A 251,890-nucleotide genomic window follows, 5' to 3' on the forward strand; every position below is an offset into this window, starting at 1 on the left:
CCTCCTTGGAGCACATCCCGGTGTCTGCGCCGTGACAAAGCCACCTCTGGCCTGCCCATGGCCAGGAATAATTCTCCCTTTGGAACAAACCATGGAGAGCGGGAGCCCAGGACATTCTGCAGGCAGGGGAAACTGAGGCACGCGGGAATGAGTGGCTCAGGGCTGGGCAGGGAGGCCTGGGGTCCTTCAGAGGGGTTGTGATGCTCTGGTTGCTGCATCTCAGCTCTGCATCAGTGCCTGGGGTCTGGAACAGAGCAACCTGACCCCGAAAAAACATCTCCGTGCCATGCTGCTGTCACCTTCCCTGGGTCCCTGGCAGTGAGAGCAGATTTCAGTCCTGCCTGGGGGCTTGAACGTGGATTTCAGTCCTGCATTGGGGGTTAAATGTGAATTTCAGTCCTGGTTTGTTAAACATAGATTTCAATCCTGCACTGGGGGGTTAAATGTGGATTTCAGTCCTGCACTGGGGGGTTAAACTTGGATTTCAGTCCTGGAGTGTTAAACATGGATTTCAGTCCTGGAGTGTTAAACATGGATTTCAGTCCTGCACTGGAGGTTAAATGTGAATTTCAGTCCTGCACTGGAGGTTAAATGTGAATTTCAGTCCTGCACTGGGGGGGTTCAATATGGATTTATAGTCCTGCACTGGGAGTTAAATGTGAATTTCTGTCCTGCACTGGGAGTTAAGTGTGATTTTCAGTCCTGCACTGGGGGGTTAAACCTGGCTGGGACTTTCCCTCCAGGAAGTGGCTCTTTGCCTCGGAGGGGCTGAATCACACTGCGGTCCTGCAGAGCTCTGTCCCCTCCAGGGAGGATCGGGGTGCCCAGGGGGATGCAGGAGCAGGATCCAGCCTTGCCCTGGGCACACAGGGCTGGGTGAAGCTGCAGGAGCCGGCGGGAAGGAAAGCAACAAAAAAAGGAAGCTGGGTAACACCACAACCCAGGGAAAAAAAACCCATGAACCCCGCTGCCACTGGCGCTAAGATTAGCAGCAGAGGAAATGACACTGAGATGTCATGGAAGTCTGCTAAAGTTGGATTTCTCCTTTTTCTATCCTGCCCTCGGAGCAGGGTGTAATTGGCCCGGCAGATGGGAGCGAGGCTCGGTGTAAATGAGAGGTCAGGGCTGGGCTGACATCCTGAGCCCAACTCCAGCAGCCTCCCCTCCCTGCTCCTCGCGGCTGCCCTGGTTATTTTGGGTGGAGAAAAGGCAGTGGGGTGTTTGTCCTTCTAGGAAATGATCACCATTGTTCCTGGGCTTAACTGGGGGTGGGACAAACCGAGCTGGGATTGGGATTGCTGGGAGCCAGAGTGATCCATGGCCCTGGGATGGGATGGGATGGAGAATGGGAATGGGATGGGATGGGATGGGATGGGGTGGGATGGGATGGGATGGGATGGGATGGGATGGGATGGGATGGAGAATGGAAATGGGATGGGATGGAGAATGGGAATGGGATGAGAACGGAAATGGGAATGGGATAAGACAGAGAATGGAAATGGGAATGGGACGGGATGGGATGGGATGGAGAAGGGAAATGGGATGGGATGGGATGGGATGGGATGGGATGGGATGGGATGGGATGGGATGGGATGGGATGGGATGGGGGGTGGGAGGATGGGATGGGGTGGGGTGGGAGGAGAGAAGGAGGGATGGGAGAGAAGGGATGGGATGGGAGGAGAATGGAATGGGAAATGGGATGGGATGGGATGGGATGGGAGGATGGGATGGGATGGGATGGGATGGAGAATGGAAATGGGATGGGATGGGATGGAGAAGGGAAATGGGAATGGGGACAGAGATGGAGAATGGAAATGAGATGGAGAATGGAAATAGGATGGAGACTGGAAATGGAATGAGAAGGGAAATGGGGATAGGATGGAGAATGGAAATGGGATTGGGGACAGAGATGGAGAATGGGGTGGGATGGAGAATGGAAACAGGAATTTAAATGGGATGGAGAATGGAAATGGAAATGGGATGGAAAATGGGAATGGGAATGGGATGGCATGGAGAATCGAGATGGGGATGGGAATGGGATGGGATAGAGAATGGAAATGGGAATGGTAATGGGGGCAGAGATGGAGAATGGGGATGAGGGGACAGATGGGGGTGGAGATGGAAATGGAGGTGGGGATGTGGATGGGACGGGTGGGAAATGGGATGGACAACAAGGATGGTGAAGATGAAGAAGGAGAGGGGAGTGCAGATGAGATTGGGGATGGGGATGGGAGGAAGATGGAGATGGGGATGGAGGAACATGAATGGAGATGAGAATAGGGATAGGATGGAGATGGAGATGGAGATGGAGATGGAGATGGAGATGGAGATGGAGATGGAGATGGAGATGGAGATGGAGATGGAGTTAGAATGGGATGGGATGGGGGTTGAGAATGGGGATAGGGATTGAGAGTGGGAACAGGGATGAGGATGGGGATGGAGAATGGGAATAGGGATGCAGGTGAAGGTGGGGATGGAGATGGAGATGGAGATGGAGATGGAGATGAGGACAGGAATGATCAGATCAGGAATCTGCCCAGCTGGCTGCAGTGTCCCTGTGCGGGGATTCTCCCTGCCAGGACACAGCACCGTGGCCTTGTGGGGGCACTCAGAGCTGCAAACGCAGCAGCCCTGGCCAGCCCTGCACCACAAACTCTCACTGGGATGCACACGAGGCCTCCACGGCGTGGAAAATATTAATTGTGGTTTTCTGATTCACTTTTCGATTATTTAGAAAGAGTGAAGGAAAAAACTCCCAAGGAGGAAGCCACGTACAGTCACTTGGTGCTGGTCCCACCCCCTTTATCTCTCCTTCCATTCGCTCACCATCGGCGCGAGAGAGAAAAGAGAAGCTGAGCCTCTCAGCTGCCTAAATGTAGAAAGTTTTGCTTCTAAATCAGTTTGTGATGGAAAGGAAACACGTCACGTCCCTGGGGAAGTGGCTGGTTTTGAGCAGCCACAACCCCAGCGCCGAGTGCTGCAATGGAACAGCCCAACACTGAAATAGCTCCACGCTCTGTTATTGTCACCCAGAGAAGTTTTTTTTTTCACTGTCTAGGTGTCATTTTTAGCCTCCAGAGGAAGTTTTATTTGTATTTGTTACCTCGACTTTCCACTGTCGTGGCTTCATGACAGTTTTGTGTGAAGGGCTGGGAGAAAACAGAGTTGGGTGAGTTCAGGTGTGGGACCCACAGCACCAATGGCACATCCCAGGAGCTCCTGCATGGATTCACCAGCCCTGCAGAGCCCAGCTGCCTCCCAAGGCCACAAACCCATGGAAACACAGAATCCCGGGGATTTGGGGGGCTGTGAGATGAGCTGAGCCCAGGCATGGCTGTGGGATGGACACAGCTCCCTTTTGCTCATCCAGTTTGGGGCTCTGAGCTGGGTTTGGGCAATTCCAGCCCCTTCCCGAAGCAAACCCACCCACTCCATGGCATGACTGAGGGAGAAGAGGACGTGGAGTTTAAAAATTAACAATGAACTCGTGAAAATTGAGTGTTCCTGGTGAGGAACAGCAGCACCCAGCAGCACATGGGGGGCGTTCCTTGCCAAAACTGGGCTGGAGGCCAGGAGAAGCTCGTGCTGAACACGAGCCCTAAGCCAGCAGGATAACAATTACTTGTTTTTAATAATCATTGAAATCATTAATGGGAGAAAGTCTCAGCCCCTGGGTCTGATGCAGAGGGCTCGGCCCAGGAAAATGCAGATTTAAGGCCGGAGCAGGTACTGGGGGACCCCCAAAGCCTTGGTGGCACCTGGGGATGGCACAGGGACAACCCAGCTGGCAGGAGCTCGGCAGTGCCAGGCAGCAGCTCCCCCTCAGCCAGGGACTTGCTCAAGAAGGGATTAGCAGGATCAGCTGATGATGATCTAAGCGCATAACTATATCAACCTGCGAATTAATTCTGATATCTCGCACCTCGGAGCTCCTCTATCTGCACATCTCCGCACTCCTCAAGCGTTCCCTGAGCTAAGCCCGGCTGCACCCCCCGGGAAATAGGTCAGGAGGGATAATCCCCAAATCCCCACGTGCTGCTGGGGCCGAGCAGCGCTGCCCGATTTGGGAGCCGACGTGGGAGAATCCCCCGGGCAGCTGAGCCCCACGGGATGCTGAGGCACCGGCTCCGCGCGTCAGCCAGGGGTGGGCGACGCTGGGATGATCCAGGGAGGAGCTCCCAGCCTCATCCTCGTGCTGGGGACTCACAGAGCCCCGGGCTGGGGGTCCTCCCGTGCCACGGGGATGGGCAGGGGGGTGGGAGCCTGCACTGGGAGCTGCTGCTGGGCTTGGGCGGGCCCTGGGAGGGGCAGCTGGGCCGTGGCAGGAATTTAGGGCTCCTAAAGTAATAGGTGAGGCAGGAAAGGCGAGGACAGGGACGTGTCCTCATCTCTGTGTCTGTGCAGTGATGGTTTCATTAATTAGCAGTAATAAATTATGATTTGGTTTCCAAAATGCTGTATAATATCAGAAGAGCTTTGTGGGGCTGTCTGGGGATCCAGAGCCAGAGCAGGTTTGGTTTTGGGGTCCTGGACCCCCATCCTGCTCACTGGGGCTGGGCCATTGAGCCGTGCTCTGGCAGCATCCTGGGATGCAAATTCCAGCTGTTCCTGAGGGAAAGCAGCAGCTCAGCCGTGCCCAGAGGCGCTGCCGGGCATCCTGGGATGAGCATTCAGGGATGCTCAGCGGGGAGAAACTCAGCCCAGGTTTTGTTTCCTCTTTCAGCTGCTCCCCGAGTCGCTTTGAGCTGGGTTTGTCCGCGGCTGTGGGAAGCTCCCAGCCTCTCCCACTCCTCCGGGAGCCACGAGCACCTTCAGATGTGGTTTGCCCCAAAACGCTCCTCGGCAGAACAAAACCAACCAAAACGTTTTTGATACGGTGGTCCCAGCCCAGGAGCTGCCGTGCCCCTGTGCCTGGCACTGCCCCGTTTATCGCGGCTGGCTGCGGGATGGGGCGGATGCCCGGCGGGCTTTGCCTCCCCAGGTGCGGAGGGAAGAGGCGAGGATGGCTCTGCCGGCGCCCCTGCTGCTCCCCGGGCAGCGCGGCCCCGGCCCGGCCTGTCCTCACTTGCCGGCTGCTCTCGCTTCCCATTCCCTGCCCGCAGCCCCGCGGCTCCTCAGCCAACCTCACATTTCCTCATAGCTAGGAAATGGCAAATTCCCCCCGGGCTGGTTTCAATGGCTCACGGATCCCTCGCCTTTGGCCTCTCCCCAGTTTCTCCTGGGCTGGTTGGAGCTCAGCCTGCGGGAGCAGCGCTTTTTCCCAGGCACGCAGCCCTTGGAATTCTCTGGCTGGGACGACACCTCGCCCCTCGGACCAGGCCGGATTCACCCCGCTGTGCTGACACAACACCGAGCCCTTTTTCCACTGCATGTGGTGGATTTGGGGGTTCTGACACCCTCTGCTCCTCTCCGTGCTCAGTCTCCGGGGTGCTGTCACGGCACAGCTCTGGGAGCTGCGATTCCAAGGTCCAGTTCCTCTTCTGTTTCTTGGTTTCACATTAAAAAATGCCTTTGTGGTCTCCCTCTGCAAACCCCTCATGGGGTCACTCCAGGGCTCCTTCCTGGGGCCACCACGCCGAGGTTGCTGCTGGTCCCATAAAACCATCCTTGGCTTTGCAGCCCGCTCTGCTCCTGATCCCTGGCTGGAATCCCACCCTTCCCACCCTCGGGACCACTTTCACTCCGGGCCTGCTCTGTAGTTTCCCTGTTAATCAGCTGTCTCCTTATCTCCAGGTCACACCGCGCCAGCTGCCGCCGCTATTGTTCCCCAGCTGGATAATAACAGGAAGGGCTTGGAAAACCAGACCTGTGTGGGACTGAGGTGACCCAGGGGTCCCAGCTCCTCCAGAGCGCCCAGCAGCCCCTGGCTGGCACAGCCTGGAGACCCCCACCAACCCCTGGGAACAGTGAGAGTTGTGGGGTTGGAGTCCCCCATTACTGGGAACAGTGAGAGTTGTGGGGTTGGAGTCCCATACCCCAGAGTTGTGGGCACAACCTGGAGTCCCCCACCAACCCCTGGGAACAGTGAGAGTTAAGGGGTTGGAGTCTCCCACCGCAGAGTTGTGGGGTTGGAGTCCCCTACTAATCCCTGGGAGCAGTGAGAGTTGTGGGGTTGGAGTCCCTCACTCCAGAGTTTTGGGGTTGGAGACATCCACCAAACGCGGGGAGCAGCCAGAGTTGTGGGGTTGGAGTTCCCCACCCAAGGGTTGTGGGGTTGGAGTCCCTCACTTTTGGGAGCAGCCAAAGTTGTGGGGTTCGAGTCCCTCACCCCAGAGTTGTGGGGTTGGAATCCCCCACCCCAGAATTTTGGGGCTGGAGTCGTCCACCAACCCCCAGGAGCAGTGAGAGTTGAGGGGTTGCAGTCCCCCACCTTTGGGAGCAGCCAGAGTTGTAGGGTTGGAGTTCCCCATTCCTGGGAGCAGCGAGAGTTGTGGGGTTGGTGGGGGATTCCACAAGGGTGAAGGATGGGACCAGTGAGAGTTGGGGGTTGGAGTCCCCCACAAACCCCTGGGAACAGCCAGAGTTGTGGGACTGCAGTTCCCCATCCCAGAGCTGTGGGGTTGGAGTCCCCCACCCCAAAGTTGTGGGGTTGCAGTCCCTCATCCCAGAGTTGTGGGGTTGCAGTCCCTCACCCCACAGTTGTGGGGTTGGAGTCCCAGTCCCCCACCCCAGAGTTGTGGGGTTGCAGTCTCCCACTAACCCCCAGGAGCAGCAGGAATTTGTGGGATGCTCTTTGGGAAGATCGTCCCCCCACCCAGCAGCTCGAACGCTCCTGCAGGTGCATGCCTGGCCTCCAGCCATCTCCCAGGGCTGTTCCCTTCAGGAACCAAGCCTGGCCACCCAGAACCCATTCCCCAGCATCAGCAAGATGTTTGGAGCTCTGCTCCAAAGGGCTTTTCCTCCCCATCCCAAGATTTTCATCCAGCGCTGATCCCTGCCTTGCCACGGGGGAAACTGAGGCAGGAAATGGCTTCCCACAGCCACCCACAACGCTCCCATCGCTGCCCCCACCAGCAACCCTGGGGTTTGGCTTATGGGGATCCATTCTTTGGGATCTACCCAGGGACACCCCAGGGCAGCAAGTTCTGCCTGTGGGTCCCGTGCAGGAGGTGGGAGATGCCAGGCTCCCTTTCCAAGAGGGAAATGCCCATCTCCCTTTCCAAGAGGGAGATGCCCGTCTCCTTTTCCATGAGGGAAATGCCCATCTCCTTTTCCAAGAGGGAAATGCCCATCTCCTTTTCCATGAGGGAAATGCCCATCTCCTTTTCCATGCATATTTCAGTGCGAGTGTTTCCAAATATTTCCGGAGGAGGAGGAGGAGGGTGTGGAGTTTTCACAGGCAAATCAGGAAAACCAAGGTGAGGCAGGAGAGCTGGGAAGGACACAGGCCGGGAGGGTGTTGGTGTGGGATCAGGAAGGCTGCCCAGCAGTTTCTCCTGGCTGAAGTTCCCTCAGTCAGAGTTTGGCCTGAAATGAGGATTTGCCACGACCTACAGCATCAAAGAACGTCTCTCCTCCCCCAGAAATTCCAGATTACCCTGAATCCCATCCCTGCCAGTGCTGAGCATCTTTCCTGCCAGGCCATGGAATGCTCAGAGAACAAACTGCTGCTGCTACAGCCACATCTGGGCAGCTGTTGTTCGCCAGAGAGAACCGACAGCCCCGAAGTGCCGCAGCAGCTCAGCACCTGCAAACAAAACAAAACAAAACTCACGCCCTGAGTAACCACCGCGGCTTGATCAGACACCCCCGCGACGCCCACCCCGTGCTTTGGGTGGCTCGGGGTGTGGTTTTTTCCCTCTCCAAGCTGCTCGAGCAAAGTTTGTGCTGTCGACCATCCAGGCAGCCGCCCACGCGCGGCCCTGGCACAGCCGGCCCCGGGGGCAGGAGGCCGGTGACCTTTCAGGTCCCCACCAGCCACACTCTGTTTACGACTCCGTGACCTTACCAGCCCCAGATCCGCATCTGCAGCGAATCCAAGGAGCAGGCGCTCCGCGTTCCGCTTTGTGCCTCAGGCTCCGCGCCTGAGCATCCTTTGTAATCCAGGATGAGGTGACAATGCTGGTGATCATCGCCATCATTACAGATGATCCCTCTCTCCCTCCGCGGGGTTAAAAGCCTGAACCACAGAACCGTGCCCCGTGTGGAGCTTTCCAGAGCTCCTGAGACCCCGAGCAGGAGCAGCTCGTGATGTCCCCCAGCCTTCAAGGCTCAGCTCAAGTGAATTTTAGGGATCGAGCAGCCCATCAGCCTGGCCACAAGGCACGAAACCTGGGCTCGCCTTCCCTTCTCTGTAAGTACAATTAAACTGCCGTTAATTAGGTGAAAAACCCTGACGAGTTCCCCTTTTCGAAGGCCGGGGGTCCCCCAGGATGTGCAGCCCGGGGCACCTGCAGGGTTCCCGCACATGAACCGGGGCCCGGTGGGTCACAAGACCGAGAGGAGCGGGGAGAAGTCGCCGGTCGGGTGACAGCACCCAGGGGGACAGGGGGACCAGGTCCCGGTCCCACGGGGACCAGCGGGGTTTTGGGGATGGGGGGTGGCTGCTCTCAGCATCGCACAGCCCCGAGGGAGGGTCGGGGTGGGAGCTGGGGGCTCTCGGTTCCCCGCCAGCACTTGGGTGGGTGTCACGGGAACTGGGCAGGGTGGGACATGGTTAAATAATGTCATCGTTTGTCACAAGCCCTGCTCGGGGTGCTGTGAGGTGAGGGTGGATGGGGCAGCGCTGGCGTGGGACGCTTGGGATTGAGGAGGAACGGCAGCATTTCATGGAATTCTGGGATGGTTTGGCTGGGGAGGGACCTTAAAGCTCACCCAGCGCCACCCCCTGCCATGGGCAGGGACACCTCCCACTGTCCCAGGCTGCTCCAAGCCCTGTCCAGCCTGGCCTTGGGCACTGCCAGGGGCAGCCACAGCTTCTCTGGGAATTCCATTCCAGCCCCTCGCCACCCCCACAGCCAGGAATTCCCAATTCCCAATCTCCCATCCATCCCTGCCCTCTGGCAGTGGGAGCCATTCCCTGGGTCCTGTCCCTCCATCCCTTGTCCCCAGCCCCTCTCCAGCTCTCCTGGAGCCCCTTCAGGCCCTGCAAGGGGCTCTGAGCTCTCCCTGGATCCTTCCCTTCCCCAGGTGAGCACGCCCAGCTCTCCAGCCTGGCTCCAGAGCAGAGAGGCTCCAGCTCCATGTTCTCCCCTCCAGCTGTTCCACAGCTCCAGGTCCTCCCCGTGCTGCCCGGACCTGGATCCAGCCCCGCAGGTGGGATCTCACCCGAGCGGGGCAGGGGGCACATCCATGGGCATGGAATGGCAGCAGCGATGATCCAGGTCACTGAAAGACCTGGATCAGGACGGGGTTCACACGGGGCAGGTGTGTGGGATGACGAAAAAAAGAGTGAAACCTCTTGGCTGCAGACTCCATCCAGCCTGGGCTGTAATTTAAAACCATCCGGAGCCATCCCAGGTGAGTCTCTCTGTGCTTCCCCCCCTTGGGTGAAGAGCTGTGCTCGGGATGCTCTGACCCACTAAGGTGAGCTGTAACTAAGCCAGTCCAACCCCCATGCGGCCGTTTCCGTGCCAGTCTGAGTCTGCCTCGGTTTATTTTGGCTGAAGGCCGCTCCCAATCAAACCGCTGTCAGTGCCTGAGCTGTCCCGCTCTCACCAGCCGGGTTTAGCGGCAGGTCCCCATGACTCAGGAGCTTTAAACCCAGCCTAAACCCCACCGCGAGGCTTTGGGGTGCACCCACAGCCCCAGCAGCCCCGAGCGGGCGGGACACTCCCGTGTCACTGTCACCCTCGGGGGGCAGACACCCACCCGGGCCGGTGTGAGCCGGGCGTGGGGCTGGCACCCGTGGGGATGCGCAGTTTTCAGAGCAGGGCGAGGAGCTGCTTGCTCCGGAGCAGGAATTCCCCGCGGGACCCTCGCCCGTGGGTGCCGATAAGGCTGAGCAAACCCGCACCCTCCGCTATAAACCGGGGGGAACCGGGTGGTGGTGTTGGTTCCGGACACAATTAAGGGTTGAGGAGGGGTGGTTTCATCTTGGGGGGGTCCCTACTCTGACCTGCGGGGCCGTGGGAGCCGGACGGGCAGCGGGGTCCCTCAGCATCAGCTGCAGGGTTGAGGAGGGGTGGTTTCATTTTGGGGGGGTCCCTGCTCTGACCTCCGGAGCCGGACACGCAGGGGGAGCCCCGCAGCATCAACCACAGGGTTGAGGAGGGGTGGTTTCATTTTGGGGGTCCCTGCGGGGCCGTGGGAGCCGCACACGCAGCGGGAGCCCGCAGCATCCCCGGCGCTGCGGCTGCGGGCGCGCTCCCACCGTGGGAACGCAGTGACGGGGGAGGACCCCCGGGGGCCGGGGGTGTCAGCGGGACCCCCTCCTCACCCCCGCGCCTCGGGGCGGTGCTGCCCGGGGGGGCGCGGGCTGTGGATCCCCCTCCGCGCCCCGCGCCCGCCCCGCACCTCGGCAGCGCCGGGGGCGCCGGAACCGGCGGCCAAAGAAGGGAGCGGAGGCGGGGCCGGATCCAGGCCTTGTATGGCGCTTCCCCTCGGCCGCCCGCCCGCCGCCGCCCCGCGCTCCCCCCGCCCCCCTCCCGCCGCCGCCGCCGCCGCCGCCGCCGCGCTCCCCCCGGGCCGCGCCGGGCCACGGGCGGGGGATGCGCTCCGGAGGGGGGGCACCGGGAGGGGGGCACCGGGAGGGGGCAAGGGCGGGTGAGAGACCGAGAGAGAGGGTGAAAACAAGGAGAGTGTCCTGCAAAGGATGGGGGTGAAGAGGGTGCAAGGGAGGGGGGCTCTGTGCAGGATGGGGGGGTCTGAGAAAGGTGGGGGGCTCTGCACAGGGTGGGGGGCTCTGCACAGCGTGGGGGGCTCTGCACAGGGTGGGGGGCTCTGCACAGCGTGGGGGTCCTGTGCAAGGTGCGGGGGCTCTACAAAGGGTGGGGGATCTGCACAGAATGGGGGTTCAGCACAGGGTAGGGGGCACTTCTGGTGGAAGGGGGGGTCGGTCGATGGAGGGGCAGCACTGCAGGGGTTGGGGTTGCAGTGGCGGGGGGGCTGCAATGAACGAGCGGCCCTGGAGTGCACGGGGGCCCTGAAGTGGATGTGGGGGCCCTTGAAGTGGATGTGGGGCGCTCTGAAGTCAATGGTGACCCTGAAGTTGGTGGAACACACAGGCCCCTCCTCCCCCCGCGGTCACAAACAGCCCAAGTCGGGGCTCGCTGCCCCCACCCCCGGGAACGCTCCCCCCGCCCACCCCGCCCCGAGCGGCTGCTGGCACCGCCCGGGCCCTGGTGCCCCTGCAGAGCCCCCGGTGTGCCCGTGCCCCGCGGCCCCGCGGCCATTGCCCGGTCCCCTCCCGCCGCAGCCCTCCCGTAGCCCGGATTTCACTCCCATGGCAAAGCCGGCCCTGCAGGAATTGGGTAAGTGGAGCTATTGCAACACAGCATTTTTCCATACATTTGCTATATAACTCGGAGGGTTTTAAAGATAGCATCAGTTGGCACACTTAGCACGAAACCACCTAATTACTGACGCCTTGGAAGTGCCAAACTTTTAAAGGGGGGAGGTGAGGTTAAAATCACAGGAGACCAACAAGTGTTACCTGTTTTTAAAGTATTCCAAGCTCTGTTCTCCACGGGAGTCGGGACATGGGGAGGGGGCGGCTCGGGGCAGAGCCATCCCCTCTGTCGCCACTGCCACCACACCGAGCGGCTGGAGGTTTCTGCAGCCCCCCCACTCTGACCCTCTCCTTCCCACCAAACTCCACTGCCTGGCGCTGTGGCTTTCCCTGCACAGCTCCCATCCCGTTCCTGTGCCAGCCCGGGCTGCGGGATGGGGTTTGTGGCCGGTCCTGGCCTCCACTGGAGGAAAAAACCCTCCCGGTAAGAGCCTGGCTCTGAGCAGCGCCGGGGGCGGCCGCAGGGTCAGGCTGGGCGGGGGCGGGCTGTCCCCGCGCCCCCGCTGCTTCCCGGGGGCACGATCCGGGCTGGAAGGGCTGGAGCCGCCGCCGCCTGCCCTGCGAACAGGGACGGCACCGCTCGGCGCGGGGGATGCAGTGCAGACAGGGACACCCCCGGCCCGGTGCCCGGTGCCCCGTGCAGGGCGCCCTGTGCCAGGGCCCGCTGCAGAGTGCCCGGTGCGGGATGCCTGATGCGCGCCCGGTAACCTGGACTCGGCGACAAGAGCAGGATGCCCGGTGCCCGGTGTCCTGCACAGGGTTCCTGGTGCCCGCTGCCCGGTGCAGGCAGCCTGGTACCCCGTGCGGGATGCCCGGTGCTTGCTGCAGGAAGCCCGGTGCCCCTTATCCGGTGCGGGATGCCCAGGTCCCGGTCCCCACTGCCCGGTGCGGGGTGCCCGGTACCGGGTACCCCCTCCCCGATGCAGCATGCCTGCTGCCCGATCCCCTATTGCCCGGCGTCCGGTGCCCCGTCCCCTTTTGCCCGATGCAGGACGCCCGGTTGCCAGTCCCTCCAGCCCGGTATCCGGTGCCCGGTTCCCCTTGCCCGGTGCAGAGTGCCCGGTTGCCCCGGGCCGGTCCCCTGTCCCCCGTCCCCGCGCTCGCCGGCCCCGCTTCCTGCTCTCCCCAACGTTCCATTGTGCGGAGCTTCCATTGTGACGTCTCGGCCTCGGCTCGGCTTTGTCTGTCCATATATGGGCAGCTACGTCACGGAGCGCTCCCGCATAAAGGCCCCGCGGAGTCCCCGGCGGAGCAGTCGGGCGGCAGAGAAGGAACCGGCGAGCGGAGCGGGGCCGAGCGCGGGGGAAGCGGGGCCGGGGCCGGGAGCCGGCGACAGAGAGAGAGAGAGAGAGAGAGAGAGGAGGGGTTAAATCCTCCCCCCCCCACCACCACCCCCCCCAGCTTCTACAACCACATCTGCCAGCCAGATCGCCCCCTCCCCCTCGAGGAAACACCACCAAGGGACCCACGGAGGACCGCGCCCCCCCCGCGCCCCCTCCTCCGCGGCCACCCCCAGCCCCCCCCCCGCCTCCTCCTCCTCCCCCCCGCCGCCCCCGCCCCAACTTTTCTTCTTGCATGATTTCCCTCGCACGGATTTGCCACTCGGATGTTGTTTCCTCGGGAGCCGAGCTCGGAGCCACGTTGAACCAGCCTTTTCCTCCAGTGCTATGACAGGCAAACTACTGGAGAAGCTGCCGGGGACCATGAACACTTTGATGAACCAATTGCCTGACAATCTGTACCCAGAGGAGATCCCCAACTCTTTGAATATCTTCTCCAGCACCAGCGACTCGGTGGCTCACTACAACCAGATGGCTGCAGGTAAAGCGGGAGGGAAGGAAAATGGGGAGAAGGCAGGAGCAGGGGGGGAGCCGGTGGGGCGAGGAGGAGGATGCTGTGGGTAGGGTGTCATGGAGCCTCGGAGGGAAGGGAAGAGCTGGGGCTGGGGAGCGTCCCCCCCCCCGCACCCACCCACCGCTTTCCTCGCCGTGTCTCCGCGCGATCGCTGCAGGGCTCCGCCGAGCGCTGCCGCCGCCGAGCCGCCGCCGCAGGTACGGGGACGGCGGCCGGGCTCCGCGGGGAGGAGAGCCCGGGTGGAAAAGCCGGAGGGCCGAGGGGACGAGGGGAAGGCCGGGCACCCCCGTGTCGCGCAGGGGCCGCCCGCCCGCGCCGGGATCCGCGCGGGTGCGGAGGCGCCGCGGACGCGCGTGGCCGTGGCAGCCGCCCCCCCACACCCCGCAGCGGCGGCGGCGGCAGCGTGGGCTCCCCGGGACGCGGCGCCGACTTTCCCGGAGCGCGGGGTTGGGGGAAACGGGGAGGGGGGGCACAGGAGAGAGGGAGGGTCTGATCTGGGGGGGCACAGGTGAGCGCCGAGGGCGGCGGGGGCGGGTGCTCCCCGCGTGTCCCCGCTCCCACGCGGAGCCCCGCCAGGCTAAACCCCCCCTCCCCATCCCCATCCCCGTGTTTCTCCTCGCCGGGGCTCGGCGCAGGGAAGGCGGCGAGCTGGTAACGGCGTCGGCGGCCGCAGCCCCGGCTCCGCGGAGTGCCCAGCGCTGCCGGGGCTGGACGGGGAGGAAGCCTACCTGTAGCCGCAGGTACCTCCTTCCTCCGGCGGCGCGGCGGTGGGGTGTCCCCCCCCACCCACCCACCCACCCCGGGCAGCTCCTCGCGGGGGCGGCGCGGGCGGCCCCGCATCGTCGGGACCCCCGGCAGGCAGCGCCGCATATGCGGGGTGGAAGCGGCGAGGGGAAGGGGGGGAGCGAGGCGAGGGGGAACTGGCGCATCCCCGCTCCCCGGAGCATCCCCCGGAGCATCTCGCGGTGCATCCCCGGGCCCTCCCGGCTTACCCTGCCCCGCTTCTCTCGCACTTTGCAGATAATGTTATGGACATTGGCTTAGCGAACGAAAAGGCCGGTCAGGAATTGTCCTCCTACTCGGGCACTTTTCAACCCGCCCCGGGCAACAAGACTGTCACCTACCTGGGGAAATTCGCTTTTGACTCGCCCTCCAACTGGTGCCAGGACAACATCATCAGCCTGATGAGCGCCGGCATCCTGGGGGTGCCGCCGTCCTCGGGCGCGCTCACCAGCACGCAGAGCTCGGCGGGCAGCATGGGGCCGCCGCAGGGCGAGGTGGACCAGATGTACCCCGCGCTGCCGCCCTACTCCTCCTGCAGTGACCTCTACCCAGAGCCCGTCTCCTTCCACGACCCCCAGAGCAACCCTGGCCTCACCTACTCCCCCCAGGATTACCAGGCGGCCAAGCCCGCCTTGGACAGCAACCTCTTCCCCATGATCCCAGACTATAACCTCTACCACCACCCCAACGACATGGGCACCATCACGGAGCACAAACCCTTCCAGAGCTTGGACCCCATCCGCGTCAACCCGCCCCCCATAACCCCGCTGGAGACCATCAAGGCCTTCAAGGACAAGCAGATCCACCCGGGTTTCGGGGGGCTGCCGCAGCCGCCCCTCACGCTCAAGCCCATCCGACCCCGCAAGTATCCCAACCGGCCCAGCAAGACGCCGCTGCACGAGCGGCCCCACGCCTGCCCGGCCGAGGGCTGCGACCGCCGCTTCTCCCGCTCCGACGAGCTCACCCGTCACCTCCGCATCCACACGGGCCACAAGCCCTTCCAGTGCCGCATCTGCATGCGGAGCTTCAGCCGCAGCGACCACCTCACCACCCACATCCGCACCCACACCGGCGAGAAGCCCTTCGCCTGCGAGTTCTGCGGCCGCAAGTTCGCCCGCTCCGACGAGCGCAAGCGGCACGCCAAGATCCACCTCAAGCAGAAGGAGAAGAAGGCCGAGAAGGGCTCGGGCGTGCAGCCCCCCGCCGCGCCCCCCGCCGCCACCGCCACCACCTCGCCCCCCGTCGCCCTCGCCCCCGCCGTCACCACGTGCGCTTGAGGGATTGTGGGGGGCGGCGCGGTGGCACCCCTTCTCCTCCCCTTGCCCTCGGCACCGCTCCGGGGGGAACCCCACGGTGTTCAGGATACCGGGGTTGTGCTGCGACGGGTCCGCTCTGCCCGCACCCGGATTGACCGGGTCCAGGCTGCCCGCACCTGGATCCTGCCTGCACTTGGATCGATGGGACCCGCACTGCCCGCACCCGGATTGCCCGGACTCGCGCTGCCCGCTCTGGGATTGCTCGCAGCACCTGGATCCCGGCTGCCTGCTCCTGCACCTTCCACATCCCGGCTGCTTCCACCTGCACTGCCCGGGGCCGGGCCGCCCGCGCTGCCTGGATCCCGGCCGCCAGCTCCCGCACCTCCCGGATCCCGGCTGCCCACACCCGCACCGCCCGGGGCCGGGCCGTCCGCACCCTCCTTGCCCGGCTCTCCCGGCTCCCCGCTCCCGCACCTGGATTACTCGCATCGCCCGGATCCCGGCTGGATTGCCCCATCCCGGCTCTCCCGCACCCCACGGCCCTCACCCGGCACCTCCCGGCTCCATCCCGCCCGCACCCCGCCGGCCCGGCTCGGGGCTGCCCGGGCGGCCGATCCCGGGAATGATCCCGGCTGACCCAGATCCCGGGGCTCGGTCCGACCCGCCCGCCCTGCCGGGGCTGGCTGCTCCAGGATCGGCCCCCCCGGTCCCGTCCTGCCCGGCTCCCCCGGGGCTGAGCGCTCCAGGATCCGTGAGGGGATGGATGGATGGATGGATGGATGGATGGATGGATGGATGGATGGATGGATGGATGGATGGATGGATGGATGGATGGATGGTGGATGGGTGGATGGTGGATGGGTGGATGGTGGATGGATGGAGCTGATCTGGCTCCTCTCCTCGCTGGGCCTGGAGCCCCCGTTGCCCCCCCCGGCCCCGTGTCCCCCCCGTGTCCCCAAGCACCGGCTCCCCGTGTTGGAGGTAAGAGGGCTCAGCCCCCCGAGCCAGGCTGGGGGGCCGGGGGGCGGCTCTGCAGGTCCCCCCAACTCCGGGGGGCGGCGGGGAGCAATGTCCTGGCAGCAGCTTTTGGGTTTGTTTTCTTATTTTGGTTTTCTTTTCCTTTTTATTATTTTTTTTCTTTGTTTTCAGCAGAAGGGAAATTCTTTACAGAAATACAGGGAAAAATAAAATGCACCCCAGTATTTTGCTGAATACTTTTTATAATGTGAGATATTTTTATTTTATTTTATTTGGTCACTTTAAAACAACCACCCAACTATGGAGGAGAAAAATCAATTAGTCCTCTATTTTATTATTTTTTTTTTCTTTCTCCTTCTGGTATGTGCATGTCATTGCATGACTGCTCTGATTTTTTTCTTCTTTTGTTTTAATAAAACTGTGCTCAGACATTTAAGCTAAACTAAGCAAAAATAATAATGACTTAAAAAGAAAAAAAAATCTTTGTTGCCAAAAGGTCGTGCTATCCAGGTTTGATGTCTGCATGTGAAAAAAAACACAAAAAAATACATTAAAAACGTACAAAAAATAAAGAGAAGAGGAAGAATGCAGTCTAATTTATGTGAACTGAAAGGAACAAAAAAAAAAAAAAAAACAAACCACAATCAGGTTTAACCACACAAACCTAAGGGAATGATATTTTTTGAAAGACTTTTGTATAAAGTTGAGTACTTAGAGAAAAAAAAAATCATACCAGATGTAATATATTTTGTGGATGTTTTTATTTCTTGGATTTATAGTACCTTATACTAAGGTTAAAAAAAAATTATGCTTGATATTGTGAAAAGGTGATAATTTTCACACACATTTCATTTGCTCATTTGTCATGTTGTAATGCAAATATGATAGTTAATGCATACAGCATTTTTAAGGGAAAAAATCAGAAATATTGAACTGATGTATTGTTGTACCATTTGCACTGTGAGCAAATGCTAATGCAGTAAATATATTGTGTTTGCTGACAATCAAAATCTGTAGTAAATATCTTTATTTGCTTAAATTAATCTATATTGGTTTGGAAACTAAAAAAACAAGGTTTTAATGTGTAAGGGGAGTGTAAAAAGGGTTCAAATGTGCAGGGAAGTGGGTGCTGTTTCTCTTTACGGGCGACTTTGAAACCTGTCTGTACAGAATTTTTTTTCCTAGTGCTGTATTTCCTTAAATATTATTTTTTATATGATTTTTTTAAAAAAAGTAACCCACTTTTTTTTCTCAGTCCCCCTCCCTCTGCTTCAGTTCCATCCACAGGACGGCACAGCAAGACCCCGGTGGGTGACCCCGAAGGTGACCGGCTCCGTCCTCACGTCCCATCTTTTCCCCCGGGATGGGGGGCACCAGACTGGGATGGGGGAACCCCACCAGGATGGGGGCATCTAACTGGGATGGGGGAACCCAACTGGGATGGGGGAATCCCACCAGGATAGGAGGGAACCCAACCGGGATGGGGGGAACCCAACCAAAATGGGGGAACTCCACCAGAATTGGGGCACCCGACCAGGATGGGTGAACCTGACCGGGATGGGGGAACCCAACCGGGATGGGGGAACCCTACTGGGATGGAGGAATCCCACCAGGATGGGGGCACCTGACCAGGATGGGGGGAACCCAACCAGGACAGGGGAACCCAGCTGGGATGGGGGGAACCCCACCAGGATGGGGGGAACCTGACCAGGATGGGGGAACCCCACTGGGACTGGGGAAACCCAACCAGGATGGGGGAACCCGACCAAAATGGGGGAACCCCACCAGGATAGGGGCACCCGACCAGGATGGGTGAACCCGACCAGGATTGGGGGAACCTGACCGGGATGGGGGAACCCCACCAGGATTGGGGGAACCCGACCGGGATGGGGGAACCCAACCAGGATTGGGGGAACCCGACCGGGATGGGGGAACCCCACCAGGACTGGGGGAACCCAGCCAGGATGGGGGAACCCCACCGGGACAGGGGAAACCCAACCAGGATGGCGGGCACCCAACTGGCACGGAGGGCATCCAACTGGCATGTGGGCACCCACGCTCTCCCCAAAAATCCGCCGTGTCCTTGCTGTGCCCTTGACCCCCCATCCTGTTTTTCCCCTCTCGCGCCGCCGCCGCCCTGACCCCATCACCATTTTGCCGGCGGCTTCCGCAGCTGCCGGGATAACTTTGGGCCAGCAAAGAGGATCCAAAGAGGATCGTGCCGCTTCAGCCGGTAATGCCCCCGCGCCCTTCGCCCGCCAAATCGCCCCGGGGACAGCGCCTGCAGGGGATTTTTTTCCCAGCCTGGATCGCTCGGGATAAAAATAAATCGCTGGGTTTCAGCGCTGGCGCTCGCACGGGCACGAGGAACGAGTGGGAGAAGGAGTTTGGAGGCGCTTGCATGTTTGGAGTGGTGGCGTGTGGTGGTTGGATCCTTCCCCAGGTTGGGGATGGAGCCGGAATTTCGGAGTTGGGATTGTGCTGGAGGATCCCAGACCGGGGTCTGGGGGTCCCTTGGTGCATGCAGGTCCAGCTCGGCTGGGGTGGAGCGTGACCGGTTGAGTGTCCCACAAGTGTCCCCTCCCCACGGCCTTGCTGGCAGTGCTGGCGGCTGGCATTGGCACCGTGGTCTTTCCTGGTGTTGCCAGGGTATGAAAGCGTTGGCAATGTTGTCAGATTTCCTGATTTTTGATTTGGATCTACAGCCGGGCCTGGAAAAGCTGCTGCTCCGGCCATTGCAGGGCAGCTCTGCCCATTCCAGGGGGTTTGTTGAGTTCTCTGGCTTGGAAAAGGCTTTAATTTTGGGGAAAATCCAGGTTTTGATGGTGACTCAGGGCACAGCTGGCCCAGACAGGGATGGCATCTCGTGCTGTTGAGGACTTGGCTTTGGTGCTGCACCAGGTCTCTGTGTGGATTCTCAGTGGTCGAGTGTTTGGTGGCCACGTGAGGCTGGACTGGGACGAGCTGGGATTGTCCTTCCCTGTGTGCTCTGGAGGTGCTGCAGCCAGCAGGGGCTGCGGGATGGTTTGGGAACCATCGGTGTCCCCGTGGTGTCCCCACGTGCAGCTCAAGCGGGCAGGAACCAGAGCTGCCACACACAGGGAGAACCACCACGGCCCCAGCATCACCTGAGGGTGCTGTGCTGGGGCTGGTGCCGCTGGAGGTGCCCACTGCCCGTCTCCACCGAGGACTCATGCTGGAAAACGCTGGAGATCCTGGGAACGGGCACAGCAGAGGAGCTGCCCCAGCGAGGAGCCACCCAACGTTCCACCAATGCTTTGGGCTCCTTCTGTGGGCGAGGAGGAGGGAAGGAGCCCAGCAGGCCCTGGGGACCCTCTCTGGCAGCCAGGCCTGGGCATCCCGCTGGGCAGGACCCCCCTGGCGCGGAGCAGGAAGGTGAGGAGCACCCTTGGGTGGCAAAGCGCGGGGAGTGCGTGCAGCACCTTGCACGAAAAATGTTGGTTGCTACGGAAACACGGCACTTTCCATCCCCGTTCTGGGCTATCTGTGTTCTGGGGAGGAGGGAAGGGCTTCCAGTCACGTACCAGCTCCACACAACTTGCTGCCTTTGCCTCCTCAGCGGGAGCGGCGGGGTCCTGAGGAGGCCACCGACACCTCGCTCCTCCCTGCTGAGGGTCCTCGGGGCTTTGCAGGATGTGGTTGGATCCAAGAGCTCTCCACGGGATGGGATTTGCTGCTCAGGAGGAGCACCAAGAGCTGGGACCCCATCCCTCAGCTCGGGAGCGAGGAGGACCCACAGCCAGAAGCTCCTGGTTTGCAGCTGGAGTACAGATGTTGGTGGGATCCTTCCCTGATCTTCTCACCTCTGGCTCAGCTTCTGCCACTGCCTGGCAGGAGACATCACCCACAGAAGGCCTGGATGGTTCTGGATCGTCTGACCTCATCTCCCGCCCCGTGGGACCGTGTGGATCCATCCCCATCCCCTCTGCAGGAAGGGACCAGACTCATCCTCCTGGGACAGGGGGACAAACAGCAGAGCCTCCACAGAAGGTGCTCCCCGAGTCCTGTGGCCATCAGGATGTCACACCCAGGCTCGTCCCAGCTCTGTCTGGTCCCATCCCCGGTGACAGTGTGGGGCACCACGGTGGGGACAGGCCCAGGAGCAACAACCTGGCCCAGCTGACAGCAAAACCCTCCTGGCCCCAGCCTTCCTCTTCCTCCTCATCACCTGGATGGGGATGTGGGGACTCTCGGGGCTGCCTCCCCTCGGGGTTTGCTCTGACGCCCACCCACACCCCAAAACCCATCCCTTCCCCTCAGGCCCCCTCCCAGCGTCCCCTCTGCACCCATCCTGGCCCAACACAGGACAATGGTGGCGGTTGCCCCCCTGGCACTGGTGCCCCCCCCGGATCTGCCCCCCCTGCTCCTTTTGGGCTAATCCCTGTCCTCAGCGGTGTCGGTAACACCTTCCCAGTTTAGCATCATCCTCCGTGCCTGTAATTACCGTGCTGTTTACCTCCACCTGCTAATTGATAAAGCCACCCCTGGCGCCCGGCCCGGGGCCGCCGCCCCGTGTGCTGGCATGTGGCTGCTGTCACCAGCCCGGTGGCACCAGGGCTGTCCCACCCCCACCATGGCACCCTGGGGCTCCAGGGGCACCCCGACCTTGGGGGGCCCTGCTGCATGCTGGGCTCATGGATGGAGGTGGCTGATGGGTCAGTGCTGAGGGCACGGTGGGTTTTTGGTCACCAAAAGGACTTTGCTGTCCCTCCCACCCCTGTCCAGCCTCCTCAAGATGGGTTTGGGGTGGTTTCTGACCAAAATTGGATGTTCCTGCTCTTCCAAAGGTGATGCATGTCCCTTGGATTTTCTTGACTGGGGCAGTCCTGCTCCTCCCCTGCCCTCGCCCACCCCGGGGTGTCCCTGGGCACCTCCTGCCCACACGCATCCCAGGGACTAACCCTGGGCACCCCCTGCCCTCGCCCATCCCGGGAATCCCTTCCCTGAGCCCTCGCCCACCCCAGGGAATAACCCTGGGCACCCCCTGCCCACACGCACCCCAGGGAATAACCCTGGGCACCCTCTCCGTGCCCTCATGCAGCTCAGGATGCTGCCAGGCAGTTCCTGACCCTCGCCCAGCCCAGGAATGCTCCTGGGCATCCCCTCCCTGTGCCACTGCCCACTCCGGGCTGTTCCTGGGCATTCCATGCTCCTGCCCTCACCCACTTCTGGGATGCTCCTGGGCATTCCCTCCCTGTGCCCTCGCCCACCCTGGGCTGGATCCAGGCAATCCCTTCTTGCCTGTCCCAGGGTTGATCCAGGCCATTCCTTCTTGCCCATCCCGGGGTTGATCCATTAAATTCCTTCTCCTCGCCCACCCCAGGGCTGATCCAGGCCGTTCCTTCTCCTCGCCCACCCCAGGGCTGATCCAGGCCGTTCCTTCTCCTCGCCCACCCCAGGCTGATCCAGGCCGTTCCTTCTCCAGGCCCACCCCAGGCTGATCCAGGCCGTTCCTTCTCCAGGCCCACCCCGGGGGCACTCCACAGCTCCCAGCGGTTTATATCTCCACCCCCTCCCGCCCCATTTCCAGCCCATTTCACCGAAACCCGGCGAATTTCGGGGTTTTCTCCCCGCGCGCCCTCCCCGTGACGTCACGCTCCCCCCCGCCATGTGACGTCACGCTCCCGCCGCGTGGCGTCACCGCGGCGCGCGGCCCCGGGGCTGAGCGCTGCCGGAAGGGGCGGGGCTAAGAGCGGCGGCACTTCCGGGAGCGGCGCGGGGCGGAGGGGAACATGAGCTGGTGAGTGCGGGGGGACCCCGGGACACCGGGACCAGCGGCACCGGGACCAGCGGGACCGGGAGCGGGGCAGGGCAGGGGGAACGGGAGCGCCGGCACCGGGACTGGGACAGGGCGGAGGAACCGGGACCAGCGGAACCGGCAGAGGAGCACGGCGGGGGGAACGGGAGCGCCGGCACCGGGTCAGGGCGGAGAAACCGGGACAAGGAGTGGAGAAGAGCGGGGGAACGGGAGCGCCGGCACCGGGTCAGGGCGGAGAAACCGGAACCGGGAGCGGGGCAGGGCAGAGGAACCCGAACCGCTGGCACCGGCCCGCCCGGTCCCGGCTCCTCACCTTGGGCGCTGCGGGTGAGGAGGAGCCGGGGACGGGCCCGGAGCGGCCCCGGTGCTGAGCGGCCTTGGCCCGGTGGGAGCCCCGCTGCAGGCCCTGGATGGAGCCGGTGCTGCCGGGGCTTGTCCCGGTGCTGGCCCTGGAGCGGAGCCGGTGCATTCACAGTGCTGGCCTGGCTCGGCCCGGGGCTGGCCCCGGAGTGGGCCCCGGTGCTGACCGGATTTACCGCAGTCCTGGCTGAGTTTGTCCCAGTGCTGGTCAGGTTTGTTCTGGTGGGATCTCCAGTGCTGGCCAGGTTTGCCTCAGTCCTGGCCAAGTCTGTCCCAGTCCTGGCCAGGTTTGTCCTGGTGGCATCCCCAGTGCTGGCCAGGTTTGTCCCAGTCCTGGCCAAGTTTGTCCCAGTCTTGGCCAGGTTTGTTCTGGTGGGGTCCCCAGTCCTGGCCAAGTCTTTCCCAGTTCTGGCCAGGTTTATCCTGGTGCAGGCCCTGGTGGCGTCCCCAGTCCTGGCCCGGTTTGTCCCAGTCCTGGCCCGGTTTGTCCCAGTCCTGGCCAGGTTTGTCCTGGTGCTGGCCCTGGTGGGATCCCCATTGCTGACCAGGTTTGCCCCAGCCCTGGCCAAATCTGTCCCAGTCCTGGCCAGGTTTGTTCTGGTGGGGTCCCCAGTGGTGTCTGGATTTGTCCTGGTGCGGTCCCCAGTGCTGGCCAGGTTTGCCCCAGCCCTGGCCAAGTTTGTCCCAGTCCTGGCCAGGTTTGTCCTTTGTCCTGGTGCTGGCCCTGGTGGCATCCCCAGTACTGGCCAGGTTTGCCCCAGCCCTGGCCAAGTTTGTCCCAGTCCTGGCCAGGTTTGTCCTTTGTCCTGGTGCTGGCCCTGGTGGCATCCCCAGTACTGGCCAGGTTTGCCCCAGCCCTGGCCAAATCTGTCCCAGTGCTGGCCAGGTTTGTCCTGGTGGCGTCCCCAGTCCTGGCCAGGTTTGTCCTTTGTCCTGGTGCTGGCCCTGGTGGCATCCCCAGTGCTGGCCAGGTTTGCCCCAGCCCTGGCCAAGTTTGTCCCAGTGCTGGCCAGGTTTGCCCCAGCCCTGGCCAGGTTTGTCCCAGTGCTGGCCAGGTTTGCCCCAGCCCTGGCCAGGTTTGTCCCAGTGCTGGCCAGGTTTGTCCTGGTGGCGTCCCCAGTGCTGGCCAGGTTTGTCCTGGTGGCATCCCCAGTGCTGGCCAGGTTTGCCCCAGCCCTGGCCAAGTTTGTCCCAGTGCTGGCCAGGTTTGTCCTGGTGGCGTCCCCAGTGCTGGCCAGGCGTGTCCCTGCTGTCCCTGTAGTCACCCCCTCAGGTGTGCCCCCCTCACACCCCTCACCTGTGCCCCCCACAGCCCCCTGGCCCCTTCCCACCGTTCCCTCTCCTCCCTGCCCCTGCCCAGGTGCTGCTGCAGGTACACGGAGGGTTCACAATGTCCCCATTGGCTCTGAAATGCTGGAAAACCACCTTCAACTCCATGAAAGTAAAGCTTTCTCCTTTAAAAAAAAGAGGAAAGGATTCCCACGTGTTTGAATCAAAGTGGTGAGGGCTCAGTATGGACACATTGGTGCTTATGTAATTTAATTGTGTTAGAAATCAATAATATTAGAAATGAATCTGGACTGCTGTGTGTGGTTTCTCATCCTGGGTAGTTCTGGAGATCCAGCGCTGTTGTGGGAGGCAAAGGATGGGATGGGTCAAGAGCTCAAAGGGCTTTTCCTTGCCTGGCAGGTTGAGTTCCATGGTGGCAATGGAAATTTTTTTGGGTTGGGAGCTGTGGAAGTCGTGGTTTGGAAATGTACTGCAAGAATGTAATGAGGTGCACACAGGTACTGATTAAAAATACACATTTATCCACTGGAATCCTTGCACTCAGAACAGCAACAATTATGGACGGCGTTGGCTAACGAGGTTTTGGAGCCAACTTTTCCCAGGGAATCTGAGGGAAGGGACTCTGGAAGGGACCCTCTGGTCCTGAAGGGGCTTCAGAGCCAAAATGTGAGGAATAAAGAATCCCTTCACGCAGTGGATGAGGAATAATTTGGGTGCAGGCTATCCACACTTCCCAGTGTCCATGCATCCCCAGGGACTGTCCCTTGTCCCCACGACACACGTGGCTTTTTCTGGGAGCCCTTTCTTGAGGAGATTGGGTGTTTTCACCTCTTTCTGGGGAGGAATCCGAGGTCGTTGCCTGCTGGTTTTCAGCTTCCTTTTCCTACCTCTGTTGAGGTCAGGATTGAAGGCACTTGAGATGATAATTTAGACTCAGATGTTTATTATTTTTTATCAGTTACAGTCTCACAGCAGTGAGTTTTGTAGTCTTTCATTAATAAGGCACAAAATGGTTAACTATCTCTTGGTACAAGGTCTTTTAAGGCTAAACTATCCAATTAAGAAATTACACCTAAACTATTTTCACTTTTAACCCAATAACTGGTCACTTGAAGTCTGCACTGTGGACTTTTCTGTTCAGTTACAAAATACCACCCAAACCCATGAAGAAGAATGTGAAGAAGGTAAAGAAGAACAACCTGCCTCAGCCCTAAAACCTCCATCTTGCTCCATATTTATTACTATATTCTAAAACCCCAAACTCTTAAGTTTTTCACCTTGTGATATCGCACACTTCTAACTCCACACCCGTAATCCCAGTGCTATCAATACATTTTGGAAGCCTTTTCCACAGCCTCAGGTCAAATGCAGCATACTCCTGGGAGTCAGAATCTGTCAGCACAGAAAGTCTGAAATTCTCAGCATCCAGAACTCCAACAGTCGCCTGGTGAGCGGAGGTTTGGAATATAATTATATTGCAAATAGTTATATAGTTATATTCCAATATAGTTATATTCCAAATAATTATATAGTTATATTCCAATGTAGTTATATTCCAAATAGTTATATTCTAATATAGTTATATGTTATATTCCAATATAGTTATATTGCAAATAGTTATATAGTTATATTCCAATATAGTTATATTCCAAATAGTTATATAGTTATATTCTAATATAGTTATATTCCAAATAATTATATAGTTATATTCTAATATAGTTATATTCCAAATAATTATATAGTTATATTCTAATATAGTTATATTCCAAATAATTATATGGTTATATTCCAATATAGTTATATTCCAAATAGTTATATAGTTATATTCCAAATAATTATATAGTTATATTCCAATATAGTTACATTCCAGGTAGTTAACCATTTTGTGCCTTGCTAATGAAAGACTACAATAGCCTTCTCCACAGCCTCAGGTCAAATGCAGCGCTCTGCTGGGTGCCACAGTCTGTGTGTACAGAAAGTCTGAAATTCACAGCATCCAGAACTCCAAGAGTTGCCCGGCGAGCGGGGGGAGCTCCGGGGGAATTCTGAGTCTCTTTCTTCTCCGGCCACGTCACCCTCTGGAGCGCGGCTGACGCACGAGGGGCTCGGAGCCCGCGGGGTTCCAGCGTGGCCGCACAATCGTCCTCAGTCCAGCCTTGGGGGTGTGTGTGTGTGTGTGTGTGTGTGTGTGTGCCCTCAGTCCATCCCTGTGTGTGTGTGCCCTCAGTCCGGCTCTGGCTGTGTGTGTGTGTGCCCTCAGTCCATCCCTGTGTGTGTGCCCTCAGTCCAGCCTTGGGTGTGTCTGTGCCCTCAGTCCATCCCTGGGTGTGTGTGTGTGTGCCCTCAGTCCGGTCCTGTGTGTGTGTGTGTGCCCTCAGTCCATCCCTGGGTGTGTGTGTGTGTGCCCTCAGTCCGGTCCTGTGTGTGTGTGTGTGCCCTCAGTCCATCCCTGGGTGTGTGTGTGTGCCCTCAGTCCAGCCCTGTGTGTGTGTGTGCCCTCAGTCCAGCCCTGGGTGTGTGTGTGCCCTCAGTCCATCCCTGTGTGTGTGTGTGCTCTCAGTCCAGCCCTGTGTGTGTGTGTGCCCTCAGTCCGGTCCTGTGTGTGTGTGTGTGCCCTCAGTCCATCCCTGTGTGTGTGCCCTCAGTCCATCCCTGGGTGTGTGTGTGTGCCCTCAGTCCAGCTCTGGCTGTGTGTGTGCCCTCAGTCCAGCCTTGTGTGTGTGTGTGCCCTCAGTCTGGCTCTGTGTATGTGTGTGTGCCCTCAGTCCATCTCTGGGTGTGTGTGTGTGCCCTCAGTCCATCCCTGGGTGTGTGTGTGTGCCCTCAGTCCATCCCTGGGTGTGTGTGTGCCCTCAGTCCATCCCTGGGTGTGTGTGTGTGCCCTCAGTCCCACCCTGTGTGTGTGGGTGTGTGTGTGTGTGTGTGTGCCCTCAGTCCATCCCTGTGTGTGTGTGTGCCCTCAGTCTGGCTCTGGGTGTGTGTGTGTGCCCTCAGTCCATCCCTGGGTGTGTGTGTGCCCTCAGTCCCACCCTGTGTGTGTGGGTGTGTGTGTGTGTGTGTGCCCTCAGTCCAGCCCTGTGTGTGTGTGTGCCCTCAGTCCATCCCTGGGTGTGTGTGTGCCCTCAGTCCATCCCTGTGTGTGTGTGTGCCCTCAGTCCAGCCCTGGGTGTGTGTGTGTGCCCTCAGTCTGCCTCTGGCTGTGTGTGTGTGTGTGTGTGCCCTCAGTCCATCCCTGGGTGTGTGTGTGTGCCCTCAGTCCAGCCTTGTGTGTGTGTGTGCCCTCAGTCCCACCCTGTGTGTGTGTCTGTGCCCTCAGTCCATCCCTGTGTGTGTGTGTGTGCCCTCAGTCCAGCTCTGGCTGTGTGTGTGCCCTCAGTCCAGCCTTGTGTGTGTGCCCTCAGTCCAGCCTTGTGTGTGTGTGTGCCCTCAGTCTGGCTCTGTGTGTGTGTGTGTGCCCTCAGTCCATCCCTGGGTGTGTGTGTGTGCTCTCAGTCCATCCCTGGGTGTGTGTGTGCCCTCAGTCCATCCCTGGGTGTGTGTGTGTGCCCTCAGTCCATCCCTGGGTGTGTGTGTGTGCCCTCAGTCCATCCCTGTGTGTGTGTGTGCCCTCAGTCCATCCCTGGGTGTGTGTGTGTGCCCTCAGTCCCACCCTGTGTGTGTGTGTGTGCCCTCAGTCCAGCCCTGGGTGTGTGTGTGTGTGCCCTCAGTCCATCCCTGGGTGTGTGTGTGCCCTCAGTCCAGCTCTGGCTGTGTGTGTGTGCCCTCAGTCCCACCCTGTGTGTGTGTGTGTGCCCTCAGTCCATCCCTGGGTGTGTGTGTGTGCCCTCAGTCCAGCCCTGTGTGTGTGTGTGCCCTCAGTCCATCCCTGTGTGTGTGTGTGCCCTCAGTCCATCCCTGGGTGTGTGTGTGTGCCCTCAGTCCCACCCTGTGTGTGTGTGTGTGCCCTCAGTCCCACCCTGTGTGTGTGTGTGTGCCCTCAGTCCCACCCTGTGTGTGTGTGTGCCCTCATCCTGGCTGCCCCTTCCTGGAGCTGCTCCCTCCCGGCCTCCTGTTCCTGGGGTTGCCCTCCCGGCATCAATCGGGCCATTCACGGCTGCAGGGCCCGGCGTGACGTCCATGGCCGCGCTGACACACGTGAGGTCGTGCCCCACTGCTGAAATGTCACAGTTCTGGCCCTGGCATCGCTGCAGGAGAGGGAGAGCTTTGTTCCAGCCCTGGCTGCTTTGGGATGTGTTGGATTATGCATGCATACACTATGTGAACTTTCTATCAAGCTTTAAAAATGCTCTACAAATTCATTTCCTTCAAGGGAAGCAGGGAGTTTGCTCAACTTCCATGTGCGTCTCTCTGGCGTTGGGCACCATTAGTTCTGGGTTGATCCCTCTTTTTCCAGGGTTTAGATGCTGCAGCTGAGGAGGAGGATGGAGCTTTGTCTTGCAGAGCTGGAAGTGGCACAAACTGCCACCATTTGAGCTCCTGGGCACTCATATCCTTAATTTCTTTGTAAGGGAAATCCCAAGAGATTTAAGGGCTGTTGGCAGGTTGGTGCTTTGTTGAGTGGTGTGGAGTTAATCCTGGGCCATCCCTCCTTCCTTGTGAGTTCTCTGTGCTGTGTGAGGGCTGGGAATGCTGCCAGGAACACAGGGAATGCTCAGGGAATGCTCCCAGGAACACAGGGAATGCTCCCAGGAGCACAGGGAATTCTCCCAGGAACGCAGGGAATGCTCCCAGGAACACAGGGAATGCTCCCAGGAGCACAGGGAATTCTCCCAGGAGCATGGGGATCAGTCCTGGAACACAGGGTAGGCTCCCTGGAACATGGGGATCACTCCCAGGAACGCAGGGATCACTCCCAAGGGCACAGTGATGTCCCTTGTACCAACACAGGAAAGCTGTTCCAGAGGGCTCCTGCTGGTGACAGAGCTTGGATTAATCCCCCCAAATTTCCAATTCCTGCACCCAGGCAGTGAGGCAGCTCTGCCTTTCTAGCCTTGCATGGACAGCTGGGATGTTTTTGGAATCTCAGTTGAGTTCCATGACTTCCTTTAGGCTTTGGATTGGGGCATCCTCATCCCCCTCTTCCTCATGTGCAATCCAGTGATTCCCTTGGCCATCCCTCCTTCAAAAAATAAATACTGTATCATCCTCTTACTGCTCCAAGTGCCCCATTTTTGGCTTTCTAGAGTGTTTTTTAAGGTTCCTGAGACTACATCAAGACAAGCCTCATAACCAGACTCCCAAACATCCCCTGCTCTGGTTTCCCACTCCTGCCCAGGTGAATTCCCACAGGGAAAAGGGGGTCTTTGTCTTTCCCAGAAGATGGGAGGCCAGACAGGTTTGCACAGCCTCAAAAGTGGGGTTGTTGGTTATTCCTGGTGTTTTCCACATTCTAGATTTGCACACGTTGTTGGTTATTCCTGGTGTTTTCCTTGGTATGGATTTGCACAGGTTGTTGGTTATTCCCGGTGTTTTCCACATTATGGATTTGCACAGGTTGTTGGTTATTCCTGGTGTTTTCCTTGGTATGGATTTGCACAGGTTGTTGGTTATTCCTATTTTTTTCTGTGGTGTGGATTTGCACAGGTTGTTGGTTATTTCTGGTGTTTTCCCTGTTAAGGATTTGCACAGGTTGTTGGTTATTCCCAATGTTTTCCACATTATGGATTTGCACAGGTTGTTGGTTATTCCCAATATTTTCCACGTTATGGATTTGAACAGGTCGTTGGTTATTCCTGGTGTTTTCTGTGCACAGGTTGTTGGTTATTCCTGGTGTTTTCCTTGGTATGGATTTGCACAGGTTGTTGGTTATTCCCAGTGTTTTCCATGTTAGGGATTTGCACAGGTTGTTGGTTATTCCTGGTGTTTTCCATGTTATGGATTTGCACAGGTTGTTGGTTATTCCTGGTGTTTTCTGTGCACACGTTGTTGGTTATTCCTGGTGTTTTCCTTGTTATGGATTTGCACAGGTTGTTGGTTATTCCTGGTGTTTTCTGTGCACACGTTGTTGGTTATTCCTGGTGTTTTCCCTGCTACGGATTTGCAGAGGTTGTTGGTTATTCCCAGTATTTTCCATGTTTTGGAGCGGTGGCCACGCTGGGCAGGTGCAAACCCAGCCCCAGGCTCTGTTTTCCTCCCTCTGAGTCAATATTGATGTTTTTTGGAGCCCGACGTGGCCGATGGCCCCGCTCCCCCTTCCCTGCAGGTTTCAGTGATACTGGGATCAGGAGATGAGCATGGGATAAAATTACCTGGGATGAAGCAAGTGGATACCAGAGCAGTGAGTGAGGCTCCCAAACACCTCCCTGTTACCTGTGCAAGGTGCTTTGCACATCCCAAAGTTTTTATCATGGTGAAACTGGAGCGCCAGCCGGGCATTTCCCGGGGTGGAGCAGCTGGGAAGAGCCACCTGCCACCTCCCCTGCCACCATCCCAGGCCTTGGAGTGGTTATTCCTTAATTGTTCGTTTTTCCACCTGTTTTGTCCAGGTAGCTCCAACCCAGTGCTCTCTCTGGTTGAGCCACAACCGTGTTTCACAACCGTGCTTAAAATGGATATTTTTGTAGCATAGTCAGGGCCTAAAACAGCCCTGCAAAATTCTGCTCGCCCACGCGCCTGGCGTGAGTAATTTTCTTTTGATGGGTGAGTAAAATATCATTATTTTTTTCATGCTCCTCTTGGAATGGGTGGGAGAGAGGATTCTGACATTATTTTTGATTTGCTTAACACTGACACCGCTCCTGGCTCCGTGCAGGATGCAGAGGGACCCGCTCCCAGGAGCTCATCCCTTCATTGCCAAACTTCAGGAAGGTGCCTTGTTTTCCCTGGCCTGACCTAAAATCCAAAAAATCGATGTTTACACCTCTTTTTTTGCCTCTTTTTACACCTCTCTTTCCCTTCTCTGCTGCTGCAGCGGCTCACCCTGACATCCCTGCGTGCCTTAAAGCTTCCAAGTTCCCAGGGATGGGACTAAAATCCAGGTGGGAGCACTCACCTGGTTCATTCCGAGGGATCCCATCCCTACATCCCTCCTCTCCCCAGCCCGTGACCTCCCCTCTCATCTCCTCGAGGAGAGCACCCAAACTGGGATTTGGCGCAGAGTCTCCCTCGACAGAAGCTGTTTGTGATCCGTTGGAATAATTTTTTTTTTTCCTTTTTTTTTTTTTTTTTTTTTTTTTTTTTTTTTTTTTTTTTTTTGCCTCGGCGCTGTGTTTGGAGCGGTTGCCATGAGTTCCCGGGAGGGGGAAGCGGGGTGGGACGGTGCCTGCGGTTTCCATGGACACGCCTGGAGCACAGCGAGGAGGCATCCGGGAGATTCACGCCTAACCTGAGCGTGCCCTCCTGCCTGCCTCACCTGGGCACGGCTGCCATCCCCTCCTGGCCGGGAATTTGGGTGGTTTTAGGGAGCCCAATCCAGGTTTCCAGGATTTTGGTGTGCAGTGTTCCCTCTCCTTGTGCAGGCTGGCATGAGACTTGGGAATGCTGCTCAGGAAAGGTCTCTCAGCTTCATTTGAACTTCCTGTGATGGAAAAGTCCTTCCCTAACACCTCCATCCCTCAGGGAAGCTTCACCCAAGCGGAGGGGGAGGAGAAGCTCAACCAAGTTCTTCACTCTGTAGCAAAGTGGGAAAGTGAAGGTTCACATCCTTCCTGGAGTGCTCCTGACCTTCCTGTTGGAAGTGTTTGCAGGAACACTTTGATCCCTCTGGGATAGAGCTGATCCCATGGCCAGGCAGCTTTTCTGACCAGGCAGCTTCTCTGGATGCAGCTGAATCCATTCCCAACCCAGCAACTTCCAAAGGGAAGGACCCAATTTCTGTGATAGCTTTGGAGTGATTTTTGTCTGCACAGAGGATCAGGTGTAAAGGGATGGCTTTGTAGAATCCCTCATCATCCCACGTGCCAAAATCCTTGGGAAAACCAGGCTTGGAGGGTCAGGGTCACCCTGGCAGCGCGGGAGGCTGGGTGTCATCCTCCTGCCTGCAGGCACTGAGAGGTTTCTTTCCGGTGAAGGAATTGAGATTTTTGGTGGAAATTCAAAGAATGAGAAGCTCTGGCGGGCATCCAGGCTATGCTGGCGCTTGGGGTTTCAGTGAGAGAGAGAGAAAAAGGGAAAAAAATCTCTGAAACTTTCCACGGGAAGCGGGCACTTCCCACAAAACATGGATTTAGTCGGTGGTCTGGCAGTGGTACCAGTACAAACCAGTTTTGGCCACCAGTTCATACCAAAGTGGGGCCTGAGGGTCCCCTGCAAACGCCACTTGTGCCCACCTGGGGCAGGAATATTGAGTTCAAAGGCTCGGTGTCACTTTTCCCAAATTAATTAACATCCAACCTGCCCCACTCTCTGCTGTCCCCATCCCTGCCTGTCCATCCATCTGTCCATCCTTCCCTCCCTTCCCAATCCCTGCCTGGCAGCTCAGCATCCCCAGGGAGAGCATTTTATCAACTGTGGGTGAAAATATTTGGTGTTTATCCCTTGCTTATCTGCCAAGGGTCTTCTGGGGCCTGATTAAGGGTGGTGAAGCCGTGTTGAGCTGGAATGAGCTGGGAAAAAGAATCACATCCCACAGGGAATTTATCCCCTGGGCAGGCTCTGAGCTCCATCCCAGCTCCCCACGGCCAGGGGGTGATGCCAGGGTTTGATGTCCACCCTAGGAAAGGACCATTCCTCCCTAATTTAGCAGGGATTGAGTGGTTCCTGCTGGCAATTCCTGCGGGCAATTCCTGCTGGCAATTCCTGCCTTCCAGGGATGCTGGGCAGTGGGAGCTCCATGTTTTAAACTGCAGCTCCCTGCAGGCCTCATGGAGCTGTATCCCCCCCCCATGCCTGGGAGGTTTGTTTCCAACTCTCCTGTGCATCCAGAGGAGAATCAACTGCTTTGGTGTGTGTGGCCCTGCGTTTGCACATGGAAAAGCCAAGTAAATAGATGAGATTGCTGGGGAAACTTCAGAGAAAATCAGCCACAGCTTCTCCCACCTTCCCCTCCCTGGGGTTCCTGAGCATCCCCGAGTAGAGCTCGCAGGATTCTCTCCACCCACACTTTTTTCCCTTACTTCAAGCTCTTCCCACCCTCTCCCTGCAGTGTTTCACCCTCCTCCCTCCCCCCTGAACCCTGCTGCTTTCCCAAACTCCAGGTGCCCTGGCAGGGAGGGGGCTGTGAGGGGCCGGGGTGCTCCCCCAGCCCCGCGGGCTGGGAACGCTCCGCCTGTGACTCAGCGCGCTCGGCTCTTCAGGAACGGGATTTCAAGGGATTTCACACCCCAAACACAACCCCAGCTTTCTCTCGCTCAGCAGAAACGAGACATCAGGAAAAAAAAAAAAAAAAGCAGCACCGATTCTGGTTTTTCTTTGGTGTTTATAGAGCCAGGCTCAGCTTTGAAGGTACCAGGGAGATCCGTGGAATTCATGGCAGTGATGGATATGGATCCACCTCCCCCTGGTTTATTTGTATTATCCCCCATCATGCGTTTTCTAACCTCTTAATTTTGAAGCAAATGGTTGTGCTGTTGCTGTCTCAGCTGCACTTTGTCCCCCCACGATTTTGCGGGCAGGGACACAACTCCCAGAGGGACAAAACTTCGGTGCCAGCAGCAGGTTTGAGGCGTGGGGTGAATCCATTTGGTTTAAAAGCTCCAATAAAATCCATACCTTTCATCTTTTTTTTTTTTTCTTCCTTCTTTCTTTCCTGCTCATCCATCTTCCCCCCCCCCACCCTCCCAGAGAATCATATTAAAAGGCAGTGATTTAAAAACCAGGAAAATTATGTAAAATTGTAAAATAGAACAAAAACCTCCAATAATTGAGGAACAGACCTGACTTGCACAGGGTTATTTTTTTAGAGGTTTTACTGAGACAGACATAATTACCAAGTGGCATCACGATGCTGATAGAGATATTTACTGCTGCACTGGAGATTTGCAGAGCTCCACTGGCTTCCCTTTGTTTCTGGGAGAAGAAAAGGGATTTTTGGGGTTCTTTGGTGGGGTGAGGATGGGGAATGGGATGGAGCAGGACCCCCTGTGCTCCCTCTGCCTTCCCTTCCCAGCTCTGATCCCCAACCAATGGCTTTTCCTACCCCACATCCCTCTTGGTACCAAATTCCCTGGATTTTGAACCATTTTTCCAGTGGACAACACGACTTTGGGATGCTCTCTGTGCCCCCCAGAGGGGCAGGTTGTGCACAGGTAATTCTTTAATCACCTTTTTAATTGTCCTTTCTCATTAGGAACCAACCTGGCTCCAGCTCCTTGCTTGTCCCGCCCTGCCAGAGAATGGCAAACTGGTTTTAAGTGGGATAACACTCCCCTGAGTAAAATCCTCATTTTTTTTTTATCCTTTCACCACCAAGTTGATGCCATCACTTCCAAAAACATCAAGTGACAGCACCTGGCTGTGGATGGCAGGCGGGAGGTGCCTCATTTTGGTTTATATTTGACCCACAGAGGAAAACACAAAGGAAAAAAAATCCATATATTTTTGTTTTCTTCCTGTAAGGCACCACACCCCCGGTTATTGACAGGGAAATTATACAGCAGAGTGATGTTTGTTTATAAAAGCAGGGTGATTCACACTGCCACAGGAGCTGGAAAGGGTTAAACCCAAAATTACACGGGTCTTGGTGGAGAACCATAAACAGGAAGTTCTCCTGAAAAAAAATTTAAATTTAAACCTGGTGACTCAGGTTGGCTCCAGAGCTGCTCAGGGAGGGTCACAGGGGGTGCAGCCCTGGATTATTCCAGGTGGGTAATTACAGCCTTGGTTTGAAAACAACGGGAAAAGTGGGAAGAGCAGGGTTTGGAGTTTGGATAATCAGGGTTTTTTGCTTCGTCCTGCCCCTTCTTCCATTGCAAATTCCTTCTCCTGTTGCACACAGTTGGATTTTCCGGCAGGTTACACTGATGAAAACGTTTCCTGGGGGTCAAGCTGTTGGATGGAGCAGTACTGGGATTTGGAAGTGGAGCTGGTGGGAAGCAAAAGGAAAAGCAGCAGTGGGAAAAACCAGACTGGGAGGCAGCAACACAGTCCCAAAATCCATGGTTTTATCTCAAGTTTTGTGTAGCAGCATGAGAATTTGGGCTGGTCCAGTCCAAATTCTCAGGAGGGGACTCAGACATTTTCCCAGAAGGTCCTGGTGCAGATTTGGGATGGGAAATTGGAAGTGGAAGATTCCATTGGAATGGAATAGGATGAAGCTGAGCTGTAGGTGAAGCTTCTTTGGCAAAAAACACTTTAATGTCATTATGACCTCAATTTTTTCTATTTATTTAAAGCATCACAACCCAGAAAACATTGGGAGATTTTGGCTGAGATGCTTTAACCAAGCAGCACCTCTTTAACTTAATTAAATCCATTGACAACAGCAGTTGAATTCCTGGATTTTCATTATACTGATAGGTGAAAGAAATCCAATTATTTTCAGGCTGCCTGCGTGGTTGCTCCCAGCTGACCCAGCCACCCTTACATATGTTGTGGAATTTATTTAGAGTACTCTTCTCATTCAGGTAACCCAGATTTTCCTGGGAATTAGGGATTTTAAGAATGAAGGCTGTGCTGGCAGGTGAGCCTCTCCTCCAGCTGTTGGAGCAGAGGAATCCTTTGAAGCAGCTCTCAGCTCCAGACACCGGCTTGTTACTTTTTTTAATATCCTCTTTCTAAATATTTACGGGCTTTGTTTGGGATTTTTTTTTTTGTATTATGTTTTCCTCCCCGGCAGATTTGGTTTGAAGCAGAGTGGGTTCTTCAGCTGCTTGTGGAGCATCCTTGCCTTGCTTTGGGCTGCAGGGAGGTTGTGTGGGGATGACCTCAGGGGTGGCACTGGCTCTGGGGGAATCAAAGGGACCCACAAGGACCATCCAGCCCTGCACAGACACCCCAAAATCCCACCCTGGGCATCCCTGAGACTGTTGTCCAAATGCTTCTGGAGCTCTGGCAGCTGTCCCAGTGCTTATTCCAGCCTTTGGGGGAAGAATCTTTCCCTCAAATCCAACCTGGCTCTCCCTTGGTGCAGCTCCAGCCGTTCCCTGATGCTGTCACTGTCACAGAGCAGGGATCAGAGAGCTGCCCCTCTGCAATGCTGAGAAGTCTCCCCACAGTCTCTCCCAGCCTTTCCCTCTCTGGGGGGTGCCCAGTGCCTGGAATGAGGGGCTGCCAGCCCGGGACACCCCCTGCTGCCCCCCAGAGCCACCCCCAGCCCCGTGCCCAGCACCAGCGCTGCTCACACATTCCCTTCTCCTCTCTCTTTTCAGGATCCCGTTCAAGATCGGGCAGCCCAAGAAACAGATTGTACCCAAGACAGTGAGTAAACCAGTTCCCCCTTTTTAGCTCCAGCCTTGGATCATGTGGCTGATGAGTCAAGCCAGCACTTTGACTCGTCCCATTTTGCAGCGTGTGGGAGGGAGCTGGAGCAGCAGAACCTGTTGCCGCGTGTGACCAGCGCTCGGCTCCTCGTGCGAGGAGCGAGGGGGAGCCCCATGCAGGCAGAATATTTTGGTTTGGGATCTGTTGAAATCTTAATTTTTAAAAAAAAATTTTTTGTTTTTGGGAGGGGTGTGTGCGTGTGTGCGGGGTAGGGGAAAAGAGCTCTCTTGGTCTGGCACAGTTTTCCTCGGAGATGGCTGAACGGGTTTGCTTCCTTCCTTCCTTCCTTCCTTCTTTCAGCAATGGCTTGTTTGTTCATCCTTTCGGAGCAGATGGAGGAGGAGGAGTGGTTCAGATCGCTGAATATAACTGTTTCCAAAGAAAGGCTTATAAGCTGAGATGCTTAGTGCTCGGGCGTGAATTAATTTGTGCTGCACAGCATTTGCTTTAAAAGCAAATTAAAAAAGCATTTTGTATTCCCGTGGATTTGAGGCTCCTACCCCAAGTGCTGCTGCTTGCAGCTGGCTGTGGTATTTTCCCTTCTTAAGCAGCTTGGCTTTGCATTTGTCCCATGCCAAAAAAAAGCTGTGGAACCTCCCAGGAGCTGGCCCTGAAAACTCACCTGGACACCTGCTCTAAAAAGGGAGCCCTGAGAGGCAGCGTGGGGCAGAGCTTGTCCCTCTGCTGGCACTGGTGCCCTAATCCCCTGCACAGACTGACATCCCTGATCCTTCCTCTCCAGGACACCCAGCTAATTCCGCAGGATGCGTGGGCACCCGTGTTTGTGGGGCAGTTTCTCCTTGGGACATGACATTTTCCCTGGAGGCAGGGGGCTAATCCCACCACTCCCTTCAAGGCTTGATTGTCATGTTTTATTTTAAAGGATTTGGTGGTTGTCTGCTGCCGTGGAGCAGCAATTTTCTGTAACAGCTCCAAACTGTCAGTACAGAATTTAAGCCAGGCAAGCGACGAAGATGAGGACTGGTAAAATTCCTCCGTGGTTTTCCCGTGTTTTCGGCTGCCCTTTTCCAGGGGCTGGTGATCCACCAGCAAAGTGCTGCTGCCTGTGGTCCCTCAGGTGAGGCAGCCCAGCCTCGGCCCTTCACACCTCTCCCAGCTCGTGTCAGGAGCCCCACATTCCTTGCTGTACAATATTTTGCCTTTCCCAGTGCTCCCAGTGCCGATGTCCTTCGAGGCTGGGGCAAGAACCAACTGCTCTGCGGTTCTGGGTGTCTTGGCCAGCTCTGCTGGGCATCTCCCACCCACCCATTCTCACATCCCAGTTTAATACATTCCATTTCCTTGCTGTTTCCCTCCCCTTTTAGAGGTTTTTCTCCCCTGAAATCAGCCGTCTCTGTGCTCAGGCTCCCTGCAGATGAGTGGTGGCACCTCTGAGATCTTCCCTTCCCCGGAGCTGCTGGAATGTGCTGTTCTGAAGCAGTTGGCAGCCTTTGCTTATATATACATGTGTGTGTATTAAATAGAACAGCTCAGAATATCCGGCAGGCAGAGGTTCATTCAGCACCCAGAGCCTTTCCAGGCCTTTTCCTTTTCCTTCCTTCCTTCCTCAGCTCCCTAGGAACAAGGAACAAGATTCAGTGTCAACAAAGTTGATTTCTAAAAGGCTTCCACTTGCCCTGGAATGATGATGATGATGATGATGGTGGTGGTGGTTTTGCTCTCCAGGCACCAGATACAGGGAAAGCAGAAAACAGAAAGCCCAAAACCTTGGAACTTCACACCCAGTGTAGAGTGCAGCTCTTCAAAGGAGAACAAACAGCAGGAAACCACGGATATCCCCCAGGATCAGGCATTCCATGTGCAGTGCTGTGCAAGGGATGGGGCTGCTTTGAGCTGCAGGCCCCCAAATTTACCTCCCAGTTGCAGGCTGAGCCGCTCCATCTGTGCAGGCGTTGGGGAACAGCAGCAGCAGCCGAGGGCTGGGATGTTCCAGATGTTGGGCTGCAGGAAGTGGGAAGGTGTGGCATCTCCAGGGCTGCATCCCAAGCCCATCAGAAGGGAAGTGGTTGTGGGTAGAGGATCTCCCACTCACAGAGACCGGACCACAAAAGAGGAGGTGAGGGGGAAGGATAAAAAAAAAAGCAGCGTTTGTGAGGATGTAACCTCTTTGGCTGTCCATGAGGCCTGGGAGTGCAGTCAGGAGAGGGGGGAGGCTTTGCCGAGAGGCTCAGCGAGCCAGAGAGGCTTTTTTGTTGTCTCAGTGCTGGGGCTGGTGTCAGATCTAGGCCGGGAGTAGTCCTGAAAAGCAATTTGCCTGGGCTGCCGAGGAATTAGTCATGACTCCCTGTGCCCACTCGCCTGTGATCCTTTGGAGAAGGGCACGGTGTCAGCCACAGTTTAGCTCTTGAGGGAGAAGGAAACCCTGGTAGAAAATATCAGCTGGTGAACTGAGGTGATCTCCCCCTCCCCAGACATGGCTGTGCTTTGTTTCCACCTTAACCTGCAAATCCAATTGCAGACAGCCTAATCTCTCCCCTCCTCTTGCCTGAAAAGAGCAGCTGTCACCGGGCTCTGGGAGCCGGGTGGGAGGATCTAGTGCTCCGAGAGGACCTGCTGTCAGCAGGGCCACGGGCCCACAGCCCAATTAAACTAATGCCCAGTGATAGGAGTTAAACCTGTTAGAATTATTTCTCTCCATGTTTATTGCTCTGCCACGAAGCCTCTTATGGCAGAGATGTTCTGCCCTCCCTCGGGACAGCTCCGCTCCCAGCAGAGGCTGCGCTGCCGTCGGAGCTGTCTCGTCTCCCCAGCTCTCCTGCAGCTGCAGCTGAAGTTCACCTGTGTCCCCCCAGGTTGTTCCCTGCCCTTCACCGGGGCTGGGATGATCCAAGCAGGCAGGAGCTGGGGAGCAGAGCCGGCCCTGCATCCCCCAGTGAGGTTTTATCCCACCTCCCTCCCTGCTTCCCTCGGCCCTGCTCTGGCCTGGGCTGACTCAGACCACTCACCCTCCTCCTCCTCCTTGCTGGCCTGAGTCAGCTTGGCAGGGACTGGAGACCTGAGCTGCCAAACCTCCTTTCCTTGACTCATCCCAGCAGCTCTGCCTTCCCCAGGGATGTCGGACGGAGGAGCTCCGTGAGCAGCAGGATTCCACTGCAGCACCTTTCCATTGGGCTCCACCAGCGAGCTGGAAATCCCAAAACAGTGGAGTAAATGTCATGGGAATGCTGGGGTGAATTCAAGTGATGCCAGTTGAATAGTTTTGCTCATTTTCCTTCAATCTTTTCTGGCCAAATTGGTCTCTGCAGTTGGGAGGTGCCTCCTTTTTCCCTTTGCCACTTTTCTGGGAAGCTTTCTTGCAGGATGGGGATGTGGAGATCTTGCTGGGTGGAGGCTGTGACATCCCAGATCCACCTGCACTCTTCAGCTCTGGCTCAGAATATTCACCCATGGGACTTGCCTTGAAATTCTTGATGGGATGGCAGAAGCTCAGCAGAAAATCTTAGTTCTAATTTCTATGTGTTTCACTTTTTTTTTGGAGAAGAGGAAGAAGGAAACACTTCCCTCTTTTTCCCAAGATCCACAAAGATGCTGAGACCACTGGAAGATGCAGAAATCAGCTCATCTTCCTCCTCCAGGAAAAAACATGAACCCCAGGGGGATAGGAAGGTTCCTCACAGTCCCTCATTTCCATCTCTTTGTAGTGTTGGCTTCAATCTTGCTCCATTGCCTCATAACCAGGGTGGTGGTGATGATCCTGCCCTTCAAGCAGGAGGGATCTGATCACAGGTGGGAGGCCCAGTGTTTGCAAACAAAAAAAAAAAAAGAACTGGGTGAAGGAGAGAACGTTGTTTTATTTCAAAGCTTTCGAGCGCTCGTCGCTCTTGATGTAGATTTAAATAAAAAACCCCGAGACGAGCGATTTTTGCATTACCCAGCCCCTGTGCCTGGAAGAAAAAAAAAAAAAAAAGTTCAATACAGAAAGTGTGGTTTGATTTGGAGTTTTCAGAAAGAGGCTGCAGAGCAGTGGGATTATTTTAATAATACGGAAACTTCCCTTCAGGATATTGTAATTTTCTTGCCTGTACTTCTTGTTCTCGTTACTCTTAACGTGATAATCCTCTCCACAGCCTCTGTCGGCTGCGTGTGACCGTGGAGAGCTGCTGGGAGTGGGAATTACTGTGTGCTCTGCAAAATGTTCCCAGCTTGTCCTCCTTGCAGGGCTCTGCCTGTGACTCTGCGGGGTGGGAGCACGTGAGAGCAGCTTTTCCCTCTGTTTTTGTGGGATACCCGGGCTCCAGCCACGGCTGGGAGGCTCCCTGAGCTCGCAGACTGTGGGGACTGGGAGCCAGTTGCTGCCTGTGGGCGTGAAAAATAAGAGCAATCCTTGGGCAGCTGTCTCAGAGAGATGGGGCTGGGGATGTGAGTCAGGCTGGGCAGCTGAAGTGTGTCTGTGTGGAGTCACCTCGATCCCATGTGGATCCTGCTCAGGCACCTCCTGGGGTGGGGGCTTGGGGGAGCTCTGGAGGTCTGAGGGGTTCACAGCACCCAGAGGGTTGCAGGGTGGGGAGGTTTTGTCTTTATGGAATGAATCCTAAAGCCCCAGAATGGTTTGGGTGGGAAGGGAGTGTTAAACTCATCTTGTTCCACCCCCTGCCATGTGCAGGGACACCTTCCACTATCCCAGGGTGCTCCAAGCTGGCCTTGGACACTTCCAGGGATGGAGCAGCCACAGCTTCCCTAGGAATTCCTCCCCCAAATCCCATCCAGCCCTGCCCTCTGGCAGTGGGAGCCATTCCCTGTGTGCTGTCCCTCCATCCTTGTCCCCAGTCCCTCTCCAGCTCTCCTGGAGCCCCTTCAGGCCCTGCAAGCTGCTCCATATCCATTAAGGCATGATGCCTTTTGCTTATTGCACAGAAACGGGCAAATCTGACAGCAAAAAAGGGCCAGAAACCCTGAATATTTACAGGTATTCCACAGCCAAAGCTTTTGGAGGAATTGGTTGCTGAGCAGATCCTCCTAACCACAGAGAGGCAACAATAAGGGAACGACACCCCCAGCCTTTCAAAGGGGGGCACATTCTTGAGTCGTGCCCGGCCCTGTGCGGTTTGCAACCAAAACAATTCACACCTAAGGCCTATTTATAGAGTGCAACAGTCCCTGGATATTTTAGCAGCCGGAACAGGCACGGGGATGGAGGGTGAGTTTTACTATGTGCTGGTTACCTGACCTGCAGGGCGCCAGCTGCCGCGGATTTCTGCGCTCCCCGAACGCCAGGCACAAGTCGTGTGAGCTGCCCCCACACTGCTCCGTGTCTGTTCTCTCCAGCACCCAATTTTAGCAGCACGAAAAGGGAGCTGGAGCTCCTGGGAGGGTTTTTTGGAGCAGAGGGATGGCGGGGGGAGAGAGCCCAGCTCGCATCCCCCGGATGGTGGGAGCGGATGGCGAGGACAGCTGGGCGCTGGGATGGGGCTGGAATGTGGCTGGGCACTGCCTGCCCTCAGATCAGGCTGCTGGAGTTCAAGTGCAGCCCAAAAAGATGTTTAAAGAAGGAGATTTTAAGAAAATCTCCATCTTTAACCCTCGAGCTTTTAACAGCAATTCTCCTTGAAAAGCAAACATCCCCATTAAATTGTGGTGCTGCATCAAGCCTGGGATTGAAATCTCAGGGCCAGCAGGAAGAATTGGAACAAACCTTTGGATCCTTCTAGTCCTGGCTGCTCCCAGCACTCTGCATTTCCTTAATAGCACGGGAGCTTGACAACACGAGTGAACCCAGCGCTGATCCCATGACAACAAACGCGCACGGATTTACTCTTGGCTGGTCAATTGAAATCCATTTGCTTCTCTGGTTGACGAGGTGTGGAATGAATGTTTTAAGTGTGTTAAAACAGTCAGCATGGAAAGAAAGTTCCTTAAAATATCTCCTATCGCTGGAGGTTTGCTGCCAGCTAGCAAGTAGGAGGGAGCAGGCACTGAGGTAGCATGGGGAGAAGGCTGTGCTGGAGCTCGGAGCTCGGAGCACAGGGTTCCCCTCCCTTTTGGAGGTGTCACAGTCCACTGGGATTGTGCTCCAGCCCAAGAATCTCATGGGAGGGAGCTGTTGTAGGGGTAAGGAGTGTGTGGAGGGGGTGAATAATGCAGACATGGTGGTTTAGGGGGAATTTCACCGTCGTGTTGAGGATGAGGAAGGAGGAAACAGCCAGACCCACCTCAGCATCCTTAATGGGGCTGGAGGAGCAGCAGCTCCCCTCAGCTTCTGGGGGAGAGCACGGGTTTGTCCTCAGCACTGAGCCCTGCTGGGTTGTGACCTCCCTGCTTTTCTAGCATTCCCACTTATTCCATCAGCTCCCAATCCATGTCCTGGAGCACGTCCTTGGCTCGAGCTGACATGTTTGGTGCTGGCTCCAAGAGAGTCTGGAGCTCCAAATCCCCAAGACTTCCTTTACTTTTGAGGCGTAACCCCCATTAAAGCTGCAGCTTGTGCTGGGCTCAGCTCAGCATTTCCCAGGGACAGCTTTCCCTGCACGCTCCAGGGCTGCCCTGCACTCGCCTGGAGCTGATTTCCATCTCTTCTTTCCACAGGTGGAGAGAGACTTTGAACGGGAATATGGGAAGCTGCAGCAGTGAGTATCAACCACACTGGTCAGACAGGACCGGCCGCGTGCTTCCCTCCTCTCCTTGCATCTTCCCAGGGAGTTTTAGCCAGGGATGCTCTTCCCAGTGAGCAAATCCCTCACTGCCCTGTAATTCCCAATTCTTCAGGGATTCTCTGAGTGTTCAAAGGTGTCCTCAGAAGTATTTGCAGTGGGGTTGCAGATTCTGGCAGCTTACAAAAAAAAAAAAAGAAGTGTCAATTTGCCAGGAAACCGCGGCCAACACCTCAGAGGACCAGGAGTGGCTTTGCCATCCTGCCTGTGTCACAGGAGCTCGCAGGGATCATCTGGAAGCATTTGGCTTTACCATTTGTGCTAAGTGTGAGAACTTTCAGGAAATATGCGAACTATGAATAAGAGATCACCAACTTGAAAAGGTTAAAAACCATCTGAAAACAACCCGAAAGGGTTGAGCTGCACTGAACTTCATCAAGCCTTGCCTGGATATTTTTAACTCCCACCAGAAGCCAGCATATTCAGCCCGTAAATGATTTGTTGCACGTATGATACACTTGGGTTTCTTTCTTTCCAAGATTCCGACTTTGCCTTCTTTCTCCCATCTTTCAGATTGGAAGATCAGACCAAAAAACTTCAGAAGGATATGAAGAAAAGCACAGATGCAGATTTGGGTAAGTGACTGGAGGATACATAGACTGTGAACTTGGCCACAGAGAGATGAAGTGACTTTTCTCGAGATCACATGAGTAATGTGTGACAAGTCTGGAAAACAAATCCCAGAGCTCAGTCCCACTCAGTTTGCTTAGTTACAAGGCCATCTGCGAGAGGCAGCTCAGCCCAGGGAACACAGGGAGTGCTGCGGGCTCAGTCCCCATCTCCTGAGCTCCATGGCCTTGCACAAGTCCCTTTCTTTTGTTTGCCTCAGTTTCTGCCACTGAAAAAACCCAGGAGTCGTGGTTCCAGGTCTCACATTATCCAGCAGGAGCAGCTCCAGCTGAGCCTATTGTGCCAGCAGTGCTTTTTCACCTCCTTTCCCCTCCCTCATCTCCCTCTCTGGAGCCCCAGGAAGGTGGGATGGGTCTGGGGGGCACAGCTGGCCACAGCTGGCCGTGTTTCCCGTGGGAAATGCTGACCTGGCAGCTCTCCTTTGGGAATAACCCAGCTCATTCCCTCGGTGCCTGCTTCTTTTGGCTTCCCCTCGTGGCAGTGGGCGATGGAGGAAGCAATAAACAGCTCTGCCTGCACGTTTGGGGTGGCATCTGCCCTTGCAGGCGTCCTGTGCCATGCCCCAGCTCCCTTCACATCCCTCTGGTTGGAATCTGCTGTGCCCAGAGGGGGATCCAGCAGAGGGGAGCTGGGAGCTGGATTTGTTGGATGCTGGTTACTGAACCTGCAGCAAAGAGCTGTTCCAAAGCCAGATGGTTTTTCCCAGCGTGTGGTTTGGAGCAGTCCCTGCCTGGCCCCCACAGCTCCAGAGCCAAAGCAGAGGCACCAGCACAAACAGGTGTGGGCTGCACTGGGCCAGCGCTCATCCCGTGGGATCGGGGTCACTGCAGGGCAGGGCAGTGGGAGGGAGGCAGATCTGGGGCTGTCCATGCTCCAGCCTCTCACCTGAGTGTGTGTGTGTGTGTGTGTGTGTGTGTGTGTGTGATATTGCCTGACACAAACACAGATCCAGGCTCACACCTGTGTGTGTGTGTGTGTGTGTGTGGATATTGCCTGACACAAACACAGATCCAGGCTCACACCTGTGTGTGTGTGTGTGTGTGTGTGTGTGTGGTGGATATTGCCTGACACAAACACAGATCCAGGCTCTTCCTATGTGTGTGTGTGTGTGTGTGTGTGTGTGTGTGTGAGTGTGTGTGGATATTGCTTGACACCAACAGAGATCCAGCCTCTCACCTCTGTGTGTGTGTGTGTGTGTGTTTGTGTGTGTGTGTGTGTTTGTGTGTGTGTGTGTGATATTGCTTGACACAAACACAGATCCAGCCTCTTCCTATGTGTGTGTGTGTGTGTGTGTGTGTGTGTGTGGTGTGAATATTGCTTGACACAAACAGAGATCCAGCCTCTCACCTCTGTGTGTGTGTGTGTGTGTTTGTGTGTGTGTGAGTGTGTGTGTGTGAGTGTGTGTGTGGGAATATGTGTGGATATTGCCTGACACAAACACAGATCCAGGCTCACACCTGTGTGTGTGTGTGTGTTGTGTGTGTGTGTGTATGGATATTGCCTGACACAAGCATAGGTCCAGGCTCTCACCCATGTGTATTTGTGTGTGTGTGTGTGGATATTGCCTGACACAAACACAGATCCAGGTTCTCAGCTCTGTGTGTGAGTGTCTGTGTATGTGTATGTGTCTGTGTGTGTGGAATGTGTGTGTGTGTGTGTGTGTGTGTGTGAATATTGTGTGTGTGTGTGTGTGGATATTGCCTGACACAAACACAGATCCAGCCTCTCACCTGTGTGTGTGTGAATGTGTGTGTGTGTGTCTGTGTTTGTGTGTGTGTGTGTGTATTTGTGTGTGTGTGTGTGTGTGTGTGTGTGAGTGTGGATATTGCCTGACACAAACACAGATCCAGGCTCTTCCCGTGCTCTCCCACCCTTCCCAGCACGGGCAGAGGGGTGGGAAAAGCACCAGCCACCCAGGACTCTTTTCCAGGGTGAAATCTGCCCTTTCTGAGGACTCTGGTCATTGTCAGGGATCCTTGGTAAGTTTTTCCTTGTTAAGGATTCCCCTCCCTCCCTTGCAGTGGGCGTTGTTTATATGGAGCATTTCAAGTCCCAGAGGAGCTGTGGGAGGACTTTCTTTTTCCGTTCTGTTACATGGCAGAGTCACAAATGAGCCTTGGCCAGAGCCAGGATGATCTGATTTCTCATTTAAAGGCTTGAAATGGTGAGTGGAGGGAGAGGCTAGCACACAGCCTGCCGAGGAGGTGGATCAGATCAATCCTGGCAGTGCCCATTCCCAACATCCAGCCCCCAAATCTGGTGAGGATGGCAGAGTTTTGCCCTCCTGTCTCTTTCCTCCAAGCTCAGGGGTTTGGTTGGTTCTTCACTGCCTGCACACACTCCCTGGCAAAGTGGGACTGGTGGATTGAGTCTCCACCTTCTTCCCAAAAAGCTCAGCTCAGAACAAGAGAATTCCTGTGCACAGAGATATCCCAGGCAGGCTCTTCACTGCCCTACCAGCAAACAGGCTGTTAGCAGCACTCCCTGTCCCACAGCTGGGCATCACTCACCCCCTTCCCCACCCTCTCTCCAGACAAAATAGGATCTTAAGGAGCAGGAGGATGTTCTTTAACGGGAGGTAAGAGCTCTACTTTGGAATAATCAGTTGGAGGTACATCTCACATGTTTAATGAGCAAAAGAGCAGTGCAGACCCCCCTGAAGGCCACCCTGAGGCACAGGAGATCCTTTCTCCTCCTCCTCTTACTCCTTCTCCTCCTTGTCCTTGTCCTTGTCCTTCTCTCTCCTGCCCTGGAGCTCTCAGACCCCGCTTTTTCAGCTCTCTCCAGGTGATCCCATTGATGCAGAGGAAATTCCTGCCCCAAATTCCCCCTGAACATGCCCAAATCCCAACCTCCCAGCGTGACCCTGCCACTCCCTCCCTCCAGTTCCCTTCCAATCCTTTCCTGTCAAGGAAGATTTCATTTTTCTTCCAGCCAAAGGAGTTCTGCTGTTCTCAGCTCCGTCCTGTTCTGGCACAAATCCCTGCTCAGATGTGGTCACACATATGGATTCTATCCCATCTGTTTCAAGGTTTAAATGCCCAAAGCCTTCATGTTTGGATAATAGATGGATACAGTGGCTTTGTTATCCCAGAGTGAGAGGCTCATTCTGCACTGAGCTCCCCAGCTCTGCAGCTTCTGAGCTCTCTCTGTTATAATTGTGTGTAACCTTTCAATCAGAATGTTTAACCCCTTGATTTATGATCTTAAGCCCCATTATTGGGATGATTTTAACTTTTAATATCTAAGGGAGTCTTTCCAAAGCTCCTCCAAAGCACAGCTCGAGCATCTGGCTTTGTGATCTCCAACTGGAATAGCTTCCAGCACTGAGGAAAAAGAACATTTTTTTTTTAGTACCTCTGGCCTTTTTTTTTTTTAGTCTATTTTATCTCTGTTTATATTTATGCTTTCCCTTTGATTAGACTTTTTTTCCATTCTGTACCTTCCCTGATGTCTTGCTCGTTTGTGTAGAGGCTCTGTCATTGAATTTTCCCTTTGCAGACCAAGTGTTTGGATAAAGAGGGATGTGGCTGACGGAAAACAAGTGGAATGCTCAGTCAGAGCATGACCTGGTGCTTCTGGATTTCTTGGTGGCACTCCCAGGGCCTGTAGGGACTTCATATTCCCCCTGGCTCCTTCTCTACAGGCAAAAAAAAATCAGATAATTGAGGGGGAAATACTTAACTTGTGTCCCTGCTCTTTGTGTTTGGAGAGGGAAAGAGAAATCTTCGTCTCCCAGTCCTGTCAGTCTGGTCCTTTCCCACTAAATCCACTTCAAATACATGAGTTTTTTTGTAAAGCCATTTGAAAGACTTAATGGACTGTGATTTTTCTCGTTGTGGAAGAGCTGTAGTGAGGCTGAGAGTGACACTTAATAGTCTGTCGAGAGAAGATGTATAAAAACCCCCATCTCTGGTTTTTTTTTAAGAGAACAGTGCTTTTGTTAGTCTGGGATTATTTCTGGCAGCATCACAAGCCTCACATTGGAGTGCTTCAGACTTAACTTATATAAAAACACTTCTCTGGGTGTTTACATGAATGAATTGGTGCCTTTTCCTTGCTTTTCTCTCAGCCTCCACCGAGCATCTCCCTGCCAGCTTGTGCTGACCCCCTCCTGGCTGCCTCAGCTCCCTGATTTTTGCCCTCCTGGCAGTGGGAAATGTGACCCTGTCTGGTTTCTTTTCCATCAGCCATGTCCAAGTCTGCAGTGAAGATCTCCTCAGACCTGCTGTCCAACCCCCTGTGTGAGCAGGAGCCCTCGTTCCTCGAGATGGTCACGGCCTTCGACACGGCCATGAAGAGGATGGACTCCTTCAACCAGGAGAAGGTGGATTGGCTTTGGCTGGAAAATGGGAGTGCTGGGAGTGTCCTGGAGGCGTGGAATGGTGGGAGTGTCCTGGAATCATGGGGTGGTTGGGGTTGGGGGGGATTTGAACCCATCCCATTGCACCCCCTGCCATGGCAGGGACACCTCCCGCTGTCCCAGGGGAGACTTTCTGAATCTCCACAATGTCCCAGGTGCCTCCAAGCTGGCCTTGGACATTTCCAGGGATGGGGCAGCCACAGCTCCTCTGGGAATTCCATCCCAGCCTCTCCCCACCTTCCCAGGGAAGGATTTCCTCCCAAAATCCCATCTAGGGATGGAGCAGCCACAGCTTCTCTGGGAATTCCATCCCAGCCTCTCCCCACCCTCCCAGGGAAGGATTTCCTCCCAAAATCCCATCTCTCCCTGCCCTCTGGCAGTGGGAAGCCATTCCCTGTGTCCTGTCACTCCCTGCCATGTCCAGAATCCTCGTGTCTCACCTCTTTCCCTTTTTATCATCATCCCGAAGACTTTTCCCACAGGAGTTTCTCTGATCTCCCTCTTCAGGCTGGGGTTTCAGCTCCCATGGGAGAAATTCCCTCTCTTTTGGTTAAAGGACATGGTGGTTGTGCTCAGAGTCCCTCCCCACCCCATGGTGGGATCCCTACAAACCCATCCTTGTGCAAATGGGATTTTCCAGCGATCCTGACGTGCATTGCTCCCTTTTTTGCTTTCCACAGGTGAATCAGATCCAAAAGACAGTCATAGAGCCTTTGAAAAAGTGAGTACCAACCATCATCTCCTGGGGTTTGTCCTCATCTGGAGCTTTAGGGATGTGGGTCCTGGAGAGAGGCTGGAAATCAGCCTCAGAGGGACAGCCCTGCCCTGGTCCTGCTGGCCACACTGCTTTTGGTACCTTAATTAATAATAATTATAACCTTTTTTGCCACTTGGATCCACTGCTGCCTTCACCTGTAGCTTAAAGAACTCCTGAGATATAAAATCATGGAGCATCCTGGGCTGGAAGGGACCCTCAAAAGATGAATAATTCAATTTTCTCTGTTTATGTGTTGTTGGTTTTTACCTCCAGCAAAGGAACAAAACCACCTGGAGATCATCCAGGGGGGTCAGAAATTGACTGGTTGAGCAAAAGTTTCTTTCATTTAGAAATTTTCCTAAATAAAAGAGGAGAAAGTGGAAGTTCCTGCATGTTTATAAATACTATTTATAAATAATATTTCCATGCAGAGAAGGAGGAGAGACTGCAGAGCCTTCATAGCCAGAGAGGTTGGAAATGAGGGGAAAATGCCCAAATCCCACAGTTCTGTCACATCTAGCCTGCAAAATTTCCACTTTTTCCAGGGTCACAGGCTGTACCCCCAAACCTTTCAGGATAATTCAGTTCTCTCCCAAATATCCCCTTAAATCCCAAGATTTGCTGTTTTGTTACAGGAACAGAGCCAGCGAGCAAAAATAAAATGAAATTACTTTAATATGACAGTAAGTGTTGGAAATTGCTGAATAACAATTTCAGTTTAGGTTTGACACACACAGGGGTTGTCGTGGTTTAGTTGGTTTGGGTTTTTTTTTTCCCTCTGAAGTTGTTGTTTCTGCCCAAATCTGAAAGTAAAATCTCATGGATCACTTAACACCTGAGGTTACAGCATGTTCCTGTCTGGGGAATATTTGGTGACTCAAGTTTTACCTTGGTCCTCTATCCACAACCAGAAATTCCTGCTTATTTAAGGGAAAAAAATAAGAAGAAAGAAAGAAAAAGGAAAAGAAAAATCCCACCCTTTTGCTGTGGAATTGTGTTGCTTATTATCTAGATTGTCCTCATGAAAGATACATTAACTTTTTCTTCCAGCATTCTGTTAAAATTGGAAGAACTTGTGTTTCTGAGATATTCTAGGTTTTTTGTTTTTTTTTTTCCCTCAGCTTGTGTTAGTTGGTGAAATGAAAGACAAATCCCTTTCCCTGCAAACCTGCCTTGGGTTTGAAATCCTGGGGTGGTGAATTCAGGACAATAAATCCATTCCCATGTGCCCATGGGAGATGCTCCGAGGGCTGGAACCATGACCAAAACCTCTCCAGTTTTGGGAACAGGAACGTGCTCCAAGGCAAAGGGATCTCCTGGTCACCGTGCCAGGCTGGCCAGAACATTTCCATGGCCAAAACCTCTCCAGTTTTGGGAACAGGAACGTGCTCCAAGGCAAAGGGATCTCCTGGTCACCATGTCAGGGTCACAAGGACATTTCCCGTGACCAAAACCTCTGCAATTTTGGGATGTCCCGGTCAAAGGGATGTCCTGGTCAAAGGGATGTCCTGGTCACCCTGGTCAGCAACCTGCTCCAAGTCAAAGGGATGGTGCCGTGCCAGGGGGACCAGGACATTCCCATGGCCAAACCCCTCCAGTTTTGGGAATAGGAACATGCTCCAAGGCAAAGGGATCTCCTGGTCACCATGCCAGTCTGGCTAGGACATTCCCATGGCCAAAACCTCTCCAGTTTTGGGATGTCCTGGTCACCATGCCAGGAACCTGCTCCAGGGCAAAGGGGTAGTGCCATGCCAGGGTGACCAGGACATTCCCATGGCCAAAACCTTTCCAGTTCTGGGAGATGTCCTGGTCACCATGCCAGGGTGACCAGGACATTCCCATGGCCAAAACCTTTCCAATCTTGAGATGTCCTGGTCAAAGGGATGTCCTGGTCACCATGCCAGGAACCTGCTCCAGGGCAAAGGGATGGTGCCGTGCCAGGCTGGCCAGGACATTCCCATGGCCAAACCTTTCCAGTTTTAGGAACAGGAACCTGCTCCAAAGCAAAGGAATGTCCTGGTCACCATGCCAGGCTGGCTAGGACATTCTCATGGCCAAAACCTTTCCAGTTCTGGGAGATGTCCTGGTCACCCTGGCATGGTGACCAGGACATTCCCATGGCCAAAACCTTTCCAATCTTGAGATATCCTGGTCAAAGGGATGTCCTGGTCACTGTGGTCAGCAACCTGCTCCAAGTCAAAGGGGTAGTGCCGTGCCAGGGTGACCAGGACATTCCCATGGCCAAACCTCTCCAGTTTTGGGAACAGGAACCTGCACCAAGGCGCAGGGGTGTCCTGGTCACCATGTCAGGGTGACAAGGACATTCCCGTGGCCAAAACCTTTCCTGTTTTGGGAAGAGGAACGTGCTCCAAGTCAAAGGGATGTCCTGGTCATCATGCCAGGAACCTGCTCCAGGGCAAAGGGATGGTGCCATGCCAGGCTGGCCAGGACATTCCCATGGCCAAACCTCTCCAATTTTGGGAACAGGAACCTGCTCCAAGGCAAAGGGATCTCCTGGTCACCATGCCAGGAACCTGCTCCTTTGCATGGAGGACATTTCAGGGTGACCAGGACATTGCCGTGGCCAAAACCTCTCCAGTTTTGGGAACAGGAAGCTGCTCCAAGGCAAAGGGGTGGTACCATGCTAGGCTGGCCAGGACATTCCCAATCTCCAATTTTGCGTGAGAGAAGAAAAGGCTCCAGGGACATCTCAGAGTCCTAAAGGAGCTCCAGGAGAGCTGGAGAGGAACTGGGACAAGGGATGGAAGGACAGGACCCAGGCAATGGCTCCCACTGCCAGAGGGCAGGGTTAGATGGGATTTTGGGAAGGAATTGTTCCCTGTGAGGATGAGGAGGGGCTGGGATGGATTTCCCTGAGGATGCCTCATTTCTGGAAGTGTCTGAGGTGACTTTGGAGCAACCTGGGGCAGTGGAAGGTGGGGAAGGGGGTGGATCTGGGTGATCCTTCACATCCCTTCCCACCCAGCCCATTCCATGTTTCCCTGGCTCGGGACACTCCGTTATCTGCCCAGTCCTCAGTTCAACACCAGGGTGTTTACTCCAACCTCCTGGCTGCTTTCCATCCCAGCAATTCTCTCCAACTTTCTGAATTTCCACGATGAGAGGTTTATTTTTCCCCTTTTCCTGCCCTTTGGCACCTGCAAAGCTTCACCCTGTGTGCTTTTAACCAGCTTATGTTCCATGCTGGGGGAGCTTCATCCCCACTCCAAGAACAAAACTGCTCCTTTTCTTCCCTCCTCCTTCCTTTTGTAGGTGCATCCCTGCCTAGGAACATTTCTGAGGAGCCCAAGGGTCCATTTTGAGGCTAATGAGATGCAGGAGAGAAATGCAGAGTTTGCACCTCCCTCCCTTTGTCCTGCTGGCAGATAAACCCCAGCACCAGTTCTGGCAGAAAAGTTCCAGATTAATGAAAGCTGCCTTGAGGAGCTCTTCTTATTTCCAGTTAGGTTTTCCTTCCCCTCGCCGAGGCAGCTCTCCCAAGCCTCTCCCAACTTTGCTCTGACCTAGAAAAAAAAAGACTTTTTCAATTTTTTTTTTTTTTTTGCTCCAACAGCTGCACTTTATTACATCTTCACTGGTGGTCTTTTACAGTTTATTAGCCAAAGAAACAGATAAGTATAATCCAGACAATTATCATTAGTGGTAATATATTGTAATCAGAGGCACATGGGCAGTAAAATCTCCATTCAGTTGTCCAGGGATTGGAGTTTCCAGGCAAATATTGGGGAATTTGTTAAACCACGTTGAAAAAAAGCAGTAGTAGATTTAGTTGGGGGGGTGGAGGTTGTATTGTTTCAATCCTTCTGCTTCTGGGCTCGTAGGGTTATTCACAATTTGGCTTTTTGAGCCCAAAGAAGCCTTTGGCTGGGAATGACTCATTTATTTTCAGGGAAAGAGCAAAGCTCCAGTGAGAATATTGCATTTTTCAGGGGATGGGTTGGGCAAGGAGCTGGGCAGGAGGGATGGGCTCCTCTTTGGGAGCTGCCTGTGGAATCTCACACCAGAGCAGCGGATTTGGGGCAGAAGGGGACAAAACCAACTGGTTTGGACTTCACTCTCCCAGTTCTTCCCAGTCAAGGCAGGGACAGGGATTGGGGATGGAGTATTAATGTTCCATATTGTGTCCGTATTTAAGGAAGGAAGCGGCTTAAACGAGCCAGGTGGTTTGGAAATCCACAGGATTTAGGACCATTCACGTTGGGAGAGGATTTCCAGGGCCACAGGTCTCAATTTAACTGACTCCGTCTGACTCTCTCAGAGCAAGGGGGTGACCTGGTCACCTTGGCTTGGTGCCGTTCCCTTAGGGCATTGTCCTGCTCACAAATCCAGAAAGGTTTTGGCAATGGGATCGTCATGGTCACCTTGGCTTGGTGCCATTCCCTTGGAGCATGTTCCTGTTGCCAAAATTGGAGAATTTTTGGCCATGGGGATGTCCTGGTCACCCTGGCACAGAATCACCCCACTGGAGCATTGTCCTTGTCCCAGAACTGGAGAGATTTGGCCGTGGGAATGTTATGTTCACCTGGAATTGGTGCCATCCCCTTAGAGCATTGTTCTGTTCGTAAAATTGGAGAATTTTTGGCCATGGGGATGTCTTGGTCACCTTGGCACAGGATCACCCAACTGGAACACTGTCCTTCTCCCAAAATTGGATAGATTTGGCCATGGGGATGTCATGGTCACCTGGAATTGGTGCCATTCCCTTGGAGCATACTCCCGTTCCTAAAATTGGAGAATTTTTGGCCATGGGGATGTCCTGGTCACCCTGGTACAGGATCACCCCATTGGAACATTGTCCTTGTCCCAAAATTGGAGAGATTTTGGCCATGGGAATGTCCTGGTACCAACCCTTTGACTTGGAGCATGTTCCTGCACCCAGAACTGGAGAGGTTTTGGCCATGGGGATGTCCTGGTCACCCTGGTACAGAAACCCCATTGGAGCATTGTCCTTGTCCCAAAATTGGAGAGGTTGTGGCCATGGGAATGTCCTGGTGCCAACCCTTTGACTTGGAGCATGTTCTTGCTCCCAAAACTGGAAAATTTTTTGGCCATTGGAATGTCCTGGTTACCCTGGTACAAAATTAACCCATTGAAGCATTGTCCTTCTCCTAAAATTGGAGAGATTAGGCCATGGGAATGTCCTGGTACCAACCCTTTGACTTGGAGCATGTTCCTGCACCCAAAATTGGAGAACTTTTGGCCATTGGAATGTCCTGGTTACCCTGGTACAAAATTAACCCATTGAAGCATTGTCCTTCTCCTAAAATTGGAGAGATTAGGCCATGGGAATGTCCTGGTACCAACCCTTTGACTTGGAGCATGTTCCTGCACCCAAAATTGGAGAGGTTTTGGCCATGGGGATGTCCTGGTCACCCTGGCACAGAATCACCTCGCTGGAGCATTGTCCTTGTCCCAGAACTGGGGAGGTTGGCCATGTGGATGTCCTTGTCCCAGAATTGGAGAGGTTTGGCATTGGGATGTCCTGGTCACCCTGGCGCAGTACAATCCCTTTGATGTTGGGCATTGCTCCACTGCCAAAACTGGAACATTTGCCACGGGGATATCCTGGTCACCCTGGCTTTGGCAGGGGTGACACTGAGGGTGCTGCCACCGAGGTGCCACCACGCAGGGCTGGGTGTCAGACCCGTGGGACATCCCAGAGGTGCAATCCGGGAGCTGCTCGGAGCAATGAGGGACAAATTCCATCAGAGCTGTGTGTCACCAGCATCTGCCAGCAGCACAGCTGGGAGGAGTCACTGAGTGAGTGAGGATCCCTCACTCCATCTCCATCCCACCATCCCACCATCCCCGTGGTGCCTCAGGCTGCCAGGCAAAGGCAGCCCAGGCTGGCCAGGAGCAGCTCCAGGGGTGCCGGACCGGAAGCAGGAAAAGCAGCTTTCATGTCCTTAACGAGCCCCTAATGAGGATTTGGAGCAGCCACATGGCCACCTAATCCCCCACGCTGCTTCCTCATGCCAGCCTCTCCATTCCTGCACCTTTTCCCTCCAGGAGGAAGGGCTGGGTTTCGTTTCCCCCTTCCTGGTGGGTGGATGGGCCCCCACGGATGTGTGGGCACGAGCACAGGAATGGCAGGAATCCCCTTCCCTGCTCCAGCCTCTCCTGAGCCATCCTGGTGCCTCTCCAAACTTCCCCTCACCTCATCCACCCTCCCTTCCTTTGGCATCTGATGCTTCCCACCTCTGTCATTCCTTTTTTCTTACCTATCCGTCACCAACTGGAGATCTCGTCCACTTTTGTCCACTTCCTTTTGATTTCTTATCCAAGATATCACCCCAAAAGAGCCCTAGGGAAGAGCCACGTGTGTGCCAGCCAGGTCCAGCTCACAGGCTGCCAGTGAGGGTGTTTGAGATGTTTGGAAACAAGGAGAATGAAAGATTTTACCATTATTTTTCCTGGTGTCAAAGCTCCAGCACCCCTTTCCCACTAAAAAAGGGCTGGAGGAAGCAGTGGGATGAGGATTTGGGATGGAGAGGGTGAAATGACAGAGAGGTGACAGAATGTTCCCACTCCTCGAACGTCCCCACCATCCCCTGGGCTTCCCAGCAGAGAGATGGGAAGGAATTTCCAATTTCCAAGCCCCAGATTTGTCAGCTGGGCTCAGTAACAGACAAATCTGGCAGCACCAGGAATCCTGGGGCACTTTTATCTCCCCAACCCCATCCTTTAATTACGGGGAGCTGAAGGGAGCCTGGCGTGGAGACGAGGTGGGAACACGATTTGGAATGCAGGGAACGAGGTGATTTAGATGTTTTTTCCAAGGATAACCTGTCATCCTGTGAGGAGTTCACCCCCAGGTTTCCCCTCTCCCCCCAGAGCCACGAGCAGAGTAATTTGTATTTTCTGTTCGTTATCCCTGCGGATCTCCCCTCACCTGCTCCTCTTAAGCTGCCTGGGCTGTAATCCCCTCTCAGCAGCCTTCCCTGAAAAGTGACAGGGAACAACAGCAGCTTATTCCTCAAGCTGCTTTCATGGCAGACCCTCTAAGAGCCCCTGTGCTGCTTTACCTGCACTTTGCCACCATTCCCACCAAATTTTCTTTGGAGTCGGCTTTGATTTTCTTGGCTTTGCATTAAAAAAAAGGAAGTCTTGGGTTACAGAGGGTGGTGAAGGGGATTTGGGAGTGGTTCTGGCTGTCACAGCCCCTCATTCCCTGTGGAGGAGGATGGTGTTGGGATTATTGATAGTATCAGAAATTAGGAATGTCTTTTTCATGGTGAGAATTGTCCAACCCTGGCACAGTCTGCCCAGGAGTCACCATCCCTGGAAGTGCTCAGAAAATGCATGGATGTGGCACTTTGTGGCTTAGAGGTGGTTGGAGTGGGTTTTAGGGCCCTTTTCAGCCTTGCTGATTCCATGATCTGTTACAAACCCCACATCTGCTCCAGGGTTCACAGGGACAGGAATTGTTCCCTTGTTCAAAGTGTGAGGAATGGATGAGTGAAACATTCAGGATTTGCTTGTGAGGCTTCCCTGCTCTTTCCCCTGAAATTCTCAGTGGGGTTCAGGCTCCATTTCCAAAGGGCTCTGTGGCTGCTGCTCCCATCCCAGTTGATCCCAGTCCCTTTGTTCCCAGGAGGGGTTGGTGGTTCTTCTCCAAATTAGGAATGTTAGGAATTATTTTTTTTCATGGTGAGAATTGTCAAACCCTGGCACAGTCTGCCCAGGAGTCACCATCCCTGGAAGTGCTCAGAAAATGCATGGATGTGGCACTTTGTGGCTTAGAGGTGCTGGGTTGGAGGTTGGAGTGGGTTTTAGGGCCCTTTTCCAGCCTTGCTGATTCCATGATCTGTTGGAAACCCCACACCTGCTCCAGGATTTTCCCCTGTGCATCTCACAGGGACAGGAATTGTTCCCTTGCTCCAAGTGTGAGGAATGGATGAGTGAAACATTCAGGATTTGCTTGTGAGGCTTCCCTGCTCTTTCCCCTGAAATTCTGTGTGGAGTTGTTCAGGCTCCATTTCCAAAGGGCTCTGTGGAAATGGAGTTGATCCCAGGTGATCCCCGTTGCTGCCAGGAGGGGTTGGTGGTGCTTCTCCAAAGGCTTTGGAAAACTCTCCTGGTCCTTGCAGGGGTGTTCTTGGAGGGCTTGGCTGTGCCTGAGGATGGCAGAGGCTCTGCAGAGCCTTGGTGCCAGGCCCTGCAGCAGGAGCATTTGTCAATAACGTGCATGAGATGGTTGTGGAGACACTGGGGCCACGTGTGGAGTCAGGAATTCCTCGGAATAACTTGGCACCAGCGGGAGCTCAGCTCTCCCTCTCCCCCTGCACGGGTGTTTGGCACCCCTGGCACTCACCCTGGGATTGTGTTTCTGTCCACACAGGGAGAAAATCCTGGGCAGGACTTGGAACCCCTTCTCCTTGAATCCCAGGGCAACTCAGAGCTGCTGGGCTCACGGGGAATTCAGGATTCCTTGATTCCTTCAGGAGCAGAGGCAGCTTTGCCTCAATCCAGAACAGCCCAGGGAAGGTCCTTCCCTGCCTGAGCTGATCCTGCCTGGAAATGAAACCTGGGAGAGTGTGGGAAGAGTTCAGTGGGCACAGGGAGAGCTCAGTGGGCACAGGGAGAGCTCAGTGGGCACAATAAGAGCTCAGTGGGCACAGGGAGAGCTCAGTGGGCACAGGGAGAGCTCAGTGGGCACAATAAGAGCTCAGTGGGCACAGGGAGAGCTTGGCTGGCCCAAGGAGAGTTCCTTGGGCACCGGGGAAGCTTGGTGGGCACAGGGAGGACACAGCTGGAGCAGGGAGGGCTCAGTGGGCACAGGGAGAGCTCAGTGGGCACAGGGAGAGCTCCTTGGGCACAGGGAGAGCTCAGTGGGCACAGGGAGAGCTCCTTGGGCACAGGGAGAGCTCAGTGAGCACAGGGAGAGCTCAGTGGGCACAGGGAGAGCTCAGCTGGAGCAGGGAGAGCTTGGTGGGCACAGAGAGGGCTCGGTGGGCACAGGGAGGGCTCAGCTGGAGGAGGGAGAACTCAGTGGGAACAATAAGAGCTCAGTGGGCACAGGGAGAGCTCAGCTGGAGCAGATGGGCACAAGGAAAGCTTGATGGGCATAGGGAGAGCTTGACTCCTACAGGGAGAGCTTGGCTGGCCCAAGGAGAGCTCAGTGGGCACAGGGAGAGCTCGGTGGGCACAGAGAGAGGGCTCAGCTGGAACAGGCAGAGCTCCTTGGGCACAGGGAGAGCTCAGGCACAAATGACCCAGCCCTTGGCTGGTGGAGGACAGCCACACTGAAGGAACCTCCAATAGTGATGGGCTTGGTTTTGAACTAAAAAAGGGGAGATTTAAAGAGGATATTGGGAAGGAATTGTTCCCTGGGAGGATGGGGGTGGCACAGGTTGCCCAGAGAAGTTGGAAAACACTTCCTCATCTCTGTGAGTGCCCAAGGCCAGCCTGGATGGGGCTTGGAGCGCCCTGGGAGTGTGGAAAGTGCCCTGCCCATGGCAGGGGGTGGAACAGGGTGATTCAAGGTCTCTTCCCACCCAGGGCAGTGTGAGATTCCAGGGTTCCCAGTGGCCAGGCTGGAGCTCAGGACACTCAGAGCTGGGCACGGCTGCAGCTCCGGGGAGCTGGCCCCCCCTGCTCTGGGAAATGCAGCGTATAATCTATGCATTAAAAGTCCTGTGAGACAGGAGCTGCTGTGCCTACACAGTTCCAGCCTCTTCAGATCCAGCCCTGTAGATATTTTTTAAAGCTCTGCCTGAGCACAGTGTCCTTCCATTAGGGGCTGGGAAATTGCACCGAGTCGATACCGGGAATAAAAAAAAGGGGGAAAAAATTTAAATCAAATTTTCCTCCCTTTTTAAAACCCAGATTTAACTTCAAAGTGAATGGAAACTGCGTTGCTGATCGTCTTGTGAGCCCTCCCTGGCCGCTTTTTCCAAGGGGAAGGGTTGGCAGAGGAGCAGGGTTGGGGGTGGCAGTCAGAGTCCCGTGGCTCTGTTCAGGCAGGAGCCCTGGGAAGTGCCAGGGAAAGGGCAGGAAAGCACCACAAACAGCTGGGTTTGGGTGCCAGCACGAGCCTCAGTGGTTTGGGGACGTCTCAGGAAGGCCATGGGAGGATTTCCCAGCCTCCAGCCTGGAATTTCTTCTGGCATTGCCATGCCTACATTCCCACTGTGGAGGAGCAGCTCAGCTCATCTGCATCCTCTTTATTCCCTACTTTAGGTTTTGTGTCCTTCCCAAACCTCCCCCAGCCAGGGGAATAATATAATAATCATTAAAATAAACCAGGAAAGCCTCTGGGCTGATGGCATCCTCCTTCCCATCATTAATAATTGGGAGAAATTCCTGCAGGAGCTGCGACCTCGAGCTGTTGGCAGTGTGTGTGTGCCGTGTTGGGAAAGGGCATCCCTGGCACAAAAACATCCCTGGAAGTGCCCCAGGCCAGGCTGGAGTGGGCTTGGAGCCTCCTGGGCCAGTGGAAGGTGTCTCTGCCCCAGCTGGAGTGTCCTGAAGGTCCTTTCCAACCCAAACCATTCCCTGATCCTGTGAACCCAAACCCATGAGACCGCTCAACCTGGCCACCCCTTCCTCCATCCCTATTTCCCTGACCCTTCTCCTGGCAGATTTTTGGACTTTACAAAGAAGTAGGAAAGATTTTAGCAGCCCAGGAGCTGCTGAGGCCGTGCCTGGAGCCTGCTGCATCCAGGACATGGCTCCCATTTAAATATAATGGGATTGTGTGGGATGGTGCCCATAAAAAGCAATGTCAGGGCAGAGCATCTGATCCTCTCCGGGCAGCTGGAGCAGCTCCCTGATGACTTTTCCAGGTTGTTCCTCATCCCCAATCTGTTGCAACACAGGGAGAATATCATGGGATATATATTTATATTTATATTTACATGGATTTGTTCTGTGCCAGCCTCGGGGGGTGTGCAGGACCAGGCAGGATTGAAGGATCACATCCCCAGCTCAGCCTCTCGCCCAGGGATGCTCCAAAATCTCCATTCCAAACTCTTGGAATACAAAAATTCCCACTTCTCCCCGCTCCTGGTGTTTGCCCTTTGCAAAATGAGGCTCAGGGATGAAAGTTTTCTCTCAGCACCCAGCGGCCCAGCCCATCAGCACCCTCCAGGGCGAGCAGAAAATGGGATTTTAATAGGGCTGGAGTGGCTGGGAACACCCGTGGTTCTGCCTGAACTCTGGATTTGGGTCACATCCGAAGCAAATGACACTTGTCAAGTGACATTTGTGTCTTTTCTTTTTGCTAATGGCCCCCCAAGTTGGATTTCTATTTCTATTTTGGGGTTTTTTTCCATTTTAAGAGGTGGGAAAGCTGTTTGTTCCCTCGTGGAAGTAAAATCCATCACCAGGCTGCTCAGAGAAAATTTTCACCACAAATCCTTGGCCTCAACCCCCCCAAAATCACCCTGGAATTTATGAATATTAAATTATTATCTCCAGAGGGAGCATCACCTTTTTGATCCCAACCCACAGCCCTGGGATAACTTGATTTCCTGGAATTAAGAGGCAGGAGCAACGTTCCAGTTCCTGCTTTTCCCTTTTCTGTCACATTCAAAAATATTCTCCATCAGATGTTCATGTTTCCTCAATTTGTAACACATTTTAATAATAGGAATCTTTCCCATCGCCTGGGTAAATTGTTGGATGCTGTGAATCCTTCTGGGGAGGGCTCAGGGCTCCTCTTCAGCTGGGTTTGTGACCCAAAAAGAGCAAAAATTTGCTGAAAAAAGAACAAAAAATTAATCAGAAAAAGCAAAAAAATTAACCAAAAAAGCACACAAAAAAAGACAAAAATAATACCCAAAAAGGAAAAAATTGTGGAAAAAATAATACAGTTAATATTTAATTATTAACTGTAAATTAACTGTATGAATTTAAAATTTAATCTGCAGTGAATATTTATTTTGCACTCATTGTTTATTTTTCCTGGACTTTTATTTTAACTCCTCTACCTCTCCTTTCCCTTTCCAACCAGGAACTGGGGAGTCACAGCATTAATTAAGAATATTCAGAATTCTGGGATGGTTTGGCTTGGAAAAATCCCACCTGCTGTCACAGCAGGAAACTTCCTGCTGGACCAGGGTGCTCCACAATTTCTTTGGATGCTTCATCCACCCAAAATATCCCATCCCAAGCCTTTTCCATCTTTGTTGTTCCAGGTTCAGCAGTGTCTTCCCGAGCCTGAACATGGCAGTGAAGCGCCGGGAGCAGACGCTCCAGGACTACAAACGCCTGCAATCCAAGGTGGAAAAATATGAGGAGAAGGAAAGAACTGGCCCTGTCCTGGCCAAGCTGCACCAGGTACTGAGGTGTCCCCAGAGCCACAATCCCAGAAACATTCCTAGGAAAACTCAGGAAAAGCTTTTCCCTCCTATCTGGCATCCTTGCCATGAATAGAACGTTTTGGGAGGATGTCTTTTATCCGTGTAAAAATCACATTTTTGACAGCACAACGCTGGTTTCGAGTGGTGGGTGAAGGGAAGGAGCTGCTTTTCTAAGAGAAAATGGATTTTTTTCCAAGAGAAAATGGAATCAGAGCCCTGGGAGCTCTGGGGGAGCTCGGAGCCAGCGCTGAGGTCGAGGCACAGGGGGGTTCCCCCCGACCTCCGCGTCTGAGCGAGCAGCTGGATGGGAAAGGGAACAGATCAGAGCATTTCCCAGCTTTATGTTTGCCACCTGTTCCCAAAAAATTCGTCTTGGAAAATTGCAGTAATTGGTTAACAGGAAGTTTTGCCAGATTCTTTTTGCTCTCTCCCGAATTTGAGCGAAATCGTGATGAGTTTGTTGGTTTTATGTTTTTTATTTTTTTAAATCAAATCTTCCCCAGCGTTTTTCCCCAAAATCTGTCGCTCCAGCAGCACGTGGCTTGATCCTCCCAGGAACAATTGATTCTCAGAGTCAAAGAAAATGTGTTTTTGTGATGAATTTCCCCCCAAAAATGAAGTTTTGTGTTAAATAACAGCCTGAACAAAAGGCACCTCTGGTTTAACAGTAAGCAGCTTATTTTGCTCAGCCTCAGCAACTAAAGCTGGGGCTGGGAAAATGGGAATTCTTTTGTCCTGGTGATTAAGCAGGGTTTAGTTATTTCATATATTTTTCCTCTTAATGAACTTTTGATCTAATTCCCCCCCCCAAAAAAAATCTTAACCAAACACTGAGCTTAAACACCTGTGAGAGGGAGCCTTGAGCAATCCTGAACCTGGGGTATCCAGAGGGTCTGGATTTGATGGGAAAAGACCTCATCTCATCCAGTTATTTTTAATTATTGAGCTGCAAATTTACATCCATTGTTTGCTCCAGGTTTTCTGCTCTTCTGCCCCCTGTGAAGTCCATCCTGGGAGTTTTCTCTGTGAGTTCCATCCCAGGAGTTTCCCCTGTGAGCACCATCTGGGGAGTTTTCCCCCATGAACTCCATCCCAGGAGGTTTTTCCCATGAAATCCATCCTGGGGCTTTCCCCCATGAATTCCATCTTGGAAGTTTTTCCCATGAAATCCATCCTGGGACTTTCCCCTGTGAACTCCATCCTGGGGAGTTTTCCCCATGAACTCCATCCTGGAAGTTTTCCCCATGAACTCCATCCCAGGAGTTTTCCCCCATGAGCTCCATCCCAGGAGTTTTCCCCCATGAACTCCATCCCAGGAGTTTTCCCCATGAACTCCATCCCAGGAGTTTTCCCCTGGTTCCATCCCAGGAGTTTTCCCCCCATGAGCTCCATCCCAGGAGTTTTCCCCCCATGAACTCCATCCCAGGAGTTTTCCCTCCATGAACTCCATCCCAGGAGTTTTCCCCTGGTTCCATCCCAGGAGTTTTCCCCCCATGAACTCCATCCCAGGAGTTTTCCCCCCATGAACTCCATCCCAGGAGTTTTCACCTGGTTTCATCCCAGGAGTTTTTCTCCATGAACTCCATCCCAGTTTTCCCCCAGGAGTTTCCCCCCATGAACGCCATCCCAGGAGTTTTCCCTTGGCTCCATCCCAGGAGGTTTTCCCCAGTAAATTCATTCTAGGACTTTCCCCCATGAACTCCATCCCAGGAGTTTTCCCCCATGATCTCCATCCCAGGAGTTTTTCCCCATGAGCTCCATCCCAGAAGTTTTCCCCATGAACTCCATCCCAGGAGTTTTCCCCGTGAGTTCCACCCCATGAACTCCATCCTGGGGAGTTTTCCCCTGGTTCCATCCCAGGAGTTTTCCCCATGAACTCCATCCTGGGAGTTTCAACGCTCCCAACCTCATGGCAAATGATGAATTTGCTCCTTTGCTGGGATCATTCCAGCCTTTCCAGCCTGGAGCCCAGTCCATGCCATGCCCTGGCATGCTGTCCCTGTCCCCAGGGCCGGCGCCGCGGCCGGGCTGGGCTCTCCCGCTCCCCCCTCCCGTTGGAATGGCACCGGGATTAAGTGGCAGACTTGAACTGGTCTAATATTTCACAGCCCACCCCCTCCTGCCCTTTTCCACACCATCCCAGAGACATTTCCCGTTCTCCCCACGCTCTGTTTAAAGGAGCCAGTTGGATGCACTGAGCTGAAGGTCACGGTGATGGTGGGGGCAGGATCCTGGAGCGCCGCTCCTGGGAATCGCAGGGCGAGGGGATGTGGATGTGCACAGGGACGTTCTCCAGCCTGACTGAGCTCTGGGAATGGGTTTTGTCCATGTTTTTCTGAAGGAGAGAAGGCACAACCTCTCTGGGTGTCCTGTGGCTTTCCAGGGTCAGAGCATGGGTCCATTGGATGGTCCCATCAGGATCCATCAACTGCTCACTTGGGCTCCACCTGCTTCCACTGAGAGGTCACTTGAGAGGTTCTATTAACTGGTCACTTGAGTCCCACCAGATTCCATTGGATGATCTCTTGGATCTCACCAGGGTCCATTGAATGATCACTTGGATCTCACCAAGGTCCATTGAATGGTTATTTGAGTCCCACCAGATTCCATAGGATGGTCCCTTTGATCCCACCAGGTCCCACTGGATGGTCCCATCATGATCCATTAACTGGTCACTTGGGTCCCGTCAGGTTTCATTGAGTGGTCTCTTGGATCCCACCAGGTCCCATTTGATGGTTACTTGAGTCCCACCAGATTCCATTGGATGCTCTCTTGGATCCTACCAGGGTCCATTGAATGGTCGCTTGGATCCCACCAGGGTCCATTGAGTGGTCACTTGGATCCCACCAGAGTCCATTGAGTGGTCGCTTGGATCCCACCAGGGTCCATTGAATGGTTACTTAAGTCCCATCAGATTCCATTGAATGGTCACTTGGATCCCACCAGGGTCCACTGGATGGTCCCATCATGATCCATTAACTGGTCCCTTGGGTCCCACCAGGTTCCATGCGATGGTCACTTGGGTCCCACCAGGTCCCACTGGATGGTCACTTGAGTTCCACCACTGGTCTCGTGGATCCCACCAGGTTCTGTTGGATGACCCCATGGTCCCACCAGGCTGGTCACTGCTCGTCCCCTCAACCAAGCAAAGCACCCCATTGTCCTGGGTGGATCCTTGTCCCAGGAGTCTGACCCCCCTGTGTCCCTGCCCAGGCCCGGGAGGAGCTGCGCCCGGTGAAGGAGGACTTTGAAGCCAAGAACAAGCAGCTCCTGGAGGAGATGCCCAAATTCTACAGCAGCCGCATCGATTACTTCAAACCCAGCTTCGAGTCGCTGGTCCGGGCGCAGGTGAGACATTGTCCCTTCCTGGTACCTGTGTCATGTCCTGTCCCACATGTACTTTATCCACTGGGATTCCATGGCTTTATCCACCTGGCCTTCAATTTGGAGTCCTGAGCTCAGGGCTTGGTTAGGTTTGAGGTGTTTGGGCTCATCTTGTGGCTCCTGGTGAGTAGAGAAGAGGCTCCTGGGACATCTCCACACCAAAGATCTGCAGGAAGAGGTGCCCTGAATAACCACCAGCTGTCATTTCCATCCTCCAGCTTCCTTCAGGAACGTGCTGCCGCTCCTCCTCCTCCTCCTCCTCCTCCCTTCTTTCCCGTGGGCTGCAGAGGGGCAGATTGGGATCTCCCCAAGCTTTGAGAACCTGCGGGCGGCTCCCGGGGCGCTCCTACGAGGGGGGCAGGAGGGCGGGACCGGGCGGTGCCCGCTCCGTGGGCGTTTCCTGCGGCATTTTGGGGCCGGGAGCTGCCGCAGGGACCCAGGTGCGCCACGGGGGGGCCGCCGGGAGGTGCCGGGAGCACGTGTTCCATCTCACCTCCGACTTGGGGGGGCCTCTGCGCCGAGCTGCCAGCGAGTTGTCTGCAGGCTGATTCACCTACCAGATGGTGCCGATGCTCCCTGCGCCGCAGGGTGGGTGCTGGGGATGCTGTTCCTGCTGTTCCCTTAGCAATCGGGCGCGGGGCTCCCTGTTCCAGCCCGGAATAACCACAATTCCCGCAGCCACCGCAGAGTCCTGCTGGCCCTTTCCCCCTGTGGACCCCCTTTGTGGGTGAGACCTTGGAACGTGAATGTTCTCTGCCCTCTCCGGGGTTTGTGATCCGGGAGTTTCCTCAGCTTTGCTCCTCTGGCTTCTCGCTCCGTTTGTGTCCCGATTTCCAAGGAATTTGGGGTGAGGAGGACGTTGGGATAGGTGTACTCTGAGCACCCATGGATGCAGGCAGGGAGCAGCAGGGTGTCACTGCTGGGGCTGTTTGTGACACTCTCCATCCATATCCCTCTTCTTCCTTGGGAATCCTCTGCTTTCTTTCCCATCTCTCTGCCCTGCCTCTCTTCAGGTGCGGAATTTGTTGGGAAAACCGAGCGAAATCCCGTTTTTAACACCCAAAAAGGCAGCGTCACAACAAAGCTGATGCATCTCCCGTAGGCTGGACTTAAAGCTGGTCCCAGATGGATGCAGCTCCTCACATCCCTCCCTCCCTGCCAGCCTCCATGGGAGCAGCATCCCTCTTCCTTCCCAGCGCTGCCTGCATCCTTCCACCCCCAGGGAAGGAGGGCTTGGAGTGTTTGTGCCGAGCTTGGGCTTGGGCTCCGTGTGCCCCCCTGGCTCAGGAGCTCTGCAAAGCGTTTTCCCACTGAAGTGGCTGAAATAAAATGGGAAAGGGATGTGATTTGCCCAAGGTAATGAGTCAGTGGCGAGCCAGGAATAGCAGCCAGAGCCCTGAGTCAGCTCAGCACTGCTCACCTGCAGGCACCTGGCTGGGAAGGGCAGGCAGGAGCATCCCCATCCCAGCTGAGAGCTGGCATGGAAATACTGCCCAGCTCTCCCTCCCTCTGTGCCTCCCTGAGCTGATGAACAGCTGGGGGGGTCGTGTTCCTCGATATCATTTCTATTTTCAGCCTTTTCTGCAGGTACCTCTGTAGGAGTGGGATGAGGCTGGAGGTGAATCCCACAAGGAAAGGCTGCATGGGGTGGGACTGGGATCAGCTGTCCCCATGCAGGGCGCTGTGGCTTTGGGGTTGTTTCTCCCTGGGTCAAACCCACCATCCAAAGGCAAAACCATGTCATTCTCCTCATTTTTCAGCCCTGGATACAGCAAGACAAATTGTGTGACAGTGACCCCCTCCAGTGCCACGCTGAGCTGGGAAGGGAGCAGCTGCCTCTGGGGCAAGGGGAAGGACCCTGCTCCCAAGCACCTCCATGGCTCTGACCCAAGGAGACCCTCCCAAGGCTGTTCCCATGGCACAGCTGGCTGTGCTCCCAGGGCTGGGTGGCTCCTGACGCCGGGACATGTCCCGAGCTCGCAGGGCTGTAACATTCAACACCAAATTCTTCTCTCCACCCACGGGCCCGGGCCAAGCCAAGGGAGGCAAATATTTCCCTGGCTGGGGGCTTTGAAGTGGCCACATGGAGATGAAAGGGGGAGATTTTGGAGCTGTCGCTGGTGTGAGGCGTGAACAGCACTTCCTTCCCGCTTTGTGCTTTATTTTCCAGCTAGAAAACATGAGATTCCTTTGGGTTTGAGTGGAATAGGGGGAAAGATGGGGCTGGCAGGCAGGGATGGTGCTGTGGGCTGGGGGAGCCTGGCCCTGGCAGCACCCCTGGGTTTGTTTTGGGTAGGGCTGCCCCAAACAAGCAGCCACGGGGCCATTGTGGCCAGGATCTATAGAAAATCCACGGAACAGAGCGTCCCCAAACAGAATTAGTTCAAGACAGGTGGACTCGGGGCCGTTGGCTCGGGCTCAAAGGCGAGCTGGAGCTGGGATTTGATGGGATGGGGACACAGCATATGGCATCCATAGCTGGAAAAGTACTGGGCTGGCAGAGCAGGTAGGGCAGGGGGAGCTGGCTGCCCCCTGGCACTGTCACCAGTTTGGGGTGCATCCCCTCCCTGGGAGGGTTTTCACCCCTGTTTCACAGGAGGAATCATGGGGGGGTTGATGCCAGTGGGATTTTGCTGATGAAGCTCAGGAGGCTTGGATGGCGAGGGGGGGCAGAGTCTGGGTGGTGCCAACTGGTTCTGTACTGGGGCTGCTGGGGGAGAGGAGCGTCCCCAGGGACACCCACCAGGCCCTGGGGACACCCACAAGGCCCTGGGGACACGGGGTGTCCCTGGGGAAGGGATCAGTGGCTGTGGGGTGTGGGTGGAGGGGGAACAGCACCAAGGAGTTCACTCTGCTCTGCCTGTTCAGTGCAGTGTTGATGCTGAGGGACAGTCCTGGGGACAATCCTGGGGACAGTCCTGGGGCTCAATCCACTGGGGACAATCCTGGAGGGTCAATCCACTGGGGACAATTCTGGGCTCAATCCTGAGGAAATCCTGAGGGACAATCCTGAGGAAAATCCCAAGGCACAATCCTGGTCCTGGAGGAATCCTCAAGGATTTCTGGATCCATGTGGGGTGGCAATTCTGGACCCAATCCTGGGGACAATTGTCCCCAAATCCTGGGGAACAATCCTGGAGCACAATCCTGAGGGACAGATGTCCCCAAATCTTGGGGAACAACCCTGGGGACAATCCTGGGGGCAGCATCTGCCTCCAGGCCTGCCGCCCTGACAAGATTCAGCTTTTTCCGTGCTGGAATTGGCAGTGCCACTTGGCCATATGTGACTGAGCAGAGCCCAGCTGACTCCAGGCTGGGGACAAGGGACATGGAGGGCTGCTCCAGGGCTCTGGCACCCCCCTTGGCACCCCTGCCCCCCAGATCCCTGCTCACCCCTGGCATTGCTGAGGCATTTCGGGTGTTTTTGTCATCTCTTGCTGGCAGGGGGGGTTCAGAGGATGTTCGGGGTGACCCAGCTGTGGGCTGTGCTTTGTGGGGCGTGCAGGGGATTTTGGGGGCCCCTGCCAGCTCAGCCCTGTGTGGGGTTCGTTAGTCACTGTGTAAATGAGCATTGCTGTGACTCAGCCAGCCCCGCTGCGTGGGGAGCCCCGGCCACGGAGCAGCCCCCGGGCGCCCAGCATGGCCAGGCCTGGCAAGGGGGGTTCAGGCAGCCCCCACTGCAATGTGGGGCTCCACCAGACCCCCTCAGGCCTCCCAAAATCGGCATCGTTCTGAGCAGGATTAGGGGAGCTGGTCTCCATGGAGACCGTGCATGTCTCAGCACCGGTGCTGCTGGAGATGCTGGGGCCCTCGTGGGAAATGGGGACAACGCTGGCATTGCCCACCCTGGGGAGCTGCGTGCCCCAATCCCTGCCCGAGGGGTGTGGGGGGATACCCAGGACAGGATCCCACACCTGGCACTGCACCAGGGGTCCTGCAGGAGGTCCAGGGGTGCCAGGGGTCCCATAGGAGGCTCCGAGGGTCCCGTGGCACCTGGGGGTCCTACAATGCAAGGGGTTCTGTGGTACCCAGAGGTTCTGTAGTTCTGGGGGTCTCACAGGCAGCTCTGAGCTTCCCGCAGCACCAGGAGTGCCCCAAGCAGCACGCGGGGGTCCCACAGGCAGGGCTGGGCACCCCCAGTGCAGGGGCTCCCACAGGCAGGGCTGGGCACCCCCAGTGCAGGGGCTCCCACAGGCAGGGCTGGGGGTCCCGCAGCACCGAGGGTCCCGCGACACCGGGTGTGGGGGTCCCGCAGCACCGAGGGTCCCACAGGCAGCGCTGGGAGCCCCCCTCTCCCCGCTGGAGCCCGCGCCCGAGCAGCCACCCCGCTGCCATCTGCGTGCGCTGACCCACGGGCTCCCGCGCCGGCAAGCGCTGCTCGCTGCCGGAGATAATTGGCGGTGCTAATTAGCACGTTATTAACACACCCTCCTCCTCCTCCTCCTCGCCGTGCCTCGCACGGGGCACGGCGCTGCCGGGCGTGCCCCCTCGCCCAGCCCAGCGAGCCCCCGGCCGTGCCCGCCGTGCCGCGGGCAGCGTGGGCCGGCAGCTCGTGCCGGTGGCACCGGTGACAAAGCAGGGGACGGGAGGGTGGCGGTGCCGGTGGCAGCCCCGCACGCGCGGCTCCCAGATGGGAAGCGAGCGGAGAAGGGCAGCGTGTTATTAAAATGTGTTGAGTTGTAATAATCCGAGGGGGCGGCACGGCCACGTGGGCGGGAGCTATTTCAGACACCAACGCCGCGGAGAGGGGCTGCGAGGGCACCCGCGGGGGGGTGGGCTGGGCTGGGGAGGAGACCCCCATTCCCCTCCCTCCCCACTCCCCCTTTATCCAACAGGTTGTCTACTACACGGAGATGCACAAGATTTTTGGGGACCTGACGGCGCAGATCGACCGGCCCGGGCTGAGTGACGAGCAGCGCGAGCGCGAGAACGACGCCAAGCTCAGCGAGCTCCGCGCCCTCTCCATCGTGGCCGATGACTGAGGCCAGGCTGGGCGTGGGGAGGGGATGGGGATCCCCCTCTTTCAGCCCAGCTCCCCTCCCAGGGATGGACTTGTGGGGCTGGAGCTGCTCCCGTCACCCCGCGGCTCTGCATCGTCCTTGTCAGTCCACAAATGAGTTTTGCCTTAAAGTTTGGGGTGTGGAGGAGCAGGAAAGGGAGCGATCCTAAAGATGGGGAGTGGGATGTGAGGTGCTGGATTTTGCCAGGTTCCAGCCTCCCTTGGTACCCCCAGAGCCCAGAAGGTGAGACCCCCCACTCCTTCCCCTCATTTTGTGCCTTAGTAGCCCAGTGGGCCCCTCAGGGGAGGGAAAAATCACTCAAATCCCATTTTTTGAGGTACAGGGAGAGGGTGATGCTTCTCATAGTGAGCATCCATCCCTCTTTTCCCAGGAATGCTCCAAAAAGTCTGTGCCCCAGAGCTGGGGGGTGCAGGGTGGGGACAGGAGACCCCAGAGCAGGGACAGGTGGGGACATCCCTAAGGGAGACAACCCAGCCAGGAGCAAACCAATGGAAAACTGGGGGGGCTTCAGCCCCTCCTCGGTGGGTGGGAAGGGCCGCAGGGACTCCGTGGCGTGTCCCCAATAAAGTTTTCGGCAGCACGGCCGGGCCTGTGTCGGTGCCGCTGTCACCACCGGGGCCGTGTCACTATCGGTGCCACCGCCGGGGCTGTGTCGGTGTCACTGTCGGTGCCACCGCCGGGGCCGGGTCGGTGTCGCTGTCACCGCCGGGGCTGTGTCGGTGCTGCTGTCACTGCCGTGTCGGTGCCGGTGTCGCTGTCACCGCCGGGGCCGTGCCGGTGTCGCTGTCACTGCCGTGTCGGTGCCGGTGTCGCTGTCACCGCCGGGGCCGTGCCGGTGTCGCTGTCACTGCCGTGTCGGTGCCGGTGTCGCTGTCACTGCCGTGTCGGTGCCGGTGTCGCTGTCACCGCCGGGCCGCTGTCGCCCTCTGCCGGCGCCCGGCCGCCACTGCAGGGGGACACGGGGGGCTCGGGGTGTCCCTGGAAGGAAAAACTGGGATCGAACATCGGCGCGGGAAGGAAACGGCCTCGAAGCACCAGGAATGGAGATTTCCAGCACAATAGAGGCAATTTGGGCTTTTAAGGATAAGGAGAGGCTGCCTGCTGTGTCCTGGGGTGAGCGGATGCTGCTTGGGATAAGGGGTTGGGAGCCCACCCTGGAGAGGTTCTGGTGGGCATGACAAAGGTTCCTTCTCTGCCTTGGGGTGCTCCTGCTGCTCCAGGTGAGGGCACACGGCTCCCAACACCAGGGAAACCATCACATCTTCCTGCCAGGACGTGGGCTTGGCAAACCTGCACGAGACAGGGAACAGGGCTCAGGGGTGTCCTGGGAAGCCCAGCAGAAAATGGGGATGGAACCCCTAAAAACCAGAACCTTCCCTTCCCAGCTGGAGCAGAGCTGTAGGAGTGCTGGTGGCTGTCCCCAGTGCAGGGACACAGCGAGGTCCCCCCCAGAGCATCCCGTGCCAAGGCTCCTCCCCAGCTCCCAGCATGGAGAACTTCATCCCTCCCTCTCCCCTTGGCTGTTCCTTCCCAACCACATCACATGCCAGGCCAGGTTTAAGCAAAATAAACCCAGTTGCCACGGTTACCCAGAGCAGGGATGCTAAATATACAGAATCTAGATATTTTTATATATATTTAACAGCCACACACGGAGCCCGTGAGCCCAAGCAGGGAACACGGGATCTGAGCCCTGCAGACCTCAGGGTGGCTCCCAGATGGACAAAGATCCCTTTGTGGCCTGGAGGTGTTGATTCCTCCTCGGATTCAAGCCCACCTGGGCTCACCTGAACCCACCTGGTGGCTTTGTCAGCATCACTGTCACCGTGTGTGGCACAGCCAGACCTCCCCAGCACCCCCCCTGTCCTGCACTCGGAGCATCCACAAATCCCAGCTCTGGTCCGTGCCATGAGCTCCTCCTGCCCTCGCAGCGCTCAGGAGAGCGATGTCACCCATGGAAACTCAAACCCAGGCGTTCCCAGGGATTCACTCTGCCTACTCTCCGCAGTGCTTGGGGAGGAGAATTCCATCTTTTATAGTAGAAAGTGGATAATTAGCGGGTTTTGCACCCACCCACAAGATCCCAGCGTTAATAAGGAGAGCTGGCAGGAAGGGAAAGCTCCCTCCACGACGAGGAACGTGCTCAGCCTCGGTGGCTGAGGCACCCCTGGGTGAGCAAGGGCACCTGGAGGGGTGAGGGTTAAGGGTTTCACCAGCACTCAGACCTCCAGGAGGGAAGCACCACCCCAGGAGGATCCTGGGGGGCACTGGGGCCATCCCAGCATGGGGAGCATTCCCTGCTGCTGAGCAAATCCTCCTCCCATCAGGAATTCCGGGTTAGCCCAGTGGTTGTCCCCCTTCCTCCCCAAATCCCCTCAGGGCAGGTTTAGCAGGTGCCAGCCCACCACCAATCCCAAGGATTTTCCTCACAAAATAGGATGAATTAACCCTCTCCAGGCCGGCCAACACCAGCACACATCGGCATCCACACCTGGATTTTCCTTGTCAGATGCTCGGGAGCTTCCCCTCGTTCCAGGTGATTCTGGGGTGGCACAGAGAGGCTCAGATCTCCTTCCTCCTCCTCACCTGGGCCCTGGAAGGAGAATCAGCATCCCCTGCAGCAGCCTCAGCCATTTCTTTGGGATCAGCCACGGGGTCCCAGTGAGGGGGAAGATGGAGGAGCAGCAGGGGAGGGGGTGCCCAGACCCCCACCCCACACAGGGACCCCCCAGCCGTGCCCTTCCCCCCCTCCCCGAGCCCCTCCCCATTGCTCCTCACCCGGGGGGCTCAGGAGAGCAGAGGGGGGCGGTGGGAAGGGGTTTGATGCTGGAAAGGGAGGGACAAGGATCAAACCCACCCCACCCCCAGCCGTGCTCCAGAAACCCTTCAGCAGCCCCGGTCAGGCTGTGACCCAGCCGGGGGGCTCTGCCGGGACCCCCTGTGCCCCCAGGCCCTGCCATGCGCACGGGCACGGCGGGGACGAGCACTCACGGTTCCCGGGCAGGAGCTGCAGGGATGTGCCCGGGGCGGCCGGGCGGGAGCGGTGCCGGGAGGCGCTGCGGGAGTCCCCGCTGGCAAGGAAAAAGCCCCAAGTGACGGTAGGAAATGGGCAGGAGAGGGGGGAAAGGGAGGGAGAACGGGATACCTGATGGGAGAGCGCCTGGCCGCGGCTCGGGGCAGCATCTTCCTCGCCGGCGGCACAGGCAGCATCTTCCTCACCGTCCCGCGCAGAGCTGCCGACGCCAGGAGGGGCTCCAGCAGCGCCAAAACAGCATCGAACCCCCTTCCTCATCCTCACCCCTCCTCCTTTACCCCCCAAACTGCGGAGCCCCCCGCGAGAAAGCCGCGATGCTCCCGGCAGCATCATCCCATCATCCCCGGCACCCCCTCCCCACCAACCCCGCGGAGCGGCCGGAGGGGCCCGGGGGGCTCCGGGGGTCGGACGAGCTTCAGCCCCATCCCCCCAGGCAGCGGGAGCCCTCCGGGGCTGAGCGGGGAGGGGGCTCGGGGATAGCCGGGGGAGGGGGCTCGGCAGCCGCTCGGGCCGTCAGCGGGTCCGGGCCCGGTGGGACAAAAGGGGCGGAAAAGCCGTCGGAAGTGATGCGGCAGTGACGCGTCCTCGCGTGACGTCACGCCGGGTTTAGGGGCGTGACGTCACGGCGCGACAGCAAGTACCTCGCTCAGAGCCGCCTCTTTGTGGGTGAAAAGATTTTATTGGGGGGGGAAAAAAAAAAGTGAAGGGGTGCGCCAGGCTGGGGACCGGCCCCGGGCTGGCGTGACGTCATGGGGTGAGGTGTGACGCATTCCTCCATCCAGGTGTGGCGGTGGGAGCGGGACCCCCCCGTCCTACCTGCAGCGGCCGCCGCGCAGGGAGCGGCGGGTCAGGCGGGTGAGCAGCACCTTCACCCGGCCCCAGTGCGAGCGCCCGTCCTGCGGGACAGGGGGGGATCAGGGGGGGACAGGGGGGGCACCCCAGCGACCCCCCCGGCACCCCCCGACCCCGCCCGGCCGTACCTTGTCCGGTGCCGGGACAGCCGCGCCGCCCTCGGCGGGCTCCAGCAGGCTGGGGGAGCTGACCGAGTGTCCCCACAACCGCCGGCACGGCCCGGGCTCGGCTGCTGCGAGGGGGAGCAAAGCTGGTCAGGCTTGGGGACCGGGGGGGCATCGTTCTGCCATGCCACGTGCTGCCCCCCGCACCTGGTGCCAGGTGCCGCCATCGCACCCCGCTCACCTGGCACCGGTGCTGCCATTGCTGCATCTCCCAGTGCTCACCTGGCACCGGTGCTGCCATTGCCGCATCCCCCTGTGCTCACCTGGCACCGGTGCTGCCATTGCCGCATCCCCCCAGTGCTCACCTGGCACCGGTGCTGCCATTCCTGCATCCCCCCGTGCTCACCTGGCACCGGTGCTGCCATTCCCGCATCCCCCCGTGCTCACCTGGCACCGGTGCTGCCATTCCTGCATCTCCCAGTGCTCACCTGGCCCCATCTCCCGCCAGGTCCGAACCCACCGTCTCACCCGGCCCCAGGTCCCGTCTCTCCCGAGCCCACCCCGCTCACCTGGCGCCTGGCTGTCGAGCAGGAGCGCTGCCGGAACTCCTCACCTCTCCAGGTGCCCAAATCCCGCCTCGGGTGCTGCCGGCTGGGCTGGGGGCGAGCAGAGCACAGGCAGGCTGTGAGCTGGGACCCCCGCACCCCCACCCCGCGCATCCCCCTCCTCGTGGCCCTCACCAGGGTGGCCGTGCGGGCTCCGCCGCCTGCTGCCGGAGGGCGCGGTTGTCCTGCTGCAGCCGCGCCAGGCGCTCCAGCATCTGGCACACGTGCTCCAGGTAGCGCAGCCCCTGCCCCGACACCTCGGGCACGGCCCGGGGGTCCCGAGGAGGCCCCTCCGCCGCCCCCTCCGCCACCTCGGGGTCCCGGGGGGGCTCGGCCAGGTCGGCGGCGCTGGCGCTGCGCCGGCTGAGCTGTCGCGGGCAGCGCTGCCTCCGGCTCCGCTGCGCTGCCTGCAGCAGCCTCCGGCTGGCCGAGCGGCTCCGGGGGGGCTGCTGCTCCTCTCCGGGGGGCTGCTCCTCTCCGGGGGGCTGCTCCCCCGGGAAAGCGTCCAGGGAGAAGCGGCTCTCGGAGCCCAGCGGGCTGCAGGGCGAGTGCTCGTTGCTGGCCATCTCCACGCCGGAATCCTCGGACTCGGACTTGAGGAGCCTCCCCGCGGCCGGGGGGCTGCTGGGGGGTCCCCCCCGGGTGCTCATTCCCCGCCGGGGCTGCCGCGGGCTCTCCTGCAGCCGGCGGTAAACGCTGGCGGAGGTGCGCACGATGCAGCTCTCGGCCGACTCCCAGGGACCATCTGCGGGGAAGGGAGGATTGGGTGAGCTCAGCTGGGGGGTCCCTGGGCAGAAAACTGGGTGCCAGAGCAGCTCCAGCCGTGCCCAAGGCTGCTCTCCCCCCTGCCCAGCAGTCCATACACTCCTACAACCCCAGTGTGTTGTCTCTACTCCCCAAAAACACAGCCCCGGCCTCCACCATCCTCCTCCTCCTCCCAAGCTGAGCTGCTGGGGGGCACCCACGGCCCCCACCCTGACCTGGGCAGGGCTTTTGAGCCGGGTTCTTCCTGTGTCCTGCTCCAGCTCGGTGCCAGCGACCCAGGACAGAGCAGAACCGTGGGATCCCGGACCTGGGGTGGCTGCAGGGCCACCAGCTTGTCCCCACGGGATGGGTGACATCGCCAGCCGGGATGTGCCCCCAGCACCCCGCAGCTCCAGGTGGGATCGTGCTGCATCCACGGCAATCTCGGCACTCCTCACCCAGCGCTCGCTCCATTCCCAGCCAGGGAGGGTCTCGGGGAGGTGACAGCGGAGCTTTGGCACCTCCTGCAGGCTGCCCACCCCCCAGAGCCCCGCTCGGGGGCTCGCACCCCCTCGCACGCACTCACAGCAGCTGAACCTCCTCTTCCAGACGGCGCGGGAGCCGCCCCACATCGCCGAGAGCCGGAGCCAGAGCCGGGCGCGCGTCCCAGCGCTCCCTTTTAAAGGCACCCCAGCCGGGCCCTGCATCCAGAGCGCCTCATTACAGGACCGGTTCCCAACTGGTTCCTCGCAGGGTTGGGGATGGGCGATACTGGCTGGGCCGGTGGTTAAGGAGTCCCTTCCCACCCCGGCTGGGAAGGCGAGAGGGTTTGGGCGCCGGCAGGCAGCCCGGTGCCGCCTGCATCCCACCGGATTCCAGAAACTCACTCAGGGCTCCAGCGTGGGCTGAATTCACCGCTCGGGGGTCCCGGTGCTCCCAAATTCCTGCCCCTCCTGCAGCCACAGCACTCACCGTGCATCCCTCGGGGGCTGGAGAGGCCGAGGCGAGCCGGGAAGGCGCGGGACAATCCGGCCGTTCAGTGGAGAGCAGCCCGTCCGCCCCAGCAGGATTGAATCCCAGGAATTCCGGGGGGCAGCCCCTCCACCGCAGCTCCCTGGCCTCTGCCAGCAGCCCGGTTCCCACACGCCGCAATTCCACAGGCTCCAGGAGCCCACGTGCCAGGGGGCACCCCCACGGGGGTGTCACCGCAGCCCCACGGGTGTGGGGGGCACTGGCAGGGCGAGAAGGGGCGTGGGGGTCCCCATCGGCTCCTCCTGGGTGCTCCCCGCGTTGGCAGCTCCAGCTCAGCCCCTGGTACCTCCCGGACGCTGCTGGAGGGGTCCCGGCACAGCCAGAACTGTGGGCCCTGGGTTTTGGGGACCCCCACGCCGCATTTGGGGACAGGCACCGGCCCATCAGCCCAAACATGGAAACGGAAAACCTGAATTCCCAGCGCAGCCGGCAGCCTGGGCCCCTCCCAGCAGGACGTGGGATGAAAACCAGAGCTCCAGGGACCCCCTTTAGCACAAACTGGGGGGGCCGGGGAACCCCCAGGTCCTTCTCAAGCACAGACAATACAAACTGGGGTTCCACGGAGCCCAGGTTCATTCTCCAGCACGGACGCCTCAAAGCGGAGATCCCCGAGGATCCCCTCCAGCACGATCCTCGCGGGCTGGAGCCCCCAGGGACCCCCCCCAGCCCAGCCAGACACGGGGGGGGCTCCACAGCCCCGGGGCCACCAACTCACCGGGGTCAGCACGGAGCGGCTGCACCGTGAAGGCTCCGCGGCGGCGCAGCATCCTCGGGTGTACCGGGAGCGAGGGGGAGAAACCGGGAACGGAACGGGAACGGGCTGGGAGCACCGGGAACAGGGCCGGGAGCGCCAGGGCTGCTCCTCCGCTGCTTTATGGGGCAGGGCCGGGGGGCGGCACAGCCCCGGGGCGGGGCGGGGGTGGGGGCCGCCCCCTGCCCGGGCAGCCCCTTCGCCCCCAGCCTCAACTGGGCTATCCCAGGTGGGCTCAAAGAGATTATTCCTCTTTTTTCCTTTGTGGAGAGGGCGGGAGAAGGGCAGGACCATCATCATCAGCAGCATCATCATCATCATAATCCTCCCCCCTCCCTGGGTGTCACAGAGCCATGGAATGGTTGCGCGGGGACCTCAAAGCCCATCCAGTGCCATGGGGCGCCTTCCATTGTCCCAGGCTGCTCCCAGCCCCGTCCATCCTGGCCTTGGGCACTGCCAGGGGTCCAGGGGCAGCCGCAGCTGCTCCGGGATGATTAATTGGGAATGCGATGGTGAGATGATTAATTGGGAATGCGATGGTGAGAGCTCCATGACCAAGCCCGGGGTGCACGGGGGGCGGTGGCGCACCCCAAACAGACCCCGTGAGACCCCAGGCAGGAGGGGAGGGGCGGCCCTGGCTGTCCCTGCTGCAGAGGGACAGGGGAAGGGACAGGGGAAGGGACAGGTCTCTCCCAGGCCGTTGATAACAGCGAATCCCAGATAACAGCGAAGCCCAGATAACAGCAAAACCATCTCCGTGCAGGCGGGCACGGAGGGCGGGGAGCGGCGATAAGAGCACCTGGAGCAGGACAAAGGCCTCGACCAATAGCTCCCAATAAACCTGGACACCTCCCAGGGACGCAGGGAGGGGCAGGCCAGCCCTGAGGGCAGCCCTGACCTTCTGGGAGCAGGACAAGGAGCGGCACCGGAGCACCTGGACCCCCACCCCGGGTGCGGGCAGCAGCGCTGAGGGGTCTGGGGGGTCCCTGTCTGCACCCCGGGTTTGGGGCTGAACCCCCTTCCCCCTGCCCTGGGGTCCCGGCACAGAGCAGACACGGCGGTGGAGCAAATATATTATATTTGAAAAGACTCTGGTTTAATCCCTCGGAGAAGCCCTTTGCAGTCAGTGCACAAGCGGTGCCAGCCCCTCTCGGTGCCCAAGTGCTCAAAGCGACCCCGCGCCGATGTCCCCAGGCTCAGAACTCACCCAGCTCATCGCACACACCCACGAAGGGGTGAAGATGGGCGGCGCCATCGCATCTTCCCCCAAATCCCATCCATCCGCAGCCCGGCAGCGCCCTCAGCCCCAGCCCGGCGGGGTGGGACAGCCCTGGGGTCCCGGGGGGCGCTGGGGGGACCCCGCCCGCGGTGCCGGGGCTCAGGAGCGGGGGGACCCGGGGGGGGACACGGGGCGGGGCAGGGGCCCCCCCGGCGGTCCCTGGTAGCGCAGGCGGGCGTGTTTCTCGCAGAACAGCTCGTCCCCCACCCAGAAGTGGCCGCGCATCTTCAGGCTGAGGCCGCAGTCGGCGCAGGTGTAGCAGGACGCGTGCCGGTAGCGGCCGTCCTGGATCCGCACGGCCTGTGTCCTGCGGGGGTGGGCACCGGCGGTCAGCCCAGCCACCCTCTGTGTCCCCAGGGTCCCCTCCCAGCCGGGGTCAGACCCATGGGGGCCCTGGAGCGATGGCTGGGATGGATCCTGCCCTGGGACCACCCTGGCCCCACTCACACCCCAGGATGGCCCCATTTTCACCCTAAAGGAACAATGGTAGTGATGGATCCTCCCCGGGACCACTCACACCCCAGCACTGCTCGCATTTTCACCCTGAAGGAACAATGGCGAGGATGGATCCTGCCCTGGCCCTACTGACATCCTAGGATGGCCCCATTTTCACCCTGAAAGTGAATGGCAGGGATGGATCCTGCCCTGGGACCGCCCTGACTCCACTCACACCCCCATTTTCACCCTAAAGGAACAATGGTAGGGATGGATCCTGCCCTGGGATCACTCACACCCCAGGACCGCCCCCATTTTCACCCTGAAGGAGAGATGTCAGGGATGGATCCTGCCCTGGGCCCCCAGCCCCATTCCCACCCCACAATCAGCCCCATTTTATCCCCTCCGGCGGTGACAGCAGGGGTGGATCCTGCCCCAGCCACACCCCGGGTTATTTTATCCCTGCCGGGAGCAATGTCAGGGACAGATCCTGCCCCGCGCCTGGGAGCAGCCCCTTTTTGCCTTTGCCAGGAGGGCTGGCAGGGACAGAGCCAGCCCCGGGACCCCCCCGGCCCCCAGCCCCACTCACGCGATGCTGCTCCCGCATTTCTCACAGACGTGCAGCTTCTGCACCCCGGCCACGGGCCGGCGGGCCCCGGCCGAGAGCCGGCTGGGGAAGGGCGCTGCGGGACCTCCTGCGGGGACACGAGGCCATCAGAGCGCTGCCACCCCCGTGCCAGCCCTGCCCGCGCCCTCCGTGCCCCCCTCACCTCCTTCCTCATCCTCCAGCGCCTCCTGCAGCAGGCGGAAGGTGCTGGATTGCCGCGGGGCCGCCCGCAGCTCCCGGTTCTCCTGCAGCATCTTGTAGACCTCCGAGTCCTCCTCCAAGCGCCTCATGGCCGGCTCCGAGCCCTGGCTGGGGGTCGCAGCCCGAGGGGAGATTTTGGGGGGGTTCTCAGCGCTCGGATTCCGGGATCCACCCGGCTGCGCCCCACAGCCCGTCCGCCACCTGCTCCCTCCACCCCGGGAGATGCCCCAGCCTGCCCGGCCCTCCCCCGGCCCCACCTGCCTGCAGGTGAGTTAACCCTTCCCACGGGCTCCCTCAGCAGCCACGGGTGACAAACCCGCGTGGGGACGCGGGGCTGGGGGCTCCCCTGCCGCGGGGTGCCCCCCCAGAGCCCCCAGCCCGCTCCGTACCTGAGGCCGCTGCTGGCGGAGGGGGAGGAGAGGCGCCTCTCCCTGGGGGCTGCCCAGGGGCTTTGGGGGGCTCCGAGCTCCGGGGAGGGCGGCCGGGGTGGGGGAGGCAGGACGGGCCCCTGGGAGCTGCTCTGGCGGCTCAGGCGTCGCTCCTGGCGGGGGGACAAGGGAGGGATGGCCTGGGGAACACACAGAGCTTCCCTGTCCCCCCAGGCACCCCAAGGACACCCGGCCCAGCCCCAGGGGCTTTCCCCAAGCCCAGATCTGCGCAGGGATGCTCCGTGGGACTGCTGCTTCTCCTTCCCACCCAGGATGGGATCCCCCCAGAGGGGCCAGGGCAGCGCCCCCAGCCCATAACCCAGCGCCTGCGCCCGTCCCCTCCCCTCATCTGCTCCTGCTTAGCGGGGCCGGGAAGCGCAGCCCTCCCCGGCTAAGTGGAAGCCGATGTTCCCCATGTTCCCGAAGTTCCCGCAGTTCCCGGGAGCAGCTGCCGCGCAGATGGGAACGAATCCCCCGGGGTGGGCACAGGGACCCCCTGGCTGGGCCCGCGGGCAGGGAGAGGGGCAGCGCCGACGCTTTGTGGGGTCACGAGGGATGAGCTAAAATTAGGCACGGGAGGAGCCGGGCCTTGGCCTCATCCCTGGCGGCTTCCAGTGCCAGGATGCGAGGAAGAGTGGGATGGACCCAAGGGCCGCCATCCCCTCACCATTCCTCGGGCACAGCGGCTTGGGTGGGGGCTCCGGGCACGGCACCCTCTTGTCCCCAACCCTGCGGACCCTCCGGGACAGGGATGGACCCTGCGGGACAGGGAGGGACCCCTCGGAGCCGGCAGCAAAGCAAACAAGGGGCTGGGGAGGAAGGAGGGAGCGGGCGGCCGGAGGAGCCAAGGGGCGGCCGGGGCTGCGGCCAAAGGCAGCTGGGAAGGGCCGCGCTCGGTGCCGCGGCGCTTCCCAATTTGGGCTTGAAAAACAAGAAAAAGAGAAAGCGGGAGGGAGGAAAGGAGGGAGACGCCAAGGCCGGAGCCAGCGGCTGCCCGCAGGGAGGATGGGGCGGCCGCGGGCATCCTGGCACTGAGCTCGGGGCTGCAGGAGCCATCCAGGCACCCCCCGGGCGTCTCGGTGCCACTGCCGGCGCATCCCGATCCCACTCCCGGGGCGTCCCACGGCGGCGGGGGCGCGCCGGGTCCCTGCCCGGCCAACACCCCAGTGCCCCGGGCTGGCGGCAGCGGGGCTGCGCCTTCCCAAACTGGTTTGGCCTCCCCGGGCTGGCGCCGCTGCCAAGAGGAGCAAAACATCCCTGGGCAGGTGCGGCGGTGCCCGCGGGGCCGGGGGCGCTGCCAGCGCGGTGGGGAGGGGACACCCGCGACAGCCACCGCAGACGGGGACACCGGGGACAGCGGGGCCGGGCAGGGACGTGGCCGTGGGGAGCAGAGGGAGTGGTTTGGGGGCTCAGAGTGGGGCTGTTTTGGGGCTCAAAGGAAGGTGGTTTGGGGGCTCAAAATGAGGTGATTTGGGGGCTCGGAGGGGGAAGGCTTAGCATTGCAAAGGGGCAAGGTTTGGTGGTTCAAAGCAGGGAGGTTTGGGGCTTAAAATGGGGGTTCAGGGGGTTTTGAGCACAGATGCTCCCCCAGCATCTCTGCCTGGCCCCCTGCAGCCCCCCCAGCTCCTGCTCACCTGGCGGAGGCCGGGACAGGTGAACTCCTGCTCCAAGGGCTGTGAGCTGGGGGACAGAACGGAGCCATCAGAGGGGTCCCTGGCCCTCCCCAGCCCCCTCCTCACCCCCAGCCCCACACACAGCCCCGTGCAGCCTTACCTGGCACTGAGGGATGCCAGGCTGGGGTCGAGGCTCCTCAGGGCACTTTGGCTCTCACTCGGCATCTGCAGCGTGTCCTGGGGAGGGGAGGGTGACACCAGCAGCTGCCACCAGCCCTGGCTGTGGGGCCGGGGTGTGCGGGGGCTGCCCGGGGCTCACCTGGAAACGCGTGACCAAGCCCTCCAGCGAGGTGTCCCCGTTGGTGTGGCTGGGAGATGGCACCGGGGACCTGAGGGCCAAGGGAGAGCAGCAGGGTCTGGGATGTGCCCCAGGAGCCCCAAACCGCTGGGCACAGCACGGTGACGCTTCCCTGCAGCCCCGGGAGCCGCAGAGGCAGCAGCTGGGTCCCACCTGGGACCAGTCTGCCCCAAGGTAACGGCTGCCAGCGCTGCCTGGCCTCGTTAGCACCCGACTCCTTAATTAGAGAGCCGGGGCAGGCTCCCGCGGGATGGCACCGCCCCAAGAGTCACCGAGGGGGGGGATCAAGTGACACACGCGCGGTTGGGGACCCCCAGACACCGCTGGCAGCCAGGGCTGCCCCAGCACCCACCTCTGCAGCTCCAGCCGCAGCTGCCCCGGGCTCTGCTTGATCTTGTTCTGCGCCTCCACGTTGAGCATCTCCGCCGTGCTCTCCCCGTTGATGGTGACAATGACATCCCCCGGCCGGAGGTCACCCCCGGCCGCCTTCCCGTGCTCCGTCACCTCCACGGAGAAGGGGACATGGGACAGTGCCGGTGAGCCCCCCGTGCAGTGCAGCATCCCCCGAACCCCGCCCTGCTGGGAGGGATGCTCCCACCCTCTGGAATCGCCAGGGCGCTGCCAGAACAGCACCAGCCCCTCTGCCAGGAGGGGACCCCGGCCTTGGGAACAACACCCGGGAATTTGGGCCAGCCCGGCCCAGCCCAGGGGCCGCGGGAGCGCCCCCCCCGCCGCCGGGGCCGTTCCCACGGAGCGGGATCCCCCAAGCACGGCAAACAGGATCCGCTCCCCGGGCCAGCCCGGCCCGCCCCGAGCCCCCGCGGCTCTCCCCGGGCCGGGGGACACGGGGGGGCTCCTACCTTGGCGACGGTGATGGGCTTCCCGAAATCTCTGCCCCCGGAGATGCGGAAGCCCCACGGGGCCGGGCCGGGCAGTGTCACTGTCACTGTCACCGGCATGGCAGCGGCGGCCCTGGGCGGGCAGGAGCGAGGTGTCAGCGATCCCGGGTGCCGAGGGGATGAGGCAGAGGGGACCCCCCCTCCTCCCACCCACAGACCACACAACGAGGGCCTCCCTGTCCCCGCTGCACCACGAGGGTCCCCAGCGCCCGCAGCGCTTTCCTTCCGGGGAGGGGACCCAGCTCCTCGCAGGGTGTCAGCAGCCACCGCCGCTTCCTCTTGTCCCCCGGGGCTGGCGGCTTCCTCCCGGGCCCGGGGGGTCCCAGGCACCCGGCGGGGCAGCTGAGGCAGCCAAGGTCGTTCCCAGGAGCTGGAGCAAGGCAGGAAATTGGTGAAGCCTTGGCAGCAAGGCCGGCGCTGTGGCCTGGCAGAGCCGAGCCTGTGGGGTTTGCAGGGGAGGATGTGGCAGCGAGGGACGGGTTCTGCTGCGCCTCAGCAGCGCCCGACACCCAGCGAGGAGCAGCAGCACCAGTCCTTCATCCCACAGCAAATCCACACCGGTAAAGGACGCTGAGGATCCCGCGGGGGTGGCACAGGGTCCCCGCGGCACCCCGGTGAGCGGTGCAGCCCTTGGCTCCGATGGGATGGGAGAGAATGGGCAGCCGCATCCCCTAAATCCACACCAGACCCCATCCCACCCACCCCGGCACAGCCTGGGGGAGCTGGGCAGCCCATCTGGAGCCGGGCACCCCGGCCGGCACCGGGCACCCCGGCCGCAGCCGCCGGGAATGTTAAAAATCCCAGGAGCACAAAGAGGGGCTTGAGAGGCTGCCCGGAAGAATTTCCTGGGCTGGGCTTCCAGCGCCGGGAGGAAACCCCAAACCCCAAACCCCTCCCCATGCCTAGCCCCGCTCAGCACCCCTGGGCAGCCCGGGGACCCCCAGACGCAGCTGGGCACCCACCCCAGACCCCCCGACAGCCCCGCAGCTCTTCTCCGGACGCTGCACCCCTTCTTTAGACACTGCACCCCACCTCTCCCTTATGTTCCCCTTCTCCATCCCTGCACCTCCCCTTCGCGTCCTGCACCCCTTCTCCATCCCTGTCCCCAGCTCTGTCCGTGCTCCCCCTCTCCACCCTCTGCTCCCCACCTGTGTCCCCGCTCCCTCCGGCTCCGTCCCCGCCGCACAGCGATGTCTTTGTGCCCGCGGTGTCTGGCGGTGCCGCCTGGCACCCGCGGGGCGAGCGGCGGGGACGGGCGATGCCAGGAGGCGCGGGGGCCTGGGGACACAGGGACTTGGCACTCGCGAGGATCCGGGGACTCGGGGACACAGTGGGGACACAGCGGCGGGACCTGCCCGCCCATCCCGCTCCACCCCCGGGCACCGGGACCCCCGAGGGACGGACGGACCCCCCCGCGCCCCCCGCGCACTCACCGGGGCGGCCGAGCCGGGCGGCCCCGCGGGGCTGCGGAGCCGAGCGCGGCCCCGGGACGGCGCCGCTTCCTCGGGAGGAGCTGGGCCGGGCCGGGCCGGGCTGCGGGCACGGCCCCCCGACCCCGACGGGGCGCACGGCGGCGCTGGGCCCGCCCCGGGCCCGCCCGTGGGCGTGGGGGGATCCCCGCGGCCCCACGCAGCGCCCCCGCCGCTCCCCGCCCACGGCTCCGGTGGGACGGGTCCCGGGAGCGGCTCCTCCCCAATCCCGGCACTCTCAGAGTCGGGCTGAGCTGAGCTTTAATGACGGAAAAGAAGCGAAGGCGACTCCCGGACACGGACCCACATGGCGGGGCACGGCCGTCATGGTCAGGCCCGGCACCGGGCGGTGGCACCGGGCAGCGCAGAGCAGGGGGCGGGTTAAGGCACTGGGGCGGGGGAGACACCCCGCGCTGGGGGATTCGTCCCTGTTAGAAGCAGCCCCATAGGGGCGGGAGGGAGCTGGAGGCGTTTCATCCCCGTGGGGGGACACGGCGGGGACACGGCGGGACACGGGGAAGCCCCCGGGGTCCCCACGGCCGCGGGTCACACCGGCGCCACGTAATTCCCGGGGAAAGTGCCGAATTTCTGCGTCCTCCTGGACACTCCTGCGGGTGTAAAGACGCGGAGAGGTGGTGAGGGGTGAGGGTGGCACCTTGTCCTCATCCCTGTCCCCAGGGCGGTGGCCACGCACCCACGAACCAGCCGTCGTCGCACTGCTGCATGACATCCACCCTGTCCCCTTCCAGCAGCTCCAGCTCGTCGGCGTTTTGGGGCCGGTACTGGTAGAGCGCGCGGTACCTGCGAGACAAAGCATGGGCAGAGCCCACCCCACCCACGGGGGGGTCCCTGGTGGGGACACCGCGCCCGGGGCCGCTCCTGGCCCTGCTTACGGAGTCCAGCGGATCTCGGAGCCGTTGTAGGACGGCGCGGGCTCGGGCCGGGCGCTGCTTTGTGCCGCCGGGGTCGGGCGCTGTGCGGGGACACGGCGGGGTCAGGGTGGCACCCGCCGCCCCAGCGGTGCCAGGGCGGGGGGCACGGTGCCGGGGGGGGAACTCACCTGCTCGGGGCTCCAGGCAGGACGCCGGGGCTCCGCAGGGTGTGGGGGGCTGGCAGAGGCCACCAAGGGGCTGGGGGTGCCAGCGTGGGGCAGCTTTGGGGAGGGGGGGAAGGTGGCACCGGCGTGGCGAGGAGAGGACGGGCGCCCGCCCGACACCCCGGGACCCCGCTGGGCTTCCCGGGGGGATCCCGCGGGAGCCTGGGGGATGCGGGGGCCGGGCGAGCGCTGCAGGGACGGGGATCCGGCCGCGGGCCGGGGGCTGGCGGCGCCGGGAGAGGAGGGGATGTCCTCGGCGGTGGTTTTGACCCGCGGCTCCTTCAGCACCTGCACGTAGGTGGCGGGGAAGATGCCCTGGCGGCTGGTGCCCGAGATCCTCCCCTCGTACCAGTTCTCGTTCACCCGCCGCACCAGGCAGATCCGCTCGCCCTGCCGCGGGAACAGAGGGCGGGTCAGCACGGAACGGCCCGGGATGGCCCGGAACGGCCCGGGATGGGACAGCAAGGAGAGGCACAGAACGGCCCGGGATGGCACAGCATGGCCCGGGATGGCACAGCATGGAACGGCCTGGGATGACCCGGAATGGCCCGGGATGGGACAGCACGGAGCCGCGGTACCTTGCGAAAGGAGAGCTCCACGTGCAGATCCCCTCGGAAGTTGTAGAGCGCCAGCGCCTCGCCGTATTCCAGCACCTGGAGCGTGGGAGCCTTGATGGGCTTGGGCACCTCCGTGGGGGGCAGGATCTGGGTGGGACACGCGGGCGGGTGAGGGGCAGCGCCAGCCCCCCCGCCCCGCTGCTCCCCTCATGGCCCGCGCTCACCTCCACGTAGTTGGAGGGGAAGATGCCCACGCGGCCGTGGTGCTCCCCCTCCAGCCAGTTCCTGTCCACCTCCTTATGGATGTACACGATGTCCCCCTTCTGCAGCGTCAGCTCCCTGCAGGGGACACTGTCACACCTGCCCGCGGGCACAGACCCCTCCCCGGCTGGGCTGGCAGGGCCACCCCACGTGCCGGGGCTCCCCCAGTCCCCCTCTGTCACCCGAGGGGCACGGGGGGACCCCATGGGTGACCCCGGCGCTTACTTGGGAGACTCAGCTTGGAAGTTGAATTTGAGGCGAGCAGCTTTCATCTGGGGAGGGAGAGGAGGGGTTACAGGGACACCCCCAGTGCCAGCCACCCCAAATCCCACCTGGCACGGGACCAGCCCAGCCTCACCTTCTTCTCCTCCCTCCTGACGGCCTCCACGGGCTCCCCCAGGTCCGACAAGCTGGGGAGGGTCCCTGGCCTGAGGGTGTCTGTGAAGAGCGGGGTGTCAGCAGCTAGGGTGCTTGGGGTGCCCCCTGGCAGGGCCTGGGGGGCTCGGGGGGAGCTCAAGGGGGCTCAAGGGGGGCTCAAGGGGGTTCAAGGGGGGCTCAAGGGGGCTCACCTCTGCCAGAGCTCCGGTCACTGGCCAGCCCCAGCCCACCCCGCTCCATGCTGGGGGTGGCAGGTGAGTGGTGGGTGGCAGGGGGGCTCCACAGCCGCTGGGGTGACAGGGGGCTCCTGAGGGGTGACAGTGGCTCAGGGCAGGGCCATGAACCCTCCCTGCACTGACCCTGCTGCCCTTGGGGAGGGGACAGGGGGGTGGCAGGACCCCTGTGTCCCACAGAGCAAGATATTGGGGTCCTGTGCATTGCATGGACCAGGAGCCCTGGGTCTCATGGACCAGCACATCAGGAACCCTCAGGGTCCTCTATCCCATGGACCAAAATCCCTGGAGCACTGGGTTCCACCGACCAGGAATTCAGGATCCTCCAGGATTCCAGAATTTCATGAACCAGGATATCGGGGTCCCCCAGAACCAGGACCCCGGGATCCCATGACCCAAAACCACCGGGTACCCCAATGTGAGGGCGCTGGGGTCCCCCAGAACCAGGACTCCCGGCTCTGCTCTCTCCACCGCTCCCGGGGCTCCTCCCGGAGGCGGCCAAGCGGGACAGGTCCAAAGTTTTCCGGAGCGCGGCCCCGCTGCCGCCGAGCAGGAAGCGCCGGGGAGGGCTAATGAATAACCCCGCTCCGGGGGGCGCTTAAAGAGCCCAAATGCGCCCCCCAAGCCGGAGGAAGGGTTGGGGAGGGGGAGAGCCACCCGCCCTGGGCGCCCCTGGGGGTTACGGTGGGTCCTACAAGAGGAGGCGCTCGTTTGTTTGTTTTTTAGTTGGTTGGTTTGTTGGTTTGTTTTCCTCCCGCTGCCGGGGCACAGAGGGGTCTGTGGGGACATCCCGGCGTGCCCACCCCATCCCGGCGTGCCCACCCCATCCGGGGGTGCCCACCCCATCCCGGGGTGCCCCGCCAGTGCTGTCCCCTCCCTGTGCTCGTGGGGACACAGCGGTGGGAATCCAGGCTCCGTCACCTCCCCTGGGTGGGAGCCAAAGGCCGGGACACGGCGTCCCTGCTCCGGGCACGGGGGAAAGGCTCAGCCCCGCTCTGGCAGCCGGCCCGGGCCGCTCCCGCCCGTGCCGGGCTCCGGGGGGACCGGGGGGCTCCGCGGGGGTCCCGTGGGGATGCCGGGGGCTCCCACCCCGCGGGACGCTGCAGGGACAGCCCGCCCGCCTCCCCCAGAGCGGGTCCCGTCCCTCGCCTCCAGTGGGGTCCGGGCAGGGGGATTTGGGGGTGCGGGGGGTGGCAGCGGCCGCGGAACTCACCGAGCAGCCGGGGAGGCCGGAGCAGGGGAGCGAGCGGTGGGAGCAGCCGCCGGGCTCTGCCGGGAGGAGCGGGAGGGGGTGGGAGAGAAAAATTAATCATCCAGGAGGCCGAGTCTCGGCGGGAAGCGAAGGAGTCCAGCTCGGCTGCGCCAATAAAGCGCCGGACGGACGGACGGACGGGCGGGCTGGGTCCTAAAGCCCCACAGCCGCGGCTCCAGGCTGCTGAGCAGCCGTGCGTGGGTCCAGATGTGCGTGGAGCCAGCCAGGCAGGCACCGGGTTGTGCACGCATCCAGATGTGCAGGGCTCCAGCCGTGCACACATCCATCCATCCAGTTGTTCACACACTCAGTTGTGCACACATCCAGCTGTGCACACACCCAGATGTGCACACATCCAGCTGTGCACACACCCATCCAGTTGTGCACACACCCAGATGTACACACATCCATCCAGTTGTTCACACACCCAGTTGTGCACACATCCAGCCGTGCAGGCACCCAGATGTGCATTCCAAACGTGCATGTCCAAGCCTTCCACAAAGGCTGAGCCCACAGCTGCATGTGCCCACAGCTGGACGTGCCCACAGCTGGATGCCCTGGGGGGACCAAGGGGCAGCAGGAGGGGCCGGGGGTACCTGGCGGGGGGCCCGGCGGGTCTCCATGTCCCTCATGTCCTTGTCCAGCTCCTCGCTGAGCTGCTCCAGCTCCTGCTCCAGCAGCACCTGCCGGGGCGGTTCGGGGCTGTGGCGGGCCAGGCTGGCACTGCCCGCGGGCACCGGGACCCCGCTGCCACCCCCAGCGCCTCACCTCGATGGACTGAGCCCGCTTTGGCCGCGCTGCTGCCGGGCTCTGAAAGGGCAGGGGGCGGTCAGGGGTGTGCCCACCGCGGGCCCACCCCCTTCCCGAGTGCCAGGACTGCCTACCTGCTCCCGCGGACAGAACTCCCCCGGTTCGTAGTCAAAAATGCTGCCGGGCTCGGCGGTGGCACCGGCGGCGCCCCAGCGGGTCCTGTGGAGGACGGGGGGGGTTCAGCCAGCGCAGCCCCCACCCCGTGGGCACCCCCGTCCCTGCGCCAGGCTCACCAGTCCATCCCGTTGGGCATTCCGGGGGGCTCAGCCGGGGCCGAGCCCCTCCTCCGCGGCTTGGGGGGCGATGGAGGCGCCGTGGTGGGGCAGGAATGGGTGTCCCAGTCGGGCTCTGAGGGTGGGGAGGTGAGCGGGAGCCGAGCCGTGCCCGCTCCGTGCCACACCCGCACACCCGGGCTCACCTGGCAGCTTGCGGTGGATCTGCCGGAACATGCTGCGGTACCAGTCCCGGGGGCTGTCCACGCTCTGGGGGGACACGGTGGCGTGGTGAGGGGGCGACAGCGGGGTGACACCCCCGCCCTGCGCCCCCACTCACCGAGCGTGAGGCCAGGGGCATCCCCGTCTCGTCCACGGGCCCGATGCCATCGTACTTCACCCAGCGCCTCTCCCGCCGCTTGCTGTCCTTGGTCCAGGTCGCCGACCAGCCCGGGGGCCGCGGGCAGGCGGGGGCGGCCCTGGGGCTGGGGCTGGGCTGGGCGGGCACCTGGGGGCTGGGGGCTTTGGCCTCCTTGGCTGGCCAGGTCTGGTACCACTCATTCGCTGCAGACAAGGTGGGCACGGCTCAGGTGGGCACAGCCCGGGGCAGCCCCTCGGGTGTCCCCAGCATGCTCAGGGCTCTCTGTACCTGAGCTCTTGGGAGCTCCCTGGCTGCTGTGGGCGGTGCCGCGGCTCTCCGGCTCATGGAAGTGGAAGTTGAGGGTGTTGGAGCCGCGGTGGCGGATGACGGGCACCTGTGGCACAGGCAGGGGCTGGCACAAAGCACTGGGGGGTGCAGCCCCCCCGAATCCCCCAGCGTGTGCCGGCCCCACTCACCCGTGTCACCGTGTGCTGCGGGGACACCCGCGGAGCGGGAAGGAGGCGGGGAACGTGCTCCACAGCCAGGGCCGGGCTGGTGTCGGGGGGCAGGAGCCGGCCCGCCATGGCCGGGGGGGGCGGGATGGTGCCCGGGGGCTGCCCGTGCCCTGTGGGAAAAGCAGCTGTGCTCGTGGTGTTCCCGTTTTCTGGGCATCCCCAGGCTTTGCCAGAGAGATGGGGACTCAGAGGAGCCCCAGCCCCACCGCTGGGAGCGTCCCCTGTTATTCAGAGGCGCAGGGGACACCGTGTGTGGGGTGACAACCGCGGTGGCAGCGTCCCCAGCTCAGGGGAAGCGGCTGTTCCTGCTCAGAACCAGCCCTGGCACGGGTCCCCACCTCCTTCTCTATGCGGCTCCAGACCACCCGCCCCTCTCCGTGCCCCGGCTCGGCAGGGATGGATGCAGCCCGCGGGGAGAACACGCCCGGAGCGGCTCGGGGCGATGTTCCCATCCCCGGCATCCCGGCGCGCTGCCCGCCCGCCCGGGCACGTGGCGGCAGCAGCGTCGCCCGCCCGGGAGCGCTGCCAGGGCCGGGAACACGACAGGGCAGAAATATTTCCCCGCCCTGCAGCGCAAACAGGGAGGGAGAGGGGACGGAGGAACGAGGAGCCGGGAACGCGCGGCCGAGCTGTGACTCACCGAGAAGCGCCCGGGGGGCGGCTGGGGGGGGGACGGGACCCCCGGAGCCCCTCCCGACACCGGGCTGGCCCCGGGGTCTTTGGGGGACACCCGTGCCCCGGCTCGTCCCTCACGTCTCCGTCCCCACCCCGGCACCGGCACTCGCAGGTGCCAGACCCCGCCTCAAACGGGGCGTCCTGGGGGGGGCCGGGGGTCCCAGCCCGACACGGTGCCCTCTGTGTGTGCGGGACCCCCAAATCGGGACCCCCTGTTTCCCACACCGCTGGAGGCTCGGCAGCCCCGAGGTTGTAATTAATGTTAATCACCCCCGTGGGGAAACTGAGGACCAGAGAAGGGTGTGCCCCGGGGCACAGAATGTGGGGTGCAGGCTCCCATCCCCCCAGGGCACCCCAAAAACCTCCACGCCATTCCCAGCGCAGCCCCACACGGGGCTCGCTCGGCCCCATCCTTCTCCTCCTTTGGAGTGTCCCCCAAAACGTGTAAACCTGTCCCCGGGGGTCCCCTCGGGCCCCCCCAGCCAGCTCTTACCTCCTGGGCGGTGCCAGCGGGGCCCCCCGGGAAGCTCCGCGGTTTTGGGGAGCCCCGGGGCGGGCGGGACGGAGCTGCGAGCGGCACGGAGGAAAAATCCACGGCACGAACTTTGCCGGGAGAAGGAGCGGGGGGGCCCTCAGCGCATGGAAGTCCAGGAGAGCCCCCCAGGAGCATCCCCCGGCAGGGTCGGGAGGCTCCGTCCCGGCCCGCGCTGGGTCCCCGTGTGCCCCGGCCCCCCCACCCCGGGGTGCGCTGCCCCCCCAGCGCTCCCCGCTCTGGAGCGGGGCCGGCCCATTCAGAGTTTCCAGTGACATTTCCAGGGATGGGATCCAGGGAATGGAGCCAAGAGGCTGAACTCATCCCGCGCCCCGCGCACGCGTTCCCGCGCACCCGGCCCCCGCTTACGAAACGGGGCGAGCCCGGCGCCGCCGCCCCCCGGCGCGATGGAGACGGGGACTCGGGGGGGTTTCGGGAAAGGATGGGGAGGGAATTCCGGGTGGAGGTCGGGACTGAGAGGAGGAGTGGGGTCTGTGCTGCTGTGCGCCTCCGAGAGCCGGGTGGGGGCACGGGGAGAGCAGAGACCCCATCCCCACTGCCGGCCGCTCTCCCACGGGTGACCCTACATCCCCTCCATCCTCTCCGTCCCCTCCATCCCTCCATCTCCCGCTTTCCTCCATCTCCTGCATTCCTCCATCCCTTCCATCCCCTCCGTCCTTTCATCCCTCCATCCCTCCATCCCCTCCATCCCCTCCATCCCCTCCGTCCTTTCATCCTCTCCATCCCTCCGTCCCCTCCGTCCCCTCCATCCCTCCATCTCCTGCATTCCTCCATCCCCTCCATCCCTTCAATCTCTCCATCCCTCAGGGATTTGGGCACTGAGGACCCCCATGTAAGCCCCCCGTGCCCTGCCTGTGTCCCACCGCACCCCTTCCAGCGTCACCGGTTCCCCATCCGAAGGAGAAGGGGATTTAGGGGGATTTTGGGGAGAGGATGAGGAGGGAAATGCTGAGAGGTGACGGCCGAAGTGGGGAGTGGGATCTGCGCTCCTGTGCCCACCCAAGCCCTGGTGTGGGGCACAGTCAGAGCAGAGCCCCCATCCCCACTGCCCCCCTCCATCCCCTCCGTCCGCCCATCCCTGAGGAATCCAGGCAGGGTCCCCCCCGGAACACCCCCGTGTCCCGCTCTGTGAGCGCCCCGTGTCCCCCCGCACCCACCACTCACCCGCCGGCCGCTTCCTGCTCCCCTAAACTGCTGACACCCCCAAAACGGGGCTGCCCCAGCCCTTCCTCATCCCGTGAGCTCCCACGTGAGCTCCCGGGGCCATGGTGGCTTCGCTGCCACCCCTCGGTCCCCACCAAGCCACCGCCCCCCTGCTGCTGGGGACGATGGTAGGAGCGCCGGCTGGCTGCGGTCCTGCGCCCCCGGGACACGGGGGACACAGAGGACAGAGGGGACAGGGGACACCGGGGACAGGGGACACAGGACACAGGGGACACAGCGGACAGGGTGTCCTCCCCCCCGCCCCAATGCCGTGGGAATGAGGCAGCTCCTTGCTGCCAGCTGGGGACACCGTGGCGAGGACACAGCCTGGCGACAGGAGCTGATCCTGCTGGCAAATCCCGGGCTGACGAGGGCAGGGGTGGCAGCGGGGCCGGGGAGGGTTAAACCCAGCGGGGGGACCCCCGAGCCCATCCCCGCTGCCAAGGGGTGAGGAATCCCCTCCGGGTCCCCTCCATCGCACCAAGTGACACCTCTCGAGGTCGATGCGAGGAGCAGCCCCCTTCCCCCCAGCCCCCTCGGGGTGCCCAAAGCCCCGCTCACCTCCTGCTCCGCGCCCCCGTGCCCGGCCAGGAGCCTCCAGCGCCGGCCCTGCCTCGGTCCCTCCCTCCCCGCGGCTCCCAGCACCAGCCTCCGCTCACAGATAAATAAATATTTAACGCGCAGCCCGGGCCGGGATTAACAAAGGGCGAGTGTTTCCTGTTTGCTGAGCGGCGATGCCAGCCGGGAATGCGCGGCCGGGCCCGGGGATGCTCCCAGGGATGCTCCCCTGGGCAGGGATGTGCCGGGAGCCCCCCGGTGCCCAGCGCGGGGTCTGCCAGCGGTGCCGGGGCTTGGGGGCTCCCCGGTTTGGGTGGGAACACCCAGGAAAAGGGTGGGAGAGCCGGAGTGTCCTGGCCCGGGCGTGTCCTGGATGCATCCGGAGCGGGAATGCTGCGGGGAGGAGCAGGTGGGGAACAGGGAGCACGCGGTGAGCTGAGCTCGAGGTGACGCCGAATTCCCGAAGGAATTGGGATGATTGATTGGGATAACGCCCTGGAGTCTTCCAGAGCTCATCCTGAATATTCTGCTGCCACTTGGGAAGAGGAGATGGATCCCTGGTGTGGAAGGCAGAGCGGGAGCCACAGCAGCTTCCTGGGAATGATGCAGGGGGGAAACCTGGGCAGGACCCAGAGAACTTTGGGGTTTGGATCCACCTGGTGCCGAGCACAGGATCTGCGAGCAGTGCCGGGGTTTGGGGGCTCCCCGGTTTGGGTGGGAACACCCAGGAAAAGGGTGGGAGAGCCGGAGCGTCCTGGCCCGGGCGTGCCCTGGATGCATCCGGAGCGGGAATGCTGCGGGGAGGAGCAGGTGGGGAACGGGGAACACGCGGTGAGCTGAGCCCGAAGGAATTCCTGCTGCCAGTGGGATGATGGTCTGGAGCCCTCCAGAGCTCATCCTGAATATTCAGCTGCCCCTTGGGAAGAGGGGATGGATCCCAGGTGTTGGGAGCCACAGCAGCTTCCTGGGAATGATGCAGGAGGGGGATCCCTGAGCAGGAGCTGTGGAACTTTGGGGTTTGGATCCACCCAGATGGATCCCGACCCCAGGGCTGCTCCCTGAATCCTGTCTGTGGAGGGAACACCCCCAAAGGGACAAGGAAGGAGCTGGGGTGGAACAAGAGCTGGCACATCCCGTCCTGTCCCTGCTGGCACGGCGTTATTTACCCAGGGAAGGACGAGGAGCAGGAGCTGAGAGCTCTTCAAATCTCCAAATGCAGCCAGGAGCCACCACTCTGCGAGTGCTGGGGGCTGGGAAACACCCTGGAGAGCCTCTAAAACCCCCAAATCCTCCCTTCTAGCAGCTCATGAACCCCCTCAGCCACCCAAAAAATCACAGTGGATCACAGTGACTGTGTCAATTTTAAACTTTTTTTTTCTTTTTTTTTTCCTCCTTAAAGATGACTCCGATTTACATTGAGACAGTTCTAACAAATTCATTCCTTGTTTCACAGAAAAAAAAAAAAAGAAATTATATTAAATAATTTCTGCCAATAAATAACATTTTCACCATTTTTTTTCTCCTTTCAACAGAAAAAAAAAAAAAAAGCAAGAAATAAAAATAAAAATTAAAAAGGAGGCAGTCTCCAGGCAACGGGCGTATGATCCTTCAGCATCGAGAACCCTAAAATCACCATCACTGCACCCCTGGAGGGCTTCAGGTCCTCCCTGGCCGAGGTTTGGTGGGATCTGCATCCCTGCCAGCTCCCCTGGCCAGGTGGGATCTGTGCCAGAGGCAGCCAGAGGGGCTCTCCCAATCCCAAAAAAGAAAAATTAAGCTTGAACTCAACCCACCAGCCGCCCCATTGCCGACTCCCCTCCTTGGACATGCACCTTGCTAGAACATGCAAAAAAACCCAGGCTGCGGGGAGGTGGGGGCTTTCCCTGGATTTGGGGGCTCCCTCGGGTCGGGGGGGGTCCCCTCAATCCCAGTTGTCCAAGCTCCAGGTGGCAGCCGGGGAGGGGAAGGGACGGGCGGGAGCTCGGAGAGGAGGGGTCAGAGACAAGCCCAGCTCCGAGGCGCTGGATTTGGGGGGAAAAGGAGGAAAAGGGGGAATTTGGGGGCGTTTCTGGATTGGTTTTTTTTTTTTTTTGGTTTGCCGTGGTGGGGATCGGGGCAGGGAATTCTGCTCCCAAGTTGTCCCCAGAAGAGGGGAGGGGGATCTCGGCTGGGGGCGGTGGCAGGGGAAGCCCGGCATGACGAGGGGGTGTTAATTAATTGAGGGGGTAATTAGCACCCAGAGCTCCATCGCTGCTCCTCACCCCCTCGGGAAGTGCTTCAAAGGGAAGAGGGGACCTGGCAGTGTGACAGCCACACGTGTGGGTGCCACAGGGGCAACACCCAGCCCTTGGCCACACCTCTGGGGCTGGGGCAACCAACACCCAGCCCTTGGCCACCATCTCTAGGATGGCACAGTGCAGCTCCACCAGCCCCAGGGATGAGGGGGGACACAAATCCCACCCCTTGGCCACGTTCTCCAGGGCCAGGACAATGAACATCCAGCCCTTCTCCAGGGCCGGGACAATGAACATCCAGCCCTTCTCCAGGGCCAGGACAATGAACATCCAGCCCTTCTCCAGGGCCGGGACAATGAACATCCAGCCCTTCTCCAGGGCTGGGACAATGAACATCCAGCCCTTCTCCAGGGCCAGGACAATGAACATCCAGCCCTTCTCCAGGGCTGGGACAATGAACATCCAGCCCTTCTCCAGGGCTGGGACACTGGGAAGCTGCAGTTCCACCAGCCCCAAGGCTCAGAGCCCCCAGACCATGAAGCACAAGGTCCAAAAGGATTTTGAGGAGGGGGAATTGGTGATGCTAGAGCAGGAGAAGAGGGTGGGGGGAACAAACTGCCAGCAAAGCAAATCCCCCTGTGTGATGGGCAGGGCCCTGCTGATCCCCCAACGCTGGGAACAGGGGGGTGCCAGGCTCGGGGTCCCGCAATTCCCATCCCAAATATCCCGACTAAAACCTGGCTTGCTTGGGTGAGATCCCAGCCTGGGTCAGCACAACACGCCCGAACATGCACGGGCAGCCCCGGGCACGCTCCGTGCGCCCGGGTACCACACACGGGCTCACCGCTCACAGGAGGCCCTGAAAGGACAAAGAAATACTCACAGACAAAAGGCAATTTGGCCCCACTCCTCGGACTGGGGGGAGAGAAGCTCGCTCCAAACATCTTGCAAAGCGGTGGGCGTGGCAAAAAAAAAAAAAGGGATCAAAGGGAAAAAAAAAAACCAACAACCCAAAAAGAAAAAAGAAAAAAAAAAAAGGAGGGGAAAGTGGAGGCATGTGACTGAAAAGTGTGGAAACCCAGCGGTCTGCTCACAGAATCCTAAACAGCCCCGTGGGATTAGGTGACGTCTGATCCTAAGACAATTTGAAAGCTTCCTGGGCAGTTGCTGTTTTCCTCTGGCGCTGGAACCGCCGAGGGAAGAGGGCAAGATCCAGGGAAAGCCTTGGCAAAGATCCCCTGGGAGAGGCTCAGCCCTGCCTGCAGAGAGCACGGGAGAAGGGGGACAGGGAAAGCTGGAGGGGGGCACCCCAGGAGCTGCTGCCTCAGCTGCAGGCAATGGGCACGGCTGGGAAGGGAAGGGACCAACGGGAATCCCATAAAACCCTGCACAGCTCACAGGGAACTGACCAACAGGAATCCCATAAAACCCTGCACAGCTCACAGGGAACTGACCAACAGAAATCCCATAAAACCCTGCACAGCTCACACAGGGGGGAAGTCACCAACAGGAATCCCACAAAACCCTTCACAGCTCACAAGGAAGTGACCAATGGGAATCCCACAAAACCCTTCCCCAGCACTCCCAGTCTAAGTGACAGAATGCTCAGAGGGACAGAACGCTCAGCTCCCACTCCAAAATCCCTGAGCACACCCAGGGGTGTCCCCTGGGACCCCCAGGATCCCTGTCCAGAACCCCCTGCCAAAATTCCTGCCAGATCCACTCGGTTCTGCCTTCCAAGCCCTCCCTGCTCCCCAGTCCAGGGGCTGCCCTGTCACCAGCACCCAGCCACATCTCCCAAACCCAGCAGTGCCCCACCCATCTTATCCCAAACTTTTATCAGCAACCCCCTGCTCCAGCTGCTGGGAAAGGCTGAGCTGCCCATGGCTCCTCTGGAACAGCCAAGGGCGGCTGATGCCCGAAGCCACACAGCCTGGGGGGACAGGGAGGTGACACTGGGGGGGACCACCCTGTCCCCAGCACCCCAACCTGCTCAGCAAGGGCTGATTGCAGAGCAGGGAGCAGGGAATGTGCCGTGAGCTGGGCAGTTGTGCTGCTGGGGGAATGGGGGAGCTGCAGCCTGCAGGGTGTAAATCACCCCCTTCTCCTTTAAAAGCCAGGCCCTGCACTTTCCCAAGGATCATCAGACAGCAGAGATAATTCCTCTGCTCTGAATCAGAGCGATTCCCAAGGGAATTCTGCTGCACAAACTGGCTGCTCCAAGAGGAAGAGCCACAACAAGGGGCAGCACTTCCCCCACCTTCTCCATATTTTCCTTTGGGATAAAGCTGAAATCCTGAAGGTGCTGTGATTGGTGTTAACAACCCTGGAGCTACCCCTGGCTGTCACCTTGGAAAAAAGGGATGGATCCCAGCAATCTGCCTTCCAGGGAATTGGTTGCTAAAGCAGCAGCTGCAGGTAGGCAAGAGGTGGAAGAAAACAACAGGAAAAATCTGGGAAGAAAACAGGTGTGTAAAGGAAAACCAACCCAACCGTATCCTGAAGGGAAGGACCTGCTTTGCAAAGCTCAGGCTAACTCCAAATTGTGCCAAAGCCAACGACCCAAGTTGCCTGGTTTGACTGATTTTTGTTTTTTAATCCAACACCCCCCGGCAGAGGTTTGGCCTCTCGGGGAGGGCAGCTGGACAGCACAACACTCCTGGGATGCTCTAGCAGTTGGATTGGTTTCTAACTCAAAAAAAAAAAAAAAAAGGACATTTTTATATATATTGAACATAAATTAAAAAAAAAAATACAAAATGGTCGCTTTCTTACAGAACAGATGCGGACTGGATTTATGGACGTGCCTCCAGGTGAAGTCGGTTTCTCCCCCTGCCCCCACCCCACCCCGATAATAAATAAATAAAATTCATGAAGTTTTGGATCCTCTGGCGTTACTGGGGTTTCTTGCCCGTGCCGTTCTTGTCCGCAGAGTTCGAGGTTACCAAGTTCACGGGGCCGTCCGAGTGCAGGGAATCCTTGCGCGGCGGCATGCGCTCGTTGATGCGGTCCAGCCCCCGCGCCTCCTCGAAGCTGCGGATCTTGTGCTGCGGGGAGAAGCCGCGGATGGCTGCGGAGGGAAAGGGAGCACAGGGGGGAGATGTCAGCACCAGCATTGGCTTTACCCCCAGAGGAACCCTCCAGCACACGCCAGACACCAACGGGTGGAGGGACACAAGTGGAGGGGACATTGAAAGTTTTTTGGTGCCAGCGGCTGGGTGTGGGGAAGGTTTAGGATTTGCTTGCCCAAGGGGAGGTTTCTTTTTGGACAGGTTTAGGATTCGGCTGCGCGCTAAGCTGGAGTGCACAGGTTTAGGATTTGCTATGCCCCCTAAAAGGAGGTTCTTTTTGGACAGGTTTAGGATTCGCTCTGCTCGCTAAGAGCTGGTTCTTTTTGGGGAGGTTTAGGATTTGCTCTGCTCCCTAAGAGGAGGTTCTTCTTTTTGGGGAGGTTTAGGATTTGCTCTGCTCCATAAAAGGTTTAGGATTTACTTTGCTCCCTAAGAGTTTTAGGATTTGCTCTGCTCCCTAAGAGGAGGTTCTTTTTGGGGAGGTTTAGGATTTGCTCTGCTCCATAAAAGGAGGTTCTTTTCTTTAGGGAGGTTTAGGATTTTCTCTGCTCCCTAAGAGAAGGTTCTTTTTTAGAGAGGTCTAGGATTTGCTCTGTTCCCTGAGAGGAGATTCTTTTTGGAGAGGTTTAGGATTTGCTTTGCTTCCTAAGAGGTTGTTTTACTTTAAGATAGGTTTAGGATTTGCTGTGCTCCCTAAGAGTTAGTTCTTTTTTTTACACAGGTTTAGGATTTGCTCTGCTCTCTAAGAGGAGGTTCTTTTAAGGAAGGTTTAGGATTTTCTTTGCTCCTTAAGAGATTTAGGGTTTGCTCTGCTCCCTAAGAGGAGGTTCTTCTTTTTAGGGAGGTTTAGGATTTCCTCTGTTCTCTAAAAGGAGGTTCTCTTTAGGGAGGTTTAGGATTTGTTTTGCTCCATAAGAGGTTTAGGATTTGCTCTGTTCCCTAAGAGCTTTTCATGGAAGCATGGAATGGTTTCGGTTGGGAGATTAAAATCATCCAGTTACATTATCCCAGGTTCAACCATGGACATTTCCAGGGATGGGGCAGCCACAGCTTTTCTGGAAATTCCATCCCACCACCCTTACAGGAAAGAATTTCCTTCCAATATCTCAAACCTCCCCCTATTTTAATAGATTAGGAGGAACTTGATAAACCAGACAAGTGCTTGCTGTCCCCAGAGAGTGAAATCTCAGGAAAATTTCAAAGCTGAAAAACACGACACTAAAAAAATAACAATTAAAAAGAAAATAAAAATTAAAAAAGAAAGGCAAAACCCAGAACAACAGAACAAAGACACCACCACAAGGCTCTGAACTCCGACACAAACCACACACTGCAACACCAGGAGAGGGAACAGCTAGTCCTTGGATCACAAAGGCAAAATTCTTGCATGACCAGGAGACACACGGGCAGATTTGGGAGGGATGAATCCCACGGAGGAATTTCATGTCCCTGTTCCATCACCGCGGGGACGAGCACGTCACCCTCGCCCTGATGACACGGACCAAATGTGAAACTCCTTTGTGCTACGGAGAATTTAAGGAAAAGGAGCCCGTGCCAAATCTTTTACAAGGACTTGGCTGGCTCACAAACAACTTCCCTTGGTAAGCAAAGCCTCTGTAGAGCTGCGTGGCCCCGCTCGGCATCGAGGAAAAATCCTCATGGATCTGTCATTCCTACACCCTACAGGCAGAGAATTGCCTCTCCACCTTGGCCTACCTGTGGGGAAGGCAGGGATTACACCAGCACCACAAAATCCTGTTTTCTAAGGGTTTTGATGGTGCTGGCAGATTGTAGGACCTCAAGCCCAAGGTCTCGAGCTGCCGCAGCAGGAACCGCTTTGGCAACTCCAAATAAAGGTGTTCCACTAAGGAATAAACTGTTCAAGCTACAACAGCCTTGAACCAAACCCCTGGGTATTTTTTCCTTCCCAGCAGGGCCTCGTCCTCCCCCACTTCTGGTGATGCAAGAGTAAAAAGCTTCCGTTAAGGGCTGGTAAAGCTCTTTAAAATGAGCGCACGCACACACGGAGATGATTTGAGTCTCTCGCCGGGTTCTAGCCATACCTTCCCGTGCCTCTACCGCTTCTACTGTGGCTGCAATACAGAAGAACAGTGGCATGCAGAAATGAAGACAGGGAAAAAAAATAAAATAAAAAAAATAACAAAAAAACCAAAACAAAACAAAAAACAGAAAAAAAAAAAAAAGGAACAAAAACAGAGTGACAGTGAGTGATCCGACATCATGGCTGCGACGCAGAGCCCGCGGCCCCCCAGCCCCGGTGGTGCCAAACGAGTGGCGAGAGGGGAGAAAAAGGTGACAGGAGGTGGAGAGGAAGGGGGGAAGGGGACCCCCGAGGGCTCAGGGGGAGTCTCCTTTCCTCTGGATTGATCTGATGGAAGAACAGAGGAGCAGAGAGTGGGGGCTTCCTGCTGTGTGCACTGGACAGGGACAAGCTCGGACTAAGCTCTGCTCCCAGCTGGGCGGCTCCAGGCCACCTTTGGATGATCACTTATGTGGAATTCACCCTCCACCACACAGAAGGGATCCCAGGGGATGTTGTGGAGCAGTGGGAAGGAGAGGGGCAGCCTGTTTTCCAGGGAAGGACAAGCAGCAGGTACTGGGCTGCTCTGCTGCTGGTGCCTTGAGCTGTAACAGAAAATCAGGCTCCAAATCCAGTTTGGCTTCAGCTCCACCTCCTGAAAGAGTTACCAAGCAACAAGGCACCACAGAGCTGAGCAATGGCCCCCTTCCTAAATCTGCTGCAGCAACATCCAAGGTTTGGTAGGCCCTGCCTCAACATCTGGAAGGACGCCCTTCCCTTGAGCAGATTCTCTGGATTTTAGCCTCAAAACTGCAGCTTTTTCACTTTGGACACAATACAGAGGCCACGTGGTCCTCGGGAGGCCACGGAGGAAGGATGGAGCTGTGGCTACACAGCTCTGCCCCAGATTCCGTGACTTTGTTCAGTTGATTTTGCCAAGCCCTGCTGTGAAAGGCAGGGGAGAGGCTCAGGAGGGCAGGGCCCCCCTCACTGCAGCCCTGTTTCCCTTTTTTGAGGTACACAGGCACCCCAAAAGGGGGGCAGCCCCCCCTCCTCCTCACCCAGCAGACGGGGCTCCCATAAATTCACTGGGAGTGTGAAGGGATGTGCAAAACGGGAAAGGGTGGGAGGATGGGGAAAAGGGGGAGGGAGAAGGAGGAAGGACAGGGAAAGGGGTGGGAGAAGGAGGAAGGACAGGGAAAGTGGGAAGGAAAGGGGTCAGGACAGGGAGGAGGGGAGAACAGGAGATGAGAAGGGAGATGGGGAAAGAGAATGGGAGAAGGGGAAGGACAGGGAAAGGGGGGTGGGAGAAGGGGAAGGACAGAGAAGGGAGAGTGGGAGAAGGAAGAAGGACAGGGAAAGGAAGGTGGGAAAAGGGGGACAGGGGAGAGTGGGAGAAGGGAGGACAGGTGAGAGAGGAAGAGGGGAGGGGACAGGGAAGGTAAAGGGGAACAGGGGGTGGGAGAAGGGGAAAGGACAGGGAAAGAGGGGTGGGAGAAGGAAGAAGGACAGGGAAAGGAAGGTGGGAAAAGGGGAAGGACAGGGAAAGGAGAGTGGGAGAAGGGGAAAGGACAGGGAAAGAGGGTGAGGAGGGCAGGAGAAGCCGGGAGATGCCGAGGGCAGCGGGGGCAGCCTGCAGGCGGCGGGCGGGGCGGGTAAGGCAGCAGCAAAGGCCCAGCTTGTTTGTTCTGTCCTGGGGAGAGGTTTATTTTGGGGGAGGGGAGATCCCTGGTACCCCTGAGAGATCCCCCTGAGAGGGGAAGGTGCTGGAGAATGTCACAGCGTGACCCTGTGCTGTCGGGATACAGGGACAGAGCTGCTGCAGCAGCCACCTTCCCACTCAGGCTCTGTTCCCAGAACTGGGGCGATGGGGCTGTGATGGTTTCTATAAAAAAAGGGAAAAAATATCCATCCTCCTCTGTGGGCAGAGAAATCCATGAGCTTGGGAGTGCTGCTGCATCCTCCCTGGGAGCAGGCAGTGATATTTCCATGTTTCTGACTCGTGAACTCTTTAATCCAGGCAAACCCCAGCCCCAGCCTGGGGAGAGCTGCAGGAAATCCCCGGTGCCCATGGAAGGGGGAAGCTGGGGAGGTGCCAGGCTTCAAAGGCCATGGCAGGGGAGGATTAACACACTGGATTACAGGATTCCCCCTGGGCTAGCTCATTCCCTGAGCACCAGCCAACCTCCTTGCCTTGGGAGGGGAAGGATCGGATCCTTTGCTCCGTGCTGCTCCCTGAGCTGCTGAGAGAGGCAGCAAATTTTTGGAAGAAACCTCCACAACTACCTCAAAACCCGAGAGGAGACTTTTCTGAACCATCCAGCCCTGGAGGAACCTCGTTCCTTTGGCTGGACCTTCCTCCTGTTTGGGATTCATGACTTGACAGGGGCAGACTGGGAGGGGTCTGGTGGAACGAAGAACAAACAAGCAGCTGTGTCACTGTCACATTCACACAGAGGCAGTGTCACTGTCACATTCACACAGAGGCTGTCACACAGCAGCAGCACAGCGAGGTGAGGCAGAGGATGCGCACCATGCAGCGTTAGAAGGGAAATAAAGGAGAAAAACTTGTTGCAGAAACAAACAATTAAGCACTAAACATGCTTTAGGCAGGGTGCTGCGGGTTTTCTTCCTCGAGGGTACACGGGGACAGCTTGGCATCTCTCCACACCCCCACCTACACCTCTGCTTACTCCTGCTTGGCAATCCTTCCTCCCCACGGGCCTGAAGCCTGGCTGGGGTCCCCTGGCACCCTCCAGGCCGCCCGTGGGAGCTGCCCCAGGGGGTTTGGGGCAGGGGGATGCAGGGCTCAGGGATACTCACCGGTCTGCAGGGTCTGCCTCCCCCCCGAGAGCACTCCCAGGGGCAGGGTACCTGTGGGGGTCAGGCCTTTGAGGGTCAGCACGCTCTCACTCTCCTCCCTGCAGGGAACAGCAGCAGTTACACACCGAGTTACACACTGTGGTGGGTGTTGTGGGATCATGGATCGTGACAACCATGGAGCCATGGGATCATTAGGGCTGGAAAAGACTTCTAAGGTCACCCAGCAACACCACTACCCACGTCCCCAAGTGCCACATCCACGCATCTGCTCAACCTCTCAGGGATGGGGACTCCACCACAGCCCTGGACAGCCCATTCCAGTATTTGGCAACCCTTTCCATGCAGAAATTTCCCCTAATATCCAACCTGAATCTCCCCTCCTGCAGTTTGAGGTTGTTTCCTCCCCTCTGTCACTTGTTATTTGGGAGAAAGACCAACCCCTACCTGGCTAGAGTTTTCTTTCAGGAAAATGTATCCTGAAGGAGTCAGGAAAACCCACCTGTTTTAGGAAGCTTTTCCCTTCTTTTTTTCCTAACCAGTGTTCCCCATCACTCAGTCCCCAAATTAAACTCAGTCCCAAAATGAAGCCCAGTCCCCAAATTAAACTCAGTCCTCATATTACACCCAGTCCCCGAATTAAGCCCAGTTCCTGAATTAAGCCCAGTCCTCAATTTAAGCCCAGTCCCAAAATTTAGCCCAGTCCCCAAATTAAACTTAGTCCACAATATAAGCCCAGTCCCCAAACTGCCTAGTCCCCAAATTAAGCCCAGAGCCCCTATCAAACCCAGTCCCCAAACTAAGCCCAGTCCTCAACTGAAGCTCAGCCCCCAAACTAAGCTGAGTTCCCAAATTAAGCCCAGTCCCCAAACTAAGCCCAGTCCCCAACTTAAGCCTAGTCCCCAGCTTAAACCCAGTCCCCAAATTAAGCTCAGTCCCCAAATTCAGCCCAGACCCCAAACTAAGCCCAGTGCCCAGTTTAAGCCCAGTCCCCAGTGTAAGCCCAGTGCCCAGCCCATCCTCACCGAAGGACTGAGAAGACCCGTGCCATCTTCCCAATGGCTCTGATCTTATTCCTGATGATCTCCTTGCGCACCGTTGTCCCACCTTAGGGAGAGAAAAGAGCAGAGAGCAGCACGTTGGAGGCTTCCTGCTCTGCAGGGAAGGTCAGGATGAAGCACCTGCCTGACTCCAGGAAAAGAAATCATGGTTTGTACAGAGTCACAGCTACACCGGAGAGAGAACGGTGCTGGAAGGATGGCATCAGGATGGCATCAGGATGGCATCAGGATGGCACCAGGATGGCGGTGAGGAGGGCAACACCAACGAGATGGCACACGGAACTCGAGAGGGCTAAAGAGAGTAGAACCACCACAGGACACGGACTCGGGGAGGTGTGGCTGGCACGTCACCAGCCGGGCCCACACTGCACAGGATGTGACACAAATGACTCAGCCATGAGGACACGGTTTGCAAGGCAGAGCACGGAGGGGCTGACGGCTGATGGGCACCGCTGGGCTCGCCCGCAGCGGCACACAAGCATCAGCTCTGGCATCCAAGGAGCACAGGGAAGGGCTGGCCTGAGCCTGGCAGCTCTGCTCTGACCCCACACGGACACAACGGGACAGGGGGGAGCTCCCCTTCCGCTCTACGGACCCAACGGGAGAGAGAAACAAAAAAAAGCACGGAGGGAGCTGAAACCAAAGGGAAAATTCAGGTGGAAAGAGGGAACAAATCCATCTCCTCTCAGCTGAGATTCCTCACATGGCCCAGTACACATCAGGACAGGGAAGCCAAACCCAGGGCTAACATGCACCATGGCTCAGCCATGCACTACGTGGCTGCATTCAGAATCAGGTAGAAACGTGACCCCCGTTTCTCAGAGTTCCTGGAGGAACGCAGAAGGGTTAAAAAACACATGGAGCTTATGTTAAAACTGAAAGGGGATGAAGAGACTGCCCCACTAGTCAGCTCTGGAAATCCACTTCAAGGATCTGGTGGCACAGGCAGTGATAATTAAGCTCGTAGCAAATTCTAGCTGGGTACCTTTCGGATAGCTTGAAATGTAGTGATCTTCAGGGAGAGGAGACACCAAGAAACAAGTAGATGAAGACAGAGATAGAAGAAACAAATTTAATTTTCATGGGAGGGAGGAAAGAAAAAACCAAAAAAACCAAAAAACAAAACGGAAATGCAATGGGATAAGCGGGTTAGAGTCTCCACCTGGGGCCGAGGCAGCTCAGGCCCCACTTCTCGCTGCCCCCCTCAGCTTCCTCAGGTCACCACCTCACTCCTGAGTCCCCCCAAAATCCAAACTGCTCATCAGCTCAACCACTGATTTGTCCCCTTCATGCATGGCTTAAAACCAGGGCCAAACCCAGCATTTTTGGGGAGGGGGGTGACATGAGAAGCCACTTTACAGAGGAGTTCACTGCAACAGATGAGAGAAGATTGGGTGGATATTTTGGTGCAGAAAATTTTGAATTGGGGTAAAAAATAACCAGCAGCCTGTGTAAGGAGCAGGAAACCATTCCCAGAGTAGCTGGCAAGAAGTGTCTGTCGCAGTGAATGTCATTTAATTTCTCTGTGACTGAACAGCAAAGGAGAAAAAAAAAACCCCAAACATTCCCTACCCAAAAGTGCAAAGGTTGGGCAAAAAGCAACTGGAGACCCTGGCTGGGCATCCAGCTATAAATCAAGTGCTGCTCAGGCATGAAAGACCTTGCCCAGCCTTTCCCCCCGCTGCTCTCTGGTGCCAGCAGGGATATTTTACCTTCCAAGGTCTCGTCGCCATCCGAAATCAGCTCGTCATCGGAGCAGATGTTGAGGATGTTCACGAGCATCTCGGTGACTGCAAGAGGCACAGACAGAGAGGTCAGAGAGGCCTGGGCATGCAGAGGCATTTGGAGGACCAAGGAAGGATTTCAAGGTCGTCTGTCCCCTGCAAGTGGGGGCCTAAAGACACTTTTAGGCACAGCCTGCTGGTACCCGCGGCGGCGCCGGAGCAGACGACACACGCTGCATCTTCTGCCAAGGAGGTGGATGCAGGCCAAGCACATCACAGAGGAACCAGACGTGGGGAAGGAGGTGCCAACATTCCTGCAGAACAGCCTGAGCTCCCTCAAGGTCCCCCCTCCCCATCCTCACCCACGCCACAGCCACCTGGCTCTGAGAAGGGCCAAATCTGGGGACGGGGGGATTCGACCTTTGGGGCCTCAAAGTCAAAAAAGCCTTTGGAAGTGGTGAGGGTGAAGCTGCACCCCAAACATACGAGACTGGGGTGGAATTGAATCTCATCAGGAGAGGTAAAAATCCTTTTGGTGAAAAGCTGAGGCAAAGTCTTGGTCATATTTTAAGCTGCCTCGCCTTCTTCAGAACGAAATAAGCCTTGGATTGAAGTGAATGCTTCCTTTTTGGTGGGCCAGGAGCCAAGAGGAACTTAAAATTCCTCTGCTGCAAACCGAGAGAAACATCTCCAAATTCTGAGGTGGGGCTACAGCACCCAAGAGCAGCCCCACCAGCAATGCAGGAAGAGCTAGAAAGGAGTGTTTTATTGGTAAAAGCTTTTTCAAACAGCTATCAACAGCTGGTTTTGCACGAATTTAACCCAGTGATGAAGATCTCCTTCAGCCTGAGCTGCTCTCCTGCGCTACCTGGAGCTGCAACACTCTCCCAGCACTGTGGGACAGGTTTGTGACACTCAGGATATGAGGAGCAGTCACTGGGAGTTTGGAACAGAACCCCAAATCTCTCTTACCCTTTTCCCCTACGAAAGGCAAAGACCATGTGAAGACATCCATGAAGTTTGGAAGCCAGTAGGGGTGAGGGGAACAGTTGAACTGCCTGATGTTCATGACGTTGTTTTCGTATTTCAGTACAGCAGCTGGGGGAGAAAAGGCAAAGAGAATAAATGTCCATGGGCACTTTCCACCTACAGAATCCTGGATTTGAAGGATCTTAAGGAGCAGCCAGTACCACCCCTGCCATGGGCAGGGACACCTTCCACCATCCCAGGGTGCTCCAAGCCCCCCCAGCCTGGCCTTGGGCACTTCCAGGCATCCAGGGGCAGTCCCAGCTTCCCTGGGAATTCCAGCCCAGCCCCTCCCCACCCTCACAGGGAAGAATTCCTTCCCAAGATCCCATCCATCCCTGCCCTCTGGCAGTGGGAGCCATTCCCTGGGTCCTGTCCCTCCATCCTTTGTCCCCAGTCCCTGTCCAGCTCTCCTGGAGCCCCTCCAGGCTCTGGCAGGGGCTCTTAAAGTCTCCCTGGAGCCTCTTCCTCTTTCACACCCAGCTCTCCCAGCCTGGCTCCCTCTGGAAGTTTTACCAGTGTTATAAAACCTTCATTATTAACACCCTGTTACACTCGTGTAGCATCAAGCTACCAACTCTCCAAAATGAGAAGGTTAAAGCCATAATATTTTGGTTTACTCAAGCTGGTTCTCAGCTTAGAACAGTGAAACTCAAACAGAGCCAAGATCCAAAGTGAGGGGTGAAAAACCCCACAGCTGGAGAAAATTCCACCATGATCCCCATGGTTTAGGGGCAGATGGAAGTGGAAAACTTTCCTACACTATCAGCTTCTGTGGGATGGCAGCATCCATCAGAAGGGCTCCATTCTCCTGTGGCTGGGAATGAAAGCTTCATTCCAGGCCTTATGACTCCACAGTTAATTGCCACAGTAACACATTAAGTCAACCACTTCAGCTCAGCACACAAAGCTCTCTTTCATTCCAGGCACAAGAATGTGACTGGAGGAGAGGGTTTGTATCGAAAATAGTGTGGTTTTTGTATCAAAACCAGTGTGGTGGCAGCTGGAGAAGGGCAGGGATTGTCCCTCTGTGCTGGGCACTGGGGAGGTGCCTCGAGGGCTGTGCCCAGTTCTGGTCCCCTCCCTGAGACCTGGAGGGGCTGGAGTGAATCCAGGGAAGGGAACAGAGCTGGGAAGGGGCTGGAGCCCCAGGAGAGGCTGGGGGAGCTGGGAAGGGGCTCAGCCTGGAGCAAAGGAGGCTCAGGGGGGGCCCTTGTGGCTCTGCACAGCTCCTGCCAGGAGGGCACAGCCGGGGGGATTTGGGATCTTATCCCAGGGAACAGGGACAGGAGCAGAGGGAACGGCCTCAGGCTGGGCCAGGGCAGCTCAGGGTGGGCACAGCAGGAATTTCCCCATGGAAAGGGGGCTCAGGGCTCAGGGAGGGTTGGAGTGCCCATCCCTGGAGGTGTCCCAGGAACAGTTGGAAGTGACACTCAGTGACAAGGCAGGGATCGGGCAGAGGTTGGACTCAATGGCTTGGAGCTCTTTTCCAATTAAATTATCCTGTGATTTTGGGAGGGCAGAGTGGGAGAGGGATTTCCTGACTTTTGTAAGAGCAGCAGAGCCCTAGCCTTACCCTTGTTGTTATAGACATCTAAGTAATTTGGTGCAGAGAAGATTGTGATTAACGAGGGAAAGCCCGTGGTCTGGCTCTTCCTGTACATTCGGTACCTGCAAAACAGGGCACGAGTTAAACCTGGCTTAGCACAGCCCAAACCCCGCCCAGCCCAGCCCAAAGCCCGCCCAGCCCCGGGGCTGCAGCACTCACCCAGCGTCCTGGGCTTCGTGAGCTCGGATTACGGATAACAAACTATTGTTCTGCAAAAATTCACACACTGCAGGATAACTGCGAAACAAAAAGGGAGGAGAACTCAGCTGTGAGCAAAGGAGAGCTCAGAGCTCGGGTGGTCTTGCTTTCTGCAAGCAGCCACTTGCAGAAAACATCCAGTTTCTGCCCAGCACCAAGTATGTTTTATTCAAAAATCATTCAAATTATATATTTTTATTTAAAAATTAATTGCAAAGGGTTCTAAAAGGGTTGTTAAACCCTTCCTGTAAGTGGACTGTCAGCATAAATCCTTCTTTTTTAGCAAAGAAAATATTTCCTAGAGATCCAGATGCTGCAAACCACTCATAGGGCCAGTCCAAAGAAGCATCTCTGCTGCTTGAGATCCCAATTCTACAAAGTAACTTATCCAAAGACAGCTCAATATTCACAGAATCCCAGAATAATGAGGTTGGAAGAGACCTCTAAGATCATCAAGTCCAACCTGTGCCCTGACACCTCACCCAGACTATACACCAAGTGCCACGTCCAGGCTTTTTTTAAACAAATCCAGAGATGGTGATTCCACCACCTCCCTGGGAAGAGCATTCCAGTGCTTTATTATTCTTTTGGTGAAAAATTTTTTCCTGATATCCAACTTACACCTTCCCTGGTGTAGCAATTACTTATCCAAAATCAGCTCAATATCCAAAGACAGCTCAATATTTAAACTTATCCAAAGACAGCTCAATATTCAAAGACAGCTCAATACTCAAACTTATAATAAAGACAGCTCAATATTTAAACTTATCCAAAGACAATATTCAAAGAAGCCAAAAACAAACAAGAATTTGTGCACCAGAGCCAAGTGAGGAGAATTTCAGGTAGACTGCAAAGCCCCACAGAGTGGCCTGAGCAGTGATTTTGGTGTGAGAGAAGAGAAATGCCCCCTGGACCAGCCCTCACCTGTAGAAATAGGAGCAGCCTCGGACAGTGTTGTGGGCAAAGTGCTCCAGGGTTTTCTCGTTGCCGTAATCCTCCGAGGGATCCGACCACAGCAGGTCACACATCGGACCAAAGGCTGGAGGCTCCTTGAACCTGTCTAACTGGAGAGGGGACACAACATCAGCAGGAGCTGGGGCACGATTCCTGTTAGCTGGGGGCTCTGTACATGTCCCAGACTGCCAAGCAAATTGTGTTCTATTCACCATCTGTATGGCAGCTGTCTTCTGTTAAATGAGCAGTTTTACCTCTTCCACATCCACTCCTCCCTCTGGGGGACATCTGATAAGAGGTTATTGAATGTCCCTGCATGGCTGATAAGAACTGCAGCATCCCACTGGGAGATGTGAGCCCAGAGGGAGGAGCCAAGCATTCCTGCCTGGATATAATCTGGGGATTCTGGAACACCAGCCAAGCATTCCTACCTGGATATAATCTGAGATTCTGGAACACCAGCCAAGCATTCCTGCCTGGATATAATCTGGGGATTCTGGAACACCAGCCAAGCATTCCTGCCTGGATATAATCTGAGATTCTGGAAACAAGCCAAGCATTCCTGCCTGGATATAATCTGGGGATTCTGGAACACCAGCCAAGCATTCCTGCCTGGATATAATCTGGAGATTCTGGAACACCAGCCAAGCATTCCTGCCTGGATATAATCTGAGATTCTGGAACACCAGCCAAGCATTCCTGCCTGGATATAATCTGGGGATTCTGGAACACCAGCCAAGCATTCCTGCCTGGATATAATCTGGGGATTCTGGAACACCAGCCAAGCATTCCTGCCTGGATATAATCTGGAGATTCTGGAACACCAGCCAAGCATTCCTGCCTGGATATAATCTGAGATTCTGGAACACCAGCCAAGCATTCCTGCCTGGATATAATCTGAGATTCTGGAACACCAGCCAACATTCCTGCCTGGATATATCTGAGATTCTGGAACACCAGCCCGGATCTCCAGAGGAAGACTGCACCCTTCTCCAGGATCCCTGCTCCAGCAGAACCACCCCTGACACTGCAGGAGGGCTGAGCCACAATTCCAATGGCGCTGCTGCCAGCACCCTGACCCACAGGGTGTCAGCTTGGGTTCTGACTCTGGCAGTGCTGGTTTAACTTACTGCATTGTTTATTTTATCCTTTTATTTTCTTCCCTCTTAAAGAACTGTTATTCCTGCTCCCATATTTTTTGCCTGAGAGCCCCTTAATTTCAAATTTATAGCAATTTGGAGGGAGGGGATTTTACATTTTCCATTTCAGGGGAGGCTCCTGCCTTCCTTAGCAGACACCTGGCTTTCCAAACCAAGAGAGTACAAATCACCAGCGTGATGGGGCTGCTGTGGGACACCTCTCGAGCTGTTTTATTTTCCAGCATCAGCTTCATTACATGGTTATGGCAATGGGAAGATGTTATCAGCTCACATTTTAGGCAGTAAACAAAGAACTTAATGTTACAACTCACTTTAAAAGATTTTGACCAATCACACAAAGCAAAAGCACACTGACAGTAGTTCTATCCAATCACTATAAGCACACGTACCTTTGGTTAAAACAATGTTTGCTTACTTCAAATACAATCCCTGCTTGTAAGCCTTCAAACACAATGTACAGAGCTCCATTATTAAGCTTAGAACTTTCCAATATCTTCCTAGATATATTTTTCAGTAGCTTATGGATTCATTTTAGATAAGCATTAATATACAGACCATTGTTCTATTTGTTTTTACTTTTCTACTTCTTACATAATTTTTCTGCTGACCAATCTCATGGCTACTGCTTAGCTCCAATCATAGTTCTGGTGCTTCTGAGGCCTGCCTTTTGCAGCTTTCTCAAAACCCTCTTATTTTACTGATTCCCACAGATTCCCATTCATCCAGCCCCAAATCCACAGAGGAGCGAACCCCACGGCGAACTGGGAGAGAAGGGAAAAGCTCCTGGAGCTGACTTACTTTCCTAATGTCATCTAGACACGTGATTTCTGGAGACAGGCCCCCGTGGACACACAGGAATTGCTGGTTGAGGAGGGCAGCAAGAGGAAGACAGTCGAAGGTGTCCATGCATCGCGTCGTACACTCGCTCCGAGTACTTGATTCGACCTGCGAGGAGGAATCCAATCAAGCTCTGATCGGCTCAAGTGCTGATCAATAAACTCCAGGAACCCAGCTCCTAAACCAAAATGGCTCACAAATCAAACTTTGCACCTGGTAGTGAAAATATTTATTTGGAATCGAACTCTGCACCTGTGTATTGGTGAAAATATTGATTTAAAATCACCTGTGTATTTGTGAAAATACTGATTTAGAATCAACTCTGCACTTGGAATCAACTCTGCACCTGTGCATTTGTGAAAATACTGATTTAAAATCAATCATGAATATTTAAAATATTCTGGAAAATCCTGATTTAGAATCAACTCTGCACCTGGAACCAACTTCTGCACCTGTGCATTTGTGAAAATACTGATTTAAAATCAATCATGAATATTTAAAATATTCTTGAAAATACTGATTTAGAATCAACTCTGCACCAGTGTATTTGTGAAAATACTGATTTAAACTTTGCACCTGTGTATTCATGAAAATACGGATTTAGAATCAACTCTGCACCTGTGTATTCCTGAAAATACTGATTTAGAATCAACTCTGCACCAGTGTATTTGTGAAAATACTGATTTAAACTTTGCACCTGTGTATTCTGAAAATACTTACTGTGTATTCTAAAATACTGATTTAGAATAACTCTGCACCAGTGTTTTGAAAATACTGATTTAAACTTTGCACCTGTGTATTCATGAAAATACGGATTTAAAATCAACTCTGCACCTGTGTATTCCTGAAAATTATGATTTAGAATCAACTCTGCACCAGTGCATTTGTGAAAATACTGATTTAGAATCAATTCTATGTCTGTGTATTCCTGAAAATACTGATTTAAAATCAGCAGTGTATTGGTGAAAATACTGATTTAGAATCAACTCTGCACCTGGAATCAACTCTGTACCTGTGTATTCCTGAAAATAGTGATTTAGATTAAAACTCTGCAGCCGTGTATTTGTGAAAATACCGATTTGGAAAATAATTGTTGGGTGTGTAAAAGAAAAGGTTTTTTATCTGGAACTGGACAATATTCATGTCCCTTCCATTTGTTTTCCAGAACACCTGCACTGAGATCAGCACCAAGGAGATGAGGTGTTCCCAAATCATGAAAATTTGGATCATGAAATAAATTTGGGATGCTGCTGGAGCCACCCCATCACCTTCCACAGCACCTCTAGACTCATCCCGACTGTTGAATTTGGCACAGCAGCATCACACAGCCATGGGGGCAGGAATTGCTTTTCCACAGGTCCTGGGAGGCAGGATTTGCCCACAGGAATGGATCTTCCAGGGATGACAATTCCAGAGATGCCTCACCCCAGCAGAGGGGAAGAGGATGCTCCCATACATAAATCACAGCCTTTCCAAAGCAGTTTGGCTCTTACACCAAGGCTCAAATCTGCTCAGAAATATCCTCAGGGAAGGGGAAAAGCAGCACCTCCTGTTTTCCACAGGGAAAAACCCAACCCCAGCACCCGGTTCAGACTGGGCCCAGCTCACCTGTGTGCAGGTGATGGGCACAGCATCCAGCACAGAGCTGGGAGGTGTTCTCCAGCTCATTCCTGAGTTAACAGAACAGGGACTCATCCCCTCTGAGCCTTCCCCCATCCAACACCACCCAGAGCTGATGGGATAAAGATTGGATTTGTGCCTTGCCCAGAATTATCTCTGGAGGTCGGGTCCTTGAGCAAGAATTCCCTAAAGGAGCTTGGCTTTGAGTTCTCCACCTCTTTCATTCCTTGGAATGACAGACACCCATCATTCCCTGACCTCTCCTCAGCACTGCTTTAAAAACATTCAAATGTTGGGCACAAACCCATCTTTTCACTGCAAAAACGATTTGAAAGGTAAATGATCCTCCCCAGTGCAAACAGGGAGGAGCAAATCCTTCCCCCTTTCCAGCTCCAGTCACTGATCCCAGCTGCACAATCTGGAGCTGGAAGGCTTTTGGCACTGATTACACGTTGCTGGGGCTGCAAGTCAGGGAGGGCAGGATGTGTGTGCCTGGCTCATCAGCAGAGAAGTGTTGCCATTTCTTCCATCCACACTCAGGCTTTGAAACCAAAAGGCCACATTTGGTGCTTAGCAGAACTTAAAAGATTTGGGGTTTGGGGTATTTTTTATAGCAGAAGAGCAGGAAAACAAGACAACAGGTTTTTACAGCTCTGATGCCACTCAGAGGCACAAAAATTGAAGCCCACGTTTTCTCACAACACCTTTTTTTTAAAAATATATTTTAAAATGTATTATTTAAATGGATTCAAATCCTTCTCCCACTGCTGATACTTACATTCCTGCTTGAAGGTGAAATATTCTGTGAGGTGCCTGCACTCGTGGTTCCCTCGAAGGAGGAACAACGTTTTGGGATGATTTATCTTTAAACTCCATAAATACAGCACGCACTGCAAGAGAGGCAAACAGGGCACGTCATAAAATCCTTTCCCAGGGCACTCATCAGCCTGAGACTGCACTAAGAGGTTCTGGGAAGACACCCAAAGTGGAACCCAGCTCCATAATGGGCAGTGGATCTTCTCCTGGCCAAGTGGGGAAAAGCCACCGGGATTTCTCTATATTAGGGCTGACTTGGAGAAGTGACAAATGAGGTCGTGGCCAACAGAAAGCAGCTCAGGGCTGGGTGGGGGCAGCTTTGCTTCCAGCACAAACCAAAGGAAAAAAAAACCCTTTTGTAGAGCAGCAAAGCAGAAGCAGCTGTTTGCTCCAGATGTTCCACTGGGATGGAGACCAGCGAGAGGAGCAGGCAGACATTTGTCCACGAAACACCCGGAAAATTCAACTTCACCTTCCCCACTGACTTCCACCTCCCACTGGTTTTTCTGCTTATGCTACAGTCATGTGAAGTTCAAGCTCAAAACAGGAAAAGCTGAGCCCAAAAAACAAGCTTAGCTTAGCAAAGCTCTCTGGCTTTGAAAAGGGCTTTCCACATCCCCTCTGCGAGCGGCAGCACCTGCAAAACGGCGCCTTTGATGAGGCACAGACCAAAGTCAGGCTGAAATGGGGTTTGTAGCAGAAATATTTCATGCTGGCTTCCCAAAAAAAGCCCGAGGGAAGGGCTGGGAGGGCTCACTCAGCCCGGTGTGCTCGGGCTGACAGCAGCAGAGCTGTTATCTCACACGGGGAAGTGTTATCACATTTCCCTCCTTGCTGTGGAGTGCTGGAAGGACAATCCATAAGGACAGCAAGCCGCAGGAGCTGGATTAAAGGCTCTAATAGGAGCTTACCCTGGAGGCTGACAGGCTGCAGGACACGCCTGGGAAACAGGAACCACCCCCAAGTGTGTTTTACACCCTCCACAATTCCCCATCTGGGGCACAGATCCCTGGGAACCAGCTGGGAACAACCAGAAATCAAATGAAGCAGTTCCCAGTTGGTTCCTAGCACAGTTTAGATCTGGTGGTGCTGAAGCACCGAACCTGTTGAAGCACTGAACCCTCCACAATTCCCCATCTGGGGCACAGATCCCCAGGAACCAGCTGGGAACAACCAGAACCCAAATGAAGCAGTTCCCAGTTGGGTCCCAGCACAGCCAGTTTAGATCTGGGGGTGCTGAAGCACTGAACCTGCAAGGTAAGCTCTGCAGGAATCATCCCAGCTGGTCCCAAAAACCCTGAGGAGCTGTAAAGCACTGCCTGTGTCTCACTTGGAATTCAAGCCCACATTAACAACTTGATTAATTGGGAATTCCAAAAGAGAACGGGGCCAAGGCCAGTAGCAAAATCATGTTTTATTGCATCTGTTACCAGGAGGAATGCTCCCAACAAAACCATTTATAATTATTCTGGGATTTAAAGCTTTAACCTCCCTGTGCTTGCAAGAGAAATGTCATTTTTCTGGGCTGGCAGGAGAGCTCTGAGGCTGCTATAAATGAACCAAATGACTTGGAGGAAGAAACAGCCCTGGCATCAAAGCAAGGCAGAGATGCAGCATCAATAGGGGAGGGTTTGGGATGCATGGAGGGTTGGCAGCCTGCAGAAGCGAGGTTTTAAAACACATTTGGAGGGGTTTAAAGTGAAATGGGGTTGAATTTGGCACCACAATTCTTCCTGGACACAGCAGGGACGTGGAGAGAGACTGTTCCCTGTGGCTGGAGGCACTTCCCAAGGATGTGGGGACTGCCAGGTACCAGGAGGACACGGAGTAAAGGACATTGGAGAGCCCTCGAGGGCTCCAGAGGGGCTGGAATGAGGAATGAGGGAATTTCTACACTTGCATGCCTCGGATGCTTCCTGGTATTTTGCACAGATCCCTTTCCCAGGAATTGATTCCTGCCTGTTTGCAATAGCCAAGGAGCAAATCCAGGCAGTCACAGCTTTTTGGGTTTAAATAATCTTAAATAATCTCCTTCTCTCCTTATTCTGCCTCTCTGTGGGAAGCCCAAAGCCAAGGGTTTGATCCACTTGGAAAGTGAAAGCTCAGCAGGACACAGAGAGGGAATTCCAAGAGGAATTGCGACTTGCAACCTCAAAAATGCAAGAGGGGCTGGTGCCAAACCTGCCTCCACACCAGGACCTCTGTCACCATTCCCAAAAGCTGGCATTTGTAAGGAAGTTTTTACACATAGAGCTTGCCAGAGCGGGAACAGTGGGCAAAACTCCCAAATCCAGCCCAAAAATCCACCTTCACTCCCACTTTATAGGGCTGGCTGGATCTCTTTTATGCTACTCTGGGTCTCTTTAATATTATTCTGGATAAAAAGTGCATTAAATCAAGATTAACATATAATTCCATAATTAGACAGCAATCACGTGTCCCATCATAATTGGATTGGAAGAACTGGCCTGGGAAAGGTGCATGCCATGACCTCACCACTTTTCCTGATAAATTTCCTCTTTCCATGGATTCTGTTCCTGGCCATAACAATTCACTTTCTAATTTCACAAAATCATTCTCTTCATTGTATTCCAGCTTTGTGGACTGGGATGATCCCTCCCTACCACGAGCACAGACCCCTCTTGTGGCATTCTCGGATTTGGCACTAAAAGCTGAATGAAAGGAGCATTTTTCCCACTGGGGATCCTTCAGCAGGGCCCTGCCTCATCAGCATCTCCCAATGGTGGGATTTCCATGGGAAATCGGGGAGTTCATCCTGATTTCCATGCTGCCTGTGAGCCCTGCACTCTGGAGCTGGGATCTGTGGCCAGCAAACCCTTCCCAGAGTCCCCTTCCAGCAGCATTCCAGCTTTCACACGCTTCTTCCCTCCCCTCTCCCCTCACAATTCTTTTCTTTAAAAAGAAAAACCACCAAACCATCAACCAATCCACTCTCTGTGGCCTCATTATACTGGGAATTCATGTTTTTAAATGAGAATTTCCCTAAGCCAGAGGCCCAGCAAGAATTTGTTGAATGATTTGTTGCTGACTTCCAGCTGAGCTGATGAACTGAGAGGCTTGGGAGGGGCTGGGGGTTTGAAAGGTTTTGTCTGAGCCACAAATTCCTCCTTGAACCTGGACAACCAAACACCTGGAGCCACAGGGAACACCTGGAAGGGGAATTTGGCCCTTACATCTCCTTGGCCCCCAGTCTGGCATTGTTTCCTGCAATTAAACCATCCCCTCCTGGTTCATTCTGTTAAAAGGTCACGGTTATGGAATTGTGGAATATCCTGAGCTGGAAGGAATCCACGGGGACTCCAAGGCCTGGCTCTGCCCAGGACACCCCCAGCTGCTCAGATCATCTCCCCATGGATGTCCAACTTGCTGTGGTGACTCATGGGGCTGTTGCTGCTGCTCCCCACCTTCCCAGAGGTCACACCACAAGGAAAACCTGGATGTTTTTCCATCTGGGATACTCCAAACCTGCTGTTGTTTCACTACAAAAAGCAGATTTTGTGCATTCAGGTGGGAATCTCTTCCAGCACAGTGGGTGTGTGTCATTCACATTCTCTAAAAAAATCCCTTTGCCCAGGATTTCTCTCCTGGGAAGCTGAGAAGCCTCAGAGAAAAAGGAAAACAATTCTTATCTCATTTGCTTCTCCCGTGTTTTGCTGCTTTGGAATGTGTTTGGAGATTGTTTACCCACAGCTGATTGTTTCATTGGATTCTGCTGTGAGTTGTTTCAACTTTTTTGGCCAATCAGGGCCCAGCTGTGTCAGGACTCTGCAAAGAGTCAGGAGTTTTCATTATTACCTTTTTAATATTTAGTAAGTATCCTTTCTGTATTTTTTAGTATAATAATGAGAAGAGAAGAGAAGAGAAGAGAAGAGAAGAGAAGAGAAGAGAAGAGAAGAGAAGAGAAGAGAAGAGAAGAGAAGAGAAGAGAAGAGAAGAGAAGAGAAGAGAAGAGAAGAGAAGAGAAGAGAAGAGAAGAGAAGAGAAGAGAAATGTGTCCATCAAAGCCCACCCTGAGCTGTGGGATCAGAGGGATTCTCCAGGGGGGATCTGTGGCATTCCTGCTGCAGCATGGGGTGAAAGGGAAGGAGGAAATAAAAGCTAAAACATCTTTTTTGCCCCAACACCTCCATTCTCCAAGGCCATACATCTTCTCGGAATTCTTCCATATTATCACAGGCAGAGAGGACAAGGGGGATTTGAACCAAAAGGGGATTTAGATGAGTATTGGGAAGAATTCCTTCCCTGTGAGGGTGGGGAGGCCCTGGCACAGGCTGCCCAGAGGAGCTGGCAAAGAGCTCCTCATCCCTGCAAGTGTCCAAGGCCAGGTGGGACAGGGCTTGGAGCAACCTGGGATAGTGGAAGGTGTCCCTGCCCAGGGGTGGAACAGGATGGGATTTAAGGTTCTTTCCAACCCAAACCATTCCATGATTCTGTGATGATCCCAGCATGGAGAGATCAAGGTGCTGATCCCCAGCACTTCTGGAGATCTGAGAGTAAAACCTGGGCTAAGAGCAGAGAGTGGGAGCAGGACTTTTCCACCCTGGATCTACACAATCCATACACACACAGGGCCCAACATCTCTCATTTGAAGGTTCAAAAAGAAAAAAAATTTAAAAACATCCACCTTTTCTCTCAGAAGGAGCTGCTGTTCTGGAATTTAATCCCTTTTCCAGGTGAACACTGCAAAGCCAGCTGAGCAATGCAGAGGAACAGTGGGATGTGTCCTTCCTCTTCCTCCCTGGGGGGCTCCTCCTGCCAGCACCACCCAAATCCCAGAGATCCCAGCAGCCCCAGCCCCAGCTCTGCCTCCTCTGTCCCTGCTCCTCGTCACACCTTGGCTCCCTGTCAGGATTCCAGAGCCTGGGGCTGGAAGGGAGCCAGGGGCTGCTGGAGCTCAAGCTGTCAGCCCTGCTCTCCCTAAATCCTCTGCAGAATCCTTCAAAGAACCCCTTGCACTCATCCCTGACAGCTCCTTCCCAAGATTCCTCTGCAGAGCCAGAGGCTCAGCTGTTCCTGCAGCCTCATTTTTCCACGAGAAATCACTCCCTCTGTTATTCCAGCTGATTTCTGCCACATTTCAGGCCCCTGTTCCCCCAAAAGCTTTTCCTTACATTGCTTCCAATTGGGGTAAGTGCTCCACTTCCACTCAGCCCTGCCTCTGTGAATCCAGCTGGCTGCAATCCCTTGGGATTTGTGGCATTTGCTAAGAGCTGTCCCTTCCTGTCCCATCCCTGCACTGAGCCAGCAGCAGCAGCCTCGGGGCTCCACTCCATCCTTTGCACTCCCAATTTCTTGGCCATGGAATCCCAGGGAGCTGCAAATTCCTGTCACAGCCCAGGTGACTCCTGCTCCTCTCTCCTGACCCTGTTCCAAGGTTTTCAGAGGGAAGCAGTGACTCAGGCTCGTGGCCCTTTCTCCTGCTGTTCCATCCTGAATTCTGCAGCTTTTCCAACATTTCCTTCTCACTGCCTGCTGGGATCCTGTTGGAACCTTAAATGCTGAGAATTTTAAACTTTCTGTGCTGAAAGGCACAGACTCACAAGAGAACATTTGACCTAAGAGACTTCCAAAATTAATTGATAACACTGAGATTATGGTTGTGTTATTAGTTAGAAGTGTGTGATATCACAGAGTAGAAAACTTAAAGAGTTTTAGAATATAGAAATAAATATAAAGCAAGACAGAAGTTTTAAGGCAGGTTGTTCTTTACCTTCTTCTTCACGGGTCTGGGTGGTATTTTGTAATTTGGTAAAAGTCCACATTACGAGCTTCAAAGGATCAGTTATTAAGTTAAAAAAGAAAATAATCTAAGTGTCATTTCTTAATTAGATAGTTTAGTCTTAAAAGAATAGTTAGCCATTTTGTGCCTTACTAATAAAAAGCTACAAAACTCAGAGCTGTAAGACCATTTCAGTGATAAAAAATAAAGTCCAAACATGAACTACCAACTCAAATTCCTTCAATCCCAAGCTCCAGAACCCAGAGGATCCTGTTGCCTGCAGCAGCACCATCAACTGTCCCTCTCCTGTCCCTGAGTGACAGCCCCAAGTGACATTAAAACTCAGGCATTAACCCCATCACTGCCACTGGTGTGGATCCAAAGATGGGGACATCATTTTCCTGCCCCAAATCACACTGTGAGTTATCAGCATTGCCTTCCTCCCATGCAGAACTGCACTGGAGGGGAAACCCAGCAGGAGACATCTGGGGTTGGTGTTTGGGCTGATTCTGAGCTGCATTTGAACTCATTTTGGGCTGAATTTTACTGATTTGGAGCTGTATTTCATTGATTCTGAGCTGTGTTTTATTGTGCTGCATTTCAACTTGTTCTGAATTGAATTTTATTGATTTGGAGCTGTATTTTACTGATTCTGAGCTGTGTTTTATTGTGCTGAATTTCACTGATTTGGAGCTGTATTTTACTGATTTTGAGCTGTATTTTAATTGATTCTGAGCTGTATTTTAATTGATTCTGAGCTGTATTTTATTGTGCTGCATTTGAACTTATTCTGAATTGAATTTCACTGATTTGGAGCTGTATTTTACTGATTCTGAGCTGTATTTTACTGATTCTGAGCTGTGTTTTATTGTGCTGCATTTGAACTTATTCTGAATTGAATTTTACTGAGTCTGAGCTGTATTTCATTGATTCTGAGCTGTGTTTTATTGTGCTGCATTTCAACTTGTTCTGAATTGAATTTCACTGATTTGGAGCTGTATTTTACTGATTCTGAGCTGTATTTTAATTGATTCTGAGCTGTGTTTTATTGTGCTGCATTTGAACTTATTCTGAATTGAATTTCACTGATTTGGAGCTGTATTTTCCTGATTCTGAGCTGTGTTTTATTGTGCTGCATTTGAACTTATTCTGAATTGAATTTTACTGATTCTGAGCTGTATTTCATTGATTCTGAGCTGTGTTTTATTGTGCTGCATTTCAACTTGTTCTGAATTGAATTTTATTGATTTGGAGCTGTATTTTACTGATTCTGAGCTGTGTTTTATTGTGCTGAATTTCACTGATTTGGAGCTGTATTTTACTGATTTTGAGCTTATTTTATTGATTCTGAATTTCACTGTTTGAGTTGTATTTTACTGATTTTGAGCTGTATTTTAATTGATTTTGAGCTGTATTTTAATTGATTCTGAGCTGTATTTTATTGTGCTGCATTTGAACTTATTCTGAATTGAATTTCACTGATTTGGAGCTGTATTTTACTGATTTGGAGCTGTATTTTAATTGATTCTGAGCTGTGTTTTATTGTGCTGCATTTGAACTTATTCTGAATTGAATTTCACTGATTTGGAGCTGTATTTTAATTGATTCTGAGCTGTATTTTATTGTGCTGCATTTGAACTGATTCCAAGCTGCATTTAATTGATTCTAAGCTGAATTTTACTGATTCTGAGCTGCATTTAATTGATTCTAAGCTGAACTTTAATGATTTTGAACTGCATTTTACTGATTCTAAGCTGAATTTTACTGATTCTGAGCTGCATTTTATTGAGCTACATTCAAGCTGATTCTGAGCTGAATTTTACTGATTTGGGGCTGTATTTAACTGATTCTGAGCTGCATTTAATTCATTCTGAGCTGCATTTAATTGATTCTGAGCTGAATTTGAACTGATTATGAGTTGTATTTAACTGATTTGAGCTGCATTTTACTGAGCTGCATTTGAACTGATTCTGAGATGAATTTTACTGATTTTTGAGCTAAATTTAATGGATTCTGAGCTGTATGTAATTGATTTGGAGTTGCATTTTAGCTATTCTGAGAGGTATTAAACTGATTTGGGGCTGTTTTCAACTGATTTTGAGCTGTATTTTACTGAACTGGATTTGAACTGATTCTGAGTTGAATTTCACCGATTCTGAGCTGCATTTAATTGATTCTGAGCTCCATTTTACTGATCCTGAGCTGCAGCATTTGAATTGATTCTGAGCTGCATTTGAACTGATTCTGAATTGAATTTTACTGATTCTGAGCTGCATTTTGCTGATTCTGAGCTGTATTTTACTGAGCTGCATTTGAACTGATTCTGAATTGAATTTCACTGATTCTGAGCTGCATTTAATTGATTCTGAGCTCCATTTCACTGATTCTGAGCTCCATTTCACTGATTCTGAGCTGCATTTTACTGATTCTGAGCTGCATTTAATTGATTCTGAGCTCCATTTTACTGATTCTGAGCTGTATTTTACTGAACTTCATATGGACGGATTCTGAATTGAATTTTACTGATTCTGAGCTCCATTTCACTGATTCTGAGCTGCATTTTACTGATTCTGAGCTGTATTTTACTGATTCTGAGCTGTATTTTACTGAGCTGCATTTGAACTGATTTTGAATTGAATTTCACTGATTCTGAGCTGCATTTAATTGATTCTGAGCTGTATTTTACTGAGCTGCATATGGACTGATTCTGAATTGAATTTCACTGATTCTGAGCTGTATTTTACTGAGCTGCATTTGAACTGATTTTGAATTGAATTTCACTGATTCTGAGCTGCATTTAATTGATTCTGAGCTGTATTTTACTGAGCTGCATATGAACTGATTCTGAATTGAATTTCACTGATTCTGAGCTGCATTTTTACTGATTCTGAGCCGAATTTGAGCTGATCTTGAGCTGGTTTTAACTGACTGCGCTGCATTTTAACCAAGTTTCAACACTTTGGGCTCCTTCAGCCCCAGCACCCCCATGGTCACCTCTATACTGAAGTAGCCTCTGTCCACGTAGTCCCCCAGGAAGAGGTAGCGGGTGTTATTGGGTGATCCTCCCACTTCAAACAGCTTCATCAGGTCAAAGAACTGCCCGTGGATGTCACCACACACTGGGGGAGCAAGAAGAGCACAAAAGAGGGACAGAATTACCACGCTAAGAAAAGCAAGGTCACGACAGCAGCGAGGAGCAGAGAGCGCCGGCAAAATCCTCTCTTGTGAGAGCTCAGCAGAGTTAAAAAAACCTTGTGGGTGGAAGGAACAGGGCAAAAAAACCTGCTGGGGTTATCCAGGTTGTTGTTTAGGAATTGAGCCATGAGCTATAGTGGAATTTGGGTCTCCTCTCCAGGTTTTATAAGCTCTTGGAGATCTATTTCACACTCAAGATAGCTCAGCTACCTCAGAAGGCATCAAATCAGCAGGATGGATTGTGTGGTAGTGTTGGAAACAAAAAATGTTTTAATAAAAGGCAAAATAACAAAACTCTGTATTTACAGAGAAAAACCAAGCCAGGTGCAAGAGGTCCTTGCCCCTGGTAAAACACCTCACAAAAGCAATTTGTTTCTTTGTTCTCTTCTTTTTCTAGTGAATTGCTCAGGTGGGATTTTTTGGATTCTGTCCAATTTTCTGTCCTTAAGTTTGAGGTGAAGTCGCCCAAGTCTTGTGAGGTGTCTTTTCACCTAACTGAGGAGAGAAACTTCTGGGCTTATTTCCTTTTTAAGAGGACAAAAGATAGTTTTGTCACTCCCTCAAAAGAGAGCACATTCCTATGTGAAAAATGCCAATCAACTGCTTTTAAAATTTTAAAAGTTTAATAGTAATAAAGTGGTTATGAAAATAGTAATATAATCAGAGTAATAAAAATTTGAACAATTGAGATTAAGACAATACAAGACAATAAAAACAAAGAGTTATAGATAGTTCAGGTACCTCTTTCTGGGCAAAATAAGTCTGAAAAAGGACTCACATTAACAGAGGATTAACCCTTAAAAGCAACAGCCTGTTGCATATTCATACACCTCATCCATGATGCATAAATTCCATTTAAACACAGGATTCTGTCTGGGCAGTGTCAGCTTCTTCCTCTGAATCCTGATGTGAGCGAGGTGGGAAGAAGTTAATTTCTTCTGATAATGGAGCAATAAATTCTTTTTCTCTGAAAGATTCAGGTGTCCTGTGGCTGCTCTCTCAGTGCAACTACCTCATTCCTTTCTTTAAAAAAACATCCCACATCCAAAAATCCTATTTTAACCACAAAAGTTCCGTTTCAACTACAAAACTACATTCCCCATCCTATTAAAACGTTAACACAGCACTACTAATCAACACAACATAACACAAATAGTAAATATCTGCCTAGAGCCATTTAATGTGCACTTTTCACACCTGTGATTGGAGCCTCCACCTCGATCATGGTTTTCTCGTGCCTCAGGATGGCGGCGCCGTCGTTGATGATTTTCAGCGCCGCGTCCTCCTCCAGCCTCCCTTCCTTCACCAAGTGGCTCTTGAGGACGTCGAGCCTCGGTTTCCCATCCTCAAACACCTCCTTCAGAGTGAGCCGCTGCGTGGGAGGGAACGGGACAGCTGCAAAGGCAAGGCAAGGCAAGGAGTCAGCTCCTCAGGGAGAGGGAATGACAGGCTTTGCTTCTTTTAGGAAATTTAATCCACAAACATCAGAGGTTTATTGTGGTGGCGTGCTTTTATGGTTTATAATGGTTTTGTCTTTGTATCCCCTTATTTTCCCCAAATAATCCCTCTCCTTTGCTGAGATCAGGATGTTGAGTGATCAGCCAGGGGTCAACCCCCAAGTGTCACCCCACACATTGTCCTAAATGTCCATTCCCCAGTACCCATCCCTTAAATTCACTGATTGGTTTGTCACCCCAGGCAGGCCAGGATGGGCTCTGCAGGGCGAGCTGCGACCCTGCCCAGCACCCCAGTGTTGCAGTGTGTTTTTGTATCCCAGTATTTCCCCCAAATGGTTTATCCCAGATTGTACCCCCTTGCTCTACCTGTGTAATCCCTTTCCTTTGCTGAGATATCCCCAAATCCCCACCCTGGCTCTCTGTCAGTCACTCACCATCCCATCCCCTCCATCCAGAACATTCATTCCAGGACGTTGAGTGATCAGCCAGGGATCAACCCCCCAAGTGTCACCCCACACATTGTCCTAAATGTCCATTCCCCAGTACCCATCCCTTAAATTCACTGATTGGTCTGTCACCCCAGGCAGGCCAGGATGGGCTCTGCAGGGTGAGCTGTGACCCTGCCCAGCACCCCAGTGTTGTGGTGTGTTTTTATACTTTGTAATAGTTTTGTTTTTGCATCCCAGTATTTTCCCCCAAATGGTTTACTCCAGATTTCACCCCCTCCTTCTACCTGTGTAATCCCTCTCCTTTGCTAAAATATCCCCAAATCCCCACCCTGGCTCTCTGTCAGTCACTCACCATCCCACCCCCTCCATCCAGAACTTAGACATTGAGTGCTCAACCAGGGATCAACCCCCCAAGTGTCACCCCATACATTGTCCTAAATGTCCATTCCCCAGTACCCATCCCTTAAATTCACTGATTGGTCAGTAAAATGTTCTCTATTTTAAATTTCCACCTCCCGTTCAATGTAACCTTGGCACCTCTCCGGGGGCTCTCAGCAGAACCCCCCTGAGGTTGTAGGGGCTCCCCTGAGCTCCTGAAATAAACCCTGGATTAACCCCTGGTAAGAGTCAACCCCTTCATCTTCTGCCAAATCTTCACCCCCAAAAGCAGAATTTGCTTCTCTTCACCCCAATACCTCAAAATCTTCACCCCCAAAAAGCAGAATTTGCTCCTCTTCACCCCAATACCTCAAAGTTTCACCCCCAAAAAGCAGAATTTGCTCCTCTTCACCTCAATACCTCAAAATCTTCACCCCAAAAAGCAGAATTTGCTCCTCTTCACCCCAATACCTCAAAAAGTTTCACCCCTAAAAAGCAGAATTTGCCCCTCTTCACCCCAATACCTCAAAAATTTCACCCCCAAAAAGCAGAATTTGCTCCTCTTCACCTCAATACCTCAAAATCTTCACCCCAAAAGCAGAATTTGCTCCTCTTCACCCCAATACCTCAAAAAGTCTTCACCCCTAAAAAGCAGAATTTGCTCTTCTCCGCCCCAATACCTCAAAAAGTTTCACCACTAAAAAGCAGAATTTGCCCTTCTCTGCCCCAATACCTCAAAAATTTTCACCCCCAAAAAGCAGAATTTGCTCCTCTTCACCCCAATACCTCAAAAATCTTCACCCCCAAAAAGCAGAATTTGCTCCTCTTCACCCCAATACCTCAAAAAGTTTCACCACTAAAAAGCAGAATTTGCCCTTCTCTGCCCCAATACCTCAAAATCTTCACCCCCAAAAAGCAGAATTTGCTCCTCTTCATCTCAATACCTCAAAAATCTTCACCCCCAAAAAGCAGAATTTGCTCCTCTTCATCTCAATATCTCAAAAATCTTCATCCCCAAAAAGCAGAATTTGCTCCTCTTCACCCCAATACCTCAAAAAGTTTCACACCCAAAAAGCAGAATTTGCCCTTCTCTGCCCCAATACCTCAAAAATTTCACCTCCAAAAGCAGAATTTGCCCTTCTCTGCCTCAATACCTCAAAGTTTCACCCCAAGCTTAGAAATTGGAAATCTTGATGGAATCCAATATTTAAAGGTAAGTTAAGGCCTCAGCTATTTGCAGTATGTTCCTCAAGTTTTTAATTCTGGATGGAAAATATCCCATCAAAAACTGCTATATTGTTATTATTATTGCTATTATCATCATCATCATCATCATTATTTCAAGGTAGGGAATAGGATGGTGTGGGAGAAAGTGACCTCTAGCAGAAAATAGGTAAAAAAAAAAACAAAAACAGAACAAAAATCAGAGTTTTCAGTAAAAATCTGAATTCCTCATCTCCTTTCTCCCAGGTTGGGTTAATTTGAAAAAGATGGGAGCACACACGACCTTGGTGTAATATTTAATGGCTGCAGAGTGTCTTGAATTAAAATTAATTCCAGGAAGGAGGGCCTGGATGTTTGGGAAGAACTGGGAATAAAACCCCAAGTGTGTGGCTTGGCTGCCAGCATCCCCTGCAATCCATGGATTGATGGGAATCTTATCTCAGGGATCCTCTCAGATCCTCCCTAATCAATAAAAAGAGGAATTCCTCACCCTCTGGGGTCAGTTCTTTCAGCATCAGGTCAGGGCAGGATCAGAATGATTTAGCTGGGATGAGGAGGAGATGCTGGGATGGGCTTTGCTTTGGGATGATGAGGAGATGTTGGGATGGGCTTTGCTTTGGGATGATGAGGAGATGCTGGGATGGGGTTTGCTTTGGGATGAGGGGATGCTGGGATGGGCTTTGCTTTGGGATGAGGAGATGCTGGGATGGGCTTTGCTTTGGGATGCTCCAGAAAAGCTCCAAGAACCTCCAAAAACAAGCACCTCCAAAAACAAGCACCTCCAAAAACAGAACAAAAAATCAGCGTTTTCAGTAAAAATCTGAATTCCTCCCCAAATCAGAAAAAGCAAGAATTCCTCACCCTCTGGGGTCAGTTCTTTCAGCATCCCCTGGCCATGGCAGGATCAGAATGATTCAGCTGGGATGAGGAGGAGATGCTGGGATGGGCTTTGCTTTGGGATGAGGAGAAATGCTGGGATGGGGTTTGCTTTGGGAGGAGGAGGAGATGCTGGGATGGGGTTTGCTTTGGGATGATGAGGAGATGCTGGGATGGGGTTTGCTTTGGGATGAGGAGGAGATGCTGGGATGGGCTTTGCTTTGGGATGATGAGGAGATGCTGGGATGGGCTTTGCTTTGGGATGATGAGGAGATGCTGGGATGGGCTTTGCTTTGGGAGGGGGGGGGGGTGGGGGGGGGGTTGCTCCGGGATGATGAAATGCTGGGATGGGCTTTGCTTTGGGATTCTCCAGGAAAGCTCCAGGAAAAGCCTCTCATCTCAGTGCAGACCCCACAGGGAGCTGGCATCACCCTCCCAGCCTCAGGGATAAGGCACAAACCTGCCCCAAAAAGTGCTGCAAGCTCTGCAGTCTGTAGGGATGGGGACAGCTGGACACAGCACCCCCCAAAATATCCCAAAATCTGGAATGGAGTGGGGATCTTAATGATGGTGGTGCCAGGCTGGGTCTGAGCAAGCACCTCCAAAAACAGAACAAAAAATCAGAGTTTTCAGTAAAAATCTGAATTCCTCTCCAAATCAGAAGAAGCAGGAATTCCTCACCCTCTGGGGTCAGTTCTTTCAGCATCCCCTGGCCATGGCAGGATCAGAATGATTCAGCTGGTATGGGCTTTGCTTTGGGATGAGGGGATGCTGGGATGGGAAGTAAAAAGGGAAAAACCTCCATTGTGAGGGGATTGAGCACATGGCAGGGAAAATCTTTTGCTCCCAGTGCCATAACTTCTTTTCCTTATTAAGTCTTCTGCTGTATTTTTGGTAAGGTTTAATAAACCTTCCTAAACTATGAAAAGTGAGGAGCTGATTCTCACCCCCAGGAAAACACCTGGGATGCAAATCAGAGCCCTGTCCTCACCCATCAGCCACCAAAGACCGGGGAGGCCACACCTGGAGGGCTGTGTCCAGCTCTGGGAGCTCTCTGAGAGTGAATCAGGGAAGGGAACGGAGCTGGGAAGGGTTTGGGGCACCAGGAGAGGCTGAGGGAGCTGGGAAGGGGCTGAGCCCGGAGAAAAGGAGCTCAGGGGGCCCCTGTGGCTCTGCACAGCTCCTGCCAGGAGGGCACAGCCGAGGGGATTTGGGATCTTATCCCAGGGAACAGGGACAGGAGCAGAGGGAACGGCCTCAGGCCATGCCAGGTGACATCAGCAGGAATTTCTTGCTGGAAAGGGCTGTAAATACAGGAGGGGATTGCCCAGGGAGGGTTGGGGTCTCCATCCCTGGAGGTGTCCAAGGAACACCTGGAAGTGGCACTCTGGGCTGGTGACAAGGTGGGGACTGGGCACAGCTTGGGCCTGGTGATCCTGGAGCTCTCCTCCAAGCTGAAGGATCCAGTGATACACTAAAATATTGAATTTTGAATTTTCCAGCACAGAGCTGGCCAAATAACACAGGGAGGAGAGCAGTGCCACGGCTCCCTTTTAAATGCAAATCCAGCAGCAATTTACCCTGAAAATCCCCAAGAGGAAACGCAGAGAGGCCGCACAAGAGATTCTCTACAGCTGAACATCAATTTTCAAATCACAGAACTGCAGGAGTGGCTCTAATGAAAGGGGAGCTGGTGCCTGCAACGAGGTGGCCCCACTTTCACAGATCCCTTTGGAAGTTGTGCTCTGTGTCCCACGTGCCTGGAACTCTCCAGAGCCTTCCCCAGCAAGCTGACAATTAAACCAGACCTGCTTAAACCCACACAGGCTGGAGCAGGGCTTTTTCTGCATCCACTGCTCAGCTCTGCTCCAAAAGATAAAAAAACCCCTCTGGAGATGGATGAATAAATAATTTTGCAAGATTTTTCCCCTCTGGGTCACTGCAGGGTTGGCAGTGCTGTGGGAGGAAATGAGGGAAGATGTGGGGCTGGCACCAACAGGATCAGCTGGCATGAGGGAGGGCAAAAGGAAAGGAAAAAGGTGGAAATGCAAGCCCAGGACTTGGAATGAGGGATTTTTTTGGGACACTGAGAGGCTGAAAAATGATTTGTAAGTGCTACAAACCTTGTGGTGGTTCTGGCATCTGACTCCAAAGGGAGCCAGGGAGCACTTGGAGGGGAAATGCTTTACAAGGAAGAGAAGAGAGAAACAGAAACCATTCACCTCCACATTCCCCAGCACTCCAGGCCCTCAAGCATGGCCAACACCTCTGGAGCCACAGCAAGGGGGTGAGAAGCCCCACAAGTGGGGTTGGAGAGCTCAGCAAAGGTGGGATGTGACCCCAGGCCAGCAGTGCCCATCCAGAGATGCACAGGAAGCTCCTGGCTTTGCCTTTTCCTGCTAGCCCCAGCGAGCAAAGTTATGCAAGATCAGAGCTGAGGCTTCAGCCAAGAACTTTTATGTAAGTTCCCTCCTTGGCTTTGCACAGCTCCACTCCCACAAGGAGCTGGGCACGACCAGGAACCGGCTCCTCCTTGGCTCTGCCAGGGTTTCAGCCAGCCCAGTTTAATTAAATATCTCAATTTTATCCTTGTCCACGCTCCATTCTCTTGGCCAGGAGGAAGAGGATGCTCCTGCAGCCAGGCAGGGCTCTCTAACAATGGGAACAGCCCTGAGAGCAAACTGACCTGGAATTTTGTACCTCCAGGGCACTGAGAAGGGTGGAGAGACTCCCCCAGTTCCTGCTCCTATCTGAAAAATGAGGAGATAAGTCCTTATCTCACAAAAAAAAAAGAAATCAGAGATGTGGAATGGCTTGGGATGGAAGGAGCTTCCACCAGCCCAGGTTGCTCCAAGCCCTGTTCAGACTTCCAGGGACACTTGCAGGGATCCAGAGCAGCCAAAGCTCCTCTGGGAATTCCATCCCAGCCCCTTCCCACTCTCCCAGAGAATTCCTTCTCTACATCCACCCTAAATTTCCCCAGAGAATTCCTTCTCTACATCCACCCTAAATTTCCCCTCTTTCAGCTCAAATCCATCGCTGCTGTCACTGCAATTCCATGGTTGGTTCTGGAATGCCCAGCCAGTGGGTTAAGCTCATCCTCACAGCCAGCTCCCAAATAATTAATGAAAATGATGGATCAACAACTCCCAACATTCCAAGAATTCAACCCTGTGACCTCTGTGCCACCTTCCCTCTGCACACAAACCCAGGTGTTGCATCCGGGCTTGTTGGAACAGTGAAATCTGCAGGTCTGGGGTTTGTAAATCCACCAAGGGCATCCAAACCCAGGGCCAGGAAAAGGCAATTCCTGCTCCACCAGGAAAAGGCAATTCCTGCTCCACCAACAGGACATTGCTGAGGGCCAATCCACAACAAAAGGACACAAAAGCAAGAGAAGTTTGAGGTGTGAAATGGATGAAAAGGTCAGGTGTGCCCAAGGGAAAACGAAAAGGAAATTAAAAGGGAAATCAAAGGGATCTCTCTGCTGGACTCCAGGGCAAGATTCCATTTCCTGCCAAATTAACACAGATTTTATTTGTCAGGCCATGAGCAAAGGGGTGTTTGCAACACTCTGAGAGGACATGGATAGTTAAAGATGGGAGAAATTGGGAAAAAGCTGCTTTTCCACCACCAGCAGCGCTCATCCCTCAGTGCCACATAAAAATCCCACAGGAAAAAAAAAAAAATCCCATTCCTCCCTACCTCAGTCCTTAAAATGCACTTAAAATTCAGCTTCACCAGGGCTGCCCCATCCCCACCTCCAGAGGAGAAAACAGAGTGATCCACAGATGATTTGTTTATATATCCCAGAGTCCCTGGGCTGGCTGGAGGCAGCAGCTGAGGCGGATTCATTACTGAAAAAGGAGCAGGAGCTCCGTGCCTGCAGTGGCAGCGCTGGCCAAACGCTGCTCCCGGGGGCTGCAGGGAAAGGGATCCCCTCAATCCCCCCAAAAATAACCCCACGGGCTTCAAAATTCACCAAAACAAACCGGAGGGAGGGTTCCCTGCAGCTCCTGATGCACATCTGGGAGAGGATGCAAACAAAGCCCCTTCCCTGCTTGCTCCTCAGCACAGAGCACATGGTGAGAGATGCACTTTGGAGTAAAAAACCACATTTTGGGGCAAAAGCAAGGATTTGGACATTGAGGAGGTTGAATGGGCTGGCAAAGGTAGAAGTATTGCCAGGAAAAGTCCACCAGGAGCCACCCAAACCCCCTGTGAAAGGGAGAAGCAGCTCCAGGGCTGAGCTGGGCACAGCACGAACAGCAGGGTGGGTTTTTTTTTCCTCTTTCCCAATTTCCAAACAGCTCAACGTTATTTTTATCCCAGATTTTATTCCCATTCACACCTAACCTACATTCATCTATTCAAAGCTGAGTCCAGGGCTCACATGGAGCTGGCTCAGAGGGAATAATGTGGAGAAATCCAGCACAGAAAGGCCACAGAAATGACATTTTTTGCTGGGAAAAAGGTGGATTTTCAGCTTTCAGAGTCATTAACAGGGAACAAACCCTTGGAGGCAAGGGATGGATGTCACTGGCACTCCAGCAGTGCTCCAGCCACCCTGCTTTTCCTGCAGCTCCAAACACAAGGACAGGCTGGATCTCAGCAGCGGGGTGATGCTGGAATCCCAGAATTATCCAGCTTGGAAAACCCTCCAAGGTCATAAATTCCAATCTGTGACCAATCCCCAGCTCAGAGCACTGAGTGCCAGGCCCAGGCACTCCCTGGAAACCTCCAGGGAAGGGAATTCCACCACCTCCCAATGCCTATTTATCAGCAACCACCCTCTTTTCCTTGGAATAATCTTTCTTCTTCCCAAAATGATTGAACCACACGAATTTCTGGTCGTTAAACACAAAATTGTCTTTGCTTTAAGAATCCCACCCTGGTTTCTGGGAGGTTTTTTCTCCCCTGAGGTGCCCTGATGTGAGAACCTGCAGAACCAGGTGTGTGTGTTTGTTTGATATCCTGATTTTTCCAAGCTTGGATCAAGCCCTGATAAATAATCTGTGTCATTTTGCAGGGCTGGCACAGGCAGCCTGACCCTGCCATGGCACAGAACTGTTCGTTCCAGCTGCAGGAACTCTGTGGAAAAAAAAACTAAAATGGAGCTTCATCACCTCCCACCCGAGGAAATAATTAACTTCTCCCTTATTAAAATAAACATTAATGTCAAAGAAAAATCTCCAAATGAAGTAAACAACTTCTTGTAAAAAGCAGCAAGAGCTAGGAATTATTATTATTATATTATTATTGCCATTTCCATCTGTTTTCCCCCAGATTTTTGCATGTTCCAATCCTTCTTTTTTGCTCTGGGTAAGGAACCTCCAGATTTCAGAAGCTCCAGAGACTCCCAAATGGAGGGGAAATAAAAACTTCCAGGGCTGAGAAGCAGAACTCTGGAAGTGCTGCAGGAAGACCACGAGATTTGGGGTTATGTGAATTCCTCTGGACCAGCAGCTCCTTTGCATGGATGGAGTTTTTAATGTCCCAGTTTTATCCAGAACTCCCTGCGTGCTTCTGGTTTGGAGAGCTGGCTCTGATCCTCACCTGCAGCCACAGATTCCTTTTTGTAGGGCAACCAGAATTATCTCCTCACAATAACCCTAAAAATACCTGCATTGTAGGAGCTGAATGAATGATTTCTTCGAAGGGGACAGTCACAGCCAGCCCAAAGCAGAGCTGGGATGGAGCGATGGAGCCGTTCCCAGCAGCAAATCTGTCCCTGCCTCAGCAGCTCCCAGGAGTAACACCCAAAATTTGAGGCCACGTTGGGAAAAGCTGGCAGGCCCTGGGGCTGAGCAGGAGCCAGGTGCATTTAAGGCTAAAAAAAGCAGGTGACAGCTCTGTGTATGGAAATGCAAACACAAACAGAGCACAGCCCCGGCCGGCTTCGGGGCTCCCACGGAAACCTGGGCTGCCCAAGAGGCTCCAAATCCACACAGACCTCAGGCAGACATGAATCCCCAAGGAAATATCACAGAATTCCAGAATGCTTTGGGTGGGAAGGGACATTCAAGATGATCTCATTCCAGCACACCTTCCACTAGGCCAGGTTGCTCCAACCTGGACTCGGCCACTTCCAGGGATGGGGCAGGCAGAGATTTTCTGGGAAAACCATCCCAGTGCCTCACCCTCTGAAACCTTACAGCTCCCTGAACTGTGCTCACAGCTCCCTGAAATCTTAGCAGTGATTACCCTGCTTCTGCTGGGAATTTGGCCAGCAAACAGTGAGGCCAGGAGCAAGCAAGGTGCCTTTGCTGAGGAGGATTCCCCAGCAGAGCTCAGGGCCAAGGTTTTGCCACGGCTGCCAATGCCGGTCCCACCAGGTGGAGCTGGAACTCTGCTTCGGGCAGGATTAAACCCAGGAGGGGTTTAATTAGAACAGAGGTGACTTAAGCCACACCAGGCAGCAGCTCCCAGGCTCCTCACAAAGCCCTCCTGGCATGGCAGCCAGGGCTCCTCACACCTCACAGCCTGAATGAAGCTGAACCTAGAGGTGGATCCGTGGTGCTGGTCTGGCTCCTGCTCCTGCCATGGCTCCCCATGGATCAGAGACCTCAAAATACTCTCAGTGGGCACCCTCAGCCTCCCTGAAGTGATAAAATCCACATTTGCTTGCAAGGCCCATCAAGTTTCCAGCTCAGATTTGGCTCCTGATGACCGGCACTGATGCGGATTTTCCTGGGATTGTCATTGAGCCAATCAGTCCAGAGCCTGGACATCACTGAGTGCCAGCTCAGCAAGCAGAGCCCAAAACCCTGCAATTCCAGCCTGGAAAACCTCTCTCTATGAGAGCCTCCAGCTCTACAAACTTTCCAGAGGTTAAAAATCAAAGTATTCCCAGAAAATCATCACTCAGCAAACCCAGGGTCTTCCTCTCATTGGATTCCAGGGAGTTGCTGCAAAGCCTGAGGAAAAAAGGAGGAGGAGGAAAAGGAGGAAAGGAAAAGGAGGGGGAAAGGAAAGAGAGGAGGAAAAGCAAGGGAGGAGGAAAAAAAGAGGAGGAAAAAAAGAGGAGGAAAAAAAGAGGAGGAAAAAAGAGGAGGGAAAAGGGAGGAGGGAAAAGGGAGGAGGAGGAAAAGGAGGAGGAAAGGAAAAGGAGGAGGAAAGGAAAAGGAGGAGGAAAAAAAGAGGAGGAAAAAAGGAGGAAAAAGGGAGGAGGGAAAAGGAAGGGGAAGGAAAAGAAGAGGGAGGAAAAGGAGGGGGAAAAAGGAAGAGGAGGAGGAAACAAGAAGGGGGGAAAAAGGAGGAGGAAAAAGGAGGGGGAGGAAAAGAGAAGGAGGAGGAAATAGGAGGAGGAGGAAAGAGGAGGAGGAGGAAAAAAGGAGGATAAGGAAAGGAAAAGGAGGAAGAAAAAGGAGGAGGAAAAAAGGAGGAGGAGAAGGAAAAAAGGAGGAGGAGAAGGAAAAGGAGGAGGAAAGGAAAAGGAGGAAGTTTAGAGCAAACAGCTGCAGCTACTTTAAAAAAAAAATGAGCTCCCCAAAGGAGCAGGGAGGGGATTCCTAGATGTCAGCAGGCAGGGAAATTCACCACCTGTTTGCCAAGGTTCCAGCTTGGCCACTAATAGCTCATTAATGGAGGCACAGCGGGGGTTTTGTGGAAAAGGCAAATCCTGGGAATGTGAACCCGACCCTGCCACGGCTCCCAAGGGGCTTCTGGATCCCATTCCAAACCTGCTCTAAGCAAACACAACTTTGTGTCCTTCCAAGATCTCTGCTCCAGGGAACAGGCTGATCCACGTGGGAATCCTGGACAAAGCAACCCCCAGAAACATTCCTGCTGGAGCAGCCAGTGTGTGCAAAAAGTGCTCACAGCATGGATAAATGGGAAATGTGAGCACCAAATGATGAATTTTGACACAATCAGGGCCTTGGTTTCTCTTCTCTTCTCTTCCCATCTCTGGCCTCAAACCCTCACCCTGAGTGGGATCCTCACTGGATCCAACTGCTCTGGCTAAAATATTCCATGTGAAGTGTTTATTCCCAGGTTTGGGAATATCTGTACCCACACATCACCTCAGACCACACCGAGGTGCTGATGGTCCAAAGGGAGCTGCAGAGAATTCAAATCTTCCTGGTGGACATCAGCCAGAGCAGTTCTCTTGCAAAGCCCCCAAAAAATTGGGGTAAATGAGTCCCAGAGCTGCTTCCAGAGCTGCACGTGGCAGGGATGGAGCAGGATGAGAGCAGCCTCCAGCTGCTGCTGAAGCAGCAATTGCAGCCTCTGTGCCCTGGTCACTCTTCCTCCAGGAAACCCTCGTGGTATTTTTCCAGGACATCACCTTTGGGATAACATTCTGTTTGAGAAGCCATTTTACCACGTCTTGCTATGCTCAGCAGCTGATAAAAGGGAATATTTTCTGGAGCAATCTAAGTTGACAGCACTTCCTCCTGTTCTCCTGAAATTCACCCTGAACCTCTTGGGAAATTCATCCTGGGAAATTCTCCCCAGATACTCCTTGGAGCAGAGAAAGTGCTTTAAACTCTTATTTTACAGGCTCACCACGCCAAAAGGAACCCCCAGGTGGAAGACTGGTGGAGAATTTTGGAGAAACAACCCCCTGAGCTCCTCAGCATCCCAGTCAGAGGAGATCCCAGCGCCCCTCAATGGAAACAGGGAGATCCCAGAACCCCAGAAAGGTTTGGGTTGGAAAGGACATCAAGCATCACCTCGTCCCAGAAAATCATCACTCAACTGATGCTCCCACCAGGCAGCACTGAGGCTTTGTTTCAGAGGCTGGAAAATCAGAACAGCCTGGACAGCCCAACATTCCTCCTCCTGCCAGGAAAATCCTTAAAATCTGCACTGAGATTTCCTTTATTTTAGAGCATCCACCTTCCATCCTCCACCTCACTCTGCCCTCTGCCCCATGCATCCTGAGGGGTTTTCCCAGGATATTTTCAGGTCCCCCATGCCTGGAAGTGTCCAAGGCCAGGCTGGATGGGGCTTAGAGCAACGTGGGATAGTGGAAGGTGGAATGAGGTGAGCTTTAAGATCCTTTTCCAACCCAAACCATTCCAGGATTCCACACCTGACCCGGCTCACCGGAATGCGCCCCTTGGCAGAGCAATCCTGACCTCCAGGAGCCCCTGGGAGCCTCTGAGAGCCAAGCCCTGCATTATGGGATAACCCTGATGCCTGAACGTGGCCCGTTCCCTCATTCCTGCTGCTTTAATGATGTCGGATTCCATTAGGATCCCAGCCATCCCCGGCCCTAAACACGGGCAGGGAATACCTGGAAAACCGGCCAAGCTGGGAAGGATCCCGGACAAATATAGATCCCCAAGGAGTATCTTTAGATTAGCAGGCAGCTCTGCCCCCACTGAGACCCCAGGATTTACCTAAATAGCTCCTTCAGCACAGCCCAGCGCTCAGAGCTATTTTAAGCCAGCACCCTGCCCTACTTCCTAAGGAACAGCCTTTCCCTTCTCTGTGCAGCCAGAGCAGCCCCAAAGCCACTGCTCTCTCCACTCTGACACCTTTCATGAAATAAAAAAAAATACCCTTTTGGCATGGTATCCAATTAATCTGGCCTCATTTATTGCCACATGGCCCTCCATGGCCTCGAGCAAGGCAAATGGGATTAACCTTTCCCGGGCTGACAGGGAGAAAAATAACATTAAACAGGGGAATCCTGAGGGGCACGACCTTCCCCAGTGCCCTGCCCACCTGCAGACCCACCTGAGGCTGCTGCTGCTGTTCCCAGAGGGAAGGGATAAATCCCAATCCACGTGCCCTGATGCTTTATCACTGTTCCCCAATCACGTTTTGAGCCCAAGGCTGGGTTTGGGGTTTGCCACCAGCATTTCTGTTAATTAGCACATTCATTAGCATGTTTATTAGCCAGCAGAGCATCCCTGGATCCCAGCATGCAGAGATGTGGCAGTTTGAGCCCAAAATGAGGCAGCTCTGGCTCTGTTTGGGGCATGCCAGGAACACAGTTTGTGTCATCCCAAGATATTTGCCTCTGGATTCGTTTTTTGGGATGAAATGCCACAAGATCCAGCAAAATCAGCCCCAAGCTTGGCACAGCCACAAACCAGCCCCTTTTCCCAGCACATCCCATTTATGGATAATGAAGCATCTTTCCTGTTTATACCTAACAATAATAAGAATATTGGAATTACTTGGACAAGTTTTGGGTTTTTTTTCTGGAAACCCCCCCCAAATATCACATTCCCAAGTAATTCCACGGGATCCCATGGGGTTCCTGCTTTAGGGACTGCCTCACCCCACACCTCCTTGAGCTCTGTCCAGCCAAGTTGCTGTATTATGACACAACTTGCTTTTTAGGGATCCCCCTCCACGTCTTGACCCTGGTGGCATTCGCACTTTTCCCTTGGCATCCCAAGGTCCAAGCACATGGACCTTGGCCTTTATGCCACTTTTAGCCATTTTCAGAGCTCCTTTTCCCCCTAGACATCCCTTAATTCCTGCAAGACATCAACACGAAACAAACCAGTGAGTTTAAAACCCCACAATCTCCTTTAAATTTAAGATTTTCCTCAGTTCAAAAGCTACTTTGACTTTCCTATCGGCGCTTGCTCCGTGATGAAAATTCCCAACACCTCCCAACCTGGAGAATATCCAACACTCATGCTCCCAGAGTTGCAGATGATATTAAAAACAAGGTGGGAAGAAAGCTGCACATTTTTCATCCCCCAAAAGCATCTTCAGGCAGTGAGATGAACTGGAAGAGCCTCTGAACTCTCTGAGGAGGCAGGGATTGAGCTGAGGCTGGGTTTGGGCTCCCCAGAGGCTGCATGGAACAAATCCCGTGGGATTTTCTCTGTCTCCAGCAGCTCCAGAGGCACAGGGAGAGGAGGGAGAGGCTCCTCGGGTGTGATTCCACCTGGGCTGAGGGTGGAGGTGTCACTGAGGCTCTGGGATATTCCCAAAAAACCTTGGCTGGGTGTGAAACGGCTCAGTGACAGCATGGAATTGTGAATTACGGAATGGGCTGGGGGATAAGGGGCCTTGAAATCACCTTATTCCATCCCTTAATCAACCTCATTCCACACCTCCCACTGTCCCAGGGGCTCCAGCCTGGCCTGGGCACTTCAGGGATCCAGGGGCAGCCACAGCTGCTCTGGGAATTCCATCCCAGCCAGGAATTCCTTCCCAATATCCCATTTATCCACCCTTTTGTCCCAAGTGCCTCTCCCTGCTGAAACACATCTGGGAGAAATTTCAGGGGGTTTAAAATTCCCACACACACTTTCAATGTCTTCCATTTGGGATAAAAAAAAAAAACAGATTGGACATGGAGAAAGGTGCCTGAAAATCCTTAAGAAAGCACAGCAAAGCACAAATTGGGAAAACCCACTCGATTCCATGACATCTTTGGCTACAGCACCAGCTTTACATCACAATTCCTGGGATTCACCCCCTCTCTAAAAAGCAGGAAACCACTTCAGGAATCCCAGCCAGGAATTAGGGATGTCTCTGACTTCCAACATCAGCTCCAAAAAGAGGGCACTGGATCCTGGCTGCTCCCGGCCCAGCAGCTTCCCAACATTTTGTCCATGCTACACAAAATAATAATAATCACATATAGATTGAGAAAAATCCCAGTGGATTATTTGCTCTGGTGTCTAAATACCAATATCTGAGGTTTTTAAAGGATTTGTCATGGATGCAACTGGACACAGCTCTGCTTCCCAGAGGATTTTACACCTTCTGGCAGGAAGAATGGAGCAGGCGTGCAAAATTCAACCAAAAAATGACAACAAAATTCAACCAAATATGGTTTTCTTTTAATCACCCTGAGCTCCATCCACTGCAGCAGCACCATTCCCACCTGCCTGAATAATGTGGATTTTGTAGGATGTGGATCCATCAATCCCATGGATCCACCAGGTAATTCAAGCCCAATTTTGGGCTAATGCAGACAACCAGACTCCCTAATCCCTCAGATTTCCAGCAGAACCTTCCCAAGTGCTCTTTGGAGACCAAAATTTGGACACAATAGTCTCCATCACTATCAGTTTCCTGCTAAAACTGTGCTGCAAAGAGCAATTCTTGCCTCAAAATTTGAGATACTAATAAAAAGCAACTCCTGACAAATCCCAAAATGAGAGATTTCAAAAGAAGCCGTTCCTGACCTACCCCAAGAGGCAAGATTTTAATAAAAAAAGTTTCCTGAAGCACTCAAAAATGGGAGATTTTAAAAAAGCAATTCATGGCCTAGCCCAAAATTCAAGATTTTAATAAAAATCCATTCTTGACACACCCCAAAATTTGTGATTTTAATAATGAAGCTCCCCCAGTACAAGTTTTAGCCCAAAACTGTATTTCCTCTGACTAAACGTAATTACAGTTCAGGCGTTCTGCAGGGCCCAGGAGATGTAAATATATAGGTTAAACATAGTTAAAATTCCACATCCTACTTAATTGCAGGCATTTTCCACGGAACAAAATGAGCTTTTATCTTCACTTTTTAATTATTAATAACCACGAACAATGTCACCACCTTTAAACAATAACCCTGGCCTGAGAAGGAGATATTTCTCCCCAAATTTCCACAGCCACTGGGGCAATAAGAAGCAATTCTGGGAGGATTTTGGGGTGATTTTGGAGCGAGCAGGCCCTGAACCTCCACCCCACCTGGACAGGGATTAATGACAGCAATTAGCAGGATTTTTGTGGGGTTGCCAAAGCACTGAGAGGGAGCAGCAGGATCCCTGACAGGGATTCCCGGGATCTGGAAGCCCCAGGAACAGGGAGAGCGCCTGGATCCGGCCGACTCAGCTGAATCATAATGGCTGCATTGCCATTACCTTTCCCGAACAAGGCCAACCTAAACACAGGCAGCTGCCTGGGATTTAGCAGGAGATTTACAGGCAGCACCGGCCACTCAGGCTGCCTGGAGACCTACAAATCACCACACCACATGCACGGCCCCAGGAACACCCCGGATCCCCCCCAAATCTGGGAGCACTTTGGGATTATTCCCATTAAAAAAACAACAAACCCTCCCACCGTGGAGCTTCCCCGAGCCTGAGGGGCCTCCACGCTCCGGCTGCCACCCGGATCCCCTTTCCCTGGGTTTGAGGTTATTAACATCAAACATGTGATCGGCCACATGACAGGCTAAAGGCTAAAAAGGAAAAAAAAAAAAATATAAATAAAGAAATAAATAAAAAAACCGCTTGGACACATCCAGAGGGGAAGGGAGAGATGGCAGCGTGGTGGGTACAGCTCCATGGCCGGGGATTACAACCATTCCTGGGAAATCTGCTGCTTTCCAGCGGCCCGGAATGATGGAAGCCATGGCGGGAGGAGGTTTAATAACGGGGTGATTGTGTAACTTGGAGCCTCCCGGCGAAAGTTGAGGCACCCAGTGGATGTTCCTGGTGCATGGGGACGAGGATGGCACCGGATCAATTAGGGCAGCGAAATGTGCATCCCCCCCCCAGCTTTCCTCCTCCTCCTCCTCCTCCCGATCCAGGAGTTTCTCCGCTAACGTATTTCTCTCCTCATTAACTGCTTCGGTGTCTTCTGCTCTTTCCAAAATAGTACCTACTATAACGGGGCCGCAGAGGGGGCCAGCTGGCACCCGCCGCAGGGCATCCAGACACGGAGCAGGGATTTGGGGGAGGAAAGACACGGGGGGCTGGCTGGATCAGGGCAGGGAGGGCTCTCATCCCCCGCTTCCCCCAGATCCTCAGGGGAACCCCAGTTCCACCCAAAGCACCCCAATCTGGGGGTGAGGATCTTGGGGGCTGTGATGAGGCCCAGGCCAGGATGGGGATTCCCCCCCACACAAAAGGGATGTCCCCTGCTGTCACCCCCCCCTCCTTGGCACCGCTGTGCCCACGGCCCCCATCCCACAGAATGGAGGGAGGGGGCTGCATCCTCTTGGACCAGGGGGGGATAAAAATGCCTCCCCTCACCCCTCAGTGCAGGTGCCCCCCACCAACCAGAGATGCCCCCCAAGCCAAAGGCCCCTCAACTCCCCTGCAGAGGTTTCTGACTGAACAGGGGGTGCCCCCCAGCCCGACCCCCCCATCAGGGCTCCCCTTTATGGGGGCTGTCCCATTGGACCCCCCCTCCGGCCACTCCAGGCCTCGCCCTCCCCTCTCTCTTGGGGATGACCCCCCCAAACCACGCTCTCCCCCTGATTTTCCAGCCTCCCCCCACTCAGGGGATGACCCTTCCCCAAAGCAGAGTCCTCCCTAAAGGGGGGGTCACCCACCAGAGCACCCCCTCCTCACCACCCCAAGCATCCCTGCCCCCCCAGCCCTCAGGGCCCTCCTTTACCGGGGGTGCCCCTCCAGATTACCCCCCCAAAATCACGCTGCCCTCGCCCTTCCTCGGTTCCCCCCCACCCTGGGGACCCCCCCTCAAACCAGGCTCCCCCTCCTTTAAAGCTTCCCCTCACCCAAACCAGGCTCTCCCTCCATTAACGGTTCCCCTCACCCAAACCAGGCATCCCCCTCTCTTTCTCCGGGCTTCCCCAGCCGGGGGGGCTCCGCTAACCTGGGGACCTCCCCCAAACCAGGCATACCCCCATATTTCTGGGGAATATACCCCTAAAGCAGGCTCCCCCTCCTCCCATATCACGCTCCCTCGCTCTCCTTTCTCCGAGCTCCTCCAACCTGGGGACCCCCAAATGAGCCTCCCTCCCTTTCTCCGGGCTCCCCCACTTTGGAGGCGCCCCCCTTTAACCACGCTCCCCCCTCAGCCTGGGATCCCCCCATAAAACCACGCTTCACCCCCCCTTTTCTCCGGCCTCCCCTAAACCAGGAGCCCCCCCACAAAGCAGGCAGATTCCCCTTCCCTTTCTCGGGGCTCCCCCAGCTTGGGGACCCCCCCAAACCTCGCTCGCCCCCCGTTTCTCGCGGCCCCCCTCCGCCGAGCCCCCCCCGCGCCCCCCGCGCAGGCAGGGGGCGCCCTCGCCGCCCCCTCACCCTTGACGATGCGCTCGGTGGTCGGCAGCTTGTTGTGGCCGCGCCCGGACATGGTGGCGGTGGCGGCGGCGGCACCGCTGCCCGCCGTGCCCCGCTCCGCTCCCCTCACCCGGAGCGGGGGCCGCGCGGGTGCTCCCGGCGGACCCGCTGGGCTGCCCCGGCGGCGGCTCCGCGGCGCTGCGCTCCCCCGTCCCGCCCCCGCCGCCGCCGCCACACCGCCCTCCGCCCTCTGCCCCCCCACCCGCCCGCGCCTGCGCCACGCCCGCCCCGCCCCGCCCGCCATCTTGGAGGGGAAGGGGGCGTTGCTAAGCAACGGGGGGGCAACATGGCGGCGGCGCTGAGGGGGGAGCGCGGCAATGGCGCTGGGGGTGCTTGGGCAGCCTCGGGCACTGCCCTCGGGCACAGCTTCGCTGTAAGGATCACCCAGTGCCGCCCCTGCTGTGGGCAGGGACACCTTACACTGTCCCAGGGTGGCCTTGGACACTTCCAGGGATCCAGGAGCAGCGCCAGCTTCTCTGGGGATTTTATGCCACCCCCTCGCCACACTCAGAGCCAGGAATTCCTCCCCGGTATCCCATCCAAGCCTACCCTCTGGCAGTGGGAATCCATCCCTTGTCCCAGGTTTCCTCCTGAAACACATCCGGGAGGTTCCCACAGAGCGGACTCCTGACATTTCAGGGAGCGTTACACTGTTTTAAAATCCCCACGTGCTTTTTCAGTGTCTTCCACTTGGGGAAAAAACAGACTGGACATGGAGAAAGGTGCCTGAAAGTCCTTAAGAAAGGATTTTTCCTCCCTAATATCCCATCCATCCCTGCCCTGTGGCAGTGGCAGCCATTCCCTGTGTCCTGTCCCTCCATCCTTGTCCCCAGTCCCTCTCAGCTCTCCTGGAGCCCCTTCAGGCCCTGCAAGGGGCTCTGAGCTCTCCCTGGAGCTTTCTCTTCTCCCTTGGGCACTCCCAGGGATCCAGGGGCAGCCCCAGCTGCCCTGGGAATTCCATCCCAGCCCCTCCCCACGTTCATTCCTTTCAAAAATCCCACCCCAATCTCACTTTTCCCAGTTTGAAGCCATTCCCTGGGTCCTGTCCCTCCGTCCCTTGTCCAAATCCCTCTCCAGCTCTCCTGGAGCCCCTTCAGGCCCTGCCAGGGGCTCTGAGCTCTCCCTGGATCCCTCCCTTCCCCAGCTGAACACCCCCAGCTCTCCCAGCCTGGCTCCAGAGCTGATATTTCTGAGGGAAAGGCAAAACAGACACGATGGTCTGTGTCTACCACCTGAAGATGAAGGAGGACAAGGTTTAGATGGGATATTGGGAAGGAATTCCTGGCTGGGATGGAGTTCCCAGAGCAGCTGTGGCTGCCCCTGGATCCCTGGCAGTGCTCAAGGCCAGCATGGAGCAACTCTGGATAATAAAAATGTTCCTGCCATGGCAAGGGTGGCACTGGATGGGCTTTAACCAGCCCAAACCATTCCAGGAATTCCACGACCCCATCCAGCAGCGTTTTCTGAGGTAATTCAGGTTCCAGGATTCAGCAAAAAAAGGATTTTGCAGCAGAAAAGAGCCCACCCAAAGCCCTCCTGGATGTGCTGATGGGCAGAAGCAAGTCCCATGCTCACTGTGACCTGCCTTGCTTAATAAAACATTAATTTTTTTTTAATAAAACACCTCAGAATATCAAGATTTGGTTTCTTTAGCTGCAACAGGGTTTCTAAAAATTGAGTTTGCTGCTCAGAGCTGGCAGATGGGGGGGAAATGGTGTAGAAAAAGGCAAAAAAGGGGAAGCAGAAAAGCAAAGTTTGCTTTTTTTTTTTTTTTTTCCTAATGGAGGGTAGGAAAACAAGGACACAAACACTGCCAGGAGCCTGGCTAGTGTGAGCTGGGGACAAATCCAGCATCCCACACCTCCCAGCCAAACCAGAGTTTGGAAATATATTTCAGAAAAAATTTAAAACAATAAAAATAAGAATATAAATATATCTATATAAATAATGAAGGAAGGGTTTTTGGAGCCGCAAAGGCCGTGCCATGCGGGCAGGCTGGGGGCTGTCAGTGCCACCTTCTGTCAGCCGCGCCGCACTGCACAGCCAGGGGAATCCAGCTGGGATTGCATCACCCAGCCCAGCTCCAAGCCTTCCCCTTGGAAAAATCCTGAGCCAGCAGCGCTCCCACCCCTCCATCCCCCAGCAGCAGAGAGGATTTCACCGCCGAGCACGCCTGGGACCCTCCCGTCATTACAGAATATATTTTATTTATGGAATTTTACAAATATCTGTACAATTCACGTGACATTTAAGTTAACGCTCTTTGTTTCTCTCCTACAACACCTGAGTTATAATTTGAAATACTGAGATGGAACTCGAGGGGAAGGAGACACGGATGAAAATCCACGAGGGGCTCGGTTTGGGTGGGTTCCCATCCCCTTCCCACTGGCAGGTGCCAGCCTGCCCAGGGGGAACAGGAGCTCTCCCTCCTTGGTGGCAGGGCAGCCTCGATTCTCACCCCAATCCCAGATCTCTGGGATGCCTGTCCAGGGGGAATAGGAGCTCTCCCTCCTTGGTGGCAGGGCAGCCTCGATTCTCACCCCCCAACCCCAAATCTCCGGGTTGCAGATTCCTCAGGAAACAGGGATAAACTGGAAACGAGGAGATGGCAGAGTTGTGATCCCCACAGTGAATCCTGCCGGCTCTGAGGACACCAAGCCCTGCTCTGTGCCACCTCCCAGCTCCTGGGGACCTCTCAGGCACAGTCCAGAGGGGAAAAACCCCTCATTGCCCCCTGTCCTCCCCCACTGAGGCTTTTCCAGCCTGGATGCAGCTCCTGTGCCCTGCCAGCCACACGGTGTTTTCCAAGTGCTTCTTGAGAGAGAGCAGAGGGCACCAGTGCCAGCGAGAGGACTCAGATTTTCCACATCCCATCAGTCAGCTGGGGCTGCAGCTCTCTCAAGCAAGGAAAAAGTGTTTCCAATGCCCCTTTGGTCCTGGAACCTGCAGCACAGGGAATGCCTGCCAGGTGATGAATGAGTGCCCCAGCCAGCACAGGCCACGCTGCTCTGCTCCAGTGGGAAAAGTGACTTTTGGGGACAATCCACAAGGGACACCACAGGGGACAAAGGGAGCCTGTCTCTCCTTGAGGGAATCACCTGAGGACTGTGTGGCACCTTCAGGTCATCCCAAAAAGGCTCTCTCCAGAACTGATATTTAGGTTTTGGGGTGCAGGACAAAGCCAAAACCCAGGGGTGCTGAGGGGACAAATGCCCAGACTAGAAAAGCCACCGAGAGTGCAGGTGATGATCCATGAGCATCCTGGCAGTGCCACAGGGCACGGGCTCGGTGACAGCTGTTGGGAGTTTAGGAAGAACATCACCCAGCTGGGAACTACAGGAATTCAGGGATTACAGAGATCCAGCCAGGGTACAACGCTGCCAGGGGTGCTGAGCCTGTGCCAGGGCCCTCTGACCTGACATGGGCAGGAATAACACCTGGCACAGCCTCAGGTTTGCTTTCCTCACAGGGCAAAGGGAAGGTGTGGGAGCCTCAGCTCCAGCACGGTGCCACCAGCCTGTCACACCCCACACACCTGCACAGGTGGGCAGTGAAGGAAGACACTTCACAAACACCTGCACCTCTCTCCATCCCAATCCAGCCCCAAACCACGAGGCATTCCCCTGAATCCACACGGCCACAAGCTTACACCAGGTACAGGACAAGGGGGAAAAAGGGGTGTGAGGGAACCTCAAGCAACACAGGTGGGGTGGACAACCTTATCAATATGATAATAAGTAATTCACCTAGTGAATCTGGAACGCCAGCCCGGAGGCAGAGCTGGGAAGTGCCTGGAACACCCTTCTCTGGCTACTCCCTAAGGCTGGGAACACGCAACCTAAAGAGGTTCACAGTCTGAGTTTTGCTTTTAAAAACACCCCCCACCCCACCCTGAACCTTAGCACTGTTTAAAACTGGTGGCTGTTCCTGGCTGTCACCGTGAGCTTGGACACAGCCTGAGGAGAAATCCCTGGGCTGGAGCCTGCGGCCGGGCAGGGCTCTGCTCTCATCCCCTTCGAGCAGCCCTCACAGAGGAGGAGCTGGGCTTTGCCCTCATTCCAGCAGCATGGACTGAAGGGAGGGTCAGGGCATCCTGGCAGGCTTCTCCCAGCAGCCCAAGTGTCACTCCAACCCAGTTTGGTGTGCTCTGCTCTGAGCACGGACACCCAAACTGTGCTTTAAAACCCCTGCCCTCTTCACCCCACTCTTGCCAGGGCATTGTCCGGGCTGGAACAGAGCAAAAGCAGTTGGATGATGGTGATATCCTCCTCATCCTCAGAGAGCACAGCTGTGGGGAATGCTCTGAGAAGGGTCTGTCCCTGTCTGTCCCCATCACACACCCCCAGAGGGGTCAGGACAGCCTCATGTGCCATGGGAACGCTCCAAGCACCACGAGAGGAGCAGCACGGCTGGAGCAGCTCCTGTCTCCCCATTCCATCCTTCCTGGGAGAGGCGAGGAGAGAAGGGATGTGACACTGGACAAAGTCAGGTCAGTCCTATGGGAAGGGGAATTCCACTCCCCTCAGCCTTAAACCAGAAATAAATCCATGGGATAGCTTTCAAAGCAATGTCTCTCCTGTAGTGTGACGTCAGTGCCCGCACAGGTACCGTCCTATGTTTGCAGCAGGAAAAGGAAAGAAAAAAAAAAGAAAAAACCCTTCCCCCCACCCCAAAAAAAAAACAAACGAAAAATTGGATCAGGGCTGCAGCTTGGGCTGGTCCTACCCTATCTGGATCTGCCCCGAGTACATGGTGAGCAGCACCATGATGGTGAAGCCCGTGAGCAGCCCCGCGTTCTGGATGGCGAAGGTGATCAGGGCGCTGCCGTTCTGCTCGTCCTCCCGGCTCACCTCGTTCATCTCAGGGAACTGCAGGGGGAAACATTGGGATGGCAGGGCTCAGTGACAGCCCCATCCTTCCTCAGCAAACACCCACCAGCCTTCCATCCCGGGGATTTCAGCCAAAGCAGAGATATCTGCATGTGCCAAGGGGACAGGGCAAACCCCGCCGTGCCTGCAGGCTGAGAGCAAGCAGAGCTTTTCCTAGGAAAAAATCCCAGGGCTCAGGGTTCCAGGCTCGGGATTTGGGGCTCAGGATTTACCATGTCAGCTAGTGCTATGTACAGGAACATCCCTCCAGCCAGAGCAAAGATCCAGTTGGCAGAGAAGTGGCTGCCAGCCACGATGCCGAAGGCCAGGCCCACGTAGCAGCAGCAGGCAGAGATGAAGTTGAAGAAAAGTGCCTGGCGAATGGTCATCCCAGCATTCAGCAGGATCACAAAGTCCCCTGAGGGAGAAGAAGATGGCAGGATGAGGAGGGAAGGGCTGTCAGCAGCACTGGCACAGCACTGACTTGAACTCCTAGAAATCCGGAATATCCCGAGTTGGAAGGGACACAAAGGATCAGAGTTCAACCCCTGGAGTGCACAGAACACCCCAAACATCACAGCATGTGCCAGCTCAAGTGTGGGCTCCCTGTGGCTGCTGGCACTGGGCACTGCCCATCACACTGCTCCTAAATTCAGACATTCACAGCCAAACCTGCCTCTCCTTCACTGACCATTCCACTATTTCTAAATTCAGACATTCACAGGCAAACCTGCCTCTCCTTCACTGACCATTCCACTACTCCTGAATTCAGACATTCACATCCAAACCCACCTCCCTCCTCATCTGCCCCTAAATTTGGACATTCACACCCAAACTTGCCTCCCACTCACTGACCACAGTACTGTCCCTAAACCCAAACACTCACACCCAAACCTGCCTCCCCTGCACTGACCACTCCAAATTCAGACATTCCCACCCAAATCCCCCTCCCCTCCACTGACCACTCCAAATTCAGACATTCCCACCCAAATCCCCCTCCCCTCCACTGACTACTCCAAATTCAGACATTCCCATCCAAACCTGCTTCCCCTCCGCTGACCTCTCCAAATTCAGACATTCCCACCCAAACCTGCTTCCCCTCCACTGACCACTCCAAATTCAGACATTCCCACCCAAACCCGCCTCCCCCCTCCCAAACCAACGAGGTGTTGAGGGGTTTTTTTTTGTCTTCAGATGCCTCCATCTAAATTTAAATCTCAGACATCATATTACCTCGTTATTTTTAGAGCGGCGATTACTCAGAGCAGTTTACAGCCCTCCCTCTCCCCCCTCTCAGCAGCATCACTGTTTATTCCACCCCAATTCTGCTTTTCTGGATGGACAAAGGACGGACTCCAGAGCGAGCAGGAGCAGGGGCAGCCCCAAGGAGACACATACCCAGCTCGTGTGGGAACTCCTCACACAGGATGGCCACGGAGGTGCTGATCCCTTGGAAAACAGACACGGTGAAGGAGGCGCCGATGGCCAGGCCGTCGATGAAGTTGTGGAGGCCGTCACTGAGCGTGATCATCCAGGCCAGAGTGCCAATGTCCGAGTACCTCACCTCCTTCAGCCAGTAGCACGCGCTCTGGGAGGCCTGCAGGTCCTGCCACAGCACCCCAAAATGGTGATCAGCACCCAAATGGGGTCACTGATCCCTCCTCCAGATGGGAAAACCACCCCACCAATCATTAAACCGGCACAGCGGAGCTGTTTGGTCCTGTCGTAGACATCTTTTATGGAAAATCCTTTCCTTAGGATTTTTTCTCCTAAGAAGCTGAGAGGCCTCAGGAACAAAATGTAAACATTGATTATCTGCTGCTGAGGAATGCAACGGGTGCATCTGTGATTGGTCTCATGTGGTTGTTTCTAATTAATGGCCAATCACAGCCCAGCTGGCTCTGACAGAGAGTCCGAGACAGAGCCTTTGTGATCATTCTTTCTTTTTCTATTCTTGTGATGAAATCCTTTCTTCTATTCTTTTAGTATAGTTTTAATGTAATATATATCATAAAATAATAAATCAGCCTTCTGAAACATGGAGTCAGATCCTCGTCCCTTCCCTCATCCTCAGACCCCTGTGAACACGGTCACAGGTCCCACCACACACAGAGAATTTGGGCTGCAGCACTGGCTTTAACTGACAGCTGGGATTTGGTCACAATGCCCCTGGATGAGGCGCTCACCTGGACAGAAAGGGAGCCCACCACAGCCTTCTCGTCCCCAGAGGGGGGCTTGCACTCCAGGTCATTGGTGATGTGTGGGATCATGTGGTCCAGGTCCCCATTCTGCAGCTTCTCCGTGACCCCCTCCTCCCGGTCCTTCTTGGAGGGCAGAGCCTCGGGGCCATAGTGGCTGTGCCCGTGGTGGTGCTGTGAGATCAGGGGATTCAGGGCTGTCACTCATCCTGACATTCCCGCTCTTTCCCACCCTGCCATAGTGATATTCCTGCTCTTTCCTGCCCCACTACCCTGAAATTCCTGCTCTTTCCCACCCTGCCACCTCAATATCCCTGCTGTTTCCCACCCCTCCATCCTGAAATTCCTGCTGTTTCCCACCCTTCCATCCCAAAATTCCAGCTGTTTCCCACCCTTCCATCCCAAAATTCCTGCTGTTTCCCACCCCACCATCCCATTATCCCTGCTCTTTCCAACCCAGCCATCCCGTTATCCCTGTGGTTTCCCACCCGCCATCCCATTATCCCTGCTGCTTCCCATCCCACTATCTCAATATCCCTGCTGCTTCCCATCCCACCATGCCAATATCCCTGCTGTTTCCCACCCCTCCATCCTGAAATTCCTACTGTTTCCCACCCCACCATCCCCTGTTCCACCTCACCTGGTCCTTCTGCTTCAGGAGCATCTTCAGGATCTTCTCTGTGAAGAAGAAGAGGTAGAAGCCCCCGAACACCACAGCAGATTTGGAAACGTAATAATCTTCCTGAGGGTTGAATCCAAACGCCTGCAGGCAGGAGGGGACCCAGGAGAGGATGAGGAGCAGGCCCTGGCAGTGTCCTTCATCTGCCTTTGCCCCTGGGGTGACACTGGAGGGGTGACACAGCTCTGAGCTCCTTCTGAGGAGCAGCTGCTCTGGGGACAAGCTCAGGAAACACCTTTGTGCACCTTTAATCTCCCTCACTCCCTCCTCCAAGCCGGCTGTGCCCCGAGGCATTGGATCCAGCACCTGCCCTGGGGCAGGGATGCCAAAACCAATTTGGGACCTACCTCCAGGGCTAGAAAAAGCCAGAAAAGGCAACAAAACAAACCAGGGATCTCCCTGGAGCCATTCCCTTCCAAACTCCAGCTCCGAGGAGCTTCTAGCCCTCCATACCTCGCTCTGGGCTCCCCTCCGACGCCGCCTTCCCCTTGTCCAGCCAGCGAGCGCCCAGAGAGAGAAACAGCCCCAGAGAGAGAGAGAGAAAAGCACAGACCCGCCAGTCCTCTCCCTACCTCGGGAATGAGCTGGAAGAGGGCGTTGGAGTAGAGAGTTCCAATCGCCAGAGCTATGAAGTAGAGGAGCAGCCGCTTGTAAAATGTCTTCTTCATGAAGGGCACCACACTGGCTCCCACCAGCGAGCACAGGGAGATGACGGAGACGCAGAGGAAACCGTAACCCCAGACTGGCAGAGCCAAACCCACCCCAGGAGATGGGAGACGGGAGGGGACGAGATCAACGTGGGGATGGGCAGGGGAGGAATCCACAGCGACAGCACAGAGAGAGGAGGGAGGGAGAGAAGAGGACATTCATTAGTGATTGTTGTTCATCTGGCGCCACCTCCGCAGGGCGAACCCGGCGCTCAGCGGCTTTGGGAATCTCAGCTGAGCTTTGGCAGCCAGGCCATGTCCCAGCCAGCCCCCAGCTCTGCTCCATGGGCCGTTCCTAAGCCACAGAGCTCCCGGGTCCCCCCAGCACCTCGTACGCTCCAGCCCTGTCCTGCAGCCAGTCCCTGCCGGGGCGCTCCGGGTGCTGGCAGGGTTGGAGTGTATCTCTGGCATTTCGGGAATTAGAGGCGCTTGGTTTTTATGTCCAGCAAATAAAAGTTGCAGTTCTGGAGCTGAAAAGCTTGGAAAAACATCCCACTGCCAGCACGGATGAGGCATTCGCTGCCCAGCAGCAAACAGGCAACACCAGGGGGAAAAACCCACTGGAATTTTAAGGTTGGATGTGCCAACTCCAGCTCATCCTCTGAGGAGGCACCTGGACCACGTTCCAAAGGTTTCCAATCCGGGTGGATTTATTCAGCTCCAGAACTGCGCAATTACAACACAATTAATTTGCGATATTTCTGTCGGTCCCATCAGAGCACCAGGATACCTCATGGAAGGCAGAACCCTTGTGGGAACATTGGGCTGGGAAATCAGATAAGGGAGAAAAAAAAAAAAGGCAATTAAAGGATTTGTAAAAGTTGGCTGATTCCAGAGGAAGCCAGGCTGTTCTCTGTGCTTTTATATGGATATTTGATCATATTTTCATGGATAGTTCACATTTTTTTCCCTCTGGCTCATGCCAGTACTGCTGCCACAAATGTGGCTGAGCACATCCCTCCAAGGGATGAACTCCTGGACACCCAGAGCAGGAGCAAACAGCTTCTCCCAGCACATTCCCACTCCTCAGACGTGGCAGGGATGGAGGACACTGAAGGTTTCCTGGTGCTCAGAGGGGTGAGAAAAGCCCTGCGCAGCCCCTTGAGCCAAGCCCTGAGCCTCGGGTGACGAGGGGTCGGATCGATTCGGCGGGGTGGAGGCAGAGAGGAGCTGCCCCCGGAGACGGGAGAGAGGCAGGGACGTTCTACCGCACCTCTGGGATGAGCTGGAAGAGCGCGTTAGAGAGCAGCGTGCCGATGGAGAGCGCGATGAAAAACAGCAGCACCCGGCTGAAAAAGGCCTTCTGGGAGCACGGCACGATGAGGACTCCGAGCAGGGAGGCCACGTTAATCATGGACACACTGAGAAAACCAAAGCCCCACACTGCGGAACGAGAAGAAACGAGGGCCAGACATTACCGAGGCTCTCGGAGAGCCCGGACCCGGGCGGCTGGGAAAGGCTCCGGGGCTGCTCCCCGTGCTCCGGGTGCTCCAGCTGCGACAAAACCGTCCTGGTTGGTGCAGGGAAGGTGGGAATGAAGCCACGGGGTTGCTTGGAAAAGGTTTCCCCAGCCAGCCCCAGCGTGGGAGAAGCTGAGCTGCGCTCAGGGCTGCTGATCCAAGACCTTGGGCAGCATTGGCACTGGGATATGCAGGAGCTGACTGAGCATCTGCTGGCAGCCGGAGGCCAGCAGGTCCCTCCAGGTCACCCCCTCCCACCCAGGGGACCCCACAGCAGAGTCCCCTCCTCGTCCAGCTATCCCGGAGGCACGGAGGTTATCCCAGAAAACCACACCACGGCACCATCCACAGCGAGGAAAACTCGGTCAGGATTGCCAGCTGCTGGAGGAGGGAACTCCCAGGAGTGGGAACTGGCTGTTCCTCATGTCCCCAAGCTCCAGAACCAGGCAGTGCCTGTAGCCCCCCACCCAGCACCCCAATTACCTTCAGCTGAGCTGGGCCTGCTCTCCTCTGTCTGCTCATTCTCCTCATTTTCCAGGTTTTCGGAGGTGCACGCCCCCGACTCCAGCTGCTGCAGGATGGTGGGGCAGAACTCCTTGAACTCGCTGTGCCCCACAGGGGAGCCCTCGCTCAGGTTGTGGATGGCAAAAAGCTCCACAGAGCTGAAGCACTGGGGGAGGGAAGGGACAGAAATGTGCCTTGAGATCCCCACAGCTCCGCAGGGAGATTTCAGGAATCTGCAGGGAAGTTCTGGGGGCCCACAGGGAGGTTTTGGGGGTCCCCTCCTTACACGGGAGAGGTTCAGGCGCTGCTGAGGTGTTTGGGAGACATTGGCGTGTCCCACTCCCACATCCAGGCGGTTCAGCAGGGCCTTGAGCTGCTTCAGGCTCAAGGTCTGGCTCTCCCCGTAGCGCTGGAGCAGATCCTGCAGGAAGGAGGCGGCCGAGACGCCGGGGCCGTCCCTGCCCGCCCGGACCTGCGGGCAGGGGAGGAGGCCGAGCAGCAGGAGCAGGCAGCAGCTCCGGGGGCCCACGCTGGGGATCATGGTGCCTCTGGGATGCTGGGAGAGAAACCACGCTGCTGTTGGCTTTGGCATTCCCAGCGCTCCAACCACGGCTGCTCCAGCCCACCGATGGATTTATCCTCAGGGAAAGGGGGAATGGCGCTGCGAGCGCCCGGATCCTGAGGAGGACTCGGCATTTTTCCACAATCTTTCCATGCAAAACCACCCTCTCCTGCTCCACCCTGAGCCACCCCAAGCCCCTCACTCACCCTGGGGGGCTGCCAGCACACGGCTCCTGGGGGCTCTCCAGCTCCACAGCACCTCGGCGACCCTGGGAAGAGCAGGATGGTCGGGAAGCAGGCAGGGCTGTGCCAACACCCAGCTGTGCCAGCCCCAGATCAGCTCCTTGGGGGGTGAGGAGTCACGCTCCAGCCCTGGCCACGTGTGGGTCCCCTCGGTGTCACCGGGGCTGGGACACAAACGCTGCAATGCCAGCGCTCGGAGGAACACAGCAGCCCCGGGGACAGAGGTGGCCTGTTCATGAGGTTATAATTTAACCAGGATAATTACCATGAACCGAGTGAGCTTCCCCGCTCTAACTGTAGGTGCCTTTATAGTGTTTGCCCAGAATCAATCCTTGCCCTCTCTGTCCCTTTCATATGTGCCGGGAATTGATAAAAGAGGGGTGGCACAGCCCCGGGGTGCAAAGGAAGGGGCGCAGGGAGAGGAGGGGACGCCAGGCACGACCTGCACGTCCACCCTGGGAGGCTCCCAGGAGCCTGGAGCTCAGGCTGCCTTCCTGGGAAAGCTTCCCTGAAAGGTAGATGGCAAATTTGGGATCAGTGAGGAGAAAATAAAAATCTGCTGCCTCCATCAATGCAGGAGCCACGCCAGTCCCAGTGTGGGGCTCCAGGTGCACCTCCTGATCCCCCTGGAGGGGCTCCCGACCCAGCCCTGGACACCCCACAGTGCCTGGCCTGTGCTGACAGCTCACAGGCTCCAGTCTCTTCCAAAAACCAGCGCATTTTTGAGGCCTGGCCAAGCAATTGTTCCAAAAATAACCTGGGGCCAGGATTTCCACGCCAAAGGGCTGCAGGGAACCCGCAGGACCCCGCTCCCCATGCAGGACCCCACTGCCCCTGAAGGCTCCCACATTCCCACAGGTTTTACCAGCTTACCACCACTTTGTGAGCTTTGTTCTCTGGGAGCTTTTAGCCTTCTCCTGCCAGGGCTTAGCTCGGATGCTTTGACTTAACCCCTCTCCTCCCAAAACGAGGGAGGGAGCCCATCCAGAGCGGTGCTGGGAACACCCTGTTGGGTGGGGGGACCTGAGGGACCTCTGCCTCTTCAGCATCCCCCAGCGAGCCCAGACCCTTCCTCTTCCTCCCTATCCCAATCTACCCTTCCAGGTGGGCTCCGTGGGACATCCAGGCTGCCGTGACTGCCACAGGTGCTGGCACACAGCCCAGCGTGCCAAAGGTTTGTCCCGGCTGGCTGCACGTCCCGCTGGCTGCCCTTTCCAGCCGGGTGCTCCCCAAATCCCCGGCGCTGCCACCGGGAGCCCTCCTGCCCCCTGCACACCGATGGAGCACACCGAGTGCCAAGGCACGCAGCTCTCCCCGATGCCAAAACCCCTCCCGGGGGTTTCTCCCAAAGCCGGGCTCAGCCGGATACATCCAGGCTGGAAAACCGGACCTCAACTTTCCCCCCGCTGCCAAAGGGAAGGCAGGAAGGGCAGAGCCGGGCACAGGTTGCACAGGCTCGCTCCGTTTTAGGGCAAAACGAGGTGGAGGAGCCGCCCCTGAGCAAGAGAAGGGCCCAAAGAGGCACATCCCGGGGGGCTCCGACCTGCTGCAACCCCGGGGCACGGCCGGAGGGTGCCGAGCACACCCAGCCCAGCATCCCGGGACAAACACCAAAGAACAGCGAGCCTCGCCATCCCCACCGCCAGCTGCGACCCCCGCGGAGCCCCCCGGCCTCCTGCCCGCTACCTTCAAGGGCGTTCTCGCACCGGGATGCGCTCCCGGAGCCCGGAGCCAGCGGCTGACCTACTTTATCGGGCTGGGGCACGGACAGAGCGCTGCCACGCCGAGGGACGGCTGCCCGGGAGGGATGTGCCCGGGAGCGATGCCACGACAGCAGCACGCAGCTCCCGAGGCCGGGCAAACCCTTCCCATCCCATCTGCCTGGGCTGCGCTTCCCGGAGACCAGCGGTCCCGGCCGCAACCCGCACATCCCCGAGGGTGACGCCGGGAATGGGAACCGCTGGCACGGCCGAGCATGACCCCGGCGACGTCAGCCCCGAAATCCCGCGCGGGGATTGCGGCAAACCGGGAGGGGACAGGGCCAGCGGGACCCCGAATTCCAGCCCCGGAGCCGTTCCCGCTCCTGTCGGCGCTCGGAGCCCGCGGGGCCTTCCGGGGCAATCGCGCTCCACGTGTCCTGCGGCACGGAGGGCTCCGGAGGTTTTCCGTGCCCTGCGGCTGTCCCGGGGCTGGCAGCGGACCCGTTCCTGGGTCACCGACACCCTGGGCTGCCCTGGAGCCTTCTGTCCTTTCCTTGCCCGTGATCGCAGCCCGGGGCGGGCAGATGGGCAGCGGAACCGGGAGATCCCCCGAGCATCGCACCCCACAGGGACCCCCCAGTCCTGCCCAGTGCCCCCCGGGCCGGAGCTGCTGCTGCCGCCCGCTCCCTGCCCCATCCCACCCCTCTCCCCATCCCACCGCCGCTGCCTGGTCCCGGAGCTTCCACTGGTGGTGCCAGACCCCATAACTGGGCCCCGCACCCCAAAATTGAGTCCTGCACCCCACAACGGGGTCCTGCACCTCCGAGCCCACCCAAACCTGCATCCTCCCCTGCCTCAGACCCCACGGCCTGTCCAAAACGAGCTCCCATGGCTGCCCCAAGGACCGGCCCCAAACCCTAAACAGCCGCTCCCTGCATCCTTCATCCCTCCCTGCATCCCCCATCCCCATCCGGGGCTCGGGGCCGGCCCCAGCCCGCTCCCCCCGCTCCGCTGCCTCCCCTCCCCGCGGGGCCCGTCCCCGCAGCCTGTTCCCCGTCGCATGGCAGGACTGCCGTGCCTGTCCCGTGCCTGTCCCGGTCCGTCCCGGTCCATCCCGGTCCTACCTCCGCTCCCGCTCCCGCCGCCGCCGCTCGGGGCCGCGCAGCGCGCACGCGCGGCCGCCGGCACGGGGAGCGCTCCCATTGGCTGCCGCCGCCTTCGGCCACGCCCCCTCCGCCTCAGGCCCCGCTCCCTCAGCGGCGCAGCGCCGGGACCCCAAAAACCTCACCTGGGACCCCCAAAAATCCCACACGGAACCCCAGAAATCCCACACGGGACCCCAAAAATCCCACACGGGACCCCAAAAACCTCACCTGGGACCCCCAAAAATCCCACACGGGACCCCAAAAATCCCACCCAGGACCCCAAAAATCCCACACGGGACCCCAAAAATCCCACACGGGACCCCAAAAATCCCACACGGGACCCCCAAAAATCCCACCCAGGACACCAAAAATCCCACACGGGACACCAAAAACCTCACCCCGGACCCCCAAAATCCCACACGGGACCCCAAAAATCCCACACGGGACCCCAGAAATCCCACACGGGACCCCAAAAATCCCACATGGAACCCCAAAAATCCCACACGGGACCCCAAAAATCCCACACGGGACCCCAAAAACCCCACACGGGACCCCAGAAATCCCACACACCCCAAAACCTCACACGGACCCCCAAAAAATCCCACACGGGACCCCAAAAATCCCACCCAGGACCCCAAAAATTCCCACACGGGACCCCAAAAACCCCACACGGGACCCCAAAAATCCCACACGGAACCCCAAAAATCCCACACGGGACCCCAAAAATCCCACACGGGACCCCAAAAATCTCACCCAGAACCCCAAAAATTCCACACGGAACCCCAAAAACCTCACCCAGGACCCCCAAAAATCCCACACAGGACCCCAAAAATCTCACCCAGAACCCCAAAAATCCCACACGGGCATTCCCAAAAACCTCACCCGGGACCCCCAAAAATCCCACCCATGACCCCCTATAAAATCCTACCCAGGACCTCCAAAAATCTTACCCAGGACCCCCAAAATTTTCACCCAGAACCCCCTAAAAAATCCCACCCGGGAACCCCTAAAAATCTCACCCAGAAACCCTCAAAAATCCCACCCAGGATCCCCTAAAAAATAATCCCACTCGGGAACCCCAAAACCCCATCTGGGACTCCTTAAAAAATCCCACCTGGGTATCCCCAAAATCCCACCCACGACCCCCTAAAAAATCCCACCTGGGAACCTCCAAAGCCCAGTCTGGGACTCTCCAAAAAATCCCACCCAGAACCCCCAAAAACCCCATCCAGGAACCCCCAAAAATCCCACCAGAGATCCCCAAGCTGCTCCAACCCCCCTCTCTGGGGCATGGGACCCCCAAAGAGCCCCAGACACACCCCAGGAGCACTGAGACCCCCAAAACTCCCACCTGGGAACCCCCAGACTGCCCCAAAACATCCCCTGGCATCACCCCAAAACACCCACCCTGAGGAACATGGGACCCCTGGGACCCCAAAAACCTATCTGGGGGTACTGGGACCCCATGGAACCCACAGGACACCCACCCTGAGGGCACCAAGACCCCAAGGGACCCCACAGATCCCCCAAGACCCCCCTGGGGGCACCTCAAACACCCTTTAGGGGCACAGGGCACCCCAGGACCCTCCAAACACCCCTTGGGACCCCCCCTCAAGCCCTTCCCAAGGGGTCACAGCACCAAACATCCCCTGGGGTGGGGCGGGGGGACCCCAAGGACCCCCTGGAAAAACCAAGGGGGGACAAATCCTGGCAAGCAGAGCCACCCTGGCTCCTCTGCTGTGCAAGGAAAAGGCAGAGCTGGGATAGAAAATGCTGCTGGATGGGGTCAGAGCTGGGGGAACCCCAAAACCGCAGCCCAGCACCCCCAGGGCCAAGATTTGTTCCTAAATCCCACCCCAGGCTGGGCCACGCTGCCAAAGTCCGCCGGGATTGGCAAATAAACAGGGATCAATGATTAACCCGGGGCACAAGGTGACAGCCCCGGTGGCACCGCCGCTGTGACCCCCCCCGAGTGTCCCTGCTCCATCCTGGGACCCCCCAAAAACGAGGAGCAGGATGTGGCCGCCAGCACCCCCCCAAAATCCACGAGGGAGCAGCTGCCAGCGGCAATTTTATTGGAAAGAACCCAAAAACTGGCTAGAGGGAAGAGAAAAAGGAGGGGATTCCAACTTCAAAAAAAGCACCTAAAATAGGTGAAAACTCCAACCTTTCCCTGGGGTAACGACCTGAATCCACAAAGAATTCTCCTTGGAAAACCAGTGACTCCTCAAGGTCGGGAGAATTGGCCAAACTGGAGCTTTGGTTTGTTCAACAGCAGCTTGGAAAAGCCCAGGAAAAAAAAAAAAAACAACAAAACAAACACCAAACTTTAAACCTGAGTGGAAATGCAAGAAACTGGGGGGAAAAACCCCTGAAATCTTTGGGATTTACATCCAGCACCTGTATAGGGAGGAGCTGTGGGAGCAGCAGCACTTTTTGGGCTCATTAACTCAACCCCCTTTACTGGGAGGGCTGCAGAGCAGCAGGATATTCCTTTGGGGTCATCCTCATGGGGATAATTCCCAAATTAAAACCCCACAGCCCTGGGATGCTGCTGCAATCCCCAGCATCCTCTAAAGCAACAAACAAACAATAAACACCAGAACAGGGAATTGAGGAAGATCCCCCTTGGCAGGGGGGGCAAACAGCAGCGGGGAGTTCCAGGTGCAATCCCATTTTTCCTGGTGCAATCCCGGATTTCCCGGCGCAATCCCGGATTCCTGGGTCCTGGCAGGTTAAAGGAAGAAGAGCTGCTCGCAGAGGTGAGCGCTGGGCTCGTGGTGCAGGACCTGGCCCACCAGGAATGCCAACTTGTGGGCGTACTTGCAGGGGGCAGGGACACGGACGGTGCCCGGCCAGTTCCAGTACAGGTGACACAGCTTGAAGGTCAACCTGGGGACAGGGAGGGAATTGGGATTTGGGATTCCTGGAAAAGGGATGGATCCAGGTCCAGAGCCCTCCTGGAACCTGCTCCCAGCTGTCCCAGAAATGGGATTTAGGATTTCCAGGAAAGGGGATGGATCCAGGTGCAGGTCCCTCCTGGAACCTGCTCCCAGCCGTCCCAGAAATGGGATTTGGGATTTCCAGGAAAAGGGGATGGAGCCAGGTGCAGATCCCTCCTGGAGCAGGGCGAAATGGAATTTAGGATTTCTAGGAAAGGGGATGGAGCCAGGTGCAGATCCCTCCCAGAACCAGCTCCCAGCTGTCCCAGAAATGGAATTTAGGATTTCTAGGAAAGGGGATGGAGCCAGGTGCAGATCCCTCCTAGAACCAGCTCCTAGCTGTCCCAGAAATGGGATTTGGGATTTTCAGGAAAGGGGATGGATCTAGGGTCAGGTCCCTCCCAGAACCAGCTCCCAGCTGTCCCTGTCCTTGGGAGAAATGGAATTTGGGATTTCCAGGAAAGGGGATGGATCCAGGTGCAGATCCCTCCTGGAACCTGCTCCCAGCTGTCCTTGGGACAGGGAGGGAATGGGATTTGGGATTCCCGGAAAAAGGGATGGATCAGGTCCAGATCCCTCCCGGAACCTGCTCCCAGCTGTCCCAGAAATGGGATTTGGGATTTCCAGGAAAGGGGATGGATCCAGGTTCAGGTCCCTCCTAGAACCAGCTCCCAGCTGTCCCTGTCCTTGGGAGAAATGGGATTTGGGATTCCTGGAAAAGGGATGGAGCCAGGTCCAGAGCCCTCCCGGAACCTGCTCCCAGCTGTCCCAGAAATGGATTTGGAATTTCCAGGAAAAGGGGATGGAGCCAGGTGCAGATCCCTCCTGGAGCAGGGAGAAATGGAATTTAGGATTTCCAGGAAAGGGGATGGAGCCAGGTCCAGATCCCTCCTAGAACCTGCTCCCAGCTGTCCTTGGGACAGGGAGGGAATTGAGATTTGGGATTCCCGGAAAAGGGGATGGATCCAGGTTCAGATCCCTCCTAGAACCTGCTCCCAGCTGTCCCTGTCCTTGGGATGGGGAGAAATGGGATTTGGAGGGTCCCTCCCAATCCCAAAGGAGGATTTTGGGGGGCTGTAGGATACTAGGGTGGCTCTGGCATTCCTGCATTTCCCCTGGATGATTTTAAGGGTCCCTGCCCTACTCCAGGGAGGATTTTGGGGGACTGTGGGATATTGAAGGGCTCTGGAACTCCTGCCTTTTCCCCTGGAAGATTTTGGGGGGCTGTAGGATACTAGGGTGGCTCTGGAACTCCTGCCTTTTCCCCTGGAAGATTTTGGGGGGCTGTAGGATACTGGGGTGGCTCTGAGACTTCTGCCCTTTTCCCTGGAAGATTTTGAGGGTCTCTCCCACTCCCTCTGAGGATTTTGGGGTGCTGCAGGATCTCAGGAACCCAGTGACTTCTGCATTTCCCTCGGATGATTTTAAGGGTCTCTCCCCTTCCCTCTGCAATATTTTGGGGTGCTGCAGGATCTCAGGAACTCTGGGACTCCTGCATTTCCCCTGGATGGTTTTGAGGGTCTCTCCCCTCCTCCAGGGAGGATTTTGGGGGACTGTAGAACTCCTGCCCTTTCCCCTGGATGATTTTGAGGGTCCCTCTCCTACCCTCTGCAATATTTTGGGGTGCTGCAGGATCTCAGGAACTCTGGGACTCCTGACCTTTCCCCTGGATGATTTTGAGGGTCTCTCCCCTTCCCTCTGCAATATTTTGGGGTGCTGCAGGATCTCAGGAACTCTGGAACTCCTGCATTTCCCCTGGATGATTCTGAGGGTCTCCCCCACTCCCCAGAGAGGATTTTGGGGTGCTGCAGGATCTCAGGAACCCAGTGACTCCTGCATTTCCCTCGGATGATTTTAAGGGTCTCTCCCCTTACCTCTACAATATTTTGGGGTGCTGCAGGATCTCAGGAACTCTGGGACTCCTGCATTTCCTCTGGATGATTTTAGAGGGTCCCTCCCCTTCCCTCTACAATATTTTGGGATGCTGCAGGATCTCAGGAACTCCTGCATTTCCCCTGGATGATTCTGAGGGTCTCCCCCACTCCCCAGGGAGGATTTTGGGGTGCCAGGGCCCCCCTTACCTCTGGAGGTGCTCGGAGCTGAGGTTGGCCGTGTTCCACATGCAGATGTAGCGCGTGGGAACGCTGCAGCCCTGCCGGCAGTGATGGGCCAGCAGGAAGAAATCCTCCCTGCAAGGGCAAAACAAACCCCAATCCTCTGTTTTTTCCACCCCAAAAATGAACATTTTTGCACCTCAGGGCGCTCTGAAGCCCAGACTGAGCTGTTTTTTACACCTCAGAACGGTGGTTTTGAACCACAAGGGTTTAATTTTTGCACTCCACAGGGATTTTTTTGCACCCTGGGGTATTTTTGCCACCATTTTTCTTTCGCTCTACTTATTTTTTTATGCACCCTGGGGTGCAAAATAAAAAAAATTAACTATTTATAACCTTTTTTTTTTGCACTCAAGATGTTTTTCTACCCCAGAGTGCCTTATTTTGTAAACACAAGAAATGATAAAATACCTTATGGTATTTTTCCAACCATTTTCTTGCAAACTGGGGGGCTTTTACACACCATTTTTTAGACCTTGGGCTGGATTTTTCCCAACACCTTGGGCTATTTTTACAATTTGTCACCCTGAGAATTTTTTTGCACTCTGAGGGGGTTTTTTTTTGCACCCTGGGCTATTTTTACAACCATTTTGTTTTTGCACCTTGGGGTGCTTTTACAGCCATTTTTTCACAGCGAGGGTGGATTTTTTTCCACCCTGGGGCATTTTCATCTCTGTTTTTTTTACACCCGGGTTAATTTTTCCCCCTGGGGGTGTTTTTTACCCCAGCCCAGGGTGTTTTTTACCCCACCCCAGCTCTGCCTCTCACCGGCCCGAGCTGGTGACGCTGTGGTCGATGACGGTGCCCAGGGGAGGGGACACAAACTCCTCTCCTGTCAGGCAGTAGAAGTTTGTGCTCAGCTGCTTCTGCACCACCACGACCACGAGGCTGGGCTGGTAATTTTGGAAGGTGTGGAAGCTCTTCTGGAGCTGGGGCACCTCGTACTTGAGCACCGTGTCCAGCTGGGGGTCAGACACCCCATCCCGGTACACCACGATCTTCATGGGCAGGGAATGGTTCAGCTGAGGGGAAAATGGGCCAAATCAGCTCCTTTTTACCTCCCTGCCATGCACAGGAATAGCTGAGGGAGGTGGGGAATTATTCCCTGGTCAGGAGAAGTCTGGGTGTTAGGATGGAGCTGGGAATCCAATGAGTCCCCACAGAAATGCAGCTCAGATTAGGGGAGGAATGTGTTTGAATTAATCACAGAATTCCAGACTGGTTTGGGTGGGAAGGAGCCTTAAAATCATCTCATTCCACCCCCTGCCATGGGCTGGACACCTCCCACTATCCCAGGGCGCTCCAAGCTGGCCTTGGGCACTGCCAGGGATCCAGGGGCAGCCACAGCTCCTCTGGGAATTCCATCCCAGCCAGGAATTCCTTCCCCATCTCCCATCCATCCCTGCCCCTCCAGGCCCTCCTGCCCAGCACATTCCCAGCGTCCAGGGCTGTTCCTGCAGCATCCACAGAGATGGGGAAATAAAATCAAAGAATCCTGGAATGGTTTGGGCTGGAAGGGACCTTAAATCCCATCCAGTGCCACCCCTGCCATGGCAGGGACACCTCCCACCATCCCAGATTGCTCCAAGCTGGCCTTGGACACTTCCAGGGATCCAGGGGCAGCCACAGCTCCCTGGGAATTCCATCCCAGCCAGGAATTCCTTCCCAAAATCCCATCACCTCCTGCCCTCTGGCAGTGGAAGCCATTCCCTGTCCCTCCAGGCCCTCCTGCCCAGCACATTCCCAGGGTCCAGAGCTGTTCCTGCAGCATCCACAGAGGGATGAGGAGATAAAATCAAAGAATGCTGGAATGGTTTGGGCTGGAAAGGACCTTAAATCCCATTCCATCCCACCCTGCCACGGCAGGGAACCTTCCACCATCCCAGGTTACTCCACGGAGCCCTGGGACACTTGCAGGGATGAGGTTTCTCTGGGAAAATGCCAAGAGCAGGGATCTTCCCTGGCCCTTGCCCTGTCCCAGGCTGCTTTTCCCACGCTGGGGACAAGGGACAGCCCCTGGGAGCTGGAATGTGGCACTTCCCCCTGAGCAAACCGATCCCCAGGCACGTCCCCAGATAAGGACAAGCTGTCCCAGCTCCACATCCAGTCCAAAGGCTGCCAGGGAGGTTTGCTGCCCTGCACGTCTCCAGGCTGGAAGTTTGGGAGGTTTTCCCTTGCTTTTGGGGGAATGTGGAGCCACAGGAGGGAGGTTTTGGGCGGCCTCACCTCGTAGAAGCGCTTGAGGGCTTGGGAGAGGCAGAGCCGGAGGCTGTCGGCGATTTCCTGGTGGGGCATCTGGAAAACCACCCTGGAGTACCACTTGGTGAGGATGCTGGGGATGGAAGGGGAATGAGCAGCCTGGAGGAGCGCCCCCAGCACCAGGCAAAGCCCACGGAGCTCTTGTGCAAGCCCAAACCGGCCCTGGCTCAGCATTCCCAGCCCAGCACTGGGGGACACCTGGCTGAGCACAGCAGCACCCTCAGCCCCTTCCCGGGCAAGCAATGGGGAATTCGGGGTGGGACATCCCAAAATTGCCAGGGCAGGGCAGGAAAACCTCCCCCCATTCCCAGGGAGCCACGTACTGGTTCATGCTGGCCACGAAGCCGATGACGGAGCGCATGCCCGGGCTCTTGCTGTGGTGGATGTCCATGCCCACCACCATCAGCTGCTTCTGGAGAGGGGAACAGAGGTGGGATTTAGGGACAATGGAGCAGGGAAAGGCAGGTGGGATTTAGGGACAATGGAGCAGGGAAAGGCAGGTGGGATTTAGGGACAATGGAGCAGGGAAAGGCAGGTGGGATTTAGGGACAATGTCCATGCCCATGACCATCAGCTGCTTCTGGAGGAGAACAGAGGTGGGATTTAGGGATAACGGAGCAGGGAAAGGCAGGTGGGATTTAGGGACAATGTCGCAGGGGCAGGCAGGTCGCTGATTTGGGACAATGGAGCAGGGAAAGGCAGGTGGGATTTAGGGATAACGGAGCAGGGAAAGGCAGGTGGGATTTAGGGACAATGTCCATGCCAGCAACCACCAGCTGTTTCTAGAGACAGGAAAAAAGGTGGGATTCAGGGATAATGGCCAGGCCCAAAACTCTGAGCTGTTTCTGGCAAGGGGAAAAGAGGTGGGATTTGGGGAGAGTGTCCATGCCCACAACACTCAGCTCCTTCTGGAAAGGGGGGAAGGCAGGTGGGATTTAGGGATAATGGAGGGTACAGGGCAGGTGGGATTTAGGGGCAATGTCCATGCCAACAAAAGGCAAGTGGGATTTAGGGATAATATCCATGCCAACAACCCTCAGCTGCTTCTGGAAGGGGGAAAAACAGCCAGGTGGGATGTAGGGATAAATCACGCATCTCCAAGCTTGGATCCCTCCAGCTCCAAGGGACTCATGAGCACCCAAGAGAAGCCAACCCCGATTCTCCAGCCCGTTCATCCAGCCCCTGCCCACAATAATCCAAATAATCCATCCCCTCCAGAGCTTCCAGGCTCATCCCAGGCCTCCTGCCAGGGTGTTCCTGCCTTACCAGTGGGATATCAACCCCCCAGAGCTGCCCGCCCAGCTTGCAGTTGATCTGCAGCAGAACTTTCTGCACCACGCTCCTGATCTTGCCAGGATGGCCCATGAGGGACTGGGCATTGATGACCTGGGGAGAGGGAAAACTCAGGGCAAAGTGAGGCTGGAGACAGCCAGGGATTGCCAGGGATATGGGGGTGCCAGCCCACCTGGGAGGGCACAGGGCTCTGCACACAGCAAAGCTTCTTGATGGCCCCGTAGACGTCGTCCCGGCCACCAGAGATGATGCACAGGAGCAGCTGCACCTTGTCCTGAGGGGAATCATGGAACTGCTCAGGTTGGAAAAGCCCTTCTGGATCACTGAGCCAAACCCAAGGTCACCAATAACCCACGTCCCCAAGGCCCACATCCACACCTCCAGGGATGGGGACTCCGCTGCCTGCCTGGGTTAAATCCATTCCTGGATTTATCAATTCTTTCCATGAAAGGAAATTTAACCACTTTTCCTGTATTTAACCCCCCTTTCCATAAAAAAATTCCTCCTGGTGTCCAACCTGAGCCTCCCCTGGCACAGCTTGGGGCTGTTCCCTCTCGTCCTGTCCTTTGCTCCCAACCCCACCTGGCTAAACACTCCTGCCATGGGTTTTTAGGGAAAAATAAGGACCCCTGAGCCTCTTCTTCTGCAGGCTGAGCTCCTCCAGTGCTTCCCAAAGATCCCCCAGGGCTGTCCCTGCTCCTTGTGGATTCCCAAGGAGCTCTGGATAGTCTGGGCTCCCATCCCACCTTCCCAAAGACCTCCTTGGTCCTCACCTGGCTTCCTAAAGAACTCTGGATGCTCTGGGCTCCCATCCCACCCTCCCAAAGATGTCCCAGGGATGTCCCCACTCCTTACCTGGCTTTCCAAGGAGCTCTGGATGCTCCAGGCTCCCACTCCACCTTCTCAATGATCTCCCTGCTCCTCACCTGGCTTCCCAAAGAGCTCTGGATGGTCAAAGCTCCCATCCCACCTTCTCAATGATCTCCCTGCTCCTCACCTGGCTTCCCAAAGAGCTCTGGATGGCCCTGATGTGGGCTCCCATCCCACCTTCTCAATGATCCCCACTCCCCATCTGGCTTCCCAAGGAGCTCTGGATGCTCTGGGCTCCCATCCCAACCTTCCAAAGATGTCCCAGGGACGTCCCTACTCTTCACCTGGCTTCCCAAGGAGCTCTGGATGCTCTAGGCTCCCACTCCACCTTCTCAATGATCTCCCTGCTCCTCATCTGGCTTCCCAAGGAGCTCTGGACGGTCAAAGCTCCCATCCCACTTTCCCAATGATCCCCACTCCCCATCTGGCTTCCCAAGGAGCTCTGGATGCTCTAGGCTCCCATCCCACTCTCCCAGTGACCCCCAGGGCTGTCCCTGCTCCTCACCTGGCTCCCCAGGGAGCTCTGGATGGCCCTCACGTAGGTCTCGATGCGATCATCCCGCAGCTCCTGCACCAAGGGCTGTCCCACCTGCATCCCCATGGCGCCACAGCTGCTCCTCATGGATGCCAGCAGGTCCTTGGCCAGCTGCTGCAGCCTCTTGGGATAGATCAGGAGCCAGGAATTGATGGAGATCTGGGAGAAAAGCCAGCACAGGCCGTGGGTTGGGGGTGTTCCTGCAATCCAATCCACGCAGCACGTTCCTGTTTGCGAGAGGAGAAACCGACCAAGCACAGAGGGGAATTTGGGAGAGGAAAACTGGGCCTAGAGGAACCTGGAGCACAGCAGGGAGTTTGGGAGAGAGAAATCTGGGAGAGGGAATTCGGGCCAAGAGGAACCAGGAGCACAGTGGGGAATTTGGGAGAGGGAAAGTGACCCAAGAGAAATCTGCAGCACAGAGGGGAATTTGGGAGAGGGAATTTGGCCCAAGAGGAACCTGTAGCACAGAAGGGAATTTCAGAGAGGGAATTTGGGCCAAGAGAAATCTGCAGCACAGAGGGGAATTTGGGAGAGGGAAAAGTGGCCCAAGAGAAATCTGGAGCACTGAGGGGAATCTGGAAAAGGGAAAGTGGCCCAAGAGAAGTTTGGACTGAATTCCAGCTAATTCCTGCATGTGAAAAGCTCCCTCCACCCTGGGATGAGGTGGGAAAGCAGACACCACAGCCACATACCTCCACCTCCTTCGGAAAAACAGGCTGGAGCGCAAATCCAACACAAACAAGGGAAGGGTTTGTGCTGGAAGGGGCTCAGGCAGAACGCCAGCGCTCAGGAAAACCCAGCGCAGCTGTCCCCAGCAGGGCAGGCTCTGCTCACCACGGCGATGGGCACCTCCTTGGTCACCTCGCGGTGCCAGCCCAGCTCCTCGGCGGGAAGGAAGGAGCGGTGCCGGAGGTTGATGCGCTCCACGGGCAGGATGTGACCCTGGGTCTGGGCAGAGCGGGAATCTCCGGAGCTGCCTCCTCTGCCTGGGGGCCAGGGGAAGGCCAGGAGCCCCAGAGCCCTTACCCTGTAGATATCAGTGTCCAGGACCAGCCCCCAGCGCTGCAGCTCCCGGGAAGCGTCCGGGGTGTCGCGGATGCGGCGCAGGAGGCTGGTGAGGCGCTGGTAGTGCTGCTGGGGACTCTGGACCATCTCCCACATCACCTCCTGTACCAGCAACACCCAGCGGTGAGGGAGGGCTCCCCACAAACCCTGGGCAAAGCTGGGAGCAGGACAGGGCTCCCTACAAACCCTGGGCAAAGCTGGGAGCAGGACAGGGCTCCCCACAAACCCTGGGCAAAGCTGGGAGCAGGGCAGGGCTCCCTACAAACCCTGGGCAAAGCTGGGAGCAGGGCAGGGCTCCCCACAAACCCTGGGCAAAGCTGGGAGCAGGGCAGGGCTCCCCCAAATTCTGGGCAAAGCTGGGAGCAGGACAGGGCTCCCTACAAACCCTGGGCAAAGCTGGGAGCAGGACAGGGCTCCCTGGGCAAAGCTGGGAGCAGGACAGGGCTCCCCCCAAATTCTGGGCAAAGCTGGGAGCAGGGCAGGGCTCCCTGGGCAAAGCTGGGAGCAGGACAGGGCTCCCCACAAACCCTGGGCAAAGCTGGGAGCAGGACAGGGTTCCCCAAACCCTGGGCAAAGCTGGGAGCAGGGCACAAGACAGGCTCTGACCTTCAGCATGCGACTGTTCTTGCGGAGGTCGGAGAGGCCGGTGAGGAAGGTGAGCTCTGGCACGAGCAGCACCATCTTCACCTGGCACTGCAGGGAGAGACAGGCACTGTCAGCATTGCAGGGGCTGGGAATTCCTGCTCTCCCCAGGGGCTGGAGGAGCCCCAAGCAGCCCATGGATCATTCTGGGCTGGAGGAGCCCTTGGATCTCTCTGGGCTGGAGGAGCCCTTGGATCTCTCTGGGCTGGAGGAGCCCTTGGATCTCTCTGGGCTGGAAGAGCTCAGAGCAGCCCATGGATCTCTCTGGGCTGGAGCAGCCTGTGGATCTCTCTGGGCTGGAGGAGCCGTTGGATCTCTCTGGGCTGGAGGAGCCCATGGATCTCTCTGGGCTGGAGGAGCCCATGGATCTCTCTGGGCTGGAAGAGCTCAGAGCAGCCCGTGGATCTCTCTGGGCTGGAAGAGCTCAGAGCAGCCCTTGGATCTCTCTGGGCTGGAGGAGCCCTTGGATCTCTCTGGGCTGGAGGAGCCCTTGGATCTCTCTGGGCTGGAAGAGCTCAGAGCAGCCCGTGGATCTCTGTGCCCGGCTCACCCTCCCCTCTGGTGTCTGTTTCTCCTTGGGCTTGTGAACGAGCAGGGGCTGGTCCAGTTCCCTGATGGTGATGCCGTGGGTCTTGCTGGAAAAACAGCATTGTCACACAGGCCTGGAATTTCACTTTGGAATGGAAACCCAAATCCCCACCGTGGGCAGCAAAACCTCCCTGCTCCCGCTGCCCCACCTCAGATCAGCCCCTGCCCCTTCCCAGGGGTGATCCAGCAGCTGCTCCTCACCTGTAGTACTCCACAAAGGTGATCTCCTGCCCGCTGGCCAGGGTGAACGTGTCCTTGGGGGTCTTGTCCCAGTCGATGTCATCCACGCGGTAGGTGCGGTTGTTGTAGCGAGTCATGACCACGCTCCCCACCAGCTGCTTGGTGCACTCCTCCTGGAACGTCCTCTGGCTCTGCGAGTGGATGGTTTGCCTGGGAAAAAGAGCAGAGGCACAGAATGCTCCCCCCTCCTGTGCTATATCAAAATTAAAACACTTTGTAGAGCAGCTCTGTCCCCAGGGCTCGTGGGGTTTTGCTGCTGCTCTCACATCATGCTCAGCACGGACTCGCTGCGGACGATCTTGTGGATGGCGTCCACCATGAGGAAGAGCCCCCCGTCCTTCCTCCGGATGCTGACGGCGTATCCCGGCCAGATGTGGAGGCTGTGCCCAGAGGGAAACACGCCTGGCTTAGCCCAGAGCAGCCAAGGAACCCCTCAAAACTCAGGGATTCATTCCCCAGCTCCCAACTCCTCCGAACAGCCAAAGTCAGGCTGACCTGGGAACACTTCCCAGTTTCCAGGGAAACAGCAATGACTCTGTGGGAAGGAAGGTGCCAGCACCCACCTGTATTTCTGTAAGGTGGTGGCCAGGGCAGGCTCAAAGAAATGTCTCCCAGCCAGGCTCAGGTTTAAGATTTTCATCACCCTAAGGAAGGAAAAGCAGGAAAAGCAGGGCTGGATGAGGACTGGCAGGAAGGAGGAGGAAGGGGCTCTCCTCCCTGAGCTCAGCGAGGGTCTCTCTGCTCTCTCACCTGCGGAACACCACGTTGTAAAAGGGGATGCAGAGATCCGAGCTGGGCTCCAGGATTTTGGTCATCTGGATGTTGATGAAGATCTCCTCCCTGTTGCTGCTCCTCTGAGCCTTCAGGCTGACCTTTGGCAGGGCCAGAGGGGGTTCTCCCACCCAAAACAGGGGCACCCCCGTACCCCAAACTGGGGGAGAGCCCCGTACCCCTTACCTTGGGGATCTGGATGGGCAGGAAGAGGATGGAGCCGTCGAAGGCCATCACATCCCCGATCACGGTGTGCTGCTCCTTCAGCATGGCAAAGCGGGCAGTCTTGCACTCCACCTCGGGGCTGGGGGCACACAGGGCCTTTTCTCCCTCCTCTGCCCCCCCAGACCTCACTCAACCCCCCAAAAATCCCCCCTGAAGGCCAAAACCCAGAGCTCTTTATTGCGCTGGGGCCGCTCCAAGTCACGGCAGCTCAGACAGCAGGAGGGACACAGAGGGCTCTGCCTGGGGACACCCCAACCTCGAGGGGCTGTGGGGGACCCTCGAGGGGCTGTGGGGGACCCCGGCCCCCCATTATCACCTGAAGGTCACGTGGTACTGGTAGACAGCTTCGTTCTGGCAGTGAATCTTCACAAAGTTCAGCCCCACGGGGATGGTGGCTCCCTTGGCCACCGCCTTCGTCCCCTGGGCCCTGGGAGGGACAGGGGGTCAGCAGCGACCCCGCAGCACCTGCACCCCAAAACGGGCGGCTGGGGACGCCACTTACGGCCTGGCAGCAGCTGGGGGGGTGTCCGGGGAGGGCACGGGCGTCGGGCAGGGCTGGGGGCTGGGTGGGCACGGGGCGGGCACGGCGGGGGCGGCTCGTCCGGGCGGGGTGGGCAGCGCGTCCCCTCTGCCTTTCCACAGGATCCTGTGTCCCCAGGGGGGCTGCGGTGAGCCCTGGCACACCCTGGGGACACGCTGGGGGTGGCCTGGCTTCAAACCCCCAGCGACGAGCACGACCCCCCGAAATCCCCCTACTCCTCTTGCCCCACAGCAGCCTGGGGGCTCCAAACAGCCGAGTTTTGGGATAAAGGGATGGGAGGGACAGGGGAGATGGGGAAAACACAGGGAATAAGGGAATAGGGCCGATTTAGGGTCAGAGGGAGACAGAGGGGATGGAGGAGGAGAAGGAATGGGAGCAGAACAAAGAAGGGGACAGGAGGGACAGGGAAAGATGGAGGGGGACAGGGAAAGATGGAGGGGGACAGGAGGGCCCAGAGGAGGGTGGGCACTGAGGGTTTGGGGGTTCAGGGCTGTGGGGGACTCACTGCCCACGCGTGGGGAGCGCCCCCAGCGCTGCCCCCTTGTCCTCCTCCTCCTTCAGCCGCTGCACTGGGCCGGGCGGAGCCGCTGCCTTCGCATCGCCTGCGCCGCCCCGGCCTGCGGGAGCAGGGCCACCGTGAGCGGCGGAGCGGGGCCCGCCGGGCCCCTGCACCCCCGCACCACCGGCACCTACCGAGGGGCCGCTCCAGAGGCCGCTCATCCAGGCCCAGCTCGCGGAACAGCGCGGGGAACGGCGAGGCCGCGGCTCGGGGCTGGGCGGGGCCGGGCGAGGGCAGGCGAGGGGGACCAGGCGGCGAGGCCGCGAGCCCCCTGGCCATGGGCACGGCGGGCCCTGGCCGGGCCCGGCCGGGGCGGGCGGAAGGGCCGCGGCGGGTCCATGGCCGCCCCGTCGAGGCGCGCTCGGAGCCGCGGCCACGCCGCCGCCGCCGCCGCAGCGCACGCGCGGCCCCCGCCCACGCGCGGACGCGGCGCTGATTGGGCGGCGCCGAGGACACGCCCACAACGCCGCGCGCCCGGGCGGAGGGAAGCGCGCGAGGAAAGGGCGGGGGTGGAAAAGGGGGCGTGGCCAGAAGGAGAATGGGCGGGGTTATGCAAAATAGGGCGTGGTCATGACGGGAGGAAAGGAAGGGGTGGGGGCGATAATATGGGATTGGGGATAAAATGGGACGGGCAGGAGAGGGATAAAGGTGGAATTGGGGGTAAAATGGGATGGGCAGGAAAGGGTTAAGATGGAATTCGAGGGGGTAAAATGGGATGCGGTGGGCAGGAGAGGGTTAAAATGCAATTTAGGGGGTAAAATGGGATGCGGTGGGAACAGGGCTAATATGGGATGGGCAGGAGAGGGTTAAGGTGGAACTCGGGGGGTAAGATGGGATGGGGTGGGATGGCAAGGACGGAATGGGGCAGGAGGGGGGATGAGAAGGAATTGGAGGGGTAAAATGGGACAGGAAGGTGTGAGTGCGATGGGATGGGGTGGGGTGGGATGGGATGGGATGGGATGGGATGGGATGGGATGGATGGGATGGGATGGGATGGGATGGGTGGGGGGGGGGTGGGATGGGATGGGTGGGTGGGGTGGGGGTGGGATGGGATGGGATGGGATGGGGTGGGATGGGATGGGGTGGGAAGCAGGGGCAATATGGGATGGGGAGGATGGGGTGTGATGGGGCAGGAGTGGGGGATAATATGGAATTGGGATAATATGGAATTTGAGGGTAGGGTCAGATGTGGGGGGTTTAGGATGGGATGGGGTGGGAGATCAACGTGAGAGGGGCAAGTGCAGGTCCGGCCCTGGCCAGGTGGTCACTGCCCCCATCCCTGCTCCTGCCCGGGGCTGGTGGCACCCAGGGAGCTTTGGCTCCACCATGACAGCCCTGTCACCCCCAGGACAGGTCACCCAGTGCCCCCCACCCGCTGCAGCCACAGCCAGAGACTCCAAGGCCTTGCAGGGCCCAGCAGAAGGGACAGAACCAGACTGACACAGGGGGAAGAGGTTTTATTCCAGGTTTTTCCCCCAGGACATGTGTCCTGCTCCCATCAGTGTGTCCACAGAGCTGGGGGACACCCCAGAGCCCCCCATACACCCCGAGATCCCCGTTTGGCACTGGGGGGAGCCGCTGGTGTGGGGGACACAGCCGGACACCAGCTGGGAGCTGGCTCTGGATCCCTCAGGATCCATTGGGATCACAGCACAGGATTGGGATCCCCAGCCCCCTGCCCATGTCCCAAAGGCACATCTGGAGGGGCTGAGGGTCCATCCTGGGTCTGGGGGGGCCAGGACCCCCTGGGCTACCGGTGCCTGTGCTCCAGGAGAGCCTCAAAATCCGGGGAGCAGACGAGCTTGTGCCTGACGTGGCCCAGCACCATCATCTCACCCGTGCGGTTGTCCCCGATGCCCACGGACACCAGCTCCTGTTCCAGGGGGCAGAAACAACCCTGAGCCACAGGAACCCCTGGGAGATCCCCAGAGGGGACCAGCAGGACCCTTCCCCACTGTCAGCATGGCCAAGAACCAGCACGACCCCCAAATGGGGTTATTTTGGGGTGAAACTCCCCACACTGGGTCCCTTCCATACCTGTAGGAAGGAGCAGGGGGTGCCCATGGTCACGTCCAGGGTGACCTTGCCCAGCACCAGCTGCACTTTTCCTGATTTTCGGATGAGCAGCTTCCCCACCTGGCCCTCGGGGAGGTCGGCCAGGGTGCAGGTGTTCTCTGCCTGCTTGGCCTCCTGCACGGCACAGCGGGGCTGGGATCAGCCCTTGGGACTGGGATCATCCCACTGGGATGGGATCAGCCCTTGGGACTGGCATCATCCCACTGGGACTGGGATAACCCCCCTGGGGCTGGGATCAGCCCTTGGGACTGGGATCAGCCCCTGGGACTGGGATCAGCCCTTGGGACTGGGATCATCCCACTGGGATGGGATCAGCCCTTGGGACCGGGATCATCCCACTGGGATGGGATCAGCCAATGGGACTGGGATCAGCCCTTGGGACTGGGATCATCCCACTGGGATGGGATCAGCCAATGGGACTGGGATCATCCCACTGGGACTGGGATAACCCCCCTGGGACTGGGATCAGCCCTTGGGACTGGGATCAGCCCCTTGGGACTGGGATCATCCCACTGGGTTGGGATCAGCCCCTGGGACTGGGATCAGCCCTTGGGACTGGGATCAGCCCTTGGGACTGGGATCATCCCACTGGGATGGGATCAGCCCCCCTGGGACTGGGATCAGCCCCTGGGACTGGGATCATCCCACTGGGACTGGGATCAGCCCCTGGGACTGGGATAACCCCACTGGGATGGGATCAGCCCTCCTGGGACTGGGATCAGCCCCTGGGACTGGGATCATCCCACTGGGAATGGGACCAGCCCTCGGACTGGGATCAGCCCTTGGGACTGGGATCAGCCCCCTGGGACTGGGATCAGCCCCCCTGGGACTGGGTAACCCCATGCGATTGGGATCACAGCATGGGATTGGGATCATCCTGTGAGATTGGGATCACCCCACGAGATTGGGGGGACAGCACCATGGGATGAGGGGACAGAACAGGATTGGAGCAGAAAGGACATCACAGGGACACCATGGGATGGGGGGAACATCATGGGATAGCAGGGAGGTCACCGTGGGACTGGGGAAGATGACACCACAGGATGAGGAGGAGACATCACAGGACGGGGTGGAAAGGACATGATGGGATGGGAGCACATCCTCATGGGCTTGGGGGGACACCACAGAAGGGGAGGGCATGAGGGGACACCCCCACCATGCCCCTACCTGGCTCTTCTCCTGCTTCACCAGCAGCACCTGCCCGTCCTCGCTGTGCAGCTCAGCTTTGCTGGGTTTGGAGTCGTGGCTGGGGGGCTGCCCGGGCAGGGTGTCAGGGAGTTGCAGGAACAGCAGCTCCTCCTCCTGGGCCAGGCTCAGCCTCTGCAGCAGCTCAGCCGCCGACACATCCCGTGGGAACCCGGGGGGGCCCTTGGGCTGGGCCGGCTTGGGATCCTCCTCACACGGCTCTTCCTTCACTGCAGAGGGGGTGCATGGGCAGGGGGAACAGGGGACACCCCCAGCTTGTCCCTGCTGTGTGCCCAGCCCGGCCCAGCCCTGCCCTGCCCAGCCCTGCCCTGCCCAGCCCAGTCCTGCCCCTGCCCTGCTCTGCCCTGCCCAGCCCAGTCCTGCCCAGCCCAGCCCTGCCCTGCTCTGCCCTGCCCAGCCCAGCCGTGCCCTGCCCTGCCCAGCCCTGCCCTGCCCTGCTCTGCCCTGCCCAGTCCTGCCCAGCCCAGCCCTGCCCTGCCCAGCCCAGCCCAGCCCTGCCCTGCCCAGCCCTGCCCTGCCCTGCCCAGCCCAGCCCAGCCCTGCCCTGCCCAGCCCAGCCCTGCCCTGCCCTGCCCAGCCCAGCCCTGCCCTGCCCTGCCCTGCCCAGCCCAGCCCAGCCCAGCCCTGCCCTGCCCAGCCCAGCCCTGCCCTGCCCTGCCCTGCCCTGCCCTGCCCAGCCCAGCCCTGCCCTGCCCTGCCCTGCCCAGCCCTGCCCTGCCCTGCCCTGCCCAGCCCAGCCCTGCCCAGCCCAGCCCTGCCCTGCCCTGCCCAGCCCAGCCCTGCCCTGCCCTGCCCTGCCCTGCCCTGCCCAGCCCAGCCCTGCCCTTCCCTGCCCTGCCCAGCCCTGCCCTTCCCTACCCTGCCCAGCCCGCCCAGCCCAGCCCAGCCCAGGTTGTTGGCGATGATGAGGATGAGTATGGTGATTAGGAAGAATAGTAGGTAGGTGAAAAATGTTGTAATGTAGGGGTCTGAGGCCATATATCATGTTGCAAATTGTAGGATAGATCATGATATGAACAGTGCAATGGGGAAGAAGGTAAGGGAGCAGAAGTCTATTTTTAGGCTGATGGGGATTTTGAAGTTTATAATGAATTTTCATTCTCAGAAGGAGGTGAGGCTTTCTGCTCCGGAGTGGATGTAGATTGCTGTTGGGATTAGGCTGATTAAGAAGGAGGTTTTGACTGTGTTTGTAATTGTGCTGGGGATGTTCTTGAGGTTGTTGGATAGAAGAGGAAATAGGATGGGGGTGGAGAGGGTTACTAGGGTTAAGAGTATGAATGTGTTTAGGACTAGTGAGAGGTCCATTACTTTCCCTTGGACTTGCACCAACATGAGTAGCTCCTAAAACCATTGGATTACTATTATCCTTTGAAAGTAAGGAGACCGAGGTTTTATACCCAGATACAAGAGTTGGCAGTTCTCGCTGGTTTTACCTCTCCCAGCCCAGCCCAGCTCAGGCAAACCTGGCCTGGCCCAACCCAACCCAGCCCGGCCCGGCCCGGCCCAGCCCAGCCCCACCTTTCACTGCTGGTGGGTCCAGCTCCATCTTCTCCTCCTTGGCGGCAGGCAGCCATGGCTGTGTGTCCTCCTGCTCTGCCACCTCCTCCTTGAAGAGCCACCCCGAGTGGGCCAGGGGCAGCTGCACCGGCTTGTTCCGGATGTCGTTCTTCAGCCCCGGGTCATCCAGGAACTGTGGGGACAGCCAGGGGACAATCAGCACCCCCGAGGGCACAGGGGACACTGAGCACCGCCTGGGGGCACAGGGGACACTCAGGATCACCCCGGGGGCACAGGGGACACTCAGCACTGCCTGGGGGCACAGGGGACACTCAGCACCACTGCAAGGACACAAGGGACACTCAGCACCCCCCAGTGACACAAGGGACACTCAGCACCCCCCAGTGGCACCAAAGCCACCCCTTCCATGCCCACTGACATCATCCTTCTGCAGCATCCTCAGGATCTGCTTGGTCTCCTCGTCTGTCTCCCTTTTCTCCTTCTTGATGTTGATGATGTGGGAAGGGCCGAAGTCGGACACGTCCACACTCCTGTCCCAGGAGCCTGCTGGGGACACAGGAGCAGCCCAGGGTCACCCCAAGGTGGGACCCCCCAAAAAAGCACCCAGAGGGAAGCTCCCCTTACCTTTCTTCTTCATCATTTCAGCGGGGCCCTGCTCGAAGATGGAGTGGGACTGGATGACCTCGGGCCGGTTCCGGCCCCGGCCGTGCCCGTCCCGCTGCCGCTCCCGCTCTTTCTTCTCCTTCTTCACCGCCACGTCCTCCCGGGGCCTGGGGCAGAGAGGGCACAGCACCCCACATCACCCCCAGCAGCCCAGCCCCACTCCCCCCCCTGCCAGGACACAGCCCCTCGCCCGCGAGCACAGGGCCCCCACATCAGCCCCACATCACCCCAGCCCCGCCCCTCACACACCGCCTGGGGCAGAGTGGGCACATCAGCCCCACATCACATCACCCCTATATCAGCCCCACATCACCCCCAGCCCTGCCCCCTGCCCCCTGCCCCTGCCAGGACACAGGGCCTGGGGCAGAGTGGGCACATCAGCCCCACATCACATCACCCCTATGTCAGCCCCACATCAGCCCCAGCCCTGCTCCCTGCCCGGACACGGGGCCTGGGGCAGAGCGGGCACAGCACCCCACATCACCCCCACAGCAGCCCCACGTCACCCTCAGCCTGCCCCTGCCTCTGCCAGGACACAGGGCCTGGGGCAGAGCGGGCACAGCACCCCACATCACATCACCCCTATATCAGCCCCACATCAGCCCCAGCCCTGCTCCCTGCCCCTGCCAGGACACAGGGCCTGGGGCAGAGCAGGCACATCAGCCCCACATCACATCACCCCTATATCAGCCCCACATCAGCCCCACATCACCCCCAGCCCTGCCCCTTGTCCCCTGCCCCAGCCCCCTGCCCCTGCCAGGACACAGGGCCTGGGGAAGAGACCTCTGCACATCACCCGGAGATATTGGTGTGGGTATTTGGGATATTGGTGTGGATAATTAGGGTATTTATATGGATATCTGAGAATTCCCATGGATATTTGGGATATTTCCATGGATCAGTGGGATCCCCTCTCACCCCTCCCTTCTCCAGGCCAACCAGCCCCACCTCCCACAGTCCCTCCCCTCACAGAGATGCTCCAGACCCCAAACCACCCCTGGGCCCCCATTTCACCCAGATCCACCACTCACTCCTCCTTGATCTTCCGGCTGATGATGTTGGGGGTGAAAGTTTTCTGTGGGAAAAACCAGAGAGAAAAAATCATCCCCAAGCCCCCCAGGCTGTCACAGCCACCCCAGAGCCTCGCTGGGGACACTGGGTGTGAGATGTGAAATGTGTCACCACATTTCTCCTCACAGAGGAAAGCAAGGCACGATTCTCGCCAAGAATATTTCTGGGTTTCACATTCTCTGAACCTCAGAGAAAGGAAAAACAATTCTTATCTCATTTGCTGTGCCTGTGTTTGTGCAAAAGTGATATACAATATAAAAAGTGTTTACCCAAAGTGATGGTGTTTTATTTCCTCGGCCTATCAGGGCCAGGTGTGTGTGTGAGGTGGGACTGTGAGCTAAAAGTCACGAGATTCCGTGCAGGTGTGTGCGGAGTTAAATAATTAGCAAATCCAGATTAATATAATATAATATAATATAATATAATATAATATAATATAATATAATATAATCATAGAATATATATAAATAATAAATATAGTATGACATAATATACTATAATATTATAGTAGATTATAGTAGATTATATTACATTAATAATAAATATAGCAAGATATGATATAATGTCATCTACTATATTATACTATACGATTTTATAATGTAAATAATATAACATAATATAGCATAACATAATAATGTAATATTAATAGAATAAATATAATAGAATATAATAGAATATAACATCATAGAATAGAAATAATAAATATAGCATAATATAATATAATGTATATTATATAATAGTATATTTATTATTTTTATTATATTATACTATATTTATTGTTATACTATAATGTATATTATATTATATATTATCATGTATATTATATAATGTATATTATATTATACTATATTTATAATACTATATATTTATATATAGTATATATATAAATATATACTATATATTTATATATATATAAATATATACAATATATATAGTAACATATTTATATTATACTATATTTTATAATACTATATTATAGTATATTATATTGATAACAAATACAGCATAATATAATATAATATAATATAATATAATATAATATAATATAATATAATATAATATAATATAATATAATATAATATAATATAATATAATATAATATAATATAATATAATATAATATAATATAATATAATATAATATAATATAATATAATATAATATAATATAATATAATATAATATGACATTATATTTATATTACATTACATTAGACTATATTATACTATATTTATTATATTATATCATATCAATAATACTAACATAATTAAAAAATTAATTAAATAATAGAACTAATTAAAAAATTACTTTCTAAGAAATTAATTAACATTTAAATAATAACATTAATATAATTAAATGAAATAGCCTTCTAATATCAATGAAGTCCCCCTCATCATGTCTCCCTGCCAGGGGGGTCACCGGCAGTGGGTGACCCCAGTTTGGGGAGGGGGGGCTCTCACCTTTTTGACGCCGCCCAGGGTGAGGTCTCGGGAGCGGATGGAGGGCAGGCGGCCCGGGCTCAGGGGGGGGGCGGGGGGGCGCCTGCCCAGCACCCCCCGGGGCCCCCCCGGCCGGAGGCTGCCCGGGGAGCCCGAGCTGCCAGAGCCCCCCTCGGCCATCCTGCGGGCAGGGGGCACGCTCAGGGGGGGCTGCACCCCCAAACAGGGCTCACAAATACACCCACCCCAGTAATGAACCCCCAACCCCCAAACAGAGCTCAGAAATACACCCACCCCAGTAATGAACCCCCTGAACCCCCAAACAGGGCTCAGAAATACACCCACCCCAGTAATGAACCCCCAAACAGAGCTCACAAATACACCCACCCCAGTAATGAACCCCCTGAACCCCCAAACTGGGCTCAGTCCTACACCCACCGCAGTAATGAACCCACAAACAGGGCTCACAAATACACCCACCGCAGTAATGAACCCCCAAACAGGGCTCAGAAATACACCCACCCCAGTAATGAACCCCCTGAACCCCCAAACAGGGCTCAGAAATACACCCACCCCAGTAATGAACCCCCTGAACCCCCAAACAGGGCTCACAAATACACCCACCCCAGTAATGAACCCCTGAACCCCCAAACAGGGCTCAGAAATACACCCACCCCAGTAATGAACCCCCCCCAAACAGGGCTCAGAAATACACCCACCCCAGTAATGAACCCCTGAACCCCCAAACAGAGCTCACAAATACACCCACCCAGTAATGACCCCTGAACCCCCAACGCAGTACACCCACCAGTATGACCCCCCTGCACCCCCAGACAAGATCCCCGTGACCCAGGGGGGTTGTGTTCCCCCTGCACCCCCCAGGACCCCCTTGTGCCCCCTCCCCAGGGGTCTCAGTCCCCCCAAACAGGACTCCCTTGTCCCCCCTTTCCCACCCCCCCATACACCCCAAACAAGACTCCCTTGTGCCCCCTCCCCAGCTTTCCCAGCCCCCCCCTACACCCCCCAGAACCCCCTTGTCCAGCTTTCCCAGCCCCCCCATACACCCCAAACCCTTGTGCCCCCCTCCCCAGCTTTCCCAGCCCCACCCACACCCCCCGAACAGGACCCCCTCGTTCCCCCCCTCCCCAGCTTTCCCAGCCCCCACTATCCCCCTGCTCCCCCCTCCCAAAGGCTCTCACGCCCCCCGTTTTCTCCCCAGCTCCCCCCTTGTTCCCCCTCCCCAGGGGTTCAGCCCCCCTGACCCCCTCGCAGCCCCCCTCCTCACGGGCCTCACCCCCTCAGGGCCGCCCTGCGCCCCCTCCCCCAGGGATCTCAGCCCCCTCCCCGCCCCCTTCTCACCCCTCTCCCCAGCATTCCCACCCCCTCATACACCCCCAAACAGGGCCCCCTCTCCCCCCGCTCCCCAGGGGTCTCACCCCCCTCCTCGCACCCCTCAGGACCCCCCGGGCCCCCCCAAATTCTCCCCCCTCCTCCCCCGCCACGCCGCCCCTCACCCTGCCCGGGCAGCCACGGGCTCGCCGCCCCCACTGCGCATGCGTCGCGCACGGCGCGCTCTTCCTGGCGCGACGCCGCTGCCGCCATCTTTGCTGAGGGCACAGCGGGTTTGGCAATGAGCCGCCATCTTTGTGGTTGGCATTGCCCAACCCTCTGTGAGGGCGGTGGCGCCATCTTTGTGACGGGCAGTGCCCGGCTCTCCGGACCGGGCACCGGGGGCAGCGCTGGGGGGGACATTTTTTGGGAGGTCACTCAGCCCTTCATTTAACATCCTCACGAGATTCCTGCAGTGCGACCACCCCCTCAGGATCCTCTGCAGCCCCACGGCCAGCCGACACCCCCACAGAGGGGGTTCATGCGTGGGCACCCCCTCGCAGAAATTTGGGGAGCAATGAGGTTTTGGGGTGCTCTCCCATCCGCCCACCCGAAAAACGCTTTGCCCCTCTAAGAAGGGTGTTTACCACATGCAAAACAAAAAGTCCGTCTGTCCGTCTGCCCCCTTGGGCTCTGCCCCCCCATTCCGCGGGGGTCCTGTGTGGGTACCAGCATTCCCACGCACCTCCTCCATCCTCCATCCCATTTTTGGGGCCGGGGGGGGAAGTGTCCCGGTTGTGCCGTTTGCGGGACAATGGGGACACCTCCTCCCGGCCCCAAAAATGGGGGGAACAGGCAGAACCTGCCCACCACCCACCCCCAATCTGCACCCACATCCCACTCTGCCTCCATCACCTGACGCCGCACGCATCCCTCCATGCCATTGGCAGAACCGGGAGGTTTTTCCTTCCTCCCCCTTCTCTCCCAGCTCCTTGGATATCTATTTTTCCCCTTTTTTTTTTTTTTTTTTTCTCTCCTCTCCCTCCTCTGGAGGGTGTTTGCTATTTCCGAGCTGGCTGGGAGGATCCCAGTCGCATCAGCCGCAGGCAGCGACGCGGCATCGCTGGGTACCACCTCGCTCCCTCCGGCATCCTCCGTCCTTCCCGCTTGGATCAGCCCCGCCGGGGCTCTCTGTCCTGCCCTGCCGCTGCACCGGCACCCCCGCGCCTCCCGGCAGCCCCCCGGCACGGCCAGGTAAGGGCCTCACGGGCACGGCCACACCGGAGCGGCCACCGAGCCCCGGCGGCGTTGGGGCGCCGTGCCCGTGGCACCGCCGGGGGATGCTCGGAGGGCAGGGGGACACGGCGGGCACGGCGTCCCGAGGGCTCTCAGGGGACACGGTGACACGATCCCGGTGCGGAATTCCTGCGCCACCGCCGGCCACGGGGACGGACGGGGCAGCGAGGTGGCACCGTGTCCCCCGAGCGGTGACCTTCCGCCGTGCCCGAGGGCTCTGCCGGGGGGTGACAGCGGCTTTGGGGCGCGGCTGGGGGGGGACACGTGGCCGTGGGTGGCCGTGGGTGCCGAGTGACGGGGACACGCGCGGCTGAGCCCGGCGTGGGTGGCCGTGGGCACACGGGGGGGGCGGTGGCACGTTGGCACCGAAGGCTGGGGGGGCACCCTCGCCTCCAGCCCCCCGCTCCTGTGGCACGGTTGCGACTCCTTGTCCCCCCTCCGCGAGCATCGCCCACCCCCAGAACGCCTTCCTGGGGGCGCAGGGAAACTGAGGCACGGGCCGGGGCAAAGGCGGATCCAGCTTTTCCAGTGCCTGCGTCCAACCCTCCCCTCTCCCAGCAACTCCCTCGGCTCTCCCCTTGTTTTTCTTTCCCCACCCGGTGTTGAGCAAACCCCGAAACGCCCGCTGGCGTCGCGCCGGGGCCCCGCGGCACCCGGGGGAGCGGCCGGGGCCCCCGCACCCGACCGGGCTTGTTCCCGGCGTCCCGCTGCCTGCTCCTGCCTGCGCTGCCTATTCCTGGCTCCCGGCCGCTCTTCCACCCCGCTGCCATCTGCTCCGCCGCGGGCGGCCTTGGCAGCGCCCGCGTGGGCAGCCAGAGGGGGCTCGGCACCCCCAAAACCCCGCGCTGTGCCCCCCGCAGGAGCTCAGCCCCTCCGGCCATGGAGCTGCTGTCCACCCCCAAAAACATCGAGATCAACAACATCACCTGCGATTCCTTCCGCATCTCCTGGGCTATGGAGAAGGGGGACCTGGAGAGGGTCACCCACTACTTCATCGACCTCAACAAGAAGGAGAACAAGAATTCCAACAAGTTCAAGCACCGGGTGAGCCGGGGGAGGACGCGGGACCCCCTGCCCGGGGAGAGGAGATGGGGTTGGCAGGGAGGAACCGGCTCTTAGCCCTCCCTAGCGCTGAATTTGGGTCATTCCCGTCACGGGACACGCTGGCGGAGGGGACCGGGACGGGGATCGGGGGGTGGCGGACCCCGCTGAGCCCCCGCGGGGGAGCTGAGCTGCTCCTGCTCCCCCTCCCCGCGCTGCGAGTCAGTAATTCGGGCCGTTTTTAGCAGCGCCGTTGCCACGGTGATGCTATTTAATGTTTAACATTATTTTTTTTTCTCTCCTCCCCAATAATAAGGGGTGGGGGGGGGTGGGATATTTTTTTTCCCCTCATCTCCCGACTTCAGCATCCGCCGTTGCCACAGAAACGGCTCTGCACTGCGGAGCTGCTCCGTGGCCTCTTGACACCGCGACATGCCACCGGCAGCGGGGGGACCCCGAGCCCACCCCCGCCTCGGGGTCCCTGTGTCCCCATGGCAGCGGGGACATCTTTGGGGACACGGGCGGGGGAGAGCTGCGGGGACAGAGCGGGGGGGAGCGGCCCGAGACGTGTCCCCGCGGTGTTTTGGGGGGGTCTCCGTGGATATTTCGGGGTACCCGGCAGCGTCCGGGGGTGCCGGAGGATGCTGTCCCGCCTGACCCTCGCCGCTCGGAGCAGGATGTCCCCACCAAGCTGGTGGCCAAGGCGGTGCCGCTGCCCATGACGGTGCGGGGCCACTGGTTCCTGAGCCCCCGCACCGAGTACAGCGTGGCCGTGCAGACGGCGGTCAAGCAGAGCGACGGCGAGTACCTGGTGTCCGGCTGGAGCGAGACCGTGGAGTTCTGCACCGGGGGTGAGCGGGGCCGGCAGGCACGGTGGGGGCGTTCCCGGGAGCCCGGAGGGAGGATGGGGGCGATGCCAGGAGCCGGGAGCTGGGGGAGGACGGGGGCGATGCTGGGAGCCGGGAGGGAGGACGGGATTGATGCTCCTGGAATGGGGAGCTGGGCCGGGGATGGGGATGGGGACGGTGCCGGGAGCGGGGAGGAGAATGGAGGCGATGCTGGGAGCCGGGAGGATGAGGAGGACGGGGGCAAAGCCCAGGGTTGGGAGCCAGGAAGGAGGATGAGGTTGGTGCCTGGAGCTGGGAGATGGAAGGGGGAAGAGGGCAATGCCTGGAGCTGAGGGGGAGGATGGAGATGGTGCCTGGAGCTGGGAGCAGGGAGGGAGAACAGGGGCGACCCCAGGAGCTGGGAGGGAGAACAGGGGCGACCCCAGGAGCTGGGAGGGAGAACATCTCAAGAGCTGGGAGGGAGAACAGGCGATCTCAAGAGCTGGGAGGGAGAGGGGTCAGTGCTGGGAGCAGGGAGGGAGAACAGGCGCGATGCCAGGAGCTGGGAGCGACAGCAGGTCAGTGCTCAGGGGTGATGTCGGCAGCCACGAGCCGGGAGAGAGGATGGGGGAAATGCTGGGAGCTGGGAGCCCGGAGGAGGACGGGGGCGATGCCGGGAGCTGGCACAAGCCGGGCCGGTTGGAGCGGCAGCTGATGAGTGGGAGGCAGGAGGTGCGGGGAGCTGCGGGCAGGGATGGGCTGCTGGAGGGGGATGGAGACGCCCTGATGTCCCCGTGCCTGTCCCCAGACTACGCCAAGGAGCACATAGCCCAGCTGCAGGAGAAAGCCGAGCTGATCGCCGGCCGCATGCTGCGCTTCTCCGTCTTCTACCGCAACCAGCACAAGGAGTATTTCCAGCACGTCAGGTACCCCCAGCCCCGTTCCCCACGCTCCTCGCTCGCCGAGCGCATTCCCTGACCCTGCCTGTGCCTGTCTGTGTGTCCCTCCTCCTCCTCCTCTCCTCGTGGCAGGATGCACTGCGGGAACGTGATGAAGCCGTCGCTGAAGGACAACAGCGGGAGCCACGGCTCGCCCACCAGCGGGATGCTGCACGGCATCTTCTTCAGCTGCAACACCGAGTTCAACACCGGGCAGCCCCCGCAGGACTCGCCCTACGGCCGGTACCGCTTCCAAATCCCGGCCCAGCGCCTCTTCAACCCCAACACCAACCTCTACTTCGCGGACTTCTACTGCATGTACACCGCCTACCACTACGTCGTGCTGGTCCTGGCGCCCAAGGGCTCCTCCGGGGATCTCTTCTGCCGGGAGCGCCTTCCCCAGCTGGACATTTCCTCCAACAAGTTCCTGACGTGCTGCGTGGAGGAGGGCGAGCTGGTGTACCGCCACGCCCAGGACAGCATCCTGGAGGTCATTTACACGGAGCCGGTGGACCTGAGCCTCGGCGTGCTGGGGGAGATCAGCGGCCACCAGCTCATGAGCCTCTCCACCGCCAACGCCAAAAAGGACCCCAGCTGCAAGACGTGCAACATCAGCGTGGGGCGTTAAGGGGCCCAGGCGGGCAGGGCCGGGCAGGGCGACGGGCGCTGCCCGCGGGGGCTTCTCCCACGGACGCCGGTGGGTGGAGGACACGGGTGGGCTCGGGGGATCCGGGCGGGGCCCCCAGGAAGGAGCCGGCGGGACGCTGGTTCGGCGAGGAGGCAGAGCCCGCGCCGCTGTGCGCCCCGAGGGAGGAAGCCTTCGTCTCCTGGACTGGCCGAGCAGCAGCGTCCTCGCTGGCGTGAGCCCCGCGCTCTGCCCTGCTCCGGGACCCCCCTTCCCCTCCGGCGCCCCCCGCATCCCCCCGCCCCAGGTTCGCGCAGCTCCCAGGGAGCCCCGGCCCTGCCAGCCGGGACTGGGGCTCCCCGGCCACTCCGGGGGGTTCAGGGAGATATTGGAAGCACCCCCCGGTTTTGAACTGCTCCCGGGGACGGGGGGTGCTCAGACACCGCGGTGGCGTGGGGGACCCCGGGCGCGCCCCCGTGTCCCGTCCCTCTCTGCTCTGCCCTCCTGCACCGCCCGAGTCCCCGGCCCCGCGGCCCCGGAGGCAGCCGGAGGAGCCGGGGAAGGGGAGAACGGATCTGAAGCCCCCTCCCTCCCCGTGCCCCCCAACCCGCCGCCCCCCGCATGAGCCGTCGGCAGCATGGCGCTTGCGTGCGGCCCCCCCGGGGTGCCCGCCCCCCGTCTCTGTGTCCCCCCTGCACGCTCTACAACAACCGGCTCCCCCTCCCCGAGCATCCCTGTGCTGTGCTGGAGGTGTTTCAATAAACTCTGTGCGGTCGCCACCGGCCGTGTCACGCGCCTCTGTCCCCCACGGGACCCCAAGAAGTGGTTCACACCCCCCCATTTATCCGAGGATCTGGGACTGGGAGGGGACAAGGTGGCCTTGGCCAGCTCTGAGAAAAGTTCAGGTTGGAAGGGCCTTCCTGGAGATCACCAGGTCCATCCCACCTGCCTGGGCAGGGTCACCTGGCTCAGGTGACACGGGAGCACGTTTGGAATGTGGCCAGGGAGGGAGGCCCCACCCTTCCCTGGGGCTGTCCCAGCGCTCTGCCACCCTCCGTGGAAAGAAGTTCTTCCTCACGTTGAGGTGGAACTCATGTTTTTGTTTATGGCCGTTGCTCCTCATCCTGTCACTGAAAAATTCCCCGAGCTCTTCACCCCACAGGGACTGAAACCCCCTCAGGATGAACCCCCCGGTGCCCATCCCGGTTCTGCCCACGGAGCATGCCAGGGCTGGCACCCAGAGGGAGCAGAAGCCTCCCCGTGGCAGCAGCAGCAGCGAGCAGGGGCTGCAGGAGGGCTCGGGGCACGCGGTGGGCGCGGGGGCCGTGGCACAGCCCACCCGCCATCTGCCACCGCCACCACGGGCACGCGCTGGAGCACGCGGTGGGCACAGCACGTGGCACCCACCCACCCCACAGCGGGTGCTGCCTCAGAGACACCTCAAAATAAAGGTGTGGGGGGACAGAACCCACCCGCAGAGTCCCGGGGGGCTCCGAGCCCACCGCCCTGCCCAGGACCCGCTGTCACCAGGAGAAAGTCTGGCTGCTGCTTGGTTGGAGTTCCTGGCTCTGCTCCATCAGAACCCCCAAGGATGGGGCTCCTCCCTTAGGATTGGGGTCCGTGCAGGGTCCTGGCTGCTTTCCCCCCCAGTGCAGCCCCATTTTGGGTGCTGTTCTGCTGGGCTGGAAGCAAAGAGGCCGCGGCTGCCCCCGCTCCAAGTACAAGGGTATTTATTTCATGGGTACAAGAGAGAGACAGCACCTTGTGTGTGTTGGGCTCTTCCCGGTTACTGGTTTGTACATTCAGAGCTTTGGCCGGGGCAGGGGAGGGCAGCGGGTCCTGCTCGGCCCCCCCAGCACCGGGGTGGGCGGCTGCCGGCGGGGACCCCCCCTGTGCCCCCCGTGCCGTGGGCGCCCGAGCCCCGGGGCCCCGTGCGAGCGTGTCTTGAGTGCTGAGGTTGGCTGTGTGCTCCTCCTCCGTGCAGTCTGTGCGGGGCAGCGCTCCCCGCCGTCCTCCCTGCCCTCTTTCTCCTCCTCTTCCTCCTCCTCCTCCTCCTCCTCCTGCTCCTCCCCTGCCCGCGGCGGGGCCGGGACCCCCGGCCCTCATTTCCTCGTGTGCAGCGTGTCCTGGAACTTGGTGCTGGTGTAGCGAAGGTGGAAACCCTTCTTGTTGATGGTGTCGTCCGAGTGGAAGCGGATCATCACCGAGTCTCCGGCCGAGTAAACCTCCTCGGGGGGCTGCGGGGGTGAGGGAGGGGGTGCTCAGATCCACCAGCAGCCCCGGGGTGAGCGCCCATGGCAGGTGGGAATGGCGAGTGGGAATCATCACACCAGACCAAATTCCCATGGGGATTTCTCCACATTGCTGATCCACGAGCACCCCTGAGGTGAGCACCCATTGTGGCTGGGAATATTTGCACGGGGGAGGGTGGAATCATCACACCAGACCAAATTCCCGTGGGGATTTGCACTGTGCAGAATGGGAATTTGCACTGTGCAGAGTGGGAATCATCACACAAATTCCCGTGGGGATTTCTCCACACTGCTCTGGCTCTGCCTCATCCCTCACCTTGAACTCTCACTCCTTGCCCCCCACCCCACATGCCAGGCTCACCCCAGAGCCGCAGAAGCGGCCGAGGCGCGGGGCTGTCCCGTCGTAGCCGTCGAAGAGCTCCATGTAGTCGTATCCACAGTCGGCCTCCTCCTCGATCTCAAAGGTCTGGAAGATGAGCTCCACGCCGAAGCCCTCCTCGGCCATGATCACCCACTCGCAGTCCGAGCCCCCCGGGTAGTTGTTGTCCCCAAATTGTGCGTGGGAATACAAGTCCTTGGTCTTCACCTCGGCGCGCACCTGGCCCCCGCACACTGCGGGAGAACCGGGGTTTAGGGGCGCCCAGGCTGTGCCCCCACCCCATAACCCCATTTCCAACCCCACCCAGGTACCTGTGCTGTGGGTGGCCTCGAATCCCTTCTTCTGGATGGAGTTGTCAGACACAAACTTGAGGAACATCTTGTTGCCCGAGGAGACGATGGGCTCGGGCTCCTTGGCGCCGCAGAAGCGGCCGAGCGCCGGGGCCTTGGCGTCCTTCCCGTCGAAGATCTCCAGGTGGTCGTAGGTACATTCCTGCTGTGCCTCCACATCCAGCTCCGAGAAGCTCTGTGGAGGATCTGGGTGAGGCTGGGGCTCGGCAGAGGGGACCCCAGTGCCCCCCACCCCCCAACCCCTACCAGCTTGATGCGGTGCCCCGGCGTGGTGCTGATGGCCCAGGTGCACTCCTTCTTGCTGGGGTATTTATCGGGCCAGTTGGGGCTGGTGATGGTCCCCGAGACAGATGTCACCTTGTGGTCACAGCCAGCTGTGGGGACAGCCAGGAGGGTCACAGAGGTGCGGCTGGGGGGTTCCCAAGGGAATTGGGGGCGGGCTGGACCCACCTTCCTTGCAGTCGTGCTTGTTGTCGTGCAGCACGAAGCCGCTGCGGCACTGGCACTCGTAGCTGCCGAAGGAGTTGAGGCACTCGTGCTGGCAGCCCCCGTTGTTCTTGGAGCACTCATCCTTGTCTGGGAGAGAGCAGAGGCATCCCTGAGTGGGCTGGGAAAGCCTGGAAAGGTGCAATTCCATCCTCCCTAGGCCCTCCAGCCCCGCTGCCCTCCAGCCAAGCAAGCGCCCCCGGGCAGCAGCAAAGCAGCTCCAGCATCCCAGCCCCTGCAGGCACGGACGGCTCCTCCTCTCCCGTGGGCTCACCCATGGGTGCCACCATTACCTGCTGCCAGGACGGACGGGGGGAGAGGCAGAAAAACACACAGTGACAACCAAAGGTGCACAAGAAAGACCAGGACGCGGGAGTCCCTCTTTACTCATCGATAGGAAATGTCACAGACACGGCAAAAATTGGGGGAAAGGGGAAAAAAAAAATAAAACAAACAAGGTCAGCTGGTCAATGACAAAACCAAGGGGGTGGGGTGCTTAGAACAAAAAAAAAAAAAAATTAAAAAAAAAAAAAAATAAGGTCAACAACCAGTTCTGTCAAGCAAAAGGCTGCCGGGGCCGGCAGCACGGCTCGGCTCGGCTCGGTCCCACCGTGCTCCCGCACGGCGCCGGGGCCGCGGCGTTCCTGAGAAAGACGGAGAGGACGGAGCGGCTCAGGAGGGGCCCCGCGGCCGCTTCTGCATGCGGAACTTCAGGCCGGGCGGGCGGGATCTCGGGGGCTGCAGCTGCTGCTTCTTCTCTGCGAAGAGAGAGGGAGAGAAGGGGGGGAGCGCTGGGGGGGCCGGGGGCGGCGGGGAGGGGCCTGGGGGGCATGCGGAGCGGCAGCCGGGGGGAAGCAGCAGCGAGGGGACCCCCGGGAGCCCCTCTGCGGCCGGGGCGAGCGGCTCTGCGGGGAGGAAGAGGAGGAGGAGGAGGTTGAGCTTTGGGTGGGTTCCTGGGGCTGTCCGGTCTAGGAAAGGCAATGGAAGGGTTTGGGATAGCTCTGAGCTGGCCGGATTGACCCCTCCAGCACCGCCGGCAGGGAGCCCCTCCCCGACCCCCCCAGGTGCCATCGCTCCCCCTCGCTCCCCCTGCCCGCGGGGCGCTGTTTTGGGGAGGGAAGGCAGCAGCAAGCGGGCACCAGAGCCCCCAGCGCCCCGCTCCGAGCTCACAGCGGGGCCGGAGAGGAGCCGGGATCCCTGCCGGAGCCAGCGGCGAGGGGGTCCTGCCCCGGCCCCCCCCGGCCCCGCGGCCGCCTCTCAAGCGGAGGCTGTAACCTGGCGTCTCCTCGGTGTGAGGGAGGAGAAGCGAGGCGGAAAGGCCCCTTTGGGGCTGGGAAGGGGCTCCTGGGCTCAGAGCAGCTCCAGCACCGCTGGAGGGGGAGCTGGCGGGACGGAGGGAGCCTGGGCGGGCGAGACAAGAGCAGGAGAGAGTTGGCAGCGGAGAGAAGCCCAGCGGCTCGGTGTCTTTAGCAATCCTTTATTCCGACCAGCTTGCTCGCCGCCACCCGGCATCGCTCACCGTTCTCCCCCGCGGGCATCCGACGGCTCCGGGCTGCTCCGAGCGCCCCGCAGCCCCCGGCAGCGCCTCTCCCCCCGCTGCGGACCCCCCAGCGCCGCCGGGGCTCGGCCGAGGGCCGGGGGGACGTACCTGGATGCCGACACCGTGGCGGATTCCCGGGAGGAACGCGCATCCTTACGCGCGGCCGCGAGGAGGAGGAGGAGGAGGAGAAGGAAGAGGAGGAGGAGGAGGAGGAAGGGGTCACGTCTTCAGCGGGGAAAAACGGGCGCCCGGACGGCCAGGCTGCCCGCGGCACCGAGGGACGGGGCTCGTCCGCAGCGCGGGGACCCTCCGCGGCCAAAAAGGGGCCGCACGGGAGAGGTTTTGCCCAGGGAGCAACCCCGGAGGGACCCAGAGGAGGGACCCCGCTGTGGCCGAGTCCTCCAGGGTGGTCCTGATGCCGGGAAAGCCCGAGACCTGAGCGGGGGAAGGTGGAGGAAAGGGTTCGGTGGTCTATCGTCACCGCACGAGTGAGGAAAAACAGGGAGAAGGGGACGGGGATGGAGCCCGAAGCGCTCCGGGGGGAGACTCACCCGGCTGCCCCGCGGTCCCGCTCGGCTTCCCCGAGGAATCCCCGAGGAATCGCTTTGTGGAGGGCGCCGGCTCCCGACGGCTGGGCCCCCCTGGGCCGCCCTACTCGCCTTGGTTTTCATTAAACAGATAAAGCAAAGACACTCCGTGCGCGGCCCGCGGGGCTCTGCCGCTCCGGGAAAGCCCCGGGGGCAGCCGGGCGGCAGCGCTGCCCCTCAAAAACGGCCGGCGGGAGGCTCACGGGTGTCTCAGAGCTGGGATGGCGTCCAGGGCACCGTGCCACACCCGGGGCACCGCCTGGTGCACGAGGGTCCCGTGGCAGCCCCCAGCGCGGGGTCCAGCCCCGGCTGCACCCAGCGTTTGGCGTCGCCACCGCTGCCCACAAAACCCCTCCGGAGGTGACACCGCCTCCTGGAGGGGTGGCCCGGCAGAGGAGAGCGGACAGGGAGAGGCAGGTGATGGTGTTTGGGAGGAGCGATCGCTCCGGGGATCGCGGATGCTGAGGCCGGGATGCGGAGCGCGCTGCCCGGGGAGCGGAGGCAGCCGGGGCCGTGCAGCAGAGCGGGGAGCAGCAGCAGCAGCAGCAGCAGCAGCAGAGCGGGGTGTCACCGTCCCCCCACCCTGGCAATGCCACCCGAGGGGTGCAGCACCCGGGGCCGAGCACATCCCTGTCCCCAGCTGGACCCCGGCACCCCCTGGCTCTTTGGGGAGCCCCTGAGAGCACCCCCAGCTCTCAAGTAGGAGCCGATTATCCCCCAAAAGAGGAAAAAAAAACCCAAAATGTGCTGCCAGCAAGGCTGCCTATGGCTGGAGGGTTTTGGGGCTGCACCCCCAGTTCTGAAGTAGGAGCCAATTATCCCCCAAAAGAGGAAAAAAAAACCCAAAATGTGCTGCCAGCCAGGCTGCCCGTACCTGGAGGGTTTTGGGACCAGAGGGCTGCACCCCCAGTTCAGTAGTAGGAGCCAATTATCCCCCAAAAGAGGGAAAAACTACCCAAAATGTGCTGCCATCCAGGCTGCCCATAGCTGGAGGGTTTTGGGACCAGGGGCTGCACCCCTAGTACTGAAATAGGAGCCAATTGTCCCCTAAAAGAGGAGAAAACCTCCCAAAAAGTGCTGCCAGCCAGGCTGCCCGTGGCTGGAGGGTTTTGGGACCAGGGGCTGCACCCTGTACTGGCGTAGGGCCAATTGTCCCCTAAAAGAGGAGAAAACCTCCCAAAAAGTGCTGCCAGCCAGGCTGCCCGTGGCTGGAGGGTTTTGGGGCTGCACCCCCGGCGTGGGCAGGGGAAGCGTTAGCGGCGCTTTGGTGGGGGAGCTGGCTGGGTGAGGGAGGGCAGGGGGTGCCCGTGCTGGGGCCAGGCAGCTCTACCTGAGAAGAAATGGGCTTTGAAGCCCTTCTTGGAGACGGTGTTGTCGGACTTGAACTCGATCCTCATGTTGTTGTACTGCGAGGTGATGACCTCAGGCTTCTCGGCGCCGCAGAACTTCCCGTGCAGCTTGGAGTCAGCCGTGAGCCCGCTGCGCACCTCCACAAAGTCATATTTGCACACCTGGGGGTGACACGGGGCTGGGGACACCCTGGGGACACCAGCAGCACCTGAGAGCACCCCCAGCTCTGAAGAAGGAGCCACTTGTCCACCAAAAGAGGAGAAAACTCCCCAAAATGTGCTGACAGCCAGGCTGCCCATGGCTGGAGGGTTTTGGGACCGGGGGCTGCACCCCCAGTTCTGTAGTAGGAGCAAATTGTCCCCCAAAAGAGGAGAAAACCCCCCAAAATGTGCTGCCAGCCAGGCTGCCCATGGCTGGAAGGTTTTGGGACTGGGGGCTCTGAGGTGGGAGCCAATTGTCCCCTAAAAGAGGAGAAAACCTCCCAGAATGTGCTGCCACCAAGGCTGCCTGTGCCTGGAGGGTTTTGGGGCTGCACCCCTGGTGTGGGTAAGGGGTGGCATGGGCAGAGAGGGGCTGCACCCCTGGTGTGGGTAAGGAAGGGGTGGCACGGGGCAGAGAGGGGCTGCACCCCCCACTCACATCGTTGCCCTCGGTCTCGAAGAAGTCGAACTGGAGGGAGATGCGGTACTGGGTGGGGGCCACCAGCTGCCAGATGCAGTTCTTGTTGGGCGGATACTCCTTGGGCCACCCCGGGCTGGTGATGGAGCCGTTGAGCTTGGTGAGGAAACCTCCGCAGGCGGCTGCAGGGCGGCACCACCCAGCGCCCGTCACCTCCACGGGGCTGGGGGCGCACCAAGGGGCACAGGGAGGGTTTTGGGGGGTCTCAGGGTCACACTCACCCTCGCAGTGGCGCTTGTCGGATGCCAGCTCGTAGCCAGGGTCGCAGGCACACTTGTAGCTGCCCAGGGTGTTGACGCAGCGCTGCTCGCAGCCGCCGTTGTTGGGGCGGGAGCACTCGTCCATCTCTGGGCAGGGCACGGGGAGGGGGTGAGCGGCCGGGGGGCTGCAGCACCCCCAGCACCCCCCAGAGCTCCCCCCAAACCTTTGAAGAAGTTGACGGCGAAGCCGGCCTTGTTGATGGAGCCGTCGGACACGAATTTCATCCAGAGCTTGTTGGAGGTGCTCTTGATGTCGTCGGGTTTGTCGTAGCCGCAGTAGCGGCCGATGAGGCTGCTGGAGTCGCTGCTCCCGTCGCGGATCTCCAGGTAATCGTAGGCACAGCTGTCGTGGCGCTCGATCTGGGGGGGCAGGACAGAGGGCACAGTGAGGTGGCACAGTAAGGACGATGGCACAGTAAGATGGCGCAGTCAGATGGCCAGTACGATGTCACAGGAAGATGTCACAGAAAGATGTCACTGTAAGATGGATGTCACAATAAGAAAGATGTCACAGTAAGAAAGATGTCACAGTAAGATGGCCAGTAAGTTGTCACAGTAAGAAAGATATCACAGAAGGAAAGGTGTCACAGTAAGATGTCACAGTAAGGTGTCACAGTAAGAAAGATGTCACAGTAAGATGGCCAGTGAGATGGATGTCACAGTAAGATGCCACTGGAAGATGGATGTCACCGTAAGATGGCCAGTAAGTTTTCACAGTAAGAAAGATATCACAGAAGGAAAGATGTCACAGTAAGGTGGCACAGTAAGGTGGCACAGTAAGGTGTCACTGTAAGGTGTCACAGTAAGATGGCCAATGTCACTGTAAGATAGGTGTCACAGTAAGAAAGCTGTCACCGTAAGATGTCACAGTAAGATGGCACAGTAGATGGCCAGTAAGAAGTCACAGTAAGACGTCACAGTCAGATGCCACAGATGGCCAGTACGATGTCACAGTAAGATGCCACAGTAAGGTGTCACAGTAACATGTAACAGTAAGGTAGACAGTGAGATGTCACAGGAAGATGGCCAGTAGGAAAGATGTCACAGTATGATGTCACAGTAAGGTGTCACAGTAAAGTGTCACAGTAATATGCCACAGTAAGGTGGCCAGGAATATGTCACAGTAAGACATCACAGGAAGGTGGCCAGTAGGAAAGATGTCACAGTAAGATGGTCAGTAAAATGTCACAGTATGATGTCACGGAAAGAAAGATGTCACAGGAAGATGTCACAGTAAGACAGATGTCACAGTAAGAAAGATATCACAGTAAGGTGTCACAGTAAGGTGTCACAGTAAGGTGGCAAATAAGATGTCACAGTAAGAAAAATGTCACAGTAAGAAAGATGTCACGGTGAAGTGTCACAGTAAAGTGTCACAGTAAGGTGGCACAGTGAGGTGGCACAGTAAGGTGGCACAGTATGATGTCACAGTAAGGTGGCACAGTAAGGTGTCACAGTAAGATGTCACAGTAAGGTGGCACAGTGAGATGGCACAGTGAGATGGCACAGTAAGGTGGCACAGTAAGGTGTCACAGTAAGATGTCACAGTAAGGTGGCACAGTAAGATGGCACAGTAAGGTGTCACAGTAAGATGGCACAGTAAGGTGGCACAGTAAGTGTCACAGTAAGATGGCACAGTGAGATGTCACAATAAGATGTCACAGTAAGATGGCACAGTAAGATGGCACAGTGAGATGTCACAGTAAGGTGGCACAGTAAGATGGCACAGTAAGGTGGCACAGTAAGGTGGCACAGTAAGGTGGCACAGTAAGATGGCACAGTAAGGTGGCACAGTAAGGTGGCACAGTAAGGTGTCACAGTAAGGTGGCACAGTAAGATGTCACAGTAAGATGGCACAGTGAGATGGCACAGTAAGGTGGCACAGTAAGAAGTCACAGTAAGGTGGCACAGTAAGATGGCACAGTAAGGTGGCACAGTAAGGTGGCACAGTAAGGTGGCACAGTAAGGTGGCACAGTAAGATGTCACAGTGAGATGTCACAGTAAGGTGGCACAGTAAGGTGTCACAGTAAGGTGGCACAGTGAGATGTCACAGTAAGGTGGCACAGTAAGGTGGCACAGTGAGATGTCACAATAAGATGTCACAGTAAGATGGCACAGTAAGATGGCACAGTAAGGTGGCACAGTAAGGTGGCACAGTGAGATGTCACAGTAAGGTGGCACAGTAAGGTGGCACAGTAAGGTGGCACAGTGAGATGTCACAGTGAGGTGGCACAATAAGGTGGCACAGTAAGGTGTCACAGTAAGGTGGCACAGTGAGATGGCACAGTGAGGTGGCACAGTAAGGTGGCACAGTAAGGTGGCACAGTAAGGTGGCACAGTAAGGTGGCACAGTGAGATGTCACAGTAAGGTGGCACAGTAAGGTGGCACAGTAAGACAGCCCTCGGCAGGGTAATAATTGCTACAGACTCCATGCATTCACAGAGCACTGATCAATCATCTTTATTAAGAAACCCATTGTTCTTTTCTCTCTTATCTCGATGCAGGTTGACCTGATGGGTCCTTTAATTAAAACACCATCACTCTTGGTTAATTAAGAACCCTCCCTTTTGGTGAACAAATCTGCACAGCACATTCCACATGCTCACAGTGGCAGGTGCAGCAAGTTAAGATCAGAACTGTTTCTCATTCTTTTCTCTGATTCCCTCCCGGCCTTTTCCCAGTACCATGCCTGGGAAAGTTGTGTTTCTCACCCTGTCAGAGAGCTGCTGCCACAGAACAGGGCTGGTTTTGTCCCAGCACCCCCAAACCCTTCCCATCCCTGTCCTGAGGGGAAACTGAGGCACGGAGGTGGTGCTGATGGACACAGCAGCCCCAAGCCCATCCTGAGGGAGTGCTGGGATGAGGAGATGACCCCTCCCCAGCCTCGGGGACATAGGAATGTGCTCCCTGTCGACAAAGTGACAAAACTGTCCTTTTGTCTCCTCCAAAAGGAAAAGAGCCCACAAGTTTCTCTCCTCAGTTAGGTGAAAAGACACCTCACAGGACTTGGAGAATTCACCTCAAACTTAAGGATAGCTAGCTGGACAAAAGCTAAAAAGTCCAGCCTGAGAAATTCACTAGAAAAAGAAGAAAACAAAGAAACTAATTGATTTTGTGAGGTGTTTTACCAGGGGCAAGAACCTCTTGCACCTGGCTCGGTTTTTCTCTGCAAAGAGCTTTGTTATTTTGCCTTTTATTAAAACCTCTTCATTTCCAACACTACCACACAAGCCATCCTGCTGATTTTATGCCTTCTGAGGTAGCTGAGCTATCTTGGGTGTGAAATAGATTTCCAGGAGCTTATGAGACCTGGCTGGAGGAGACCCATTGTCCTGGGTTGCTTTTATCCCCAATTGTCCGTTCTGTTTATGCTGAATAATAAGTTTTGCACCTTTAAGTTTTGCACTTGCTGCAGGGAGTGAAGGGGGGACAGAAGAAGCTCAGTTTGTTTTCAGACACTGCACTCACTCCTCCACATTCCTGCTCCTGGACTGTGCTGTCTGCAGATGGACAGACAGCGGGACAGAGCCCTCCTTTGCTTTTAGTTAGTTTTAGCTAGCTGAGGCAAAGAAGTTCCCTGGACTGTGGGTTTTTTTTTCTTTTTTCCTTTTTCTTTGGAGCTGTTTAAACCTGCTCTGGACTGAGCACCAGCAGAGCACTGGCAGCTGCACCTGTGGCCCACCAGGCCTGGCCTGTGACATTTCCAGCACCGGAGGGACTGAGCAGAGCCTGAGTGAGCTGAGCTACAGCCCACAGAGGGACTTTCTCAGTTTGTCATCTCTTTGGGAGCAGCAAGGGATTTTATTGTTTAATATTGTTTAGGTTTTATTGTTTAATATACAGGTTTTTTCCCACTTTTTTCCAAGGAGCTATTTTCTCCTGGACTGGTTGCAGGGAGGGGCCGATTGAATCTGCTTTCCTAGAAAAGCCCCTTTGGGGGAACTCTCCAAAATTTGCCCTGAACCAGGACGCCCAAATTTCAGGGAGGGAAAGAGCAGAGCACTGGCAGCTGCACCTGTGGCCCACCAGGCCTGGCCTGTGACATTTCCAGCACTGGAGGGACTGAGCAGAGACTGAGTGAGCAGAACTGCAACCCAGGGAGGGACTTTCTCAGTTTGTCATCTCTTTTGGAGCAACAAGGCGTTTTATTGTTTAATATTTTTTAGGTTTTATTGCTAAATAAACAGACTTTTTCCACTTTTTCCAAGGAGCTATTTTCTCCTGGACTGGTTGCAGGGAGGGGCCGATTGAATCTGCTTTCCTAGAAAAGCCCCTTTGGGGGAACTCTCCAAAATTTGCCCTGAACCAGGACGCCCAAATTTCAGGGAGGGAAAGAGCAGAGCACTGGCAGCTGCACCTGTGGCCCACCAGGCCTGGCCTGTGACATTTCCAGCACTGGAGGGACTGAGCAGAGCCTGAGTGAGCTGAGCTCAACCCAGGGAGGGACTTTCTCAATTTGCCATCTCTTTGGGAGCAACAAGGTGTTTTATTGTTTAATATTGTTTAAGTTTTATTGCTAAATAAACAGGTTTTTTCCACTTTTTTCCAAGGAGCTATTTTCTCCCAGACCAGTTGGAAAGAACCCATCCGGGAGAAAATAGCAGCTGATGTGAAAAAGGAACAGATTCATTCGATCTGCTTCTATGAAGGGATTTCTCCCAGATTTGCCCTGAACCAGGACACCCCTGTTTCACTTGTGGGGGGATGCTGACCCACCTCGAAGGACTGGAAGGTCAATCCCACGTGGTAGCCCTCGGACACGGTGATTTTCCAGACGCACACCTTGCTGGGCCGGTAGTCATCGGGGTAGTTGGGGGACTGGATGTGGCCGTTGTCCTTCTTGACGTCCCCCCCGCAGATGGCTGGAAGGGAGGAGCAGCAGCCTGAGCCCCCCCGGGCCCCGTGCCGCCCCCTGGGCCCCGCTGCTCCCCCCTACCTTCGTAGACGGCGAAGAAACCTTTGCCCACCCAGTTGCTGCTGCTGCGGAACTCCACCCACAGGCGGCTGTCGGTGGAGATGATGGGCTCGGGCAGCTTGTTCCCGCAGAACCTGCCTGGGGAGGAAGGCGTGCTGGGCTGCCGTGCTGGAACCCTCCTCTTCCTCACTGCCACTTCCTCTTCCTCCTCACCACCTCCTCTTCCTCACCTCCACCTGCTCTTCATCACTGCCATCTCCTCTTCCTCACCACCATCTCCTCTTCCTCACTGCCATCTCCTCTTCCTCACCGCCATCTCCTCTTCCTCACCGCCATCTCCTCTTCCTCACCATTCCCTCCTCTTCCTCACTGCCACTTCCTCTTCCTCCTCACCACCTCCTCTTCCTCACTGCCACCTGCTCTTCCTCACTGCCATCTCCCTTTCCTCACCACCATCTCCTCTTCCTCACCGCCATCTCCTCTTCCTCACCACCATCTCCTCTTCCTCACCATTCCCTCCTCTTCCTCACTGCCACTTCCTCTTCCTCCTCACCACCTCCTCTTCCTCACTGCCACCTGCTCTTCCTCACTGCCATCTCCCTTTCCTCACCACCATCTCCTCTTCCTCACCTCCATCTCCTCTTCCTTGCCCTCTCCTTCTCTTTCTCATCATCACCTCTTCTTCCTTGCTGCCACCTTGTCCACCTCACCATGACTTCCTCTTCCTCCTCATGACCTCCTCTTCCTCACCGCCACCTCCTCTTCCTGCTCACCAGCTTCTCTTCCTCATTACATTTCCCCTTCCTCACTGCCATCTCCTTTTTCTCACCACCATCTCTTCTTACTCACCACCACCACTTCCTCACCACCACTTCTTCCTCACCGCCACCTCCTCTTCCTTGCCCTCTCCTTCTCTTTCTCCTCATCACCTCTTCTTCCTCGCTGCCACCTTGTCCACCTCACCATGAATTCCTCTTCCTCCTCATGACCTCCTCTTCCTCCTCATGACCCCCTCTTCCTCACCACCACCTCCTCTTCCTCTCCGCCACCTCCTCTTCCTCACTGCCATCTCCTCTTCCTCACTGCTACCACCGCGTCCTCACTGCCATCTCCTTTTTCTCACCACCACCTCTTCTTCCTCACCACCACCTCTTCCTCACTGCCACCTCCTATCCTCGCCGCCATCTCCTCTTCCTTGCCCTCTCCTTCTCTTTCTCATCATCATCTCTTCTTCCTCGCTGCCACCTTGTCCACCTCACCATGACTTCCTCTTCCTCCTCATGACCTTTACTTCATCACCTCCACCTCCTCCTCTTCCTCACCTCCACCTCCTCCTGGTGCCCCCACTGCCCCTTTCCAGCCCAAAGCCAAGGGCTGCTTCTCCCTGCACTCCTCCCCAGTCCCCTCCGGCTTTTCTGGCTGCTTCACTTCAGCTGCTGATTCCAGGGGATTTGGGAATCCTGGGATTTGGGGAACATCCAGCTCGTGGGGACGAGGCTGGGATCCTGGAATCTCCCTGGAGAACATCCCAGGGATGGGACCAGGATGCTGGCATCTCTTGAGAACATCCCAGGGATGGGACCAGGATGCTGGCATCTCTTGGGAACATCACAGGGACGGGACAGGGACACTGGAATCACCCTGAGGAACATCACAGGGACTGGAATCTCCCTGGGGAACACCCCAGAGATGGGAATGCTGGAATCTCCCTGGGGAACATCCAGCTCCTTGGGGTGGGACTGGGACACTGGCATCTCTTGGGGACCATCACAGAGATGGGAATGCTGGAATCCCCCTGGGGGACATCACAGGGATGGAGCTGGGATCCTGGAACCTCCCTGGGGAACATCCCAGAGATGGGACCAGGACCCCAGAATCTCTTGGGGAACATCCCAGGGACTGAAATCTCCCTGGGGAACATCACAGGGATGGGATGAGGACACTGGAATCTCCCTGGGGAACATCACAGAGATAGGACTGGGATCCCAGAATTTCCTTGGGGAACATCCCAGGGATGGGACCAGGACCCCATAATCTCTTGGGGAACATCCCAGGGACTGGAATCTCCCTGGGGAACATCCCAGGGATGGCACCAGAACCCTGGATTCTCCCTGGGGAGCACCACAGGGATGGAATGAGGACACTGGCATCTCTTGGGGAACACCACAGGCATGGGACTGGGATGCTGGAATCTCCCTGGGGAACATCCAGGGATGGGACCAGGACCATGGAATCTCCCCGGGGAACATCGCAGGGACTGGAATCTCCCTGGGGAACATCCCAGGGATGGGACCAGGATGCTGGAATCTCCCCGGGAAACACCCAGCTTCTCAGAATGGCATGGGACACTGGCATCTCTTGGGGAACGTCACAGGGATGGGACTGGGATGCTGGAATCTCCCTGGGGAACATCATGGGGATGGGATTGGGATCCTAGAATCTCCCTGGGGAACATCACAGGACTGGAATGTCCCTGGGGAACCTCACAGGGATGGGATGAGGACACTGGAATCTCCCCAGGGAACATCCCAGGGACTGGAATCTCCCTGGGGAACATCACAGGGATGGGATGAGGACGCTGGAATCTCCCTGGAACCTCCCTGGGGAACACCCAGCTCCTCGGGGTGGGATGGGACACCAGCACTCCCTGGGGACAGAGGTGCCATCCAGCTGGATCACCCAGACTGCTCCCACTGGCGTGGGCTAAACCGGGAGCTCCGTTCACCTCAATAACCCCTCTGGGGGGTGACTCCCCCCTCCCCAGGGGTTTGGAATAGCAGGCAGGCAGGGAGAGGGTGAGGGAATCCCTTGGTCCCCCTGCCGGCCCCGGGGTGGCGCCGGCGCCAGGAGGGGCGGGCAGGAGGCCCCGGGTTGTTACCTCGCAGCGTGGCCTTTCTCCAGAACCCGTCTCTCACCTCCACGTAGTCGTACCAGCACAGCCGGCTTCGGTACAGGTCCAGGGTGGTGAAATTCAGGATGATCTAAGGGTGGGAAGGAGCAGGAGGAGCGTGGGGTGAGCTCCCCCCGTGCCCCATCTGCCGGGAGCCGGGGGAACCTGGTGGAAGCCAGACCCCACAGGGGGATGCTGGGGCTCGGGACACCCCAAAACAGGGCTGGGAGGAGGGAGAGGAGGGCTGGGAGAGGGCAGGAGCCGTCACCCCAGCAGTCAGTACCTTCTCTCCGGGGGTGACCGAGATCCTCCAGACGCAGTGCATGTGGGCAGAGTATCCATTGGGGAATTCCGGGGAGGAGAAGTTGCCCTGGCTGTCCTGGAGTGTCTCCCCACAGGCTGCAGAAGGAGAAAAGCGGCGTTCAGACCCCTCAGAAAAGCGGGGTTCAAACCCCCACTATTCACCATCCCCTCACCCGCTAATAACCCCAACACACCCCCTAGAACAAACCCCACCACCCCAACCAACCCCATCCCATAACCAACAACACCCCAACTACCCCAAGCCTCTGGATAAGGATCCGCCGCCAATGACACTGAATAAACAAACACTACCAACATCCCCCCTAAATAAACCATAACAAGCACCAAAGAGACAAAAGAGACCCCCAAACCCACTAGTCTGTCACAGACATCCTTTTTATGAAAAATCCTTTCTTTAGGATTTTTCCTTCTGAGAAGCTGAGGGCCTCAGAAACAGGATGTAATCAATGGTTATCTGCTGCTGTGGAATGCAACAGGTGGATCTGTGATTGTGTGGATGTTTAAATTCAGTGAGCAGTCACGGCAGAGCTGGCTCTCTCTCTCTGTCCGAGCCAGCTGCCTTTGTTATCATTCTTTCCTCTTCTATTCTTAGCTTAGCCTTCTGAGGAAACCTTTCCTTCTATTTCTTTTTAGTATGGTTATAATATCTATATATATAAAATAAAAAAATAAATCAAGCCTTCTGAACATGGAGTCAACATTCTCGTCTCTTGCCTCATCCAAGAACCCCTGTGACCACTGTCACAGCAAGTCAACCTCACCCTGCAGCCGCTGCTACAACCAGCACCCTGTAGTAAAGGTGTCAGTGTTCAGAAACACGTAATCACCAGAATGATTCTGTTCAGGTGCTTTTATCGAAGAGCTCTGGGTGTCCAACCCAAATCTGACCCCAACATGGGCTCGGGATGAATATGTTTTTATATTCTATCGTTATGTAACTTTCATGTTAATTGTTAAACTTATGTTGTTCGATTGTATACATAGATTTCAGCCAAGCATGGGCTCCTCAAACTTCTAACATAGTTTCTCATGATTCTTCTTACGATTAAACAATAATTATATTTAATTACTAAACAATCATCACATCTAACAGTTATATCATTTCTCACATACTGCTTACGCAGGTGCAATTTCACACGATCGGGCAATCACACAACCTAATATTTTCAGAGTCTATTTTTAACATTTTTTCAAGGCCCCACTAAGTCTACCTTCTTTCTAATTCCCTGAATTTTATGATTTTAAAACCTTTTACTATCAAGGGAAGGGGTTAGATGCATCCCCTAGCAGCAGGAAGGGCATCACTGCCTTCACCCCCACCCCAGCGCCCTTTTCCTATCCAAATTCCCAGCCCTGAGGACCCAAAAAAACCCCGCATCACCGCCATCCCCATCCCTCCCTGGAGCTGCTCGCGGCTCCGTGGCTCCGTCCAAGGCTCCTGGCGGGGGCAGAGCGCTGCCGGGCCCCCCGGGCCGTGCCACGCCGCGGGGCCGGGCTCGCTGCCCGCGCTCCGGGCAGCTCCCGCGCCTGGAGCCGGCCCAGCGCTGCCATCTGGAAGCCACATGAGGCTGCACACCGAGCTCCGCCGCCCCCCTCCCCACCGGCCCGCTCGGCTGGAAGGTGAAACGCTGCAAAAAAAAAAAAGCCCGCTTGAAACCTGGGCTCGCTGCCTTTTTTTCCCTTTGCGCTGGAAACAAAAGAAGGGGACGCTTGTGATCCACAGAGGTTTTTTTTCGGGAGGGCTCCTCCATTCTTTTTTTTTTTGTTGTTTTTTGCTTTCCCTCGCTCCAAACTAATCACTTTTCCTGCTCCCCTGAAGGCGGCACGGCCGTGGGGCCCCTCACAAAGGCTTCCCTCTCTTCCAGGCTGCTAATTAGTCGCTGGAATTAAGCGGGAGCGTGCGGGAGCCAAACTCCTTGCAGATGTTGGCAGCACAGCCCCGGAGCATGTGCCTGCTGTCGGGGCACTCGTGCCAGCCACCTCCTCCCCGCTCCTGGGACAATGCCACCGCTCACGGTCACAGCCCCAGAGCCCTCCGAGGTGACAACAGAGCTCTGCTGATGCTCTGCTCCAGCCCCGCGGGGATTTGTGGGCTCTGATGGGATCAGGATGTCCCCAAACCCCTCTGGGGGCAGGGGTGGGGTGGAGGAGGCTCTTGGAGGAGGCTCCGAGGAGGTTTCGCTCCCCAAGGGTGTTTGTGGGGTCAGAGGATGCTCTCAGGAGATGCTCTGCTCTTGGGGGAATGGTCTGTGGAGGATTTCTCAGGGGGATGCTCTTGGAAGATGCTCTGGGGGCAGGGGGATGCTCTTGCCTTGAAGGATTCTTTTGGAAGAATTCTACAGGGAGATGCTCTGTGTGGGATTTTTTGGGGGGTGCTCTTGCAGGAGGCTCTGGGGGGAGATGTTCTTTGAAGGATTTTTTGGGAGATTTTTTGGGGAGATGCTCTTTGGGGGAATTCTTTGGGGGATGTTTTTTGGGAGATGCTTTTTAGGGGAATTCTTTGGGGGATGCCTTTTGGGGGATGCTTTTTGGGGGATGCTCTTTAGAGGATGTTCTTTGTGGGATTTCTTTGGGGGATGTTTTTTGGGAGATGCTCTTGGAGGAGGGTTTTTCTTCCATTTAAGGATTCTTAGGGGGGATACTCTTCCCTTGAAGGATTCTTTTGGAGGAATTTTACAGGGAGATGATCTGTGTAGGATTTTTTGGGGGATGGTCTTGCAGGAGGCTCTGGGGGGAGATGCCCTTTGAAGGATTTTTTGGGAGATTTTTTGGGGAGATTCTCTTTATATGATGTTCTTTGGAGGATGCTTTTTAGGGGATTTCTTTGGGGGATGCTTTTTGGGAGATGCTCTTGGAGGAGGGTTGCTCTTCCATTAAGGATTCTTTTGTAGGAATTCTCAGGGGAGATGCTCTTTGTAGGATTTTTTGGGGGGATGCTCTTGCAGGAGGCTCTTGGGGGAGATGCTCTTTGAAGGATTATTTGGGAGATTTTTTTGGGAGATGCTCTTTAGAGGATGCTCTTTGTGGGATTTCTTTGGGGGATGCTTTTTGGGAGATGCTTTTGGAGGATGCTCTTTGCAGGATGTTCTTTAGGGGATTTCTTTGGGGGATGTTCTTTAAGGGATTTCTTTGGGGGATGTTTTTTGGGGGATGTTCTTTAGGGGATTTCTTGGCTGATGCTCTTCGGGGGATTTCTTTGGCAGATTATCTTTGGGGATGATTTTGGAGGATGCTCTTTTGAGGGCTGCTCCAAGAAGATGCTCTGGAGAGGATTTTTTGGGACAACGCTCTGAGGGGGAGCGTTATGATTAAAAGGGATTAAAAGGGACCGTGGCTTGTCCCAAATGGGAGCAATGGTGAAGTCAGGTTGAGCATCCACCTTTCAAGGCTTTCACATCCCTTCCTCACTGCCTGAATCGTCACCTTTCTCCACTCATGGCTGTGTAATTTCCATATCTCCTGGAGTCTCCATTTGGCATCAGCGAAGACCCACAAATTGTCTGTGCACACCCAAGGCTCTTTTCTTGCAGGAATGGGCAGAGAGGGCAGCTGAGGACACCCTCACACAGGCAGATCTGCTCACAGCCCCCCAAAGTGGACGGAGAAGGCACCTTGAGTGCTCTTTGGGAAATCCCACAGCAGTGAGAACCCAAAACCCCTGGAAACAGGGAATCCACCCAGCATGACGCCGCTTTTGCCAAGATGTGGGGTAAAGATGAGGGAAATACAACCTGGGGTGCTGCCCTGGGCTGTCAGTGCCCTCGGGGGGTGGCACTCACCTGGGCAGCGGTAGAGCTTGCGGGCCTGGGCAATGTCCCCTTTGCTGAGCCGTGTCCTCTGGCCGATGGCGGGCCGGACGCCGTTCACGTCGTACTTGGGCAGGATGGTGTCCAGGAAGATGCCCCTGGGGCAGGAAAGGGATGAGCTGGGTGGGAATGGCCGGCCCTGCGGCCTCACTGCCGGGGAAGGATGCTAAAAACAGCCTGGCTAATTAAAGCAGCCCGGCTAATTAAAGCCTGCGGGCCGGTGAGTCAGTGGGGACGTGTCCCCAGCGGGGACAGCAATTCCCTGCTCTGGGAAGGGACCTGAGGGGTTTCATCCCAGCCAGAACGCCAATGGGAACCTTTCTTGGAGGGAATTAGCTCTGTGCACAGCTGCTAACCACCCTCAGGGGTTGGGGACACGGTGCCATTGTGCCCAGGATGTGAGGGGACAGCAGGGGACACCCAGGCTGTACCTGGAGAAGGTGTTCCTGGCGTAGTGCATGATGCTGTCGAAGTCATAGGTCTCCCCCAGCGACTCCACCTCCTCAGGCTCCATCTTGAGGAAGTTGTATTCCTGCCCTGAGGAGCACAGGACGGGGGCACTGCCAGGGGAACCCCGACTTCGGCAGCACCCCGGAGCAGGGATGAGGAGGAGGAGGAGGAGGAGGAGGAGGAGGAGGAGGGAATCTCATCCCCACCTGGCTGGATGTTCTCCCTGATGATGGAGACGTGGTCATCCCTGTCAGGGCGCGTGTGCTCGTGCCAGAAGCCGATGACGTGGCCCAGCTCATGCACCACGATGCCGAATTTGTCACAGTTTTTGCCGATGGAGATGGCCTGGGGTCCCCCTCCCCGGCGGCCCACGTAGGAGCAGCACCTGCAGGGGAGCAACCAGCTGGTTCCTGGCTCTCTGCTGTGGACGTCTGTCACAGACATCTTCTATGGAAAATCCTTTCCTTAGGATTTTTCCTCCTGAGAAGCTGAGAGGCCTCAGGAACAAAATGCAAACAATGGTTATCTGCTGCTGTGGGATGCAACAGGTGGGTCTGTGATTGGTCCATGTGGTTGTTTCTAATTAATGGCCAATCACAGTCCAGCTGACTCAGACTCTCTGTCCAAGCCACAAGCCTTTGTTATCATTCCTTCTTTTTCTATTCTTAGCTAGCCTTCTGATGAAATCCTTTCTTCTATTCTTTCAGTATAGTTTTAATAGAATAGATCATAAAATAATAAATCAGCCTTCTGAAACATGGAGTCAGATCCTCATCTCTTCCCTCAGCCTCAGACCCCTGTGAACAAGGTCACAGACATCCTGGTGCTCCCCAGCCAGGAGAATCAGGTCCCAAAAAACGCTGGGCATGTGGGAATCATCCCTGATACAGAACTCCACGCATCCTGCCCATGGGAGCAACTCGAGCCTCAGCTCGGCCTGGAAACCGGGAGAGCTCAGCTGCTGGCATGGCATGGCCCAGCACAGCATGGCACGGCCCAGCACGGCATGGCACAGCTGCACCAGGCCCAGATCCCGTGGTCCTGCTGCCAGGGGTGCCCGCCCGGTGCCATCCTTGCTCCTGCCCCACATCCCATGGTCCTGCTGCCAGGGGTGCCCACCCAGGGGTGCCCACCCAGCTCCCTGGTGCCATCCTTGCTCCTGCCCCACATCCCATGGCTCTGCTGCCAGGGGTGCCCACCCAGCTCCCTGGTATCGCCGGCCTTTTGCAGCTTTCCCAAAACCCTCTGGTTTTGTAGATTCCCACACCTGGAGCCATCCTTGCCCCTGCCCAGATCCCATGGCTCTGCTGCCAGGGGTGCCCACGCAGGGGTGCCCACCCAGCTCCCTGGAGCCATCCTTGCTCCTGCCCAGATCCCATGGTCCTGCTGCCAGGGGTGCCCGCCTGGTGCCATCCTTGCCCCTGCCCTGCAGCCGAGCTGCTCCGTCCCTGTGCTCTGGACCCAGGCTCAGGGTTTGCGCCCACGCAGGGGCTCCCATTCCAGGGGAAATCCTCCTCCTAACCACCATCTGCTTGGCCAGGGCCGTGCCCTGACGTGTGAAGATGCTGAGCTCGTCCAAACCCCTGTTTCCTTTGGCTCCAGCCCCGCTGCAAGCCCGGGCTGGTGCCGCGCCACCGACCTCATCCCCAGCGGCTGCGGCACCTCCTGCACCCCAAACAGACGGATCCCACCCCAAAACCGAGCCCCAGAGCGGGTCTGGAGCAGCCCTGCACGCACCCACAGGGCCGGTAGGTGAACACGATGTAGCTGTCCTCGTCGTTGCGCTCCAGGAAGGTGACACACGTGTGCTTCTCCCAGTGGCGCATGGCCTGCCGGAAGATGGCTCGCTGGCTGCCTGCGGAGGGGCGGCGCGGGGGTCAGCCCGGCGGGGAAACTGAGGCACGGCGGGGCCGGGCACCCCTCGCTGGGCTCTCACTCACCGCTGAAGTTGCCGCTGATCACGTAGGGGATGACCCCGTCCGGCCACACCCGCTCGGGCCGGGACGTGGCTGCGCGGGCGGCTCGGGGGCGCGGCCGCCGGCGGCGGCGCCGAGGCTGCCCCGGCCGGGGGCTGGTGCCGTTGCTGCCTGTGGGGATGGGGCGGTCAGCAGGGGCGGCAGGAGGCGGGCGGGGGGCGCTGGAGGCGGGCAGGGGGTACCTGAGGAGTTGGAGGGCAGGCGGGTGATGGTGTGACGGGCCAGGTCCACCACGCGGTCCACCTGGAAGAGCTGCAGGTCCTCCTCGTCCAGGGCGATGTCACCCAGGAAGGCGGCTGGCAGGGGAAGGGGAGGTGTGAGCCCTCCTTTGTGGATCCCAAATCCCATCGGGTGCCTCCCCCCAGCCCCTCCACACCTGGCAAGCCCCAAAGACGAAGGCAAGCCCTTCCTCCCCCTCCTCCTCCTCTCTCTCTCCTTCAGCTGAGTGTGGTACTGGCCGGGCTCCCCTCATTCCCCAGCAGCTGGAGCCAGCCCCGCTCTCACATCTGGATCGCATAAAACCCATCCATCACTTTTTCGAGTTTCTATTATTATTATTTGTGTTGCAAAACTGCCTTCCCCCCCCCTGCCGACTTTTGCTGGCTTCAGGACCCCCTTCCTGCCCGGCTCTTGCCCCCCAGCCCTGTGCGAGCTCCGAGAGCCCCAGGATGCTCCAAGCAGCGACCTCTGAGTCATCCGGAGCTCTGAGCGGAGCCATCTGGGCCGGGAAGCTCCCGCTGTGCCCGGAGCCCGCAGGAGCGGGGCCGCCGTCTGCCGGGCACCCCCCTCCTGCAGCAGTATCGCGGGGCTGGAGGACACAACCCTGCTCCAAACCCTTCCTCCTGCTCTCTGTGGTCCGTTCCGCGGCCGCGGCTCCCGGCGCTGGGCCGGCCCCGAGCCCCGGGGACACCGGGGCTGGCTGAGCTCAGGCCGCGGCTCCGGAGCTGGGGGTTCCTCACCGGTTTTGGGGGTACCTGGGGAGAGCAGAGGGTGCCTGGAACCCCCTGGCTCGGGCAGCGCTGGGGAACGGGGTGGCCGGAGCAGCTCAGGGGAAGAGGGCGAGCGGAGCCAAGGTCGCGCTCCAGGCAGTTTGCAAATGGATCCCTAAAGAGCCACTAATTATGAAGGCAAGGCGGGACAATTAGGATAACCCTGAGAGGTCCAGAAAGCCGGGGGTCAGAGGAGCAGACTGGATCCCATCCCTTTGCGCCGCCCCGAGCCCAAACCTCGCTGCAGCGGGGGTGTGGAGCGCTTTGGGGTGAAACAGCCGCGTTTTGGGGCCGTCCCCAGCACTGCCCGCTGGGTGAATCCCATCGGGGGAAGCTCCGGGGTGGAGAGCAGACCTGCGGCAGCGCCGAGTGAAGCACAAACAAGCCGGGGCCGGCACCTCCCCTGGCAGCGACCTGCGGCTGGCACGGCCAGGCTGCAATTTGAGGGCAGAGCAGAGGCAGGAGCCGGCCCCGGCCTCCCCACACCCTCCCCGGGGCCGGGAGAGACGTGTCCGAACGGGCAGCGCGGGGGAGGACCGGGGCCGCCGAGCAGGACGAGCATCCCTTGCCAAGAGCTGCATGGAAAGACAAGGGAAAGTAAGCTCGCTTAGAGCCGAGCAAGCGCCGGCGGAGCCAAGTGATATAGAAACCATATGTGAGGGATTTGGGAGCCGCGAGAGAGGCGGGCAGGCCGGCCCGGGGATGGGGGGCTGCTTTTCCCGCAGGTTCCAGGCGGCTGGGCTGCCCCAGAGCCCCGGAGGGCACGGGGTGGTGGCGCCCGGGGGTGCCCCCGCAGCGATCCCTGCACGGACACGCCGGGGCCAAGCCCAGAGTGCTGAATTGAGAAATTCCGGGTTGGTTTGGGCTCCGGTCACGTCCTCCTCCCACTCGCTCCCTGTGCGCCCGTGGAATGAGGTGACACGTGGGGTGTTTTGGGGGGGTCTTTTCTCATCAAAACCCCCCAGACGCTGTTAAACTCCCCGAGGGGCTTCCCTGGGGACGCTGCCACGCTGCTGCCACTTGTTCGTGTGGGAGAGGTGGAGGGGACACCCTGCGAGCAAAGGGGACCCCTGCAAGTGAGGGGGAGCCCCTGCAAGTGATGGGGACCCCTGCAAGTGAGGGGACCCCCTGCAAGTGAGGGGGAGCCCCTGCAAGTGAGGGGGAGCCCCTGCAAGTGAGGGGGACCCTCTGCAGACTCGAGGGTCTCTTGGCAGGAGGGATCCCAGCCCTCTGCTGGGCCCAGCCCAGGTTAACAGGAGGAAACACCCCCGAGGGGTCACACCGCCTTCAGCACATCCCCTCACCCCGCCGGGGCATGGTGCCGGAGGGACCCCAAACAGGGGACACAGGTCCCCCCTGGAGCTCTCCTGGTGTCCCTGAGCTGCTCCCAGTGTGGGACATCGCGGGCTGTGCCACAGGAGCTGCTCGCTGCTCTGTCACAGAGGCCCTGGGGGCAAGGAGGAAACACCCCCGAAGGGTCACACCGCCTGCAGCACATCCCCTCACCCCGCCGGGGCACGGTCCCCAAGAGACCCCAAACTGGGGACACAGGTCCCCAGCCATCCCTGGGGGTGTCCTGGTGTCCCTGAGCTGCTGCCAGCCTGGGAGCCCAGCCTGGGCTGCTCGCTGCTCTGTCACAGAGGCCCTGGGGGCAAGGTCCGAGCGCGGCCGTGCCAAGGCGGGGGATGCGGTGCCAGCGATGCCAGCGGGGAGGAGGATGCGGTGCCGGCTCCGAGGCCAGGCGTGGGGCACGGAGCAGCCGGGAGGGAAGGAGGGGAGAGGGGGATGGATGAGCTCCATCCCTGCCGCCCCCCAGAGCACAGGCGGCTCTGGGAGCTGCTCCCACGGAGCTCGGCCCCCGCCCCCCGCAGGCGGGGATAGCTCAGCCCTCCTCTGTTGTTTGACTTTTTGTGCTGTGTTTTCTTTCGGGTTCTCGGAACGCTGACGTAACCCCGGGGCTGAAGCTTTAGACAAACAAGGTTTTTCATTCGGATCAGGGCCAAACCCCCCCAGCAACCCCATGCTGATCCCACAGGCACCTCCTGATCCTCCTGGATCCCCCTGCCGGGTCCCTCTGCTCCCTGCCCGGGATGCAGGAGCTCAGCATCCCCCTGGGCAAGGTGAGCCGTGCAGGGGCAGCCACGGGCCTGACCTCTCTGGTGTCACTGAGAGTTTGGGATGAGCCTGACCTCGGGCCCCAGCAAGGCTGGGAGCTCTGGTGCAGGAGAAAGGGGATGAAACAGGCACTGGGAAGGGGCTGGGGCACAGATGGGATGTTCTGGGAGCCGGGAAGAGCAAACAGAGCCGAGGGGAAGCCTTGGCAGATAAACAGCACAGGATCACATTGCAGGGCAGGCTGGGGCAGTGGAGGCTCCGGGCGTGGTGCAGGGCAGGAGGGACCCCCATCCCTGTCAGGATGCCACCAAAGATCCTCCTGAGGGTCTCACCAGGCCTTGAAGGCGCTGGGATCCTCATCCATCCCTGCTAAGATGTCACCAAAGGGTGGGAAAGATCCTCATGTGGGTCTCATCAGGCCTCACAGGACAATGGGCAGGAGGGACCCTCATCCCTGTGAAGATCTCACCAAGGATCCTCGTGTGAATCTCACCAGACCTCGCAGGCACTGAGCAGGGGGGACTGTCATCCCTGCCAAGATCCCACCAAAGGGTGGAAAGATCCTCATCCTCCTGTGGGTCTCACCAGGCCTTGAAGGACAATGGGTAGGGGAGACCCTCATTCCTGTGAAGATCCCACCAGAGGGTGGAAAAGATCCTCATCCTCCTGTGGGAATCACCAGGCCTTGAAGAACACTGAGGAGGGACCCTCATCCCTATGAAGATCCCACGAGAGGGTGGGAAAGGTCCTCATCCTTGTGTAGGCCTCACCAGGCCTCAATGGACATTGAGGAGGGACCCCCATGCCTGTGAAGATCCCACCAAAGATCCTCCTGTGGGTCTCACCAGACCTCAAAGGGCACCGGGCAGGAAACCCTCATCCCTGTGAAGATCCCACCAGAGGGTGGAAAGATCTTCATCCTCATATGGGTCACACCAGGCCTTGGAGGACACTGGGCAGGAAGGTCCCTCATCCCTGCCAAGATCTCACCAAAGATCCTCCTGTGGGTCCACCAGCTCTCAAAGGACACCGGGCAGGAGGGACCTTCATCCTCATGAAGATCACATCAAAGGGTAGGAAAGATCCTCATCCTCCTGTGGGAGCCACCAGCTCTCAAAGGACACTGGGCAGGAGAGACCCTCATCCCTGCCAAGATCCCACCAAAGGTTGGGGAAGATCCCGATCCTTGTGTGGGTCTCACCAGCTCTTGAAGGACCCTGGGTTCCTCATCCCTGCCAAAGATCCCACCAAAGGGCACCAGATGGGAGGGATCCTCACCCGTGTGCAGGTTCCCCCTTGTGCATCTTGAAGGTCCCTGAGCAGGAGGGATCTTCATCCCCGTGTGGGCGCCAGGAGCCCTCAAAGGCGGCATCAGCCCAGCCCAGCATTCCCTCAGGGGCTCAGCAGCTCCATCCCAGTCACCCCAAATCCTGCGCGAGTCCCAAGCATCCCTCGCTGTGCAGGCAGGATTTGGGATGTGGAAGGAAGCAGGGATGGAACCTCTCTGCCCCAGCCGGGGCCGGGATGGAAGCGAGACCTTCAATAGGTGCGTCCCGGGCTGTAAAGCCACGGAGCGACCGGAGCAGAGTCCCACTGGCTCTCGGAGCCCTTAAATATGCGCGGAATGCTCCTCGCACCGCCCCTCGCCCCCGCACGCCGGCCCAGCTGTGCAGCCAAGCTCGCCGGGGCCGCGGCCCGGCCAGGGGGTTCCCCCCGGCCCTGGGGGTCTGCACTGCCCGCGGTGGGACGGGGGTGGAGGTGGAAGGATTCGGAGCATCCCGGGCTGGAAGGATTCGGAGCATGCCGGGGTTTTGGGGCTGGGGGGAGCAGCCCTGCAGGGAGACCCCCGGGACACACGGAGGGGAAGCAGCCCCTCTCCGGGACAGACGGACGGGAAGCAGCCCCTCTCCCGCCCCCCGGCACCGCTCAGCCCCTCTCCCGGTGCCCCTCGCCGGCGGCGGGGCAGAAGGAGCCGCCAGCCTGTAAACGCCGGGCCGAGGAGTATTTGCTTTCCCAGAGCACCTTCCGAGCAGCCCGGCAGGCACAAAGCAGGAATTCAAGGCTGGGAGGCCAGGCTGGGAGCCAGGCCAGATCACAGCCCCTGTGTGGGCTTGGGGAAACTGAGGCACGGGGGGATAGAGCCACTCAGCACCCCCCAAGAGCTCAGATATCCCTCAATGCCATCCCCCACCTCCCGCTTCCCTGCCAGAGCATCCTTATCCCAGCTGGTGGGTTCGGGATGCCCAGGGCTGTGCCAGCAGCCGGCGCTGGGCACGGCAGAGAGGCTCCAGCACAACATCCACGGCGGAGGGACGATCCCAACCCCGGATTCCCTCCGGTGCGAGGCACATCCTCCCTCCGCCAACGCTTCCCTGAGCACCCGCAGCCAAATTCCCTCCCCAGCCCTGGGCAGCGGCGTTCAGGCTCCAACCAAGCCCTTCGCCCGCTCCGGGCCATGAAATGAGCACCGCGGAGCCTCGAATAAACATCCCGGGCAGCAAACGAATTCCAGGGGCAGGAAACGTCGGTCGGGGGCAGGCTGGGAGTGGGAGGGATGATTGGAGCACTCCAGGGGAGCCTTTTCCTTCTGCTGCTCTTCCGTGACAGCAAAAGGAGGAAAGAGCCTCGTGCAGGGCTCGGCGTGGAGGATGCCAAGGCTGAGGCACGCCGGGATGGAAGGAGCTGTGTGCAGGGAGTGAGGTCTCCCCGCATCCCCTCTGCAGCCAGGTCACCGAGGAAAACACATCCCGGGCCAAGAGCAGCAGTCCCTGCGAAAGGGAGAGCTGCTGCAAAGGAAAATATTTGGAAATTGCACTGCCCAAGGGGATGTCGGGGAGGTTGTTGTCACTTTGGAGAGGAGCCTGGTGGCAGCAGGGACAGGGAATGGAGACGGGGACGGGCCCTGACAGCCAACCCCACACACGTGGGGCTCTCCTGTCCCTGTCCCTGTCCCTGCAAAGGGCTCCCAGCCCTCTGGGCATCCTCCCAGGGGCTCTGGCTGTAAACATCCCCCCCGTTGTGCTTCCTGTCCTCACAATCCCCCCTCCCAGCACACCTTAACCCCTTCCCGAGGGCTTAACCCCTTCCCTTCCCTGCTCCCGGCTCCCTGACAAACCCTCGGGATGTTCCCACTGCCTTCGCACGTGTGTGGAGCCTGGTTTGCCACGCCAAGTTTGCCACTCTGAGTTTGCCACGCCAAGTTTGCCACTCAAGTTTCCCATGCCAAATCTGCTACTCCAAGTTTGCCACTCCAACTTTGCCGCTCCAACTTTGCCATGCCAAGTTCGCCACTCAAGTTTGCCATGCCAATTTTGTCACCCAAGTTTCCCATGCCAATTTTGTCACTCAAGTTTGCCATGCCAAGTTTTTCATGCCAAGTTTGCCACTCAAGTTTGCCACTCCAAGTTTGCCACTCAACTTTGCCATGCCAATTTTGCCACTCAAGTTTGCCACGCCAAGTTTGCCACTCCAACTTTGCCATTCAAGTTTACCACGCCAAATTTGCCATGCCAAGTCTGCTACTCAAGTTTGCCACTCTGTGTTTGCCACGCCAAGTTTGCCACTCCAAGTTTGCCGCTCAAGTTTACTATGCCAAGTTTGCCACTCCAACTTTGCCACTCCAGTTTGCCATGCCAAGTTTGCCACTCCAAGTTTACCACTCAGTTTTGCCGCTCAATTTTGCCACTCCAATTTTGCCACTCCAGTTTCCCACTCAAGTTTACTATGCCAAGTTTGCCACTCAAGTTTGCCACTCAAGTTTGCCACACCAAATTTGTCCACAGCGACCTCCCGCAGCCCTTGGCCAGGTGATAACGGGTCCTCCTCTTCCCACAGCTCCTCGGCATGCAGGGTGAGCCTTTTTCTCTCCAGACACCTCCAAAAATCCTCAGCACAGCCACAGGCAAGCCGGAGGACACGCTGTTGCCCGGAAAACTCCCTTCTCGGGGAGAAATTTCGGGGAAACCCCACGGCGATCCATTCCTCCTCCTCTCCCCGCATCCCCTCCCGGCCGCTTTGTTCTCCCCGGCTCTCCCCGTCCTTCCCGGCCATGTGTTTCCCAGCCCCGGATAAAGCCTCAGGAAGCGCCGTCTCCCCCCTGGGCACGACCCGCCGGCGTGAATCAGCAGCCGAGGCGTTTCCCAGGAGCCGGGGAAGGGAGGGCAGCGAGGAGAGAGCCCCCGGCCCCGCCGTGGCACCCCGGGCCCCCGCCGGAGGATGCCGCCGCTCCGAACGGGTGATTACACAAAGATAAAGCAGATCCCGCGACCGGCCTGAGATTTTCCAAGGTTTTGCCGAGCCCTGAACCGCAGGCCTCCCGCCGGCCCCGGGCTCCGCGGGTGGATTTTTTAGCCGGCATGAATAAGTGACATATAACGGCTGGAAAATATTTTTGGGCAGCTTGACAAGTGTGACTGCAACCAGTAGCCTGGGCTGGCTACGCCTGGAAAGTGTAATCTAGGTGAAATCCCGGCGGCTGGAGAACTCCAGGCACGGCTGGGAAGCTCCTGCAGCCGGGAAGGGGGGCTCAGCCCCCCAGCCCTGTCCGTCTGTCCCGTGGTTCTGCCAGAAGCTCAGAAATCTCAGGAGCTCAGAGGTGATGCTGAGCTCCCCGTGGGAGTTTGGGAGAGGAGATCCCCCCAAACCCCCACTTTGGGGGGGCTGTGTGAGCCCCCATGGGCTCTGCACCCCCGTGTTTCTCTCCCAGTGGGTGGTGGAACGTTGGACAGGGGGGTTTCAGCCCCCCAGTTTAGCCAAGCACCCCAAATTGTGGATGTGGAGCTGAGCCGGGGTACCAGATGGGCTCAATCCCATCCTCACGGGGCTGGGGGCACCCAAGGGGTCTCGGATCCCATCCCAAATGCTCATCCAGCCCCGGCTGGCCGGGATGAGCCACCCCGAGCCCCGGGACCGCTGTCCCAGCACAGCCGGGGGCGCTGGGAGCCCTTCCAGCCCTTCCAGCCCTTCCAGCCCTTCCAGCCCTTCCCGCCGCCTTTCCCAACCGGAGATCCGACCCGGATCTGACCCGGCGGCCGCTCCCGGGCACCGAGACCTGACCGGGTGAAGGGAAACCGGGGCCACGGCCGGTTCCTTCCTCCCTGACCGCCCCGGGGCTGCTCCAAGGGCTGCATCTCCCGGCGCTTTCCCGTTTTGGCATCCTTGGAAGCGACGCGGCGGCACGGGAGGCGCTTCCCCTTCCGCTGGCACCGCTGCAGACGGGTGGCATCACCGCGGTGGCATCACCGGGGTGGCCGGCGAGCCTCGGGCAGCCGGTGGCCTCAGGATACCTCTGGCACGAGGAACACAAATCCCTCTCCCGGTGTTTTCCCTCCCCGCAGCCGTGGAAATGGCAAAATTTTAATGTTTGGCCGTTTCTGGCGCTGCTCGGAGCTCGGGGAGGGGTCTCAACACCCCAAAATTGAACCAAACCCCCGCATGGGATGCCGGGGGTGGGTCAGGAGGATGCCAGGGGGTTCTGGCTCCCCGGAAATTTGAATTTCATCATCTCGGTCCTGTGGAGCCAAACGAGGGTGAATCCCCGGCTTGCTCCATGCGTGGCAGGGCCTGATTCCCACCCCGTCCCCCACCCCCGGCTCCCGTAATTAAATTAATCCCATCAGGATCTCATAAAGGCAGGACGGCAATGGGAAGGGGGCAACAGCCGGCCCCGGGAGGGGAGGGGGGGTCTCGGGGTGCACGGGAGGGGGGCGAGGAGCGGACAGCGGGGAAGCCTCGTCCCCGGCGCTCAGCTGGAGGAAGCGGGAGCGGGGGGAAGGCTCCAGCCGGCTCTGCCCGGACGGTTTTGCAAGCCTTGCTGTTTCAGCCCGGGAGGGCAGGAAGGGAAGGATTTTTGGCCAGAAAAAAGCCCTCGTGTAGACAGAGTTATATCAACAGCCGCCTTGCAGCGCAGACAATGCCAGTACAGAGAAACGTGATCCCCCGCCAGACCCCGGCCCTCGCAGCAGGCTCAGCCCTGCACGGCCCTCCCGTGCCTCAGTTTCCCCCTTCCCCAAACCCTTCCATCCCCTTGGGAGACGGGGATTTGGCCCCCGCAGCACCCAGTTTGTTCCCAGCCCTTCCAAAACCCGGGGAGCAGCTCCGAACCCCCCGTCCCGGCACGGAGGGACCCCAGCCCGTGGTGGCACCTCCCGGCTGTCCCGGGGGGGACGAGCTTGGGCTGCGGGCTGGGGGAGAGGGAGAAAGCCAAGGGGTGCAGAGCGTGGGCTCAGGGATGGGGGTGCTGGCGTGGGATGGAGAGGGGGGGCTGCGATGGGGGGCGGGGGGCTCCCCGCTGCTTTTGACAGCTGCCGGTGCAGCCAGGAGCGGGCAGGGAAAGCGGGGCGCGGGGCCAGCCCCCCCTGCTCCTCACCCTAAGTACAACCAGCCGCACCCCGGAGCGGGACCCGCTGCTCCTGCCGTCCCCCCGAGCCCGGCCGGCCGGGACTCCCCGGGCCCGGCGCTGCGGAGCCCCGAGGTGCGTGCGGGGCACGGCGCCGCTCCCCGCGCTCATTCCCGCAGCCGCGGCCCCCGCGCTCCCCTTTGTCCGCCCGTCCGCGCATCCCCCCGCTCTCACCGGCTTTGCAGGGGTCCTTGTAGTCCAGGGGCTCCTCGTCCTCCTCCTCTTCCTCCAGCACGTAGGAATAGTCCGGAAAGTGCAGGGCCCGGGCCAGGAGCAGGCAGAAGAGCAGCCCGCAGCTCCGCAGCCCGGCCATGGCTCCGGCCGGCGTTTTTTTTTTCCTCTCTTCCCTCTTTCCTTCCCTTCTTCGCTTTTTTTTTTTTTTTTTTTCCCCTCGCTCTCTCTCCCTTCTTCTTTTTTTTTTCTCTCTCTTTTTTTTTCTTTTTTTTTTTTTTAGGGAAATGAGATCTGGCGGGGGCGGGTTCAAGCGCGGAGCTCGGCCCCTGCAGCCCCGGGCGCAGGGCTCGGAGCGGGGCCAGCGCCGGGGGGGCGGCGGCGACCGGGACCTGGCCCGCAGCCCCCGCTCCTGCCCCTCCGCAGCGCCCGGGCCGGGGCTGCCCCGTCCCGTCCCGTCCCGCACCCCCCGGGTCCCGTTTCGTATCGCCCGGTACCGATCGAGCTCTCTCCAGTACCGTCCCATATCCCCGGTACCGATCCCAGTCTCCCCCGGTACCGTCCCATATCCCCGGTACCGATCCCGCTCTCCCCGAGCCCTGTTCCCTTTTCTCCGGTACCGACCCGGTTTTCTCCATTACTGTTCCGTTTTCCCCGGGACCGACCTGCTCTCCCCCAGTCCCGCTCCGTTTTCCCGGTACCGATACTGGTCTCGCCCAGTCCCGTCCCATATCCCGGTACCAATCCCGGTCTCTCCCGGTCCTGTTTCGTTTTCCCCGGTACCGATCCCGGTCTCCCCCAGTCCCGATCCCGCTCTCCCCCAACCCTGTTCCATATCCCGGTACCGATCCCAGTCTCTCCCGGTCCTGTTTCGTTTTCCCCGGTACCAATCCCGTTCTCTCCCAGTCCTGTCCCATATGCCGGTACCGATCCCCTTTCCCCCATTCCCGTTCCGTTTTCCCGGTACCGATCCCGTTCTCTCCCAGTCCTGTCCCATATCCCGGTACCGATCCCGCTCTCCCCCGGTACCGATCCCGTTCTCTCCCAGTCCTGTCCCATATCCCAGTCCTGATCCCGGTCTCCCCCGGCACCGACCCCGCTCTCCCCCGGTCCCAAGCCCACCCCGTCCCCCAGCACCGATCCCCCGCCCACCTCTCCGTGCCCCCCGATATCTCCCCTGCCCCACTCCGGTCCCATCCGGTGTCCCCAGCCCCGCTCGTGCCACCCCTCGGTTCCCCGGTACCGATCCAGGCCCCCCCCGGATCAATCCTGGCCCCCCAAGATTCCCAGGACAAAAATCCCACATTCCCAGCACCCATCTGTCCCCTTGGGTGCCACCCCGTGTCCCCGAGCACCCCAAAATCACCCAGTCCCACACCCCATGTGCTGCTCTGGCACCCCAAATTCCCACCCCACATTCCCCACATTTTCCAGTCCCATATCCCCTGCTCCTGGACTCAAAATCCTACATGTCTGCTTCTTCACCCCTCATCCTGCACCCCAAATCCTGACCAGCACCCCAAGGACTCAATGAGCACCCCAGGAGCTGGAAAAGCACCCCAAGAACGGTGGGCAAGGAGCCCAGGAGCGGGATGAGCACACCAGGAGCAGGATGAGCACCCCAAAAACTGGGCAAGCACCCCAAGGAGGGTGGCCAGGCACCACAAAAGTGGGATGACCACCCAGAGGAGGGTGGGTGAGCACCCTGGGATCAGGATGAGCACCCCAGGAGCTGGAAAAGCTCCCTGAGAATGGTAGGCAAGGAGCCCAGGAGGAGGATGAGCACGCCAGGAGGAGGATGAGCACCCCAAAAACTGGGCAAGCACCCCAGAAGGAGTGGCCAAGCACCCTAAAATTGGGATGACCACCTTGGGGACGGTGGGTGAGCACCCTGGGATCAGGATGAGCACCCCAGGAAGGTTGTGTGAGTGGAGGAGCACCCCAAAAACTGGGCAAGCACCCCAGGAAGTGCGGCCAGGCACCCCAAAAGTGGGATGACCACCTTGGGGATGATGTGTGAGCACCCTGGGATCAGGATGAGGGCCCCAGGAGTTGGAAAAGCTCCCTGAGAATGGTAGGCAAGGAACCCAGGAGGAGGATGAACACGCCAGGAGGAGGATGAGCACCCCAAAAACTGGGCAAGCACCCCAAGGAGGGTGGCCAGGCACCCCAAAAGTGGGATGACCACACAGAGGAGGGTGGGTGAGCACCCTGGGATCAGGATGAGCACCCCAGGAGCTGGGTCAGCCCCCCGGTGAGCACTTGGGGAGCCCCCCAGGGCGATCCCAGCCCCCAGGGTGGCCGAGGCACAGGGACACAGCCCTGTCCCCTTGCAGTGGCCCTGCCTGGCCCATTCCAGCCTGGGAATGCTGCAGGAGGATCTCACCCCGTGCTGCCCCTACAAACCCATCCCTCTCCTCTCACAGCACTCCCAGACTTGCACTAACGTTGTTTTTTAGGATTTTAAGTGTTTCCTGTGTTTGATGACCCCCACAGGGACACACTGCGTGACACCAGCATCCAGGCTCTGCCCACCAAGCCCCCAAATCCCCTTTCCCTTCACTTTCGGGGATCCCCTGCATCCAGGGCCGGGCTCATTCCCCCCAGGAATGACGGAGTCTCCTTCACCCCTCATCTCTGCGTCGCTTTCCTCCCCCATCAGGATCATCCCAGGATGTTTTCCTCCTTCTCCCTTATTGCAAAACCCACATCCAGCAATTCTTTCCTCCTCGAAGCAGATAAATAAACCCTGGAAAACCAGGCTGAGACTGTGTCCCTGTTCTGCCCTCAGGTCACTCAGCTCATCCCAGGGACGGGAATTTGGGGAGCAACCGCTGGATTCCTCCCCAGCCTCGAGCCCATCTCCCAAGAAAACAAACAAACTTTTGGAATCCTTTTTGTTTTCATCCTGCGCTGGGGCTGGGGAGGATGTTTGGAGTCCCTGGATGATGTCAGTCCATGATGTCAGGATCCAGCCGTGGCTGTCCAGCCTGAGCTCTCCCCTTTCTCACGGAGCGCTCCGGGGAGCCCGGCCTGGCCCAGGAGCCTTTCCCACGCCCAAAAATTCCCCCAAAATCCCGCTGCAGGCTGGGCTCCTGGCACCCTGCAGGACACTGGCCACCGGCACTGCGAGCTGGAGCCCTACCTGGAACAGGAGCCTGAGCATCAGGATGGGAATTCCCCATCCCAGCAGCCCTGGGGAGATGTCACCTGGCACAAATGTCCCCATCCCAGGAGCCCTGGGGGGTTTGGGGCCTGAGCATCAGGATAGGAATGTCCCCATCCCAGGAGTCCTGAGGGGCCTCAGGATCAGGATGGGAATGTCCCTATCCCAGGATCCTTGGGGGATGTCACTTGGCACAAATGTCCCCATCCCAGGAGCTCTGGGGGGATTTTGGGCCTCAGGATCAGGATGGGAATGTCCTCATCCCAGGAGCCCTGGGGGATGTCACCTGGCACAAATGTCCCCATCCCAGGAGCCCTGGGGGGTTTGGGGCCTGAGCATCAGGATGGGAATGTCCTCGTCCCAGGATCTTTGGGGAGATGTCACCTGGCACAAATGTCCTCGTCCCAGGAGCCCTGGGGGATGTCACCTGGCAGGGTCTGAATATCAGGATGGGAATGTCCCCATCCCAGGAGCTCTGGGGAGATGTCAGGCCTGAGGATCAGGATGGGAATGTCCCTATCCCAGGAGCCCTGGGGAGATGTCACCTGGCACAAATGTCCCCACACCAGGAGCTCTGGGGGGATTTTGGGCCTCAGGATCAGGATGGGAATGTCCTTGTCCCAGCAGCCCTGGGGAGATGTCACCTGGCAGGGTCTGAATATCAGGATGGGAATGTCCTCATCCCAGGATCCTTGGGAGATGTCACCCAGCACAAATGTCCCCATCCCAGGAGCCCTGGGAGATGTCACCTGGCAGGGTCTGAATATCAGGATGGGAATGTCCCTATCCCAGGATCCCTGGGGGAATGGGGCCTGGCACAAATGTCCCCATCCCAGGAGCCCTGGGGGGATGTCACCTGGCACAAATGTCCCCATCCCAGGAGCCCTGGGGGATGTCACCTGGCACAGGCACACGGATTCCAGCGCTCCTACCTCACCCTGCCCGCCCTGCAGGGTTTCCTTGGCACCCTGGAATGTCAGGCGGGCGATGCCAAGGCCTGGCACCGGCACAGCCGTGAGGGTGGGGGACCCCGGGAGCTGCCAGGAGCATTCCTGGGTCCCATCCTCAGCTCTTCCATGCCCACAACCTGCACAGCCAGGAGCAGCCCGGCGTGTTCCCAACACCTTTTGCCCACAGAACCAGGACAGGTGACCCCTGGCATGTCCCTGTGCAGTGAGAGACTGGCACTGGATTGTCCCTGTGGCCACTGTCACACGACCCAGGGGGGCTGCAGGGTGGCCAGAGATGGGATCCCCCACTCCCAGCATCACTTGGCGGGTTTTACTCTGATTTCCCCTGCCAGGACCCCCGAGGTCCCCGCTGTGCCGCAAACCTCTGGAAATTGGAATTATTGCACAAGGACCTGGTCCTGCCAACTCTCTGTCACCTCCTCCATCTGCTCCAGCCTCGGGGGCAGCCTGAGGGTCAGGGAGGCTTTGGGGGGGACACCCTGGAGCTGCAGGAGGCCCTGGATGGGTGCCCCAGGTCCCGGCTGGCAGGAGCAGCTCCCCTGGTGGGGAAGGGGCTGCAGCCAGTGTGGGGCTGGGGGGCTGGTGGGCTCCCATTCCTGGGGACTGGATGGGCTGCTCCGTGTTCCTCCTCCCTGCCCCTAAGCCAGTGTCCTGATCCCAATAACTCCTGGTCTTAATAATGCCTGATCCCATCCTAATAAAGCCTGATCCTAATAAAATCGTGGTCATTGTAACTCCTGATCCTTATAGAACCAGCATCTCAGCCCTAATAGTGTCTGATCCCAATAACACCAATATCCCAGTCCTAACAACTCCTGATCCTAATAACACCAACATCCTGATCCCAATAATTCCTGATCCTAACAGTGACAGCATTCATTCCTAATAACACCTGAGCCTAATAATGTCTGATCCCAACACCAGCTCCCTCATCCTAAAAACCCCAATAATTCCCAATTCTTACAATGCCTGATCCTGATAAATCCTGACCCTATTAACACCAATATCATGATCCCAATAATTCCTGATCCTCACAATACCAGCATTCCTGTCCCAATAACACCTGAGCTTAATAATGCCTGATCCCAACAACAGCTCCCTCATCCCAAAAACCCCAATAATTCCCAATTCTTACAGTACCTGATCCTGATAACTCCTGATGCTAATAATGCCAGAGTCCTATCCTAATAAAGCCTGATCCTAATAAAATCGTGATGATTATAACTCCTGATCCTTATAGAACCACCTAATAGTGTCTGATCCCAATATCCCAGTCCCCAAGCCCCCTGATCCTAATAACACCAACATCCTGATCCCAATAATTCCTGATCCTAACAGTGCCAGCATTCTTATCTGAGCTGAATAATGCCTGATCCCAACACCAGCTCCCTCATCCCAAAAACCCCAATAATTCCCAATTCTTACAGTGCCTGATCCTGATAACTCCTGACCCTATTAACACCAACACCCTGATCCCAATAATTCCTGATCCTAAAAGTGCCAGCATTCCTGTCCCAATAACACCCGAGCCTAATAATGCCTGATCCCAACACCAGCTCCCTCATGTTAAAACCCCAATAATTCCCAATTCTTATAATTCCTGATCCTGATAACTCCCGATCCCAATAATTCCTGATCCTAATAACACCAACATCCTGATCCCAATAACTCCTGATCCTAACAGTGCCAGCATTCCTGTCCCAATAACACCCGAGCCTAATAATGCCTGATTCCAGCACCAGCTCCCTCATCCCAAAAACCCCAATAATTCCCAATTCTTACAGTGCCTGATCCTGATAGCTCCAGATCCCAGCAGCCTGTCCTAAATCACCCCGGTGCTAACGATCGCTGTCCTCGGGCAGCGTCTGGTGGCCGCTGCTTTCGGCACAGGCTGCCTCCAGGAATAGCTCCCAGACCTCATTCTGGTTCCTGTCCCTCTCATTTATTCCAGCCTGGCACAGCACAGACCCATTTTTCGCGCCGGGCCAGCTCAGGTCAGGCAGCCAGTGAGCCCCCAGGCTGTGGCTGTGACAGAAATTCCCCCAAAATCCAAGCCCGGAGCCCCTCAAGGCGTTTTTAAGGCAGGGGGAAGGCGGGAGCTGGCGGGGAGTGAAGAACTGCAACGGAGAATTGTGTTTTTCTTTAAATGTCATGGGGTTTTTTTTAAGCTCATTTTTGCACTTGGGTTTGGCGAAGCTGAGAAGACTTAAGTGACAAACCAGCTGTCCCCCGGCCCAGCGCAGACACCCCCGCCCCGCCCCCGGCCCAGCGCCGACCCCCGGACCCCTCCTCACCCCCCGCACCCCAAAATTCGGGTGGGCACCGCGGGGGCGGCCCCGATGCTCCCGGCGGGGCTGTGTCCGTCGCGGGCGCTGCGGGGGCGCTGCGGGGTGGGCGGGGGTCCCGCAGCCCCCCACCCACCCTGCTAAGCCCAGTACACGGGGAGGAGGCTGCACAGGATGCCCGCCGTGGTGCCCAGCAGGGAGCGGTCAGCCAGGGGCGCCGAGATCTTGTCCTCAGCCTGGGCAGGAGGCACATCCTTCATCATCATCTTCATCGTTCCTCCCCTCAGGGAGGGGCTGCACAAGGCGCTGAGCCCCCCAGCTCCCCCTGGCCCAGCCAGGTCCTCACCTGCCGGCGCTGGAAGGTCTCGACCACGCTGTCCAGCCCCGGGATGTTGTCCTGGTCCACTCGGGTCACGTAGCAGGCGCGGTGCAGCCGGGCTCTGTAGCTCACCAGCAGCTGTTGGAAGGCAAACCCGGCTCAGCTCCATCCCATCTCCCCCTCTCCGCGCCCCCAGAGCCCCCCACTCACATTCGTGTAGTCATAGATGACCGTGGCCGCGTTCCCGTCGCCGCTGTCCAGGTAGAAAGTGGCCGCGTCCTCTTCCCACGAACCGCCCCGCAGCACCTGGGGGAGACCGAGGGGGTCTCAGAACCTGCAGCAGCCCCTTCCCCTGGCATGGGGGTCCCTTCTGATGGCGCTGGCGGTGGCACTCACGGTGTCGGCGTGGCGCTGCTCCACGCTCAGCCGCATCAGCAGCGCGACGGCGACGATGACCACGAGCAGGACCAGCACCACCGCCGCGATCAGCAGGCAGCGCAGGCGGCCGCAGCTCAGCAGCTTGCGGGGCAGGTAGCAGAGCAGCCGAGGGACGAAGCACAGCGACTTCTTGAGGCAGCCGGAGCAGCTGGCGCAGCCGGGACACTTGGGACACTTGGGGCACTCGCAGCACTTGGGCAGGCAGCAGCATTTGGCGCAGCACCAGCCGCATTTGGTGCAGCATTTGGTGCAGCACCAGCTGCATTTGGTGCAGCATTTGGCGCAGCAAGAGGCGCAGGGCACGCAGCAGCCCGGGCAGCAGCAGCCGTTCCCCGAGTCCTGGGGGTGCGGGAAAATGGGGGGATTCGGGGTCAGGGCAGTGGAGGTGGGAGCTGGGGGATGCAGGAGGTTGGGGGTGGGATTGCAGCCCTCATCCTGCTGCCCCTGGGCGCTGGGAATGCAGCATCCCATGGTCCAAACACCATCCTGGGCACTGGGAATGCAGCATCCCATGGTCCAAACCCCATTCCGGGCACTGGGAATGCAGCATCCCACAGTCCAACCCCTCATCCAGGGCACTGGTGCCTTGCTGGGATAAACTGGGCAAAGCCCTGTGCCCAGCTGGCTGCAGGGACACGCCGGGGTGGCAGTGCCACCCTGCAGGGACTCACCTCATCTTCAAGCGCCACCTGCTTCATGCTGCTCTCCATGGCTGATGCCTCCTCCTCCTCCTCCTCCTCCTCCTCCCATTCCCAGCCCAGTCTGACTGCAGGGACTGGGAACTTTATACTGGGGCACTGGGGTGGGGGACCCTGTGAAGGGTTTGGTGGCCCTGGGGAGCAGCCAGGCCCTGGCATGTGACCCACTCCAGCGGTGTTTGCTGAGCGCTCACTCCCAGCTGGATCCCCCTGGGAACCTGCAGCTCAAGAGGCTCTGAGGGCACAGGGTCAAGGACCCTTGTCCCCAGGCACAGGGACGTCTCTGCTGCCCAGGAGCGAGGTGGCAGGGCCAAAACAAACCCTCCAGGGTGGAGCATCCGGCTGTGGCTGTGCCCGGGGTGGGAGCTGGCTCGTGTCCCTTTGCCAGCTCGGGCACCTGCAGCTGCTTGATGTGGCAAGGAGCAAACAGGACGTGAAATATTTCCTGTAATCCATGGGGATGGGGTGGGAACGGGGTCACCGTGGCGTGGGGAGTGTCCCTGACCCTCATTCCTGCTCCTGAGGCTGCTCGGACACTGCTGGTGGCTTTTGGAGCTGGCAGAGGCGCCCACAGTGGGGAGTTTTTTGGGGTTAGGGGGTCCCAGCTCTGGCATGTCCCCTTCAGGTGGCAAGGGGACACTGCTGGGCCTTGGGTTTGTCCATCCACGAGCCCCTCGTGCAACTGGGACCCCTCCTGAGACCCCCAGCACCCCCAATACTGACTGGGGGGGGTGAGCACTGCTGCTTTTCCCAGGGTGTCAAGGGCCACGAGAGTCCCTTGAGTGGCTCCTGGCTGTTTGTCCTGTCCCCATGGGAGCCCTTATCAGCTTTCCCAGCCCATGGCACCCCCTTGACCCAGCTCCTTATCACGGGCAGGGTTTTTTGGGAAGCAGAGCTGCTGGCTCTGAGTTAGCCCATGGAAACCTGCAATGCCCCTCCTGTCCCCAGCAAAGTGTCACCCCCCGGAGCTGTGACCCTGCTCTCTGCCCGTGGCAGTGATTTTGGGGACAACACTGAGTTTGCAGCTCTGGAAAGATCAAACCCACTTCCAGGGGTCTCTTTTTCCCCTCCCAGCCTTGCTGCGCCTCTGGTTTTCAGTGCAGCACTTGGGAGAGGCCCCAAAGGCTGCTCCCAGCTGGTGAAGGGGCAAGAGGGGCTGGGATGGCTGGGAAAAGGGAGAGGATGAGGAGGAGCTGGAGCTGGAGCAGGTGGATGGTGGTGTCTGTGGGTAGCACTTGGTCCCCACTGGGGACGTGGCGCTGTCCCTCTGTCCCCACCTGCACCAGGAGGGGACAGGGTTGGGAGCTTTCCCTGAAGGGCTGGAAGAGCAGGGGCTGCTCCTTTCTCCTCGCCCTCCGTGCTCCAAACTGGGGGGGCACAGCTGGGGACACAGGTGGGGACAATGGGGGGACACAGGTGGGGACACAGGTGGGGACAATGGGAGGGCAGAGTTGGGGACACTGGGGGACACAGGTGGGGACATTGGGGGAACAGAGTTGGGGACAATGAGAGAACAGAGTTTGGGACAATGGGGGGACACACCTGGGGGACAATGAGAGGGCACAGTTGGGGACAATGGGAGGGCATTTGGGGACAAAGGGGGTACAGAGGTGGGGACACTGGGAAGGGACAGCTGGGGTCAGTGGGAAGGCACAGGTGGGGACACAGCTGGGGACAATGAGACGGCACAGCTGGGGACAATGGGGGGACACAGCTGGGGACATTGGGGGAACAGAGTTGGGGACAATGAGAGAACACAGTTGGGGACAATGGGAGGACATTTGGGGACACTGGGGGTACACAGCTGGGGGACATTGGGAGGGCACAGCTGGGGACAATGGGAGGGCACAGCTGGGGACAGTGGGACCATCGTGTGCAGTTGTGCTGCTGCCCCCCTATGTTCGATCCCTCCCAACATGAGGGATTCCCCTCCCCGCCCTGCACCCCACAAGGGGACACCCCTGGGACACCGTGTCCCTGTCCCCAGCACCCAGGAAGGGCAAGAGCACACTTGGAGGCGGGGGCACAGGCTTTACTTTGTAGACAGAAGCAAATCCCGAAGCAAATCCCGCTCTTTTTACGGCGGGAGCAGCGGGAAAGCCGCGGTGCCAAGCGACGGTGGGCGGGGTGGCTGTCCCCGGCGTGGGGACGAGGACGAGGAGGAGAGATTCCCGCCTGGAAGGGGACAATGGGGGACAGTGCCACCCCCATGTCGCTGTCCCATCCCGCTGGGAGCTGCTGCTATGCCCAGAACACGGGGACGGCGCTGCAGAGGATGTTGATGGTGGTGCCCAGGATGGAGCGGTCAGCCAGGGGCACGGCCTTGTCCCCAACGTCCTCGTCCTGCGGGACACAGAATGGAGCAGAGCAGCCACAGAGGGACAAACCCCCAACCCCACATTCCCCAGCCTGGTGTGCCTCCACCCTTGTGAGAGCGGGGTTGTGAGGCAGAGGAGAAATTCTCCAGAGGAGAAATTCTCCAGAGTGGAAATTCATTTTGGTTTAGGTGAAATGTTCACCTTTGAGTCTGTGGTTAGCAAACATGGCGATGTAGCCTGGCTGCAAAGCCTAGGCTCAGGGAAACTGCTTCAGGGAAAGACAGAGATAAGGGGGAGGACACAAAAAGTGATAAAGAGAGACAGAAACTGCTGTGAGAGCAGGTCAACCTGACCTAGGAATTCTTTCTGATAAAGAAGAACTAGCAGCAAATATCACGCGAAATTCATAAAAATGAATATGTATGAACCTATTGTGAAATTGTATGCATATGTATTTGAGAGGGGGATAAAAAGAGACCTGAAGTTCCCAGAAGTACACGTGTCATTTTAAGGACAGTAATCTCCACATGTAATAAACACACCGGCTTTACAACTTTCACAAAGTTGTAGAGTTTTTAGTTATCTCCGCAAAAGAGTTGTCACCTCACCTGCTGGCGCTGGAAGGTCTCGGTGACAGCGTCCAGCCCCGGGAAGTTGTCCTTGTCCACGCGGGTGATGTAGCAGGCGCGGTGACGCCAGGACCTGTAGCCGACCAGCAGCTGGTGGCAGACAGAGCCGGCTCAGCCCGCATGGTGCTGTGGTGTCACGCAGGTCCCCATGTCCCCATGTCCCCATGTCCCCATGTCCCCATGTCCCCATGTCCCATTGTCCTCATGTCCCCATGTCCTTGTGTCCCCATGTCCCCATGTCCCCATGTCCTCATGTCTCCATGTCCTTGTGTCCCCGTGTCCCCATGTCCTCATGTCCCCATATCCCCATGTCCTCATGTCCCCATGTCCCCATGTCCCCATGTCCCCATGTCCTCATGTCTCCATGTCCTTGTGTCCCCATGTCCCCATGTCCCCATGTCCCCATGTCCCCATGTCCCCATATCCCCATGTCCTCATGTCTCCATGTCCTTGTGTCCCCATGTCCCCATGTCCCCATGTCCCCATGTCCTCATGTCCCCATATCCCCATGTCCCCATGTCCTCTTATCCCCGTGTCCCCATGTCCCCATGTCCCCATGTCCTCATGTCCTCATGTCCCCATGTCCCCGTGTCCCCATGTCCCCGTGTCCCCTTGTCCTCATGTCCCCATATCCCCATGTCCTCATGTCCCCATATCCCCATGTCCCCATGTCCCCATGTCCCCATGTCCTCACGTCCCCATGTCCCCATGTCCCCATGTCCCGTGCGCCCTTGTCCCCATGTCCTCATGTCCTCATGTCCCTGTGTCCCCATGTCCCCATGTCCCCATGTCCCCCATGTCCCCATGTCCTTGTGTTCCCTGGCCCTATGTCCCCATGTCCTCATGTCCTGATGTCCCATATCCCCATGTCCCCATGTCCCCATGTCCCCGTGTCCCCATGTCCCCATGTCCTCATGTCCCCCGTCCCCATGTCCCCATGTCCCCATGTCCTCATGTCCCTGTTCCCCATGTCCCCATGTCCTTGTGTTCCCATGGCCCTCCCCATGTCCCCATGTCCCATGTCCCCATATCCCCATGTCCCCATGTCCCCATGTCCCCATGTCCCCATGTCCTCCGTCCCCATATCCCCATGTCCCCACGTCCCCATGTCCCCATGTCCCCGTGTCCCCATGTCCCCATGTCCTCATGTCCCCATGTCCCCATGTCCCCATGTCCCCATGTCCCCATGTCCCCATGTCCTCATGTCCCCATATCCCCATGTCCCCATGTCCCCATGTCCCCATGTCCTCACGTCCCCATGTCCCCATGTCCCCATGTCCCCATGTCCCCGTGTCCCCTTGTCCCCATGTCCTCATGTCCTCATGTCCCTGTGTCCCCATGTCCCCATGTCCTCATGTCCCTGTGTCCCCATGTCCCCATGTCCTTGTGTTCCCATGGCCCTATGTCCCCATGTCCTCATGTCCTGATGTCCCATATCCCCATGTCCCCATGTCCCCATGTCCCCGTGTCCCCATGTCCCCATGTCCTCATGTCCCCACGTCCCCATGTCCCCATGTCCCCATGTCCTCATGTCCCTGTGTCCCCATGTCCCCATGTCCTTGTGTTCCCATGGCCCTATGTCCCCATGTCCCCATGTCCCATGTCCCCATATCCCCATGTCCCCATGTCCCCATGTCCCCATGTCCCCATGTCCTCACGTCCCCATATCCCCATGTCCCCACGTCCCCATGTCCCCATGTCCCCATGTCCCCATGTCCCCATGTCCCCCTCCCCATGTCCCCATGTCCCCGTGTCCCCATGTCCCCATGTCCTCATGTCCTCATGTCCCCATGTCCCCATGTCCCCATGTCCCCGTGTCCCCATGTCCCCATGTCCTCATGTCCCTGTGTCCCCATGTCCCCATGTCCTTGTGTTCCCATGGCCCTATGTCCCCATGTCCTCATGTCCTGATGTCCCATATCCCCATGTCCCCATGTCCCCGTGTCCCCATGTCCCCATGTCCTCATGTCCTCATGTCCTGATGTCCCCATATCCCCATGTCCCATGTCCCATGTCCCCATGTCCCCATGTCCCCATGTCCCCACACACCCTGCTGTAGTCGTAGACCACCGCGGCCGAGCCGTTGAGCCCATCCCGCACCGCGAACGTGCCGCTCCTTTCCTTCCTGCTCACGGCGAGCTCCTGGGCGCTCCCCTCGCCATCCAGCCCGTGGATGCTCATTCTCAACACCTGCCGGGGAGGGACAGGGCTCAGAGGGACCTGCGGGAGCTGAACCTGTCCCTACAAACCGCGGTGCCACCCCAGCGCCCCTCCCGGAGCCGGTGGCACCGCGCTGCCCTCACCGTCTCGGCGTGGGACTCGCTGAGGTGCAGCCCCAGCAGCAAGAAGGTGACGTTGACCACCACGAGGGCCACCACCACCAGCGCCACCATCAGCAGGAGGCTCTTGAGCTCGTGGGGGATGCAGGGCAGGCGCGGGGACTCCGTGTACCTCTGTTGGGGACACACGGGAGCACCCGGCTGAGCCAGAGCCGGGATGGCAGCGGGGGCTCGGCCCCACGGCCAGGGAGGGCGGTGGGTGCTCCTTACCGGAGGTGCCTCCTCCATCAGCGCCTCTTTAGAGCTGTCCTCCATCTCTCCGTGCGCTCCTGTCCCTTTGCCAGCCCGGGCCCGGGGGCATTTATAGCATCCTGGGTGGCCAGGGAGGGCTGGGGCCGCTCCAGCTGCCGAGTGCCACTTGTGCTGTTTGCTGAGCCCGCAAAGAGCCAGGGAGGGGACACAAAACCTCCGAGGGCCCTTCCGTGGCGTTTGTCCGGCCGCTGTGGGGGTGCCAAGGCAAACAGCGGGCAGTGCCCGCCCTCCACACCCAGCGGCAGGAGGGCCCCAGCACGTCCCGGGGGGGGCGCACCCCTGGTTCTGCACGGGCAGCTGTGCGAGCCCCCCCCGGGGCGGGCAAGGAGCTGGCTGCACTCATTGTTCCCGAGGGCACCGTGCCAGGGACGGCGCAGATGGACGCCTGGCATGGGAGCGATGGGTGCCAGGGACGGACGGGTGCCCAGGGCAGCGTGGATGGGTGCCCGGTGCGCTGCGGGCACAGCGGGCAGGGGAACGAGCTGGGGGGACAGCGCTGCAGCGCCGAGCTGGGGGAGCCGCCGCGGGGGGCGTCACCCCTGGCGTGTCCCCCCAAGTTCTGCGCACCCCAAGAGCAGCCGGAGCCGCCACCCCGGCGGGGAACCCCGAGTTTGGGACACGCGCGCTCGGACACGCGTGCCCGGGGATGCTGGCGCTGTCACTCAGCCGCATCCCTCCCTCCCTCCCTCCCTCCTTCCTTCCCTCCCTCCTCTCCTCCCTCCTCCCGCAGCAGCTCCCGGGCATGGTGTGCTGCAGAGCCGCGGGTCAGGCGCCCGCAGCCTCCGCCGCTTCTCCTCCACCCTGAGATCCCCGGGGGAATAAAAAAAAGAAAGGAAAGAAAAGGTTTTTTCCGCAGCTACCGGGCACAGCGGCGTTGGGAGCATCTCCCGGGATCAAGCAGGGATCAGGCCAGGGAGTGATGGAGCTGCGGCGCGGGAGGAGGATGCCGAGGGAGCAGCTCCCCGCTCGCCTCCTCCTCCTCCTCCTCGCCGTGGCCTGGCTCTGGCTGCCGGCCGAGGGGCGGCGGCCCCCCCGGCCTCCCCCTTGCCCCCCGAGCTGCTCCTGCACCCGGGACACGGCTTTTTGCGTGGACTCCAAGGCCGTGCCCAAAAACCTGCCGCCCGAGGTCATCTCGCTGTGAGTAGCGGGGTGGGGACAGCGATGGGGACACATGCCAGGAGCGCAGGGCTGGCAGGGGCTGCTGGCGGTCCTGGAGGGGCAGGGACAGCCCTGCTGTGCTGCACAGGGGGACAAAGGGGTGGCAGGGCGGGGTCCGGTCAGTGTGGGGGGCTCCGGGGGGAGGAGGAGGCTGAGGACAGCCGGGACGTGTCCCTGTGTCCTGCGGTGCTGGCACACGCAGCCATCCATCGGTGCCAGGCAAAGCAGGGCTGCAGCCTGTCCCCGCCGCGACCTTGGGGAGCAGCAGCCCGGGGGGACACGGCTGTGACCGTGGGGAGCAGCAGCCCGGGGGGACACGGCTGTGACCGTGGGGAGCAGAACCCCGGGGGGACAGGGCAGTGACCGTGGGGAGCAGCACCCCGGGGGGACACGGCTGTGACCGTGGGGGGCAGCACCCCGGGGGGACAGGGCAGTGACCGTGGGGAGCAGAACCCCGGGGGGACACGGCTGTGATCTCGGGGAGTAGAACCCCGGGGGGACACGGCTGTGACCGTGGGGAGCAGCATCCCGGGGGGACACGGCTGTGACCTTGGCGACCGCGGCCCCAGGGGGACATGACTGGTGAGGGGGGGTGATGATGGAGGGTCCCTGGGGACAGGGCTGTGCCCGGGAGGCTGGCACGGGGAGGTGTGGCAGGTGGGGGTGTTTAAAGCTGGGTGAGTGTGGTTACACATCCATTTGTGTATATTTACACGTGTGTGTGTGATTACACACCTGTTTGTGTGTGTTACACCTGTGTGTGTGTGCTTACATAGATATTTCTGGGTGTTGCACCTCTGTGTGTGCGTGTTTTCACACTCATTTGTGTGTGCTTACACACCTGTGTGTGTTACACCTGTGTGTGCTTGCACACCCTTTTGCGTGTGTTCACACACGTGTGTTTGCTTACACAGCCGTTTGTGTGTGTTTACACACCTGTTTGTATGTGTTACACCTGTGTGTGTGCTTACACACCCATTCGTGTGTGTTTACACACGTATGTGTGCTTACATACCCATTTGTGTGTGTTACACCTGTGTGTGTGTTAAACCTGTGTCTGTGTGTGCTTGCACATCCATTTCTGTGTGTTCACATGCCTGTGTGTGTTACACCAGTCTGTGTGTGCTTACACAGGCGTTCGTGTGTGTTACACACCCATTTGTGTGTGTTACACCTGTGTGTGTGCTTGCACATCTATTTGTGTGTGTTACACACACGTTTGTGTGTGTTACACCAGTCTGTGTGTGTTTGCACAACTATTTGTGTGTGTTACACCAGTCTGTGTGTGCTTGCACACCCGTTTCTGCGTGTTCACACACATGTGCAAGCACGCGGCCCCGGGCCAGGGGCTGCCGCAGGGCGTGGGCAGCCTGGGGTTGGTGCCAGCCCCGTCACCTCCGTGTCCCCACACCGGGCAGGGTGCCTGCTGGGGTCCCTGTGCCAGCGCCAGCACCCCGCACGGGCTGCCCTGGCAGGCAGCAGGTGACACTGAGCCCGTGCGGGGGGCACCGGGGTGGCACTGCCACGCTGTTGCCCACGGGGGTGGCAGTGCCAAGCTGCTGCCGCCCCCTCTCCTGCAGCTCCGTCTCTCCCGCAGGACCATGGTGAACGCGGCTTTCACGGAGATCCGGGAGGCGGCTTTCGCCCACATCCCCTCCCTGCAGTTCCTGTAGGTGCCCCCCTGGTGCCCCCCTCGGTGCCCCCCTCGGTGCCCACCCTGCCCAGCCCGGCGCTGACGCCTCCCCCCTCTCTTTGCAGCCTCCTCAACTCCAACAAGTTCACGCTGATCGGGGACAACGCCTTCGCCGGGCTCTCGCACCTGCAGTACCTGTGTGTGACACCGGGACAGGGAGGGGACAGGGAGGGGACACGGGGGGCCCTCGGGATGGCGCCGTCACTGTCTGCTCCCGTTCCAGGTTCATCGAGAACAACGACATCCAGGCGCTCTCAAAGGCCACTTTCCGCGGGCTCAAGTCCCTGACGCACCTGTGAGCACCCGGGGGACGCTGTGGGGGTGGCCCTGTCCCTTCGTCACTGTCAGGGATGTGTCACCTCCACAACCCTTCTTGTCCCCAGCTCCTTGGCCAACAACAACCTGCAGACGCTGCCACGGGACCTCTTCAAGCCGCTGGACATCCTGAGTGACCTGTGAGGCTGCCACAGCACCGGGGACACTGGGCTGGGACAGGGTGACATCCCAGGGGCTGGCACTTGGGCAGGGTGTGCTGTGCTGGGGGTGACTCGGTGCCATCCTTGGCAGAGAGCCCTGGGACACTGAGCTGGGGAGAGGTGACATCCTGGTGGGTACTGGGGGTGATGGTGCCATCCTTGGCAAGGACTGCCGAGACACCGAGCTGGGGAGAGGTGACACACCAGTGGGTGCTGGTGCCATCCTTGGCAGGGAGCCTTGGGACACTGAGCTGGGGACAGGTGACATCCCCGTGGGTGCTGGTGCCATCCTTGGCAGGGAGCACTGGGACACTGAGCTGGGGAGAGGTGACATCCTGATGGGGACTCGGTGCCATCCCTGTCAGGGACCTCGGGACACTGAGCTGGGGCAAGGTGACATCCCAGTGGGTGCTGGGGGTGACTCGGTGCCATCCCTGGCAGGGACCTCCGCGGCAACTCACTGGCCTGTGACTGCAAGATCAAGTGGCTGGTGGAATGGCTGGAGAGCACCAACACCACGGTCCCCGCCGTCTTCTGCAGCAGCCCCGGGCAGTTCGAGGGACAGCGGATCCGGGACCTGGCGCTCGGGGACTTCCAGTGCATCACCACGGGTAAGGCACCACCACTGTGACAGTGCTCACAGGGGTCCCAGGATGAGGGGAGAGACGAGGATCTGACTCCATGTTTCAGAAGGCTTGATTTATTATTTTATGATATATGTTATATTAAAACTATACTAAAAGAACAGAAGAAAGGATTTCATCAGAAGGCTAGCTAAGAATAGAAAAAGAAGGAATGATAACAAAGGCTTGTGGCTCAGCTCTCCATCTGAGCCAGCTGACTGTGATTGGCCATTAATTAGAAACAACCACATGAGACCAATCACAGATCCACCTGTTGCATTCCACAGCAGCAGATAATCATTGTTCACATTTTGTTCCTGAGGCCTCTCAGCTTCTCAGGAGGAAAAATCCTAAGGAAAGGATTTTTCATAAAACGTGCCTGTGACACACCCCCACCTGTCACCTGTCACCTGTCACCTGTCACCTCCCTGCTGGGTGTTCAGATCTTCACTGCCGCCTCTCCCTGCTCCAGATTTCGTGATGCACCAGGTCCTGCCCTTCCAGGCGGTGTCGGCCGAGCCCTTCACCTACGCCAGTGACCTGTACGTGGCCCTGGCACAGCCCAAGCGCCAGCAGCTGCTCCATCCTCAAGTGGGACTACGTGGAGCGCAAACTCCGCGACTTCGACCGCATCCCAGGTGAGGAACCAGGCTGGGGGTCCCCTCCTGGGCTGGGACCCTCTTTGGGGTGGCCCGGCACGGTGTGACTCTGTGGTTCTGCCACCAGCTCACTCGGCGGTGCACTGCAAGCCCATCGTGGCGCAGGAGCAGCTCTACGTGGTGGTGGCGCAGCTCTTTGGTGGCTCCTACATCTACCGCTGGGACACGGCCGTGGACAAGTTCATCAAGATCCAGGACATCGACAGCCAGAAGATCCGCAAGCCCAACGACATCGAGGCCTTCCAGATCGAGGGCGACTGGTACTTCGTCATCGCCGACAGCTCCAAGGCGGGCTCCACCAGCCTCTACCGCCTCAACCAGAACGGCTTCTACTCCCACCAAGCACTGCACGCCTGGCACCGCGACACCGACGTGGAGTACGTGGAGAACGACGGCAAACCCCGTCTGATCATCTCCAGCAGCTCCCAGGCGCCCGTCATCTACCAGTGGAGCCGGGCTCAGAAGCAGTTCGTGCCTCAGGGCGAGGTGGGCGAGATGCTGGACGTGCAGATGGTCAAACACTTCAGGGCCAAGCGGGAGCAGTTCCTGTGCCTCAGCCGCTACATCGGCGACTCCAAGGTGGTGGGCTGGGAAGGGCAGCGCTTCGTGGAGGTGCAGACGCTGCCGTCGCGCGGCTCCATGGTGATGCAGCCCTTCGCCGTGGGCCAGCGGCAGTACCTGGCGCTGGGCAGCGACTTCTCCTTCACCCACGTCTACCTGTGGGAAGAGGAGAAGCAGAAATTCGCCAAGTTTCAGGAGCTGTCGGTGCAGGCGCCGCGGGCGTTCCGGGCCGTGCCGGCGGCCGACGTGCAGCTGCTGCTGGCGCCCAGCTTCAAGGCCAACACGCTGGTGTACCGGCACGTGGTGGTGGACCTCAGCCTGTAGCTGGCACCCAGAGAGCCACCGGACATGCATGTGCCCACCACCCCTTGTCCCACCCCCCGTGCCGGCCCTCCACCTTCACCCAGCCCCGCGGTGCCTCAGTTTCCCCACGGTGCTCCCGGGTTCACGCTGTGGGACGCCCCTTGTGCCACAAAGCTGCACCCCTGGGGGGGTGGAGAGGGTTTGGGGGGGTCTGTGGGAGCTGGTGGCTGGAAAGGAGGGGGGACAGCGGGCAGGGATGTGGCAGGAGGGGTGGGGGCTTCCCAGGACACTGCGGGGCTTTGGGATGCTCCAAAGTGGGTGGGATGGCCAAGGTGAATGTGGTGGGATGGCCTGGGGAGGATGGATCTGAGGTGGATGAAGATGGGATGATGAGGATGATGATGGAATGCTGAGGGTGATGATGGGATGCCCCAGGATGCTCTGAGGTTGCAGATGGGATGCTGAGGATGACGATGGGAAGCTCCAGGATGCTCCAGAATGATGATGGGATGCTGAGGATGATGATGGGATGCCCCAGGATGCTCTGAGGATGATGATGGGATGCTGAGGATGATGATGGGATGCTCCAAGGCCAGCAGAATGCCCCGAGGATGATGATGGGATGCTCCAGGATGCTCCGAGGTGGATGAAGCAGTGGACAGAGGAATGCTCCAGGCCAGCAGCCCCTGTCCCTCTCCGTGCATGCCCAGCAGCTCCCCGTGCCCACGGCCCCGCTGCCAGGCAGGACCCAGCGTGCCAGCGGGGTGTCCGTGCCCACCGACCCCCCAATAAACACACTGTGCCCCCCAGCCCTGCCCGTGTGTCCTTCGGCTGGTGCCACCACCTCCGCCGACATTCTGCTGCCCCAGGGAGAGGGAATTCCTCAATTTTGGGTGCACTTGGGGTTTTTCCGACAGCAAACTCGGCCCAGCTCAATGCCTGCTCCCCCAGGGGAAGGGAGTTCCTCCTTTTAGTGTGCCTCTGGCCCTGCATTTGGTGTTTTTTCCAGCAGAAACCTCGTCCCACCTTGGTGCTCACTCCACATGACATTCCAATGCCTTGGGGAGAGGGAATTCTTCATTTTTAGGGTGCACGTGGGGTTTTATCCAGCAGAAACCTTGGCCCACCTCAGTGCCTGCTCCATCCAACACTCTGCTCCTCCAGGGAGAGGGAATTCCTCATTTTAGGGTGCCCGTGGGGTTTTGTCCAGCAGAAACCTCATCCCACCTTGTTGCCTGCTCAATCCAACATTCTGCAGCCCCAAGGACAGGGAAATCCTCATTTGTGGGTGCTCCAGGCTCCACACGTGGGGTTTTTTTCCAGCAGAAACCTTGGGCCCCCTCAGTGTTTGCTCCATCCGATATTCTGTGGCCCCAGGGAGAGGGAATTCCTTGTTTTAGGGTGCACATGGGGTTTTTTCCAGCAGAAACCTCAGCCCACCTTGGTTCCCACTCCACCAGACATTCCACTGCCCCAGGGAGAGGGAATTCCTCATTTTTGGATGCCCCTGGCCCTGCATTTGGTGTTTTTTCCAGCAGAAACCTCGTCCCACCTTGGTGCTCACTCCACATGACATTCCAATGCCTTGGGGAGAGGGAATTCTTCATTTTTAGGGTGCACGTGGGGTTTTATCCAGCAGAAACCTCGGCCCACCTCAGTGCCTGCTCCATCCAACACTCTGCTCCCCCAGGGAGAAGGAATTCCTCATTTTTGGGTGCTCCAAGCTCCACATGTGGGATTTTTTCCAGCAGAAACCTCATCCCACCTCGGTGCATGACATTCCACTGCCCCAGGAGGAGGGAATTCTTCATTTTCAGGTGCACATGGGGTTTTTTTTCCAGCAGAAAACCTTGGCCCACCTCAGTGCCTGCTCCCTCCAACACTCTGCTCCTCCAGGGAGAGGGAATTCCTCATTTTAGGGCACCTGTGGGGTTTTGTCCAGCAGAAACCTCATCCCACCTTGTTGCCTGCTCAATCCAACATTCTGCAGCCCCAAGGACAGGGAAATCCTCATTTGTGGGTGCTCCAGGCTCCACACGTGGGGTTTTTTTCCAGCAGAAACCTTGGGCCACCTCAGTGTTTGCTCCATCCGATATTCTGTGGCCCCAGGGAGAGGGAATTCCTTGTTTTAGGGTGCACATGGGGTTTTTTCCAGCAGAAACCTCAGCCCACCTTGGTTCCCACTCTACCCAACATTCTGCTCCCCCAGGGAGAGGGAATTCCTCATTTTTGGGTGCTCCTGACCCCACATGTGGGTTTTTTTCCACCAGAAACCTCATCTCACCTCAGTGCTCACTCCACCAGACATTCCACTGCCCCAGGGAGAGAGAATTCCTCATTTTTAGGGCGCCCGTGGGGTTTTTTTTCCAGCAGAAACCTCATCCCACCTCGTTGCCTGCTCAATCCAACATTCTGCTGCCCCAAGGACAGGGAAATCCTCATTTGTGGGTGCTCCAGGCCCTACACGTGGGGTTTTGGGTATTTTTTTCCAGCAGAAAGCTCGGCCCAGGGCGCAGGTGGGAAGCAGGAGGTGTTTCCCCGGGGAGGGGAGTCCCTGCTGGACTGGTTTTCCAGGGGAGCCTTTCCCTGGCTGCCAGGTGGATAAATATGCACGTGAAAAACCAGCAATTAAGAGCACAAATGAAGATCCTCGGCAGGTAACAGGCAGCCCCGAGGCACGGATCGGTTTGGGGAGCAGGATGGCTTCTCCGGGGCATTGCCACGTGGCCCTGCCTCAGTTTCCCTGGCGGGAGAAAGCAGATTTGAACGCACAGGGAGCGCTGCGGGAGGGTTCTGGCACTTCCACGGTGGTGGCCGTGACTGGGATGGGGAATTTGGGGAAGGCTGGGTCAGTTTTGGGGCTGCAGGGCCCACAGAGGGGATTCAAGCAGCTTTTGGTTTTTGGGGGCATCTTTCAGGGCTCCACTCTTACAGTGGAGTGATCCCCATCGTCCTTGAGGGCACCAAAAAAGTGCCACATCCCCTCCAGGCCCCAAAAAAATCCTTAAACACCAATCAAAGCGGCTCTGCCCTCCTTTCCCTACCAGTTTATTGATTTAAAAATTGTGTGTTTTAATACATAAAAATATATGTATGAAGGAATTAATTTTTATGTTTTGAGGAGCATTTAATATAGATTATATATTAATATATTGCATATTAATGTAGTGATATTGGATATATATGGGGAATTTTAAACACGACATTTTTAGGTATGTTTAGGATATTTATTGGAATTTAATATGTATCTATATATAATTAATATATTTATATAATATATCAATATATATTATATATATTGATATACCATATATGATACATAATCAATATGTATTGTACTGATATTATATAAAAATATAATTAATATTCTATAATTACTATAATTTTTATATAATTGTATTATGTATTATATATTATATATAAATTATGAGAATACTACTATATATATTATATTATATATCATATATTATACATATATGTGTATAATGTAAATATATTGATATATATTTTTATATATATTTTATAATACATATTTCAATAATATGTATTATAGAAATATATTAATATTTAACATATTTAGGCAATTTATACTATGTTTTTATTTTATAAAGCTGCGACTCACTGCTCCACCCGTGGGTCACACTTTTAAGGGGCCCTGTTGCCCTTTTAAAAGGCTCTGTTGCCCTTTTAAGGGCATTGCCCTTTTAAGACGCTCCATTGCCCTTTTAAGGGCATTGCCCTTTTAAGAGCGGTCGGTGGGGCCCAGACCGCGCCTGCGCGGCTCCATTGCTGCAACTTTCAACTTTTGGGATTCGCTCCCTCGGGGTTCGGGGGGAATTTGGGGGGATTTGGGAGCTCCCGGGGGGCGCAGCACCGCCCCTCCCGCCCGGCAACCCCCGGCCGCGCCATGGTGTCCTGGATCCTCAGCCGGGTGATTGAGTGAGTGGGGTCCGGGCGGTGTAACGGGGGGGGGGGTCACAGGGATCCCCCGTTCCCAGTCCCCCCATTCCCGGTCCCCCCATTCCCGGTCCCCCCTCCCGCTATTCCATTAACGGGGATCCCCGTGCTGGGCCCGCAGCGGGGACTCCTCCGAGAGGCCCCCGGCGGGGTGACCCCAAATTTCCCTATGGGGGTAACCAACACTGCTGCCCCAACCGTGCCACCCCCCAAAATGGATCCCTGAGCTGCTGCTGGGCCTCCCTGCCCGGCCTGCGGAGGGTGGGCACGGCTGGGGTGCCCTGCATCGCCCAAGGGTGGGGGTCCCCTGAGGAGGCCCTGCCCCAGCTTGGGGGGGGTCTCTGCTCTGAGGGTGCCCCCATTTCCTGGCGGGGTCTCTGTTCTGAGGGTGCCCCCATTCCCTTGCGAGGTCCCTGCTCTGAGGGTCCCCACATTTCCTGGTGGGGTCTCTTCCCACAGGGTGCCCCCATTTCCTGGCGGGGTCTCTGCTCAGAGGGTCCCTGCCCAGAGGCTTCCCCCATTTCCTGGCCGGGTCTCTGTTCTGAGGGTGCCCCCATTCCCTGGCGAAGTCTCTGCCCAGAGGGTCCCCCCATTTCCCAATTCCCTGGCAGGGTCCCTGCCCACAGGGTGCCCCCATTTCCTGATGGGGTCCCTACCCGGAGGGTCCTCCCCATTTCCTGGCGGGGTCCCTGCTCTGAGGGTGCCCCCATTTCCTGGTAGGGTCTCTCGGGATCTCTGTTCTGAGGGTGCCCCCATTTCCTAGCGGAGTCTCTGCCCACAGGGTGCCCCCATTCTCTGGCGGGGTCTCTGCCCACAGGGTCCCTCCGTTTCCTGACGGGGTCCCTGCTCTGAGGGTTCTCCCATTTTCTGGCAGGGTCTCTGCCCAGAGGATGCCCCCATTTCCTGGCGGGGTCTCTCGGGGTCTCTGTTCTGAGGGTGCCCCCATTTCTTGGTGGGGTCCCTGCTCAGAGGGTCCCTGCCTAGAGGGTCCTCCCCATTTCCTGGCGGGGTCCCTGCTCTGAGGGTGCCCCCATTTCCCAATTCCATGGCGGAGTCCCTGCCCACAGGGTGCCCCCATTTCCTGATGGGGTCCCTGCTCAGAGGGTCTTCCCCATTCCCTGTCTGCATCTCTGCTCTGAGGGTTCCCCCATTCCCTGGCGGGGTCCCTGCCCAGAGGGTGCCCCCATTTCCTGGCCAGGCCTCTGCTCTGAGGGTGCCCTCATTTCTTGGCAGGGTTTCTGCCCACAGGGTCCCCCCTTTTCCTAGCGGGGTCTCTGCCCACAGGGTGCCCCCACACAGGGTGCCCCCATTCCCTGGCGGGGTCCCTGCTCTGAGGGTGCCCCCATTCCCTGGCGGGGTCCCTGCCCAGAGCAGGGACACCAGCTGGGTGTTTGGGGTGCCGGCACCTCCCTCAGCCCCGGCCCTGAGCCTGGCACGGGGACGGAGCCCGCGGGGAGCAGCCCGGGCCCTGCCCCGCCCGGACAGGTCGGGCCGGTCCCGGGGCTGTGGGAGGAACATGGCCGAGCCTCCGCGGAGCCTCCCGGGCCTCTGTCCCGGGCTCGGCTCGGTGCTGGAGGGGCTCCGGGCCGGGCTGCAGCGCCGGGCCCGGCGGCTCTGCTGGGCCGGGCTGCTGCTGCTCTACGCGGGCTGGCCGAGCTGCCTCACCCCCCCCCTGCGCTACAGGCTGCTCTTCGGGATGCTCTACCCGGCCTACGCCTCCTACAAGGCTGTGAAGACGAAAAACATCCGGGAATACGTGAGTCAAGTGCTCGGGGAGCCCTTTTCCTGGGGCTCCAGTCCCTCCTCCTCCCCATTTTTCCTTGGGGCTCCAGTCCCCCCTCTCCCTTTCCCTTGGTGCTCCTGTCCCCACCCTCTTTTCCTTGGGGCTCCAGTCCCCCCCCTTCTGGGGCTGCAGTCCCCTCTTTTCCTTGGGAATCCAGTCCCCCTTTCCAGTCCCCAGTCACCCTTTCTGAGGTTCAGCCCCACCTTTTCCCAGGCTCCAGTCCTCCACTGTTTCCTGGGCTCCAAGTCCCCCCTTTTCCCCAGACTCCAGTGTCCAGTTTCCAGGGTTCAGACACCCTTTTCTTAGGGCTCCAGTCCCCCCTCCTTTTCTGGGCCTCCAGTTCCCCTCTTTCTCCAAACCCCAGTCCCCCTTTTGCTGGGCTCCAGTCCCCCCTTTCCCGTGAGCTCCAGTCTCCTTTTCCCAGGCTCTGGTGCCCCTTTCCAGGGTTCAGTCCCCCTTTTCCCAATGTCCAGTCCCCCTTCCTTGGGTTCAATCCCCCTCTTCCAAGCCCCCAGCCCCCCTTTCTGGAGTTCAGTCCCCCTTTTCCCAGTCTCCAGTGCCCCTTTTCAAGGCCCCAACCCCTTTCTGGGGTTCAACCTCCCTTTCCCAGTCTCCAGCCCCCCATTCTGGATTCCAGCCCCCCTTTTCCCAGTCCCCAGCCCCCCTGATGTGTTCCCCGTGCTCCCCAGGTCCGATGGATGATGTACTGGATCGTCTTCGCTCTCTTCATGGCCACAGAGACCTTCACCGACCTCCTCATCTCCTGGTGAGCCTGAGGAGGGACTCTGCCTGTCCCCAAACCCCCCCTTGATGTCGGGGGGGACCATGAGGTGCCTTTGGACCCCTCCCATCTCCTGCCTTCTTGCCCAGGCTCCCCTTCTACTACGAGGTGAAGATGGCTTTTGTCATCTGGCTGCTGTCGCCGTACACGCGGGGGGCCAGCCTGCTCTACCGCGGCTTCGTGCACCCCACGCTGGCCCGCAGGGAGAAGGTAAAACCCCAAAATCCCGGGGCTCTGCGGGTCCCCCTGCCCGGCCTGGGGGGGGTCAGCCCCTCCTTGAGTTGAGGTGGGGGTACCCCGGGGATGTGGCATTGCCTGAGGTCGTGGGAGGTGATGATGTGCAGGGATGTGGGGATGCACTGGGGGGTGACCATGCTCAGGGACATGGTGGTACCCTGGGAGGTGACAATGCTCAGGGACATGGGGATAAACTGGGAGGTGACAATGCTCAGGGGCATGGCATCGCCCTGGGAGGTCACAGTGCTCAGGGACATGGGGATGTACTGGGGGGTGACAATGCTCAGGGACATGGCACCGCCCTGGGAGGTGACAATGCTCAGGGACATGGGGATAAACTGGGAGGTGACAGTGCTCAGGGACATGGCATTGCCCTGGGAGGGGACAGTGCCCTGGGAGGTGACAGTGCTCAGGGACATGGCATTGCCCTGGGAGGGGACAGTGCCCTGGGAGGTCACAGTGCTCAGGGACATGGCATTGCCCTGGGAGGTGACAGTGCTCAGGGACATGGGGATGTGCTGGGGGGTGACAGTGCTCAGGGAACTCAGGGAATGCTCCAGGTGATGGCATTGCCCTGGGAGGTGACAGTGCTCAGGGACATGGGGATGCACTGGGAGGTGCCAATGCTTGGGGAATGCCCCAGGACATGACAATGCCCTGGGACATGGGGATGCACTGGGGAGGTGACAGTTCCCTTGGAGTGACAATGCCCTGGGAGATGACAATCCTCAGGGAATGCCCCAGAACGTGGCATTGCCCTGAGAGGTGGCAATGCTCAGGGACATGGCATTGCCCTGGGAGGGGACAGTGCCCTGGGACATGGGGATACACTGGGGGGTGACAGTGCTCAGGGAATGTCCCAGGACATGGCATTGCCCTGGGAGGTGACAATGCTCAGGGACATAGGAATGCACTGGGAAGGTGACAGTTCCCTGGAAGTGACAATACCCTGGGAGGTGACAATCCTCAGGGACATGGTGATGGCGCTGGGAGGTGACAGTGCCCTGGGACATGGGGATACACTGGGGGGTGACAGTTCCTTTGGAGTGACAATGCCCTGGAAGGTGACAGTGCCCTGGGACATGGTGATGCACTGACAGTGACAATGCTCAGGGACATGGCATTGCCCTGGGACATGGCATTGCCCTGGGAGGTGACAATGCCCAGTGACATAGGGATGCCCTGGGAAATGACAATGCCCAGGGGGGTGACAATCCTCAGGGAATGCCCCAGGACTTGGCATTGCCCTGGGAGGGGACAGTGCTCAGGGACATGGTGATGCACTGAGAGTGACAATGCTCAGGGACATGGCATTGCCCTGGGACATGGTGATGCCCTGGGAAGTGACAATGCCCAGGGAGGTGAAAATGCCCAAGGACCGGCCATGGCCCAGAGGTGACACTGCCCAGGCCACCACCCCGCCCTGCCAGCGTGTCCCCGTTTGTCTCTCAGGACATCGATGCCTTCCTGGTCCGTGCCCGCGAGCGCAGCTACGAGACCGCTGGCTGCGCTTCGGCAAGAGGGGCCTCAACCTGGCGGCCACCGCCGCCGTCCAGGCGGCCACCAAGGTACCCAGCAGCGTGACAGGAGAGGGTGACATCCCCTGGGCTGGGGTCTGATGTGTCCTCTCCGTGTCCCCCGTGCAGAGCCAGGGCGCGCTGGCCGGGCGGCTCCGCAGCTTCAGCATGCACGACCTGCGCTCCCTGCCCGAGCAGGCCCCCGTGCACTTCCAGGACCCGCTGTACTTGGAGGAGCAGGGGAGCCTCCAGCAACCCCTGGGTGAGCAGCTGGGTGGTCACAGAGAGGGGGGACCCAGCAAAGCCCATGGTGGCTGTGCTGGAGGTGGCACGTCCCCTCTGTGCCCAGGCCTCCGCTATGAGAGCGAGTCGGACGAGGAGGAGCTGTGGTCGGACTCGCAGGTGTCCCCCTCGGTGTCCCCACGCCGGGATGCCAGACCCCTGTCCCGCTGGCAGAGCCTGAGAACCCTGAGGAAGAACCCAGGAAAAGAGGTGACGTGGGAGGGGGACACAGTGGGGATATGGGGCTGTGTCAGGGTGTCCTGACTGTCCTTGTCCCTGTCCCTGCCCAGGCCTCTTGCCGGCTCCTGCGCAGCCGCACCAGGAGGAGAGCGGCTCTGTCAGAGCAGGAGAGCTGAAAATGCCAGGAGACCTCTGCCAGGAGGCCGGACAGGAATTTGCTGCTGCGGCATCAGGAGGGACGACCTGTGGCTCCTGCACCCCTGGGGAGGCTCCTGCACCCCTGGGGAGGCTCCTTGCATCCCCGGGCTGGCTTCTGGTGTCCCCAGGGTGGCTCCTGCACCCCTGGGGTGGCTCCTGGCGTCCCCAGGGAGGCTCCTGGCATCCCCAGGGTGGCTCCTGGCGTCCCCAGGGAGGCTCCTGGCATCCCCAGGGTGGCTCCTGGCGTCCCCAGGGAGGCTCCTGCACCCCCTGAGGAGGCTCCTGCACCCCTGGGATCCTCACACTGTAAATCCCTTCCACGTGGCCCCTCGAGGAGGGGGCAGCAGCTCATCCCCAGACCCCCCAGCTCGGCGCTGGCGCCTCTCCTGTGGGGTCTGGCCCCTCCTTTTTCCCCCCATCCCATGAACACTACAGGCTCCCCCGCTTCTGCTGCCTTATTCACAACATTCCCGTTCCCCTGGGAGCCAGGGGTGGATGTGCCTTGTCCCTCTGAAGCCAAAGCCATGGGCCCTGCCAGGGCCCTCCCCAGACACAGACTGACACCCCCATACTTGAGCCCAGAGCACTGGGCAGCACACAGCTTTTAACATTCCCCTCTCTCAAAAAGAGGGTTTTGTACCTGGAAAAATAAATGTTTGTTACAGACTTCAGGAAGCAGGAGTTGCCCCCAGTGCTGTACCCCTTCCACAGAAGCTTCCTGAGATTGGTTTTTCTCTTGGAGGGAGTTCTGGAATCCTGTTTCAGGATCCCAGGTACAGTCCCAGACTCCTTCAGGGAAGTTTCCTGAGATTTTTTCCTTTGGAGGAAGCTGTACCCTCAGGGATCCATCCAAGATCCCTCCAGGCATCTCCAGAGCCTTTCCCCCACATTTCAGGTTCCAGAATCCTCCATAGCACCCTCTGACTGCTCCAGGGAAGCTTCCTGAGATTTTTTTCCCATTTGGAGTTAGCTGTACCCTCAGGGATTCTCCTGGTGTCTCTCAGAGCCTTTCCCCCACATTTCAGGTTCCAGAATCCCCCATAGCAACCCCCAACTCCTCCAGGGCAACTTCCTGAGATTTTTTTTCCCCTTTGGAGTTAGCTGTACCGTCAGGGATCCTCCAGGCATCTCCCCGAGCCTTTCCCCCACATTTCAGGTTCCAGAATCCCAGATAGCATCCCATGACTCCTCCAGGGAAACTTCCTATGAATTTTTCCATTTGGAGTTAGCTGTACCCTCAGGGATCCCTCCAGGCCTCTCCCCGAGCCTTTCCCCCACATTTCAGGTTCCAGAATCCCCCATAGCACCCCCTGACTTTTCCAAGAAAGTTTCCTGAGATTTTTTTCCTTGGGGGAAGCTGTACCCTCAGGGATCCATCTAAGACTCTCTCCAGGCATCTCCCAGAGCCTTTCCCCCACACTTCAGGTTCCAGAAGCATCCCCCGACTCCTCCAGGGATACCTCCCGAGACCATTTTCTCATTTGGAAGCAACTCCATCCTTGGGAATCCCACCCCACGCTCCTCAGGGGCATCTCCCAGAGTCTTTTGTGTCCCTGCGGCCGCCGGTGCCATTCCCGAATTGCCGGGGCTCCCTGCAGTAGCCGCGTCCCCCACGGCGTGGCAGCAGCAGCCGGGACACCGGACCTGTCCCGGCCACCCCCGGATTGTCCCCTCTCCCTGCCCCATCCCCAGCGGGCTGGGGGTGGCACAAGGTGACTCTGGGGCTGTCCCGCGGTGCCCCTGCTCGCTGGCATCAATCCCCTCGCTCCCAATCCCGCCTGCCCTCACGCCGGGGCCGCCTGTAGTTGTATTTTTAGCCTTTGGCTGCTGCCCGATTTCGGGGGTCTCCCCAGGGCTCTGCGGGGCAGCCCGGGCCGGCCAGGGGTGTTGGAGCAGATTAGGTGGAGGTGGCTGGATTAGCCCTGTCCGACTGCCTGCGAGACGATTACTTAAAGCAGCCCAGGAGGAAGGCTGGGTGGGGACAGCGAGGGCCAGGGGCTGCCTGTAATCCCCTAAAGCCGCTTAGGGAGCGTGGTTCCTCCAAGGATACGGCCCGGGGAGGCTGCTGGGGCCGCCTGGGGGTCAAACGGGGGGTTCTTGTATGTGGGGGGGCTCCCAGGTGGGCTCACGGCAGCGTTGGAACCTCGGTGTTGCATCGCCGGGGTGCGGGGGATTCCCAGCTTGGGGAAACTGAGGCACGCCAGCAGCGCCTTCGCATGGGGGAAAAGGGAAGGGACACGACACCAGCGGCTTCCTGGGAAGGGACAGGGAGTTTTGGAGTCCTGCTTTGCTAACCCCGCGTGTGCCCCGGGGGCTGAAACCCAAGGAGGGGACAGGAGGCGGGCGGGGCGGCACAGCCCGTGCCCCCGGGGCCTGGGCAGCTGCGGCGGTGCCAGCGCTGATCGCAGCTGTGTCAGCGCACGGGCCGGTGCCAGGCTGCATCAGCAGAGCCCTAATCCCCCGCGGCTCGCCTGGCACCGCCCCAGCGCAGCAGTTTAAGCGCCTGACCTCAGCTCGCCCGCTGCCAGCGTCCCCTCCGGGGAGGGGCTGCCAGGCTGAGCCCGGCTGGCAGCGCTGTGGGGACCCCCTGTGCCACCCTGTGCCACCCCAAAGCCCTGGGCAAGGTTTGGGTGGCCGGACTGGGGGGACAGCGGGGCTGGGGGGGTGTGGGAGGTGACACAATCCAGGGCGCTCAGGGAGGGGATTGTCCCCCTGTGCTCTGCTCAGGTGAGACCCCACCTGCAGCTCGGGGGTCCCCAACAGCAGAGGGACGTGGAGCTGCTGGAGCCAGTCCAGAGGAGGCTCCAAAACTGGAGCCCGTCTGCAGCCAGGCTGGGAGGGCTGGGAGTGCTCACCCGGAGAGGAGAAGGCTCCAGGGACACCTCAGAGCCCCTTGCAGGTCCTGGAGAGCTGGAGAGGGGCTGGGGATGAGGCAGGGAGGGACAGCACACGGGGAATGGCTCCCTGCCTGCATCCCTGCGAGCTGGCAGGGGACCCGGTGACGCAGGGCTGCTCTGTGCCAGCTGACAGGGACACGGCTGATGCTGGGCTGCCAACCCCGGGCCGCGGTTCCTGCAGGGCCGGGCACTGCGGGGGTGTCACCCACCCCTGCTCTCCTCATGCTCAGGGAAATTTGGGGTCATTGCTCCCAGATGGGATTTACCTCCTTGGGAGCTGCTGGGCGCTTGGGGGGCCACCCCCAGAGCCCCCTCCTCACCCCCGGGAGCAGCCTGAGCCCCCCCAAGCCCACCCTGGTGACACCAAGTGACATCAGGCTCCTCATCCATCCCCCCTCCTTCCCTGCCCCGTGCCCAGCTCATTTCACCCCTTTGCTGTGCGATGCTCCTGCCATCCCCGCGCTGCCCTTCACCCCCCAGCCCGGCTGTTTGGGGGTCCCAGGTGAGGGTGGGACCCCCCCGGTCCCCACGGGGCTCCCCCCACGCTGTCCCCTGCCGGTGGCCGCTGGCTGAGTCAGCTGTCGGGGCCGCAGCCATGTGAGGCCGCGCACACATGGCTCCCCGCGCGGCACCGCGCTGTATTTTTAGCAGACGGTATCAAAAGCATAATTATGTCTGTTGTTTAAACGCAGCCTCTTTTCTGGCAGCCCCGGGAGCTCTCAGCTGCCTCCCGCCGCAGAGGGCAGCGAGGGCGGGCTGAGGAGCCGCGGGAGAGGCGGGGGGGAGGATGAGACCCCCCCCTCTACACATCCATCCCTCCATCCATCCCTCCCCAGGGCTGCCGCGCAGGTAAAACCTCCCCTCCTCATTCTGGGGGGGGCTCCCGCTGCGCCCCCACAGCGTGTCTGCAGCGCGCTCATGCCCCCAGGCTGCCGGTGAGGATGAGGAGGATGAGGAGGAGGAGGATGGCGAGGAAGATGATGACTGGTGGGAAGCGCGGCGGTGGCGGGAGGGGTCGGGAAAAGGGCGTTCGAGGTGACGGGAGTGTGGGAGGACACGGCTGAAGGAGCGCTGCTGCTGCTGCTGCTGCTGCATCCCCCCCTACTCCCCGCAGCCGCCTGTCCCCCCAGGGACGCGTCTGTCCCCAGCCAGCCCGCGCTGGCACCGAGCACGGTGCCGGCTCCGTGTCCCCGCCGTGACACAGCGGCCGCTGGCCTGAGCAGTTTTTGGGGGACCGCGATCCCCAGGGCATCACCTCCAGGGCCAGCTGGGCACCCCAGGTGGAGCGGGGAAACTGAGGCAGAGCGTTCCCGGCCGCCAAGGGAAACTGAGGCAGCGAGCAGGGGCTGCCCAGCGCTCTGTCCCGTGTCACCGGGAGCTGGAGCACCGTGGGGACACCGGAGGGGCCCGGGCTGAGGGCAGGAGCCCCCGGGCACTGCCAGGTAGGTGCTGCCAGGGCCGCCGGGGTGGCACGCAGGTGGCAGCGGGCTGCCCGTGTCCCTGGCTGCCGTCCTAAGCCCTCGGCCGCGGGGTGAGCTTTTAATGACATCAAGGTATTTGAAGCGGGCTCCTGGCGCTGGGTAAACAGGAGTGCCGGGCACGTGGAAGGGGGCAGGGGGTGGCACAGGAGCGGGCACGGTGCCCCCGCAGCGGGGAGGGAAGGAGGGATGCGGGGACGGCAGCATCGGGCAGCGTCCGTCACCTGCGGCTGCTCGGGCACCGCGGGGCTGGCACAGCGGCGTGGGGGGCACCCCTGGCACAGGTGGGTTGGCTGCCACACCCCGCCGTGCCCTCTGCCGCTGCTTCTGCTCGCTCCGTCCATCCCGAGCTTCGCCTTGACGGTGTGCGGCACCGGGAGGGAGCGAGCGGGGCCGAGCCGGGCCGAGCCGGGCCGGGACAAGCCGAGCCGAGCCGAGCCGAGCCGGGACAAGCCGAGCCGGGCCGAGCCGAGCCGAGCCGGGCCGAGCCGGGCCGAACCGAGCGGAGCCGAGCCGAGCCGAGCCAAGCCGAGCCGAGCTGAGCCGAACCGAGCCGAGACGCGCCGAGCCGGGCGCGTTGCGGGTGTCGGGAGCGGCCCCAGCCCGGGGGGAGCGGCTCGGCCGTCCCCGGCAGCACAGCGAGCTGCGGGCTTAGCGATGCTTACTCACCTCCCCGGGGAAAAGCGGCAGATTAGGGACGGGAGAAGTGTCCGAGCCTGCGGCGGCGGGGCCGGCCGGGGCCGCTCGGGCTGTCCGGAACCGGCACCGGCAGCGGGGAGGTGCCCGGGCCCCGCCGTACCGGCAGCCAGGGCTGGAGGGGAGCGCAGGCTGCCAGAGCAGTTGGGCTGTGGCCCTAATTCCCAGAAAGCTGCTCGTGTGGGAGTGAGTGTCCTCCCGTGCCCTCCGCTCCGCCGCAGCCTCCAGACTCCTGAAGGTTTGACGTGGGGTTTTTTTTTTTCCTTTTTTTTTTTTTTCTTCTTATTTTTTTAATTTAAGCGCCGGGTGCAGATTAACAAAAGCTCTCGCGGCCGCCGCGCCCGGTGCTGGGCACAGAGGGGGAATCGGGGCTGCTTCCTCTGCCTGCGCCCTCAGCTTCCTCACCTGCGCCGCGCTGCAGGCAGGTAGGTGCGCGCCGGGCTCTGTGCCGGGGCTGCGAGGAGGAGGAGGAGGAGGAAAGGAGGAAGAGGAAGGGCTGGGGTTCTGTGTGCGCACTCCGGGCAAGCCGGAGCGGGGATCCATTTTGCATGAGGAAAAAGCTGGAGTTTGGGTTCTTCCCCGGTGGAGTTTGGGTTCTTCCCCGGTGGAGTTTGGGTGCTTCCCAGATGAATTTTGGGTTCTTCCCCGGGCAGAGGCGGTTTGTGGGGCTGGGGGTGCCCTGGTCCAGGCGGGGGCTGTGGGCACCGGGCTGGGGCTGGCAGAACCCTGCTGGGATATCAGGAGAGGGGTTTGGGAGACCAAGACCCTCATCCATCCCTCCCCCAGCGCTGGATCATTCTGGGGATCCCCTGTCCCGCACAGATCCCCCATGGGGACACCGTGGGGACAATGTCCCTCTGTCCCACGTCCTCACAGCATCCTCCATAATCCCAGGGGACACCGTGGGGACAGTGTCCCTCCACCCACAGCGTCCCCCGCGATCCCAGGGGACACCGTGGGGACAGCGTCCCTCTGTCCCGTGTCCTCGCAGCATCCCCCATGATCCCAAGGATTGCCATGGGGACAGTCCATGTCCCCACAGCGTCCCCCATGATCCCAGGGGACACCGTGGGCACAGTGTCCCTCCGCCCCGCGTCCCCACAGCGTCCCCCCGATGCCGAGGTCTCTCATCCGGGAGTTTCCGGCCTCCTGCGGTTCCGCTCTGGCCGGCGCTCGGCTCCTGGGTGTTGCCGCGCCTCTGTTTTGGGGGAAACCCAAGGATTTTCGAGCTCCGTGCCAAGCCACCAAGGCAGAACCCCCTCGGGGGTTATTCCCAGCTGGCAGAATTCAAACCCAGCCTGGACCCCCCCGGTTCACCCTGGGGACCCTCTGGGGGTCGTGTTGGGGCAGGCAGGGGGTGGAGGGGCTCGGCAGGGGCTGTGGGAGCAGGCACGGATCTGCTCCTGGCATTGGGGAGCGGTGCTGAGCCCCAGCACAGCGTCCCACGGCGTGGCCGCCCCGCGGGGTCCGTACGGGCCCCGGGAAGGCTCCCCCAGGCTCCCCCAGGCTCCCGGCACGCCGAGGGCAGCGTGGCGTGGGGAGGGGACAGTGCCCAGCGATGCTGCCCCAGTGCATGGTGGGAAATTCCCTGCTGTCCCTCCATCAGCCCCCTGCTCCTTGCCCCGTCGACCGTGCTTGGTGTTTCCAGCGTGGTGCGACCATCCCTGTCCCCACCTGTCCCCTCCGTGGGGACATTCCCGACAGCCCCGGGAGGGCCGGGACGCTGCAGAGCGTTCCCCGGGGTCCCTCCCGCTGCCAGCTCCGTCCCAGCCCTTCCGGATCCATCATTCCTGAGCGAGGGAGGGAGGCAGCGGGAAGAGTTCGTCTTTCAGCACCTTCTCATCGCAGGCAGGCGCGGGCTCTCCCTCGCCCCGAGCCCTGTCTGGGTCCCCTCCCTGTTCCCTGGCACCCACTGGGTGCAGCCAGCAGCGCCCCAAACCCCCTGGGCGAGCAGGGTTGGGGGGTCCCGCTGTGCCCGGCCATGGCATGGGACAGCCTGGACCCCGGCCCAGCAAGGGTTAACCCCCGCTGCCAGCGGGACCAAACCGCGAGGGATCCGCTGAGCTGGAGCTGCCCTGGCACTGCTGGGCTCCTGAGAGCCCTCACCCCTTCTGCCGTGCCCCCAGCCCCGTGCCGAGCCGTGCCGAGCCGTGCCGAGCCCAGGTTTATGTAAGGCGGGCACGGCCCGGGCACACGCGGCTTACATAAACCCTGGCAGCGGTGCCAGCCCCCCCCGGAGCCCAGGAACGGGGGCTTCCACCTGGGACACCCCCCGGGTGTGCTCCACAGTGGGTGGGGTGGGGTTGCGGTGTCCTCGTGCTGGGGGTCCTGGGGATTGGGGACAGTGGGGGGGCACCAACAAGGTCACAGGTTTTGGCTGGTGGCATGCAGGGCATGGCTGGGATGGGTGTGAGCCTGGTGGGCACGGCTGGGTTCTGTGAGACCCTGGTGGGCATTGGTGGGATCTGTGTGACCCTGGTGAACACAGGTGGGGTCTGTGTGACCCTGCTGGGCACAGCTGGGTGGGATCTGTGTGACCCTGCTGGGCACAGGTGCCATG

The 251,890-nt window shown here is 57.7% G+C and overlaps 15 protein-coding genes and 1 long non-coding RNA gene across 18 annotated transcripts; 5 read left to right on the forward strand and 11 right to left on the reverse strand.

Annotated features, from left to right (window-relative positions):
* Positions 1-13,027: 13,027 nt before the first annotated feature.
* Positions 13,028-16,047, forward strand: EGR3 (early growth response 3). Its single transcript, XM_030964208.1, has 2 exons — positions 13,028-13,270; positions 14,324-16,047. The coding sequence occupies exons 1-2, from the start codon at positions 13,117-13,119 to the stop codon at positions 15,361-15,363; spliced, it is 1,194 nt and encodes a 397-aa protein (XP_030820068.1). The 5' UTR covers positions 13,028-13,116; the 3' UTR covers positions 15,364-16,047.
* Positions 16,048-22,037: 5,990 nt separating this feature from the next.
* BIN3 (bridging integrator 3) lies at positions 22,038-70,794 on the forward strand. The gene is made up of 9 exons (XM_030964210.1): positions 22,038-22,081; positions 35,995-36,043; positions 42,650-42,690; positions 43,288-43,349; positions 47,595-47,731; positions 48,448-48,488; positions 60,686-60,827; positions 64,064-64,198; positions 69,070-70,794. Exons 1-9 carry the CDS (start codon positions 22,074-22,076, stop codon positions 69,214-69,216), a joined length of 762 nt encoding a protein of 253 aa, XP_030820070.1. The 5' UTR covers positions 22,038-22,073; the 3' UTR covers positions 69,217-70,794.
* A 2,242-nt stretch (positions 70,795-73,036) lies between these two features.
* Positions 73,037-76,480, reverse strand: C22H8orf58 (chromosome 22 C8orf58 homolog). The gene is made up of 5 exons (XM_030964071.1): positions 76,342-76,480; positions 73,986-74,595; positions 73,815-73,901; positions 73,270-73,373; positions 73,037-73,185 (listed from the first exon to the last, which is right to left on the reverse strand). Exons 1-5 carry the CDS (start codon positions 76,391-76,393, stop codon positions 73,037-73,039), a joined length of 1,002 nt encoding a protein of 333 aa, XP_030819931.1. The 5' UTR covers positions 76,394-76,480.
* A 992-nt stretch (positions 76,481-77,472) lies between these two features.
* On the reverse strand, positions 77,473-83,663 carry PDLIM2 (PDZ and LIM domain 2). The gene is made up of 10 exons (XM_030964209.1): positions 83,631-83,663; positions 82,159-82,636; positions 81,651-81,802; positions 81,260-81,329; positions 81,101-81,177; positions 80,962-81,007; positions 79,289-79,440; positions 78,862-79,007; positions 78,681-78,786; positions 77,473-77,963 (listed from the first exon to the last, which is right to left on the reverse strand). Exons 2-10 carry the CDS (start codon positions 82,255-82,257, stop codon positions 77,756-77,758), a joined length of 1,056 nt encoding a protein of 351 aa, XP_030820069.1. The 5' UTR covers positions 82,258-82,636; positions 83,631-83,663; the 3' UTR covers positions 77,473-77,755.
* Positions 83,664-83,910: 247 nt separating this feature from the next.
* Positions 83,911-90,887, reverse strand: SORBS3 (sorbin and SH3 domain containing 3). Its single transcript, XM_030964214.1, is given in 22 exon segments — positions 83,911-84,274; positions 84,361-84,467; positions 84,560-84,639; positions 84,727-85,152; positions 85,341-85,466; positions 85,544-85,658; positions 85,806-85,852; positions 85,939-86,018; positions 86,150-86,265; positions 87,405-87,460; positions 88,040-88,126; positions 88,212-88,253; positions 88,328-88,412; positions 88,487-88,601; positions 88,672-88,735; positions 88,806-89,029; positions 89,115-89,220; positions 89,303-89,440; positions 90,226-90,228; positions 90,510-90,670; positions 90,673-90,751; positions 90,753-90,887. Coding segments are annotated over 22 exon segments (2,439 nt in total). The 5' UTR covers positions 90,873-90,887; the 3' UTR covers positions 83,911-84,212.
* Positions 90,888-97,416: 6,529 nt separating this feature from the next.
* Positions 97,417-141,903, reverse strand: PPP3CC (protein phosphatase 3 catalytic subunit gamma). Its single transcript, XM_030964257.1, is given in 15 exon segments — positions 97,417-97,634; positions 99,699-99,728; positions 102,500-102,597; positions 103,522-103,603; positions 105,270-105,347; positions 106,254-106,379; positions 107,884-107,978; positions 108,076-108,153; positions 109,039-109,178; positions 111,027-111,137; positions 111,139-111,173; positions 113,464-113,575; positions 122,237-122,361; positions 123,635-123,832; positions 141,743-141,903. Coding segments are annotated over 15 exon segments (1,536 nt in total). The 5' UTR covers positions 141,795-141,903; the 3' UTR covers positions 97,417-97,458.
* Positions 141,904-143,997: 2,094 nt separating this feature from the next.
* SLC39A14 (solute carrier family 39 member 14) lies at positions 143,998-155,862 on the reverse strand. Of its 2 annotated transcripts, none has more exons than XM_030964317.1 (10): positions 155,826-155,862; positions 152,966-153,027; positions 152,484-152,753; positions 152,177-152,363; positions 150,099-150,268; positions 149,488-149,610; positions 148,836-149,021; positions 148,048-148,255; positions 146,883-147,067; positions 143,998-146,649 (listed from the first exon to the last, which is right to left on the reverse strand). In XM_030964317.1, exons 3-10 carry the CDS (start codon positions 152,736-152,738, stop codon positions 146,503-146,505), a joined length of 1,461 nt encoding a protein of 486 aa, XP_030820177.1. In that variant the 5' UTR covers positions 152,739-152,753; positions 152,966-153,027; positions 155,826-155,862; the 3' UTR covers positions 143,998-146,502. The 2 variants fall into 2 exon arrangements, with proteins under 2 accessions (XP_030820177.1, XP_030820178.1); XM_030964318.1 differs by lacking the exon at positions 155,826-155,862 and adding an exon at positions 153,267-153,324.
* A 2,231-nt stretch (positions 155,863-158,093) lies between these two features.
* PIWIL2 (piwi like RNA-mediated gene silencing 2) lies at positions 158,094-170,772 on the reverse strand. Its single transcript, XM_030964072.1, has 21 exons — positions 170,628-170,772; positions 170,440-170,551; positions 169,896-170,039; positions 169,710-169,820; positions 169,355-169,472; positions 169,148-169,269; positions 168,961-169,041; positions 168,664-168,777; positions 168,359-168,547; positions 168,120-168,204; positions 167,534-167,620; positions 166,889-167,029; positions 166,697-166,810; positions 165,830-166,018; positions 164,627-164,728; positions 164,428-164,547; positions 163,485-163,573; positions 163,129-163,234; positions 161,671-161,924; positions 160,870-160,977; positions 158,094-158,738 (listed from the first exon to the last, which is right to left on the reverse strand). Exons 1-21 carry the CDS (start codon positions 170,770-170,772, stop codon positions 158,582-158,584), a joined length of 2,688 nt encoding a protein of 895 aa, XP_030819932.1. The 3' UTR covers positions 158,094-158,581.
* A 1,171-nt stretch (positions 170,773-171,943) lies between these two features.
* Positions 171,944-179,996, reverse strand: POLR3D (RNA polymerase III subunit D). 2 transcript variants are annotated; one of them, XM_030964256.1, is made up of 9 exons: positions 179,978-179,996; positions 178,485-178,644; positions 176,988-177,031; positions 175,918-176,063; positions 175,712-175,836; positions 175,294-175,465; positions 173,737-173,984; positions 172,531-172,683; positions 171,944-172,366 (listed from the first exon to the last, which is right to left on the reverse strand). In XM_030964256.1, the coding sequence occupies exons 2-9, from the start codon at positions 178,641-178,643 to the stop codon at positions 172,244-172,246; spliced, it is 1,170 nt and encodes a 389-aa protein (XP_030820116.1). In that variant the 5' UTR covers position 178,644; positions 179,978-179,996; the 3' UTR covers positions 171,944-172,243. The 2 variants fall into 2 exon arrangements, with proteins under 2 accessions (XP_030820116.1, XP_030820115.1); XM_030964255.1 differs by having other exon boundaries at positions 175,712-175,839.
* A 901-nt stretch (positions 179,997-180,897) lies between these two features.
* Positions 180,898-185,250, forward strand: PHYHIP (phytanoyl-CoA 2-hydroxylase interacting protein). The gene is made up of 5 exons (XM_030964275.1): positions 180,898-181,046; positions 181,949-182,132; positions 182,806-182,980; positions 183,765-183,882; positions 183,988-185,250. Exons 2-5 carry the CDS (start codon positions 181,968-181,970, stop codon positions 184,520-184,522), a joined length of 993 nt encoding a protein of 330 aa, XP_030820135.1. The 5' UTR covers positions 180,898-181,046; positions 181,949-181,967; the 3' UTR covers positions 184,523-185,250.
* An 867-nt stretch (positions 185,251-186,117) lies between these two features.
* BMP1 (bone morphogenetic protein 1) lies at positions 186,118-216,623 on the reverse strand. Its single transcript, XM_030964269.1, has 20 exons — positions 216,440-216,623; positions 206,947-207,060; positions 206,729-206,875; positions 206,526-206,643; positions 204,995-205,173; positions 204,770-204,875; positions 204,312-204,436; positions 200,492-200,607; positions 200,197-200,299; positions 197,340-197,456; positions 197,120-197,265; positions 192,566-192,761; positions 192,363-192,488; positions 192,103-192,263; positions 191,444-191,624; positions 187,951-188,076; positions 187,747-187,874; positions 187,462-187,675; positions 187,133-187,383; positions 186,118-186,756 (listed from the first exon to the last, which is right to left on the reverse strand). Exons 1-20 carry the CDS (start codon positions 216,576-216,578, stop codon positions 186,622-186,624), a joined length of 2,928 nt encoding a protein of 975 aa, XP_030820129.1. The 5' UTR covers positions 216,579-216,623; the 3' UTR covers positions 186,118-186,621.
* Positions 188,083-190,826, reverse strand: LOC115912629. Its single transcript, XR_004061343.1, has 3 exons — positions 190,078-190,826; positions 189,635-189,961; positions 188,083-188,744 (listed from the first exon to the last, which is right to left on the reverse strand). It is a non-coding gene; the product is annotated as an uncharacterized LOC115912629 (long non-coding RNA).
* A 6,375-nt stretch (positions 216,624-222,998) lies between the features above and the next one.
* LOC115912492 (pulmonary surfactant-associated protein C-like) lies at positions 222,999-224,325 on the reverse strand. Its single transcript, XM_030964073.1, has 5 exons — positions 224,287-224,325; positions 223,574-223,954; positions 223,388-223,483; positions 223,205-223,315; positions 222,999-223,124 (listed from the first exon to the last, which is right to left on the reverse strand). The coding sequence occupies exons 1-5, from the start codon at positions 224,323-224,325 to the stop codon at positions 222,999-223,001; spliced, it is 753 nt and encodes a 250-aa protein (XP_030819933.1).
* A 2,004-nt stretch (positions 224,326-226,329) lies between these two features.
* On the reverse strand, positions 226,330-229,965 carry LOC115912660 (pulmonary surfactant-associated protein C-like). The gene is made up of 5 exons (XM_030964311.1): positions 229,810-229,965; positions 229,564-229,713; positions 229,310-229,450; positions 227,240-227,350; positions 226,330-226,656 (listed from the first exon to the last, which is right to left on the reverse strand). The coding sequence occupies exons 1-5, from the start codon at positions 229,852-229,854 to the stop codon at positions 226,555-226,557; spliced, it is 549 nt and encodes a 182-aa protein (XP_030820171.1). The 5' UTR covers positions 229,855-229,965; the 3' UTR covers positions 226,330-226,554.
* A 625-nt stretch (positions 229,966-230,590) lies between these two features.
* Positions 230,591-235,489, forward strand: LGI3 (leucine rich repeat LGI family member 3). Its single transcript, XM_030964258.1, is given in 9 exon segments — positions 230,591-230,988; positions 232,607-232,678; positions 232,768-232,839; positions 232,926-232,997; positions 233,086-233,157; positions 233,620-233,789; positions 234,274-234,362; positions 234,364-234,439; positions 234,528-235,489. Coding segments are annotated over 9 exon segments (1,659 nt in total). The 5' UTR covers positions 230,591-230,770; the 3' UTR covers positions 235,346-235,489.
* Positions 235,490-239,108: 3,619 nt separating this feature from the next.
* REEP4 (receptor accessory protein 4) lies at positions 239,109-244,920 on the forward strand. Its single transcript, XM_030964252.1, is given in 9 exon segments — positions 239,109-239,263; positions 240,965-241,037; positions 241,754-241,830; positions 241,935-242,055; positions 243,535-243,576; positions 243,579-243,650; positions 243,729-243,861; positions 243,949-244,091; positions 244,172-244,920. Coding segments are annotated over 9 exon segments (759 nt in total). The 5' UTR covers positions 239,109-239,231; the 3' UTR covers positions 244,238-244,920.
* The last annotated feature ends 6,970 nt before the right edge of the window (positions 244,921-251,890 follow it).

This window comes from Camarhynchus parvulus, chromosome 22 (genome assembly GCF_901933205.1).
Source record: "Camarhynchus parvulus chromosome 22, STF_HiC, whole genome shotgun sequence".
Classification (NCBI taxonomy): domain Eukaryota; kingdom Metazoa; phylum Chordata; class Aves; order Passeriformes; family Thraupidae; genus Camarhynchus; species Camarhynchus parvulus.

What these genes read in the sequence shown, in the direction of transcription:
- BMP1 (XM_030964269.1), bottom strand. Translation starts at nt 216,578, where the DNA reads ATGGCCGGGCTGCGGAGCTGCGGGCTGCTCTTCTGCCTGCTCCTGGCC. An exon ending in TTCACCTACCGGCCCTGTGG is followed by an intron (nt 205,174 to 206,525) that starts GTGCGTGCAGGG and finishes GCTCCCCTGCAG; the next exon opens with GTGCTGCTCCTACGTGGGCC. An exon ending in CAGGGAGAACATCCAGCCAG is followed by an intron (nt 204,876 to 204,994) that starts GTGGGGATGAGA and finishes TGTGCTCCTCAG; the next exon opens with GGCAGGAATACAACTTCCTC.
- LOC115912660 (XM_030964311.1), bottom strand. Translation starts at nt 229,854, where the DNA reads ATGGAGGACAGCTCTAAAGAGGCGCTGATGGAGGAGGCACCTCCG. An exon ending in TGATGGAGGAGGCACCTCCG is followed by an intron (nt 229,714 to 229,809) that starts GTAAGGAGCACC and finishes TGTCCCCAACAG; the next exon opens with AGGTACACGGAGTCCCCGCG. An exon ending in TGGTCTACGACTACAGCAGG is followed by an intron (nt 227,351 to 229,309) that starts GTGTGTGGGGAC and finishes GTCTGCCACCAG; the next exon opens with CTGCTGGTCGGCTACAGGTC.
- PHYHIP (XM_030964275.1), top strand. Translation starts at nt 181,968, where the DNA reads ATGGAGCTGCTGTCCACCCCCAAAAACATCGAGATCAACAACATCACC. An exon ending in CCAACAAGTTCAAGCACCGG is followed by an intron (nt 182,133 to 182,805) that starts GTGAGCCGGGGG and finishes CGCTCGGAGCAG; the next exon opens with GATGTCCCCACCAAGCTGGT. An exon ending in CGTGGAGTTCTGCACCGGGG is followed by an intron (nt 182,981 to 183,764) that starts GTGAGCGGGGCC and finishes GCCTGTCCCCAG; the next exon opens with ACTACGCCAAGGAGCACATA.
- LOC115912492 (XM_030964073.1), bottom strand. Translation starts at nt 224,325, where the DNA reads ATGGAGAGCAGCATGAAGCAGGTGGCGCTTGAAGATGAG. An exon ending in AGGTGGCGCTTGAAGATGAG is followed by an intron (nt 223,955 to 224,286) that starts GTGAGTCCCTGC and finishes CCGCACCCCCAG; the next exon opens with GACTCGGGGAACGGCTGCTG. An exon ending in TCATCTATGACTACACGAAT is followed by an intron (nt 223,316 to 223,387) that starts GTGAGTGGGGGG and finishes GCCTTCCAACAG; the next exon opens with CTGCTGGTGAGCTACAGAGC.
- EGR3 (XM_030964208.1), top strand. Translation starts at nt 13,117, where the DNA reads ATGACAGGCAAACTACTGGAGAAGCTGCCGGGGACCATGAACACTTTG. An exon ending in CTACAACCAGATGGCTGCAG is followed by an intron (nt 13,271 to 14,323) that starts GTAAAGCGGGAG and finishes CGCACTTTGCAG; the next exon opens with ATAATGTTATGGACATTGGC.
- PDLIM2 (XM_030964209.1), bottom strand. Translation starts at nt 82,257, where the DNA reads ATGCCGGTGACAGTGACAGTGACACTGCCCGGCCCGGCCCCGTGGGGC. An exon ending in AGCCCATCACCGTCGCCAAG is followed by an intron (nt 81,803 to 82,158) that starts GTAGGAGCCCCC and finishes TTCTCCGTGGAG; the next exon opens with GTGACGGAGCACGGGAAGGC. An exon ending in GCTTGGTCACGCGTTTCCAG is followed by an intron (nt 81,178 to 81,259) that starts GTGAGCCCCGGG and finishes TCCCCTCCCCAG; the next exon opens with GACACGCTGCAGATGCCGAG.
- C22H8orf58 (XM_030964071.1), bottom strand. Translation starts at nt 76,393, where the DNA reads ATGCTGCGCCGCCGCGGAGCCTTCACGGTGCAGCCGCTCCGTGCTGAC. An exon ending in GCCGCTCCGTGCTGACCCCG is followed by an intron (nt 74,596 to 76,341) that starts GTGAGTTGGTGG and finishes CCTTCCCCGCAG; the next exon opens with ATGGTCCCTGGGAGTCGGCC. An exon ending in GCTCGACAGCCAGGCGCCAG is followed by an intron (nt 73,374 to 73,814) that starts GTGAGCGGGGTG and finishes TCCCCCTCGCAG; the next exon opens with CAGCCGAGCCCGGGCCGTGC.
- BIN3 (XM_030964210.1), top strand. An exon ending in GTCATAGAGCCTTTGAAAAA is followed by an intron (nt 48,489 to 60,685) that starts GTGAGTACCAAC and finishes TTGTTGTTCCAG; the next exon opens with GTTCAGCAGTGTCTTCCCGA. An exon ending in TCCTGGCCAAGCTGCACCAG is followed by an intron (nt 60,828 to 64,063) that starts GTACTGAGGTGT and finishes GTCCCTGCCCAG; the next exon opens with GCCCGGGAGGAGCTGCGCCC.
- POLR3D (XM_030964255.1), bottom strand. Translation starts at nt 178,643, where the DNA reads ATGGCCGAGGGGGGCTCTGGCAGCTCGGGCTCCCCGGGCAGCCTCCGG. An exon ending in TGAAGCAGGAGAAGAGCCAG is followed by an intron (nt 172,684 to 173,736) that starts GTAGGGGCATGG and finishes TGTGCCGTGCAG; the next exon opens with GAGGCCAAGCAGGCAGAGAA. An exon ending in CCCCCTGCTCCTTCCTACAG is followed by an intron (nt 172,367 to 172,530) that starts GTATGGAAGGGA and finishes CCCCTGGAACAG; the next exon opens with GAGCTGGTGTCCGTGGGCAT.
- SLC39A14 (XM_030964317.1), bottom strand. Translation starts at nt 152,738, where the DNA reads ATGATCCCCAGCGTGGGCCCCCGGAGCTGCTGCCTGCTCCTGCTGCTC. An exon ending in CAGGCCCAGCTCAGCTGAAG is followed by an intron (nt 150,269 to 152,176) that starts GTAATTGGGGTG and finishes TGGCTCTGCCAG; the next exon opens with TCTGGGGTTACGGTTTCCTC. An exon ending in TCCTGAAGCAGAAGGACCAG is followed by an intron (nt 149,022 to 149,487) that starts GTGAGGTGGAAC and finishes CTGATCTCACAG; the next exon opens with CACCACCACGGGCACAGCCA.
- PIWIL2 (XM_030964072.1), bottom strand. Translation starts at nt 170,772, where the DNA reads ATGGCCAGGGGGCTCGCGGCCTCGCCGCCTGGTCCCCCTCGCCTGCCC. An exon ending in GAGTCCGTGCTGAGCATGAT is followed by an intron (nt 168,548 to 168,663) that starts GTGAGAGCAGCA and finishes TCTTTTTCCCAG; the next exon opens with GCAAACCATCCACTCGCAGA. An exon ending in AGGAGGTGCCCATCGCCGTG is followed by an intron (nt 166,019 to 166,696) that starts GTGAGCAGAGCC and finishes CTTTTCTCCCAG; the next exon opens with ATCTCCATCAATTCCTGGCT.